General features: G+C 48.2%; 5 protein-coding genes and 1 long non-coding RNA gene across 13 annotated transcripts; 3 read left to right on the top strand and 3 right to left on the bottom strand.

Annotated features, from left to right (window-relative positions):
- Positions 1-14,533: 14,533 nt before the first annotated feature.
- Positions 14,534-57,807, bottom strand: LOC114206511 (uncharacterized). Of its 2 annotated transcripts, none has more exons than XR_015768582.1 (3): positions 57,682-57,807; positions 55,141-55,259; positions 14,534-14,653 (listed from the first exon to the last, which is right to left on the bottom strand). It is a non-coding gene; the product is annotated as an uncharacterized LOC114206511 (long non-coding RNA). The 2 variants fall into 2 exon arrangements; XR_003608647.2 differs by lacking the exon at positions 14,534-14,653 and adding an exon at positions 24,321-28,369.
- A 1,905-nt stretch (positions 57,808-59,712) lies between these two features.
- On the top strand, positions 59,713-69,387 carry PRMT2IP (PRMT2 interacting protein). 2 transcript variants are annotated; one of them, XM_028100320.2, is made up of 3 exons: positions 59,713-59,880; positions 63,207-65,909; positions 67,949-69,387. In XM_028100320.2, the coding sequence occupies exons 2-3, from the start codon at positions 63,257-63,259 to the stop codon at positions 68,251-68,253; spliced, it is 2,958 nt and encodes a 985-aa protein (XP_027956121.2). In that variant the 5' UTR covers positions 59,713-59,880; positions 63,207-63,256; the 3' UTR covers positions 68,254-69,387. The 2 variants fall into 2 exon arrangements, with proteins under 2 accessions (XP_027956121.2, XP_087881019.1); XM_088024893.1 differs by having other exon boundaries at positions 63,207-65,961; positions 67,949-68,036.
- A 30,950-nt stretch (positions 69,388-100,337) lies between these two features.
- Positions 100,338-105,970, top strand: COMMD4 (COMM domain containing 4). Its single transcript, XM_028099997.2, has 8 exons — positions 100,338-100,390; positions 103,944-104,015; positions 104,208-104,273; positions 104,436-104,475; positions 104,732-104,851; positions 105,017-105,097; positions 105,430-105,606; positions 105,694-105,970. Exons 1-8 carry the CDS (start codon positions 100,388-100,390, stop codon positions 105,732-105,734), a joined length of 600 nt encoding a protein of 199 aa, XP_027955798.1. The 5' UTR covers positions 100,338-100,387; the 3' UTR covers positions 105,735-105,970.
- Positions 100,343-118,054, top strand: NEIL1 (nei like DNA glycosylase 1). 3 transcript variants are annotated; one of them, XM_088024894.1, is made up of 12 exons: positions 100,343-100,390; positions 110,305-110,464; positions 111,027-111,275; positions 112,717-113,172; positions 115,526-115,645; positions 115,737-115,800; positions 116,038-116,137; positions 116,527-116,654; positions 117,017-117,044; positions 117,225-117,286; positions 117,432-117,597; positions 117,759-118,054. In XM_088024894.1, the coding sequence occupies exons 4-12, from the start codon at positions 112,739-112,741 to the stop codon at positions 117,827-117,829; spliced, it is 1,173 nt and encodes a 390-aa protein (XP_087881020.1). In that variant the 5' UTR covers positions 100,343-100,390; positions 110,305-110,464; positions 111,027-111,275; positions 112,717-112,738; the 3' UTR covers positions 117,830-118,054. The 3 variants fall into 3 exon arrangements, with proteins under 3 accessions (XP_087881020.1, XP_087881021.1, XP_027955797.1); XM_088024895.1 differs by lacking the exon at positions 100,343-100,390 and having other exon boundaries at positions 110,325-110,464; positions 111,180-111,275; XM_028099996.2 differs by lacking the exons at positions 100,343-100,390; positions 110,305-110,464; positions 111,027-111,275 and adding an exon at positions 111,428-111,704.
- Positions 118,002-129,973, bottom strand: MAN2C1 (mannosidase alpha class 2C member 1). Of its 2 annotated transcripts, none has more exons than XM_028099995.2 (26): positions 129,826-129,973; positions 129,426-129,551; positions 128,870-128,993; positions 127,434-127,504; positions 126,143-126,320; positions 125,614-125,803; positions 124,229-124,335; positions 123,948-124,058; positions 123,550-123,642; positions 123,298-123,414; positions 123,021-123,116; positions 122,774-122,919; positions 122,271-122,394; positions 121,829-121,950; positions 121,660-121,745; positions 121,378-121,533; positions 121,084-121,194; positions 120,820-120,952; positions 120,480-120,584; positions 120,241-120,397; positions 120,001-120,144; positions 119,529-119,638; positions 119,326-119,405; positions 119,068-119,216; positions 118,876-118,985; positions 118,002-118,802 (listed from the first exon to the last, which is right to left on the bottom strand). In XM_028099995.2, the coding sequence occupies exons 1-26, from the start codon at positions 129,924-129,926 to the stop codon at positions 118,676-118,678; spliced, it is 3,174 nt and encodes a 1,057-aa protein (XP_027955796.1). In that variant the 5' UTR covers positions 129,927-129,973; the 3' UTR covers positions 118,002-118,675. The 2 variants fall into 2 exon arrangements, with proteins under 2 accessions (XP_027955796.1, XP_027955795.1); XM_028099994.2 differs by having other exon boundaries at positions 118,006-118,802; positions 120,820-120,914; positions 121,084-121,181.
- A 743-nt stretch (positions 129,974-130,716) lies between these two features.
- Positions 130,717-201,806, bottom strand: SIN3A (SIN3 transcription regulator family member A). 3 transcript variants are annotated; one of them, XM_028100031.2, is made up of 21 exons: positions 201,790-201,806; positions 181,253-181,474; positions 177,159-177,335; positions 172,695-172,801; positions 171,689-171,971; positions 170,387-170,638; positions 168,732-168,884; positions 168,453-168,611; positions 166,587-166,676; positions 163,717-163,835; positions 162,740-162,950; positions 162,318-162,434; positions 159,748-159,986; positions 157,913-158,096; positions 156,374-156,947; positions 153,525-153,694; positions 148,774-148,947; positions 143,220-143,312; positions 142,218-142,312; positions 135,555-135,762; positions 130,717-133,397 (listed from the first exon to the last, which is right to left on the bottom strand). In XM_028100031.2, exons 2-21 carry the CDS (start codon positions 181,439-181,441, stop codon positions 133,167-133,169), a joined length of 3,825 nt encoding a protein of 1,274 aa, XP_027955832.1. In that variant the 5' UTR covers positions 181,442-181,474; positions 201,790-201,806; the 3' UTR covers positions 130,717-133,166. The 3 variants fall into 3 exon arrangements, with proteins under 3 accessions (XP_027955832.1, XP_027955830.1, XP_027955831.1); XM_028100029.2 differs by lacking the exon at positions 201,790-201,806 and adding an exon at positions 197,423-197,599; XM_028100030.2 differs by lacking the exon at positions 201,790-201,806 and adding an exon at positions 191,804-191,939.
- Between the last annotated feature and the right edge of the window lie 5,194 nt (positions 201,807-207,000).

Here is a 207,000-nt window from a genome sequence, read left to right on the forward strand (position 1 = left end):
CAGTCGTTAAGTGTCTGCCTTCGGCTCAGGTCATGATCCCAGGGTGCTGGGATCGAGCCCCGCATCGGGCTCCCTGCTCAGTGGGAAGGCTGCTTCTCCCTCTCCCACTCCCCCTGCTTGTGTTCCCTCTCTCGCTGTGTCTCTCTGTCAAATAAATAAAATCTTCAAAAAAAAAAAAGTTTATTTGAGCAGAAAATCAATTCCTTTTTTTTTAGTAGAAAAAATTTTAATTAAAGAAAAATTACACCTGGCATGGTTTAACAGCATCTTAAGCATTTAGGACAAATTATATAAATACATTTACTCATAGAAGGAAGGAAATATGAACACTGAGATTTGACCATTAGGAATAAAGCTACACTTAGATTTTTTTTAAATGATGGGAGAGGGTGGGCAGTGTTTTCCCTCTGTGGGAGCACATGTAAGAAACTGTTGGAAATAAAAGTGGTTAGGAGCATTCCACCTGCAGGAGCTATGGGGAAAGGCTTTTAAAGAGCAGATGTGGAAGCAAAGCAAGGAAATTGTTTGATTTGCTATAGCTTAAGCAGTTGCCTTATTTGGATTTTTTTTTTTTGCCCCCTCAGTCTAACGGCCTTCTTGTTTAATTACTTTAACAGTTTCATTGACATGTGTATCTATCCTTATGTCAATATTACACTGTCTTGAGTATTATAGCTTTATAGTAAATCTTGAAAATAAAGTAGGGTTTTTTTTTTTGTCAATATTGTTTTAGGTATTCAAGTTCCTTTGTATCTCCATAATATTTTTAAATCACCTTGTTAATTTCTATGAAAAAAAAAAAGGCTGGGGTTTTAATTGGGATTGCATTAAATCTATAAAATAAGTTGGGAAGGATTGGCTTCTTAACATTATTGATTTTTCCAATCCATAAATATTTATTTAGGTCTTCTTTAGTTTCTCTTATTTTGTTGTTTTCAGTATACCAAGCTTGTTTTGTTAATTTATACCAAGTATTTTGTGCTTTTTGTGCTATTGTAATGATACTATGTTTTAAATTTCCAGTGGAATTTTTCATTGCAATATATAAATACAATTTATTTTTCTGTGTAGACTTTGTATCCTGTAACTTTGCTAGACTCATTTATTACAGTAGCTTTTTTGTAGATATTTGTGATTTTCTACATAGACAATTATGTTCTTTGCTAACAGAGACAGTTTTATTTCTTCCTTTCCAATCTATATGCCTTTTATATCTTTTTCTTGACTTATTACACTATTTATGACATCCATTTAAATGTTCAACAGGAGTGCTAAGAGTGTACATCCTTGCTTGTTCTTAACTTAGAGAGAAAAGCATTCAGTGTATCACCATAAAATATGACAGTAGAGGTAGGTTTTTAGTGGATATCTTTCATTGAGTTGAGGAAGTTCCCTCTAATTCTTAGTTTGCCGAGATGTTTTTACAATGAATAAATGTTGAATCTCTTCTATTCCTCTTAACTTCTTTTTTGTATTTCATATTTTTGTCATTCATTATTGAATTCTTGATAATTTTTAGGCTTTATATTTCAGTTTAGTAATTCTCTCTTTGATGTTGCCTACTCTGCCTTTGCTCTTGTCCTTTGAGGTTTTTAATTTGAATTATTAGTTTTCATTTCTTGAAGTTTTATCTGGTTCATATTCAAATATGTCTAGTTAAGCGATCTACACATTCAATGCAATCCCCATCAAAATACCATCCACTTTTTTCAAAGAAATGGAACAAATAATCCTAAAATTTGTATGGAACCAGAAGAGACCTCTAATAGCCAGAGGAATGTTAAAAAAGAAAAGCAAACCTGGTGGCATCACAATTCCGGACTTCAAGCTCTATTACAAAGTTGTCATCATCAGGACAGTATGGTACTGGCACAAAAACAGACACATTGATCAATGGAACAGAATAGAGAGCCCAGAAATGGACCCTCAGCTCTATGGTCAACTCATCTTCAACAAAGCAGGAGAGAATGTCTGTCCAATGGAAAAAAGACAAGTCTCTTCAACAAATGGTGTTGGGAAAATTGGACAGCCACATGCAGAAGAATGAAACTGGACCATTTCCTTGCACCACACACAAAAATAGACTCAAAATTGTTGAAAGACCTAAGTGTGAGACAGGAGTCCATCAACATCCTAAAGGAGAACACAGGCAGCAACCTCTTCGACCTCTGCCGCAGCAACTTCTTCCTAGAAACATTACCAAAGGCAAGGGAAGCAAGGGCAAAAATGAACTATTGGGACTTCATCGAGATAAAAAGCTTTGGCACAGCAAAGTCAACAAAACCAAAAGACAACCGACAGAATGGGAAAAGATATTTGCAAATGACATATCAGATAAAGGGCTAGTATAATCCAAAATCTATAAAGAACTTATTAAACTCAACACCCAAAGAACAAATGATCCAATCAAGAAATAGGCAGAACACATGAACCGACATTTCTGCAAAGAAGACATCCAAATGGCCAACAGACACATGAAAAAGTGTGCAACGTCGCTTGGCATCAGGGAAATCCAAATCAAAACCTCAATGAGATATCACCTCACACCAGTCAGAATGGCTAAAATTAACAAGTCAGGAAATGACAGATGTTGGCAGGGATGTGGAGAAAGGGGAACCCTCCTACACTGTTGGTGGTAATGCCAGCTGGTGCAGCCACTCTGGAAAACAGTATGGAGGTTCTTCAAAAAGTTGAAAATAGAGCTACCATATGATCCAGCAATTGAACTATTGGGTATTTACCCCGAAGATACAAATGTAGGGATTTGAAGGGGTACTTGCACCCAATGTTTATAGCAGCAATGTCCACAATAGCCAAACTGTGGAAAGAGCCAAGATGTCCATCGACAGATGAATGGATAAAGAAGATGTGGTATATATATACAATGGAATATTATGCAGCCATCAAAAAGAATGAGATCTTGCCATTTGCAACGACGTGGATGGAACTGGAGGGTATTATGCTGAGTGAAATAAGTCAATCAGAGAAAGACATGTATCATAATACCTCACTGATATGAGGAATTCTTAATCTCAGGAAACAAACTGAGGGTTGCTGGAGTCGTGGGAGGTGGGAGGGATGGGGTAGCTGGGTGATAGACATTGGGGAGGGTATGTGCTATGGTGAGCGCTGTGAATTGTGCAAGACTGTTGAATCACAGATCTGTACCTCTGAAGCAAATAATACATTATATGATAAAAAAAAAGAAGATAGCAAGAGGGGAAGAATGAAGGGGGGGAATCAGAGGGGGAGACAAACCATGAGAGACTATGGACTCTGAAAAACAAACTGAGGGTTCTGGAGGGGAGGGGGGTGGGAGGATGGGTTAACCTGGTGATGGGTATTAAGGAGGCACATTCTGCGTGGAGCACTGGGTGTTATGCACAAACAATGAATCATGGAACACTACATCAAAAACTAATGATGTAATGTATGGTGATTAACATAACAATAAAAATAAAATAAAATAAAATAGCAAGTGAACTAACCTCTAAAAAAAAAGAGGACACACTGCATGGAGTACTAGGTGTTATACGCAAACAATGAATCATGGAACACTACATCAAAAACTAATGATGTAATGCATGGTGATTAACATAACATAATAAAAAAAGATATTGAGATATGATGATAGAATAAGAAATAAAATTAACTAGACATATTTGTTTCATTTACTTTTTTTTATTATGTTATGTTAATCACCATGCATTACATCATTAGTTTTTGATGTAGTGTTCCAAATATCTCAATATCTTTTTAAAACTTCTTTAAACATATTAAAGTACTTTTTTCTATTTTGGTTCCTATTCCATTTTATGCAGCATTTGTAGATTTCACCCTGCTATGTGTGTTTCTGCTAATTCATGATCCTGTGGTTTGTTTCTTCATGAGTTTATTGATTTTTTATTTTGAGCTTATGTTCCTTGGAATTCTTTGAGATTGTGTTTAAATCTGTTATTCCAGAAAGGATTTTGTTTGCTTCTGCCAGTCACCTAGGGGTACTTCCAACTCAGAACTACTTTTTTTTTTCTAAGATTTTATTTATTTATTTGAGAGAGAGAGAGTGGGAGAGAGCATGAGAGCAGGGTGAGGGGCAGAGGGAGAAACAGGCCCCCTGCTGAGCAGGGAGAACCGATGACCCCCCCACCCTCACCCCCACCCTCACCCCCCATCTCTGGGATCATGATCTGAGCCAAAGGCAGATGCTTAACTGACTGAACTACCCAGGCGCCCCCCAGAACTACTTTTAATTAAAATTTTGGCTTGGGGTTTATCTAGTCACAGAGGGAATATGATTTGGGGCTTCCCTCTGCTTGAATGTTAGCTTGTGTCAGAAATCCTAGCAGACTTCTTTTATTCCCTGTGTTCCTAGTCTACCCAGAGTTATACAGGAAAGCCTTCTGTGGGTGAATTTTTTCCCTATTTCTCCCCTAGAGCACAGACTTTTAAGAAGCCCCAAATCTGGGGTAGGGAAGGGTCCTTTGATGACCCCCAACCTAAGGCTTTTTCTTCTCTTTCTTTCTTTGTTTTGGTTCTCCTAAAATCAGAGCTTCAGACAAAGACTTGCATGTAGTTAATTTGGGAAGTGATCCCAGCGAGCAGGAGTGAGGGATGGGAGAGTTGGACAAAGAAAGAAGAGAAGCCAGTACAAGGTCACCTTATCAAGGGGACCGCTGATATTTCTTGATTGTCACAGGATCTTCTGAGGAGCCTTCTGAAATGGGGGCTAAAGGGAGAAACATTTATTATTTGCTTTTGTCACCCATTGGTCAAGAGTGGCCCTATAGACATTAACTTCCCCAGTTGTACATGTGTGAAAGCCCAAGAGATCCCCAAGGGGACCCTACCCTATTGAGTCAGAATAGACTCAAGCAGGAAGTGGGAAGTAGAAGACAAATGCCCAAGGTGAGGTGGCACCTGCATGAGGCTGGTCAAAACCCATACAAGAGTGGTCACGCTGCAGTAGGCAGAATCAGAGTTAGGGCCAAAAAGACAGAAGTAGTACTGAGGAGACCCCATTTATACCCCAGGACCGCAGGGGGCACAGGTTCTAGTGTAGGCTTACCCATGGTGGGAACATATTCTCCTGTTATTCTGGCTTCTGACTGATTCTCTTACTTAACACCAGTTCATCTGTGCTTTAACATACGTGGTTTTTATATTCAGCATTTTTAGGGAGAGATTTCACTATTCAACTAGTCTGCATATTGCCAGATACAGAAGTAAATGTCACTATTTTCCAAATGCTTAATATGTACTTTAATATTGCTTCTAAAATTGTCGAGGGGCGCCTGGGTGGCTCAGTCAGTTAAAGTGCCTGCCTTTGGCTCAGGTCATGATCCCAGGGTCCTGGGATCGAGCCCCACGTTAAGCATCCCTCTCAGGGAGACTGCTTCTCCCTCTCCCTCTGCTGCTCCGCCTGCTTGTGCTCCTTCTCTCTCTCAAATAAATAAAATATTTAAATAAATAAATAAATAAATACAGTAAAATTGTCGAATGTAGAAATCAAACATCCCTTTCTGGAGTTCCCAGAATCTACCTTTGTGTCCTGTTTTGGAAAACAGGCCAGTCAATAATAATAACAACAAAAGCTACCAGTTTTTGAAGACTTATTATGTGCCAGACACTGTGCTGAATGCTTTATAAGCATTATCTCAGTGAATCCTTACAACCATATTAGGATAGTCACTTAAGTTCCCATTTTATAGATGAGGAAACTGAGGCCTGCAGAGGTTGCCCAAGACCACATAGTATACAAGTGGTTAGGCCAGAATCTAGTCCAGAGCATCCCCATTTTCACTACATAGTCTTGCCTTTCTACAGAAAAGCCTTCCCTTCTTCCCATAGTTGCTTTTCTCAAAACATACAGTCAACCCAGAGGAGTGCTTAAGACCCAGGGTCCCTTGGCAGCCGACTAGGAGTAGGCAAGCTAAGTGTGAGGGAGCCAGTAGACACACACAGAGTTTCCTATCTACCCAAGAAAACTGCGAGGGTCCAGTAGGCCTTTGAAGGCCAATGGTGGCAACTGCCAGTTCCAGGCAAATCATGAACCCTTCATTCTTGTAGACTGGTTACTGTCCCTGCTGGAGCTCCATGGAAGAGGTAGAGAATCCAGGCCCAGGGAATGGGTGCAGAGCTAGAGCCAGCTGCCCCTTCACCCTATCCTGGGGCCCACCCGGTACCATTTCACTCTTTTCTGGTTGATATAGTCAAAGTAAAATTGTGAGCCTTAAAAACAAGATAGCCCATTATTTAATCAGCAAAAATGGGCTTATTCAGGAATAGCAGAGGAATTGCAATTTAGGACATTCCAACTATGGCAAACTATAGGCCAGTCTGAAGAACAAAGGAGAGGGGTTTGGGAGGGGTTGTTCTCAATGAAATTTCATTGCAGTAGAGTAAGAGTTTGGGATTGTGGTGATTTCTCACTAGCTGGGTTGTTGCTGAACAAGGAAAGAATCTTCCCTCTTGGGCACCTGGGTGGCTCAGTCTTAAGCGTCTGCCTTTGGCTCAGGTCATGATCCCAGGGTCCTGGGATCAAGCCCCACATCGGGCTCTCTGCTCTGCGGGAAACCTGCTTCTCCCTCTCCCACTCCCCCTGCTTGTGTTGTCTCTCTCTGTCAAATGGATGAATAAAATCTTTAAAAAAAAAAAAAAAGAATCTTCCTTCTTCCTGGAGTATGTAAAGTAAGCTGTGATGAGTGGTACGTGAGTAAAGATCCTCCCTTTACTGCTTCCTGATGCCAGTTTGAAATAGGTTTTCTTTGTTTATTTTCACAAAAGCAAGGTTCAGCCTGAGGATTGGGGATTCCGAAGGTGTAGGGTTCCTTCTGGCTAAATGTGTGGCGTGTGGAGGTGGAGACAGATCCCTAGAAGATTCTGAGGGAACTAAAACATTGCTGGGTAACCCTGTGGCTTGTGGGGGGTGAGGGTAGAGTTCCTATTAGTGTGTATATATATTAACCATAGAACCTCAGTGTGGGTGGGCGCCTAGGTGGCTCAGATGGTTAAGCGTCTGCCTTCGGCTCAAGTCATGATCCCAGGGTCCTGGGATCGAGTCCCGCATCGGGCTCCCTGCTCCTTGGGAGCCTGCTTCTCCCTCTGCTTCTCTCTCTCTCTCCTCTTCTCTCTCATGAATAAATAAACAAAAAAAAAAATCTTTTAAAAAAAAAAAGAACCTCAGTGTGGGTTAGGACCTCACGGACAGAGACATTAAGGCTGACTCTTGTTTTACAGATCAGTTAACTGAGGTCTGGAGACCACTGGCCTAAAGAAAGAGCCAGATTCAAAAGTAGGCCTCCTCCCCTCAGTGCAGGGCCAACTGTCCTCTTCTGCACTATATCTGTTTGTCTACATGGCAATCGGTGGTTATATAAACATGCTTTTTAATTTGAATGCATGTGTTTGTGTTTCATGAATAAATGCACAAGTATATGTATATGTCAGGGGCTGGGAAGGTTATGTTACCAGGCCAAGCACACTACAACACAAGGACACACATCCCTCTTTGGGATCCAAACCATGTTTGGAGAAAACAAGTGCTTTCTCATGCACAGGGACCAGGGGAAGAAAGTGACCCATGTGGCTGACCATGTGTAATCTTGTAGCTGGCTGGGGTCTTGGATTGCCATTATCCTCAGCCACCCCAGGACCACCTGCAGTGACAGCCATCACCCTTCCTGGGTGCTGAGGTGGTACTGCTCAAGTCCCCAAGGCCTTGCAGGTTGGCCAGAGAGATGTCTGTCCCCCCCTCCTACGCCGTGCCCTCCAACTCTTCTCTGACTACTCTGGTCTCCTGATCCCATCCCTTATTTCAGGAGGAGGATGTTTGTCTTTCCACCTGGATCTTGAGCTCTCAGAGGCAATTATCACTTCTCTCATGACTCCCACAGACCTGGCATTTTGTCTAGGATGGGCTGATAAATGTGTGGAGTTGCAGAGCCACAGGGCATGCCCCTGCCCAGGTGTCCCTGCCCTCAATGTCGACCCCAACCCTGCCCTTTCTCTTACAGTGAATACAGTTCAGGAAGTCATAAAACTGAGTCAACCCATCTCTCGCAACCACCGACATTCACTCAATCACCAAGTACTGCTGATGCACGTGCCTCTGAAAAGTGGGCAAGTCGAGTTTGGGACAGGAAATACAATGGGTGAGTCCTAGACATCCTGTCATACCATAAGATGCTGTGAAACACCACCAGGATCATGTCAAAAGAACACAGGAGCCAACCTGAGTATGCTTCCACTAGCCAAAGGCAGGATTATTTGAGTATCAGTAAGAATAATAACTGTAATGTATTGATTGATACCCATCAAACATGTTTAAATCCACTGATTCATATATATATATATATATATATATATATTAAGATTTTATTTATTCCTTTGACAGAGACAAAGCGAGAGAGGGAACACAAGCAGGGGGAGTGGGAGAGGGAGAAGCAGGCATCCCGCTGAGCAGGGAGCCCGATGTGGGGCTTGATCCCAGGACCCCGGGTTCATGACCTGAGCTGAAGGCAGACGCTTAATGACTGAGCCACCCAGACACCCCTGATTCATACATATTTTAAAAAATAACTCATTTGTCACTTTAGGAGGATGCAAGGCAACTGATGAATGAAAGGAAAGCATCAAATATTTATCCTGTCTTTTGTACATGATCTTTCCCTCAGGGTACCTAATCAATGAAGGAAGTTTCACTTTGTAGAAGTATGCCTGCTAATAAAAGAAAAACAAATTTATGTTTAAAATATCACTATTTTGCCACCCCTCCTGAATCTAGGCAGTAATCAGCAATGGTGCATATGTCACAAAAAGAGAGGCAACCCAAAATTTGGGTTTTCCTGATGGAAGCACACATCACCTCCTAGGAAGCAGTCTCAAAAAAAAAAAAAAATTGAATCCAATTTGTTCAATTTACAGAAAACACAGAAGGCAAAAGAACATATGAAATGGTACCAAAGGGATGCAATCAGCCCAATCCAGAATGCGGCAAACAATGAGGATGAACGACCTAATCTCTTCCACAAAATGGTGTTGCAAGAGAGAAAACAGAGATAGTGGGGAACTTATAGATTGAAGATTTGTCGACCAAGCACTATAAATAGATATTATTTGGATCCCAAATCAAACAACTATTAAAAAAATGAGAGAAAAGAAAATTCTAAGATAATAGAAGAAATATAAAAGAATATTCTAAGATTAATAGAAGAAATGGTCTAAGAATTTATATAAAAAATATAAATTCTAAGATAATAGAAGACTGAATAGCTGTTTCTCTTAATGGATTATTATTCATTTTTTGGTATGATAATTTAGTATTTTTAAAATTTCTTATCTTTTGGAGCTACATACTGAAATATTTATAGATGAAATGATATGATGTCTTGAGCTTGCTTCAAGTACTCCAGGGGTTGTAGGAAGAGTGGGTGAGGGTATAGGTGAGACAAGATTGGCCATATGATACAGGGGTGCCCAGAGATTCATTTTACTATTTCCTCTATTTTTGTATATATCTGAGATTTTCCACAGTAAGTTTAAAAGAAATTTTTTTAAAGATTTTATTTATTTATTTGTCAGAGACAGAGAGAGAGCAAGCACAAGCACGGGGAGAGGCAGGCAGAAGGAGAAGCAAGCTCCTTGCTGAGCAAGGAGCCCAATGCGGGACTTGATCCCAGGACCCCAAGATCATGACCTGAGCCAAAGGTAGACACTTAACAGACTGAGCCACACAGGCGTCCCTCCACAGTAAGTTTTTTAAGGCTTCTGTATTTGTTTGTTATAGCTATAGCCAAGTCTGTTGGCTGTGTAACAAACGGCCCTGCAAAATTCAGAATTTTGTCCACCTTTGAAGAGGTGCTAAACTACCGAGAGGACTTGGCCATTTGACATCAGCCAACTTCAGTCATTGGCCACTCTGATGCTGGCCTAAAGGACACATGAGGGAAGTAGCCAGTCAGAGGGATGGAGGCTATGCATGGACCCAACAAACAGCATCGGCTCCCACTAAAGGGTGACGTAGCTCCTGCTGCTGAACAATGTCCACCAAGTCCCCCATTTAACACCATTCCTCAAGGAGACCAACCACCTCCTCAGTGGCAAGTTAACCTGGGGAACAAGTTAACAATTCTGGCCCCTTCCATCCTGCAAGGGTAGCGCTTATTCCAAAAAGCATCTTCACCAAATATTTAATGCCAGCCAGTAAGAGCAAGTATATTCATTTCAATCTCCAGACTCAAGTCACTCCAGAAAGGTTATGCTAAGAGCTGTTGATCATGTTTTCCTGCAGAGATTGTACCACCATCCCGACTGAGCTAAGGTCTTAGGTTACTATACTCCCTCCCATCTATGAAACGATGTCCTGGGATTCTTTACTCTGCTTTCACCTGCAGTCTGTACATGAATGTACATGGATTTAAGCCATCTCAGCACTGTCTTGACTGCCTTTGGAAAGTCTTCTGTATTTGGGGTGGAATGTTGCTGGATGGAAAACTTTGCTATTAGCCAAATGATCGCTGAGGTTATAAAAGCCTGCTAAATGCCATTATAAAATGATTATTTGTGCTATCCTAAAAACAAACAAACAATTCTCAGAAGCTTAAAACAATAATCACATATTGTCATGCTCCGGGGTCTGTAGGTCAGCTGTCCCTTGAGGCTCCAAGCTACAGGTGGAGTTCAGGTGTGCTTGACATTGCTTTCATTCTCCTTGGACCTGTAGCCATCCAGGGCAAATGATCTGTTCCTGGAGAGTCATTCCAGGGCCCAGATAGAAGGGGCAGTGCTATCTGAGGTCTGTTCTTATCAGGGCAGATGACTGTAGCTCAAGAGGGCATGTCCTACTGAGCAATCTCCTCTTGTCAGATTCACAGACTTCCTATTTATTGGCCAAAGCAAGTCACATGGCCAAACATGAAGTCAAAAGTGGGAAAATATTCTTTATCCACTATGACAAAGATGTGGATGGAGAATTCTATTGTAGTGGAGCAAAGATTTGGGTCAATAATTCAATCTATCACAGCCCCTTCAGCTCCAGGCACTGCCTTGGTTCAAGCCTCAGCATTGGATAATAGGAACATTCTGCTAGGAGACCTCCCTGCCTCTAGTCTGGCCTTCCCAAACCTTGCTGCAGCCAGAGTGATTTTTTTTTCACTAGCCCTCCTTCCAATTTTTAAAAAATAATTGTAGTAAAAACTACATAACATAAATTGACCATCTTAACCATTTCTAAGGGTACGGTTCAGTAGCATTAAGTATATTTGCATTGTTGTGCAACCAACCTCCAGAATTTTTTGATTTTGCAACACCGAAATGCTACAGCCCTTAACTCCCCACCTAGCTCCTGACAACCATCATTCCACCTTCTGTTTCTATTAATTTGTCTACTCTGGAAACCTCAGCTAAGTGGAATCACATAGTATTTGTCTTTTTGTGATTGGCTTATTTCACTTAACATAATGTCCTCAAGGTCATTGCATACTGCAGAATTTTTAAGGCTGAATAACATTTCATTGTATATACCACGTTTTGCTTATCCAGTCATCCATCAGTGGACCCTTGGGTTGCATCCATGATTTAACTGTTGTGCATGGTTCTGCTATGAACATGGGAGTACAAATATCTCTGAGGGATGCCTGGCTGGCTGAGTCAGTAGAGCGTGTGACTCTTGATCTCAGGGTCATGAGTTTGAGCCCCACATTGGGTGTGGAGTCTACTTAAAAATAAATAAATAAATAGATAGATGATAGATAGATAGATAGATAGATAGATAGATAGATAGATAGATAAGTTCAAGTATCTCTTTGAGATCATGTTTTGAATTCTTTGGGGTATATACCCAGAAGTGGATCATATGGTAATTCTATTTTTAATTTTTTTGAGGAACTTCTATACTGCTTCCCGCAGAGGCTGTACCATTTTACATTCCCACCAACAATGCACAAAAGTTCCAGTTTCTTTACTTCCTCACCAACACTTGTTAATTTTCTGTTGAAAATTTCTGTTGTTTTTGACAACAGCCATCCTGATGGTGTCAGTTTTTTTTTAATTATACTTTGTATTTTGAGATGGTTGTAGATTCACATGCAGTTATAAGAAATAATAGAGGGGCGCCTGGGTGGCTCCGTCGGTTAAGCATCTGCCTTCGGCTCAGGTCATGATCCCGGGGTCTTGGGATCGAGCCCTGCATCGGGCTCCCTGCTCAACAGGGAGTCTCCTTCTCCCTCTCCCTCTGCTCTTCACCCTGCTCATGCTCTCTCTCACTTGCTCACTCTCTCAAATAAATAAATAAAATCTTAAAAAAAAAAGAAAGAATGAGAGATTCCCTTCACTTGGTTCCCACAACCCAGTCTTCCCCAATGATAACATCTTGCAACAGTAAAATATTCACAACCAGGAAGTAGGCATTGATACCAATCCACCAGATTTGTTCAGATTTCAGCAGTTTACATGTTCATGATGAACTTTTATTAACCAGCAAATCTGATCATATCACTGACCTGCTTTAAATCTCCCCAAGGATGTTCATTGCATCATTGTTTATATTAGTTTTTAAAAATTAGAGGGGTACCTGTGTGGCTCAGTTGGTTAAGTGTCCAACTCTTGGTTTTGGCTCAGGTCCATGATCTCAGGGTCATATGATCGAGCCCTAAGTCGGGATCCACACTCAGTGCAGAGTCGGTTTGTCCCTATCCCTCTCCTTCTGCCCCTCCCCCCGCTCACACGAGTACTCTCTCTTTCTCAAATAAAGAAATAAATAAATAAAATCTTAAAAAAAAAAAAGAAACAACCCAAATGTTCAACAACAGAGAGATGGCTTAATAGATTGTGCTACATTCATATTATAAGCATACAGTGCAGCCATTAAAAATAATGCAGCAACTGTATATGTACTGATATGGACTGGTTCCTATGGTCCATTCTTTTTGTCCTGAAAAGAGCCAGGTGCAGAACAGTGGGTGCCTTTTGTGTATAAAGACAGAATGTAGAAGAGGATGTGTAAGACATTGGTCACAGCAATTGTCTTTGGAGGGAAACAAACTGTAGGCTGAGATTCAGGAGTGAGATGAAGACTTATTCCCTTGTACCTATTTTGCAGTGGTTCCCAAACTTTTTGGTTTCAGAACTCCTTTATACTCCTAAAAATCACTGAGGACCCAAAAGCTCTTTTGTTAATGAGGCCTATTAGAAATTAAAGCTAGAAGCGCCTGTGTGGTGCAGTTGGTTAAGCCTCCAACTCTTGGTTTCCACTCAGGTCATGATCTCAGGGTCATGGGATGGAGCCCCGAGTGGGGCTTCACACTGAGCATGGAGTCTACAGAAGATTCTCTCTCCCTCTACCCCTCTCCCCTCCCCAAAATAAATAAATAAGTCTTTAAAAAAAGAAAGCTAAGAAATTGTTTAAAAATTATATATTAATTCATTAAAAATAACTATAATAAGCCAATTATATGTTAATGTAAAGAACTTTTGTGAAAAGTAACTATTTTTTCCATAACAAAAAATTTTAGTAAAAAGGATGACTTTGTTTTGCATTTTTCAAAATCTCTTCAATGTCTGGCTTAATAGAAAACAGCTTGATTCTCATATCTGCTTCTGCATTCTGTTGCAATATATTGTTTGAGTTGAAGTATATGAAGAAAATTCAGTGTCACAAAGATATGCAGTTAGAAAAGGGAGGAGGGTTTTATTTTATTTTTTTAAAAGATTTTATTTATTTATTTGACACAGAGAGAGAGAGCACAAGCAGGGGGAGTAGGAGAGGGAGAAGCAGGCTCCCTGCTGAGCAGGGAGCCGCATGTGGGCTCAGACCCAGGACCCTGGGATTAACCCAAGCTGAAGGCAGAGGCTTAAAGGACTGAGCCACCCAGGCACCCCATGGGAGGAGTATTTAATAGCCTTTTGTGGATATTATTCTTTGATAGCACATCAAAATTCGACAAGTGGCAGTTTCTTAAAGGATAGTTGCAATGTAGAATCTGAAACCATAGCAATGGCATTTTCGTACTCTGTTACATTAAAATCTATTCTTTTTTTATAACGATTTTATTTATTTATTTGACAGAGAGAGACACAGCGAGAGAGGGAACACAAGCAGGGGGGAGTGGGAGAGGGAGAGGGAGAAGCAGGCTCCCAAGGAGCAGGGAGCCCGATGCGGGGCTCGATCCCAGGACCCTGGGATCATGACCTGAGCCGAAGGAAAACGCTTAACGACTGAGCCACCCAGGCGCCCCTATTCTTTTTTTTTTTTTAAAGATTTTGTTTATTTATTTGACACACAGAGAGAGGCATAAGTAGAAAGAGTAGCAAGCAGAGGGAGAGGGAGAAACAGGCTCCCCACAGAGCAGGGAGCATGATGCGGGGCTCAATCCCAGGACCCTGGAATCATGACCTGAGCCGAAGGCAGATGCTTAACTGACTGAGCCACCCAGGCACCCTAAAATCTATCATTCTATCTTGCACTTTGAATAAATCTTCTATGAATGCATGATTTTTAAAAAAGATTTACTTTTTTTATTTGAAAGCGAGAGTGCACATTAGCAGGCGGAAGGGCACAGGGAGAGGAAGAGAGAGAATCCCCAAGCAGACTCCCTGCTGGGAGTCTGAACATGAAGTCCAACACGGGGCTCCATCCCACAATCCATGAGATCAGCACCTGAAACAAAACCAAGAGTCAGATGCTCAAGTGACTGAGCCTCCCAGGAGAACCTACATATGCATGATTTTGTGACAAACATGCATTTGACATTTGGAAAACATTGATTGAGATATGCAGATCTTCCAAATTTTAACACATTGCATCATACAATATTGAAAAATCACATTTGTTACTACCACTACTAATCTTTTTTTAAAATTTTTTTATTTTTTAAAGATTTTATTTATTTATTTGACAGAGAGACACAGCGAGAGAGGGAACACAAGCAGGGGGAGGGCCAGAGGGAGAGGGAGAAGCAGGCTTCCTGCTGAGTAGGGAGCCCGATGCGGGGCTGGATCCCAGGACCCTGGGATCATGACCTGAGCCGAAGGCAGACACTTAACGACTGAGTCACCCAGATGCCCCACTACCACTACTAATCTTTTTTTAAAATTTTTTTTTTATTTCTGACCTTAGAAGGAATGCCTCTAGTATATTTCTTTTTTTTTTTTAAATATTTTATTCATTTATTTGTCAGAGAGAGAGCACAAGCAGGGGGAGTGGTAGGCAGAGGCAGAAGGAGAAGCAGGCTCCCTGCTGAGCAAGGAGCCTGATATGGGACTCGATCCCAGGACCCTGGGATCACAACCTGAGCTGAAGGCAGCAGCTTAACCGACTGAGCCACCCAGGTATCCCACTACCACTACTAATCTTATCAGAAAAGTCTTTAAGGGGGCGCCTGGGTGGCTCAGTTGGTTAGGTGTCTGCCTTTGGCTAGGGTCATGATCCTCGAGTCCTGGGACCAAGCCCCACATCAGGCTCTCTGCTCGGTGGGGAGTCTGCTTCTCCCTCTATCCCTCACCCTGCTCGTGCTCTCTCTCTCAAATAAATAAATAATCTTAAAAAAAAAACCTCTTTAAGTATTAGTAAAAGAAAAAAAACACACTACTGTTCCCTCTCTACTCACACCACTTCTGACCCCTGAATGTGTGGGGTTTTTCCCACATCAACTGATTCTCTGGACACCAACTGGGTGTCCTATAATTCAATTCTGACACTAACTACTTGCAGTTAGAGCAGACCCCACAGTTAAGGGCTCAGTCCCACTTCAGATCCCAGCCACAAGTCCCAGGTTGTCACCTGTGCTTCTAACCAATCAGCTGTAAATCTGGGGTTCCACAACTCCCTTTCCAAAGTTTTGATAATTTGCTGTAATGGCTCACAAAATTCAGGGAAATGCTTACTTACATTTACTGGTTTATTATAAAGGATGAAATAAAGGATACAGATGAACAGCCAGATAAAGAAGTACACAGGGCAAGATCTGGAACGGCCCTGAGCGCAGAAGCTTCTGTCCCCATGGAGTTGGGGTGTGTCACCTCTCAGCTCATGGATATTTTCACCAACCCAGAAGCTCTCTGAACCCCCTTGGTTGGGGTTTTTATGGAGGCTTCATTATGTAGGTATGAAAGAATCATTGGCCATTGGTGATTAAGTCAATCTCCAGCTCCGCTCCCCTCCCTGGAGTAAGGGGATGGTACCAAAAGTTCCACCCCTCTAATCACATAACTGATTCCTCTTGTCTTGCAAGAGTCACCTCATTAGCATAAACTCAGGTACCATTGAAAGGGGCTTATTATGAATAACAAAAGACCCTCTACTCAACCAGTCTCTTGAGAATTTCCAAGGGTTTTAGGAGCTCTCTGCCCAGAACAGGGAAGAAGACCAAACACACATTACTCATTATATTACAGTATCACAACTAGGAAGCTGTCAAGCCCACGGTGGTTGATACAAATTTTCCAAAATTCTAACTTCTGCTTAGAAGCTCAAATTTTGTCATAAGCAACAAATACTGTCAGTTGTTTCTTGTTGAGTGGGACCCTCACTTCACATCATTTTTGAGAAAATATCTACCCGTTATCAGAGTCTGAATCTCCATTATTTGTCAGTCTTTCAAGTAAAAATGGTATTCCACGAAAAAAGCTAGTTCAGCTGGCAACTCAGAGAATCACACAAAGTGCTTTTCCTTAAGACAACCAACATCCTTTGGTAAGCAGCAGAAGTACTTTATATATATTTCCCTTTTTTTGCACAGAATGTTAAAAAGACAAAAATGTGCGCTAGACACAGACTGAAATTTAATAAAACATATATTTTACTGCTTCATCATGGACATTCATAAATGAGCACTCTTTTCATTGCAAATACATGTCAGTGAAGATCTATAATGACTACAAGTACAATTCAATATGTTGGAGAGAATACAATTTTCCTTTATCCTCTTTTTTTTAATTTTTAAAAGATTTTTTTAATTTATTTGAGACAGGGGGCATGAGAGACAGAGAAAGCATGTGCACAGGAGCAGGGGGGAGGGGCAGAGGGAGAGGGAGAAGCAGACTCCCCACCCAGCAGGAAGCCTGATATGGGGCTCCATCCCAGGACCCCAGGATCATGACCTGAGCCAAAGGCAGATGCTTAACTGACTGAGCCACCCAGGCGCCCCTCCTCTACCCTCTTAAATTTAGAGTCTGGGAGCCTGTGAATTAAACCAACAAGACAGATTAGCAGGAGAAAGGCATGGAATTTTCATTAATATTTACATGCCTGAGAGTTCACAGAAAAGTGAACTCAAAGAAGTGGTTGGACATGAGGGCTTATATGCCATTCTAACAAAGGAAGGAGGTCTGGTCTTCAACGGACAATGGACTGTGGGGAAGTGGCTAGGACTTATATGAGGGAATTAATGAAAGATAAGGATTATTTCAGGAAGGTCTCTCTATACAGACTCATCTTGGTGTTCATGCTCCATCTCCAGTGTTGAGGGTGGCTCTTCCCTTTCTGGTGTGGCGGAAAAGACTTCCACAAAGAAAAATTGATGCCCTTAGTCAGACAAAGGGAGGACAAAGGATACTTCCTATATCTGCTGATTCGCTATTGCCTTCAGGTCTAAATAATCCTTATGCTGAAATGGCCTATTTGGGCCACTTATGCTGATCCCTTTAGGTCCACTGCCTTAATTCAGTATCCAGTTTTACCCACCATTCTTTTTTATTTTTATTTTTTAGATTTATTTATTTATTTTGGGGAGGCGGGCCAGAGGGAGAGGGAGAGAGTCCCAAGCAGTTTCCACACTGAGTGTGGAGCCTGATGCAGGGCTCGATCTCACAACCCTGAGATCATGACCTGAGCCAAAACCAAGTTGGGTGCCCAACCAACTCCACCACCCAGGTGCCCCTACCCATCATTCTTTTGAGGGATTAGTCAAATGATAACTTAGTGAAAAGGGCGAATAATATCTTAGTATTTGTTCGAAAATAATCTTGACCTTGTGCATCTCCTGAAAGGACCTTAGAGACCTCAGGGCTGGTCCACGGACCATGCTTTGAGAGTGCTGCCCACTGTACTGTATTCTTTGTTTACCTTTACTGACATATAAATTGTGAAGTACCCCTCCGTGGATCGCCACTGCCAAGGGTAAAGTACAAATGCTTTGGCATAGGATCCAAAGCCTGCATGACTGGTCTTGCCTTTCAGCCTCCTGTGGATCCTCACCCAGTGTCAGAACAGTAGCCTCGCTAAGGGACTGACTCGAATTCCCAGGATGTAGCAGCAGGTGCTGTTTTCCTCCTGTCTGGCTCCATTTTCTCTCATGCATTCTGTAAGGCCCAGTCCCACAGTCATCTCCCCTGACTCTCAAGATAAGGCTAGTGCCATTGTGCTCAGTGAATGGCTGTGGATGCCCAGTGGAGTCGGATACAGCACGAACAGCCAAACAGCTTCCTGGGGCCTAGGCTGCCATGGGATCTCTGGTATCAGATCTGAAAATCTAGGCAGGGCAGTTAGGGGCAGGTGCTGGGGAGAGGGAGGCCTGCCAGGAACTCGGGAGGGCACCCCGGAGGAAGGCCGCTCCTTTCTATTGCCAGGATCCTGGCTCTCTTCATGCTTTAGGGATTGGGTGTTGGGGGATGGTCCTCCTGAGTGCCTACTGGGGGCCCTAGTGGGACAGGCCTAGGGCTGCCAGATTAATATAGATGGCCCAGTTAAAATAGAATTTTGGATAAACAATACATATTGCATGGGACATACTTACACTAAAAAAAATTCAGTGTTTATCTAAAATTCAAATTTCTCTGGGAGTCCTGTATGTTTATTTGCTAAATCCGGCAAACCTGGGCCAGACCATTACTATTCGGTGCCCCAAGCAAGGTGAGTCCCTTTTCACACACCACACTACCTTGGTCTTTCCTGAACCTAGTCCTTGCCGCCCCAATGGGAAGCTTATACACCTTACTGAAATGAATCTTTTCAGTCCCAAAGCTGCCGGGAACCAGTGGGGAGCAGAAGCAAACTGGGGGTTTGGATGGATACTAGGTGTAAGGCCATGGCTTTGGATAACTCTCTCTTCCTGCAGAAGGGAGCTCTCCCTTACAGCTTGAGCCTTTTAGGGGTAACTATGGGGACACAACCTCCTTCCTTACCTCACTTCTTCTCCCCACCCTCGCACTGAAACCTGGTTCTGGTCTCCCTGAGGGATTCCCCCGGTGGGGTAGGCTCTGGGCAGAGGTTGGGGATGGTGATGGGTCCTCCCTCCCAGCCAGTGGCTCTCCACCAGCCGCAGCTGCCTCCAGTTTTCTCCTTTTAAGGACCTGAGGGCAAACTCTCCTCCCTGCTGGGAGGACTTTTTCCTGCCAAAGATCCCAGAGTGGGAGTGTGCCCTCCAGCTTGCTTGAGGCCCTGATTTTCCTCTGATTAAGATGACCTTGACCTTGACCCTCTTCTCTGTAGAGAGAACAGCTCCCACTGTATTTTGCTGAAGGTGGCTTCCCTCCTTCCAGGCCGGCTCCCTGTCCCCATGGAAACTAGAACTACCTCCTGCCAACCATCTGATTGTCCTCTCCTCCAGCCCAGGGTCCCCTCTGAGAATAATGCCATGCGGGGCGGGGCGGGAGGCATGGGAGCTGTGTATGGAGGTCTGAGACCCTACTAAACTGCCCCAGGCTGTGACATCCAGAATAGTGTCCATCTCCCATTGTGAGCACTGATTGGGGGAAATACTGGCCATCAAACCAGCACAGGTTTGCCCTTCTGGAGGCAGAGGTGGGTGTATTCTGGAAGGGGTGATGTGTTCTCCTAGGGAAGGTAACAGGGCCCAGGTTTTAGGGCCCGCCTTCCAGCCCTGCCCTCCCGGCTCACAGCTGAAGCATGAGAAGTGAGGCCCCAAGATTGTGCAGAGACTGAGCAGGTCTGGAACCCAGGGCTCCAGGCCCTCTCTCAGGATAGGAGGCTGCATGGCCATGTGGCAGATTCTCCCACCGCCCCTGGAGGGGAAAGGTTGGGGCTTCCTGGTGAGTCTTATGCCAGAAAGAACCCTCAGGGCTAATTTAAACCTTCCTCCCCAGCAAGGCCCCAAACCCCTCTGCTGCTCTTGGATTCCCGAGGTCAGTGCTCAGAGATTGGCTCGGGGCTCCCGGCTAGATGCCTTCTGGCTCAAGCAGAACAGTTTCACACAGGTGTAGCTGTCTAGATCAGAGGGAACTGGCTGCCACCAGCCTGCCACCGCCCTTATATTTGCAGGCCTGGGGCAAGAGTCCATATAGAGGTTCCTGCCCATGGCTGGCTCCCTTTCTCTTCTGTGGCATGTTGTGTATTCAAGGGTGGCTGCCACAGTCTACCGCAGCCCTTAGACTCTTCTCACAACGTACTCTGACGCTTGTCATATTGGGAGGCCTGCCCCTCTCTCACTTGGGCAGCACAACTGATGTTCTATGACTTCTGCAAGTGGGTCACAAAGGGCAATCCAGCTCCTGCCTGATTCTTTTCGAGACTCTTGCTTTTGAACCCCAGCTGCCATGCTGTGAGGGAGCCCAGGCCTACGCCAGCGTGGGTGGAGGTGCTCTGACCACAGCTGGCATCCGAGGGAGCAACTTTTGGGTTGACTTTCACCCCAGCCGCCATCTCCCTGCTACCACATGAGACCCCAAAATGCCTGTTCAAGTCCTCTGCCCATTTTTAAATCAGGCTGTTTGGGTTGTTTGTATTACATTGTGTTTGTTCTTGATATGTTTTGGATATTAACTCCTTGTCAGATGTATGATTTGCAAATATCTTCTCCCATTCAGTAGGTTGCCTTTTCACTGGTCAATGATTTCCTTCCCTGTGCAAAAGCTTTTTAGTTACATATAATCCCATTTGCTTATTTCAGCTTTTGTTGTCCTTGACTGAGGAGACCGGTCCCAAAAATATTGTCAGAGAGCTGACCTGCTCTGGTTTCTTCTAGGAGTGTTATGGTTTCCAGTCTTTTATTCAGGTCTTTCATCCATTTTGAGTTTCTTTTTGTGTGTGGTGTAAGAGAGTGGTCCAGTTTCATTCTTCTGCATGTGCTGTCCAGTTTTCCCAGCACCATTTGTTGAAGAGACGGTCTTTTCCCCATGGTAGATCGAGTGACCATGCATGGGTTTATTTCTGGGTCTTCTATTCTATCGCATTGATCTATGTGCCTGTTTTCATGCAGTACCTTACTGTTTTGATTTCTATACCTTTGTAGTGTAGTTTGAAATCAGGTAGTATGATACGTCCAGCTTTGTTCTTTTTTCTCAAGATTGCTTTGGCTATTTGGGGTCTTTTATGGTTCCATACAAATTTTAGGATTCTTTGCTGTAGTTCTGTGAAATGCCACTAGTGTTTTGATGGAGATTGCTTTGAATCTGTAGATTGCTTTGGGTAGTGTAGACATTTTAACAATATTAATTCTTCCAATTCATGAGCACGTGTATCTTTTCATTTATTTGTGTTGTCATCAATGTCTTACAGTTTTCACAATACACTTTTCCAAAGAAGACATCCAGATGGCCAAAAAGCACATGAAAAGATGCTCCACGTAACTCATCATCAAAAACATGCAAATCAAAACCACAATGAGATATCACCTCACACCTGTCAGAATGGCTAGAATCACAAAGATGAAAAATAACAAGTGTTGGCAAGGATGTGGAGAAAAGGGAACCCTTGTGCACTATTGCTGGGAATGCAAACTGGTGCAGCCACTGTGGAAAACATTATAGAGGCTCCTCAAAAAATTATAAGTAGAACTACCATAAGATCCAGCAATTCAACTCCTGGGTATTTATCTGAAGAAAAGGAAAACACTAATTTGAAGAGATATAGACCCCCTATGTTCACTGCAGTTTTATTCACTGTAGCCAAGACATGGAAGCAACATAAGTATCCACTGATAGATGAATGGATAAAGAAGATGCAATAGATATAAATATTACTTAGCCATAAAGAAGACTGAGATCTTGCCATTTGTGACAACATGGGTGGACCTAGAGGGTGTGATGCTCAGTGAAATAAGTCAGTCAGAGAAAGACAAATACCATATGATTTCACTTATATGTGGAATCTAAAAAAACAGAACAAATGAACAAAGAAAACAGAAACAGAGTCATAGATACAGGAAAGAAACTGGCGTTGCTGGAGCGGAGCGGGTGGAGGGTGGACGAAATACATGAAGGGGATCAAGAGGGACACACTTCCAGTTATGAAAGAAATAAGTCACGGGGATGAAATGTCCAGCATAGGGAATAGGGAATGTAGTCACCGATATTGTAATAACTATGTATGGTGACAGGTGGTAAATACACTTATTGTGGGGATCATGTCATAATGTATAAAAATATCGAATCACAATGACATACACCTGAAACTAATAGGTTATTGTATGCCAATTATATGTCAATTTAAAAAAAGAGAGAGAGAGACCTGGGGCACCTGGCTGTTTCAGTTGGAAGAACATGGGACTCTTGATCTTGGGGTCGTGAATTTGAGCCCCATGTTGGGTATAGAGATTACTTAAAAATAAATAAACAAAATTGGGCGCCTGGGTGGCTCAGTCGGTTAAGTGTCTGCCTTTGGCTCAGGTCATGATCCCAGAGTCCTGGGATTGAGCCTGCTCAGCAGGGAGTCTGCTTCTCCCTCTCCCTCTCCCTCTGCCCCTGTCTTCCCACCCCCCCCACTCCTGCTCTCTCTCAAATGAATAAATAAAATCTTTTTAAAATAATAAATAAATAAATAAATAAAAATAAACTTTAGGGGAGAGAGAGAGAGAGACCCCAAAAGAGAACAGCCTCGCTGTGCTCAGTCAAACCCCGGAACCATGAGCAATGAAGCAAAATGATTGTTCTTCTTCTATGCCACCAGGTTTGGGGATGGTTTTTTTACACAGTAATGACAGGAACAAATTCCATCCAGGCTCCACCCTGCACCGTGGGCAGCCTTGGGTTCAAGTGTGTGGGCACCCCAGAATTCCTGTCCATACCCTCCCCATGTCCTCCTGCACAAACAGCCACAACTGGGCACCCTCAGGCCGAGATGTGCGGGTCTTCCTGCCCTCGGGAAGACAAGGTGGGCAGAGGCCAGCTCAGGTCCCGGGAGTGGGCTTGGGCAGGGGACCCAGAGTGTAGTCAAGAAGGGGGCTGTGGGCTCCAACTGGGTTCTACCCTGGTTCCAGCGGGGTGGGGAGCAGGCAGGGAAGGACCAGAATGAGACCCTCCGAATCAGAGGGGCCCAGGCAGAGGCCTGCTGCCAGGTTAGGGCAGTACTTACCAAGTACTTCGTCTGCATCATCTCTCTCTTTTTTAAAAAAAATTTTTATTTATTTATTTGAGAGTGAGAGAAAATGAGCAGGGTGAGGAGCAGAGGGGGAAGCAGACTCCTCGCTGAGCAGGGAGCCAGAAGCAGGGCTCGATCCCAGGACTCTGAGATCATGACCTGAGCCGAAGGCAGTGCTTAACTGAGTGAGCCACCCAGGCGCCCCTGCATCATCTCTTCATCTTCCCCCAGCCCTGCCCTTGTGGGCTCATTGTCTTCATCATGCGCTCAGAACACAGAGGCTCACAGAGAGGAAGGCACCGGGCAAGGGCGCATCACTGCAGCCAAGGCCAGGCCCTCTCCATTATACCACACTGCTTCCAAGGCCCTCTGTAGCTCCAAATCACTGGATTGAGCATTTCTTAGAGTCTACTTATCTTTGCTTTAAAACAAAACAAGACTGTAACAGCTTTAACCTGAAAGGGGAGGCCCAGGAAGCCTGAAATAGGAGGACCCAGCCTTGACCATGGAGGGTGATTCCAGAACTGAGGGCTGGAAGCGTCAGCTGCCGCCCAGCCAGGAGCCTGGTCCTGTTGGAGGTCATCAAACAAGCTGGCAGAGACTCATTTATCTCTTTAGCTCCCCACCAAGGGATCGCTTTATCGCCTGCTCAGCCTTTAAACCCAATGTCCACCCTCAAAGAGCGTCTTTTAAAACTGTTTGGCCTTGAGAGAGGCGGTCTACTCCTTATCTCTCTGTTTTGTTCTGTGTTGGCTTCCTGGAGGGTTATCAGGGGAGGCTTTGGTTTCTCTGTCTCCTGTTATCTCTGTGCTGTGTTTCAAAGCTGCCCTCACAGCAGCTCCTAGCCTCAGCTGGAGCCTTAACCCCCGAGGCCAGTGAGCCTCCTGAGCGCAGAGTCTCAGTGCCCCGGACTTGCCTGTCCCTTGCCTGCCTAGGCTCTCACCAAGGCTGGCTGGGTGTCATTTGTGGCTTCTCCAGGGAATTTTATGACACCAGCCGGAGCTTTGATTTGGGGAGTTCACAGAGCACCCACTATTTTTTTTAAAAAAGATTTTATTATTTATTTGACAGCGATACAGCGAGAGAGCACAAGCAGGGGGAGGGGAAGAGGGAGAAGCAGGCTTCCCGCCGGGCAGGGAGCCTGATGCGGGACTCCATCCCAGGACCCTGGATCATGACCTGAGCCAAAGGCAGACACCTAATGACTGAGCCACCCAGGCGCCCCTCTTTTTTTTTTTTAAATTAGGGAAACCAACCTAGGCTTCTCACTTCACTTTTGTATGTATATCTATTTGCCGAATACATTACAAAAAGCACCTTCTTTTATTTCTTAAGAAAGAAGGGACATTTTAATTCCCATTGAGTGGGAAGGCTATTATGTCAGATTAAAATGACTGTGTCCCCCACTTCCAGTCCCACCCCCTGACGAGAAAGGACAGCTGGCACCCTCACATGACCCCTGAGGCCTGGGAAAACCTTGTCCGGCTGCACCGGCCCCTGGGCGGGTGTTAAGGCCCAGCTCTGAGGACACAAGGCTCTGGGAATTTCACAAAGCTGCCAGGTCCTCGCACACATTGTGCTCTTTCATAGCCCTCACTACTGCTCATGATGCTTCCCCTGGCACGCTCACATTCATGCTTCAGACTCAGCTCAGGCGTGTCCTCCTTTAGGCAAGGCCAGATGCAGGGGTGTGAGCTCTGTGCAGTCCACATGGGGCCTGGTCCTGAAAAGGGCCCTGTGCCGGGTCAAGGGCTCTGCTATTTGCCATCTTGAAATCTGAACAAGGGGCCTTGCGTTTTCATTTTGCCCTGGGCTGTACAAATTATGTAGCGTCCTGGCTCCAACGACATCTTTCTGTTGTCACCTCTCACCCTCAGTTGAGTCCGGTGCCTCCCCTGGGCTGGCACAGCCCCTGTGCTCACTCCCTCCCTCACAGCCCAATCACCCTACACTGAGAGCCTTTACTCACTTATTTGTCTCCCCACTAGACTCTGAACCCCTGGAGGATGGGGTAGAATTTACATGTAACCCACACTGTATGTATTTAGTGCACAGCAGGTGCTCAGTAAATGCGTGTTGAAATAAACAGTCCAGATGGTTGAAGGCCTGGCCCACTTCCCTATATAATTCTGGCCAGAGCTGGGCTTCAACCCATTTCTCTTGCTTTGGGGCCAAGACAATCCTCCCTGCCCTCTTGCTCTCCTCACCAGTGGCTGAAGGCCAAAACCAACCCAGACCATAGCCAAATATAAATTTGTTTTTCTGACCTAGGACCCAAATTAATGTTTTTTGTTTTTCCCAAAGGTACTCTACCATTTTCCAAAGCAGTTAAAGTCAACTAATCCAGAACATCAGAACATCCTCAACTATCCAGGACTGGGTGGGGTGGAGTTGGGATGAGGACCAAAATACCACCCAAGGAGGACTGGGAGCCCTGCTGGGTCATGAGGGACTCACACTGGGTCCCAGACACGAGGAACTGGTGAGGTCTGGGCAGTCCACACTCTTGAATGTGTGTGGCAGGAGGACTGGCCAGTGCTGAGACTGGATTTTACAGCAGGAGGAAAGGAAGGATATGGCTTATACCAGGTCTTCCAAATTCACCACACAATCCCCTTATAGCCTTTCATCCAACCATCCATCCATCCATCCATCCATCCATCCATCCATCCATCCATCCGTCCAACCATCCGTCCAGCCAGCCAGCCAGCCAGCCATCCAGCCAGCCAGCCAGCCAGCCAACCAAACATCCATCCATCCTTCCGTTTATTTATTCATTCATGCAGTGGACGTGCTAGTGAGAAAGACTGACAGGTTCCAACCTGTTTGATGCTTAGGTTCCAGTCCTCTTTGGAATAAGGCAAAGTCTATAAACAATAGGGGGGAAACAAGCCCTTGGTGCCCATCTGGCTCCCTGCACTGGATAGAGGCTCCACAGAAGCACCCGCTGGGCTTTTGTTGTCTTTAATAGCAGCCCTCTCCTTGCTTCGGGACCCAGGCCCAAGTCCAGAACCTAAGTCAGGTTATCTAGGTGTGCAACGGGCAACACTGTGCTGTGCTCTGAACTTCCCCAACTGGGCCCCAGGGTCTCTTTCTCATCCCTCCACTGTGTTCTCATCCAGCAGGCTCCGATCCCCATGTGACCAGTCACTAGTGGAGAGCAGAACCACAGCCACCGGTGTCCTTTGCCCATCCTGAACGCTGGGAGGTAAACTGGCCCATGGCCACCAACAAATACTCAAACATCGTCTGGGCGCCCAGCTCTGGGCTCAGTTACCCTGAGGAGGGTATATCCAGCCCCAGAAGGGAAGGGCCCTGGTCTGCCTTCTAGAGCTCTGGTCCCCCAGTATCTCAGAGCACCTGAGAAAGAGTTATTGGGAAAACGAATGACCAGGCTGGGCAGACTCTAACTTCTGGATAGTTCGAGCACAGATGATCAGTGCGTGGCTGGTCAGCAGGGAGAAGTGAGGAGCACTGGAGGGTGGGGAGGTGGCGGCGACTGTGGAGGTCAAAATAAAAGGTTTCTATTTTCTAAATTCAAAAAAAAAAGAAAAGACTTCTGGGCCCAAGTCCCAAGCTGTGAACAAATCACTACAGATCCACTTAAAATCTGACCCGAATCATCGCAGACCACTTCACTTGAGCATCCCGAGAGCCAGCCTGCCAGTCGCAGCCTCATTCCGGGTCCACTCTTCTGAGAGCCAGCCAATGAGCAAGAGCCTTACTGCCCAGCAGTAACGCTTCTGAAAGTCAGCCAATCCCGAAGCTCCAAGGCTGAAAGTCAACCAATCTGCAAACAGACCAGCTTCTGAAAGTCAGCCGATTGCTGAAGAGCGTGCTTTCCCTACTCTCTAGATCAGTTCTTGGGTTGTGGTGAGTCTGTGTTTGCGTGTAAGTAGAGTCTCTGTTTCTGCAAGTGATGAATTCTACTTCAGTGTTTCAGCTACACGTCCCCAGCGAGGAGGACTTGCACTCAAAACACGTGTCCCAGCGGCTCCTGAGGGCATCCGCCGTACAGCCCCCTCGCTGCCACCGCATGCACACCAAGGCTGGGGCAGGCTCCCTGGGCCCCTCGCATCGGTGCCTGACTGGTGGTTTCAGGGCCTCCCGGTCACTTCTCTAAAACCCTGTCTTCTTCTTTCCCCAGCTGAGGCTAGAAGGACGTGTGTGGGGGAGGTATCTCCATGAGGTCGTCTGTGGGTGCCCACAGGCAGGAGGAGAAGTTCAGCCTAAGGGGGATCCGCTGACAAGAGCCAAAGCTCTGCTCTCCCAGGGCTGGTCTGAGAGGGACAGTGATGGATGGGAGGACATCCGTGATACCACGTCTGATTGGTGTGACGTGGTCTGATAGAGGAGGCAGGATACCTTAAGAGCGCTCAGCAAAACTCTAGAGCTCCCAGGCCACATCCAGTTAGACCCCTCTTGCCTGGATGCACCAAGTGTTGAGGTAAGTCCAGAAGTGCGGCTAAGTCAAGAAAGGCTTCCCGTGGGAAGTGAGGCTGAGGGGGATGGAGGGCAGACTCTAGCTGGCACTTTGGGTCAGGGGAAGGAAGAGGACAACTCAGCTCACCCCTTTCTGTCTTCTCCCATTCCTGTCCCCCAGTATCCTGCAGGCTAAGTCTCTGGTGGGGTGAGCCCAGAGCAGGAGATCCTTGCAGAAGAGAGCTTTTGTGGGCCTCAGGGTAGAGGAGGGAGGAGGGCAGGATCGGGGCATTAGAGTGGCAATAAGCAGAACCAGCCTGCTGTGACGTTTCTTGCCCTGTTCGCCCCTTTCTCCTCCTCCCCACAGACGCCTATCTCTGCAGCTCCCCTTCGCATCAGAGCCTCAGTCTTCCCTTTGTGCAGTGGGTGCGGCACCCGCTCTGTCCCCTTCCTGCAGCCTGGCTACTGGTGCCCTGTCACTTGGCCTCCCAACCCCCACCCCTTGCAAACCTCCAAGAGGCTGATTTGCATAGCACTTTGCCTCTGTTTGCCTGGTGGCTTCTTTTGGAGCCAGCCAGGAGCCCCTAGGTTCTGGCTCCAAGGAGCTCTACTCCGTGCCTATCTGCCTCAGGAGGACGAGGTTCCTCAATCCTTCTTCCTGGAGTCCAGGCTGGGACCAGGGTAAGGCCAGCAAGGTGCCTACAGTGAAAAAAAAAAAAAGGTAAAGAAGCGGTCACTCTTCGGTGCCAAGCTTGCACTTGCAAGACTCTGAGGGTGAGTGCTTCCTGAAACCTCACACCCTAGATTCCTCGTGTGCCTCCCCTGAGTCCCTGCTGGGAGTGTTCTGGCCTTTGGGGTCTGAAATCAAATTTCATCAAATGTGCCCTAAAAGCTGTTAGTCCGGAGTCTGTCCTTGAGCTGGCCTAGGCAACCCCCTTCCCTGACCGCTGACCCCCTTGGAGGAGAAGCTGGAACAGGTAGGAAGAAGGATTGACGTAGGTAGGACTGTAAGATGAATATGAGGATCAAGGATAGGAGGGGAGCCGCCACCACAGCCCAGAAACTGAGAACCATGTTGAAGGGATCTCGGGTGACCTGCCTGCAGAAGGAACCAAGCTGGCCAGGCTGTGACTGGGACCAATGCTGATGTGAAACCCAAAACTCTGAGTTGAACGTGACCCCAGAAGGGTCTGAAGGGCTCTGGGAAAGGGCCGAGCTGGCTCTGGGAAAGGCCAGGGTTTAAATCCCAGGTCCCCGATAGGACTTAACTGTGAAAAAGGGGGGCTATTGTGTGACCAGGAGAGACAGGCAGTAAAGGTCCCTGACTGACTGTGTGGGCCCAGTGAGTGTGTGTGTGTCCCCGAGCTGCACGCCTAGGCCTCGGTACCTGGCCAGGCACTGGGGCGACCTTCCCCCTCTCTTGGCCCTGCCCGTTCTTTGCTCTGCAGGTAGCTCTATCATTTCTGACCCCTTAGGATATCCCTCCTACTTTCAAAGTGTATCCAGAGCCCGAAACCCACTCTGTGCCTTGGTCGCTATTTGTGGTCTCAGAAAGTATCTTCTTGAGTCTAGTTGAAGGAGAGTATGCCCCTGCTCCCTGGCCCCTTCTAGTGATCAGATGGCAGGGGTCTATAGGCCTCTGTGGTTGGAACAGGGGGTGAGCATCCTTCTCTGTCTGGGGAGGTGCCGAGCCAGAGCTGGGCGCTGTGGGGGTGTGTGTGTGTGTCTGTCTGTCTTTCTGTGTGTGGAGGTGCTCCTGGATTATTCCAGGCCGGGCCTTCTGCATTCTCTGCATGTCTGGGAGGCCTGAGCTCACTAGACAAACAGCACCCTGGCAGCTGGCCTGCAGGGTATTGTTTCCAGGAGGTGCTTCCTCACTTTGTTTGGGAAAGGTGAAAACAAAGACAAGAAGGCTGAGGATTCGGAGCCTCACAACTGGCCGGCCAGAGTGTGAAGTGATCCCCAACTCACTGCCTCCCCTATTTCTCCTCCCAGCTCTCTGGGGTTGGGAAACTCCCAGGACGATCTAGACCCAAGCAGCAGTCCCCCCCCCCCCCCGCCCCCGACACTTAGGAGACCTCTGATTGGCGGGCTTGAGCCTCGCTTTGGCTTGCATCCTTCCAGTGACGGGGAGCTCACTGTGCCCCAGAGAGTATGAGGGGGTAAAAAAACAGAACAAACTTTGGAAATAGGCTGAGGTGGTGACCTGGGGAGGCTGGAGGGACATGCCTATAAACCAGAACTGGTGAGGTAGACCCCACAACACTGGCCCTGCAGCTTCGACGGTAAAGGGGAACAATATGCCACCTTAGAATGTGCTTCGGTGTGTGGAGTATTTGAAGCTGGACATTTCGGGGCCAGCAGACTCAGGAAGGGCTTTTTACCTCCTCCTTAAGTGCCTGCAAGAATTAAATAGGGGGCCTGTACCAAGTAGAGAACTCTAGTTACTAGAGATAACTTTTTACATCAGAAAGACTTATCTGCAGGGCATGGCCAACCTTTGTTTACCAAACATTTGCTTTTCTCATCTTCCTGTGAATTGTCTTCCTCCCTTTGAAGTCCCGGACCCCTGCCCCCTTCTTAGCTCAGGATAACATATAAGCCCCCATTACCTGACTACCATGGGGAGTGTCCTATTTTTATGGGGTTCCTGTATTTATGAAATGTGTTTTTCTCTTGTTAATCTGTCTTATGTCAATTTAATTATTAGATGAGCCAAAGGACCTAGAAAGGAAGGAGAGAGTTTTCTGCTCCTACAACAGTGTCTGGGGCCCGCTGGCCAATGAAGTGAGTACCAGGGAGAAGGGGCCCCGCTCAAAAAGAAGAAAGACCTTCTCTCAGCAGAACTGGAGACCAGTGATCTGGGGGATTAATGAGTTTTCTGCCACTGGAGGAGTACAAGTGGAGAGTAGCTCATAGGTGGGGCTGTGAGGGCTTCCAGAAGGGCCCCTGTTGATGGGACAGGACCCTACTGACAGTGGCAGGCCGGGTCCGAGGACCCAGAGGGGATCCAGTAGGACCAGCCAGGAAGGTCCTTGGCTTAGCGCAGGATAGAAATCAAATGCGAGCCAGGAGGAAGTGAGAGCAGAGTTTACTGAATAGCATAAGTGATAGAGTACAGCAGATGGAGTGTCTGGGAGTCTCAGAAAAGAAGTGAGTCTCCCCGCTGCTTGGGGTTAGGAGTTTATATTGGAAAGGGGTCAAGGGTACGTGTTCCTTCAGGAATCCAGGGTAGGGTCTGATCAAAGCTGAGTGTCAAGTGAACAGTAGGTGTTTTTCCATAAATCACTGAAGGTAATGGGGGTGTTGATGCCAGTGTTGAGTGAGGTTTGTTCAAAGCTACTGTCCTGGAACATGTTTGGGATCCAGTTCCTCTTAGATGTTATCAGGTGTTTGGGGGCCTAGGATGAAACTTAGAGAATGGTTAACTTTCTTGTCTCCCCTTGGAGTGGGATCATAGCTGCTTTGGTTTATTCAGATGCAAAATATAGAGCATGAGTCGGTGGGACTTAGAGAAACGGCAGCAGTGGAGACTTTCTAAAACCGAGTCCCTTCAGTTTCTCTATTTTACTGCTCTGGGAAGATGGCCAGGAAGGCTGCCTCCTCCCCAGATCCCAGCTGACCTGTCTGAGAGAGCGCTGGGGGCTGGAGGGATGAAGCCAGGGAGCCTGGGCATTGCCTGAGTAGCCTGCTCTCAGGACAGGCCTCTCCCCCTGGGCATCGGTAGTTGGCCCTTGGCTTCCTCCCTAGGTCTGTTTCTGTCCCAGCTCCTGTCACTCAAATTCTCACAGCCAGGTGAAGGCAGGACTGCGAAGGAAACCTGTACTGCCCAGCATAGAGCAGAGCACCACAGTGCCCTCAGACTCTTCGGGGCGGGGCCTCGCCTCCCTCTAGGACCTCTTTTTTTTTTTTTTTAAAGATTTTATTTATTTGACAGAGAGAGACACAGCGAGAGAGGGAACACAAGCAGGGAGAGTGGGAGAGAGAGAAGCAGGCTTCCTGCTGAGCAGGGAGCCCGATGCGGGGCTCGATCCCAGGATCCTGAGATCATGACCTGAGCCAAAGGCAGACGCTTAACGACTGAGCCACCCAGGCGCCCCCCTCTAGGACCTCTTGGACCCCGCTGAGTGAGAGGCCTCCCTTCTCAAGGTCCAGACATGCTGTACCAGTGAAGTGTCTGGGGTCTGATCAACAGACCTTGCCCCTCCTGTGCAGCCAGCCTGGCCTCTCCCAGGAAAAACTCCACAGCCAGGCTCCGGGAGGGCCCGGCTACCTCACGGATGGGAACTGACTGATAGGGAATGCACAGGGGAGGTTGTGGGGGCCAGAAGGGATCCTCCTGAGTCCTAGGATCCTATAGGTGGGCCTGCTCTGGGTGTGAGGCAGCAGGGACCCATTCAAATGAGATGCAGATCACCCTAGGGTGCCCCAGCCAGTCCCACTTCCTCTTCCTCCTGTCCCAGGGAAGCCACACTGGGTCTGAGCAGCCACCAAGGAGGCTCAGAGCTGGGTCAGGCTCTTCCCCTCAGCCTCACCCTCAGGAGAGGTTCCTTTCCTCCCAAAGTCTCAGTTTCCCCAGGTGAACCCATCTCTAAGAGAGCTTGTCTCAAGTGAACTGAGGGTTTAAGCCAGGCCTTGGGGTGAGGTAGCTTAGAGGATGGGGAGGTCTTGGAGGCCAGAGAAAGCTGGAAGCAGTCTGGGCCCTAGGGCCTAACATCCCAACAATGTGGCCAGTCAGCCTCTAGCTTAAAGGTGAAAGCCGGTGGGCCTGGGGGTGGGCATGAGGTGGGGACAGCTTATGCTAGTGGTACACAAAAATCAGCATGGTGGGAGCTGTGTACTCCACTGCATTCCGCAGGCAGTAAGGGGGGGCATCATATGCAGAGAATTTAAAATCAATAATAAAACAAAGTCTATCTGCCTTTTATTTTCACCCTGTGTTAGCAGTTTTAAACCATGTCAGTGATAAAACAAACACTCCTCTCTGGAAGTCCTTTATTGGTCAGAGTTCTAAACGATTGCTACAGTTACTATTGAGTTTTTATAATAAATCAAATAAGCTTCAAATTAGCACCTTTGCTGCTTATTCATGAATATTGTGTTGCACATTAAAGTCACTCAGAGAATTCCCTGTTACACACGTGCTGCTAGCACACATTTGTAGCTCCTGGAGGTTCCCCACTGCCCTTTCTCGGCCGTTCCTGCCTCCCGCCCCCGGCCCCTGCCGGACAGAGTGCTGTGTGTCAACGGTGGGTTCTACATAAGCAGGGGTAGCCCGGTGATTGCCGACAATGGAACAGAACTTGAGTGCCTTCAATTTCACCACTCTTGGACTGCTTGGAGGTTTTATTTCTGTTTAAAATTTAAACTAGTTAAATTGTGTAAAGTAAGATGTGTAATAATTTTTTTGTATTATTTTTTTTAAGATTTTATTTGAGAGAGAGAGAGCACGTGTGCGCTTGCAACTGAACAAGCAGGGGAGAGGGGCAGAGGGAGAGGGAGAAACAGGCTCCCAGCTGAGCAGGGAGCCTGATATAGGGCTCGATCCCAGGACCCTGGGATCATGACCTGGGTGGAAGGCAGACACTTAACCGGCTGAGCCACCCAGATGCCCCAAGAGGTGTAATAATTTTTGTCTGATAAATGCAAAATTTAGTTCATATGAAATATATTTGTTTCATTTCATCATCTTTACAGTACAATCATGTCAAGGAGGGAAGTATTAAAGAATGGTCTACTATGAGAGTCAAATGCGCTTGAGACGCCATTGGCTTGAGCAGCCCTGCAGAGGGAGACCTGTCTGCTTCTCCACGTGGGGGGACCCTGACCCCAGGGGGTGGGCAGGGAAGGCGCTCAGCCTCCCCGGACAGAGAAATGGCCTCCGCTGCCCTTCCCGGCCCAGCAGTAGGCACCAACCCCCCTTCCAGCTTCAGCTGTGGGTGAGATTCCCCAGAGTAGCCTGAAGCCACCCCATTGCACCAGGTCAGAAGGGCAGGGAATGGAATGGCTCCAGCTTAGCCATGAGCAAGCTCTGATAAGGAGCAGAGGCCCCAAGTGGCCCAACCTCAGCCAGAGAGGGCAGCCTGGAAGGCGTCTAGAAAACCGAAAGGTGCCCTCCAGCCTTGGCCTGCATCTCCCATCCTACCCCACCTTCTCCTGTGCATGGTTGGAAGGGTATAAAATATGCTCATGTGTCATAAGGATTATTTTGAGCTGAAGATATTTGAGAATCAACACATATAGGAGGGGGCTTTTTTTCTGAACTTCCCCTTATCTGCCTAAAATCAGAGCCTCCCAAAAGAATTCAAGCATCATAAATCCCCTCCCCAGGAGTTTCACAACCACAGATTGACTCCTGTCACCTGAGACCAGGATAAGAAATCACCTAAGCAGACACTATCACAAAAGGACCCTATCTCCCATCTATTCTAGAAGCCCATTTATCTTCCCTAAAAGTCATTTGTTTTCCCACAAGTGTCATTACTCCCCCCCCATCGAGATGGTATCTAATATCTGACAAGGGGCAAGTATCTGAAATACATAAAGAACTCATGAAACTCAATAGCAAAAAACACAATCTGACTAAAAATGGGCAAAAGACCTAAATAGAGATTTTTCCAATGAAGACATCCAGATGGCCAACAGACCCCACATGAAAAGATGCTCCACATCCACTCGTCATCAGGAAAATGCAAATTGAAACCACAATGAGATGTCACCTCACACCTGTCAGAATGGCTGTCATCAAAAAGACAACAATTGTGGGTGAGAAACCCTCGTGCACTGTTCGTGGGAATGTAAATGGGTGCAGCCACCTTGAGAAACAGTATGGAGGTTCCTCAAGAAATTAAAAATGGAACTACTGGGGTGGCTCAGTTGGTTAAGCCTCCAACTCTTGATCTCAGCTCAGGTCTTGATCTTAGGGTCGTGAGTTCAAGCCCCGTGTTGGGCTCCACATTGGGCGTGGAGCCGACTTAAAAAAAAAAAATAGAACTACCATATGATTCAGCAACCCCACTTCTAGGCATAGATGGAAAGGATATGAAAAGAGGATCTCCAAGAGAAGCATGTACTCCTGTGTTACTGCAGCATAATTCAGAATAACCAAGACATGGAAACAACCTAAGCGTCCATCGATGGATGAACAGATAAAGATGTGGTATATACACAATGGAATATTATTCAGCCACGAGCAAGAAGAAAATCCTGCCGTTTGCGACAACATGGCTGGATGTTGAGGGTATTAAGCTAAGTAAGATGTCAGGCAGAGAAAGGTACTGTATGATACCATTTTCTGAGGAATCTAAAAAAGCGGAACTCGGGGCGCCCGGGTGACTCAGTCATTAAGCGTCTGCCGTCAGCTCAGGTCATGATCCCAGGGTCCTGGGATCGAGCCCTGCATCGGGCTCCCTGCTCCACGGGAAGCCTGCTTCTCCCTCTCCCACTCCCCCTGCTTGTGTTCCCTCTCTCACTGTGTCTCTCTCTGTCGAATAAATAAATAAAAACGTTAAAAAATAAATAAAAATAAATAAATAAAAAAGCGGAACTCATAGAAACAGAGAATGGGGTGGTGGTGGCTGGGGGCTGGGAGGATGGGGGAAATGGGCAGATGTTGGTCAAAGGGTACAAACTTTGAGTTATAAGATGAAAACGTTCTGGGGATCTAATGTGCAGCATGGTAATTATAGTTAATAATACTGTATTATATACTTGAGATTTGCTAAGCGAGTAAATCTTAACTGTTAACCACCACAAAAAAGAAATGGTTATTATATGGCGTGATTGGAGGTGCTAACTAACCTATGGTGGTCATCATTTTGCAACACATAATTGTATTAAATCAACACATTGTACCATGTGCACGATGTTAATATGTCAATTATATCTCAAAAAGGGAAAACAAAATAAGGTGATACATGAGCCCCCAATTCTAACTGCTTCTTTGAGCCACATTTTCCATGAGCTCCTTGCATTGGTACATGAATAAACTTTATCTTTTCTCCTGTTAATCTTGTAACCTGTCAGTTTAATCCACAGGTCCTCAAGCACTGAATCTAAGTAGGTAGAGGAAAAGTTTGTCCTCCCGAACAGGATTATAATAAAAATAGTACTAGGTCACATTCATTGATCATGTACTTTATGCCAGGCCCTGTCCTAAACCTTTGTATGTGTTATCTAATTTAATTCTCCAAATACCCCTTTGTTAGCTCCACTTAATAAAAACAAAAATTAAGACATAAAGAGGTTCACTTGCACAAGGCACCAAGCATAAGATGTGGAGCTGGGATTTGAACTTAGTCATACCCAGAGCTGAAGGCTACGGAGCTGGGGCTGGGCCACAGGTGCTGGGAGTCCTGCTTCTGACTCTGCCGCCACTGGCTCTGTAACTTGGGGCCTCAGTTTCCTTGTCTTCACAGTGGGGTAGTCATTCCCTCCTAGCTCTGATGGTCCTCAGTCCCAAGTCACTGGGGCTGGCAAGGAAGACACCAGCTTGATTGTGATCTGTCTACATGGTTCACAGAGGCAGTGTCATACTACAGGAAGAAGCCAGTGGCTGCAGGGGGAGGGACTCTGGGCTGAAGCCCTAAGACTTGGGTATGCCACCTGTCTCTGCCACTGCCTTGCTATGGACCTTTGGACCACTTGCTTGTCCTCTCTGAGTCTCAGTGCCTCAATCTCTCATCTATCTGGTCTTCAGTCTTGAAGATCTGAAGAGAGGGTGTAAACTATATAGAATATGCCCAAAATGTAGTGTATCAGTGCATAAATTATGAGTCCCAGTGATGTTTTGACTACATCTTAGCATCAACAAATGATGATTGCCTAATTTGCATATTTATCAGACCTATAGCCAGATTTGAGGGTGTTGTGGAACCTGCATATGTGCCAGTCCTATCAAGAGCAACACCTCACATTTAGCTAATTTGCATATTGCCAATCATAGTGAAGAAATGAATGGCAACTCCCTTAGGGGAACTATGGTAAGATTTTAAAAAATATATATATAATTATATATAATACATTTTCTATGTGATATATGTAATATATATCTACACTATATCTACACTATATATATACACAACCTGGCACAGAGTTCCTAAAACCCTTGGAATTTCCTGATAGGAGTGTCTTTTGTTATTCGTAACAAGCTCTTGGGGGGCGCCTGGGTAGCTCTGCCTTCTGCTCAGGTCATGATCTCAGGGTCCTGGGATCGAGCTCCACATCAGCATCGACATTGGGCTCCCTGCTCCGCGGGAAGCCTGCTTCTCCCTCTCCCACTCCCCCTGCTTGTGTTCCCTCTCTCGCTGTGTCTTTCTCTGTCAAATAAATAAATAAAATCTCTTAAAAAAAAAAAAAACAAGCTCTTGGACTATCCCTGAATTTATACTAATGAGGTGACAGGGTGGGAGCTGTCCCAGATAGTTCAGGATGGGAGCTGATCACCAGGATGGGGGAGGATCACCACCGAATATGTGATTGGAGAGTTGGACTTTTCAACCCCACCCCCACCCTGAGCTGGGAGGAGGGGGCTGGTACTGGCTACTGGATTATAAAAAAAATTTTTTTAAAAAGATTTTATTCTAAAATTCTAAAAGTGGAGAGTGGCCCGGTGCTGGTGGAGAGCCAGACAAGAGGAATAAAGCAGATTGCTGAGTGAGTCGGAGCAAGCACCTGAGGTCTGCACCTGCAGATGCTATTCTGTTTGGATTCCCAAGTTACTCTGAAGCCGGTAGAACGAGTGCAGTGTGTCCACTGCAGGGGGACGTACAGTTTCTCCATCTGTAAAATGAGGGAGCTGACCGAGGATGACCTTCGTGTCCCCCTAGTCCAATTCTGACCGTTTCTTGGGGAGGAAGGCGACCAGGGGCCCAGCACAGCTCACTCACACCTCCGCCTCCTGCTGCCTATGACCACACCTCCACAAGCCCTCGCCCAGCCCAGCCCCAGCCAAGGCCCAGTAACAGAATTCACATTCCCCAGTATTGCCTTCTGTACCCCAGGGACCCACAGGTGAATCAGACCCTGTCTCTACTATTTGATTGCTAATAATCATAATAGCCACCCCTATTACCATCTGTTATTGTAGCAACAGCTGTGTGTTTGGCATATAAACGTGAACATATACACATGCATCTTGTTTAATCCTGACCACAACCTTGAAGATAGGCATCACTTCCCCATTTTACAAATGGGGAAACTAAGGCTTGGATAGTGCTCTGGGATTTGCCCAAGATCACCAAGGAGTAAGAGGGGCCTGGGGTAGACTCAAAACACTCTATAGTTTGAATTTCTATGGGGAAGCCAACTGAAGAACATGCTAGAGGGGTGCCCATTTTCCCTTAATCAGACAGGTTTTCTCAAGATGCTATAAACTGGTTTGTGGAGAGTGTCCCTGCACACACTTCAGGCTACGGGTCCTGGGCGGCTTCCTGTCTGGATAGTTCTGTGTGTGTGAGTGCTCAGCTGGAACAGTCGGGCCCTTTCCCCGCTCTTCAATGCAGCACAGCCTGATAGCTAGAGAGCTGAGCTTAGACCCCCCATTGTGGGTCATCATCCAGACAGAGCTCAGGGGCACACAGCTCACAGGCTGAACTTGTGTTGTCAGGCTTTGCCCACACTGTGTGGCCCTCCTCCCTGGAGAGACGCCCCCTCCAGCAGCTGGCTTGGAGCATCTGGCCACGTCTGAGAAACTGAACTGAAACCACCTTGGTCTGGGCTGGTGTGGTATGAAGAGTGCCTCTACCAAATCCTATCAGGAAGTAGACCCCTGGGACACCGCGGTCATTCCCCTCAAGGGAACAAACGACCATTCTTGATACGTTGAAATACTTTTTAAGCCAAGAAACTGCTGCTCTAAATTTGCTAAAACTGGGTCAATATTTGGCTTCAATCCTCAGGACAAATATCAGTATGGAGAAAAGTTTTATAGTCGTGGATGCTCTATAGACCAATGAATGCAACCAATTACATGTTGTCCAGATGGGCAGTGAATAGGGTGTTTGAAAATGTTATCTCTCATTTGTTTAGAAGCAAAAGGCACATTTTTAGAAAGTATTTTCAAAAAGAGGCAAATGGAAGAGATGGGGCCGATAGTTGGTGACCAACGTTCCATAACAAAACTGTATCTTTGTTTGTTTAACAAGTTCTTGTCCACTTCCAATGCCCTGTGAGTACTCTCCCAAGTGAGGGAGCTTTCTCGCTGAGGAGGGAGGGTTTGGGAAGCTCTTTGGCCTCTCCTCCTCCCAGGATCTCCCCAAGTATCTCCCAATGCACCGAGCATTAAATAACCTGCAGTTCCCCAGGGATCCTATGGGGGCGTCCTTCCCTAGCTTGACTGACACGTACACTCAGGGTCCAAGCCGAGGGCCCATAGTTTAATGCACTGGGGTCCATGGCATTTCAGAATTCTTCACCATTTTATCTTTGAATTTGTGTAAACGAAGTCCAGTGGCGGTGATGGAGCCCGTGCCCGGAGCTTAGAGCCTCCTGCTCACAGCAGGCCCCACCTCCTGCTACCTCTCTGCGTCGCTGGACCGAGTTGTTGGCTGTGGCTCACTCACCTTGGGGTGCACAGGCCCACTGGGGCCCCTGTTCCTCCCCATCCTGCCGCCGCTGGCTGTCCTCCCCTAGACACACAGCAATATGGTGCGTCCGCGTAGCGACGTGGACAGGGCGAGCCTCTCTCCCACTCCCATCCGGCTGCCTAAGCATAACCTGTCCTGGAGAGTGGGACCTGGGTGGGGACCCGAGGCCTGTGGGAACGGAAGATGCCTGACTTCCTGGGGCACCTGGTGGCTGGCAAGAGGCGCAACCTGGTCGCTGGTGGGCCCCAGGTGAGTGTGCCCACCTCCACCCCTTATTGGCAGCTCTGCACTTGCCCTGTGGGTATCCCCGCACTGGCAGGAGTGCACCGTGCAGTAAGTAAAAAGAACATTATAATAGTTGAGAGAGAAATCGCAGAAAGAAGGAAAAAGCTTTCCTTCTGCTTTTTGAACAAGGGACCCTGTAATTTCATTTTGCACTTAGCCTGGCAAATTATGGAGCCAATCCTGTATGCAGTGTTGTGCTGGGGCCAGAGCCCACTGGCTCCCAACTCCATGATCAGTGACATCATGTTAGAAGCTTGAAAAGAGCCATGGTGATAATATTAACAATACAGAAATCGGGCAAATGCTGCAAAACAGGACTTTTTTTTTTTTTTAGAGCTGGTTGTTAAACATTTACTAGCACGCCATTGCACAGAGCATTAAATAACACTGGAAACTTCTTGTTCTTGTTCTTTTTTCTGACTAAACCTGCAGGCCCAAACTTCTATGGGGACAGTGCAGAGCCATGGAAGGAAGGCTAAGGGAGAAAACGGCTTACTCAGTGCCAGGACTGACCCAAACCACTTCACCACTGCCACAGAGATGAGGCAACAAGCTCAGAGAAGTAAGGGGACTCACCCACGACCACACAATGGGATAGCTGCTGAGCTGACATTTGGACCCAAAGTCCTAGCTGTTGGGAGAGGCTCATTAGAACCACAGGGTGCCTGTCCTTGCACAGTGTCTAGCACAGGGTTCTGAGTTGCAGGAGTAAACTGGGATGAGGGTGCTCAGAAGGAGGGGAGCTGGGGGAAGGACCCGGAAGTCCCAACCCTGCAGTTTTATCCTCTTCCAGGATCTTCACAGCCTGAGGCAAAAGCCTGGACAAATGAGCAGCAGGACAGAACGTTCCAGCAGCCACTGACTACATCAGAGGCACAAATATTTGCTAAGCCCAGGGGCCTCCCAGACATGCTGGCAGGACTGGGGAAAGCAAGTGTATGGACCCTCTCCCTCTGGGGCCAGGGAATCCAGAGAAGGGAGAAGCCCTTGAAGAGATGTCTCCTGACCCCATTCTCTTTGTCATATTTGTATATGAGTTTCTCACACCCAAAAGTATGTAAAGTCCTGTCACAAAGCACCTTCTCAGCCATGAGCAGAACAGAGAGCTGACCCCCATTTTACAGATGAGGAAACTGAGGCCCACAGAGGGAAGAGAATATGCAAAGGGACTGGGAAATGGGAGAGCCTGAAGTGGAGACAGGACCAGAGAGCTGACACCCAATACCAATGGCCTCCCACTCTGTGTGGGGTCTGCCGCCCCCCTACTCAAGAACTTCCCTTGAGTCTTGTGGGCTTGGACTAATTGCTAGTCACTGACCGACCCCCAGACCATCTTCTCTGGTCAGACCCCCCGCAGTACTTGCTTCTTACGGCTCCCCTGGGCTGTTCCCTCGCCAGAGGAACCTCTCTTCTCTTCCTACGTCCCAGCTCAGGGAGCCCTTCCATCCCCACACCCTCTGCTAGTCCCGACCTTCCCGCTTTCCCTTGACCTCCAGTCCGGGAAGCTGTCCTGCACTGCTGCTATCACGGGGCTTTTGCTCTCCCAGGAGTGGGAGCATGAAGGACCGGGAAGCAAAGGTCTGGATCCTAGTTGCAGCTGTCACCAACTCACCGAGTGACCTGGGGCTACCTTGCTCCCTCTGAACCTCACTCAGATCGCTCACCTGGACTCAGCTCACCTGCCTCACCAGGGAACTGAGAGTCTGGGTGGGAAAATCCTGGCAGCAGACACAGGCCACAGCTGCTGGGGTTCTTGTTGGCATCCACATTGTCCCAACTTTGGGCTCCATCCAGATCCATTGTCATCCAGCCACACCTTGTTATTGACTTCTGCCTCTTCGAGGGAGGGGGGGCAAGGGGGAGGGCTGTGTCTGGCCTGAGAACTCAGCTGGGGTGGGCGCCTGCTCTCCTCCACTGGCCCCAGTGAGCCAGACCTGGGCATAGGGCTGGGGGCTGGGGGTTGGGAGTGGGGTGCTGCAGCAAAATAATTTGGAGGCCACCTTGAGTCCCAGCCCCGAGGGTTCTGCCCTTCAACACTCCAGGGTGTTAACAACTTTTCCCAGGCAAGAGCAAACTCCCTATCCACGCCCGCAAAATTAGAAAAGGCCCCTGGGAAATGCTGGAGTCTTTTTTTCCCCGTAGGCAGAGTCTTGGAGGGCCCAAAGAAGCACTCCCCACAATGCCTAGAATCAGAGACTGTAACAGCAATGCGCTGTATTGTACAGATGGGAAAACTGAGACCTAAAGAGAGAAGGGGACTTGCCACCACCGCAGTGGAGACGCTAGTGTGTTCAGATGGAGGGCCCCTGTCTTGAGGCTGCGTGGGCCTACCAAGCTCCAGTTCTTTATTTAGTTTGAATGTTATTTTGAGCTGCTTTGGGGGCTCAGGCCCTTTCGGAGTCGCCGCCGCCACTGCTCTGCGTCTTAGGACGTCTAAGGCGGAAAGAGGACCAATGCCCGCCGGCGCCGAGCGACCTCTTGGAACTGGTTGCGAGGCTCCGGACTTTCGGATACCCCAGGACTTGGCAGCGATCCCAGAGCGAGGGGGGCGGGCTCGGGGGCGGGGCTACGGGGCGGGGCCGGCGGCTGTGACTCCGCCCCCGACCAGACCCGGCTCGGGTAAACAGGCGGCGGCGGCGCCTGGGGGCTTCTCCTGCAAGCCAGGCGCCGAGTTACGTCACGGTTACCGGGAGCTTTCCGCCCCGGCAGCCAGGTCCCCGCGGCCCTCGCCCGCCCGCCCGCCGCGGGTGTCCGAGGAGCAGAGGGTGGCGAGGCGTCCGCCTGCCCGGGACAGCAGGGCAGGGAGGCCTCCGCGCTTTCTCCGGAGGCCCCTGAGACTTCGTGAGGTCTGGCTCGGCTCGAGGGTGGGGGCTGTCCCTCGGCCGCGCAGAAACTGCGCCTCAGTTTCCCCATCTGAAACCAGGGGGCTGAGTTAGGACTGTGTGTCTCCCGGCTGGAGGGATGCGTCCTGAACCCGGGGCGAGGGGCGGCCCCTGCGATGGGCCGTGACTCTGGGCGCGCTTTCCACTTTAGCCGGGTGGTGGCTGCTCGCAAAACCACGTGGCCCAGAACGCAGTCGCGGCCCCCGAAGCCTAAGACACCACTCAGCCACGCAGAGGACGGATGACTTTGTAGTATCCCCCTCTCTCTCCACTTGCTGCGGACACAGACCTTATGGGTAAAATGAAAAACAGTTGCAGCATGCCACCCTCCCAGCGGGTTCGCGCCAGCGCTTTGGAAAAGATAACTGGGTTGCACAAACAGGAGGGAGTTTTCCGCACAGCATCAACAGCTTCCCCCTTGAAGCCTGAGAGGAACAGGCTGCCTAAGGAGACAGGGGCACCTCGCGCTTGGGAGACGCTCAAGCAGAAGGTGGGCCAGAGCTTGTCAGGGAGGCAGTAGAAAGGATGCTTGCTGGGATCTCCAGAGGCTGCCCAGTCCTGGGGCTCCACGATTTGGTGGTTCTGCAGCTGCGCTGTCCAATAAGAAAACCCCTAGCCACATGTAACTACTGAGCACTTGAAATATGGGGTGAGGATCCACTCTCAGACCCCCCCCCCAGAGCTGGCATGATTATTTTAAGACATTTGAGATTCAACCAATGCAGAAAGAAAAGCTTCCTCAGAGTTTCCCTTATCTGACTAGAAGTATCAACTTCTGGGACGTGAGGCTACAGAAATCCCCTCTTCAAGAGAGTTTTGTGGCCTGGAAGAAGATGAGAGACCATTCATACCTGTATAGACAAATATTATCATAGACGTTCTTATCTTTCTTATGTTCTCCTAAAAACTCATTTGTGTTTCCCAAAGAAATCTACTTGTTCTTTAAAAAAAGGCGGGGAGGGCGCCTGGGTGGCTCAGTCCTTAAGCGTCTGCCTTCGGCTCAAGTCATGATCCCAGGGTCCTGGGGTCCAGCCCCATGTGGAGCCCTGCGTGAGGCTCCCTGCTCTATGAAGCCTGCTCTCTCTCCCACTCCCCCTACTTGTGTTCCCTCTCTCGCTGTGTCTCTCTCTGTCAAATAAATAAAATAAAATATCTTTAAAAAAAATCTATTTGTTTTTCCCATTGAACTTATTTCTCCCCACTCCCTTTTCCCTACTAAGGTATGTAAACCTCTAACTGTAATTGTTCAAGGAGACTGCTGCTTCCTTAGTTGGCTCCTGTATGCATAGGAAACACCCTTTTTGTCCAGTTAATTTCCCTTTTGTCAATTTAGTCTGTAGGCCCCAGCAACTGCACCTCTGAGGGTAGAGGAGAAATTTTTTTCCTCCCCTACAGTCCACATTGATAAATGCAAGAAGTGTAAAATACACACAGGATTTCAAAGACAGCATGAAATAAAAGAATGTAAAATATAGGGGCACCTGGCTACGTCAGTGGGAAAAGGATGTGACTCTTAATCTCAGGGTCATGAGTTCAAGCCCCATGTTGCATGTAGAGATTATGTAAATAAATAAAACTTTGAGAAAAAAAGACTGTAAAGTATATCATCAATAACTCCATATATTGATTACATGTGAAATCATATTTTGGATAAACTGGGTTCAATAAAATATATTATTAAACTTAGTTTCACCTGTTTCTTTTCACTTTTTTCATGTCTACTAGAAAAACTTTAAAAGACATGTGTGGTTGGTATTATATTTCTATTGGAAAGAACTACTAAATGTCAGGTAACCTTGTGTCTTTGGGTTTACTTTTACCAGGCAACCTCACAAGGCTTTATTAACTGAATACTCTGTCAGGTCCTGAGCCGTTTTGGCAGTGGGGGGTGGAGAAGGGCAAGGCACTGTGCCAGCCCTCAGGGAAGCTGCCAAGCCCCTCTTGGCTCTCAGCTCAGCCTGGCTGGGTCCTCCTGCAGTCCTGCCTTCCCTCCCCACAGGACACTCAGGCCAGCGCAAGGCTGGGCAGAGGGTTCGGGCTTGCCAGGGCTCTGGGAACTTAGGGAAGGAGCTTCACGCAGGCCAAGGGTTCAGAAGACAGTGTGGCCAGTGGCCAGGAACCATGGCCGGCCCTTGAGAGCCGTTCCCATGGCCAGGACCACAGACAAGTCGTTCAGCTGCCCAGTCCTGGCCTCACTGCCCAGCAGCTCCCGGCTGTCTCCTCGTGGCAATGGAGCCCACCACCAGCCGTGCCAGCACCACCTGGCTGTGCTGGGGGAGGTTCCTCGGCTCCCTCATTCTCTCTGCCACCTCCTGTTCCCCCCAGGCTCTGCTCGATTCAAAGATGTTTCTGATAATCATTCAGGGGTTTCAGGGGTACAGGCTGCAGTTTGGGGACAAAAGATATCCCAGACTCAAAAGAAAAAAAAAAAAACACACACCACCACCAAAACTGCAGCTGGTGTTTCTGATTAGCAGCCCACACCTAGCAATTTGGAGGGACGGTCCTGCCTGGAGTGACCCAGGTTGAACCCATGCAGCTGATACACATATGACAGCTTTACAGGTCTGTAAAGCTACCCAGACCTGTCCGTAATTAAACAAGCTTATCTAACTTTCCTGTTTCTTCTCCTATATAAACTTGCTCGTAATAATAATAGCGGACACTCTTACCATGCTTATAGTGTGCCAGGCACTGTGCTAGTAGCTTACAAAGCTTAATTCATTTAATTCATTAAGTTTAAATTTAATTAATTCAACAACAACCCTGTGAGGGAAGTACTACTATCCTCCATCGTTCATGGGTGAAGAAACTGAGGCACAGAGAAATTAAGGGAGGTCACACAGCTAGAAAGGTGCAGAAGTGGGATCGAAACCAGGCAGTCTGGCTTTAGTGTTTGTGCTCCAAATCACTTCGTTACACAGCTTCTCCCAGGATGCTGGAGGAATCTATTGTGTTTTGTTCTCCTCGACTGGTTCCTCTGCTAACCCGTTTATGATAAACCCGTGACACGTGCTCGTGGTCTAAAAAGTGTCTGAGATTGGCTTCAACAGATGAAAAATGATGAGATGGGAAAGGGATCAGACTCGAGGGGAAAGAAAAAAAATCTATCATTCTTTGTCCATTTCTCTACATGGGTGGCAAGAGTGCCCTAAGAATGGGTCAAGCTTGAGAAGGTAAAGCACAATAGAAGGGTGCTGTGGCCAGGGTGGTTAGGTGCCCCCAGCTTAGCAAAATGCCGGGCTGGGCTCAGGAACCTGGAGCGTATCTGGTTTGCGCATACGAGTGGGGGTGGAGGGCTAAACTGCTATGAATGAGGACAGGAGGACAAGCGTTTCAGAAGGCGGAAGGGGGATCCAAAAAGAAGATGCCAGCAAGCTGTGACCTGAGTGGGGTATGGCCAGACAGGAAATAGCTGAGGGGTTTGAAAACAAGATGGCCACTGCCTGTGTGCCTTGCTCGTTCTGAGTTGGGATGTTGATCTTCCTCATCCTCCTGACCCTTGGTCAAAGTCTAACACCAACTCTGCTTCTTGCCAGTCAGTGCTGACGGGCTGAGGGGCTAGAGAGAGGGGGTCCAGCTTGGGGAGCTGGAGGCCATGTGCACGTGGGGAGCTGCTGGGTGGGAAGTCTGCCTGGAGAAATGTAGGCTGCTCTGCTATCCTCAGAGTTATGGGGAGGGGGGCGTCACAGGGTCCCTGCCAGTTGCAGGTTGGGCAATGCACAAGGGTGTCCAGCTGAAATGGCATCTAGCCCCTAAAACCCAGTACATGCTCTGCTCCCAAGTCAAGCGTCCTGGCGCAGGGCTCTGTCTGCCCAGAGTGGTTCCTCTGCCCAGTGCTTGTGGCTGGCAGCAGCCCTGTGAGGAGCCCCCGTTGAAAGCCAAAGAATTGAGGTCCCTCAGGCAGCAGTCTCCTGGGTCCCGCACACAGTGTGGGCCCTGGGCTTCTGCTCTAGACCCTCCAAAGTAGGAAAAAGCCCCAGTGGGACTTTCTGGGCCTTCCTTATCCTGACTCCTGACTTAGCCTCCCACCTTTTCCTGAGGCCTCCCTAGGCAACCTCCTCTGGGCAGCCTGCCTCTGCAAGCGTATCCTAGCCCTGGGACCTCAAAGACACAGAGATGGGGCCCATGATGAGAGTAGCTAACAATATGCTATGAGCAACAGAGCATCTGAGTTTGCTAACTAGGGTTTTGGTATTGTTTTAAGAAATTAGAGCTGGGGCGCCTGGGTGGCTCAGATGGTTAAGCGTCTGCCTTCGGCTCAGGTCATGATCCCTGGGCTCGAGTCCCGCATCGGGCTCCCTGCTAGGCGGGGAGCCTGCTTCTCCCTCTGCCTCTCTCTCTCTCTCTCTCTCTCTCTGACTCTCACGAATAAATAATAAAACATTTAAAAAAAAGAAGTTAGAGCTGACTCAAGAGTTTGTTCATTTATTTATGTATTTGTTCCTATCGTTTATATTAACCCATACACCAGATACGTTGGTTTTCTAATTTAGTGTCACAATGTATCTCTCTTGTTTGTTTGTTTTTTTAAAGATTTTATTTATTTATTTGAGAGAGAGGGAATGAGAGATAGAGAGCACGAGAGGAAGAGGGTCAGAGGGAGAAGCAGATTCCCCGCCGAGCAGGGAGCCCGATGTGGGACTCGATCCCGGGACTCCAGGATCATGACCTGAGCCGAAGGCAGTCGCTTAACCAACTGAGCCACCCAGGCGCCCTCTCTTGTTTGTTTTTTTAAGTAGTCTCCACGCCCAGCGTAGAACCCAATGCAGGGCCTGAACTCACAGCCCTGAGATCAAGACCTGATCTGAGATCAAGAGCCAGACACTCAACCAACTGAACCGCCCAGGCGCCCCCATATCTTTGGGTATTTTTTAAAATTTTTTATTGTTATGTTAATCACCATACATTACATCATTGGTTTTTAATGTACTGTTCCATGATTCATTGTTTGTGCATAACACCCAGTGCTCCACGCAGAACGTGCCCTCTTTAATACCCATCACCAGGCTAACCCATCCCCCCACCCCCCTCCCCAACTTTGGGTATTTTTACTTCCAAACTACCAATGAGGAAATTGAGAGGCAAGGGGTAGCTGGTACTCAGCCCCTGTCTGAATTGTACTGGTCTTCCAGCTCAGCAGGGGTGGGGCTGGGGCAGCCTGGGCTTTGACCTTGAACTGAATGAGGGGACGAGGGAAACTGGGTGCTCCTGAGGGCCACAGACCCACAGAAGAGCCACAGTGGGCAAAGAGGGGCTTGTGAAAGAGAAGGCAGCTGGAGCTCGCACAAAGATGGGAAATAGGGAGGGAGGGGACGGGGTGCTCTCAGGGCCTCATGGAAGCAGAGGCTAGAGGGATGAGAGGCTGGTGGGTGCCCAGTGGGAACCGCCCTGCAGAGGTCCCCTGGCATAAAGTGATGGGACTACCTTGAGGATGGGGTGGGTTGCCCATGTCTTCTCCACCCCAGCTGGGTGAGCTGGGCCTTCCCCCATCCCTAGACATTGTCCAGGGCCGTTGTCTAGACGGGGACCACCTCCGTCCCTGGCAGGTGGGAGTGGATGAGCAAGTGAGTGTCTCGCATGGCGCTTTTCATTCAAGATCTTCTACCTTCCTCCCTTCCACAGTAAGAACATAAGAAAGGCATCAGCAGGGACGCCTGGAGGGCTCAGTCTGTTAAGCATTTGCCTTCAGCTCTGGTCATGATCCCAGGGTCCTGGAATCGAGTCCTGCATCAGGCTCCTTGCTCAGCGGGGAGCCTGCTTCTCCCTCTGCCTGCCGCTTCCCCTGATTGTGCTCTCTCTCTCTCTCTCTCTCTCTGACAAATAAATAAACAAAATCTTTGAGATAAAAAAAGAAACAAAAAAAAAAGGCATAAGCCCCATTTTAGAGACGAGAAAGTGGGCTGACCAGGGCGCCTGGGTGGCTCAGTCAGTTAAGTGTCTGCCTTCTGCTCAGGTCATGGTCCCGGAGTCCTGGGATCAAGCCCCACATCGGGCTCCCTGCTCAGTGGGGAGTCTGCTTCTCCCTCTGCCCTTCACCCTGCTCATGCTCTCTCCCTCTACCTCTCTCGAATAAATAAATAAAATCTTTAAAAAAAGAAAAAGGAAGTGGGCTGACCATGTCCAGAGATGTGCCTGAGGTCACAGAGTTAGGCTGGGGTATAGCCAGGAGGCAACTTGCCTTTGCTGGTCTGGTGGAGGAACTTGGTGCAAAGCCCAAGGCAGTGGGTGCCAGGAATGCGGTGGGGGGAACAAAGCTGGAGAGGGGGAGGGGGTGACTGAACATCCCCACCCCAACACCCACCCTCCCAGCACCTCCTTATTTTGAACCAGGGCCTTTTAGGGCCCTCCTGCCTTAGGTGACTAGTGGTCCCTGTGGGCACACACAGAGGTCATGCATACCTTGGCCTCACAGGCACCCTGAGAAAGCAGATGAGCGGATGAGGGCAAGAATGCATGACAAGCTGGGTCTGGAGGTCTGTCTGTGCACAGGGGTGCTCCTGCATGGACGTGACAACCTTGTCCTCGGTCCTCTAATCTCCTGGGAGTCCCGCCTGGCCAGGAGGCCTCCATTCAGAGGGAGGTGGCAGGAGCCCAGTGTTGGGAGTGAGGAACCCTAGGCTCGCCTGACTCCTGGATCTGCAGCTTCCTGGTGGGGAGACCCTGGGCAAGTCCCTTTCACCTCAGCTTCCTCCTCTGCACATTAGGCCTATGAAGCCGGAGCGCAGGAGAGGGCTGTGCAAGACAGTCCACTCAGCTCCGAGAGCTGTAAGTCTCTGCACTGGTATTCTCCTCCTTTCAAGAAGAGTCAGCAGCCCTGGACAGAGTCCACAGGCGGGGTGGGGGAGGACAGGAAATGGGGCAGGTAGCGGAGGGAAGACTGAGCAAGGGCTGGAGAGCAGTGCACACCCCAGGCAGGCCTGTACTGGAAGGGGTGCTCTCGCTCGTCCCAGGCCAGACACGCCCCCACAGGCAGAAGCGCCACCAGCTGCACAGCCCGGCTTCGGTCCCCCGACCCCTTGGGTTCACCTCCTCCAGGAAGCACTGAGCATTGCTGTGTCCCAGCTGGGGTCCCCACGTTCAAGCCTCACTTAGTCTGCCAGATTGTCCCATGACATGGGTGACAGTTATCCTAATTTTATACCTGTATGAACTGTGCTTCAGGAAGGTGAAGTGACTCGCCTAAGGCAACACAGCCAGGAAGTAGCAGAGGCGGGATCTGAGCCAAGGAAAGGCCCCATCTTCCTCCACCACTCCAGCGTGCAGTGTGGGCCCCCTTCCCTCCAGTCCCCTGGCCCCAGGAGCACATTCCTGAGATCTGGGAGGGCCCTCATTCTGCCTGTCTTGACTTGTCATGGGGTGGGGAGCCTGGCATCCTGGGGGAAGCACATCAGGTCACAGTGACAGTCCTGGCTCCCCAGGGCTTGGTTCCTGGGGGGTGGGTGGCACTCTACCCCACTGGACCTGGAGCATGGGGTGAGTCCATCAGGGAGCCCCTCAAAGTCCACAGGGGTGCTGGCCACCTGAGGGGCTGCAGGAGGGGCTGCCGAAAGCGGCCCAGTTCTGGGCAGCTGCTGAGAAGGAAAGAGGGCTGTCCATGGGGAAAGCTGTGGTGGGGTGTGTCCCCAGGACCGGGCCGGCCTCTCCTGTCCAAGTCCAGACACATTTCTCGGGTTCACCAGTGTTCCCTCCCAGCTCCCACAGTCCCCAGAGCCCAGCAGAGCAGTGGGCGCAGTCTCCCCAGTTCCCCCAAATGGCTTTCTGAACCCTTTGCCCTTGAGGGCTTCATGCTGCCACTTCTGGGTACAAACAGGGACCATGGTCACAGGCAGGGCTCAGGCTGACCACAGCCTCTGCTGGGTTGTGGCTAGTGTGGCAGGTCAGGTCGCAGGAAGGTGGCAGGAAGCCCTCGTGACTCCTGGACAGGGCCACTCCGAAGGTGGCTGTGGGTAAGGAGGGCCCTGCCTGGCGCAGCAGTGCCCCTCCGGCTGCTCCTTAGAGACACAGACATGTGGGCGTGTCCCATCTCAAGACCTTTTATCCCTATGAGGGCTGTCCTGGTGTGTTTACTGGCTGTTGTCTCAGAATTGGGATAGGGATGGGGACAGAGCTGGGACTGGGAACCAGATGGGGGTGAAGATGGGCGGGGTGGGGCTGGGGGAGCCAGAGGCTTGAGAGCAGGAGGTTTTATTGGAAGGACTTCCCTGCCCCCTGCCCACCAGCAGTGAGCCTTTGCAGGGTATCTGCCTCTCCAGCCGCCAAGGGAGAGGCTCATGACTGACCACAGCCAGCCAGCAGCCCCAGGTGGCCCCAGCTTGGGGTGGGGCTAACTTCCTGCCTGGCTGGGTCCCCCGTGCCTTTCACACTGGTTACTCAGGCCTGACATGCACTCCTTCCCCCAGGCCTGAGCAATGGGACGCCCACTCCCCGGGCCAGGGCTGCTCTGAGTCTGGGGGAGGGAGACGAGATGTGGCTTCCCTTGCCGCTCACCCCCTGCACGGTGGCCTGGGTGCCACTGCCACCTGCCTCCCGGCCCCATAGCGCTATTGCTCACCCCATACCCAGCCTCTTATAATCCTCCCTGGCCCCTGGGGGCTGTTACTTTTATTGTCCCTGGGTTAGAGATGGGGAAACTGAGCTCAATCAGGGCACATCTCCACCTGCGCCTGGCCCTGGAGCCACTCTACCGTGCTGTGACCCCCACACACTGACAGCACCTCAGGACTTCCCACCTCCTTTTGTCTCTTGCAGGAGGCCTTCTCTGACCCCACCAGCCACAGGCCACCCTACCGCCACCCCACCCTCAGCTCCCTGATCGACCCCAGTGGGTTTTGCCTCCTTCCCTAGGGTAACTTGGGGACTTGGCTGTCCTCCTACCCTTCCCTGCTGCCCGCCCGTGTCCCTGATTATCTTAGCCAGCCATGGGTCCCGCATAAGCAGAGCTGGAGAGGAGGTGGGTGTGGGTGTGGATCCATGGGCCCAGGGATTGCTGGGAGAAGCCCTGTCCCACCTGGGGCTCCGCTGCCTCCCGGCCGCCCTACTCTAATCCCTGAGGGATTCTTCAGTTGGGTCCACTGCCCTGTGCGGGGGAAACCCATGCCTGTGAGTGCCAGGGGGCATCTGTAGGTGCAGGGAGACCCACAGTGGCCTTGCAGTCTGGCCCCTAAGCCTTCCTGAACTTGCCCTAGTCCTGGGCCCCTGAGGTCATGGAGACCTCCTGAAACCCCTTCCCAGGGGAGCTGTTCGAAGGCAGACAGGCCTGATGAGGTGCTAATTCCTGAGCTAATTGGAGCCCGTGTGAGCTACAGATGGCCTGGCTGCCAGGAGGTGGGGCCTGCAGGAGGGGAGGGGGCTGCCAGCGAGGGCAAGCAGAGAGGCCCAGGTCCGGAGCCGGCTGTGTTTGCTCAGGAACTGTTGACTCACTAGTGCTGACCAGCTGCTTTGAAATGCAGCCCGGCCCCCTCCATACCTTGGCCCTGCCTTTACCTCCACAGAAGGACTCGTGTTCTGAGGCCTATTTGTTTGAAAGGTTCTTCATGGAGCACTTTGCAGGGGCAGAGTGCTCTGCTCTGGGGAGTCCTCAAGGAGAAGGGAGGCCCACCACCCTGTCCTCGGGCCTCCAGGCCTGTCTTGGCCCAGGCAGACACCGGGTTGGGTGCCGTTGGAGGCTGCTTGTGAGAACAGTGGTGACATCACTGGGTCATCCTGGAGGGGTCTGGGTTCTCACCCCATGCTGGCCCCGACTCTTTCTGGACCTTGGCCCGGGCCTTGTCATGAGAACAGGCCTGTATGGCCTCCTGAGGGGGCCAGAGAGCCTGGGGAGATAGACTTGTGCCCGGTGACCACAGAAACCTCACAGATCAGGGATAAGATTGACCCACCAGAGAGAGGGCAGGGGAGTCAGAGGGCCATTTTGCTGCAACCAGAAAGGCAAACAAGTAGCACCCTCCTCCCTCCCACAGGTTCCCTGCTTCAGGGCCCCGCTGCACAGTGCAGTCGTTCTCAGCACCCTGGAGCTAGGGGGCACTCTGGTCACTTAAGGCCAGACCCCGGCCTCAGCAGGGCAGCGTGAGGCTGTTACTCACATCGGCCAACGAATCTCAGCAGACCCTAACTCTAGCCGGGGCTCCCCATGGCTCCTGACCGCACTTTGCATTCTCTCTGGTCTCCAAGCCTTTCTTAGGGCTGTTCACCCCACCAAGCATCCCCTCTCTTCTCCTTGCTACCTAGCTAGGTCCCCTCCACTCTGCCGGCTCTGAATCCCTATGCATCCCCAAACTGCTCCATGACCTCCGGCTTGACCCACACCGCCCCCCCAGCCTCTGCTCCCTGACACCCCTCACTGGGCCCAGGACCCACACTCACGTAATCGGGAGAGAGAGCTGGGAGGCTAATCCTCCCCAAACTGAAAGAGATGATGGATATGAAAGGTAGTAATACCGGCTTACTAACATGGTAACACTTGCTCCAATTTTATAAGTGCCTATTTCTGGGCCACACATTGTGCCTGGAACTTTCTGTCCCTTCCTTCTTACGGCCACCCTCCAGGAGCTTTTCTTGTCTTCACTTTCTAGTGAGGAAACAGAGGCTCGGAGAGGCCACATAATTTATCCGAAATCACACAGCAACTAAGTGACACCCTGGCAACTCCCAAGTCATCCCCCTCACAACGAGAGGGGGGTTGTCATTATTTTTTTGCCAACCTGTTTCCTTCTTCCCCCTCCCTCCCTTCCTCCCTGCCTGTTAGCCTCTACCTGGTGAGTTTGCATCATTACTAGGGCCCCCGCAGGTCCAATTAGGGGGCCTCCCCAAGGGAGCTGACTGAGGCAATCCCTGCCCCAAGGGGGCCTCCCTGAGTCAAAGTTTTAATTAGCCCTCACTGCTCTTCCTGAAAGTCTGACCTGCTCACGGCTACACCAGCCCAGCCTGGCTTTGCGGCAGGAGGCGGACCTGGCATCCAACCCAGTGGCACAGCGAAGCCACCCCAGGATGGCGAGGGGGCGTGCCTGGGCCCCTGTCCCACCACAGCTCCCCAGGTGTACCTCAGCATCACCTCATTTAATCCATTAAATGGATTAATAAATGGATTAAGTCACTTAATCCATTAAATGGATTAAATAAATGAAATGCACTAATATTTGTAGAGCCCTTAGACCACTGCCTGCTACCTAGCAAAGGGCTATAGGGGTATTAAGTTGAAAACACAAAGAGTGAGGGGCAGGGTGGGGCGCGAGGCTATTCTTGGACATGAAGATGGCACGTCCCCGGGTCACCTGGCAATGCTGGGTGGCCAGTGTGCGGGCCATCAGCATCCGTAACGTTTGCCCCCTTGTAATGTGGGAAGCTCGGGGCTTGGAGGAAGGGAATGAACAGGTGTGAAGAGGAGGCTACATGCCAGGCACTGCTCTGAGCATCTTATATACTGCACACCGCATTATGAGACAGGGGCTAGCGTCCCATTCTATAGATGAGGCAACCGAGGCTCAGACAAGCAGTTAACATGTCCAGGGCCACACAACCACGGAGAGGCAGAGCAAGATTTAGACCCAGTGCAGACCCAGGGATTTAGGCCCTGTACCCTGGGAAATCTGACTCCTCATGTTCCCCGCATTAGGCCACAGGGTGGTGGTCCGTAAGGTCAACAGGCCACACCCCCAGTACCTAAAGACGGAAGCGTGCACCGCTCTGCTCCCACTCAGCTTCCCCCAACCTCCCAGAAACCTGAGGGCTCTGAGTATGGGTGTTGGTGTGGAGGGCCACGGAGGGCGGCTGGAGGCCCCTTTCCTGGGGCTGGGCTGTGAGTCTAAGCTGCTGTAACGACAAGGAGTTCTGAGTTTGCAGAGCTGAGGCACCATCCCCCAATCCCTCCCGGGAGCATGAGGCCTCCCGACCATGACCCTGGCCTCAGCCGGCCAGGCCACACGCCTCCCCTTCAGCAGCTGAGAGCCGTGCCAGCCCCAGCCAGAGCCAGCCCTCCTGACGCGGTTGCCTGGTAACCAGCCCTAAGTGACGGAAACCCCAGCAGGCCACTAACGAGGGGGCAGCGCCAACCACCTGGCCCAGACCCCACTGCCCCAGCGGCCTTAGGAAGGTTTCGATGGACAGTCCACCCTGCCTGCCCACGGTAGGAGGGGATGTGCTCTGGCACTGGGGGAGGGGGCCTGGGCAGGGCCAGGAGGAGTTTTGTTGGTGGCCCCCCAAGACCTTTAAACTGGGGAGCTGCAGGAGGTAGCTCCCGATGGAGGCTGAAGGGAGGCGGGCACTGGGCAGGAGTCAGGGCTGTGGGTACAGCCCGCCCAGGCCCAAACCACCATCCTGGAAACAGCTGTGCTGCTCTGTCCAGGGCACAGAGGTGGGGGGAGGGGATCCCCAGAGAGAGGCCCTGGATGGGGAAAGGAAAGGAGGTGATTAGGGAGGCTGGCAGAGGTCCAGGCTTGGGCTAGGGGGAGCAGTCTGCTGCAACACCAAGGGGGAAATGCATCAGCCTCTCCTCTTTTCACTGAACTCCCCCTCCTCCTCTCCTCACACCCCCAAGGCCAGGCTAGGGGCCTCTGAGGAGGGGGCTGCCCGCAGCTGGAAGCTCAGGTGGAGCTCAGCCAGGTGTTTTTCACTTCTGGGTCTGGGGACGGAGAGGGAGAGGGAGAAGCACCGTCAAAACAAGAAGGGAGCTGGTGTGCAGACTGGACAGGCCTTCGGGAGACCTGGGTTCAAGGCTCACCTGCCCCAGACCCTGGGCACGTGGCTGCCCCTCTCCGGGCCTCAGTGTTTCCATGTTGAAATGGGCGCTGGCAGCAGGCTGCTGCTGGTCCGAGGTTTGGTGTCACGGGTCCTGAGAGGCTGAGGGGGGGGGTGCAGGGGCTTTAGGGTAGCTTTTGGCAGTAGAGGCTCCCTTCAGACACTCATCTCTGGGCCCAGGCAGCTTTTTGTACCCTTCTTCCCTCTCAGATGAGCAGAGTCCTCCTTTGCCATTAATCCTTCACTCCCTAACCACCTCCACCCTGTGCTGGGCAGACCCAGGCCCTGCCCTGGAAGAGGTCCGTCCCCAGTCTAGCAGGGGAGCCGGGCTGGTAACCCGGCCACGTTAGCACAGGGAGCTGTGGCCAGGCTAACGGGCTAATGCGAAGGGGAGTTTGGAATGCTATGAGGCTCCAGAAGAGGTGACCAAACCCAGCCTAGAGCTTTGGAAGGCTTCCTGGAGGAGTGGGTCTAACTTGAAGACAGGTTAGCAAAGAAAGAGCTGGACAAGCAGCAGAGGCCAGGGCTCTCAGCCAAGGAGAGCATACTCCAAATCACAGAGGTAATGCCCCAGCAAGGACCTCGGGCTGGCGCTGGGGGCTAGAGTGGCAGGCGGTTGGAGAGGGCCGGTCAGGAGGCAGGCAGAAGCCTGACTGGGAAATTGGATCTTGAGGGTACTGGGGAGCCATGGGAGGCTCCCAGCCAGGGAGGGGAGGGATTACAGGGTCAGATGTAGGCATTAGAAAGACCTCTCTGGAGGTAGGAAGGTAATGTTTCCCACTGCTTCCAGCACTGGGCCAGACAGAGCCAGTGGCTGGGCTCTGGCATAGGCAGAATGGGGGACGCTACCCTGACTCAAGGTTCAGTACCCTATTCCTCAGGCCTCTCTTGGGCAGCCCATCCCTACACAACCACACATCACCCCAAAATGCCATGGTCTGTTTCATACCTGTCTCTTTCACTGCACTGGGAGACAGTACTAGAAGGAAGGATGGGAAGGATGGTTAATCCACCCTGGCTGTTAATTAATCAGAGTGCTCCCCATTCCCCTGCACTAAGGTCCCCAAATTATTGTGTGTGGGCTTCTTCTTTCTAGCCAGTAGGCTGGCAGGCACCGTCCTCCAGAGGAGCCCAGTGAAAGCCCATCTCCCTTTCTTGGTCTCGGGGATCCCCCATTGAGAGACTCTGATTTCCTCTGGAGACAGAGCGGGGCTCCTCCAGAGTCTGGGGGCTTCTCACTCCCTGCCTGCCTGGCAGAACGGCAGGTCACTGCCTGCCTGGCCCTCCCCACAGAAGGAAGCTCTGGTTTGCCCGCACATCTTTGGGAGGTGGCTGACTTCACCCTGATGAGATCCCATGGCCCTGACCCTCGTGCCAGGCCCCGTCCAACCTACGCTCTCTAAGCTACTGTGAATCCAGGCTGACGGCCCCTGGTTCAGCCCAGCCCTCAGGCTTTGTGTGCTTGAGTGGTAGAGAGTTCCTGACCACCAACTCTACCAGAACCTTCTCTCCAAATAGTTTGGGGTCACACAGTTCTTTGCGGGGAGTCCGAGCTCCTCCAATTCTTGGCTCTGTGGGCGAGCCACTTCTCCCCACCCGCCCCTTCCTCTAGAGCTACCACCGGTTAAGGTCTTACTATAAAGCAAGCTGTGAACTCACTGGATCTGCATGAGACCTGTGGTATGTTCTCATTATGCCCATTTTTCTGATGAGCAAACTCAGAGGTTAAGGGGCTGCCTTAAGGTCAACACAGCTCAGTAAGTCAAACCTCAGTTTGCCTGTTTCTCAAACCCTTGCCTCATATGGTTGTTGTAAGAATTAAGTGAGATGTCTATTAAGTGATTGGCCCAGGGCCATGCTCCAAGTAGGAGCTCCTGGCCTGGCCCCCCCCCCACCCCTCCACCCCCACTGAGCTATTCCTCTGCTGAGTGGGAGTAGGGAAGGGAGGAGGAAGCAGAAAGGGCAAAGTGTTGCGACAGCTGTCCGAGGGCCTCCCTGGAGGATGCAATGTGTATAGCTGGGTCTGGAAGGATGGGAGAGAGCCTTGCTGTGTGTCTCAAGGAAAGGTGCCACGCTTCTCTGGTTCACTGCCTATACTGTGGCTGCCAGCGCCACATCTCCCTCCTCTGGGCCGAGAAGAAGCTCCTGGGAGGCAGGAAAGAGATTTGTAAATAGCAAGTGTGGCCTCATGAGAGGGAACGACATTATTAATAACTGTAGGTCCAGCTGAGGTTGGGGGAGCTGACCTTTTACCTCACCTTCCCAGAGAGCCAGGGGGGGTAATCAGTGTCTGGGGTGGGGTAGAGGAGCGCAGAGTCGGTGTGGCAGGGTGGGGGGAGTGTGAAACCTCCCTTCCAGGCTTTTCTATGCTACTTTTCTTTGTTAACCCCACCCAGGAAGCCCACAGAAGGACAGACTGCTCCCTTCTCTGCTTTTGTTAACACTGTCCCATCCAGCCATGTTACCATTTCTCCTCTTCAAGAGCACCTCCTAATAAACCCTCGGGGGCTCCCAAGGCACTCACCTCAGATCCATCAGCCTCCTTCATCTGACAGACCAGACGCCTGAGAGCCACTTTTCTTCGGCTCTGCACATACATGACCCTCGGGGTAGAGAAGAAAAGGACAAAGTCAGGGCCTTCGGGGGCTCACAGCTGACACCCTACAGAGCTTTTTATCATTTACAAGCAATTTCCCACACGGTTTTGTGCAACACTCACCTCAGTCTGTGAGGCAGGTCTCACGGTTCCCATTCTGCAGAGGAGGAAATTGAAGCTCAGAAAGTTACAAAGGGCTCCCAAGTTCCCCTTTCTTTTGTAGTGCAAGGTATGTCGAAAAGGAATGGGCATGATTAAGGTGGCTGCCGTCTTTGTGAAGTGTCCCTCAATTAAGGCAAGACTCAGAGTGGGGCTGCAGAATCTTAACTGGCCCCTAGGGTCTCCCCAGGCTTATCCTGGCCTGGGGGGGTCCCACTCAGGCTCAGAGAGATTGGAGAGAACACCAGGTGATCTGAGCACACAACCTGAGAGTCCTAGGCCCTAAGAATTGAAAATACTGCCCTCCTCCCACCACCCCTGCCCCCCAACAGTGCAAAGGTGGGAGAATGGGTGTTGTGCTAAAGAACGGTGAGTGGGAGGGAGGGCAGAGTGGTGAGGAGCAAGAGTAGGGACGAATAGCCTGTGAACTGAGGCTTGGCCATGACCCCCAGTTGTCACCCACAGGTGTACTTTCCTGATGTGAAGGTGTGGGAGCTAGGAGATCTGAGTTTTTATTCCAGCCTGCTGTGTAACCCTGGGAAAGCCCCAAACCTCTCTGAGTCTCTGCTCCTCAGATCTCTCCAGACTCTCAGGACCCTCCAGCTCTCAACTGATACTCGCTCCCCTCCCCCTAAGTGACCTCCACTTCCTCTTCCTTTTCTTACCTGCAGTGTCCAGCCCCTCCTCCTCACCTCCAGCTGCTTCCTGACTCTGGGAACCTATGGCCTCAGGCCTCCTCTGCCCTCTGACTCAGGCAGCCCTGACCTTTGGGATCTGAGCCGGTGGCCTGGGTGGTTTTGCCCCATGAACTTGCTCTGACCTTTGGCATGGCCACCTGCCTCCCCCCTCCTCCACTGCACACACCTGTCCCTAGTCCCTGGGCAGCCCAGGAACTGTGAGGGACCAGGTTTCTTTAGAGAAGATAGCAGCCTCCCATCCAAGTACTAACCAGGCCGGACCCTTGAGAAGATAGCAGCATCGAGGGGCTTCACATCCAAAATTAGATGGCCCAGGGAGTCAGGGCAAATGGAGACAGCCCATCCACCCCTCCAGCCCCTTTCTCTGCAACATACCATTCCTGGCTGGGAATGCTCCATCCCATCCCACCTCCCAAGCTTCACATGTTCAGGCCTATCTTAGTGAGGGAGGTTTGCCAAAGAGGTTGATGAGGTACCCACTGAGGCCACTTAGCAACCGCAAGCACCTTCATTCCTGGCCCACTACAGTGATGGAGAAATCACCCCTTCCTCACCTACACGTAGTGCCCTAACAGGGATTGAGACACATTTGTCTGGAATCTCCCCTCAGTGGCTGCACTGAGATGTGGGGACAGACTCAGGAGCCCTTCTTCAGCTCCCTAATGCAACTAGTACTGGCCAAGGGAGCCAGAACACCTACTGTGTGCCAGACATCTTAATACAACCTTTTCTAAGCCTTTACACCACCACCACTAGGATAGAATTCCACTTTTACTAAAATAAGGAAACTGAAGCCCAACAAGGTCAAGAGGCATGCACGAGGCCACGTAGCTAGAAAGTGGCAACGAATGAATGATCTAACGGAGTGACTGAATGAAGGCGTGTGCTGGGCGCGCTGAGCAGCGGCTCGGGGAATGCGATGGGTACAGACAGTGCACAGCACGCGCGGCCGGGTTCTCGTACAGCTGGCCGCCGCAGGCCCTCCGCACCCCCGCGCCCAGGGGATCGCGGGCTCCCAGAGGCGCGGCCCGGCTCAGCCTCCACCGCGCGGGCCGCCCCGCCCCCGCCCCGCCCCCAGCCCGCCCAGCCAGGGACCGCAGACGGCGCCCAGCGGCGGCGCGAACGGCCGCGAGGAGGGTGTCTCCGCGCTCGGTGCTCACCGCGACTTCCCGTGCAGGGCCCGGCTGGACAAGGACCTGCGGCCTCTACGGGGCTGGAGGATGCGGCCGCGGCCCCCGGCAGCAGCAGCGGGAAGCCCGGCGCCTTGCAGGTAGGAGCTCGTCGGCTCGGCACGGAAAGTTGGGCCGAGTTTGCGGGCGGCGCGCGGAGAAGGGGCGGGTGGCGCTGCCCCAGGGCGCCCCTACCGGTCGGCCGGGGCATGGAGCGCGCCGGGCCTGGGCCGAGGTGCTGCCGCTCCTGGCTGCGGCGGGCCCCGGGCGGGCGGGCTGCGGGGCAGGGGGCGCGCGGCTGCTCCGACTTTCCCCGGACTTCGAGACCCCCGGGGCCTGGGAGCGCCCCGCAGCGCCGGCGAGGCTCTGGCGCCGGATCCGGAGAGGGGCTGGCGAGGAGCAGCTCCCGCTGAGCCCTCGGGCCTCCCAGGGGGCCCCGCTCACATGGACTGCCGGGGCGGAGATGTGGGGGCGGCGGGGGGCTGGGCCTGGGGTGGGGGGCCGCGGGAGCTGAGGCGCCGCGGGGCCCTGGACGCGCCCTACTGGGACGGGACGGCCCTGCGGTTTCCTCGCTACGGCTTGACTCACCCGCTGGCCGCAGCCCAGGCTGGCGGGATCGCCCCGAGGCGGTGGCTGCCCGGACACTGCGGCCAGGCCGCCCCTTGCTCCTGTCCTCCCTCCAGTCTTTGGGTGTCGGCCCTCGGGGCTGGGTGCGCGGGCCTTCCAGTGTGCACACGTGTGCGGGGCCCAAGCGAGGGGAGAACGCAGTTCTGGAGGGGCGTGTGTGCAGATGTGGGCCATGCACGTACTTGCAGGCACGGGTTTGCATGCGTGGCTGCGGCCTATGTATCAGCCTGCTGGGGTGCACGTGCGCCCCAGCGCCAACGGACAGAGCATGGGGACACCCGGAAGCCCGCGGGGTCAGGCGCGGCGGCAGCCCCAAAGCCAGGTTGGCGGAGGGCCCCAGGCACCACGGTTATGGGCGGGGCAGGTAGAGGAAAGGTGGTGGAGGCCGATCCTGCGACCCTTCCCCCTCCAATGGAGCCTAGGCTGCGCCGGGTTCTGTAGGGCCCAGAGCTGCAGCTGGGGGAGGTGTGAGGACGCCGGAGGGGTCCTGATTCAGCCCTCTAGGGGAGGCCAGATGCCAGGCCCTAGCCCGGCAGTATCGCTCTCTTCTTCCTGGTCTTTCCCAACTCCCAATGTCCCTGGCCTTCCGGAGAGCCGCTAAGAGATGGAAGAGCTGTTTGTTTCCCCTGATGCTTAGGGCAGGGATGGCACAGTGGCGGTGGGCTCTTTTTCTGGACCCTGCCCTGGGCCCTGGCCGAGGTTGGTCCTCCCAGTCCAGCTCCAACCTCAGCCAGCAAAACAGCTTGGTGGCCCAAAGGGTGATGTGACCTGGCTCCCTGGGGTCCTGTCGTCCTGTCCTTCTCCAAGCAATTGCTTGCCTCCTCCGTGGTGTGTGTGTGTGTGTGTGTGTGTGTGTGTGTGTGAAGGAGGCACCTACATTTTGGCTACTGGCTTGAGTGGAGAGGGGCCTCCGTCAAGGGAGTGTACACTGGGTTCTTTCTGCTGGAGGTAAGGGCAGCCCTGTACCTTTCATAGTCCTGTGCTGACTCCCTAGAGCCCCATCTCTCCCTCAAAGACCCCTGAGGGTCCCGGTGGCTTCACTTCTGTTGGCTAGGTCCCAGGGTGGAGGGGGAGGCTGTCTCAGGAAGTCTCCAGGGCACAGGGCTCGCAATGGGCAGAGCCCAGGAGAGAAAGACTCCTGGGGTTGGGGTGGGTGTGGAGCAGGCTCCAAGGGGCATGTGGGGGAGGTGAGACCAGAGCCAGTACTTAATTAAACCAGAGCTCCCCGTGGTAGTGTGAGGTGGGAGGCTTAGCACCCCCAAAACCAGACAACTGCTTGCAAGGTTGCTGTGCCACAGGTTGGGGCTTTAGGTCTGGGATGCAGATCTCCGTCATAGAGCATTGCTATCAATACTGTTACCCTGATGCCCCTTCTGGTCTTCTAGGGACACCCCTTCCCTAGGCTGGCCTGAGGTGTCGGATTCTGGCCAGGAGATGAGCCAACTTTTTCAGAGTGCTGCCTGGCTTTCGTGGTGCAGTTAGGCTGGGATGGGAGTGGGCATTGGCCCTCATACTGCCCTTGGCTTTTCTTGTCCCCAGGATGTGATGGTCTCCTTCTGGGCCTGTGGTTGTCATTGGCCACCAGCCAGAAGGGAGGAGAGGGCTGGGAGAGGGGGCTGGTTATAGCTTGCACCTGATGCATGGCCTAATCATAGCGAGAGGGAGCCGATTCATCCTGTCTAAGCCACCTGAGGGTTTCAGGGAACAGGGTGCTAGGGGAGGTGGAGGAAGGGTGATGTGGCCCGAGAAGCCTGGCCTCGGATGACCCTTCACGGGTCATTGGGTACATGCTGCCCTGAGGAAACCCGTACTTGACCTCTCTGGGCCTGGGTCCCAATCCTTGCTTTTCCTTGCTTCAGGGCCTTAGTCTTGCTGTCGCATTCAGTATTTCTGTCAGTGCAGTGGGGGTAGAAGCCCGCTAGCTTTCTGTGGTCCCTGGGGACTCCCTCCCTGGACACTCACATCCTCCCATCTCCCCACCTGCTTGTCCCTGGGGCTGTGCTGCCCTCATATGCCTTGGAATAGCCAACTGCAGCTGAGGGCCCGGGATGCACACAGGCTCTCCTCCTGGACACTTGGGGACCTTCCTGCTGGTGCCACAGCACCATCTACTGGACAGCCTCGGCTCTCCTGCTGAGGGCCGGGCCCCTACAGAGCTACGCTGCCCACCACTTCTCCTGGGGGAGTAGCCCTACCCTACGGAACCAAGCCCAGTATCTGTGTTGCTTTGGGCCTAGGGACCTGGGTTCCAGGCTTGGCTCTGCCATTTTTGATGAGTTTGGCCAGTCAGAGAGTGAGCCCTAAAGAGTGTCTCAGGAAATACGAATCCATAGACAATGTCCAGTTCCACATCTTGGCTGCAGCAACTAGTCATCTTGAGATCCCTATGGCATCTGGAATAAGAGCTGTAGTGGGGGGTAGGAAGCCTGTCTCTTGTCCCATCTCCTTTATCAGGGACTTTGGGATGAATGGGTCTCCTCATCTGTATATGGGGAACAGGGGTAGCCAAGCGAATGGATCTGCAGACTGTACCCTGAAAGTCTGAAACCCCAGGAAAGGGGTCTTGGGAGTCATGTGGAGAGAAGCTGAACAGAAGGGGCTCCTGGAATGGGGGTGGGAGGTATACGTTGGCAGCCTCTGTGTTGTGTGACTCATGCATTCAGTCATTCATGGTCTCTATCAAGCATCTGCTAGGTGCCAAGTTCTTAGGTGTGGCGGTGAGCCAGTGAGAGGAGCAGCCCTCGACTGCTTGCCTGCAGCCTGTTCTGACAGCCCGTACCTTTCTCCTTCTCTCTCCCAGGTCAGCAGTTGAGTAGCTGGGGCCCCTGAGGGCTTGAAGCCTTCACAGTGATGGCGGAGAAGCGGCCACTGGGGACCCTGGGGCCTGTGATGTATGGCAAGCTGCCCCGCCTAGAGGCAGACTCCGGGCCCGGGCACAGCCTGCCCCCCTCTGCTGGTAACCAGGACCCCTGCAGCTACAAGGGTGCCTACTTCTCCTGCCCTATGGGGAGTGCTCCCAAGGCAGGGTCTGAGCGGTTGGCATCTTGGACCCCATATCCACCCTTGTACCCTACCAGCGTGGCAGGACCCCCTCTTCGGACGGACAGCCTGTTGACCAGCTGCCTGCTCCACCGCTCACCAGCAGAAAGCTCTGAGAAGGTGCAGGACCCTGGTCCTGTTGAGCTCCTGCCCCTCGGTCCCCAGTCTCATTCCTACCCAGGCCCACCGTTGGCGGCACCCAAACCTGTCTACCGGAACCCTCTGTGTTACGGGCTCTCGACTTGCCTGGGGGATGGGGCAGCGAAGAGGCCACTGGACGTTGATTGGACGATGATGACTGGACCCCTCTTACCCCCGGCTGACCCATCTTGTTCTCTGACCCCAACTCCTGGCAAGGGCCCATCCCTAGATGGCACCTTCTTGCGTGGGGTGCCAGCTGGCAAAAATTCAGTAAGCTTCTCCCCGTGCCAGGCATTTCTGGAGAAGTATCGGACCATCCACAGCACAGGCTTCCTGGCCTCCAAGTATGCAGGTCCTTACTCTGGGGATCCCAAGCAGGCATTGTCCGATGGACCCCCCAGTCCTTGGACCCAGCTGGCCCAACCCCTGGGGCCAGCCTGCCAGGATACAGTGCCTACCCCCTACCCGCTCCCTCACCCTCCACAGGCTCTGCCTTGCCCAACAGCCTGTCGCCACCCAGAGAAGCAGGGCAGCTATAGCTCAGTGCTTCCGCTACAGCCTGTGGGAGCCCACAAGGGGGCTGGGTACCCAGCTGGTGGGCTGAGCAGCCCCTACCTGAGGCAGCAGGCCACCCAGGCACCCTATATGCCCGCAGTGGGCCTGGATACTTTTTCCTACCCCTCTGCCCCACTCCCAGCACCCTCACCAGGCCTCAAGCTGGAGCCACCTCTTGCTCCCCGGTGCCCACTGGACTTCGCTGCCCCCCAGACACTGGGCTTTCCTTACGCCCGTGATGACCTCACTCTCTGTGGAGCATCCCCGGGGCTTGGAGGGACGCCACCTTCCCAAAACAATGTACAGGCTGTGCCGCAGCCCAGTGCCTTCCAGCGAGCATGCCAGCCCCTACCCGTCAGCCAGCCCTGCCCAGAGCCCGGGAGGCCTGCAGAGGAGAAGATGTGGCTGCCCAGCTGCAGGAAAGAGCAGCTCCGGCCCCAGCTCGGTGAGCACCCCGGAGCACCCATTGTCATTGGAGATAGCCCGGTTCCACGCACCCCTCCGGCGCTCCCGCCCTGCACCCGGGAGCGCCAGTCTCTTGCGCCAAACGAGGGCGCGCTGCCGCCCAGCTCTCCACCCATGCCGATTATCGACAATGTCTTCAGCCTGGCCCCCTACCGGGACTATCTGGACGTGCCGGCACCCAAGGACACAGCTGAGCCTGAGCCAGCCCCAGCCCCCGGTGAGAGCCCTGCCAAAGACTGGGGGGGGGGCCTGCCTGCCCGGGATGCCCTTTCGAAGGCTCACTGCTCACTTAGAGAGGAGGTAGCCCTGGACTTAAGTGTGAAGAAGCCTGTGGCAGAGGCTCCCATCAGGGTTCCTAGTCCTGCGGTGCGTGCCAAGCCCACGGCAGCCCTGGATGCACCAGCTGTGGGGAACACAGTCTCGGATCTGCCAGACCTGGAAAAGATGGTCTCGGAGGCACCGGGGCTGCCTGGGGTACCAGCGACCACCGAGGCCGCCCCGCGGACCAACTTCCACAGCTCCGTGGCCTTCATGTTCCGAAAATTCAAGATCCTCCGGCCAGCACCCTTGGCTGCAGCCACGGCCCCATCGGCGCCCACCCCTGCCCCTGCGTCTGCCCAGCCTGTACCAACCCCCACATCCGTGCCCCTTGGTCTCCAGATTCTCACACAGCCCTTGCCTGTGGCCTGCTTCAACCTGGCACTGCCCAGCCCTCCAGCCGTAGCCATGGCCTCCCCAACCCTGGCCCCGGCCCCATCACCTGCCCCGGCCCAGGCTCCGGCTCCAGCTTCTACCCCCGCGGCGGCGGACTCTCCAGAGCAACACTTCACAGGACTGCACGCTTCCCTGTGCGATGCCATCTCAGGCTCAGTGGCACACTCCCCGCCCGAGAAGCTGCGTGAGTGGCTCGAGACGGCCGGGCCTTGGGGCCGGGCGGCGTGGCAGGACTGCCAGGCTGTGCAGGGGCTGCTGGGCAAGCTGCTGTCGCAGCTGCAGAGCTTCGTGTGCACACAGCAGTGCCCCTTCCCCCATGTGGTGCGGGCCGGGGCCATCTTCGTGCCCATCCACCTGGTGAAGGAGCGGCTCTTCCCACGGCTGCCTCCCGCCTCCGTGGACCACGTGCTGCAGGAGCACCGCGTGGAGCTGCGGCCCACCACGCTGTCCGAGGAGCGGGCGCTGCGCGAGCGGGCCCTGCACGGCTGCACATCACGCATGCTCAAGTTGCTGGCGCTGCGCCAGCTGCCCGACATCTACCCCGACCTGCTGGGCCTGCAGTGGCGTGACTGCGTCCGCCGCCAGCTGGGTGAGCATGGGGCAGCCCCAGTGGCCACCGGAGCTGTGTGAACGAGTGACAGGTGTGTGGGCTGTGTGAGTGGTCGCAGCCAGGGCTGACGGACGCTTGGGCCTCGGAAGGCACGGGGAGGCCCAAGAACTCGTGCTGGGGAGGGTGCTGGCCATCCTGGGGAGGCCCTGTGGACCCCCCCCCCCGGCATTCCTCCTCACCTGGGTACCACCGAGGGCCTTCACAGCGTCTGCTGCAAGCCTCTGAGCGGGCCCGCTGCTCTGTCCCTCTGGAAACTTCTTGACCTCCTCCGATGCCGCCGCTTCCCGGCTTCCCTCCTCCTCTGCTGTGCCTTCTCTGGCCTCGGTGCAGACTTCTCTGGGTTCTGTGGCTCTGACGAGGCCCTGTTCTCTATCTGAGGTCTCTTCCCCCTGTGTCTGTGTCCCACCCAGTGTCCCTTCTTCTGAGCTTGAGCCCCAAATTACTGAATGCATGCTGGCCCTTTGCACCTGGTATCTCTCTGACCCTTAACTCCTTCCAGACCCACACTCCTGAGATTTCCCCTAAGCCCTCTGCCCTCCCCCCACTGCCTTCTCCACCTCAGTCAATGGCACCTGATTCCCAAAAGCGGGGACTTCTCCCCCCAAACACGGCTGCCTTTTGAATGTGCAGTGTTTCGGTTCTCCCAGTATTTATATTCACGGAAGTGCACCCGTAAGTCGGAGCGATGTTTTGTCGTTTGCTTTTCTCCTACTAAATGACATCTTGTGCATATTGTTCTCCAGCTTGCTCTTTTTATGTTCTGGAGCATCATGTGCAGTGGTTCAGGTCGCTTGGCCCTGCTCTGGGCAGCTGCTGCGGGGTCACGTGCTGTGTGTACTCATTTCTTCGGCCAGGACTTTGGTGATGGTGCCAGGTGGTGCCCCTTGTGGCCTCTCCTGCATCAGGACACCTGGCACATTGAGGCCTGAGGCCTGTGACCCGCTCTGTAGTCTTTCCTTGCTGCTCTGCCATCCTGCCAGCAGGCTTCTGTCTGGGCTGTGTCTCCACAGGAACAGTTTAGTTTCTCGTCATCCTGGCAGCCAGCCTTGCCCTGGGCTCTTACCTCGTCCTGGCTCCATGTCAGGGTGGGGAGCACACCCGAGGCAGTGAGGCACAGATGGGGAGCTTGGTGTCTGGGTGATCAGCAATGCTGACCCCAGAGCACTTAAGAGGTTGGAGCGTTTGCCCTAATGGGTGCTAAGAAAACACAAGTGGGAGTGTTGCTGAGCGGGGTGGGGGGTGTGTATCATGCATGGCTCAGAGGCTCCAGCCCTGTCCTCTCCCTGGACAGTCGGGCTGTGGGGCCCAGAGAGGACAGGGCCGTATTTCCCGGGCTGCCGGCTGGGTGCTGGGGGCTGGGTGCTGGGGCCCGGGTGCCCCACAGTCCCCTCCTGCCCTGAGCCTGCAAGGGTCTGGGGCCTAGTGCAGAACTGATTGGGAGCCAGCTCCTTCCTGCTGCAGGCTGGATTTGGCACCCCAGTCCCCACTCCCTGAGCTGTGAGTCCCCCCCTGACCCTGGCGGGGCGGGGTCCACCCTTCCACGGGTGTCCGTGTTCTCCCTGACAGCCTCCCTTGCCAGTAGGTGTGCTCTTGGTCAGAAGCCCCCTCCTGCTCCCTCTGCTGCTTCCTCCACTCCTGGGCTCTGGGGTGGTCTGGTAGAAGGATGCTACACTTATGTGTAGCAGGGCTCTCTCTCTCTCCATGCCTCAGTTTCCCTGCTTATACAGCCAGTGGTTCCTGGCCTGTTGGCCCCTTTCCTTTTGTTCTTGCACCAGACACTTCGCCTGAGCGGTACCGTCATCTAATAGAGCTCTGGCATCACCTGGGGAGAAGCATACTCTTCGGCTTGATGGTCTGGCCTCTAGCACACATGGGGAAAGGTCATAATGGCCGTGACCTTGCCGGGGCCTTCCAGGCCTGAGGCAGAGCGGAACCACTGGTCTAGGTGGCTTTGGAGGCCAGGAGATGGGGCCTGAGGGTGCTGGGGTGTGCGGCCTGACTGTGTGTTCATTTTCCAGGTGACTTTGACACTGAGGCTGGATCTGTGCCCTCCTCAGAACCCACCATGGCCAGAGATGAGCCGGAGAGCCTAGCCCTGGCTTGGAAGTCACCTGTCCCCAAGGCCAGGAAGCCAGGGAGGAAGCCACCAACCCCTGGCCCAGAGAAAGGGGCAGCTGCTGGGGAAGGGTCCCACGGTACCTCCCCTGCCCCTGCCGCCAGCACCAGCCCCCCTGGCCCCACGCTAAGGGCCCGCTTCCGCAGCCTGCTGGAAACTGCCTGGCTCAGTGGCCTGGCACTACCTACTTGGGGCCACAAGGCCTGAGGGCTGGAGCGGCCCGTGCCTCACCCACAGGTGCTGGGTGGCCAGAGCCATCGCTGTAGCGCTGGTGGCTGTTTGGGGGTCACTGAACCCTTACCTTTTGTAAGGCCAGCTGCCCAGGGCTAGGAGTGGACATGCCCTTGGGGCTTCTGCTCTTGCTGCCCGCCCCCCCGCTCCCCCCGCTGGGCTGAGAGCCTCCAAACTTTTAACTTGCGGAGCTTTATTATTAGAAAGGACTACTTCCTGTTTCTTCTTTAGAGAAAACGTGTGGGCTTTGGAGCTCAACAGACTTGGGCTTGAATTCTAGCTCCTGTGTTCCTTGCTGTGTAACCAGGCAAGTCACTTCCTTCCTTGAGCCCTCAGTTCCCCGTTTGTAAGATAGGACAACGCAGCCTACCTCACAGGGTTGTTGTGGGGGTGATGTCTGACACACACCCATTAAGGTTTGCTCTCTGCTTCCTCCCCAGGACAGGGGCCTAGCTCCCAGCCAGAGCCTGGAATAGGAGGCTAAGGCAAGCAGAACCTTCTAGAAAGTCTTCGTGTGTCATAGGATTTGGTTATTTTAGGGTGGTACGGTGTACAGTATGTATGACTTACACTTTTCTAGAGTCATTTCCCAGGAAAGCCTGGGGCTATGCCCCAGTGTCTGGGATTGGGCCCTGACCCCCAGCCTGGAGCTCCCTGGGGGAGCCTGCCCCTTCTCTCCTTCACTACAGGGGGTACCTGGATACAGCCTGGGGCTGACATCCTTGTTCTGGGCCTGCTGCTCTCAACTCTGGGAGGCCCCAGGCCTGTCCTGAATTGACACCAGTGACTTCCCTGAGCTGCTGCTTCCACCCGGTGTTATCTTCCCGAGAAAGTTCGCTAGAAGCCGAGCAGCTACAGGGACTCAGGGACTAGACAAGACAGGCTGAATGACAGCTCAATCCTGGGAGGTCTCCGAAGATGTAGACTAGGGACCCTGGCACTCCCTAAGCCAGAGCCCCTGTCAGGCCTGCTATGAGTTACCTCCTTGCAGAGTGCTAAACTGAGCCAGAGGCTGGTGAGCTGGGCCCTTGACCTAGCTAAGGTTTGTAAGAAGGCTGTGGGCCCTGGAGGCAGGCCATTAAACATTAAAGCATTTGGGTTGTTTTTGGACCTGAAGCCTGGCTATGTTTTTTTTGGGGGGGGGGTCACAGGTTTAATAGGCCATCATGTAGTCCTTAGCAGTTCTCCCTGTTCCCAGCCCAGAAGGTGCCGAGGCTCTCTGGCCCCATTGTGCTGGCTACCTCTGGCCACGTGGGTCCTGGTCACCCGTCCACTGGGCAGCCATTGCCGTGCTCAAGGAAAGTCCTTTCCCTCCCGAGACCCTTGTGGGTCCTGGTGGTTGTTGGGTCTGTAGTGCACTGCCCCAGTGAGAAATGCTGGTCACCAACCCTAGCACTTGCCCATCTCCCAGCACCAAGGACATGCCCACCAACGTGTACCTAGAACAGTGCTGTCACCCTGTTCCCATGCTGGTGACTCCATCCCACGGAGGGACAGCTCCTCACCCCTTAGCTGGTATGGGGAGACACAGCACACCCTCCAGAGACCCTGCCTCTGCTGGGCTCTTCCTGCAAGAGGTTTGTTCTCAGGGCTGCTGAGGTGGCTTCCTGGTTTCCCACTCCCATCCAGACAGAGGGCCAGTCCACTAGGACTGGTCAGACCTGCCGGTGTCAACCCTAGTCATCATGAGCCTTTTCTGAGTCCAGCTACAGTATCCCTCCTGGGCCTGCCAACAGCTGGAGCCTGGCTTTGCACTAGGCCCAGATGTGGAACGGCAGCCGCCATTGCTCCTGCTGCCGCCTCTCCAGGCCTGAGGAGTTCCCCGGCAACTCCAACATGTGGTCACCACAGTGACAGAACCCGGGGAAGTGTGCTGTGGAAGCTCGGGAGGGGCCAGTCCTAGCTTGGGGACAAGGAGGCGTCCTTGGATCCCAGAAGAGCTGCTGCTGGAAGTGGGCCTTGGAGGCAGGGAGGAAGAAGGTAGGCAAGGGTGAAGTGCACCCGGAGTACGGTGAACAGCATGTGAGGAGGCCTAGAGGAGTATCTGGAGAAGGAAAACACTCAGGTGCGGCTGGACTGCCAGGAAACGGGTGGGAATACGGCAGGCTTCTAGCACACCAGCCTGGAGGATAGGGGCTGTGGTGCACGTGTTGCCCAGACGGCTGAAGTGCAGCCAGTCTGCTTCACTTGAGGCTACCTGAGGGGGGGCATAGATGGGGGACAACATGGGTGGAGTCGCTGAACCCCCAGGCCCTCTGCCACCCTGTTGACTTCATCCACCTCATTGCCAGAACCTTCAGGATTTGGCTTTGTTTCTTCTTTTTTTTTTCTCTTCCTTTCCTTCCCTCCCTCCTTCCCTCCCTGCCATCTTCCTACACTTCGTTGCCACTTCTCACCAGCAGTCCCGGGTGGGCTCTGAGGCCTTGGCATAGGCAGAGCTGGCCAGCACCCAGGGGCATCTGTCTGTCCGCTCTGGCCCTGGAGGGCCTCCATGGTGCAGAGGCTGGGTTTCACTGGCCTGGACCTGGATCTTGCAGGGGGAGGTGGCTGCTCCCAGGGGACAACTCTGGCCTGGGAGCCCTCGTTGGGTGGGGCAGGGATGGAACTAACTAGGCTCCCGTCGGAGGGAGGCTGCTGTTGCCCCTCACAGGGGTTTTCACAAGGCCTGTTCCATGCTTCATTCAGGGTGTTGAGAGCTGAGGGTGTCGGTGGCCCCCGCCTTTCAGGGAAGCCAGAGCAGGCTCACTCTGCCTTGACTGAATGTGGCTCTTCACACCCCACAGTCCCCCTGTAACCGTCCAAGTCGTCTGGGCTGGGCTGAGTTCAGGTAACTTCTCACACAGAATCATCTGGAAAATGTTTGCCCAGGCCCCACCAAGAATGGCCCTTGGCGGAGCCCAGAAAGCTGGGTTTGAATCCAGCTCCCACGGTGATTCTGGGTCAGGTGTTCAGGGATCCTTTTGAGTAATACAGACAACTCCCTTCCGGTTACAGATGGGGAAATGGGTCCCAGCACTTGCTGCTGGTCACATCGTTAGGGGCTGTGTCAAGACGCGGATCCAGTCCTGGGGGTTGTGGGCCAGCCGGGAGGCCAGGAACCTTCCGTACCTGCCTCTGCTTCACCACAATGGCTGAGTCCAGACCTGCTTGCCAGGCTTCTCTCCGCCTCAGGTGGCCTCACTAGGCGACATGAGAGTCTCTGGCCTAAGTTGATAAAAGGAGGGTGGCGCTCAGGTGAGCCTGTGGCCTGAATGAGGCCCTGCCCCCTGAATGCCCTACTTGGCTCTCTGACCCAGTACAAAAGGCAGAGGAGTCCAACCCACTAGCTTTGCCACCAGGAGTTAAGCCTCAGGCCTTCAAGGTAAGTGATGGGGCAGCTTTGTCCCTTGAACCTGTGTCACAGGGGGAGGAAGAGCACAGGGCTCTGCCTGATGAGGGGATTATGAAGACCCCCTTGGTAACTTCCAGGTGCTTCCTGCCCTGCCTCGTTCTCACTAAGGGGGTTGGGGTGAATGGGCTGGGTCTCCCAAAACCCCCCCAGAGGAAATGGAGCAGGGCCCAACCCACCTGTCTGAACGTGCCTCTTTGGACCCCACGGTCGTGTCTCCAGCCCCTGGGCCACCCCCAGCCCAGCCTGCTGCTCCTTCCTCCCCAGCCCCAGCTGAGAAGGGCCACAGGGACACCCCCGTCGGGGGGCGCGGAGCCCTACTGCTGGTTCCTGTCCTGTGTGCTCTCCAGACCCCTTCCCTGGGTACCTCTCCCAGCCCAGCCTAGGGCAGCCCCTCCAGGCCCCAGGGCAGGGGTGGGTGTTGCAGACCCCCTCCTGTCCTGCCTCTAGCTGGACAGAAGCCCCTGGACTGGACTGAGGCTGGCAGGCAGGTGGGCTCTAGATACACTGTTGCTTCTCTGGGTCTCCTGAGCCTGGGTGCCCTAGCGGCTCCCCCCTCGGAGGCTGCTACACCAGTGCCGCTATCCACCCCACCCCCCAGCCTCAGCCGGCCGGTCCCTGTGCCTCCAGCACCTCTGCCTCGGTCTTGGAGGGGCCCAACCCCCAGGCCTCTGTGTCTTCTTGGGGCCCTGAGAGCCTGGGCTCCTGGGAAGAGGGTGCCGAGCCCCTGAGTCCCTTGAAAGAACCTCAAGTGGCCCCTCCTGCGATTACTAGCCCCACCAGGGGGTCCCTTGCTTCTTTTCTCCGCTAGCCACCAGATAAAATCATCCACAGACCGCTTCTCAGATGGTGGGGATGGGGACAGCAGGCTCCTCTCCTACCTATAGTTCAGAGCCTGGGACTCCAAGCTGGGCGGCTGCTTCTCAAACCCAGCACCCTGTCAGCAGAATGGGAGCCCTGGCCTGGGGCCCCTGGGCACAGACGCTAGGGGCTTCTGTCAGCCTCCGCCCTTCCTCCTGAAGCATCCTTACGCCTGGGCTCCCGTCCAGCGTGAGTGGGCAAGAGGTCTCTGGAGAAAGCCCCTACTCAAAGAGGCCTGGGTCCCCAACAGACCTGGGCCTTGCCTGCCTTTCTGTGAGGCTTCGCACTCGCTGGTGTGGGAGAGCCAGGGTCGCCCTGTCCAGCCTTCACTGCCACCCCTTAGCTTGCCACCTGCTGGCGCTGAGGACACACCAGCTCTCCCCAGCGCTGTCCGCTACCACCCTGGCATCACCACATCAACAACGGCAAGGGTCCCCAGCCACTAAAGGACTGGTCCTCACCAGATCTGCCTGGTGCTTCCCTAACTCTGCCTTGCAGCTCAGCGGGTGTCCCAGGCCCCCAGCTTCTGGTAGCCCAGTCCTTTCCAGTTGTTGCCAGCTTGGAGCTGCCTTCTGGACCCGTGAGTGCTGTTCCATCTGGAGTTAGCTTAGACCCTTCTGGTCTCGCCGTCTCTGATCCCAAGCGCCTGGTATGCCGGGACTGGTGAGGAGGCCTCTCCCAGCTCAGCCAATGCCATGCCGTGTACACCAGGCAGCAGGTAGCCCCGTTCCCTTGGGGACCCCAGACCCCTGCCGTGTGGGACCTAAACCTCCAGCTGGGCCCACCCCTGCAGAGGAGGTGCTGAGGCTTCTGCAACACTTCCTCTCATGCTGGACTCCCTCCCACGGACCTCTCTAGATCCTGGTGCCATGGACCTGACACAGCCCAGGCCACCTTCCTCCTCACCATCAGGGGCTCTGTGTCCATCAAGGCCCCTGACTGCTGAGGGACCCACATGAAGGCTTCAGACCAGCCCAGACGCACAACCCCCTTTCTGACTGCTGGTCCTTCCACAGCCTGGACATTTGAGCCTCTGGGCAGAGGTTTAATGACTCCCGGGATGTTCCTGTCAAGCAGAAAAGCTACTTGGCACCAGGCCCTGGCTCTCTGGGCTGAGCTGGGCTGTGGGAGCGTCTCCGAGGCCACCTGGTCAGAGGGGCTCAGCCCTGAGCAACCAGTACTCAACAATTCCTGCCATGTTCCTATCAGATATTCCCACCTCAGGGACCCAGCTCTCTTACCTTGGCTGCTGGGTCCCCATCCCAGCTCACCCAGTGGTCATGGAGAGACCAGCCCAGGAAGCCACAGCCAACTGGGAGGAGTGCCCGGTGTTTGCAGCCCCTTTTTATGGTGTCCACTTGGGCAGAAGGCGCTTTGGGTTCTGTGGGGAGACTATAGCTCCTCCTTTGCCAACCCCTGGGTGGGTGGGCTCCCAGCTCAGTAGGCTGCCCCAGAGGATGGGACTGTCCCCCGTCACTAGAGGCAGATCTGAGTCATCCAGGCCCAGCCCTCCCCTCAAGCAGAGCCCTTCTGTTTGTTTTTCCAGCTGGTCAGCAGACCCAAAGTCCCAGTGATGTCTGGGCGGCCTGTGTCCCCTCCCACTGTGTCCTGAGAGGGGTCTGGCTCCAATTGTGGCCTAGAATTTGGATACCTTTGAGTTGGAGGCCACATCTAGCAGGTCCCAGGACAGCCTGCCATGGCCAGGGCAGTTACCATGTGAAGGCCCGGGCTTGTCCATGTCATGCACATCACCTGTGCACCACTGCTGATGAAGCCAGACTCTGTTGGTGTCCACCAGCTCAGCTGGGAAGTCACACTGACAGGAGGATAGTACTATCTGAGTTGTTGGTCAAGAAGGGAGAAGCCTGGTTTGGGGGTGAGTGGAAGAGGGCCTGAAGCAGAATGTCTGGGAGCTCCTCTCTGCTTACCTTCCTTTCTCCTTGGCCCTCAAAGAAGGCAGTTTTCTCCATGTCCCCTAGCACACACAACACTGCCCCTGGTCTTTTCCCTCCCTAGAACATATCATCCACTTCCCTGTGGGACTGACAGCTTTGTTTTGCCCTGGGGTCCATGTGAAATGTGGTTATCCCTGCTTTCCTCATCAAAGAGGGTCAGCTGAGGTGGAGAGGTGGAATGGCTCCCCCATGGCCCCAGGCCTTCTCTGGGTGGTCATGTCCAGTGGGTGCCAAGCTTAGAGGCCTCCCTTTTAGTAGCCTTCTCTCCTCAGGCATGTGTTGTCCTCACGCCCAGCTTCCTAAAAGCCAGAGTCTGTTTCTAGTAAGTCTTCTTGGCTCCATGGGGTGCATGGGGCTCTAGGCCTTGCCCTATCTGCCTCTCAAGCCCCTTTCAGACTAGGGGGAGACCCGATGCCGCTGATGCCCACTAGCTGCCTCCTCTCCAACCGGCTCCCTGCAGCCAGAGGTCGGGCTAGGTGCAGAGCTGGGTGGAGTTCTAGGGGCAGAGTCTGCCCACCAGCTCCCAGACCTGGCCCTGCTCAGCCCCAGTGGTGAGTCAGATGCTATCTGCTAGAACATGCCCACCACAATTTGTACCCCCTGGATTCCCTGGCAGACCTGTTACCTACCCCTCTGCCTGCCCTGAGGCCCAGCTCGAACCTTCCTTGCCCACAAGAACCTTTTCCTGAAGGGTCATCCCCCACCCGTACACCCCCTCACTTCAGGGCTTTTGGTGGGGGTTCATGTTAGGGTTGGACATAGGGGATGGCCTATAAGGGTCTAGAGGAGGGCACAGATAGCTGTAATTCCTACAGGGCCAGGCCCTCCTCTGCTTGGACAGCCCAGTGCCCTGCTTCCTTTTGTATTGGGCCTGCTGGGAGCTGTGGTTGTCCTTGCTTGATTTGGTTTCCAAGGCAACACTGACATGCCATGAGACAGAAGGGAAGACTGGCCTAGCTGGGGTTGTCCCAGGTCACCACAGGGTCCTGACCAGGTCAGGATCACCACAGCAGGGCCTGGGTCTTGGCACAAGGTGGCCAGGGGGTTCTGTTCAAGGTCCTAATGCCCTTCTAGTTTTGTGCCCTGCGGGGTGTATCTGGAGTACCTGGAGGCAGAGAAGCTGCCCATCACCTTGGTGATCCTGGGATCTACGCCCTGCTCATGAGGAAGGCTGAACCTGCTGAGTCCTGAAAGCAGGTGCAGCCCCTCCACCTTCCACAGCCTTTGAGTTGGGAGGGTGTTCCTAGAGGCATAGCAGATGGGAGCAGATCGGGAGGACAGGGCATCTCAACACCAAGGCTCCATAGGGTGTCCTCCTCAGGGGAAGCCCTGGGCTCCAGGGTAGGGACCTCTGAACCTGGCCCTTCCCCTGTGAGTCTCCTGGCTCCAAAAAAAAGAGTGCTTGTCCAAGGTCACCCTGGAGGGAGGGGCAGAGTGGGACATTGGCTCTTCCTCACTCAGATACAGCTTTCTGTCCCCTCCTTCTCCAGGTAGTAATAATCTGGGCAGCCTGTCCACTAAGATTTCACCTTCATTTACATCTGAAAGGGGTGGGAAGGAATAGGGGGCTGGGGGGTTCCCAGCCCTGCCTTCCCTGCCACCTCTTCTCCCACTGGGGACAGATGTCATCTGGGCTGCAGCATGAGTGGCTTAGACTACAAAAGGCATCCCCCAGGCTCATCCCTGGGCCTTGGGTAGAGTGCTCCCAGGTGCTTCTTTTTTTTTTTTTAAGATTTTATGTATTTGACAGAGAGACACAGCGAGAGAGGGAACACAAGCAGGGGGAGTGGGAGAGGGAGAAGCAGGCTTCCCGCCGAGAAGGGAGCCCGAAGCGGGGCTCGATCCCAGGACCCTGGGACTATGACCCGAGCCGAAGGCAGACGCTTAATGACTGAGCCACCCAGGTGCCCCACTCCCATGTGCTTCTTGATCCAGGTGTCCAGGACCTTGAGTCTGTCTCACTAGAGGTCCTCAGGCCCCCAGGCCCCGGGCATTCTCCACTCTCAGACCTGGAGGATCCCAGGGCATAGCCATCCCCCTGGCTACCACACCAAGACAGGCTTTGGTCATTGCAGTTTCCTTCTGGAGCCTCAGGCCATTGCCCTGCCACCTTCTAGCCCCTGGAGGGACACTCAGCCTGTAGCTCCTGGGCCCTGGACCAGACCTGCGGGTCCTTCTGTCCCAGATGAATCATCTTGGCATATTGCACACAGCTTTGCTGCATGTCCTAGGCTGGGCTAGGCCCCTCCCCACAGCAGTGGATCTATTCACTGAGGCTCCAGCAGGCTCTGAGCTGAGGGTGGGGGTGGGATCTGACTGACAAGATGTCCCAGGACATCTGCTTAAGTTCTTGGCCCCTGTGGTCTCTTTTGGGCATGATACCTTATCACGTGTAGGTTCCTGCATATGGCCACAAGAGCCTCTCCTGCCGCCCTCCCTACCTCAGGCCAGTGTGAGGGCACCTGCGGTTTCAGGCAGAAACCCAAGGGCAGAGCCAGGCCTGGTGAATGGTCCCCAGGTGCTGACGGCCCTGGCCAACCAGCCATGGGCCCAAGCTCCCTTGCTGTGCCTGGTGAGTGACACCCACTGCCCTTCCGCAGCCTGCCATCCCTCTGGGGGACCAGGCGTGGCCCCACCTGACCTTCGTCTGCTTCTAGCCTCTCCTCTGCCTGCCAGGCTCTCAGCTGAATGCAACTGTCCTGCCTATTTCCTTGACTGTCCTCAACAGAAAATGTATAGAGCCACTCAGACATCATGTCTTCTGTCTACCAGGCCCTTGCCAGAGACATGACCACCTCAGTAGGCCTGGGGCCAGGCTTGAGGTACCCAGAGGTCATGTTCTCCTTCTGGGACCTATTCCCAGTGGCTCCCATAGACCTTTCTCCATTTGAGCAATGGCCTGATGGGCAGCTGCCCCTTCTCCACTGCAGGGCACCTTACAGGGGGAGGACAGTGAGGAGGAAGGTCAAGCAAGAGCTCTGTTCCTGCTTCCCCTGTTTAAGGTTCGTTGGAGGTGAGGTGTCCATCCCTGCCTGCCTCCCCCTCCCTGACCTCCTGTAGGTTCCATTTTGAGGTTCCCAGTGAGTGTCAGAAGTGGGGGGATGCTGGGCCTCAGCATTCCCTGTGACCTTCTGGGCCTGGGCAACCACTGGTCCAAGAGAGCCTTGGCCAGCTTGTTTCCCACACTTCCAACTCCCAATACCTGGCCTGTGTGCTTTGTCCTCTGGGTGGGCAGAAGGAAGAGGCAGAGTTCCTACCTTCCAGGTTCAGATCCTAGTAAAGTCCCTGCCATGGGGACATGGTGGTTAAGAATGCAGGCTCTGGAGGCATTCAGACAGTTGGGGTTTGAGCCCACCCCTGTCACTTTGTGACCTTGGGCAAGTCACTTACCTCTAATGCCTCCCATCCTCAGCCATTCTGTGGGGACACTAGTGCCTGTTTCACAGGTACTTGATGAGCATTAGGTTGTTGGCAGGAACGGAGTTTTGAGGAGGTGGCAGGCGGAGTGATTGAGCCTCTTATCCATCTGCAGAATGGGGTTACGCAGCGCCAGGGCTGCTGCGAGAATGGTCTGCATGCTTCTGGCAGTGGGCCATGGGAAGTGAGCCTGCAGCCCCATCCTGCCCACAGGGAAGGCCCACTTAGGAAAGACTCCTCATCTGTGTGGGGGAGCTGGTATTCCCAGCCCCAGGCCAGACCCCTCCACCATCCTGCTGACCCTGTGGTGGCTGTCCCGCCTGATGGCCATCTGGCTGACTCACCTCTCCAGGTGGGCCCTTCCTCCTTACATGTTGCAGGTACCATCATGTCACCTCCCGAGAGGCCAGGCCAGGTGCATGGGTTCTCTTCCCTTTGCCCCCCTCCTAGGGTGTGTGCCACCCCGCCCCCAAACCTACAGTGTTCACTGGATGCATCTGCACTATACCTTCATGCAAGGCCTCACATGAGACTTGACACGGCCTGGTCTGTGGAGGGCTAGGAAACCAAAGCCCAAAGAGGGGAGGGGTCAGCTCCCCCTCAGGCTCTGTCCCTCCCCAACCCACTCCTTTGCTCCCCGGTCACCGGTGAGGACTCCCATGGTAATGGAGGTGGCTCCAGAGAACAAGGCTGGCATAATCGTCCCTCCCTAAGACAAACTCTAATGGGGATGTTTTAGACATCCTAATAGTTGGGGGAGCATCTTCCAGGGGCCCCTCTGACACCCTGGCCTGTCCTGGCCCTTTAGTCAGAAGTTGTGGGTACGTGGAAAGTGAGGGCTGACCCAGGGTATGTGCATGTATCAGGCTGATCTTTGAGGTGCTGGGGTAGAACCTTGGGGGCGGGGGCCCCTCAGAGGTATGAATGCAGAAGAACACACTACCAGTCAATCCCTGTGTGGTGACCTTCTTGCTGACTCAGTCTGGCATTTTGGTGCTGGTTGCCATCTTTGGCTGGACCCTGGGGCGCCTCATGGGGCCTGTTGACTCTTCTGTAGGTGGAGGAGCCTAAAGTAGGACTACATTTGAGTCCCCATTTCCTTCCAGGTCGTGAGTTCAAAGACCATCTCCTCTGTGCCACAAAATCTCTCTCATGCCCCAGTAGGCCCAGGAGCTGTTGGACTTTTGTGAATCAAGGCCTTTTCCCACCTGGGTGTCACCCAGAGATCACTAAACTTGCCTGCAGATGATATGATGCTATACACAGGAAACCATAAAGACACCACCAAAAAACTATTAGAATAAATGAATTCCGTAAAGTTGCAGGATACAAAATCAATATACAGATATCTGCTGCATTTCTATACACTAATAATGAAGTAGCAGAAAGAGAAATTAAGAAAACAATTCCATTTAGGATTGTACAAAAAAGAACAAAATACCTGGGAATAAACTTAACCAAGGAGGTGAAAGACCTGTATCTGAAAACCATAAAACATTGATGAAAGAAATTGAACATGACACAAATAGGAAGATACACCATGCTCATGATTGGAATAATATTGTTAAAATGTCCATACTATCCAAAGCAATCCATAGATTCAATGCAATCCCTTTCAAAATACCAATAGCATTTTTCACAGAACTAGAACAGGTAATACTAACAAAATTTGTATGGAACCACAAAAGACCCTGAATAGCCAAAGCAATCTTGAGAAAGAACAAAGTGGGAAGTATCACAATTCCACATTGTAAGATATACTACAAAGCTATAATAATCAAAACAGCATGGTACTGGCAAAAGAATAGCCATATAGCTCAATGGAACAGGATGGAGAGTCCAGAAATAAACCCACAATTATATGGTCAATCTATGACAAAGAAGGCAAGAATATACAATGGAGAAAAGACAATTTCTTTAATAAGAGGTGCTGGGAAAACTGGACAGCTATATGCAAAAGAATGAAGCGGGACCACTTTCTTGCACCCCACACAAAAATAAAATAAATACCTAAATGTAAGACCTAAAACAATAAAACTCTTAGAAGAAAACATTAGCAGTAATCTATTTGACATTGGTCTCAGCAACAGTTTTCTAGATATGTTTCCTCAGGCAAGGGAAACAAAAGCAAAAATTATTGGGACTAAAATTAAAAGCTTGCACAGTGAAGAAAACCATTAACAAAACGAAAAGGCAACCTGATGAATGGGAAAATATATTTGTAAATGATACATCTAAAAAGGCGTTAATATCTAAAATATATAAAGAACTTCTACAAAGCAAAACAAAGCAAACAAACAAACAAAAAAACAGTTCAATTTAAAAAACAGGCAGAGGATCTGAATAGACATTTTCCCAAAGAAGACATACAGATAGCAACAGGCACATGAAAAAATATTCAACATCACTAATCATTAGGGAAATGCAAATCAAAACCACGATAAGATGTCACTTCATACCATTTAGAATGGCTAGTACCAAAAAAAACCCCAGAAATAACAAGTATTGGTGAGGATGTGGAGAAAAAGGAACCGTCATGCACTGTTGGTGGGAATGCAGTTACTGTGGAAAACAGTATGGAAGTTCCTCAAAAATTTAAAAATAGAAATATCATATGATCCCATAATTCCACTACTGGGTATTTACCCAAAGAAAATGAAAACATGGGCACCTGGGTGGCTAAGGCGGTTCAGCGTCTGCCTTCAGCTCAGGTCATGATCCCAGGGTCCTGGGATCAAGCCCTGCATGGGGCTCCCTACTCAGCAGGGTGTTTGCTTCTTCCTCTCCCTCAACCCCTCCCTCCTGCTTGTGCTCTCTCTCTCTTTCACTCTCAAATAAATAAATCTTAAAAAAAAAAGAAAACGAAAACACTAATTTGAAAAGATATATGCGCCCCTATGTTTATTGCAGCACTAATTACAATAGCCAAGATATGGAAGCAACCTAAGTGTCCATTGATAAGTGAATGGATAAAGACGTGGTGTATATATACAATGGAATATTACTCAGCCATGAAAAGAATGAGATCATGCCATTTGTGACAACATTGATGAACCTAGAGGGCATTATACTAAGCAAAATAAGTCAGATAAAGACAAAACCAGACCATATGACTTTACTTATGTGTGAAATCTAAAAAACAAACAAAGAAAGCAGGAACAGACCCATAAATACAGAGAACAAACTGGTAGTTGCCAGATGGGTTGGGGGGATGGACAAAATGGGTGCGGGAAAGTGGGAGATATAGGCTTCCAGTGGTGGAATATCTAAGTCATGGGGATGAAAGGTACAGCATAATGAATATAGTCAGGGATACTGTCATAGTGTATGGTGACAGATGGTAGCTAAATCTGCCGTGGGCATAGCATAACATATGGTTGTTGAATCACTGTGTCATACACCTGAATCTAATGTAACATTGTATGTTGATTGTAATTTTTTTTAAAGATTTTATTTATTTATTTGACACAGAGAGACACAGCGAGAGAGCGAACACAAGCAGGGGGAGAGGGAGAGGGAGAAGCATGTTTCCCCCTGAGCAGGGAGCCCGATGCGGGGCTCGATCCCAGGACCCTGGGATCATGACCTGAGCCGAAGGCAGATGCTTAACCGACTGAAACACCCAGGCACCCCAATAATGATTGTTTTTAAACAAAAGCATATGACTATTATTAGACCTAAAAGGTAATATTAACAATTCCTTAAAATTATCAAATGTCCAGTAAGTCCATCATTCAAAGTTCCAAATTTTTGTCTCTTTTTTCCCCAGATGAATATGCAAATCAAAATTCTTAAAATATCCTTTTATTGTATAAATATATATAATGGAATATTACTCAGTCTATCCTTCTATTGTATAAAAGGATATTTTAAGGATCTTGATTTGCAACTGTACTTTTTGTTTTCTACCCACTTTAAGAGACCATTGCATTTATGAAAAACACAATTATTAGTGTAAGAGCTAGCATACTATAAACTTTGGTGGGTAATTCCAAGCCTTTTTTCTACATAATTTATGATACTAATGCATTTAAAAGAATTATTAATTTATATTTTTGGACACATAATGTATAAAGATGTAATTTTGTGGCATCAACAACCAAAAAGGGTGAGGATGAAGCTGTAAAAGAACAGAGGTTTTTTGTTTGCTTGTTTGTTTGTAAGTAGGCTCCATTTCCAACATGGGGCTTGAACTCATGACCTCAGGATTGAGAGTTGCATGCTTTACCAACTGAGCTAACCAGACACCCAAACAGTTTTTGTTAGGCTGGTATAAATTCAAATTAGAGAGTCCTCACTTTAAGATGTCAAATGAAATTCCCACAGTAACCACAAAGAAAATAGCTATGTAAATACACAAAAGGAAATGAAAAAGGAATTTAAACATTTCACTATAAAAAGAAAATCAACTTAATACAAAAGAGGACATGAATGCAGGACAAAAAAGCTATAAAACATACAGAAAACAAATAGCACAATGACAGACGTTAAGTCCTTACTTATCAGTAATTACTTCGGATGTAAATGGATTAGATTCTTCAATTAAAAGACAGATATTGTCAGAATGGATAAAAACACATGATCAAACTATATGTTGTCTACAAGAGACTCACTTGAAACTGAAAGACACAAACAGGTTGAAAGTAAAGGGATAGGAAAAGATATTCCAAGCAAATAGTAACCAAAAGAGAAAAGGGGTGGCTATACTAATATCAGACAAATAGATTTTAAATTTAAAAAATTTACAAGAAACAAAGAAGGACATTATATATTAATAAAGGTTTCAATACTGGGGCACCTGGGTGGTTCAGTTGGTTAAGCATCTGCCTTTGGTCAGGTCATGATCTCAGGGTCTTGGGATCTAGCCCTGTGTCAGGCTCCCTGCTCAGCGGAGTAGTCTGCTTCTCCTTCTCCCTCTTTCCCTCTCCCTGCTCGTGCTCTCTCTCTCAAATAAATACATAAAATCTTTATTTTAAAAAAGGTTCAATACAGCAAGAAGATAGAACAATTATAAACATTTATGCACCTAATGGCAGATCATCAAAAACTGACAGAATTGAAGAGAAAAATAGACAGTTCCACAATAACAATTGGAAGCTTCAATACTGCACTAACAATAATGGATAAAAAAACTACATAAGTTAGGAAATAGAGGACTTAAACAACATAATATACTAACTAGACCTAACAGAGGTACAGAACACTCTATCCAACAACAGAAAATGCATTCTTCTCAAATGCACATGGCACATTTTCCAGGATAGATCATATGTTAGGCTACAGACTAAGTCTTAATAGATTTTGAAAGATAGGTACCAAATGAAGTATCTTCTCTGACCTGAAGTATCTTCTCTAACTTCTCAATGGGATGAAGTTAGAAATCAACAACAAAAGACTGGAAAATTCATAAAATTGCAGAAATTAAACAACACACTTTTATTTTTTTATTTTTAAAAAAGATTTTATCCATTTATTTGACAGAGAAAGAGAGAGAGAACACAAGAGCAAGGGGAGCAGGAGTGGGAGAAGCAGACTCTCCCCTGAGCAGGGAGACCAGTGTGGGGCTCGATCCCAGGACCCTGGGATCATGACCTGAGCCAAGGCAGATGCCCAACTGACTGAGCGACCCAGGCGCCACTAAACAAGACACTTTTTTTTTTTTAAGATTTTATTTATTTATTTGACAGAGAGAGACACAGTGAGAGAGGGAACACAAGCAGGAGATGTGGGAGAGGGAGAAGTGGGCTTCCCATGGAGCAGGGAGCCCATGGAGCGGGACTGGATCCCAGGACCCCAGGACCATGACCTGAGCCGAAGGCAGATGCTTAACAACTGAGCCACCCAGGTGCCCCAACAAGACACTTTTAAACAACCAATAGATCAAAGAAGAAATCATAATGGAAATTAGAAGATAATTAGAAGTGAATGAAACTGAATACCCAAACTTATCAGATGAAGCAAAAGTGGAGCTAAGGGGGAATCTGTAGCTATAAATACGTACACTAAACAACAAGAAAGATCTCAAATCAACAACCTAATAACAAACAAATGAACTAAGCCCAAAACTAGTACAAGGGAGAAAAAATAAAGATTAGAGCTAAGAAAAATGAAACAGAGAATAGAAAACAAAAAAATTAATGAAACCAAAAGGTGGTTCTTCATAAAAATCAAGAAAGTTGAGGCACGCTGGGTTGCACAGTCGGTTAAGCGTTCAACTCTTGATTTTGGTTCAGGTTGTGATCTCAGGATTGTGAGATAGAGCCCTGCATTGGGCTCCATGCTCAGCAGGGAGTCTGCTTCTCTCCCTCTCCCTCTGATCCTCCCCCCACTCACATGCATGGGCATGTGCTCTCTCTCTCTCAAATAAATAAATAGATCTTTTTTAAAAAGTTGACAAACTTGGGGGCACCTAGGTGGCTCAGTCGTTAAGTGTCTGCCTTCGGCTCAGGTCATGATCCCAGGGTCCTGGGATTAAGCCCCACATTGGGCTTCCTGCTCAGCGGGAAACCTGCTTCTCCCTCTCCCACTCCCCCTGCTTGTGTTCCCTCTCTTGCTGTGTCTCTGTCAAATAATTAAATCTTAAAAAAAAAAAGTTGACAAACTTTAACTAGATGGACTAAGAAAAAAAGAAATAAGACTCAAATTACTAAAATCAGAAATGTAAATGGGGGGGATGCCTGGGTAGCTCAGTTAGTTAAGCATCTGCCTTTGGCTCAGGTCATGATCTTGGGGTCCTGGGATCCAAGCCCTTGTTGGGCTCCCTGCTCAGTGGGGAGCCTGCTTCTCCCTCTCCCCTTGTGCCTCCCCAACTTGTGCTCTCTCTCTCTCAAATAAATAAATAAAAATCTTTAAAAAAATGTAAATGGGGACATTACTACTGATTCTACAGAAATAAAGAGGTTTGTAAGAGTATGGTGAACAATTGTATGCTAACAAATTGGATAAACCTTGATGAAATAGAAGAATTCTTAGAAACACAAAACCTATCAAGACTAATTAATGAAGAAATAGAAAATCTGAATAGACCTATTAATAGTAAGGATATTGAATCAGGAGTCAAGAATTTCCCATCAGAGAAAAGTTCCAGACCTGATGGCTTCCCTGGTGAATTCAACCTAAACCTTAAATAAGAACTAATATCAATCCTTCTCAAGCACTTCCCAAAAATTTGAAAAGGAGAGACACTTCCTAACTCATTCTATGAGGCCAGCATATGGCACTAAAGCCAGACAAAGACACTGCAAGAAAACTACAGACCAACATCCCTTACAAACATTGATGCAAAAATCCTCAGCAAAATACTAACAAGCAGAATTCAGAAGCATATGAAAAGGATATACCCCCAAGACCAAGTGGGATTTATTCCTGGAATGCAAGGATGGTTAAATACATGAAATTGATCAATATGTCACATCAACAAAATGAAAGGGGGAAAAACACATGATCATTTCAATTGATGCAGAAAAATCATTTGAGAAAATTCAACACCTTTTCATTATAAAAAACACTCAACAAAACAGGAATTAAAAGAAATTCCCTCTACATAATAAAAGCCATATATTAAAAACCCACAGCAAACATAATACTCAATGGTGAGAGACTAACAACTTTTCCTCTAAGATCAGGAACAAGACAAGTATTCCCTCTTTCACCACTTGTATTCAACATAATACTTTGGAAAGTCCTAGTCACAGCAATCAGACAAGAAAAAGAAATAAAAGGCATCCAAACTGGAAAGGAGATTGAAAAACCCTGAAGATTCCACATGCAAAAAGACCTGTTAGAATAAATGTATTTAGCAAAATAGCAAGATACAAAATCAGCACAAAAAAGTCAGCTGTATTTCTATACACAATGAACAATCTAAAAATGAATTTGCAAAAGTAATTTCATTTAAAATAGCATCAGAAAGAATAAAATAACTAGGAATTGATTTAACAAAGGAGGTGAAAGACTTGTACAATGAAAACTACAAAACATTGCAGAAAGAACAAAGAAGACATAGATAAATGGCAACACATCTCATGATCATGGGTTAGAAGACTTAATATTATTGAAATGTCAATACTACCCAAAACAATCTACAGATTCAATGCAATCCCTATCAATACCATTGATATTTTTTGCAGAAATAGAAAAACTCTTGACACTAAAAGCAAAGGCAACAAAGCAAAAATAAACAAGTGTGATTATATCTAAAAAGCTTCTGCATGGCAAAGGAAACCATCAGCAAAATGAAAAAGCAACCTACTAAATGGGAGAATATTTGCAAATCATATATGTGATAAAGAGTTAATATATAAAATATATAAAGAACAGCCCATCCTAAAATTCATCTGGAATCTCAAGGAAGTGAGATTGGTAGCCAAAACAATTTTCAAAAAGAACAACAACATTAAAGAACTCATACTTCCTGATTTCCAAACCTACTATAAAGCTATAACAATCAAAACACTGTGGTACTGGCATAAAGACAGACATACAAACCAATGGAATAGAATAGAGATCCCAGAAATACACCCTCACATATGTGGTCAAATGATTTTTGACAAGGGTGCCAGGACCATTCAATGGGGGAAGGATAGATTTTTCCACAAATGGTGCTGGGAAAATTGGGTATCCACATACCAAAGAATGAAGGTGAATAAGATCTAACACCATCTACAAAAATTACCTCAAAATGGATCAAGAACCTAAATGTAGGACCTAAGATAATAAAACTCTCAGAAGAAAACACAGGACAAAAGTTCCATGACACTAGATTTTTAAAAACTTTCTTGGCTATGACACTAAAGTACAAGTAACCAAAAGAAAACAAAATAGACAGGGGCGCCTGGGTGGCTCAGTTGTTAAGCGTCTGCCTTTGGCTCAGGTCATGATACCAGGGTCCTGGGATCGAGTCCCACATCAGGCTCCCTGCTCCACAGGAAGCCTGCTTCTCCCTCTTCTACTCCCCCTGCTTGTGTTCCCTCTCTCGCTGTCTCTCTCTCTCTCTGTCAAAAAATAAATACAATCTTAAAAAAAAAGAAAACAAAATAGACAAATTGGATTCATGAAAATTAAGAGATTTTATGCTTCAAAAGACACTATCCATAGAGTAAAAATTCAACCCACAGAATGAGAGAAAAGATTTGCAAATCATACATCTGACAAGGAATTAATATCCAGAATACATAGAGAACTCCTAAAATTCAACAACAAAACAACCTGATTCAGAAGTGGGCAAGGACTTGAATAGACATTTCTCCAAAGAACATATAAAATGGCCAGTAGGGTGCCTGGGTGGCTCAGTTGGTTAAGCGACTGCCTTCGGCTCAGGTCATGATCTTGGAGTCCCAGGATCGAGTCCCACATCGGCTCCCTGCTGAGCAGGGAGTCTGCTTCTCCCTCTGACCTTCTTCCCTCTCATGCTGTCTCTCTACCATTCTCTCTCTCTCAATAAATAAATAAAAATCTTTATAAAAAATAAAAAAATAAAATGGCCAATAAACACATGAAAAGATGCTCAACATCACTAACCATTAGGGAAAATGCAAATCTAAACTACAATGAGGTATATAAGGTATACTTACTAGAATGGCTACTATAGAAAGACAAACAGAAAACAAGTGTTGGCAAAGATGTGAAGAAATTGGAGCCGTTGTGAACTGTTGGTGGGAATGTAAAGTGGTACCATTGGTGTGGAAAACAGTATGAGGAGTCTCAAAAAATTAAAAATAGAATTATCATATGATCCAGCAATTCCACTTCTAGGTATATATTCAAAAGAATTCAAAGCAGGATCTTAAAGAGACAGTTGTACTCCATGTTTGTAGCAGCATTATTCCCAGTAGTTAAAATGTGGAAGAAATTCAAGTGTCTATGGACAGGTGATGGATAAGAAAATGTAGCATATACATACAATGGAATATTACACAGCCTTAAAAAGGAATGGAATTCTGCAATATGCTAGAACATGTGTGAACCTTAAGGGCACGATGCTAAGTGACATTAAGCCAGTCACAAAAGATAAACACTGTATGATTCCACTCATATGATGGACTGAGTGTCGTCAAAATTATAAAGATGAAAAGCAGAACAGGGGCTGCCAAGGGCTGGGGAGAGGGGAGAACAGGGAGTTATTGTTTACTGGATACAGACTTTCAGTTTTACAAGATGGAAAGTTGTGGAGACGGTGGTGATGGCTGAACAACAATGTGAATGTATTAATACCATACAAGGAGATGGTGGTGATGGCTGAACAACAATGTGAATGTATTACTACCATACACATAAAAATGGTTAAGATGGTAAATTACATGTGTATTTCATCACAATAAAAAAGAATTTTCCCTCATCATTTCTCATATTTGGTAACCCTAAAGTATAATTTATATAAGAGAAGCAGAAAACAAAATACTTGATTCTTTCCATTTTACTTACCAGTTTTTACAATAAAAGTTGGTTCACTAGAATACTCCAAAGTCAATCAACTTATTTTTTTCTAAATAAATAGAATGTTAGACTTGACTTAGTCAGCTATCAACTCAGAGCAGTCATAGATTCTTGACGTATTTTATGTGTTTCAATTCACTGCAGTTCTTTCTGATGCTTGAAATATTCTCTCTTTTGCTAGTGAGAGGCTATTCAAAACCAAAGATAGGATTTAAAGAAACTCTCTTCGCCTGCCCCTGGAGAGTAGAATGGGCAGGAAATTGGACATGGAAATGAATCATAAGTATGGCAGAACTGCAACAGAAACTAAATTCAGGCCCCTGATAGAAAAGTTATAGGTATGGGGTGATTTGAGTGGGTACACCTGAGAATCTTGAACTTCCAGTTTACTCTGAATGCTCCGGGCTAGAAGATGCCCTGCTCCTTGCTAGAAGAGAGCAGCCTCCTTCTGTCTGGAGACCAGGCAAAAACCTTCCCTGAGTTGAATGCCTTGCAGAATGATGAAGTGTGTCCTCCTCATTGCCTCCCCATATTGCTACCAGACCGATACCTAGGGTCAGTTCTCATCATGACTCAAGATCACAAGTACAGTCCTGCTCTGGGTGAAACAACTTACTCACCAAAAGAGTTGCGGGAGCTAATATGTACTGGAAGAATATGAGGGGGGCGGGTGTAAGAGAAGATGAGGGTGTTGGATCAAGGGTAGAATAACAGGTATATACATGAGAATTTATTGACCTGGGAGCATTCTCCTGTATCTAAGGATTTAATGTCCTGGCTGGGACACCTGGAGCTCTAATACACTGCTGGAATGATTCCTTGAAGCATAGACATGATGGCTACGGCAGTAAATTAGGTGGAGATTTTATAACAGCTTTCCCAAAATATCCCAAAGGAAGGAGTCAGAAGGTTTAGGGAGGTAGGAATGTTAGAATGGTTTTAATTATGCAAGCAGACAATCCACCATTTGACTATGTTTCTTTAGAAGGCTCAAAGGAATATGCTTCTCTAATTAATAAGGAGGGCACCAGTGAGGGGGCTACCTAAGTCTTTGAGACTCAATAAATCTGAGTCTTTGTAGGTCAGGCTTGACAGTAGAAGATGCTGCCATGAAACCAGTCTTTTTAAGTGTCACTGGGATTGGTGGGATGCCAGAACAGCAGAGGCCAGGTAACGGCACTTAACCATTAATGAAAAGGTGGATGTAATTAACTTGATTGACAGCAAGGCTGGTGTGAGAACCACAGTGCCCTTGATCTTCAGGAATCTGTGGTGTTGTTACTGATGATATTCCTGAGTCAGGTTATATGAGCAGTTGGCTAGAATATTGCTTGACTTGATAAACCAAACCAAACCAAGAGCTGGAAAGCAGAAGGCAACAACAAAAAATTGCAATCTCTTGCCCAGTTTCCAGACTGAGACAATTGAGGCCAATAGCCCATTGAACATAGGGGAGGCTGGGTATTCTTGAGAAAAGATCCTGCAAAATTACCACATGTATATTCAATATATATTACCTCAATCCTTTCCCAATGGGATCCATGGTCATTTACCAAAGTAACTATATCTGGTGAAAAGGGAATACCTAGATCTTTTGAGGGTTATTAATACAAGACTGAAGTTGGCACTTGCACCATGAGACTCACAATGCCGTCCATTAAGAGTGGACATGTGGAGGGCTGGTAATAAATGGAGCCCTGGATGAGGTCAATCTCATGGTGAATCCAATGAGACCATAGGGCCCCCCCCATTGTCACTTCTCTTCTTTCTAAACAATTGAGATAAGTATGTGTAGAACTAACAGAGTGCTCACATTTATTCTCTGACCTGTGGATAGGAATCATTATAGTAGGAAGAGTCAAGTTGAAATCTGGGAAATTGCCCCCTCCCCACTGCCAGGAGCAATACAATATTCCAGGTGGGACTACCCTCAGCAGGGATCACCACCTTACAGCATTATACTTCCATCCCCCCCCCATCCTGCCCTTTATGCTATCCTTGTAATTGTTTTACTTCTACATTTGTTATGTAAATGTAAAACCCATAACATATTGTTGTAACTTTTGCTTTAAACTGTCAATGTTTTTTTAGAGACCAAAAATGAGAAAATATCATCTTTTATATTCTTCCACATATTTATAATTTCAGTGTTCTTCATTCCATTTCCATCTGGTGTCATTTTTCTTCTGACAATGACCTTCTTTTAACATTTTTTTGTATGCAGTTCTGTTGATTATCTCCACTTTTGTTTGTGTGAAACTCTTTATTTTGCCTTCATTTTTATTTTTATGTTCTATGATACTTCTATTACTACATTGTTATATTGAGATATAACAGAATTAAAAAAAAAGATTGCTTGTTTTATATCATGCCAGTCCATTTTTCTCTTAATTCTTTTGGGTGCTGAGAATTTAACAAATTTTGCCTTCATTTTTAAAAGTTTTTTTTTTCTGAATATAGAATTCTAGGAGGATGGCTTTTTTTTCTTGCAGCACATTAAAGATAGCATTCAACTACCTTTTTTTAAAGGATTTTATTTATTTATTTGAGGGAGAGAGAGCAAGCACGAGTCGGGGGAGGGACATAGGGAGAGGGAGGGACAAGCAGACTCTCTACTGAGCACCAAGCCTGATTTGGGGCTCAATCCCAGGATCCTGAGCAGAAGTCAGATGCTTAACAACTGAGCTACCTAGGCATCCCTCAATTATCTTTTAATTTACATAGTTTCTGACAGGAAGTTTGATGTCATTTTCATTCCTCTGTGCATAATAAGCCTTTACTCTCTACCTTCTTTAAAGAGATTTATCACTTTTTTCTAAGCAATTTTACTATAATATACCTTGGTGTGGTTTCCTTCTCCTTGGGGTTTACTGAGGATCTTGGATCTGTGGGATTACAGTTTTCATCAACTTTAGAAAATTTTGGCCATTTCTTCAAATATTCTTCTGTCTGCTTCCTCTTTCTTTCTTGGATTCCAGTTACATGTATGTTAGACCTCTTGATATTGTCTCCCAAACCACTGATGTTCTCTTTATCATTTTCAGTCTCTTTTTCTAGCTTTCATTTTAGATAGCTTCTATTTAAGTTCACTGCCTTCAGGTTCACTGATCTTTTTTCTGCAATGACTAATCTGTTAATCCCATACATTTGTCAACCTTTTTTGTCTCTAGAAATTCCTTTTTTAATATCTTCCATTTATCTCTTCTTATCATGTTCAGATTTTTCTCTACCTTCTTGAACACATGGAACATATTTATAACCACTGTTTTTAAATGTCCCTATCTGCTAATTACATCATCTCTATCATTTCAGGGTCTATTTCCATGGATTGATTTTTCCTCTTGTTATAGCTCCTATTTTCTTCCTTCTTTGCATTCCTGGTAATTTTTAACTAGGTGATAGACGCTGTGATTTTGATGTTGTAGATGCTGAATTTAGTCATTTTCTTTCAAATAGTTTTGGACCTTCTTCCCACATCATTTAAGTTACTTAAAAAAAATTAGATCTATTCAAGGCTTGCTTTCAAGCTTTGTTAGGACAGTCTCAGAGCAGCCTTTATCCCAGTGCTATTTGAGCACCCCTGTTAAAACAAAACTTTTTTAAGGATTCTGTTCAATGTCCTGTGTATTAGGAGGTGTTCCTTTTCTGGCTAGTGAAAATAGGAACTATTTCTAGTCTCTTGGAAGCTCTAGGAATTGCTTGGTCTTCCACTTTCCAGTTTTTCTCCCCACACTTGTTTTCTCTCACATGTGTATATGTCAGTACTGAGCCAAATACTTCAGGCATCTTCTGTATTTTCCAGAATGTGTTCACTCATGCTCTCTCTCTGAAGCACCCTCCTCTCTGGTATTCTGCTCACAGACTCTATCTGCCTTGATCTTCCTAAACTCCAGTCTCCCATCTCAACTCAGCAAGAGAGCTGGGCTTTATTTAGATTCCCCCTCCCTGGGTTGCAGCCTGTTATTTGCTTCCAACAGTAAAATGAGGAAGATGTAAGGTTCACCTTCTTTTAAAAATCATACTTCTGCTCTACCTATTGTCTAATGTCTGAAATCTGTTGTATTTTGTCCAGTTTTTCTAGTTGTTCAAATGGGGAGGTAAATCTACTCATTATTACTCCATAATGGCCATAAGTGGAAGTTTCTACATTTAGTCTTAATCTGTATCTTTCTTATCTGTGAGATTGAGTATCTTTTTGCATGTGTCAGGAGAATCTGCATTTTTTTCCTTTGAACTTTTATGTCTTTCCCATTTTTCTTAGAATTGTTGGTCAACAATTTTTAGAACGGAATGAATAATAGCACTTCTGGGGATTGTGACCATGATGGAGTACTGATTATAGCCTCCCATGATAAGACTAAAAAGCTAAACAAAATGTATAAATAAATTTTCTTCAGGCATTGGGCAATAGTGCAAATTTACAATCTCTGAGAGAAGGTAATAATGTGAAATGGGTTCCACATCTTTCTGCCTGGAAGACATTTCCAGCCCTAAATGATGGCACAAGGAAGTGAAGTTCAAAGAAATAGAGATTGGAGTTCAGGGCTGCTAAAATGTGTATGGTAGAGTACCAGAAAGGAGTTACAAAGAAGGAGACCCAGAAATCTTACAGAGATTCTCCTCAGCCCCTTGGTCAAATTCTAAACTGTGAATATGTGAACTGAGACTCTGCAAGGCCTAGCAGAAAACAGCTCCCAGGGAGCTGAGAATGAAACAGAAATTTCAGAAGTCACAGGTTACTGGAGAGACATTGGAATTTTGATCCAGCCAGAGTGGAGAGATCTTGGTGAACATCCCAGACATTCACATGAGGGTCTAGAAGGCTATGCTTTTGGAGTAAGGAAGATTCCCTAGGAATAAGGGCAAAATGGAAAAAGACACACCCTAACAAAACCTAAAACCAAGCCTTGATATACACGATCCAGTTAGTCCATCAGTAATTTAATTGCCTTCTGGAACAAAATTCAACACTATTTAGAGTAAGATAACATAATCCAAATTTCTACAATGTATATTTACAATGTTCAACATATCGAAAAATATTTACTAGACATGTGATGAAGAAAGTATATCCAAAAATTAAGATAAAAAATAGTCAACACAAGCAGACCCATAAAAATCTGAGTGTCCTATAATTCAATTAAATTCTGACACTGTCTCCTCAGAGTTAGCATCAGAACCCATAGGTTAAGGGTTCTTAACACTTAGTCAGTCCCAGTCAGTCCCACAAGACTGCACCCACTTCAGACAGCAATTGAAGTAGTGGGTTCCCCAGTTACCTGCACTCCTGTCTGGTTAGCTACAAATCAAGGTTTTCACAACGCCTTCAAGTTGACTTGCTACAAACAGATGACAGGAATTAGGGGAAACATACTCACTGGTTTACTATATTATAAAGGGTATAAATGAACAGCCTGATGAAAAGATACATAGGACGAGATGTGGAAGGGTCCTGAGAGCAGGAGCTTCTGTCTCCATTGAGTTGAGATATGCTACCCCCCAGCATCTGGAAGCTCTCTGTGGTTCAGAGATTTTTATGGAAGCTTCGTCATGAAAGCATGATCAATCATTAACTCAATCTCTAGCCCCTCTCCAATCTTCTAGTCATGGCTTGGTATTCCTTGTGACCAGCCCCCATCCCAAAACTATCCAGGAACCCACCAAGAATCACCTCATTAGAACAAAAGGGGCTCCTATTACCTAGGAAACTCCAAGGGATTTAGTTGCTCTCTATCAGGAACCGAGAGCAGAGACCAAACATATATTTCTTATTATGTCACATTTGCATGTGCATGGAAAAAAATCAGAAAGGGCTGTTAGAGCAGTTATTTAGGGAGATATGGAGTTTACAAATTTTTTGTTTGTTTCTTTAACTTTTCTATATTTTGTGATTTTTTTCATGCCTTTTTGTTTATTTCAAAATGAAAAATTTTTAGGTTTTTATTTTAATTACCCACTGCTCATCATAACAAGTGCACTCCTTAATCCCCATTACCTTTTTTACCCCCCCAACTTCCCCTCTGGTAACCACCAGTTTGTTCTCTATAGTTAAGAGTCTGTTTCTTGGTTTGTCTTTTTTCCCTTTGCTCACTTGTTTTGTTTCTTAAATTCCACATATGAGTGAAATCATATGGTATTTGTCTTCCTCTGACTTATTTCACTTAGCATTATACTCTCTAGCTCTATCCATGTCATTGAAAATGGCAAGACTCATTCTTTTTTATGGCTAAGTAATATTCCATTGTACGTATGTGTATGTGTGTATATATCACATCTTTTTTTTTCCCAAGATTTTATTTTTACATAATCTCTACATCCAAAGTGGGTCTTGGACTCAAAACCCAAGATCAAGAGTCACATACTTCACTGACTGAACCAGCCAGGCACCCCTCCTCATCTCCCCCCTGCTTTTTAAATTTTTTTCATTAATTTATAATGTATTATTTGTTTCAGGGGTACAGGTCTGTGATTCATCAGTCTTACACAATTCACAGTGCTCACATAGTACATATCCTACCCAGCGTCCATCACCCAGCCCCCTCATCCCTCCCACCCCCTCCACTCCAGCAACCCTCAGTTTGTTTCCTGAGATTAAGAGTCTCTTATGGTTTGTCTCCCTCTCTGGTTTCGTCTTGTTTCATTTTTCCCTCCCTTTCCCTATGATCCTCAATCTTGTTTCTCAAATTCCTCATATCATACTTGTCTTTCTCTGATTGACTTATTTTGCTTAGCATAATATCTTCTAGTTCCATCCACACCATTGCAAATGGCAAGATTTCATTTTTTTTTGATGGCTGCATAATTTTCCACTGTATATATATACCACATCTTCTTTATCCATTCATCTGTTGATGGACATATAGGCTCTTTCCATAGTTTGGCTATTGTGGACATTGCTGCTATAAGCATTGGAGGGCACGTGCCCCTTAGGATCACTACATTTGTATCTTTGGGGTAAATACCCAGTAGTACAATTGCTGGGTCATAGGGTAGCTCTATTTTCAACTTTTTGAGGAACCTCCATACTATTTGCCAGAGTGGTTGCACCAGCTTGCATTCCCACCAACAGTGTAGGAGGGTTCCCCTTTCTCCGCATCCTCGCCAACATCTCTTGTTTCCTGACTTGTTAATTTTAGCCATTCTGACTGGTGTGAGGTGGTATCTCATTGAGGTTTTGATTTGTATTTCCCTGATGCCAAGTGATGTTGAGCACTTTTTCATGTGTCTATTAGCCATTTACCCCTCCTCATCTTCTTTATCCATTCATTAATCGATGGACATTTGGGCTGTTTCGATAGTTTGGCTATTATAAATAATGCTGCTATAAACATAGGGGTGCATGTACCCCTTTGAATTAGTGTTTTTGTATTCTTTGGGTAAATATCCAGTAGTGCAATTGCTAGATCATAGGATAGTTCTATTTTTAACTTTTAGAGGAACCTCCATATTGTTTTCCAGAGTGGCTGCACCTGCTTGCATTCCCATCAACAGTGGAGGAGGGATCCTTTTTCTACAACCTCACCAACACTTGTTTCTGGTGTTTTTGATTTTAGCCATTCTGAAAGATGTAAGGTGATATCCCACTGTGTATTTGATTTTCACTTCCCTGATGATGAGTGATGATGAACATCTTTTCATGTATCTGTTGGCCATCTGTATATCTTCATTGGAGAAATGTCTGTTTATGTCTTCTGCCCATTTTTAATTGGATTATTTGTTTTTTGGGTGTTGAGTTGTATGAGTTCTTTACATATTTTGGATACTAACCCTTTACTAGTTATGTCATTTGCAAATATCTTCTCCCATACTGTAGGTTGACTTTTAGTTGTATTTTGTGATTTTTATTATGAAAATCATTTTTAGTTATATAATTTTTAAAATTTTTTTTAAGATTTTATTTTTAAATAATCTCTACACCCAATGTGGGGCTTGAACTCACAACCCTGAGGTCAAGAGTCACATGCTCTACTGATTAAGCCAGCCAGGCACCCCTAGTTATATAATTTTAATGTATTAAATATCATTTTTAAGAAACATGAAGCCTTTCCTTGTGATCTAGCCAGGGTTGACTATATTTGGCAGAATCAGGAAGCCCTCCATGCACAAGCCAGGCCCTCTGCCTGGACACCCTCACCCTAAGTTTGCTCCCACTGCCCCCTCCACATTCACACACACCATCACCTCCTGTGAGTGAGGCCTTCCCTTTCCCCCAGCGCTGGGTGCCCACTGGAGGACATCATGGTCTCAGAGAGGGGAACTCCTCAGGACAGATGCTCTGCTTGACCTATCATCCCAGAGCCTGGCATAGAGAAGTGGACAGTGGGTATGTGGTGAGTGAGTGAAGGAAGGAAGAAAGAAAGGAAGGAAGGAAGGAAGGAAGGAAGGAAGGAAGGAAGGAAGGAAAGAAGGAAGGGCCAATCTTGATAAAGGTGACTTCCTAGGACCTTTCCCCAACGGGTGGAAGCATTTCCCCTTTTAGCAGCCCCCTGGGCAGGGATCCAAGGCTAAGAGGTGGGGTGGGTACAAAGTTCAGTGTTTTCACACTGGGGCTTGCAGTGTGTCTGGGCGTGGTCAGGCTGCTGTGGGTGCTGCAAGGAGGGCCAGTCTCAGGAAGAGCTCATTCCTGAAATCCCTCCAGGATCCCCCAGGGCCCTAGAGCACCCTTGCCCCCAGTCACGGCTATGTGGTCCAGGAGGGCCCAGCTGATGGTGAAGGTCCACTGGGGCTTGTCTGTGACTGGCCACCTGGTCCAGCCCAAGGAGCTGACCCTGGTGCCTGTGTTCCTAGTCCCTCGGACCTTCTAAGGGAGACACTCACCTTTGATGTGGGGCTGTTCAACTGGCAGCCAGCTGCAGATGAGAGGGAAAGGTAAGGTGGGTCTTGGTGTTAGAAGCCAAAAACACATCCTGGCCAGAGGCTGAACTGGTTTTCCACTGCCGTCTGTGAAGCAAATGAATAGGGTCTTCAGCAAGTCCCAGGGTTCCTGGGTTCTCGTTGGGGTCCTCCCCTTATGGGCTCAATGGCTGGGCTCACCCTGTGCCTCCCCCAGCCTCACCCCCAGGCTGGGCCAGCGCTTTCAAGACCTTCCAGTTGGGGGCGCCTGGGTGGCTCAGTTGGTTAAGCGACTGCCTTCCGCTCAGGTCATGATCCTGGAGTCCTGGAATCGAGTTCCGCATCGGGCTCCCTGCTCGGCAGGGAGTCTGCTTCTCCCTCTGACCCTCTTCCCTCTCATGCTCTCTATCTCTCATTCTCTCTCTCTCAAATAAATAAATAAAATCTTAAAAAAAAAAAAAAAGACCTTCCAGTTGGGACCTCTGGCTTCCTCTCAGGCTGACAGGAGATCAGACAGATGTGGCCTGGGCTCCCCTGCTTGCCTCCAGCTCTCCACCTGTGGGGTTCTGACTCCTCTGCCCCAGGTAAGCCAGGAGAGCCTCACACAATGCTCTACCACCCCCCAGCCCCCCACCCCCCGCCGCCCACTGGCGTTCCGTGACTTCTAGTTTTTCTTCAGGTGCTTCTGTTGAATTTTCAAGACAGACTGTCATCTGCAAATACGAGTTTTTTCTTTTCCAACATTTATGCTAATGGTCTTCCCATGTTTTATTTATCTAGAATTAGAGTTTCTCAACACCAGCACGATTGACATTTTTGGCTAGATAATTCTTTGTTATGGGGGAATGTCCTGTGCCTTGTAGGATGTTTAGCAGCATCTCTGGCCTCTGTCTTCTGGATGCCAGCAGCACTCCCTAGTTGTAACAACTAAAAGTATCTCCAGACATTACCAAATACCCCTGAGAGGCAAAATCACCCCCACCTGAGAACCACTGGCCTAAGCATCTAGAATAATGTTGGATCATAGTAATGTTGGCACATGACTGCTACTGACTTTAATGGGAATAGTCTAGGATTGAAGTATATGAGTAGCTCCTGCTCAGGGCTAGTGTACTGTATCAAAGTTTAATTTGCAAAAAGTAAAAAACATGACTGTCACACAAATAATGAAAGAATGCGTGTCAAATATTTAATCAAGAGGGAATCAGTACGATGGTAAAGCAAGTTCAAGTAACATTTTGAGAAGAAGCATTTCTAGTGTGTGTCGAATTAGAAAGTCTGTTGATGTCTTACAGGGCGATAAAACTGTAATCTTTGGGGTTATCTTTTCTACTAGACAGAAATCTATAAGCTAACATATAACTTATCAGGTACATTTTCCTACATTAATTGTTTTCAAAGTGTAGTCCTCAAAGCCCAAGCATCAGCATCACCTGGGAACTTAAGGGAATTGCACATTTTCCTTTCCTATCCCAGATCTATTTAATTAGAAACTTTGAGGATGGGAAGCACCTCTGTCTCCCCACGCACTGTGGGTGATACAGATGCACTGTAAAGTCTGGGAACCACTGCTCTATAAATAGTCAAATAATCTCTATTTATGAAACAAATCTGTGAGACAATGCTTGAGTATGACATTAAAAGGACACACCACCCACCTTTTGGCCTTGTCTCCAGATTTAAATACTTTGTCTGATGTTAAGTCTCATATTTGTTCTTTCCTTTTTCAGATACTCTATCAATTTAAGGCAGTTTCCACCTATTCCCAATTTTTCTTTTTACTCCTTTTGAATAAAAAATGGTTTTCCAAGTCTATCAACAATGTTTTTTTCTTTAACCTATTAATATGATGAAACAGAAGTTGAACCAGACTTATAATTCTTACGATGAAGTTTTTCTTTGACATAGTGTAGTATGTTAACACACTGTTGACTTCAACATGCTGATGTTTATGATTTTTAAAAAGCTCTTTATAAATGAGATCAATTTTAGCATGAATTGGGAAGCTTTCTATCTTTTTCTATTTATGGAGCAGTTTAATTGCGATGGGTTCTGTCCTTTGAAAGCTTGAAAGGCTGCAACAATAATACCAGCTGGGACTGGTTTATGGGGGGTGGGATATGTAACTGAAAAGAGATCTCAAATTGTTCAATTTCTTCTTTGGTTATCAGTCTATTCTCTAGGATATTTTTGGTGCTGTTGCTGTTTTGTGTTTTGTTTTTACCTCTTTAAGTGAATATTGGAAACTTAGTTTTCCTAGTCCATCCTTTGCTCAAACTCACCAGTAAGCCGACTGAGACTTAAAACAACCTCTTTCTCCCATTCGATCGAGAAAAACTAAGATAAACATCTAATGTTGGTGAAGCCACAGGGAGAGTTCTGAGCATGTCAATTGTTACAGCCAATTGTAACTAAGGCAACTAACAGGAATTCATCAAAATGAAATAAAATACTCAGACACTCGAAGGAGCTATGCGGGTCACTGGTAATGTTTCCTTATATGGGTGCTGGGGACGTAGGCTGTACAGTTTTATGAAAATTCATTTAAGCTTTATACTTACAACATGTACATTTTTCTCTACGTGTATCATATTTCAGTAAATTTTTTTTAACGATTTTATTTATTTATTTAATTGACAGAGAGAGAGAGATACAGCGAGAGAGGGAACACAAGCAGGGGGAGGGTCAGAGGGAGAAGCAGACTCCCTGCTGAGCAAGGAGCCCCATGCTGGACTCGATCCCAGGACCCTGAGATTATGACCGGAGCTGAAGGCAGTCGCTTAACCAACTGAGCCACCCAGGCGCCCCTTCAGTAAAATTTTTAAATGCCTTTTGCCACAGCCTATAGCTATCTATAAGGGCTCGGCTTACTGGCGGGCAACAGGGAACGACCTGAACTCTCCTTCACAAGGGCATCATTCCAAGATCCAGAAAGGGCTCCGGACTCCTGCTCCCTTAAGTCGAACACATTCTATGGCTCCCCATCTCTTTTCTAGCTAAACCGCGTCCTGAGACCGGGGTGGAGCCGGTCACTTCCGGGAAGTGAGCGAGCTCATCACTCTCCCCCCGGAGCTCCCAGAGCGCCCATCGGCGCTCGCCCGGGCCCCGCCCCGCCCCGCCCCGCCCCGCCCCGCCCCGCCCGTGGAGGCACCGCCCACACCACGTGACCGCCGCGTCAGCTGACCGGGCGCACCCGGAGGAGGAGGGCCGGCTTCCAGGCGCGATGGTGAGGGCCGCGGGGTGACCGGAGGCGGGGCGCCGGGGCGGGCAGGGAGGGCTCCGACCCTCGCCTATGGGGCGGCGGGCGAGTGGGCGCCGGGGCGGGGAGGTGGAGGCAGCCCCGGCCCCTCGGCAGACACCTGGGTGCGGTCGTGAGGGCCGAGCGTCCGGCTGGCAGGGCGGAAGGGCCGCGGGCTTGGGGTCCCGGTGCTTCCTCGGCGGGAAGGAAGGGCCCGCACCCCCCAGGGCAGGAAGTGGAGCTTGCCCAGGGCGGGAGCGCTTCCAGGCCTTCCTCGGCCCCGGGACGACCTCCCAGAGGTGCCCTCTTCCCGGCCCTCCTGTGCGACCTGGAGAAGAACTTGCATAGAATGAGGCTCAGTCTCCGCCCTGTTCGGAAGTCCTTTCACCCTTCCCAGAGCCAGAAAGGAGTAGACGTGGGGCTGGGGCTTCTCAACTCCTCCATCCATCCATTCCTTCAACAGGCTTTGAGTGCCTACTCTATACCATGCAGTGTGCCAGGCACTGGGGCTTAAACTGCAAGAGACTTGACTTGGCAGTCATAGTTAATTAAGACTTGAGGGGAAGGGACCTAACTGTGCCTTGTGTGTAGCGTTAGGAAGGCTTCCTGAGGGTGACAGCCACCGGAGGGCCTGGGGGCAGGGAAGAAAACTGGCTGGCTGCAGTGCAGTTTGTGTCCCAGAGGTGAGGAGGCTTGGGGAGGGGGGGGCTCTGTCTTCAGACAGAACAGCATGTTCAAAGGCTTCAGGTGAAAGAGAGCATGCTCGCTAGCAATGGATGCACTTCATCTAGCTGGAAGGGTATCAGGTGAAGGTTAGTGAAACATGAGGCTCAACAGGTAACAAAGACCAAATCCTGCTGGGTCTTGAGAGCACGGAAAGGAGTTTAGACTTTAAGAAGAGGGCACTAGGCAGCTAGGAAAATCCTTTCGGCTGACTTGTGGAGGGAGCAGGAGGGGAGCAGAGAGCCCAAGCTGGGGCAGCAGACCCCCAGGGGATGGTGGTGACTTGAGTTAGGGCAGAGAGAGTGGAGATAGAAGTGGAGAAGTGCATGAGGGAAAAGGGAGAGCGGGGTGTCTGGGCTTGGCTCCCAGGTGGTGGTGCTCGGAGGGGTGGGAAACACTGGAAGTGGAGCAGGTTTCAGTGCAAAAGAGCAAATGTTAACTTTGATAGGTGGCGCTGTGTGAGGTTTCTTCGAGCCATCAGGTGCAGCTGGCTAGAAGACTGTCTAGATTTAAGGGTCTAAGGCTCAGAAGAGAAGCTACAATGCATTTATAAATTGGGGAGTCATCAGCACAAAGGTGGTCATTTTAAGTCTAAAAACATGTAACATCTCCGTGATGTGAGTTGGGAAGAGGGCCTAGGGCAGAACCTAGAGAAATGCCAGCATTTTAAGAAATTACACGAGGAACACAGTCTTGTAAAAAATGTAAATAATACAGAAATGGTAGAAGACTTCTGTGGGTTGAAGTCAGGGGCCCGTGAACTTAGGAAAAATCTCACATCTTAATTTTCACTAACTTCAAACTGAAATTTAGCATTTCCTTTAGTTGTGAACGTTGGCAACCAACCCCAGTATTAACAGCACCTCTGACTTTGTCACCAATAGAAATTAGAGATATTTTTGTATCATATTACAGCTGGTGACATTGTTCACATACTTATGCAGATCGTTTTTAAGTTATGATGGGTATTAGACTTGCATCATCACATCACCAATTTGTTTGACTATTTTGATAACTTAGTTTCCTTTGCAATCCTGTGTATTTTATGCATTTAAAAGCATGGTTTTGAGAAAGGCCTATAGGCTTCACCAGATGCCAGATGAGGCTATGGCAGAAAAAGGTTAAAAACTCCTGAAATAGAGACAGAAGTGCAAGACTGTCCTTAATACCCCATCTCCTCACCAGTTGTTCCAGGCCCCTGCCCCAGAGTAATGATGCAGGCAGTGTGCGGAGATCACCTTCTGGGGGTTGGGGGAAGGAGGGTGAGCCAGCAAATGAGACCGAGGTCAGGACAGGGAGAAATCCAGGAGAGTATGCTGCTTCACCAGGGAGGACGGGTTCATGTGGGATGCTGCCCTCCATCCTGACCAGCTGCCTCCCTCCTGTACAGGAGTTGGGGAAGAGGAAGGCCAGATTTAGTGACAGTCATTTGTGACCATGGCTAGGGGACTTCATGGGAGACCCACATAGAAACACCAGTGCCATGGGGTCAGGTGAAAAAGAGCAAGAGGGTTGGTGGTTGAAGGATTGTGAAGCAGGTCTGAAGTGGCTGAGAAGATGACTGGTAGGGCCACGTAGAGGACATGGTGTTGCCAGGCTGCACTGAGGGCCCAGCGGAATCAGGAGAACGTGGGTGTGAGGTATCCTCAGGTTGCAGGGTTTTGTTCCCAGCATCTGTAAGCAGCCCACATGTAAGAGGTGTGGAAAGCTGGACATGTATATTGCTGTGCCCTAGAGCTTTGTCGGGCAGACAGGACAAAGGACAATTGATCCAGGGAATGGAGGATATTGACAAGATGTGGCCGACAGGGTGGGTTTGCATTCTAACAGGAGACAGACCTTGAATAAATAATAAATGTGATGTCTGCTGTGGAGATCAAGAAAGAAGGATAGGGGCTAGAGCATGATGGAGAAGAGCTATTTTATTTGTTAATAGCTTTACTGAGATAAAATCAACAATAACACATTATAAATGTACAGTTCAATAAGTTGTGAAATGTGTATGTTCCCATGATCAAGATAATGAACATACCAACTGGCCCCTGAAATTTCGTTGTGCAAGGGGCTGTTTTAGAAAGTATGGTCAGGGGCGCCTGGTGGCTCAGTTGGTTAAGTGTCCGACTCTTGGTTTTAGCTGAGGTCGTGATCTTCAGGGTCCTGGGACTGAGCCCTGGGTCAGGCTCTGTGCGCAGTGCAGAGTCTGCTTGAGATTCTCTCTCCCTCGCCTCCTCCCTCTCGTTTTCTCGTGCTCTCTCTCTCAAATAAGTAAATCTTAAAAAAAAAAAAAAAGGTTGAGGGAGGGAAAAAGGAAGGAAAGAAGGGAGGGAGGAAGGAAGCATGGTCAGAGAAGAGCCATTTGGGCAGAGGCCGGAATGAGGCATGAGAACAGGCTCCCGGGGCGGGAGCAGCAAGCACAAGGTGGGGGAGTGCCTGGTGTACCGGGAGCTGCAGGAGGCCGGGGGGGTGGGGTTGGGGCTGGGGGGGAGAAGGAGGAAGTGGGGGGGCCACTGACATCATGACAAGGACGTTCTGTTCTGTGCTGTACCCCCAACGCTTAGAGTGGGGTCTGCCACAGAGAAGTTTGCCCCAGTCAGTGTTTGCCGAACACATGAATGCCTAGGACAGGCAGCAGGGCAAGGTTCGGCGGCAGGTGGGTCCGTGAGAGGGTTCTCTAAACAGCCTGGTAAGAGGCGAGAACAAGTGGCCAGAGGGCACCCATGTTGGACAGAGAACAGGGATCCCTGAAGAGCAATAGTGGGGGAGACACGTGGCCACACCTCAGCCCTCCATCCTGACCGGCTGCCTCACTCCTGTGCAGAGGTTCCGGTTCTGTGGTGATCTGGACTGTCCTGACTGGGTCCTGGCGGAGATCAGCACGCTGGCCAAGATTGTTGAGTGCCCGGGGTCTTCTAGGGTGGGAGGAGGCAGGGATCGGGCTGGAGGGTGGGAGGTCACTCTGAGGTTGGGGCCTCGGTGCCCTCAGCTTGTCCTAGCCCGCTGTGTGATTCTAGTCGTGTGGCCAGCCCCCCAGCATGGAGGGGTGGGTGGGCCAGTTGGGCTCATGCAAGGCCTTCCCCTCCAGTCCTCCGTGAAGCTGAGGCTGCTGTGTAGCCAAGTGCTGAAGGAACTTCTGGGACAGGGGATTGATGTGAGTGCGGGGCCCAGCACCCCACTGCCCCATGACCCTGTGATCCCTACTGCCCTGAAAGTGCACCAGACCCAGGGAGGTGGGCGATCAGGATGCAGGCTGGGGTGCAAGCGGCTGGTGAGCAGGGGCCTGGCACCCTCTGAGGGCCTCCTCTCCCCGTAGTACGAGAAGATCCTGAAGCTCACCGCTGATGCCAGGTTTGGTGAGTACCCCACTGAGTCCGCAGACCTTTGGGCCCCCGCGGGTACTCGGGCTGGGGCTTAGCACAGAGGCCCCTTCCCCCCAGCCTCAGCAGAGGGGGACCAACGGTGTCGTCAGTCCCGCCCTCTGCCAGTTCCGGGGGTGGGGGGCAGTAGCAGTGCTCACTGCTGTGCTGTGAGCTGAATAGTGGGGCAACAAGAAGGTGGCAGAGGCCACAGTGACACCTCCTTCCCCACCCGCGGGTCCCCCCCACCCAGAGTCGGGCGATGTCAAGGCCACGGTGGCAGTGCTGAGTTTCATCCTCTCCAGTGCGGCCAAGCATAGTGTGGATGGCGAGTCCTTGTCCAGTGAACTGCAGCAGCTGGGGCTCCCCAAAGGTACGGGTATGCAGGCAGGCGTGTGTGCCAGGGGCTGCTGGGCAGCAGGCCAGGCCAAGTGGCTTTGAGATGTGCCCTGCCCTCTGGGCCAGGAGCCTGAGACCCGCCCTGTGAGCAGTCTGAGCCCCCACCTGCTACATCAGGGGCCCTCCATTCTGTCCCCAGAGCACGCGGCCAGCCTGTGTCGCTGTTATGAGGAGAAGCAAAGCCCCCTACAGGAGCACCTGCGGGCCTGCAGCCTGCGTGGTGAGTGTGGGAGGGGGCCGGGGCGGGGTTTGGACTCCATTCTAGAAGGTGCATGCTGCATGGGAGGTGCTTGTTCTCAGAAAGAAGACTTGACCGTGGTCACAAGTCAAGCAGTCACAGAGCCAGGACTCCTGACTCCAGCCCAGATTTCTTTCCTCTGAGATCTGCTGTGGATAATCTCGCTACTGATTATTGAGCACCTTCCCTGGGTCAGAGGGATGAGAGGTTCTCAAAGGTCCCACAGCCTTGAAGGGTCGAGAGCGGAGCCAGGTGTGGGCTGAGGGCTGTGTGGCTTACCAGCCTGTGATCCTGAGAGCCCCCCCATTTCACAGTGAATAGGCTGGCAGGTGTGGGCTGGCGGGTGGACTACACCCTGAGCTCCAGCCTGCTTCGGTCCGTGGAAGAGCCCATGGTGCACCTGAGGCTGGAGGTGGCAGCTGCCTCGGGTGCCCCAGCCCGGCCTGTAGCCATGTCTCTCTCAGCAGACAAGTTCCAGGTCCTCCTGGCAGGTGAGACTCTGCTGTACCTGGAGCGGGGAGGGGCCCCCTCAGATCCCACCTGACTGCCACCCACCTGCTCACCTCTTGCCTCTGCAGAACTGAAGCAGGCTCAGACTCTGATGAGCTCCCTGGGCTGAGGAGAAGGGTGTTTGGGGCCCATGTTGAGTCGCTGCCCTCCAAACTCCTCTTCGTGGGTGGCCCCAGCTCCAGGACCCTGGAGGCCTGGCCTCCCAGATCTCTGGCTTGCTAGGTTCCCACTTGAGAATTCAGCATAAGGATTCTGAGGACTTTTCCAGCATTGCCTTCCCTCCGCCATGAAGGGCACTTGTCAACAGTTTTCGTGAGCAGGAAGAATAAACAGAAGTGTAAAGGAGTGTGTGCACAGGTTTCTTTTTGGGTTCAGATGAAAGGTTTTTGTGAGAGAAACCAAGTGACATACAGACCTCCCGGACCCATTACTCATTTTCCCTTTTCAACTACTGGTTGAGGCAGGTCAGGGGTGAGGCAGATCGAGGACTGCAATGAAACAGCTTGGGTGGAGATAGGAAAATCGGGGTTCTGGCGTGCAGTCCTGTGCTGGCCTTGTCTGCAGGCAGGCAGCAAGCACGCGGCCCCAGTGCCGGACGCCCTGAGGAGAGAAGGGAGGGAGCCCTGCTCTTCCTGCCATCTGTCTTTGGAAGAGAGAGGAGGGTCCCTGCCTGAACGGCTCATTGGCTAGAGGAGTGGGGGGGGGAGGGACTGAATGTTTGTGTCCGCCCCCAAATTCCTGTGTGGAAGCCCTGACCCCTCAATGAGATGGTCTCAGGAGGTGGGGCTTTGGATAGTAATTAGATTTAGATGAGGTCATGAGAGTGGGACCTTCATGAAGGGGTTAGGCCCTTATAAGAAGAGAAAGACAGACTCTGTCCAGAACGTGTACTGAGAAAAGGCCACATGAGAACAAAGCAGGAGAAGGCCCTCACTAAGAAACAAGTCTGCCAGCTCCTTGATCTTGGACTTCCCAGCCTCTGGAACTCTGAGAAATAAATGTCTGTTGTCGAAGCCACCCAGTCTTTGGTATTTTGGGACAGCACCCTGAACTGACTAAGACAAGTGGCCTAGAACATCTTGGGGTGCAGGGAAGCTACCAGACAATAACGAGTGCTGTCAAGAGGAGCCAGCTTGTCCCACTGGCCAAAGATGCGACAGTTTTAAGCATCAAAAAGTTAAGGACTGACTCCAGTGCTGAGCTCTGCTTCTGGAAAAATGCAGATGCGTTTCCCCCATTCCTCCCACTAAGTACAGCTGAAAACCTTGGACATTACATATAAAACAAACAGGAGACTCTGAAAGGTGAAGAGAAGGCAGATTCACTGAGATCCTCAGGATCTGAAGAACAGCAGAGCAGAGCAGTCCTTAGGTTTCCTTTTTGCTCCCTGTGTCCTGGGCTGGGTGCTGGAGACTGGCAACCTGAGAAACACCAGGATACAGACTGGAAGCCCAACCAAAGCATGCTCTCTCGAGCCAGGGGATCAGGAAAGATCTGGCCATGTGGCAAGACAGGAGACTTACAGATGGTAACTGCTCTCCTCCGGTCACACCACAGAGAAACTGCAGCCCCTCTTCCACCACCCCCCGCCCTGGCACATACATATATATATATTATATGTGTGTGTGTGTGTGTATAGATACAGATATTTTTTTAAGAGTGTGTGTGAGCAGGGGAGGGGGAGAGGGAGAGACAGAATCTTAGGCTCCACGCTCAGCACAGAGTCCAACATGGGGCTCGATCTCACGACCCTGAGATCGTGACCTGGGTCGAAATGGAGACTCGGGTGTTTAACCAGTTGAGCCACCAAGTGCTCCAAGAAGATTTAAATAAGATCCAGTGTCTCAGACCCCAAATGTCCAGGATTCAAACAAACAAACAAACCGAGAGTTAAAATCTCAACTTGAGTGAGAAAACACAACAGATGCCAACACTAAGAGAACTCTGACTTGTATGGCAAGGATTTTAAAGTAGCCATCATAAAAATGCCTCAAGTCTTAACAAATAGAAGATACAAAGAATGAGATGGAAGTTTTATTTTTTTAATTTTTTAAAGATTTTATTTTTTGACAGAGACAGAGAGGGAACACAAGGGGAGTGGGAGAGGGAGAAGCAGGCTCTCCGCAGAGCAGGGAGCCCGATGCGGGGCTCGATCCCAGGACCCTGGGATCAGGACCTGAGCCGAAGGCAGCCGCTTAACGACTGAGCCACCCAGGTGCACCGAGATAGAAGTTTTAGAACTGAAATCTGTAATAAAGTAAAAATGGACTGAACAACAGAAGAAAGAGTCCATAAATTTGAAGATAATCATAGAAATTACCCAATCTGATCAACAGAAAATAGTTTGGGAAATAAACACACAGAAAACAATAGAACAGAGCCTTGCAGCCTGCAGGATTGTAACATAAGATCTAATATTCATGTCATCGGAGTCCCAGAAGGTGAGGAGAAAGAGGGTGGAACAGAAAAAGCATGCAGAGAAATCATGGCTACAAATTTCCCCCGTATGGCAAAAGACTTAAGCCTGCAGAGTCAAAGCTGAATGAATCCCATATGGGTTAAACCCAAAGAAATGCATGCCAAGGTACATCATACAACAGACTTAGGAAAACTAAAGAAAAGAAAAAAATCTTGAAAGCAGCAAGAGCGAAATGACACTTTACCTTATGGGGGGAAAGCAAATGAGTGGATTTCTTGTCAGAAACCATAGAGGCCCAAAGGAAGAAGCACATTTTTCAGGTCTGAAAGAAAAACGTCAACTGAGAATTCTGGATTCAGCGAAAATTACCTCAAGAGTAAAGGGGGAACTCAAGATATTCTCAGATGAAGGATAACTAATGTAGTTTGTCACCAGCTGACCTAACCTAAAAGCGAAAGGAGGATCTCTGAACAGAAAGGAAATGATAAGGAATCTTGGAACATCAGGGAGGAAGAACAATGGAAGGAGTGAAGTTTTGGATACAGTTAGACTTTCCTTGAGCATTTTAAATTATGTTCAACAGTTGGAGCAAAACATAAAACATTGTTGGATGTGGTTCTTAAAGTATGTAGAGGAAATATGTAAGGTTATAAACAGGTTATTATAAACAGGAAAGGGTAAAGGAGGCAAGGTTTCTACACTTAGAATGTCAACACCAGTGAACTGTGACGAGTACGCAATGTACTACACTCAAAACCAATACTGATAAGTCAAACTGGAGTTCTAAAAATTCAGGTAGCCCACAGGAGGGCAAGAAGAAAACAAGAGAAGTGGAATAAACAAAAACAAAGTGGCAGACAAAAGATCACAGAAAATTCTAAGTCTCTTCAAACGTTTCACATTAGCTTGATTTCCCAGGTTGCATTCCCTCTTCTGTGGTGTCACAGAATCCCACAGGTTGTAATATGGCATTGTCATTTTGTGTTTACTCTTTTGCCACTTTTACCCTTCTGAATTTCTTAAGGATGGGAATTATATTCCTGTGTGTGTGTAGTCCCAGCGCGGTAAGATAAGGGCTGCAATGGATTTCCTGGTGTTGAATGTAAAAAAAAAAAAAAAAAAATCCATGAATTGGTAATAGAAAAGAGTCTATAAAAGACAAAGTCCCTGCCCCCCAAAAACCCCAAATGAGCCCTAATTTGTCACCATTGGATGTTACTGCACCAAATTCTTAGTCTGAAAATTGATCATTAGAGGGAAGGAATTCAGAATTTATCCTATCTTTTTAACATTTCAGGACAACCCAATGGCCTTAGTCAAAGAGGTAAAGCTCGTCTTTACAGAAGGATTCCAGCTAAGGTACATGGAATGAGAGAAAACCACCACTTTGTAATTCCCAGTTAAATACTTGATTGAGGCAAGGATCATCGAGGATGCTAGAGCCATTAGGTGAAAAGTTTAGTGATGTGAAATGATACTTGCTAAAGAATCCCCTCACACAAACAGTCCAGCGCCCCCCAGCTGGTAACTGGATAAACACGGTGGCTTGCTACACAGTGGAATACTACTCGGCAATCAAAAGAAAACCTCTAATAAGCATAACAACATGGATGGATCTCAATGCATTATGCTAAGAAGGCAGACTCAGAAGGCTACATACTTATGCTAAGAAGGCAGACTCAGAAGGCTACATACTGAAGATTCCATTCATGAGATATGGAGAAGGCCAAAAGGTTAGGGACAGGAAGCAGATCAGTGCTTGCCATGGTGGGATGTGTCGACTACAGGGGGCGTAGGCAAATTGCGGTGACGGGGGGGAGGTGATGGGAATGTATTCTTTTTTTTTTTAAAGATTTTATTTATTTGAGAGAGAGAATGAGAGAGCGAGAGCGAGCACATGAGAGGGAGGAGGGTCAGAGGGAGAAGCAGACTCCCTGCTGAGCAGGGAGCCCGATGCGGGAGATCCCGGGACTTGAGGATCATGGCCTGAGCCGAAGGCAGTCGCCCAACCAGCTGAGCCACCCAGGCGCCTGGGAATGTATTCTTTGATTGTGGCCCATAGTCAATGTGAGTGTATATATTTGTCAAAACTCACACTCTACAAATGGTGTATATTACTGTATATAAATTATACCTTAATTTAAACAAAACAGACCAACAAAGAAATCACCCCATCGATTACTTAGTGGTCACAAGGTGTGAAGCGTATCTTTACAAAGCTGAGACTGGCTGTCACAACCTCACCCATGATCAATTTCAGCCTCACTGATGTTGGACAACCAGATGTTGGGTGTCTCCTAATGAGGTGCAACTTGGAGTACAGAGCACCCAGGAAAGAGAGATGTGTCTAAGGAAACATTCAGACAAATCCAGAATGTGATGGGGCAGCTCAAAAAACAACTGGCTTGGACTCCAGAAAGGTCAGTATCATGAAAACCAAAAAAAAAAAAAGGGGGGGGGGTGAGTGGGAGATGGAGAGGGTGGTTCCATCTAAATAAAAAATGATTAAAGAGACCTATAACCCCTGATTGGACTCTGCTTTGAACAGACCAGCTATAAAAGACATTTTGGGGACAATTAGGGAAATTTGAAGGTGGACTAGGTATTAGATGGTACTGATTTTATTAGGTATGATAAATGTGGCTTTGTAGGATATTGCTTTTTAGAGATGCATGTTGAAGTATTATGGATGCAATGTCGCAGTTCGCCTAGTTTACTTCAGAATACTTCCGCCCAAATGAGGAGGAAGCAGAAGTAATATGAAGGGGCAGATCCCGGCTATGGATCAGGCACCTGTGCCGGCCGACCACACTTAAGATGGAATGCACGTTCCTTATAGAGGCCTCTTTAGACCAGACCTGACCATCTGAAGTGGGTTCTAATTCTCCGCCCGTTTTTTGTTGCTTGGCTGCACTTGCCACCCGGCAGGTGGTGATGGTGCTTCTGTTTATGTGTTACGTCTGACTGTGCCTGGATTCTTAGGGGCCACCATCGGGTCCCCAGGGCCTGCGTTTATCAAGCACCTGCGCGCCCTGCGCACAGCTGCAGGTGCCTCGGCCTCAGGACCTTGCTGCTTGCTGTTTCCCGCTGGGAGGGCCGACCCTGTCCGTGACTAGGCCGGTGACTTGCCCCTAGCCACGGAGACAGCTGCAACCCGGGACCTCAGACCTGACCCGATCCCGCCGGCGCGGAGCAGCGGGAAGCCAGGTTCCTCCACCACCTCCCGGCCAGGTGACAGCCCCAAAGGCTTTCCCACACTCGGGGGCCTCCAGCTCACCCCGGCTAGCCTCTGCCACCTGCCGGAGAAACTACACTTCCCAGCAGGCGCCGGTGCGGCGACCTCAGCTCCCAGCGTGCTCTTGGGCGCGGTCCGCCGCACCTCCCCGCCCCCCCCCCCCCCGCTTCCGCGTTAACCCTCTCAGTGGCTGCCGGCTGGCGGGGAGCCGCGCGGGGAGCAGGTTACCCGGGGGCGGCGGTGCTGCAGAGCTGAGGAGGGGATGGAGTTCGGGGACGGGCAACGGGGCGGGGTGGTGAAGGGGAGGTGAGCACGAGGGTGGGTGCCCGCCCTGCGGAAGTTAGGAATCTGGACGTTCACCTTTTCCCGAAAAACGAAGCCTTTCGAGTGCCAGACCCCGGACGGCGCTGAGGAGGGGGACAGGGGTAAGGCAGTCTGCCCTACCTAGCTGAATGCCCCCCTCTGCCCCACACAAAACCTGGCCTTGATCTGGGCAGGTCCCGGAAAAAGGAGAGTGGAAACTCCCCTCCCGCAGCCAGGCGTGGGGGGCGGCGGGCGGGATGGAGTTTGCTTCGCTCGGCCCCGACGCCGATGTGGGCGTTTCCTATGCCCCCACCCCCGGACCTTGACCCGGAGCTCCGGAGCCCTTCCTGTCACCCCTGTCCTCCTCCCTCAGAGCCGTGGGCACCTGGTGCCAGCGCACCTGCCTTCCCTCCTCCTTGTCCTCGCTCTGGTCCCGAGCAGTGCGTCGTGGCAGGCTGGTCCTCGCTGCGGGCAGAGTGTCTAGCATCTTCTCCCAGTTCTCGTTCCCCCGGCGGGATCAGGTTCCCTCCCTCAGTTGTTGCGGAGCAGGTGCAGGCCGGGTCCTAAGAAGTGGAGTCGCGAGCAAGCAGAGCTTGTCCTCTGGGGTGGGAGTGGAGGTAGAGGCAGACAACAAACAAGATCATTTCAGATTCTGGGGGTGCCATGAAAAGAAAACTCGTGGGCGGGGGGATGCTACCTCGGAGAGGGTGGTCGGCGAGGGCCTCTCTCAAGTGTCCCAGACTGAAGGGACAGCAGGGGCAAAGACATGGGCCTGGGAAGACGGTGCTTGGAGCCAGTGAGTGAGGGCGAGTGTGGGAGGAATGAGAGGACAGTGTGGGCCCAGAAAGGATCTGGACTTTATTCTAAAAGCAGTGGGGGGCTCACAAAAGCCCCATGGAAGGTGTAAAATAAGGCAGAGTCTCACTTCCCCAGCCTGAGCGCCATAGTGCCCTGGGCTTTCTCAGCACTTTCAGGTGGGGACCAGGACCTGTGACCGGGCCAGTTGACTTGTCCACCGATCCCAGCTGGTAGTGGCCCCCTGTGGCCCTCAGGGTTCTCCTTTATAAAACGGGGGGATAATTTCTACCTCACAAGGTGCCACTTGGCCCCACCCGCTGTCATCCTCCCCCCCAGGGCCCAGCCACCCGCCCACAGAATGCCTGAGGGCCCTGAGCTGCATCTGGCCAGCCGCTTCGTGAACGAGGCCTGCAGGGGCTTGGTGTTCGGCGGGTGTGTGGAGAAGTCACCTGTCAGCCGCAACCCTGAGGTGCCCTTTGAGAGCAGTGCGTACTGCATCTCATCCTCGGCCCGTGGCAAGGAGCTGCGCCTGACCCTGAGCCCCCTGCCTGGGGCCGAGCCCCCCCGGGGGCCACTGGCTCTGGTCTTCCGATTCGGCATGTCTGGCTCCTTCCAGCTGGCGCCCCGGGACGCATTGCCGGCCCATGCCCACCTGCGCTTCTACACAGCTCCCCCCGGCCCCCCACTCGCCCTCTGCTTCGTGGATACCCGCCGCTTCGGCCACTGGGACCTCGGGGGCGAGTGGCAGCCCGGCCGCGGGCCTTGTGTCTTGCTGGAGTATGAGCAGTTCAGGTAGGCCCAGCACCAGGCGTGAGGAACACAGTCTTGGGCTCCGGGCCTGGCTCTGTGAGTGCCTCGCTGGCCAGTGAGGGGCAAATCTAGTCCCCTCTGGTCCTCAGTCCCTTTGTGTGTCGACCGGGACAGTGTCCTTTCCCGGGGACAACTCTCTGAGCTAATGGATGTGGAACCCCGCAACTAATGTGGGGGGGGGCAAGAGGAGGATGGGCAGGCCTGCCCTGAGGACACATGGCCAGTTCGTGTCAGAGCTGGGGCTCAGCCTCCTGCTCTGCTTCTCGGAGGCTAAGAAGAAAGGTGAAGGGGCTTTAACCACCTGGTAAGAAAGGCGGCTGAGCAGGAAGGAATTGCTTCAAAGCGGTGGGCAGGGGACTACCTCATGACACGTTTCTGAATCGGGTTTGCGGTCTCCCACATTCTGCCTGCCCACTGGTCTGTGACTGTCCCATGGTCTCCTCTGCCGGAGGGGTCACCACCCCACCTGGGATGTGATGCGTGTCACAGAGGATGGCACGCTGCCGGCCACTTCCCTTCTTCTAAAGGTGAAACATGAATGGGTTTCTATTTTGTGCCAAGCCCTCTGCCAGGTGTCAGGGGTACCACAGTGAGCAAGATGGATGTGGTCCCTCTCCCACAGAGCTAAAGTTCAGATAAGGCAGGGGGAACAAGGAACAAAGTAGATGAATTTAAACAGACACATGCCTGAAGAAAAATCCAAGAAGTGGAGAATGACTCTTGGCCAGGGGTCGGGCGGCGGGGGGAGGATTAGGAAAAGACGACTCTAGGTGACGTTTGAGCCAAGGCCTGCCCGAGGAAAAGAAGCCAGCCTTTGCAAAGCCCTAGAGGAAAAGCACTGTAAGGGATAGAATCACAGACTCGGGGCCTGCAGTGGACTTAGCCAGTCTTCCCTTCCTTGGGGCTGGCATGCTTTCCATTGGGCCTTAGACTTGGTTGTCCTGAGTGGGTCAGGGAGTCTTGAGCACTTGACTCCTGGCCTTCCCAGGCTCGACCCTGAGTGCACCCCAGGGAAGCGTCTGTCACTGTCCTGGATGCCTCCCATCCAACTTTGCTGGGAAGTCATGGCACAAGTTCACTCTCTGCCACCTGGCTCTCAAGTTTCTCTCACCTGCGAATTTCGGCTCTTTTCTTGGTCTCACAGCTGGGGAGCGTGCAGGGGTCTGCTCCCCTTAGTGCTCTGACCACCTAGGCTAATGCTCCACACTTAACTTTACCCCAAACTCTGTCTTCTGGCCCCTACTTCATATGCTCTTCGTGCCCGTTACTGAGTCAGTCTCGCCAGGAACCTTTCCCACAAAGAAACGAGGTGCATTTCCTCTTTGTGGGGGTGAGGAGGGATCGGGGACCCCTGGAGGTGGGGTGGGGGTTGCCGGGACACTCGCTAGCCAGGACTTGTCACCACACACCTGCTACACAGAACCAGTACCAGCTTCCTTGAAGACAGGGAGCTCCAGACTGCAGGCACACCTGAGCTCCTGGGATCACCTTGTTCTCCACCCAAGACCCTTGAACCTGAGGGTCTTTGGTGATAGACACACATCTACAGACTTGTGTGTTTCCTTGAACACATTGCCTTTTTTTTTTTTTTTTTAGATTTGATTTATTTGACAGAAATAGCCAGAGCAGGAACACAAGCAGGGGGAGTGGCAGAGGAAGAAGCAGGCTTCCCGCGGAGCCGGGAGCCTGATGCGGGGCTCAGTCCCAGGACCCTGGGATCATGACCTGAGCCGAAGGCAGACGCTTAATGGCTGACCCACCCAGGCGCCCCGCATTTTTTTTTTAAAGACTTTATTTGAGCACAGGCAGTGGGAGAGGGAGAAGCAGGCTGTCCGCGGAGCAGGGAGCCCGACCACACGGGGCTCGATCCCAGGACCCCAGGACCCCAGGATCATGACCCGAGCCAAAGGAAGACACTTAACCAACTGAGCCACGCAGGTGCCCTGAACACATTGCTTTTGATTGGTATTTTTCACCTTTCATAATGGATTCAAATCTCATACTGGTGTTTCCAATAAGTAGGAAATTATTCCCAATAAATAGGAAAATGGAGGGCGCCAGCTCAGCAGGGAGTCCGCTTCTTCCTCTTCCTGTCTCTCCTCTGCCTCTCTCTCAAATGAATAAACAAAATCTTTAAAAAAGGAAAAAAAAAAAAAAGGAAATGGAGGTTCCTGCTGCCAAAATAGCACTGAGGCTGGGAAACCGGGAACTGGGGCTCCCACGTTCCTTCCCCTTGCATCCAGGTACCCCCGGCCCCTCTCTATCCTATGGCAAGGCCTCAGGGATGGGGGCAGAGAAGGGGTCTCATGTGCCCGGGCTGGCTGTGTTCCTCCAGGGAGAACGTGTTACGAAACCTAGCGGACAAGGTCTTTGACCAGCCCATCTGCGAGGCCCTCTTGGACCAGAGGTTCTTCAATGGTATTGGCAACTATCTTCGGGCAGAGATCCTGTACCGGTCAGCAGGACGGCCATGAGGACTAGGGAGGGCTGGGTGCGCCCACATTCTCCACTGCTTAGCATGGCTCCCTCTCTCCACCCCACTGCAGGCTGAGGATACCCCCCTTCGAGAAGGCCCGCAAGGTTCTGGAGGCGCTGCAGCAGCACAGGCTGGTGAGGGTGTGGGGAGGAAAGCGCACAGATCGATCAGAGCAGGCCAACAAGTGTATAGGCTGGGTTAGGTCTCCAGCTTTGGGCCCATTTCCCTTTCTCTGCAGTGTCGGGGGTCGGGGGCAGATGGATTGTCTCTCAGTCCTGCCAAGCTCCTGGGGTTCTGCTCCCCACTGCTCAGCTGCCTGAGTGGCCCTGCCTCATGCTGACAGCCAGTTCCTGCCTCTGCCCCTTCTCCAGAGCCCGGAGCTGACTCTGAGCCAGAAGATCAGGGCTAAGCTGCAGAACCCAGACCTGCTGGAACTGTGTCACTCCGTGCCCAAGGAAGTGGTCCAGCTGGGTGAGGCCTGGGAGCCAAAGATGGCTCTACCTCTGCTTCAGTATACTGTGTAACCCCAGGGCAGTTCCTGCCCTACCTGGGGTATGGATGTCTGTAGATCTAGTTGTTGCTACAAGCAACAAGCCTCCTCACTTGTTAGGTATCTATGTCCTCTGAGCAGCCCAGGAGGCCGGCAGGACAAGGATTATTCACCCCACCCCATGATGGGAAAGCCATGGCCCAGAGTGGGGAAGCCACCAGCCTGAGGGCACACAGCTGGAGGAGGGAGAGCCTCGGCCCCCTGACTCAGTCCATCAGCTAGTAGCTGAGATCTGGGCCAGGCCGACCAGGCTCCCCCTCCTCCCAGCCTGAGTCCGCCCTGACTTCGGCCTGGTTCCTCTGTCCCACAGGGGGCAAAGGTTACGGGCCGGAGAGCGGGGAGGAGGACTTTGCCGCCTTTCGAGCATGGCTTCAGTGCTATGGCACGCCCGGCATGAGCTCCCTGCGGGACCGGCGTGGTCGGACCATCTGGTTCCAGGTTTGGGCCCTAATCTCACATAGGCAAATGGAGATCCCGAGGAAGCTAGTGGGGTGGCCAGACCTGGGGTCACAGCAGGGCAGGAGCTGGGGTCTCCCAGGAGCAGATGTCCAGGGCCTGCCGTTGCCCCCCATGCTTTACCCCTCCTCTCCTCAGCCCCAGGGTCCCAGCCAGTAGAGTAGCCCAAGGCAGGGTGGCCTTGTTGATGTGGCTCTCACCTGCGGAGAACGGGGCAGTCAGAGGGGCTTCTTAGGGGAGTAGCTCCACTGATTTGGAAGGATAGCTGTGAGCTCTGCCTCTCCAAGGAAAACTCCCCCTGCCCCAGCCAGGCTGATTCCTGAATTCTTCTCATTCCATTTTAGGGGGATCCTGGACCCCTGGCACCCAAAGGTAAGCTACTCTTAACGTAATAAGCTGGGAGAGCAGGAAGGACTAGTTGCTTGCAAGAGTTACATCACCCTTCTCCATCCCAGTCCCCACTCCACCCCGGGGAGTCACCCCAGAGCGGGAGTCTGCATAAAGGGGGCTGAGGGCAGAGGACCCTCCGGCCCCAGTGTCAGTGTCCTGCAGGAGGCAAGTCCCGCAAGAAGAAATCCAAGGGAGCACAGCAGGGGCCTGAGCACAGAATGGAGGTATGGCCCCTCCCTGCATTCTCCCCTGCCCCGCCAGCCGCACCTCCCGGGCGCCCTCCCTTCACAATGGGGGGCAATGGTGGGTCCTCACCAACCTCTGAACTGCTCACGGAGCCCCTTGGGGACCTGTATCTCCTCTACTCAGGACCCTCTCCTTCCAAGCACGGCCCCTCCCGGCACATGTGGGGCTAGCAGAGGCCCTCCTGAGCAAAGTAGAGCAGAGCAGCCTGAGGGCACCAGCCTCCAGCAGGGCCCAGAGGCCCCCCGAGTCCCCGAGAAGGCAAAGAGGAGGAGGCGACCAGCAGCCGCAGGTTGGCCTTGCTCAGCACGCTGCTCTGGGGGGAGAAGGCTCTGCAGGAGGAAGGGCTGGCAGCGCAGGTGGGGGGACTGCGGACGGAGGTGGCAGGGAGAGGCCGCTGGGGCAGCCCTCAGCCTGGGGTCTGAGCGGCCACCTCACCTGCCCTCCTCCCAGGCCACCGCAGACCCCGAAGGATCAAGGCTGACACCCCATCCTTGGAGAACGAGGGCACGGCAGCCTCCTAGCCGGAGGGTCTCCTTGCTCACGTCCACCTGCTTCCTCTGCTGAGCCCTGCGGGGGGGGCCTGGGCGGCTCACCGGAAGCAGGCTGGAGCTGCTGGGGGGCCAGGTGCCCCTGGCCCTGTGGCTGTTCTCTGCACACCTCTGATGTTTTTAATTGTACCCCACCTTCCCCATTTTTTAAGTCCACCTGAAAAATGCTGTCGTTTTTAATAAACTAATACACTTGAATTTCTTGGCACTTCTTGGGCTGGCTGCAGAAGGTCTAGGAAGGCCAACCTGGGAGAAACTACTGCCTGACCTTGGAGACAGGAGAGCCACCTGGGCAAGGATGACTGAGCCCCATCCCAGTCTTCCAGGCCCTGGCTCTCAGAGGATGGCCTGCCTCTGCAGGTACAGCCTCTCAGAGGTGGTGTAGAGACCCTGGCCCCGGGCAGCGGGGGGTGGCCCACAGCTCCTCCAGTCCAGAATTCCCAGCACTGTTGCCGGCCAGTGCTCCTCTCCTAGTGGGCGGCCAGCCGGAATCCACCCTCTTGGCTTCCTCCCCTCCCTGGTCTCTTTGCCAGCTTGTGGTCACTGATATCCCAAATCTCGGGGTGGGGGGGGAGGGGCTGCAACCCAGACCCTGCACACACTGATAAGTTCGGATCTTGCCCCTGCCCCCAAACGCCTGAGGAAAAGGCTTCCTCCCTGAGGACAGGCCCCGAGGGGAGTGAGCAGGAACTACTGCTAGCAGGGTTCCTGAGTCAAGGGTTTATTGTTCAAGAGGTGACTGATCCTTGCTTCAGGCTGGGGAGGCAGAAGTGAGGAGCCCCCGAAGCCTTCCACACGTAAAACCCCACCGTCAGGAGCTCAGTTTGGAGGGGGCTGCAGCAGCAGCAACAAAGACCGCACTTGGAAGGGAGAAAAGGTGAGCTTCAGGCGGGAGTCCTGAAGGGGCAGGTGGCCGGCAGGGTCGCGCTGCTCCAGGAGGTCGCAGCTGGAGAACAGGGAGGGGTCATGAGGGCCCCGCGAGGGCAGGACGCCCACCCCTACCCCGCGCCCCCACTCACAGTACGGCCTCCTGAACCGGCAGCGACGTGTGCAGCCAGCAGTCGACGTGGCTGCCGTGGGCCTCGTACAGCCTGAGGACCAGCGTGCGGCCCTGCCGGCTGGTCTCCGCCTGCGGAGGGAGGCGGGTGGTGGGCGGGGCCGGGGTGGACCCAGGCGGGGCCCGCCCCCACCCCTGCCGCCCCGCCCCTTGCCTGCTTGACAGTCTCCAGCACGACCGCCGGCGAGGACACGGAGAAGGCGCTCCAGGAGGCGGCGGGCGCCGGGCCCGAGGCAGGCAGTGCCAAGAGGGGGAAATTGAGGCTGTAGGCAGCGCGGATAACGCCAGCGTCCTGGAAGGAGCCTGGAAATGGGGGTGGGGGCGTGGGCGTGCTGGCGTTTTGCCCACGGGCCACTGGGAGAAACTGAGGCTCAGAGCAGGGCAGAGAGGTGGCCCGGGCCGCAGCACCCACCCTTGTGCGGCATCAGCGCGTAGGTGAACTCGTGGCGTCCCATGTCGGCAGTGGTGTCGGGGGCCTTCGGTGCCCGCAAGCTGGGGTGGGGAGGGTGGGGGTGGGCCGGGCTGGAACTGCAGAGGCTCTGGCCCCGGAGGACCCGCGCCCCGATGCCGGCCCCCCCCCCCTCCCCCCCGGGGCCTGGCGGGCCCTCCACTCACAGCGAGAGGCTGAGGACGTTGCCTCGGACTGACGCGCCGTACTTGCAGTCGTTGAGCAGAGCCAGCCCAAAGCCATGCTCTGACAGGTCTATCCAGCGGTGGGCCCACACCTGGAGGGCAGATCCCAGAGCCGCTTGGTGGCCCCGCCCCCTCCCTGGGCTCCCGAGCTCCCGTCGGCCACAGTGAGAGCCAGCTCTGGGACCGCAGATGGAGCTCCAGCTCTCACCACAGGAGGCGCTGGGCACACCATCCAACCTGTCTAGGCCTCAGTTCCTCATCTGTGAAATGGGGATAATAGAATTCACCCCCCACCAAATGGGCACGAGTGTCAAAAACCGAACACAGCATTTAGCACAAGGCCTAGCACACAGGAGCCAGCAAATACTGATCAGCGACCTCCTCCTGACCCAACACCACACCAGTCTCTTCCCAGCTGGGCAGGATCCAAACCCCACTCCACCCCATGTCAGACCTCAAATCGAGCCCAGTCCCAAGAGGTGTTGTGGTGTGTGGGCCGCTGCAGATGCCCGAACTGAACCTCATAGGTGGCCTGGGGGCTCCGCACGCGGGCGGGGAACTCCACCTTCAGGAACTTGTGGGCCTCATGCCAGTGCACCTGAGGTGGAAGGACAGACACACACACAGGCCTGGGCAGCTCCCTCCTCCCCAGCCACACCCGGGAATAGATGCCCACCACCCTGCTCTCTGCTACCTCGGTGTGGAAGCGGACATAGGGGCAGCCAATGTCCAGCACGACCTCCTGGCTGAGCCGACTGTTAGGGCTGATCTGCAGCAGGAACCAGGCGCTGCCCCGCAGGCCACCCTCAGTGCCCACTGCCAAGGTCCCTGCCTGGCCCAGCACTGGCTTCCTGTGGGATGGGGTGGCGGAGCTGAGCCAGGGCAAGCTGATGGAGGGGGCCCACCACCACCCCGGTCCTGCCCACACCGAACCGTGTCTCCAAATGGTAGTCCATGACGTCCCATGCATCCCAGTACAGAGGGACATCATCGAACAGCACAAACTGGTTCCCCACGGTGCCCTCAGCAATGGCCTCCCTGGCAGGATGCAGAGATTGGTGCTTTAGAACTTTATGACCCTGAGGTGGGGTGGGGGCAGGGAGAGTAGGCCCAGGGGACAAGGGGACTCCTTCCTAGCCCAGCCTGCCCTGCCCTGTGTGGGTCCAGAGGCACAGGTGGGCTGCCATGGGCAGTATTGGGACCAGGGGACAGAGGAAACGGGGTCTGGGATCCACCCGCCAGGCACTGGAAGAGGGCAATGAGGAGTTGGCACCTGCCAGAGGCAACCAGCACCAGGGACGTCAGGCAGCCAGTTGGGTCCAGCCTCACCCGGATGATGCCATTGTCCAGAGTCACAGAACCGTCGGTCTTGGCGGGAGGGGTCCTTGAAGCTGAGTCTGCGGGGACTTCCCACCACGAACAGCACCCCAGCCCAATCCCCACCTCACCACTTGCTCCAGCTGGGGAGCTCAGAATCCCCACATTGTCAGGGATGGCCCAGGAGAGGCCCCGCCCACCAGCATGTGCCCACACTCACCTCCTGTACCACAAACACAGGTTGCTGGGTCTGCAGGGGCTGCAGTGAGGTGGGGGCAGGGGCAGGAGCATAGCCCATGCTGGGCACTGTCACCAGAGCTGGGGATGAAGCCTGGGCATCAGTGCAGCCTCCCTGACCCTCCAGGAGCCTTGCCTGAGGGGTGGGTGGGTCCTCCCCCTCTTTCCCTCCAGCCTCGGGTGTCCTGGGGCAGCAAGCCCCGGGCCAGTATCCCCACCCCGGGGTCTGGCCTCGGTCCCTCCTACTGCAGCAGCAGCCTTTCCCCCCAGCTCCTACCCAGGCTGTGGGCCCCACCAGGCCTGGGCAGGGCCAACACTTCAGTGCGCTTCCAAGGCAGCGTGTTGACGATGAGGAGGCCCTCGGGCCCCGGCTCCCCAGCGCACAGGGCTGCAGCGGCGGCACTGAGCAGTGTGTTGCCGTGCGAACGGATATCTGTGGGGAGACCGGCTGGTCATGGGTGGGCGGTGGGCTTGGGATGGGCCCCGAGTATCCCACAGGACACACTCTGGGCTCCGCCCCAGGCATTGGCGACAGCGGCAGGCGGGTCATCAACCTTACCTTCGTAGTGGCACATGGCCTCCTCTGCCACCAGCTGGATGCAGCTTCCGGTCACCACGTCATGGAACTGGTTCAGGAGCAGGAGCCTGCGGGAGCCAAGGGTGGGGATGGGGAAGCTGTCTGCAGTGAGCTCGGGGCGGTGGCGGGGGCGGGCAGAAGCCGGGCTGACCTCCAGAGGTGCTGCAACTGGGCTGCTGGGTACAGGAACGGGGCGCTGCGGGCCACAGCCAGGCTGCTGAGCAGCTCCACGTCGTGCAGGATCCGCTCGCACTCCCGGTTCCCCTTCTTGATCTGAGCAGGGTTGGGGTGGGGGGATCAGTCCCAGGCCACCTTCCAAAGCCCTCCCATGCTCAGAACCCCTGAGGCTCCCCACGGCCTCCCAGATAAAACCTCTGGTGGCTGACCTGCCCCCCGCTCAGCCTGCAGCTTGCCTTCTTCAGGGACAACTCAGCCCTGCCTCCTCCAGGCCCCTGGCCTGCCTGGCTCTGGTACTTCTCTCCTCTTGGTGCCGCCCCGGAACACAAGCCTCTCCCCCCAGGTCTGGACTGGACTCTGGCCCCCACAGAGCCAGGGCACACGCTCCCTGCTGGGCTCAGGGAGCAGCTCCTGACCTGGGCATGCGTGGTATAGGTGCCATTGTGTAGCTCCAGGAAGAGCTCCCCAACCCACGTGCACAGCTGCCCTGAGCTGCTCTCCAGTGCGGAGAAGAGTCGCCCCGGAGAAGACAGCTGCACCCTGAGGGAGACCACAGCCTGGGTCGCCCAGCCTTGGGGGTACCATGTGGCCCACCCTTCCTCCATGCCGGAGTGGACGAGAGATCCAGCCCCGACAGAAAGGAGCACCCCACCCACCTCCAGTATGCTCCCTGTCCACGCAAAGCCACTTGTGGACACACCAGGAGAGTTCTGTCTCCAGTAGATTTAAGCCCCTTCCCACGGGCAGCTTTCCCCCCCCCCCGCCCCACCCCCAGGGTGAAAGCTGGGAAGAGCCAATGGTGCGGGACTGGAGCGAGGCAAGGTCCCTCAGAGGAGCTGGACCGAATGTTTGAGCGGAGAGCAGGGCTGCAGGCCAGGGCACAGTGAGGTCCAAGGGCTGCTGGAGGGCCAGGGCGGACCTGGGCAGCCCGTCCGTATTGTGCAGCCGCTTCAGGCGGTCCACCATGGTCTGGGTGGGGCCCCCGCCCCCGTCCCCAAAGCCGAAGAGGAAGGCACTGTGGTTGCTCCGCCCCTTATCCCGGTTTTTGACCACGGTCTTCAGCACCTGGACAGGCGGGGCAGGGCAACCCGGGTCAGCCTAGGACAGGGCACCCAGCCCTCCCCAGCGCGCTCACCCCCCACCTCAGCCACCGGGTGCCCCCTCACCTCCTCCGCACTGCCCTGCATCCCATATGAGTCGCCAGGTGGGAAGTGGGCCAGCACACGGGAGCCATCCAGCCCCTCCCAGAAAAAAGTATGGTGCTATGGGGAGGGGGACAGGAGAGGGACAAGTCAGGGCCGAGGCCTGTTGTGTAACCCTGGTGGGGGAGGGGGGCACAGCCTCTCCGGGTGGGGGTTGGGTGGTTGGTCCAGGACCCCTTAGTAAGCTGGGCGGGAGATGAACGGGCCAGGTGGGGACCCTGGTCCCCTGAGGTCTGCTCACCGGGAAGGAGTTCACCAAGTTCCAGCTCAGTTTTTGGGTCAGGAAGTGCCTGATGCCGCAGCCGCGCATGATCTGGGGGAGCTGTGCTGAGTAGCCAAACGTGTCTGGGAGCCAGAACTGCGGGGGGGAAAAGGGGCTCTGGGACGCAGGAGCCGGGGCTCTTGGTGAAGCAGCCCCAGCCTCTCAGCCTCTCCCGGCTCAAGGTCAAGCTCCGGCCCCACCTGCCCGCAGGTGCAGCAGCTTCCAGCCTACCTCAGAGCACATTTTCCCAAACTCCTGCAGGAAGAAGCTCTGGCCCTGCAGGAACTGCCTCACCATGGCCTCTCCGCTGGGAAGGTTCCCGTCCTACCAGTGCGTGAAGACGGAGGCAGCCGGCATCAGTGCCAACGGGGACCAGGCAGGAGCTTGGGCCACCCCCAGCCCATGCAGGAGGAACCAGGGCTCTGACAGAGGCTCACAGCCAGTGCCCAGGGCTGTCCATCTCTTCGCTTCGGGCCCAGGGCTCTACCTGCTGGAGGGGAGGTTTCCCAGCCGCCTCCCCACCCCAGAAGGGGGATGAAGGGCCTGCAGAAAGTCACCTACCAGCAAAGCCAAGGAGGGGAGGCCACAGCAGCGTGGCCTGAGGCTGAGGGGTTGCAGATGGCACTTACCATCTCCACCCAGGTGCCCCCCACAGGCACAAACTGCCCTCGGCAGGCGAACTCCTGGAGCCGGGCATGTAGGCCAGGGTAATGGCTCTTTACCCACTCGAGCTGCTGTGCCTGTGGGGCAGATGGGACCCGTGCTGAGGCAGGAGTGACAAGGACTGCACCCAGGCCTGAGCATCTGGGGCCAGTGGGCGGCTGAGGGTGGGGAAAAGCCCTCCTCCTCAGGCGTGAGAAGCCCCCAGGACCTCAGCCTCGGACTGCCCCACAATGGGTGTCCCTCTGACCTGGGAGCAGGCAAAGATGAAGTCCGGGTTCTGCTCCATGAGCTGCACGGCTGACGCCCAGCTCCGGGCACATTTTCGCACAGTCTCCTTGAAGGGCCAAAGCCAGGCTGGACGGGAGGGGGTCGGAGGTGGAGGGAGAACAGCAAGGTCCCCAGCTCCCCACAGATCTCCAGCCTCACCCCTGCCGCCCCAGCACCCTGCCCCCCCAGCCTGGGCCTCCAGAGGGCTGTCCTCCTCCCATCCCAGGCCCCTTTCCCTGCAAGGCCCTTTGGCGTCCCTCTGAGCTTTCACTTCAAGACACTCTCGCAAGGTGGGAGTAGGGGCTGGGGAAAGGAGACTGTCAGTTTTACAAGTCGGGAAATGGAGGCCCCATGCCCTGGAATAGCCTCACTTTGAGGCTGAGGGCCCTCCACCCCTGAGAGGATCCTATAAAAGGTGGCAGGGGTTAACACATGGGTGGATACTGCAAAAGACGGGGCACGGCATCTCGAGATGGATCTGCCTGGGCCAGCCGTCCTGTGGGAGGCACTCCAGCCCCTCCTGACCTGTAGGCCCCGGTTCCTTCCTCACCAGCCCAGAACTCCCACACTCCACTGCAAACCATGGCACAGCACAGACAGCCTTGTTCTGTGGTTCAGAAATGTTAGCTGCATCAGAATCAGGACCTTGGGGAGCTTGTTAAAAATGCAGATTTCCCAGGGCGCCTGGGTGGCTCAGTCGGTTAAGCGTCTGCCTTTAACTTGGGTCAGGATCCCAGGGTCCCGGGATTGAGCCCTTGCGGGGCTCCCTGCTCAGCGGGGAGTCTGCTTCTTCCTCTCCCTCTGCCCCTCCTCCCACTCGTGCTCTCTCTCTCTCAAATAATAAGAAATCTTAAAAAAAAAAATGCAGATTTCCCATAAGCCTCACAGATGCTGCAAACTCATCAAGTTCAAAGCTGAACTCATGACCCCCCCCACCCCCCATGCCCAGGAAACCTGCCCCTGCACATGAGCCCCATCTCCATTACTTCTACATCACTCCCCTCTGAGGACTGGGACACCCTTGTCAAACTCTTACTCATTCTCACTCGGTTCAAAGGTCACCTCCTCCATGGAGCCTCTCTGAGTCCTCCTGACCCATTAGGGTTAAGTGCCTCCATCATGGCCCCAACCCTGTCTGCCTATTTTACAGCCATCAGTCTCTATAGGCCTACCTCCCAATATCTAGCAAGGGCCACGTGGGGCCTCAGATTTTGTTGAAAGAATAAATGAAGCCACACCTAGTGAAGCCCATTTTATAAATGGGGAAAACTGAGGTCCCAGAGGGACAAGAGCTTGCTGGGGACAATGCAGTGCTTCCAGGGCACTCCTGCCTTGCCCAGCCAACCCACCCAGCCACTGCCCTACCTGTATCAATGTGGCAGTGCCCCATGGCATGGATGGTATGTTCACTTTCTCCTCCACGTTGGCCAAAGAACCTGGAGGCCAGGGCCTGGGCCACCGGGAAGGTCTCGGGCTGGGCAGGGTCACACACATTCACCATCTGGTTGGCTGTGTACAGGGCCTGGAAGCTGCGCTGGTTGTCTTCCCCAAGGCCCTGCAGCAGGGTTCTGCCCCTTAATCTCCGTCTGGAGCAAGGGGAGTCTCCAGAACTCGGCCCCAGCTGACATCTCAATGGTTCTCAGCAGAGCTCTTCCCTACCTCCAACCCTTTGCTCCTTCTGGTTCCCCCTGCTTAGTACTGTCTTCCTCCTCCCCTTTACAGAGGGAAATCCTTTCAATACTCAAGCAGGCAGAAATACACTCCCTCTTCTGGATTCCCAGACTCCCAACTCTCCAACCCAAGATACAACCTGCCCCCCGGGGACTGGGGGGGGCGGGGGACAGGCGCTGGGAAGGGCTCTAGAGCGAGCGGGTGGGGAAGGGGTGTCGATTACCTTGGCTATGCCCAGCAGCAGCTCCAGATCCACCAGGAGTCTGTGGACATCCCGGCAGAACACAGCCAGCTCAGCCCGGCTCACTTGGAACATCTTCTCTGGGTCAGGGGCTGCGATCATGGTTCCCTTCCCGGCCCCCAGGAGCCCATTGCAGGCTACTTCCACATAGATGGTCAGGCTACAAATGTGGGGAGGCAGCCTCAGGCCAACGGATTGGCAGGGGGGGCTTGGGGAGGGAGGACCAAGGAGGCATCCACTGACCCATCCCTGTTCGCCTGCGGGGTCCACCCCCCAGAAGATCCCACAGTATGTCAGGGTCTGTGCAAGAGGGTCCTGTTCTGCTGATGAGCGTTCTGCCTCGGGCAGGGGCAATAAGTAGCCAAGCTGGGAACCGTGTGAATTATGCTGCTGCCCAGCCTTTTATTTCCATTTCCACAACTGTCTTTATGAAGCACTGCCTTGGAAAAACAAAAAAACAAAAAAACAAAAAAACGAAGCACTGCCTTGGTCTCAGAACCCTCTTCGCATACAAAAAACGTGTTTGGATCCCCCAGGTCCAGTCTTTCAGGAGAGCAAAGATCCAGCAGCCAGCACAGGGCAGGCCATTCTCTGGAGCTGCATGGTAGCCTGTGTTGTTGTTCTATTCAGTCTTCGGAGAGCAAACGGGACTTCCTGGGAGAAGCCTTCCCTGACCCTCCTGCCACCCCTCTCCTAAGTCTGGGACAGCTGCCCATACTGAGCTCCTGGTGTCTGCTTTCATAGTCCTCATCAGTTTTGTAATCATATAAGTTCTGTGAGTCCCCCTTGCTGTCAAGGACCACATTACTCACTACCACAGTGCTAGTATCTGGAAGCACCAGCTACAGTGTTCAATAAATATTAGAAATACAGTAATACTATGTCTGAGTTCTGAATGGTGTCATAAAATGCCCATAATATGGGACGAAAAAATCAGGTGCAAATTATCAAAGAAATACAACCTTAACTAGTAAGAACTACACCTGAGTGAGTTCCTGAGGTGAGTGCTGAAATGTTAATGCTCACCTCTAGGTAGTGGGATAATGGAAGTCATTTACTTCTTTGTGCTTTCTTGTATTTACCACAAGAAGGCAGACAGTATCTTTCTAGTCGGGGCAGGGGGGAACCCCTACTCTTTAAAAACAAACTGTGAGATTTGAGGATGCCTGTGTTGGAGGTGGGCGTTTTGGGTCACTCTGGGCCTCAGCTCCTCCTCACCCACTGGGGCCCCTGCCCCCCAGCATGGTTAACCAGGGCACGGGGACTCCCTCACCTCCGGGGGTCTCCTTCCTCCAGCCTGTCAGTCAGGACGTAGCTGGTCTTCTCCCCCTCTGTGGTCAAACCCTGGTGGGGAGTGGAATGAAAGAGATAGGGCCTGAGGCTTTTGGACAGTTCAGGTGAAATATATAAGCCGAGGGAGGCCAGGTCTCTCCACCTAGTCCCCAGCCTGGCTCCTCTCTCCTACTCAAGGCCAAGATTGGCAAATCAGGGACCCCTGGTAGCCCGTTCCCAAACCCCACCGCAGCCCAAGTGCCAGGATCACCAAATGGCACCTGTTTGCCAGCTTTCACAAAAGCCCCTGATCTTATGGGAAGGGTCTTGGCAGGTACCATGAAGCGTGGGTTTGGCTTCTGGTGGCCCCTGTATCACTGAGTAAGTATCTGAAGGGGAACTCTATGTAAAGTCAGATGCAGGGCTGCCTCATTCCTTGCTATATCCCAAGCGCTTAGCATGGGGCCTGGCCCAGAGAGGGCACTCAGGAGACCTCTGCTGAGCCAATAAAAGGAAAGAGGGGAGGGGGAGGAGTTTACCATCTTTCCATACCAAAAGAACAACAGTCCTACCCTGAGATGGGAAGTTAGTCTAGCTGGAATGGAAGCTGAGCAAATGAACTGACCTCTGTATATTTTAGTTTCTTTATCTGTAAATGGGCATAAAGACCCACCACATATGATTATAAAGATTAAACCTGATATGGGTGGATTCATAAACAAGACACTTAATTGTTGGTATATCTGGGAAACTGGGGATGCTGTGATAGGGAGAGATCCATTACTTAAGGGCAAGAGGACTTGAATTTTTACTTTATACCATACAGAACTGTTTCAAAGTTTTCCCCCATAAGTATATGCTATATATAATAAAAACTGGTCTATTAAATACTAAAAATAGGGGCGCCTGGGTGGTTCAGTCAGTTAAGCGTCCGACTCTTGATTTCAGCTCAGGTCATGATCTCAGGGTTGTGAGACTGAGCCCCATGTTGGGCTCCACACTCAGTGCTTATTCTGCTTGAGATTCTTTCTCTCCCTCTCCCCCTCCCCCCTCTAAGAAAACAAAACAACAACAACAAAAACCAACTAAAAAGTGATATGGTCTGCAAAGCCACTAGCCTGGCACCTGGCACCTAGTAGAGGGTTAATAAATGGATCTGCTGTACCTATTATTATTGTACTCAGTTAGCAACTATTTTCAGGCCAGAATGAGAAAGTGGCCAGTCAGTGGCAGGGTTGGTTTAGCACTATGATTATGTTAAGACCCATAAGCCATCCATTCAACCTTCCAATATGAGAGGGACCTATCACACGAGGGCCCAAGTGGCAACTTCCCCAGTCCTGAAATTCTGATACCCTGCAGGAAGAGCCACTAAGCTGTGCCTTCTTCACAGACCTGGGTTGAAAGGGGGCCAAACCCATCCCTAGGGCTACTCACCTGGACCGGTTCTCCATCTCGCCACACCAGGCCTTCTCCATCACTTTCCCAGCGAAGGTGAACTTCCTGACCCACCCATGCCTCCGGGATGGTCAGCTCTACCCGAAACCAGCAGGTCCACCACCTGCAAGACAGCCAATGGGATGGGCCTAGGGGTCGAAGCCCTTTTCCTTTTGCCTTGGATTAAGGGTCAGCGGGGACTTGAGACTTTCTCCAAGCATCCACAGCATCACAAGGTATTCATCTTGGATCCACAAGAAAGGAGCAACAACGTGTGCAGCAAGGTGAGGGGAAAAGGCAAACAAGTCAGGGGTCTGTGATCCGTCCTAGAGTGTCTTCCTGAGGGGTGTCTAGGTGCTGCGAGAAGGCAGGGGCGGGGGGATAAAAACTCTTCCATGAAAATGAGGGACCAGGGAGCTGCTTCCAGCAGAGGGTGCTGCTCTGCCCCGAGTGGCTGTCTAGGACCGGGGACGACAGTGGAGGTGTGGCCCTTCGAGCCAGGGAGCGACGGAGGGGGCTGCCCGCGGGCCCCGCCTTCCCTCCGGGCGTTACCCACGTGGGGCCGAAGCTGTCGCCGATCTGCGCGGGGCGGAACTCCTGCTGCACCGCCTCCTGGTAGGGAAGCCGCTCGGGCGTCTGGAAGCTAGAGAGCGCGGCCACCGGGCAGCTGTCCCCGAAGAGCCTGGGCGGGAGGAGCGGGTAGGCGCGCGCTCGAGGCCGCCCCCGTTCCGCCCGCGGGCCAGTTGGCAATGGGGATGCGCGTTCCCTCGATCCGCCGCCGAGAAAGCTGCCCCCCAGCACAGCCTCTCCCCACCCCTCCTCCCAGACCCCTGCCCTGTCCGCGGCGGGCACTTCGTCCCTCAGCCCGGGTGGCCGCGGCTTGGGTTTCCTTCCGGAAGGGAAGGCTGGCGCGCGCGGACGCGGCGGGCCGGCGCGCTGGGCGAGGGGGCCCCCACCTGCCGCGGAGGTTACAGTCCGTAAAGTAGAGCGGAGACACGAATTTCTCCACCCGCTCCAGCGTAGTGCGCCAGTGCTTCAGGGCCGGCGCCGCCGCCATCGCCGCGCGCCCGCTCCTCTCCCCGGAAGGCCCCTGCCGCTGCCGGTGGGGCCCACAGCCGGGAACCAAAGGTTCCGGCGTCCGAAAGGCGTCTTTCAGTCCCCGGGCAGCTTTTCTTGGAACACTGGCGGCTCTCGGAAGCCCCGCCGCGCTGAACTTTGAGCGGGCAGCTGAGAGCCAAGAATGCGGTTTCCGAGGCTCTCCTCCAGCTCTTCCGAACCGGCGAGCCACTGGGCAAATCCCTAAGTAGAACGGCAAGTTTGACGCCTAGATTCTCCGAAAGTCCCGACACAGAGACCGGGGACTTTAGGCAGGACAGGCGGGAGCCCCAGCTGTTGCAGACGCAGGTCACCCGGGCTCAGAAGCCACAAGCGGGAACCGGCTAGTTCTCCAGGCCCAGCCAGACCTCTGGTGCTATCTCGAAAACCTGCTTAACGTGGGAAGAGCCAGGAGCCAGGACCTGTGCTTTGAAGCTGATCGGCAGACATGTGTTAAATAGGGAGGGCTTTGCACCGCAAGAACCGGAGCCGCCTCTTACATATTTTGTGTATATAGCTGTCATCACCAGAAACCCTGAGAATATTTTGATGTGATGGCAATCAGTCATAGCATTCAAGATCCCATTTGAATAACATTTCACCACACAGGACTGGAGAGTTCAGAAAAGCCACAATGCCAGAAACACCTCCAATTTCATCTTTACCCTAGTAGTCTTGGCAGTTTCTTTTTCCCCCTTCTAGGATTGCCAAGCAGTGTTTGTCTATAAAGTCATTACTAAGAATAAAGTATATACACATTAGCCCTGGTATTTTAATGAAAATACTGACCAAGTTCACATTTCAAGTGCAAATCACAGGGAAAGATGACTAAGTACAGAATACCAAACGTGATTTAAACTAAAGATAACTCGCTGCTACAACACGTTGGGCTGAGTTGGGAGTTCAGTTTTCAGAAGGCCGGAGGCATCAAGATGGTGCTTGTGAAAACCTTGGCTGTAGGTGAAGCTCCCTCTTCTTTTGGTTGCCCTGATGGGTTGCATTTTCTCCTGAACTTGGCCCTGAAACCAGATCCTGACCTGCAGGCAGGTAGGTCTGGACGTAACAGTGCAAGAACAGCTAACAGCTGGGGCTGCCCCTGGTCAGACCCCATCAATTTCTCCCATAATTCCAAGTCAAACATGACCTTTCTTGAGTGAGCAGAGGGCGATAGGTGAGCTAATCTGGGAAAACCCGAAGATCTTTCCCCTCAATCAATATGTATCACTGTACCTCCAAGTCCGGCACTGGCGCCACCTTCACCCTACAATCTCCTCCCACAAGGCTCTTTTACCACCCCCTACACTTTGGGGCTCAGTCTCTCCTTTTCCCCTGCAACAAAAAGGTCTAAAATTGGAGAAGTCTATACCATGTGTTTTTAAAGTTCAGAAGCCGCCAAATTTGTAGTCTTTGGTGGCAGTGTTGGGGGTTTTTAGGCGAACAAAACCACACAAAACACTGTTGGTTACTTTACAACTGAGACTAGGGCAATGGTTGATGGAGAATAAATCTACCAGAGTACTGGGAGAGGTTGTTGGTCTTTGTTCAGAAACTCCAGGGTGAAGACATATAAAACTCCTAATCACTCAGTTTAAATGTCTGGTCTGCCGGTCTAAATTTATGTAATTAAAAAATATATATATTCCATTTGCAGTTGCTAATAATGTAGCAAATCTTCTCTCTCCCAGCCCCATTTATACTACACACCTTGTACACATTTCTTTCAAATACTGGTTTGGTATTTAAGTTGTTCACCCCCATTTCCAATTAAGGATAAGAAAAACAACACAGAGAAATGCAAACCAAATAGCCGGACAACTACCCAAATAGAAAATATTTCCAAACAGTTGAAATAAGGGGAAAAACATGTACTAAAAGAATCAAGTATTCTATTTTAAAAATTTGGAATATTTTGATTTGGGACAAGTGCAATGAACTGGTAACTATTTAAAGCAAATTCCTGTTTGTGCCGAGGGTAAGGAACTGAAGCCCAAATCCCTGCTCCACAATAGTTCTCTGGTGAGGACAAGGGACTTGGGTTGAGAGTTCATTCCTTAAGTAAGAACCAAGCTTTATTTATTTACAAAAAAAAAGGAAAGAAAGAAAGAGAGAGAGAGAGAAAGAAAACAAGAAAGACAGAAAGGAAGGAAGGAAAAGAAAGAGAAAGAAAGAAAAAGAAAAAAAAAAGCTGGGGCAAGGGGGAAGACAAGTTTTACACAAAAGTACTACAACAGTAACTCCCTTTGGTAAAAAGTGTAATAAATGTCTTGTACATCTGTTCATAGGTACTAAATCTGAAGCCACATAGAACTATGGTACACAAGAAGCTAGAGCAGTTATGCTAGCACATCAAAGCATATTTCTTTTAATAAAAAATCGACAGTATGTACATTATTTACAAAAAAAAAGAAAAAGAAAAACCAAGTTAAAATTGTGTGCGTGTGTGTCTGTGTGTGTGTGTGTCAGAGAGTAAAGCTGGTGGATGGCACTAGGGTAGACTAGTAAAGAAGCAGGTACAAAACAGTTCCACGGGAGCTAAAAAGGACGACGGATTTGAACTTGCTGAGGTTGAGAACCAGAGGAGAGTGTAAAGGGTGGGCAGCGAGGGATTTGTCAGGAAAAACCCACAAGATGATCAATCCCAAAGCCAAACTGCAGGTCCCAGATAAAATCTAATGGGTGATCTAGATGTGCTCGAGTGACCAGGAGGGGGGAAAAAAAAATCAAATCCAGTTTTTTTTTCCTTTTGGGGGGAGAGGAGAGGAGCAGTGACCATCAGAGTTACAATCCATCTGAGCGGTGAGTCCTTCCCCAGTCTGTCAGTGCACGCCCATCCAGTCAAGGTGTGAACAGCATCTGGCTCCTTCATCGAAGGTCAGGCCCCAGGAGACTCCAGTCTTGGCTCTGCTGGTGTGTGCAAGCAAGCTGCATGTCTCTGTGCTTGCATGGATTTCCTTCCCCTCCAGGGCAGGCTAAGACCCCAAACCCCTTGGGAAAAGTTCCAGCTCTGGCTTTGTAAGGTATCCATGTTCCTTATATGTAGCCCACTTGGTGCCAGGTTGCACCAGCCACACACTGATCAGGTGGCCATGTCCCAGAGAGGCCCAGTGAGGCTTGAAAGGCATCTTCCTTGTTTCTTCAGTGTGCGTGAGTGCACGCGCTCCCCACACACACCCCCCTCAAGTTATCTGCTCTGGCTTTGCAGTTACGGGGCTTTGAACACTGTGCCATATTTGACACGGTACTTGTTAATGCTCACAAAGTGCAGGGTCTCTGTGTCACAGGTGGTGGTACAGGGCACCAGGCCCTCCAGCCCCTCACCCATGAGCCACTTGCTGGTCTCTGCTGCCATTTCACGGGGCACATGCTCCTTGGTCCATTTATCTACCCAGGCCTGGAACCTCTGATGTAGCCGCTTGCTTACACGTTCATGGGACTGCAAAACAGAGCAAGAAAAAAAAACAAAACCAACAATGAACAAAACAAAACAAAACAAACAAACACCTCTTCAAATACAAAGCCTAATTTTCTCCTAAAGTAGCAGAGGAAAGGATGTGGGGTCAAGCCTTTGATACTACCGGTTAGTTAGGAGTCTCTGTTTAAAGAAAACTGAAAGAGACTAAAAACACAGAGCATGTAAAGAGTTGGAACCCGTAAAGCCCCTTCAGAAATGCCAACATGGGGTCTGAGCAGAACGAGCTTAGTAGTTCTCATTTTTAGCATTCATTAGTATCAACTAGGGAATCTGATAAAAATACAGATTTCCTCGTTTTCCTCAATCTGCATTTTTAAACTAGCAGCCCAGCTGCTTCTAATGTACCTGAATGAGACACAATGAGTTGCAGCTATTAGGTCATTCTGTCAGCGTGGAAATCCACTCCTACTAAGAGCAAGGCAAAGGGCTTAAAACCTACCTTCCCTTCAGGGTATTACCCGACCTTGCCCAGCAGGGCATGGGACACGGCAGACCTTCAGGGGAGGTTTATGTTCCTACCTACCCATCCAGTAAATGTTTATCAGTGCCTATGTGTGAGGCAGAGTAGGCGATGCAAAGATGAATTAGGTATTACCCAGGTCCTCAAATAATGTGCATCAGACATACAACACACAGCATCATGAGAGGTCTATCCAACATCTCCTATTTGTATGATCTCTAGTCCTTTCAAACTTCAGCAGTTCAAAACACAGGCTTGATGTGCCCCCAACCCCCCTTCCTAACAGATTATACCCCTAAACTGCCTATTTACTCAAGCAGAAACAAACAAAAACAAAACAAAACAAGACCAGGCATCATCTTTGATGTTCTACTTTCTCTTACCTACTCACATCCGATCATTTCCACATCCTGACAACTGTTATCTCCAAATTGTACCTTTGATCTAATTCTTACAATTTCACTGCCACCCTCAGTTACATCTCACTTGGACAAGAGCATCTTTTGAGCATTCTCTGTCTTTCCAACTTCATGCCCCAAATCGTCCCCACTGGGATGGACAGCAGTCCAAGCCATCCTGTCAACAATGTCCCCATGTACTGCAAACAAAATCCAAACCACAGTCTATGAGACTAGTGATGATGTCTCTGCCCACCCCTCAACTCCAAGTATGCCACTCTCCCTCCGGCTCAAGTCACACTGATGCTTCTAGTTTCTCAAACATGCTGAGTCCTTTCCTCCCTTCCGGCATTGCATTTGCTGGTTTCCTTCATCTAGAAAGCACCAACCCTCAAGTCCTCACCAGGCTGGATCCTGGTCACTGTTCCAACCTCAAGCGTCACCTCCTAAGGGAGGTCTCCCCCACCACACAAACAGGGCCTGAATGCCAGCTCCCCATGATCACTTCACCTAGTTTCTCTCCTTCCTGATTGTGCCCCAGGGCCTGGTACAATCCTGCTACAAAATTGCCCCAGGAAGCTTTCACAATTGAGACAGCATGTGAGAACAAAGAGAATTCATAAGCAATACCACTTGAAATGCAAAAGCTGGGAGTAGCTTCGCTGAGGTGTCACTGGCTCTTGTGGGTTGAACTGTGTCCCCTGCAAATCACTGTGCTGAAGTCCTCCCCCCAGTACCTCAGAATGTGACCTGACTTAGAAATAAAGTTGTGGCAGATGTAATCAGTTAAGATGCAGTCAGACTGTAGTAGGGTAGACCTAGAGTCCAGTATGACCGGCCCCCTTTAAAAGGGGGGACACTGGACACAGGCACACAGGGAAAACGCAATGTGAAGAAGATGAAGGCGGAGACCTGCATGCCAAGGAAGGCCAAAGACTGCCAGCAAAACACCAGGTGCGAGGAGAGGCATGGAAAAGATTCTCCCTCACAGCCCTGCTTCAAACCAACTCTGCCACACTTCAATTTTTGACTTTTAGCCTCCAGAATTGTAGGACAATAAATTTCTGTTGTTTAAGGCACACAGTCTGTGGACCTTTGTTCTGACATCTTTAATAGACTAATACACCTGCTTACTCAACAATTCTCAAATCCAAGAGGTGGTTCTCATAAAGGGAGAGAAACAGTCAGGAACCTCTGTAGTAGGCCTGGGTCTGGCAGGGGAGGGAGAAGTATGGAGAAATTCCAGTGACCGGTTTTTACCTGATGAGCCCGGAGCAAGGCAGTTCTCCGATACATGTAGTCCTCTGACTTGATCACATACACCATCTTGTAGGAATTCAACTTGAATCTACACTCCAGTTTATCCAGGCTATCCACATTCTCCATGGTCTTCTTGCTGTTTCCTTCCTTCCCTTCCTTTTCCTGCTGTTCTCGACCACGCTGACATTTCCGGATCCGCCTCAGATTCCTACAAAGCAGAGAAGCCCTGCAGGATCAGAGCTCCTCCAGATGCAGATTCCTATGAGTCCCCTCAAAGGGGTTCTCCTCGTATGCCTTTATAGCAGTTATCACAATTTTAGTTACATGTATCTATATATATATCTCCAATGGTTTCATTGTTAAAAAAAGTTTCAAATGCAGAAATACATAGAATATAAAGTAGAAATCTTTAACCATCTCCTACCCCAGATTCTCTGAATCCCATGTGCCTTGGCAGAGGTAGCCACTGATAGTTTTGATTTTAAACCTTCTAGGCCTCTCTGAATTCACATACGTAATCACTCACTATAGTTCTGCTTTGGGATGCTTTTAAAGACAAAACAGGATCATACTATAAAGATTTTATTATTCTCCACTTTTCACTTAATGTGAAGATTTCTTTCATTTCACCAAAGATTTGTCACATTCTCTTGAATTGCTGCAGAGTAACATGCCTTAATTGAACCATTCCTTAATAGGAATCAATCAGGGCTCCTCACCTGAACCACGGAGCAAAGATGATTATTTGCGTATTTTTTCAATCCCCCCCGCAGAGATGGTACATAACTTCTGTATTCTACCTACACAGTTAAGAAGACAATTCACATCAATGGATGCCCTGGCAGGTATTTAGAGCTGAATTCTCTCCAAAAGCAATTAGAAGAAAGCTTGTCAGCCAGACAATTATATTGTTTCTAATACTTTGCTATGAAAAAACGCTGCTTCAGTGAATATCTTTGTATACATGTATTTCCGTAGGACAGCAGTTCTTTGGTCCAAGGACCCTTGGGGGCCCCCAAGACTCTCTTCAGGAGATCTATGAGATCAAAACTATTTTCATAATAATACTAAAACATAGTAATACTGAAACATATATAGAAAACTTATTTTCCTATGTTAACATTTACACTGGCAGTGCAAAAGTAATGGTGAATAAAAATGCTGTTGGCACCAAACTGTCCTTAGAAACCTTTATATTCTCTGGCCATGCTCTGGCAATTAAAAGAGGAAAGCTGGGGGCACTGTGTAGCTCAGTCAGTTAAGTGTCTGCCTTTGGCTCACTTCATGATCCCGGGGTCCTGGGATCGAGCTCAGTGGGGAGTCTGCTTCTCCCTCTGCCTCTCCCCCTGCTCATGCTCTCTCAAATAAATAAATAAAATCTTAAAAAAAAAAAAAATGAGGTAAGCTGGTTTCACTTAAGAATGTCCATGATGGGGACGTCTCGGTGGCGCAGTCAGTTAAGTATCCAACTCTTGGTTTTAGCTCAGGTCGTGATCTCAAGAGTTGTAAGATTGAGCCCTCTGATGGGTTCCGTGATCAACATAGAGTCTAAGTTTCTCTCTCCCTCTCCTTGCTCTCTCTCTCTCTCAAATAAAAAAATCAATCTTTTTTGTTTTTTAAAAGATTTTATTTATTTGCCAGAGAGAGAGAACACAAGCAGGGGGAGTGGCAGGCAGAGGGAGAAGCAGGTCCCCCGCTGAGCAGGGAGCCCAATGCGGGACTCGATCCCAGGAACCTGAGCCGAAGGCAGACGCTTAACTGAGCCACCCAAGCATCCCTAAAAAAATAAAACTTAAAAACAACAACAACAATAATACACATCCTTGATGAAGCAGTAACATATTTTTCAAATCCCAGCCCCTTAGGTTCACATCCTTTTAATATGCTATGTGGGAAAATGGGAACTACACATACAGCACCCTAGTGTGCCAAAACACTATGGGATTCTTAAAGGGAAGCACTCGAGCACTGCCTGAGTGGCAAATGGATCACTCTTTTTACCTGAAAGAACAATGCACTAGCCATCCTGGAGTATGTGCCGGCAGCTATTTTCTCAAAAAATGAACAATGGGGCACCTGGGTGGCTCAGTCATTAAGCGTCTGCCTTCGGCTCAGGTCATGATCCCGGGGTCCTGGGATCGAGCCCCATGTCCGGCTCCTTGCTCAGCAGGAAGCCTGCTTCTCCCTCTCCCACTCCTCCCTTCTTGTGTTCCCTCTCCCTGTCAAATAAAGTCTTAAAAAAAAAAAACAATGAAGAGGCGCCTGGGTAGCTCAGTTGGTTGAGTGTCGGACTCTTGGTTTTGGCTCAGGTCATGATATCAGGGTCATGAGATGGAGGCCAGGCCCGGGGCTCCGTGCTCAGTGGGGATCTGCTTGAGATTCTCTTCCTCTCTCTTTGCCCCTCCCCCACTCATACACTCCCCCCCCAAATAAATATTTAAAAAAATGCAACCTGATATAATCCATATAAACAAAAGCTTTTTGGAATATTCAGTCTCTAGGAATATAAGGGATCTCAAAGCCAAAAAGACTGAGAACCTCAGCTATAATAGCTGTAAGGCAAATGATAAGAAACCAAAGCTGTGGGTAAAGTTCCCATACATTTTAATTGCCCTGGCCCCAGAATGATTGTATCAATTTCTATTTTCCCCACAGAATATGAAAGTGCTTTCCTAGCCCACACCCTCTACAACACAGGTTATAAATCTTTCAAAAACTTGGCCAACCTGGTGAGAAATACAGGATACGTTTACAGTACTAGTTCATAAACCTGGAGACGAAGTCTGTTTTGTTGAAGAGAGGCCTGGCACAGAGCAGCTGCTCAAAGTCCGCCAAATGAACCAAGAAATGAGGAGGCTGGCAGGACCCTTCTGCTCACACACCCCCTTTCCATGTTCTGACTAGAACTCAGTCTAATAGTAACAACACACAGATCTTCCTTGACTTAGGGGTTACATCCCGATAAGAAGTTAAAAATATTGTAAGTCAAAAATGCATTTTATAAACCTAACCTACTGAATGAACATCACAGCTTAGCCTAGCCCACTTTAAAGTGCTCAGAACACACTTTAGCCTACAAAGGGGCAAGATCATCTAACACAAAGCCTATTTTGTAATAAAATGTTGCATATATCATGTAATTTATTGACTACTGTCTGGAAAATGAAAACGAAGTGGCTGTATGGGTAGAGAACGGTGCTAAGTGTGTCAGTTTTTTTTTTTTTTTTTTTAAAGATTTATTTATTATTTATTTTGAGAGAGTGAGAATGAGAGAGAGACTGCATGAGAGGGGGGAGGGTCAGAGGGAGAAGCAGACTCCCTGCTGAGCAGAGAGCCCGATGCGGGACTCGATCCCGGGACTCCAAGATCATGACCTGAGCCGAAGGCAGTCGCTTAACCAACTGAGCCACCCAGGCGCCCTAAGTGTGTCAGTTCTTGACCCTCGTGCTCATAAGGCTGACCAGGAGTTGGGGCCCCTGCCCAGCATCGCAAGAGGATCATACCACAGATCACTAGCCTGGGAGAAGACCCAATTCCAAATTCAAAATGGTTTTTAGTGAGCGTGTCTCACTTTTGTATCACTGTAAAGTCCAAAAATCATTTAAGTCAAACTATCCTAAGTGGGTGACCATCTTTATTGGGATAATACCTTTCTGGAAATGTTAAGACCTGGGATTTCAATTATGAGCTTCTGGGAAGGAAGAAAGCTACTCTACTACAGCAAAACCTCTTTTCTACTTCTGAAACTCCATTTTCATCCTCAGATAGAGGACCAACAATATACTGCCCATAAATAGGGAGGAAATTTTAAAAATTCTGTGAAGTGAATATAGCAGACCTAAGACTGCTATCTTTTGTGGGTTTTCCCTATTATCTTCAAAAGAGAGCTCTACTTTATTTTTTAAAAATGTAATTCTAATATAGTTAACACACAGTGTTGTATTAGCTGCAGATGTACAATATAGTGATTCAACACTTCCATACATCACCCAGTGCTCATCTCAACAAGTGTCCTCCTTAATCCCCATCACCGATGTCACCCACTCCCCCACCCACCTCCTCTGGTGACCACCAGTTTGTTTTCTAGTTAAATGAGTCTGTTTCTCGGTTTGTCTCTCTCTTCTTTCCCCTGTGTGGGAAATAATAAACCAGCTATGGCTGGTTTATTTCTTAAATTCCACATATGAGTGAATTCATATGGTATTTGTCTTTCTCTGACTGACTTATTTCACTTAGCTTATACTCTATAATACCCTCTAGCTCCACCCATGTTGTTGCAAATGGCAAGATTTCATTCCTTCTTATGGCTGAATATTCCATTGTATATATACACATCTTCTTTATCCATTTTTCTATCGATGGACACAGGCTGCTTCCATATCTTGGCTATTGTAGATAATGCTGCTCTAAAAATAGGGGTGCATGTATCCCTTTGACCTAGTGTTTTTGTATTCTTTGGGTAAATACCCAGTAGAGCAATTCCTGGATCACAGGGCAGTTCTATTTTTAACTTTTTGAGGTACCTCCGTACTGTTTTCCACAGTAGCTGCACCAGTTTGCATTCCCACCAACAGTGCAAGAGGGTGCCTTTTTTTCCACATCCTTGCCAGCATGATATTTCTTGTATTTTTTGATGTTAGCCATTCTGACAGGTGTAAGGCAATGTCTCATTGTAGTTTTGATTTGCATTTCCCTGATGATCAGTGATGTTAAGCATCTTTTCATATTACCTGTCAGCAACCTATAGGTCTTCTTTGGAGCAATGTGTGTTCATGTCTACTGCCCGTTTTTGTTTTGTTTTTTTACAAGATTTGAGAGAGAGAGGAAGAGCAAGCGAGTGCACTCATGGGGGGGGGGGCGGCGCACGAGGGCAGAAGGAGAGAGAAAATCTCCAGCAGACTCCCTGCTGGGTGTAGAGCTAGACGCAGGGCTCGATCTCATGACCTTAAGATCATGACCTGAGCCAAAATAAAGAGTCAGACGCTTTACCGACTGAGCCACCCAGGCGCCCCCTGCCCATTTTTAATTGGATTATTTGTTTTTGGGGGGTGTTGAGTTGTGTAAGTACTTTAGATATTTTGGATACTAACCCTTTATCAAATATGTCATTTGCAAATATCTTCTCCCATTCTGTAGGTTGCCTTTTAGTTTTGATTATTTCCTTTGCTGTGCAGAGCTTTTTATTTTGATGTAGTCCCAAAAGTTTGTTTCCCTTGCCTCAGGAGACTTATCTAGAAAAATGTTGCTATAGGGGAGTCACAGAAATTACTGCTTGAGTTCTCTTCTAGGATTTTTATGGTTTGAGGTCTCATATGTAGGTCTTTTAAAATCCACTTTGAATTTATTTTTGTATATAGTGTAAAAGCGGTCCAGTTTCATTCTTTTGCATGTAGCTGACCAGTTTTCCCAACACCATTTATTGAAGAGACTGTTTTTTTCCCATTGGATATTCTTCCCTGCTTAATTAATTGACCACATAATCATGGGTTTTCTATTCTGTTCTATTGATCTACATGTCTGTTTTTGTGCCAGTACCATACTGTTTTGATTACTACAGCTTTGTAATATAACTTCAAATCTGGAGTTGTGATACCTCCAGCTTTTCTTTTTCAACGTTGTTTGGCTATTCGGGGTCTTTTGTGGTTCCATACTAATTTTAGGATTATTTGTTCTAGGTCTGTGAAAAATGCTGGTGGTATTTTGATAGGAATTGCATTAAATGTATAGACTGCATCAGGTAGTGTAGACATTATATTTCTTCTTCCAATCCATGAGTATGGAATGTGTTTCTACTTCTTTGTCTTTCTCAATTTCCATCATCAATGTTCTATAGTTTTCAGAGTATAGGTCTTTCACCTCTTTGGTTACATTTATTCCTAGGTATCTTATTATTTTTGGTAAGACTGCTATCTTTTGAAAGGTCTGCTTTCAAGGTTGTCACTTGGCTGGGTTCTGGAATCCTGGATTTGGGAAGAGTTTCCACCATTCCCTAAGCAATAAAAGTGGCTCACTGTACCTAAACTGTTCACATAAATATGTGGTTTCATCTGAAAACCTGCTTTCTTTCTGGGAGTCTGGAATTTTGTTACATGCTAGGCAGACAGTATCACCCAATAAAAAACCCTGGCACTGAGTCTCCTAATGAGATTCCCTGGTAGACAGTGTTTCAAACATACTGTCATCATTTGTTGCTTGGAGGAATTAAGAGTGTCCCACGTAGCTGCAATAGAAGAGGACTCTTGGAAGCTTGCACCTGGTTTCCTCTGACTTTGTCACAGACGCCTTCTCCCCATATTGATTTAGCTCTGTATTCTTTCACTGTAAATCATCACTGTGAGTATGACTACATGCTGAGCCTTGTGAGTCTTCCTCATGAATCATCAAGGTTTGGAGACTCCGCCACATACTCTTCTCCAACACAGGAAAGTTACCGTTGATTCTCTAAAGCTCTCACTTCTCTCATGCTTTGGGGCACATGCTCCAGGTAAGCTCATGGAAGAACAGCCATAGAAACCTTGAATTAGTGTCCTCAGTGTCCTTGCTATTCAGCAGACAGAACAACGAACTGAGTAAGCGAAAACCAAGGATCTGAAAGTCATTTAACTTTCTGTTCCTCAACCCTGTGCAAGTATATACTGCCAATTTGTGACTCAGTTCACTCACCTTGGGAGAAATACTGGTTTCCGTGCCAGGTGCTCACGAAGCTCAGGAGAGGTAGTATCAGAATTCATGTATCGTTCCACATAGTCTGACCAACGCTAGGATTATAAACACAAAACAGGGGTGGAGAGAGAGTACAAACACTGGACTCCATCCTCCTCAGGTAGTCTAGCAAATTCAAGGACTAAACTTCAGAAACCCTTAAATTTTAACATCAAAAATATCTTTCCATAATGACATGCTGTTACTTGGTATTGACAGACAGCTTTAAATTCCTGTTAGGTAACAAAACCCGAAGCTTGTCTGAGATACTTTAAAAGTTATCAGAGGTCATAAATGGGTAGAGACTGGCTCACTGACAAGTTTTATTTCCCCACAGAGGGTGTTGTTAAAGAAGAAAACATACAGTGGCAAATGTCTGAAAATCAGTATCTTTCACATTAAAATCTGGATTTCTGGAATCTCAGAAAATTTTTTTTCAAAGATTTGGCAACCAGGAGCCAGTATTCCCACAGAACAACAACCTCCCTTCCATAGCCCCTCAACATCATACACATGGCTCGCGTCTCTCATTAACATTACCTGCTAGGCCTAGCTCTGATAACCGACTCACTCTATCCACTCTGTGGGGTTGACAACTCCTGGCTTCATCTATCCCAATAAAAAGTAAACATGACACAAAATCAAGATGATACCGGGCAGATGGGACCTCATGTGTGGTTTCTTATACTTTAGAAGAAAAACAGGAACGTTGCCAACCATGAGCTGTCCTGAGAGATGGCTTTACTGATGGCTAAATGAGACTGCCATCAACCCTAAATATCTAGCACTAGGCAGCCCTTCCCTTCTGCGGAACACATGGCTGGAATGGCCTGTACTTTAAGCATCAGGTTCTGACCCTTAACACGCCTGAGGCTGTCTTGGCCTTCTAGAAACCGTCACGAGGCAGATTCTCGGCAGGGCCGCTCTCTAAGCACACAGTTTCTGCAATATGCTTGTCCGTACCTCTGCTTCTACAGGGTCATCGGAGTTCTCCTCTTCCGTGTCCAGGAGCTCAATGGTCAGCTGAACCTGGCCCTGGCTCTGAATAAACATAAGCTGCAAATAAGAAACCAGGATGTAAACAAAAGACCATCTCTTCCAAACCTATAACCTAGCTACTCAAGGGTTGGGAGGTAGGGAGGCAATAAAGTTATAAAACTTCACTCTAATTGAAGAGATGAGGCAGGTACTCCAAAGTTTAGGAGACAGGTGATAAAAAAGGCAAAAGTCCAATCTTGCTACCAGCACAATGAAAGGTTAGAGCAAAAAGTACCATTTCATGTTTCGTACCTCTTGTATTAGCTGAAGCAATAATCAATGGAAGAGTGTTTTAAACTTATTTTGTTCATTGGTAAGAAATATAGCATAAAGCCAGAACCAGAAAATGTCAATGCCATTTTACCCGATAATCCCATTTTTGGAACTTAATACAAAAACAAGCATGAAAGAAAAAAGAGAAGAAAAGGAAATAAAGAAGGAAAAGGAAAAGGAACTTCTCATACTAAAGTGAAGCAGAAAACATCGAACCCAACAGAGAGCAGCAATCAATTCTACCGCCATAAAGATGACCACCCAAGGGGGCACCTGGCTGGCTCAGTCGTAGAGCATGTGATAGTCGATCTCTGGATTGCAAGTTTCAACCCCATATTAGGTGTAGAGATTACTTAAAAATAAAATCTTAAAATAAAAAGACTACCCAAGCCATCATACACACTGTGATGTAAGGAATACAAAGCATCAACGTATTAACAAAGTGATCTGCTGTAATGGTATCAATCATATTTGAAGTTCTCAAAATTTTGATTTCTAACATTTATGATTTTTTAAAAAATTCCTATTTAAAAGCAATACACTGGGGGCGCCTGGGTGCCTCAGTTGGTTAAGCGACTGCCTTCGGCTCAGGTCATGATCCCAGGGTCCTGGGATCGAGCCCCGCATGGGGCTCCCTGCTAGGCGGGAAGCCTGCTTCTCCCTCTCCCACTCCCCCTGCTTGTGTTCCCTCTCTCTCTCTCTGTCAATTAAATAAAATCTTAAAAAAAAATGAAAGCAATACACTGATTAGAGCCAAAAAACAAGTCATGCTTTGCATAAAAAACTATCAAATGGTGGTGGCACATGGGACCTCCCCTGTCAGAATCCCAAGATTTTCAATGTCCTTATCCTAATGGCTTATTGCAGGTAAGATTACTGTCCAAATCACATGGAGAAGATCATTTTACAAGGAAGCATCTATTTCAACCTTCTTCATTTTACACAGGGAAAAACCTAAAAATGAGAGTTCTCACTTCTCAAGTCCACTGATTCAGTAAGTAAACAGGACCAGAAGCCAGTTCTGGTTCCAAGTGTTCCTTCAGAGAAGCTTTAAAAATTCCTACCTGCTAGTAAAATTTAAAACATGATAAGAACATAATATACGCAACATAAATACAAACACAGTTACTTCCAAAATAGATTTTAAAAAACTGTCCCTAGGAGTTTGCTCCTCCCCACCTGATCTAGGATGACCTAGAGTGTCAAGATTTATCCTACTGCTTAAGGAAATCAGTCTTTAAAGTGATACTGAGGAGACTGTCTCCTTTCTACTTAAAACTGAATTTAATCTCACCCCCAACAGGTTCCTCCACCTGTCACCTGTCTTGTTAGGCCCTTAACCATGTGTTTACCCTGGTTCTCGCAACTGGGCAACCACTCCCCAAGTCTTGACTAGTCTCTATTTGACTGCCCACATCCATCACCCAAATGGTAACTGCCTCCAGTTGTAAACACACCTCTGGTTCCTCTGCTCCTCCTTACTCAATGCTACCAAACTGATCCTCAAAGCTCAAATCCAGTGGGATAGTCCTTAAAAATGCTTCACCACTCACCAACCACAGGAAAATTCAAACCTTTTACTTAGTATGGCTGAGGATCCTCTAGTATTTGGACCCTCTTTCTACACATCTCCTTCACCAATATCCTATACTTCATTCATTCAACACATGGTCACTGAATGTCTATTATTTATCAGGTATCTTTAGAAGATAGCACAGTTTCTAGTTTGGAGGAGCCCAATTTAGTAAAGGAAACAGGAATAAAAACAGCTATATTTACATTACAACTAAGGTAACTACCAAGGTACATTCTAGAGACATGGGCAGTATACTATGGGAATAAACAATTGCTCCTCGGCGAGCTGAGAATGATTTCATGTCATTGAAGTGACACTCAGGTGGCCACTGAAGGATATAGGGGAAGTCCAATCAATTTCAGAGAACTACACCAGAGAAAACCCTATTTTTAAAAGTACATAAAAAGAACTATATATCCCTCCCAAACACAGGGTGAAAGATATGAATAAGCAATACACAGAAAAGGAAACAGAAATGGGCAATGATAGAGAATGGGGAAATATGAATCAGAAAAATGTAATTTTCTAGCCACCCAAATGGCCAAAATAAAGAAGTTTGATTACTACCCAGTGTTAACTAAGGATGGAGAAATAAATGCTCTTATAGAAGTGCACCCTAGGGGAGCCTGGGTGGCTCAGTCAGTTGAGTATCGGATTTTGGATTTTGCTCAGGGTCATGATCTCAGGGTCGTGAGATTAAGCCCTGCACCGGGCTCAGGCTGGGCATGGAGCCTGCTTAAGAATCCCTCTCTCCCTCTGCCCTTGCCCCTGCTCACGTGCTCTCTCAAAAAAATAAAAAAATAAATTCTTAAAAGAAAAGAAAAAGAGTACTCTAGTATATACAGCCTGTGGCTGTAGAGAGTGAAATGGCATTCTCCACTAAAATATAACATTCAGGGACATTTGGCCGGCTCAGTTGGTGGAGCATGTGACTTGTGATCTAAGGGTCCTGAGTTCATGCCCCATGTTGGGTGTGGAGCCTACTTAAAACAAAATTTAAAAGAATATATATATATATATTTATTTAAAATGTATAATATACACATCCTTTGACCCTGTGATTTCATTTCTTGGTCTCCACTTCAAATTCTAACATATGTGCACTAGGATACAAGCACTAGGATGTAGCACTATTTGAGGAAGTAAAAAATGGAAATTGTTTAAATGTTCACCGCGAAGAGAATTTTTTTTTTTTTTAAGATTCTATTTATTTGAGAGACAGAAAAAGGGTGAGTGGGGGGAGGGGCAGAGGGAGAGAATCTCAAGCAGACTCCACACTGAGTGTGCGCCGGACATGGGACTCAATCTCAAGACCCCAAGATCATGACCTGAGCGGAAATCAAGAGTCAAATGCTTAGAGTGTCCTGAGCCACCCGGGTGTCCCAGGAATGATTTTCTGAAAATTATTTTTTAAAGTTTTTTTTTTTTTTTTTTTTGACACAGAGAGGGAACACAAGCAGGGAGAATGGGAGAGGGAGAAGCAGGCTTCCCGATGGGCAAGGAGCCTGATGCGGGGCTCGATCCCGATCATGACCTGAGCCAAAGGCAGGCGCTTAACGACAACGACTGAGCCACCCAGGCGCCGCCCCCCTTTTTTTCAAGATTTTTTCCCCCCAGGAATGATTTTTTTTTTTTTAAACTATGGTACATTTTTACTCTTAAGTATGACAAAGCAGTTGAAAAAATGAGCTGGATCTCTATAAATCAAAACAGAGAAATTCTAAGCCATACTAAGTGAAAAAAAACCATGATGCAGAATGTGCAGCCTAATGTCATTTATTTCCATATATACACACGTATGTATGTAAAGGCACAGAAGAGGGTCTGAATGGATACACAGAGAGCTAAACGTGGCTGAGCTTTTAGTTTTTATTTTTAGATTTTATTTATTTGAGAGAATGAGAGAGAGAGAATGAGAGAGAGAGAGAGAGAGAGAGAGAGAGAGAGAGAGCGCGCGCGCGCGCACATGAGAGACAGGAGGGTCTGAGGGAGAAGCATACTCCCTGCCAAGCAGGGAGCCCTATGCGGGACTCGATCCCAGGACTCCAGGATCATGACCTGAGCTGAAGGCAGTCGCTTAACCAACTGAGCCACCCAGGCGCCCAACGTGGCTGAGTTTTTAAAAAGCAGTGTACGATGTACACAGAAACAAAATGGACAGGAGGCTGGGGCTCAGGGGTGGGCAGGGGATCTGAAGGGCTGCTTATGCTTAATGTTAATAGTATCAAATTTTGTTCTCCATATGAACGTTTTAAAGGATCACTGACATAATTTTTTTGGTTACTAAGCCTTTGTTTCTGCTATTCCGTCTGCCACTCTGAAAACTATTCTTATCCATAGGGTAAGTCTACCCATTCCTTCATAGGCCTTCACCACACAATGTAATCCATTGTTAAGTCATTGTGGGTGGGGATGGTAATTCCACTCACCACAAAAAAACACACAGTAAACTTCTAATAAACATTTATAGGTTTAAAACCCTGAAGAAAAAAAACAGTCCTGCAAAGAGTACAGGTGATGGATTAGAAACTAAAGAAATAGCTGAAAGTAGAAGCAGACAACTAAGTGGACGATTTGGGGTCAGATCATTAAGTACATGGAACAGATCTAACAAGGACATGTTAGCTCTCTCTGCTTGGCCAACTACAAACCTTATTCTGGGCCACAGGAACCTGCCCTTCTTATGTAAATACATACAAGTTTTGTTCATTACACAGCTGTAATCATAGTACACATAGCTTTGTATCCTTTTATTTGATTCAGTATTTTTATAATTTATGATTCACTATTACAGGCTCCAAGATATGCCACCTGGAATTCACACAATAGGCTGCTATTAACCATTCCCACGGTGGACTGGACATCTAGGTTGTTCCCAACTACTTGCTTTATTAACTAGCAACAACAGTGGAGTAACGGTGGAAAATGGAAAACACCTAAATGACAAGACAGTCATAATTCTCTATAAAATATCAGTCATGAAAAGATGAAGACCTACATATTGCTAATTGAGCAAAATAAGTTACAGACCATTTTGCCCTGTATACCCTCTTTCAAATCCTATAAAAGCACAGAAAAGTCTAGAAATGTCATCAGTAATTATTTCTGGGAAGCACTACAGGTGACAATTTTTCCTTTTCTCTGCATTTCCTATCTTTTCTACAACAATCATGGATTATGTGTATTAGCATGCTTATTTAAGTTTATTTTTTTTAGTGATGGGTCTTGAACTCATGACCCCAAGATCAAGAGTTATATGCTCTTCCAAATACGCCAGCCAGGTGCCCCTCTGTATTAACATTTTTAAATAAAGCATTATAATATTTACAAAGCATTATACTATGAAAAAACAACCAGAGAGAAAAAGGCAGAATACAAATTTATAAAAATCATATTTGGCAACTTTTTTAAAAGGCAAGAAAGTAACAGACCGTCCATGGGAGATGGTCTTTTACTTCCACTTTTCCATGTTTTTTATTCCCTCCAGTGAGCTCATAGGAACTCTAAGGAGTTCCAGGAGTGGAATCACTGGATCAAAGTATCCTGGTATGGCTTTGATTTCTGATGGACATAGTTCCAACAACTTATACTGTCACCAGCATGGTCCTTGACTACATGAGTAACTCTCACCTTAAAGCAATTCTCATCTGACATGAGTTGCTCAGCCTTCCGTTGATATGTTGACTCCAGGAGACTCCTGGAAGTCTGCGTGTTCAACTGGCCTCCTGTGGCCCCATTATTGTTTTCTGCCAGGTAAAGGTCAGTCACCTGCACACAGATTTCATCACTCACGATGTGCTGCAGCTGGAATTAAGCAAAGGCAAGTCATCAGTGAACCAAGAAAATATTTCTCCCTTTCATACAGTCAACCTTCCTTTGATAGTTCCAGTGACTCAGCTCAAAAAGTGTTTTTGGTTGGTTACTTTAGAAAATTAATCACACAAAACCAGTATTTCATATTCTTAGAGAATAAGCCCAAATCTTCAACAGTTCACTGGTCCATGAGTATAGCTTTCCTATTTATTTAAAAGCAAAACTAGGGCGCCTGGGTAGCTCAGTCAGTTAAGCGTCTGTCTCAGGCGATGATCTCAGGATCCTAGGATCAAGCCCCACATGGGGCTCCCTGCTCAGTGGGGAGCCTGCTTTTCCCTCTCCCTCTGCAGCTCCCCCTGCTTGTGCTCTGTCAAATAAACAAAATCTTAAACAAACAAAAGCTTAGGCAGCTCATGTTAATGTGCTGCTTAAAGTTCTAAGGAACTGTAAAAAAATTTTACATGAAAGAAATTTTTCATGGCTTCCTGTTTTTATGGTGCTTCTTTACCGTTTATAACTTGCTTTCATACTCCTTCTCATTTGATCTACACAACTACCCCGGGCAGGAGGCTGAAGAGGGGGTGCCCTGTTACACAGGAGACAAATTTCCATTTTAGGTAAGAACACTCACTATGTGCCAAGGTGAGGACAGGGGCTGTGGAGAACCATGAAAGCTAGATCCCTGTCTATATTCCCAGCCTGGGTACAAAGTTGAAACTCACTTAGTATTCCAGATTTGGTTGCTGAATCACTTACCCAGGGGTTCCCAGCTGAAGGAATAGAGTTAGGACTAATATTCAAGCTTCCTGACCCCTAGGCGGATATTCTTTCTAATACATTACTTATTTTTCTACATCAGATAAAAAATATAGTACTTAAATTGTAAATGTTAATTGACTCAATTTCAACACAGGTCAGTCACTATTGACTGTTGGTAATTATTGAGACTATGTTCTTTTTTTAAGATTTTATTTGTCAGAGAGAGAGAGAGAGAGAGCACAAGCAGGGGGAGTGGTAGGCAGAGGGAGAAGCAGGTTTCCTGCTGAACAAGGAACCCGATATGGGACTCGATCCCAGGACCTTGGGATCACGACCTGAGCCGAAGGCAGACGGTTAACCGACTGAGTCACCCAGGCATCCCACGCTTAAACTATCTGATGACTGGAAAGTTGAACCTTTTAGAGTTTCCATTCTCATAGTCATGACTATATTTCTATGGAGGAATAAAAATTCCCTCAAATGAAACTTTACTCATAAAAATTGCAAGAGAATGTGAAAAACATATACAAGAAAAAAGCAAAATGTTAACTGCAATATCAATTTGTCTGTTTTACTTTAAAATTCTCAAAAACCACTAAGCCATTCTATTTTTAGGAAGATACATCCTTTTTGAAGTGCTAGTAACTATGACAACTACTTATTTTTAACGTAAAGTCTTAAATGACAAGTATGTGTATTTGTAGATAAATGGACACAGTGCAAGGTCAGAAGGGTGACTGATCTGTCAGCAGTAGAAAGGCCAGCAACTGGAGATGGTTAAATTATAATTAGTCCAGACAATGGGTTCTAATGTGGCCATTAAAATAATGCCTATGATAACCTGGTAACATAGGGAGAAGCTTAAGATACAGTGTTCGGGGCGGGGTGGGGGGGGGAGACTGTAAAAAAAGTGTATCTAAAGCATGGTCTCTATCACGTGGACACTTCTGGTTAAGACAGTCTTGATGAAACAGACCCTGTCACTGACTCCCCATCCACACCCTCTTCTTGGATATCTGGTCCCTCCTAGAGTCTTTGAAAAGGGCAGCCCTATAAAATCAGGGACAACTTGGGGCGCCTGGGTGGCTCAGTTGGTCAAGTGGCTGCCTTCGGCTGAGGTCATGATCCCAGGGTCCTGGGACCAAGCCCCGCGTCAGGCTTCCTGCTCAGCATGGAGCCTGCTTCTCCCTCTCCCTCTGCCTACTTGTGCTCTCTGTCAAATAAATAAATAAAATCTTAAAAAAAAAAAAAAAGTCAGGGACAACTGGACAGCTCGCGCTCCCAAGCTAGGCTGCTCAGATTCTCTCTCCTGATAATTTAAAATGACACAATGAATGTGTTTGGTAGACAGACGAGCATCTAGATGGAAAGGTCAAGCAATGCTGGGGCCAGAGGCACTGCCATGGCAAGCCAAAGTCCCAGGGGGCTGGAGAAGCCTTGAGTACGTGGCCAAATATCCATCTGCAGAGAGAAGCATGAGAATGAAGCAGATTTCCAGAAAGAAGGCATGCAGGAGAGAGAAAAAAAAAAACAAAAAACTTCCCAGTTCAATCCCTACACTGGCCATTTTCTGAGTTCTATACTAGATATCTGTGAGACCGCCTATTGTGTTAAGACAAATCCCTATTAAATTACATCTGATCCTTGAATAATGTGAGGAGTAGGGGCAATAACCCTCCACAAAGCCGAAAATCTGCATATAACTTTCGACTCCCCCAAAACCTAACTAGTCATAGTCTACTAGTGACTGATAAGCCTTACTGATAACATAAAGTCAATGAACAAATATTTTGTATATGTATTATATACCGTATTTTTATAATAAAGCTAGAAAATATTAAGAAAATCATAAGGAAGAGAAAATGCATTTACAGTGCTATGCTGTATTTATTGTAAAGAATCCATGTGTAAGTGGACCAGCACAGTTCAAAGCCCTGTTGTTCAAGCATCAACTGTACTCTGGAAAAGGTAAATGTATGGCTTGACCTTGAAATATATGTTCTACCTCCAGTCAGCAATGAACTCTGGGAGAACATCAAACAGGATGAGGAGAATGAGAGAAGATATGCCTCCAATTGAGGAGTAAGATGAGAAGCATGAACATAGGTTTTAAAAACACTGGATTTGGGGGCGCCTGGGTGGCTCAGTCGGTTAAGCATCTGACTCTTGATTTTGGCTCAGGTTGTGATTGCACAGTTGAGGGACTGAGCCCCACGTTAGGCTCTGCACTCTGTGCTCAGTATGGAGTCAGCTTGAGATTCTCTCCCTCTGCCTCTCGTGTGTGTGTGTGTGTGTGTGCGCGCGCGTGCGCGCGCGCACGCGCGTCTCTCAAATGTAATCTTAAAAAAAAAATCCCACTGTATTTGGGTTTCTGGACAAAACCTGTTTCTTAAAAAGATTTGACATTATGTATTACTGACTCAAAATCATAACCAGGTGCTTCTAATAAGTGGACAATTACATGTATTGTTTCAAAAACCAACCTCGGGTTTATAAAAGTTAATTCTGCTGGATGTTTAAAGGTGCTGGGTTGGCAGTGTGTAAGACTTTACTTCTAGCTGTAGCAGCAGCACACTTGGAAGCAGAAGCAAATGATAACTGGAGTTTCTAGTTTACATATATTTATATTTATGTTTGTACCCATATAATGATTTCAATTAGGAAGGCCTCTTAACTTCTTCGATTTCCAGGAAAAAACTGAATACCTGACAACCTTCATGAAGATGCCAAGAGTCAGTTACGTGAAGTGTTCTTCCTTGACTCTGAGGAGATCCTGTAAAAGGGCGCAGAGCCATGCGTCCTTCCGAAATCAAGGCAAAAGCCTGGGTACTTCGCAAAGAATTCCATATTTTACTCCAAGAAAACACTGAGCAACAAGCTTTTATTCCCCATAGTGGCAGTGAGGACTCTAGAATTTTCTTTGTCAAGTTTTCACTTTATTATTTTTTTAAAGGTTTTTATTTATTTGAGAGAGAGAGAGAGCATGAGAGAGGGGAGCGTCAGAGGGAGAAGCAGACTCCCCTCGAGGAGCAGGAAGCCCGATGTGGGACTCGATCCCGGGACTCCAGGATGATGACCTGAGCTGAAGGCAGTCGCCTAACCAACTGAGCCACCCAGATGCCCCAAGTTTTCACTTTAAAGAAAGTGACGCACCAACAAGACATTCTGATCCCTTCAGAAATTCAGAACTCAAGGCAAAAGTGGAAACCTATTTGCTATAAATTATCATTGCTGTAAAGAACATACTTACCAACTCCTAGAGTGCCAGAGGAACAAATCACAAAACCAACCACAAATCTAAGTCAAGCGGAACCTCAGATAGGGAGGTAGGGATAGTATTATAGAAGATGTTGTATGAAACCATTCTCACAAAAAGAACTTCAAATATTAAATGAGGAAAATACACAGAATCACCAACACCTACAGAAGTGAAAGCGTTACCCACTGAAAGCTCCCCACTGGGCGATTAGGTAAGAGCGGGGCCAGTACCAATGCTCGCTCTATAGGTAGGCAGCGAGAGAGGGGCAAGACACTGGGTCAGCGGGAGGCTCACTCAACTGTGAGGGCACACTGAGCAGAGCAAAGGAGTCCATTTAGCGGCTAAAGTACTCCCACTCTGTTAACATGAGAGATGTGACATCACCTTAACCTCCCCCCTTTCCTCTAGAGAGCCATACATCCATAAACATCGTTCTATAAGCAAACTGCCCTTTTTTCTCCAACAGACATCTTGCCTTTTCTCTTTGCCTCATCCATCTTTAGGTAAGGACTTCTTCCCTCACCAAACCTAGCCTCCACCGTGCCCTCACCTGTCTGACAATGCTCTGGATTAGCTTGTCCATGGTGAAGGCAATGTAGGCGTGAATGGTGAACATCTCTCTTAGTGAATCTTCATACTGCGACGAGTCTATGTTGCCATCCAGCAGGCTCCGCACCATGTCCAGGAAAGCTGGGTAATAATCTTCTACGTCAACATCCACTGTGGGAGAGATGGGAGAGGTGAGGCCTTACCCTGCTACGAAAAGGTCAGGAGAGAGGGCAGGGCGAAACGCCGCAGCTTGCCTAAAGAGCCTCTGAGGAAAGAACCCTAGGTATTCAAACATACGCACTTAATCAGCCGTAGCCAGAGGTGACATCTGACAGGTGGCTACAATGGCCAGTTCTATCAGGGGACAGTGACCCTGCAACTTTAACGGGGGCTCTAACACTCTGTCCATGCCAGAAAGACACTTCATTACACTAGAGCTGCCTGAGAGGAGAACAGAGCAGAATATTCCAGGGAAGAAGTTTCTTCAAAAAGTTGTTGGCTCTTCTGCTGAGAGGAACCTGCCCTCCCAGCCGGCAGAGAGCATTCCTCACATGGGTCACTTGCTCATAAAGCTATTTCAATGAAGCATAAAGTGCAGATGAGAAAAGGCAGACAGCACCACACTCGAGCCCTGGGAAACCTCTCAAGAACAGAAAAATAGGAGTGCAAATTAAATCCCCTATGAATAATGAAGTAACCTGCATTTGTCAAAGTCCTTCTGTTTAAAAATGGATTCCCAACGTTGTACTTCACAAATTGCATTAAATGATCTGTACTTGCTGCACATGAATCACTTCAACCAGCAGCTAGAATCTTTTCAGTTGTTTGGCATCTAGCATTTGGCAACTAGCAGAGTGCAAAAGGAAGCATGAAAGGACTCTACCTTTAACTTACATAAGACCTATTTACTGATATCCAGTGCTGGCAATCAAGACGGTGGCGTGAGGGGGTCACTGGGGTATTGGTTATACTGTTTCTTTTCTTTATAAATTAACATATAATGTGTTATTTGTTTCAGGGGTACAGGTCTGTGATTCAACAGTCTTGCACAATTCACAGCGCTCACCATAGCACATACCCTCCCCAATGTCCATCACCCAGCCACCCCACCCCTCCCACCCGCCTCCATTCCAGAAACCCTCAGTTCGTTTCCTGAGATTAAGAGTCTCTTATGGTTTGTCTCCCTCTCTGGTTTCATCTTGTTTCATTTTTCCCTCCCTTCCCCAATGATCCTCTGCCTTGTTTCTCGAATTCCACATATCAGTGAGATCATATGATAATTGTCTTTCTCTGATTGACTTATATCGCTTAGCATAATACCGACGTGGATGAGCTAGAGGTTATACTGTTCCTTGATCCAGGTGCTGGTTACACAGGTGTGTTCACTTTGTAAAAATTCACTGAGCTACACAATTTGGATTTGTGTATTTTTCTATATGTATGTTGCACCTTGATAAAAAGTTCACTAAACTGAAAAAAAAAAAAAATTACAAGAACTCTTTTGTCCCTGACATCTGGTTACCGTTTGTAAAGTCTATACAAGAGAAAACAGGCTGAGAGCAAAAGCTAAGTCCATCTCTGTTTATCTGAAGTGTGATGGGCTCATCAAAGACATGCAAAACAGAGAATACAGTTTAAAAGCAACTGGCTTAACTTTCACCACAGAATATCACCTTGTTCAGACCCACAGCACAGGCATGGGCTGTGCTACTGCTAGGCAGACGGTCTTAAGCCAGAATAACACTAGGAGCACAACTCAGACTTGTGCCCACGAGTTATGATCAGTGCGAGGCTTGGCGTTACTGCTCAAGACCCAACAACGTAAGCCTCAAACCAGGTTAAGTCAGTGATCAAGCCAGGATTAGACCATTTGCTCTCTCATTTCTACCCAAGCAGATGGAATCACCGCTCTGAGATCCAAAAGTTGTCTCTCTCAAGCTAGGATTATCGAGATAAAGGCTTTTAACATTAATATCCAGTGTCATTAGCTCTTCAACAGATAGTGAGGGTCACACACGGGCTTCTTACATCAGCAACAGTTTAGAAATTTTTTTAGATAATTCACTCCACAGATCGGCTATTTCTTCAAGGGCACAGAAGAAAGGCTCCACGAAAAAGTTTTTGGTTCACAAACCTAATTTATGAATGGAATAGTTTTCTAGAAGCCGGTAACAGAGAGTTACTTAAAGCACATGGTGGCTTCCTCAGCCCACATTTATTTTCGTTTTCCTGTGTTCTCTATCTTCATTTCTGTTCTGTCTGGTCTGCTGTCTCACACCATCTCTCGACTTTCAATCTCCTTTCCACAAACTATTTGTATCTATTAAGGAATGAACCTCACTGGCTAAGAAGTCCTGCCCAAACATATCTGAGAAAATTCCCATCTGTCTTAGGCATGAACAACTAGGAATCTCTGTTCCGTCATGGAGCAGAATGGACTGTGACATTTTAGTCCCACCCTGTCCTTTAACACACTCTGCAATACCGCAGAGATCTGCCATTTGGGAAACTGATGGCAAATGACACCCACTACCCAGGTGTCCACAGCAGCAGCCATTGAATGTCCATGATCCTAGCACTGCACAGGGTGCTCTGCATACTTTCCCCAATCATCCCAACAACCCCACAAAGTATTAAGGAGCACCTCCATTTCATAGGTACATAGGTTTGGGGAGCTGAAGTAAGGTCACACAACCAGTCAATTCCAGAGCTAGGATCTGAACCCTGGCCAGGCTCTAAGGCCTGCCTGCCTGTGCTCTATGCATAAAAGAAAGCAGTCTCGAGTCTAATTTGGCTCTGAGGCCCCCCAACCCCTCACATCGTCCAGACACCAACAGTCTAAGCACTCACTAGGTTCTTTGAGACGTAGCTGGATGGCAGGGCTGTCGCTCTTGTCTCGTTTTATGCCCAGCACTTCCCGTTCCCACTCTCTCTCTCGGTTTTCTTCTTCAATTTGCCGTTCAGCTTGGGAACAAATCCGCAGCAGCCGCAAGCAGAGAATCTGGTGCAGTCGCATAAAGATATACCAGTTGTTATTAACATAGAAGAGGTTGTATACTTCATCCATCCCTCTTAACTTCTGAGCTGCTGTGTTACTAAACAGTAGCTTGGACTTAGGGGGACTGCCCCCAACACCATTGTGCTTCTTAGCTGCCCCTGTGGCTTCATCTACATCCATCTCTTCTTCTTCCTCTTCCTCCACATCTGAGAGATCACCTCTCTGAGCAAAGAGCAGATCTGGAATGAAATGATGCATGATTTGCTTGATTTTATATTTGTCCTCCTTCTGAATGCCGGTCTGCCTTTTCACATGGTGGATAATCAAAGCAGCGGCATCTTCCAGGATCTGTTTGTCTTCGTAGGCAAGTGAGAGGTGTGGGCCAACAGGTACACCGGCATTGTCTTCTGTAGCCTGCTCTTGCCTCTAACAGGAGAGAGACGCAAAGTATTATGTGACATGTGTCCAGCAACAACAAAAAGACAACAAAGAGACTGCGCCAGCAGTACATGCCATTATTAACCACAGTGGCAACTGTCTTCCAATCCACAACTTGCAGAAACAGAAATAGATAATGCGGGAGGTATGGTCTGACACCAACATACTGGTATCTTCTACACTGTGAAGACCTACTGGGGACAATGGGACAAAACTGGGACCATCTTTCAAAATTCTGTATTTATGGATATGGAGGATACCACATGAGGTCTAGGACTTGAGGTCTCCAATCTGGGGGGAGAGGTGTGGAAGGTGACAGATCTAACAAAACAGGGATGCTTATTTAAGTTTATGTAAGAGCTCATTTTACCACTCTCACGCCTTCCGTCTATGTTTGACATTTTCATGATAAAATGCTTTTAAAAATTCAAGATCACATAACTTTTAGGAATGCTCAATCATACTGTATTTATGTCTCTATCCACTCCCCATGACTATGAGCCCCAAGAGAACAGGATCAATTTCTTAATCATCACTGTATCCTGCCTCCCAGTACTATATACACTCCTGATAAGTATGCTGAATAAACACGGAAAAGAAAGTGTCTGGGGATTAATGATAAGTTTCAGTTGTGGGAAGTTGAGAGGGGCTACGTGAATGAAGAAGAGGTACCGTTTTGAGGGAAACAGACGGAAAGACACGTGAAGAGGGAGGCAGCAGGCACAGACAAAGCCAGGATGGTAAACTGGGAAACCAGTAAAGCAGCTCAGGAATAAAGGTAAGGCTTGGATTTAAAATGGCAGAATCAGGAATAGAAGGCTGTGGCAGTTTTGAAGAATCAACATGTCTCAGAAGGTCTTGCTTTCATATACCAAAGATGATTTCCAGGAATCAAAGTCGTGCTGAACATAAAGCCTGGGGTCCTCTCACAAATATAAAAACCTCCAGCTCACCTCATCATAGATACTCTCAATCTCGTTGAGTAAGCTCTTTGACCTCAGGACCTTGGTGTCATTCTGTTTAAAGTTGATGCCCTGGTGGTCCAGAGACTTCAGGTAGTATTTCTCATTTTGCTCTCTCCACACCTTGTTAAAGCCTCTCTGAGCTTCTCGCCATTCTTCCTCTTTCATCTTCAACCTGGAGGGGGGGGAATGGGGGAAGTAGAAACAACAAGACATGGGAATTCAGATGTGGGAATTTTAAGGGAGGTAGTTAAACTCCTTGGGTTTGAATCCTGGCTCTGCCATATGAGATGGTTTCCTTATCGGGAAAATAGGGATAACAGCACCTACTCTCTAAGGGTTTTTTCTTTTATTTTTTAAAAGATAGATAGATTGAAATATTTGAATGTTTAATACCTTGTTCTACATACAATAATAATAAGATAGATTGATCTATCTATCTGAGAGAGAGTGAATGAGAGACAAGCACCAGCAAGGAGACGGGGAGGGGCAGAGGCAGAGGGAGAAGCAGACTCTCCGCTGGGCAGGGAGCACAACGTGGGGCTCGAACCCAGGACCCATGTCCTGGAATCATGACCTGAGCCGAAGGCAGACGCTTAACCAACTGAGTCACCCAGGCGCCCCTCTCTAAGGCTTTAGAAGTGAGAAATGTATCAGACTTACTTTATTTCAAAGGTCAAAAGATACAATAGGTCAAAATTATTGGCAACTTGGGATACTGTTATTCAAATTGTTATACTGTTAATCAATCCAGGCTTGAACTCTGTTACATGAGGAAATTACTCATCCAGGACTTATTCTGGGGAGGTAATTTGTCCCAAAGTCAGAAATCTTACCTAGTTATTTCTCAACAGCAGTCCACAGAATACCCTTGAAAAGGGGGTTCACTTCCTTGGCCAGCTAAAACAAGCACATCTCTTTGCTGCAGGACTTCTAAGAACATTCACTACACTAATGTAAATGCAGAAGTCCGAGAGCAGAGAACTTGCATAGTAGTAATGCTCCTTTGCACACAGAGTTTGGGAATTTCTGATGGCACAACCGATCGAGGAGAGTAAAATCAAGCACTAGAACTGAAGAGTATCCTACATCTCAAAGCCAAAAGTTAAATGCTGCCAGCATGGCAAGAAGAGGGACAGCCTGTGCCAGCTCTTGAGCGAATGACTAGGGAGGAACAAGAAAAGCCGGGCATCTGTGAGCTGTGCAGCAGACAAGAGTTCCTTCACACCACCGTTGCAGGGGATACTGAGAGAGGTCCCAGCTGTTAGCTGGGATTCACAGCAAAGCGCCATGGACTTGGAGGAACCTGGGGCTCAGCTGTAGCTCTGGCCTCCTTGATGCCTGGTCTTGGGTGGGTACAACAGCCCCTCTACACCTCAGGCTGAAGGCTTGTCAGGAGGAAAAAGTAAGACGTTCTTGGTAAAAATGGCAAGCTAGCCTTTTTAAATAAACATCAATTTTACAAAGACAAAAAAGAGTGTTTTCCTTATTAAAAAACAAAGATGTTAACAATCGTTAATATTGAGTGGCAGGAATGTGAGTGGTTGTGTTCTACTTTGTTCTTTTCCATATTTTAAAATATCCCCTTAAACACAAAGAGCATTCCACTATGGACTTTCAAGGTTTGTTCTCTACTGCTGATTACACAGAACCCCATCAAGAAGCTCCATTATCCCATGCTGAACCTAATTTCCAACAACCAGTGTTGGGGTGAAATGGAGATCTTGTGGGATAGTAACCAGGTTGAAAATGAGGGCCTTAGTTAATGGGACACTGAATCTGTCATGAAGCACACTAAAGCACGAAGGGCACATTCAGTCAGTTACCTTTTGAGGACAATTGGGACGGCAATGGAAGGGTTCTTCCTCAGACCATCAATGATGTCAGCTGCTTTATCAGCATATATCCTCTGGAGTGCTTTTCGATGAATAACTTCCGATGTGCCCCCAAGGGTGTTGTCCAAGCGAAATTTGGCTTGTTCCTCAGCAGACAAGCGAGAAAGCTTCTTCTGTATTGCTTCCAGAACCCGGATCGTTGCCAGATTGGTTTCTAAAACTACATCAAGCTAATTCAAAAGACAAAGTGTGCTCAGAACCCAAACCAGAATAGAATAGCGGTCAAAAGTATGAAGTAGGGAGCCAAATTCCTTGGATTTGAATCCTAGCTCTGCCACAGTAGCCATACAAAATTCTATTTCCTTATCAATAAAATAGGGATAACATCACCTACTCTCATAGGCTGTTTTCTAGATTAGACAATATAATCCAAATAAAGGGTTTAGTGCAAGGCCCAGCACGTAACATCCAATAAAAGATAGATTAAGTGGTAATTGTTACTTCTAACAACACCAGTGTGCTTTGCTTAGGACTACTGACCCCAGACCACAGGGACCTCACAGGAGGCAACCTTACTGACACTTTCCCCTGAACTTTACTGGATTGTTAAAATCTGTTACAAATGATAAAATGAAAACAAAATGAAACAAAATACACAACAATCCCCAAAAGATGATAAATGATGATAAATCAGTCTTATGTGTAAGGTTTTTCAGGGTAACTTGAAATATTTAAATGTTTAATAGCCTTGTTCTACATTCAGTAATAATAAGAGCAGTGACTATCATTCCTTAAGGACTTCAATGTCGTATCTGTGAGTAATCATTTAAATTCTAACAGAACTCCTGGCACTTACTTTCTGGCAAGGGCCTACCCAGATCTGGTTAAGGATATGACTAGCAACCTTTGAGTAACTCTTGTCCTAAGCTTCACACAAAATTCTCCATATGAGAAACAGAAAATGAAGTAAACAAGAAGTCTCAGGGTCCCATGACCAAATGTCTATGGAAGTGTTCCCAGTGTGGCACAGTCGGTTGAGCTTTCAACTCATGGTTTCGGCTCGGGTCAGGATCTCAGGGTCCTGAGACTGAGCCCCTCAGGGGGGCTCAGCGCTCGGCGTGGAGTCTACTTGAGATTCCCCCCACCCGGCTCTCTCTGCCCCTCCCCTGCTCTGTGACATGTGTGTGCACGTGTACTCTCTCAAGCAAATAAATCTTAAAAAAAAAAAAAAAAGTGTCCCAAAGTAATTCTGATGAGCAGGATCCCCCACTAAACATCAATGCACATGTAGCATGATCAAGAAATAAATCTGTTTTTTTCAAGCCACTGAAATTTGGGGGTTGTCCACACTGCAGGATCACTAACCTATCCTGATGTATAAAGGAATGCTCCTTCAAACTAGCCCATCCCACTCAATCCTAAGCACATGCACACACACCTTCATCCTCATGCCTGTAATCACAGAAGGGAAATGCGGATGTTGCCTTTTATAGGCATACCAATTGAGGATAGGAACATCCTGTCAGAAAAAGATGCCAATCTCTGCTTTCTAACTCCTCATTTAACCTTACTAAACGTAGGTAACAAGGAAATGCTTTCTTCAGCCTGATACACATTCCATGGAAGTTAGCATCTGTCATGATTTCGTTTTGTGCAAATGGTTGAAACTCCTCATGAACACTGGGGCCAGTCACCTGCCAGTGACTGCCACAACATGTGGCTCTTCATTCAAGACATGCCAGAAACAGCTGAATCAAGTGTGAAGGGGGAATGGCTGGCAGAGCTAAATCAGCATGGATTTAAAAAAGAGCAAGATCTCTCCCATCTATATGAATAAGCAGGGCCAGTTACTTTTATATAGTAAATACATTAAATAGGATACACATCATTTTACCTCTTCAGACACATTGAACATTCCCTTTTTGTTGATATCAGTGAGCTAGATGTTTTAACACACTGGGGATTCTGAGCCCACTCTCACTGCTCCTACTCCTGTACGGAGGCTCTCCCAGCTCACTTATTTACTCCAGCTCTTCCCTTCCCGACTACTTTAAAATAAAGACCTAATTTCGCTTTCTTTCACAAGGAGCCAAATAAATAAGATATAGGAGAGAAGAATTCCAGTTCTCACAGGAGAGTTGGTTTGCTAACCATGTCAAGATACCTGCTAAGAATGACAATATACACTTTAAATAATTAAACCTCTTTAAGAAAGTCCAGTCAGCCTTAAGATATAAGATACGTATGTGTTTTGTATACCCTGTAAAACACAATAAACTTTAAAATGTTGTTAAAAATTCAAGGAATTATTATTCAGCCATCAATGGATAACTTCAAAAGGGTTAAAATGGCCTAGATAGGTTACACTTGCCCTAAAATACTAATATATTTGATGAACTCGTAAAGCATTGTAAGTAGAACAATAAGCATTTACTAGTGAAGAACATGAGCCTTTGGCTCTTTGGTCTTAAAAAGCCAAGCCTCACAGACAGGTATTTAAGATATCTTAGCATTTAGTGCCTCCCATTTCCACAACCTCCAAATGATGAAGGAGCTTGTACCTCAAAGCGTTCATCTTCACAACGATAGATGTGTTCTTCATACTGGGTTTTCTTGGAACTAACAAAGGTGGAGTCCTCAGACCAGGAAGGGAAGGAAACCCAAGTATCATTTAAAACCTTTGGGTAAAAGAAGAGAAACTGAAGCTAAAGTGTAACAAAGCTTTCTGGTAATTAAGCATTCTCGGTAAAAAGACAGACATAACTCTAGGGAATGGGAGAAATGACTAACATTACAGCTTTCACCTTTAGCAAGTTTGGAAAGATGGGAAAGGTTCTGGATAGTAGTATAAAACATTTTCTTCTGAGAAAAGACAAAGAAGGGACTTGATTTCCTCATTCACATAAATTCTCAATCCCTGGTGTCACTCCCTTCTGGAGGCAGGAGAAGATTGAGGGCTGATCCTTTCTAGGGAAAGCCTTACCTCTTTACAGAGAGGAGTCCGTCCTGTACACTTGGGCTGCTGGTAACTCTTTGGTAGGGCTCGATAGCTGGAGCCCAACCGTTTACAAGAGGCATAATCTATCTCCATGGCAATGCCCTCTGTGGCTCGCTCCTTTGGAAAGGTTTCCAGATGTACAGACTCCTTATAGCCCAGAAAATTTTTAAACCAATTAAACAATTCAGGGAATTTCCTAAAGAATCAAACCAAAAACTGGTGAGCAATTAGAAGCACGATGCAGTTATCCTGCTACTACTATTTGGTGTTGGGTCAGAACTCTGCTACCAGGGACAAATTCCAATGACAATTATTATTTCCTGCCTAAGAAGTCCTGCTTCTGAGCATCTGGCTTCCCCTTTTCTTGTAGAGCACTCCAAGACCAGTTAGGGTACTGATGGAAGAGTTGCACCAAAACTAAGCAATAACCAGCTGTTCTTCTAATCAAGAAGACCGCTTTAATGCTCAGATCATTCTTAGGTTGTCAAATACAGTCAAGATTCTAGAACCCCAGGGGTGCCTGGGTGGCTCAGTTGGTTGAGCGGCTGCCTTCGGCTCAGGTCATGATCCTGGAGTCCCGGGATCGAGTCCCGCGTCGGGCTCCCTGCTCAGCAGGGAGTCTGCCTCTCCCTCTGACCTTCCCTCTCTACCATTCTCTCTCTCTCTCAATAAATAAAAAAATCTTAAAAAAAAAAAAAAAGGATTCTAGAACCCCAGAAGAGACTGGTCTCTATAAACATCCAACAGTGGTCAGCGCACCGGGAAACCACTAGTCTTGGCCGATGCCCTCTCTGCCTAGTTTTCCATCTGTAGAGTTAAACTAGAAGAATTCCCGGAGGACTCCTGTGACACTGACATTTTATGAGTCAACTAACTGACCCACCATCATCAAATCATGTTTGCCCATCACATACCCTCACCTCCATAGCACCCATCAGGGCTGAGCCCTTCACTCCACTTACCCCAGGAAAGGAGAGACTAGCTGTACAAGCTCAGCCCGAGAGATCACCTCCTGGTTAAAGATAACAAGACAGCGCAGGAAATTCTCATAGGCCTCTGCACTCCGTAGAGCCTTTCGGACCTTATGGAGACAACAAGAGAAACAGTTAGATGGGAAATCAAGAGATCCCAGATTGCTTTTAAAAGATTGGGAAATTTAAAGTTATTTGATGATACTACAGGAGCTGATGTTAGTTTTTTTAGATGTGATAATGATTATGTTTGAGAAAAGTGTCACTTTAAAAGGAAACTTACTAAATACTTATGGATGAAATAACATAATATCTAGGATTTGTCTCCAAGTAAGCCAGGGTGGGTGAGAGTACATATGAAACAAGTACACTGGCTAGTAGGAGGGAACTGCAGAGGCTGGATGATGGGTACATGAGGAGTATTCCACTCGGCTCCTTCATTTCACATGTTTAAAATGTTCCACAATAAAAAAAATATAAATGAGATCCTAGAGTATTACATTTACCTTCTTATATGCTTGATTTTCCAACCATATCAGAGTTACCCTAGTTTTTGTTGCTTCTCCTGACAGATGGTTACAGCAAGAATCTTTGTCAACACTGTTTTTAAACTCTGGTAATCTTGAATAATTTTTTAAATAAGACACTTCTGTCCTCTGAACTGATCCTTTTCCTTCCTCCACTTATAACACTGAACACTTTAACATCCAAAAACCTAAAAATGGTCAATGGCATACACAAGGTAAAACTAGCCTGACTAGATGAGCAATGTGGAGTTTCAATTTCAAAAGTAAATATTTAGGGGCGCCTGGATGGCTAGGTCGTTAAGTGTCTGCCTTCAGCTCAGGTCATGATCCCAGGGTCCTGTGATCAAGTCCCCCATCAGGCTCCTTGCTCAGCAGGGAGCCTGCTTCTCCCTCTGCCTCTGCCTGCACCTCTCCCTGCTTGTGCTCACTCTCTCTCCCTGATGAATAAATAAATAAAATCTTAAAAAAAAAACCAAAAAACTGTAAAAAAAGTTTAAAAAGTAAAAAAAAAAAAAGTAAATATTTAGTATTGTGGTCCTTTAGTGAGGACTGTAGACAGATCCTCACCAAACCAAGCAGTTTAGCAACAACCCCTTCTCCAGGCTCCTGTATACTTTTATAACTATCAGCCAGTAGACATTACATGGAATATGCATTTTCACAAAGCCAAAGATGAAAGAGAACTGTCCTTTTTGTACTATACATAATATTGACTGACTTCTAATTTTTTATCAGCCTTTAAACATGCACAAAAGTAGACTGAATAGTCTAATGAACCCCATGTATTTGCCCAGCCTCAATGATCAATATATAGTAAATTCTATTTCATCTACAACTATTTCCTCCACCACTGAATTTTAAAGCATATTTCAGACATTTCATCTATACAGCTGACCTCTGAACAACATAGGTTTGAACTGTGTCCCACTTACACGGGGATTTTGATACATACAGCACTGTAAATGTATTTTCTCTTCCTTATGATTTTAATAACATTTTCTTTTCTCTAGCTTATTATACAGTATACTGTATAAAAAAAACATACAAAATATGTTACTCAACTGTTAAATATTATTGGTAAAGCTTCTGGTCAACAGTAAGTTTTTGAGGAGTCACAAGTTATACTCAGATTTTCAACCCGCATTGTTCAAGGGTCAACTATATCAGTATGTGTCTCTAAGAAATAAGTACTCCAAAGACAAACAAAAAAATACCATCACTCTTTAAAAAATTAACTTATTCACACACCACCCCTCCACTCTTGCATTGTCATTTGTTGGTTGTAAGCTGGGCTTCCACATTTCCCTTAAAAGCACCAAATGCCCAGGAAGCCCTCAGGAATGGTTCAAATCAGAGCCAAAGACTCAACTGTTAGGCAGGAGAGCTCACACAGGTGCAGCAGGCTAGAGAGAGATCAGGAGGCACCAATCATGGAGATGCTAAAACACCTGCCCTTTTGCAAAAAACCCAAAGTTGCAAGACAGGGTAAATCTGCACCAGATCATTCCAGGCTGGTTCCTGCCAGTGAGAAGTCTGACAGTTACCAATTACCCTGACGAAAGCAGCCCGCTAGTCATCAAGTTGACTCCAAGGAGGAAGTCAGACATAGGAGGAGAGTTAAACCAATACATCACACAACACTGTTTACACCAGTAATCGCAACGCTGGCTACTTATCAGGATCACCTAGGGAACTTTGAAAACATACAGTTATATCAGAAATCCCACAAACCCTATATGCAATACCACATATAAGTACCACAAGCAATTAGAAGATTACAAGTCATCTGAAGTCCTCAACAACTGGTACAGACCTGGATATACAGTGGGGAGCTCCAAACATCTTTCAAGAGTAACATCATGCATTTTTTATTTTATTTATTTCTTTTAAAGATTTTATTTATTTATTTGAGAGAGAGAGAATGAGAGATAGAGAGCACGAGAAGGAAGAGGGTCAGAGGGAGAAGCAGACTCCCCGCTGAGCAGGGAGCCCGATGTGGGACTTGATCCCGGGACTCCAGGATCATGACCTGAGCCGAAGGCAGTCGCCCAACCAACTGAGCCACCCAGGCGCCCAACATCATGCATTTTTTAAAAGCGGTCTTCCACCATGGGAAATCCTATAAACTACTTCACAAAACCCAAACAGACAATGCTATTTCCCTAGCTGTGCTAATGGTTCCGGTAGCCTGAAAGGACCTACAACTTAGAAACTATGTTAACAGGCAGAAAGTCCTATCAGCTTCAAGTCTCTATAACAAAATCTTCTTGGGGATTGGGTGATTTTCTTCTGGCATTAATAGCCTATATTAAATCTAATTCAATCATTACTCACCTTATCAAAAAACAATGATTCCGTTCCTACACCATGCTTGCTGGCATCTGCCATGGAAGAATCCTTTAAGCTGAGCAGTTTAGGTTTCTTCTGCAAAAAAGGAAAAATACACATGTGAGATCCAAGGAGTAGCGTTCTTGGAGTTTTATTTTCACCTGTGTTCAATGGGTCCATCACTGACCACTGCTGTCAATAATTTGCAACAAATGAGAGAATTCAAATCACTCACTCACTCTACCCCCTAAAAGATTTCCACCTATCTTCTCCATCTCACCCTGAGGTTCACAGATCATTCTATTTCCCAAATATTCTCTCTACAAATGGTCACCTCATTACTGTGATAACAGAACATCCTAACTTTTTCCATTAGCCAAAGTAACTTTATTTGGAACCTAGTGCCACTAGCTCATCTTAGAGGTGGAGGCAAAGAGTGGAAGCACATTGGCAGAAGTGGATAGAAATCAATCTTTAACCCGTAACTATAATTCAATTTAAAAATTCATGAAAAAAGGCACAATTTATTTTCCTAAGAGAAGGAATGACTCTCTCTCGTCAGCAAGATCTACTCGGACCAATTTAAGATTACGTTTTCAAAGGGAATGAGTAGGCCATGACATAACCGTCAGGCAAGAATTCACTTTTAAAAAGCCATCTCTCAACTACCTGCAAAGAAATGCACAAACTTTGGGAGAAACAGCACATTTACCTTGACCACCTCAGAGTGCACTCTCTCAAGATCCAAAGCCTCTGCTGCTTAGGCTGCCTAAGGAGAAAAGTAAGTAGGGAATTCTAATCCCCCTTTCTAGTGTTTCCACCTGAGGGTAATCAAGTGTGGGCGGGGACCAATGCAAGAGTGGAGCTTAACTGCCAACCTCATTCTTGCTACCCATATAACACTCTTTACTGAAGTGACGAAATATAAACTATTTCTACGTTCAATTTGCTTTCAAAAGGAAAAGCCATTACAAACACTAAAAAAAAGTCTGATTTCAAAAGTGTGAGCAACACCTGTCAGTCTTTGTAGTCCTCTTCTTGTTCACCAGTCACCTCCTACTGTTAGAAATTCCACTAACTTTTATTATTCATTCATTAGATTCTGCAGACACGTCCATCTCTTCCACATTACACACTGCTTTGGAATTCACTGAAGCAACATTCAGTACATACACCTAGCTCTGTCCCTAACACAGCTGCACTACATCAAAGTGGAAGAGCACAGGCTTAGCTTTCCGCAGGCAGACCACCGGTGTTTACTATAACGAGAAGCATCGTGTGATACATCACTAACAGAAATTTAAGATCCCCCCCTGCTACAGCCCAAAGGTCCTGCCTTGGAGATTACGATGATACAGGTAAGATCTGGCAACCCAACAAAGAAACCTGGGCAGGATGGGCCTCTAGACCAAAGAGATCTCACAAAGTATACACACTTTACTCACAGGAGGACTTTAGAGACCACTTGACTTATTTCTGAAACAATTAGCTTAATAATCTTCCTTCTTATTATCACAAGGCAGGTTGAAGGCACCAAGTCAGAGGAAGGGAAAAATTAGTAGGTCTCAGAAACCTTTAGCATCAAACAAAAAAAGACATGATGGCTAATAGCAAAAGAGAGAAAAAATATAGAGAAAACAATAAAAACTCAAAAAGTTCAGTAATTTGTGTCATCAGTGATATTCTAACATCCTTTTGCAAAGCCAGATAAGAAGCTTTGCATTGAGTTTCTGTGACATACACCAACTCACTCTGAGTATCCATGATCCAACTTTCAACACGCTTGGATAAGAACCCGTGAACAACCCTAGAGTACTTGTCCATGAGAACTGCTCCTGAGAGTCAGACTGTGCAGCCGCCGCCCACTCTCACCTTTACCGGAGGGGTGGTTCCCGATCCCGAGTGCCGACGGATCTGGCAGCCATTCTGGTTGGGCCTCTGTGGCTTGTTGTTCAGCTGCGGCTTCTTCACAGTGCCTCCATGGTCATTTCTCACGGAATCAACCTTCTCAGCGGTTGTTTTGCTTAAAAGCTAAGTAAGACACATGAAAGAAATTATATCATTTAAAAAAAGTCAGCTTCTGTTTCCAGCTTCCTAACTTATTTAAGATAGTAATTCTAAATAGTGTAGTTCTTTCTAAGTAAAACTTACCACAGAGCTGTTGGCATCTGGTAGGAACTGTCCAAACTCTGACAACAGATCTTCCTGATTTTTAAAAAGACGAGCCACCTGGGCATAGACCTCCTGCTCAGTCAATGCTGGAGTGTAGTTTCCTCCAGCTTCCTTGGCATTTCGTTGCTCTTTCTGACAGGAAATTGCAAATGGGAAGGTATCATATTAGAAGGCCACTGTTTTGAATGACTCCCTTTTGCACACTTTCTGGGATGTTATCTACTTGGGCTGTACCTAAGAAGAAAAGTCTCTGTTCTTAGCACTTGTTTTAACTGCAAGCTTTTAAGGAGAAATGAGTGGAAGATGGTGGCTGACAATTTTTTTAAAACTAGGACAGGGGTAATGTTCATAGCAGCAATGTCCACAATAGCCAAACTGTGGAAAGAGCCGAGATGCCCTTCAACAGATGAATGGACAAAGAAGATGTGGTCCATATCTACAATGGAATATTACTCAGCCATCAGAACGGATGAATACCCAACTTTTACATCAACATGGATGGGACTGGAGGAGATTATGCTAAGTGAAATAAGTCAAGCAGAGAAAGTCAGTTATCCTATGGTTTCACTTATTTGTAGAACATAAGGAATAGCATGGAGGACATTAGGAAAAGGAAGGGAAAAATGAAGGGGGGGAATCGGAGGGAGAGATGAACCATGAGAGACTATGGACTCTGGGAAACAAACTGAGGGTTCTAGAGGGGAGGGGGGTGGGGGGATGGGTTAGCCCGGTGATGGGTATTAAGGAGGGCACGTACTGCATGGAGCACTGGGTGTTATACGCAAACAATGGATCGTGGATCACCACATCAAAAACTAATGATGTATTGTATGGTGACTAACATAACATAAAAAAAAAACAAAAACAAAAACAAAAACCCAGGACAGGGATGCCTGGCTGACTCAGTTGGAAGAACATGCAACTCTTTTTTATATTTTTTATTGTTATGTTAATCACCACACATTACATTAGTTTTTGATGTAGTGTTTCACGATTCATTGTTTGTGCATAACACCCAGTGCTCCACGCAGAACGTGCCCTCTTTAATACCCATCACCAGGCTAACCCATCCCCCCACCCCCCCCCTCTAGAACCCTCAGTTTGTTTCTCAGAGTCCATCGTCTCTCATGGTTGGTCTCCCCCTCCGATCTCCCCCCCTTCATTCTTCCCCTCCTGCTATCTTCTTCTTCTAGAGCATGCAACTCTTGATCTCGGGGTCATGAATTCGAGCCCCACGTTGGGTACAGAGGTTAAATAAATAACCTTTAAAAAATAAAAGAATAAATAAAAGTAAGACAGTATACGTGAATGCTCAGGGGACCATTACCAACCAATAAAACACAATACATTAGAGAAATGTCTCCTCCTTCAACTGTAGATGGAACTACACTACACAAACATCCTCTAAACCCCCCAAGATAATAAGCATCTGCTTCACAGGGCAGTAACTTAAAAATCCTGTTTAGTTGTTATAAAGCAATTAAAGTCAGGCAAATCAAACTAGCTTTATAAACACACATCACAGTTTTTAACCTGTTGACTTCCAGTAACAATTAAGAGAACATAATAATGGTTATTCAAGTTCTTCTCTGACCAGATGCCCTCAGCATGTGACCTGGTTAAGACTCTCTTACCTGATATGTGTGCAAAATCTCCAGGAACGCTTTGTAGATGTCTGGTTGGCCCTGGAACCTGTTCTTGATTTTATTAACATAGTTGATGGCATGATTAAACTCCACAGGCTGATTGTTCTGCAAGGATGGGGCCGTTCCCAACGAGATTGTCACTGGTGTATGAGGCTGAACAGGTGGAGAGCGCGGGGATGCATACGGTGGGAGAGGGGGAGTCTGCTGACTGGCTGGAGTATGTGCTTGTAGTTGGGAAGGCTAAAAAGAAAAAAGTCATTATTCTCTTCAGGAACACAGATGATCTGACATAGGAAAAAAGGTCAAACTAAAGAGAAACAAGATGTCTGATCAACAAACATCCTTAATTCACTCTGGCCAGGCCATTTTAGCCCAACTCAAATCATACTGGGCAGAGGTGGGGGGTGCAAAGGGCTCACACATTCTAATACAGATATTTTAGTCCCAAATTTTCTAAATACAACCTGAAAAGTGGCTGCATCTCCAATTACAGGGAAGAATTTTTCTAATGCAATTTTTAAGCTCACTCAACAGGTGCAAACAGAAGAGGGGCGGGGGGAAAGAACAACCAACCCTCACTCTCCATATCTTTAATGTAAAAAGACACTTGTTGCAGAAATCCACATAAAAATCTTCTAAACTACCTCTGTCCAATAGAACTGAGGTAATGGCAATGTTCTTTCACACTGCACGGTCCTACAGAATACATCCACTAAGCCACCTGGGGCTACTGAGCACTTGAAATGTAGCCATTACAACTGAGAAACTGAATTTAATTAGTTTAAATTTAAACACAGCCATATGTGGCTAGTGGCTACAGTATCAGACAGTGCAGTTCTAGAATAAGAACATTCCACCACCATCATCACCACCATCAATAGGGTCTTCTGCTTGGCTTGATATGAACTAATCTGGTAAATGGAGTGACTTTTATAAAATGATGACCCTGTGGGCAGTAGCATAATCTGATCATCAGATGACCATTTCCGCCTGTGCTGTCAAAGTACTAGTACACAAGTAAAGTGGCCATCTGTTGGGGTGCTCATGGGTTCACTAGGCAGGAGGTGGAGACAAAACAAGTCCTTACAGGTTACGGATGTGTTGATTTAAACAGATATCTAAATATATGGAAGGTAAATGTAAACCAACTTATAGGGATGTGACTATGGCATCTTCTCTGGTGAAATCATTACAACTGTTGTCTCTAAGTCTTATATAAAGGGGAAATGTCAAAGGAAGGTGCTCTCTAAGGATGCATTTTACATGATGCAAAGTATTCCAAGTGCTCACCTTGCTGACTTTGGCAGGTGGGGGCTGAGGAGCTGGCTGGGCAGGAGCTGGGGCTGACTGGGCTGAAGGCTGGGAAGGATGTTGGGGTGGTGGTTGAGGCTGGGGCTGGATGCCATGGGTGGGGATCTGATGAACCTGGCCAGGAGTTGTCACGTTCACCATGTCATTGGTTTGCACCTCAATCTTGTAGCCAGGGGGCAAGAAGGTATTGAAGCCCATAATCAGGTCAGGGTGGCCTTTGAACAGCTGGGACACACGACTAATCACTCCTGGAGTGTCAATGCTGATTAAAACAAAAAACAAAACACACACACACACACACACACACACACACACACACACACACACAAACACAAAAATTAAAGTGGCAAGCTTGACAACACCCTATTAAGAAAAAAATACACATTCCACTAGGTTCTCTGAACAGGAAAACAACTAAAAATCAACCTGCATTATTACAAAATCAACAAAACATAAAGAACTCTGACATTGCAAAGCAATTTTAGCCCTATATTCAAAGAGGTTCGGTCACAATTTTGAACAGAATCTACATTCATGGTAACAGTCCTAACAAGCAGATACTCAAGAGTTAATCAAAGCAGCAATTCCCATGCAAGATCCACCCTCTGACACACCAGTATAAATCATTATGTGTCTACGTTTTTCACGAATTATTCTAACAGTGAACCATGCCAGAATATTAGTGTATCTTAAATCAACTCAAAGAGCCGGTAGCCTAATCATTACCAGTCTACTTCCCTGATTGAGGTGAAGTACTAAGAAAAATTTTAGTTAAGAAAAATTAACCAATAGGGAGAATACAAAGGTCTAGGGCCCGTAACTGTCATCAATAAGGCAATACATAAAATAAAAGCAAGACCCTAAAAATTAAACCCCCCAAAAGACCGCATCCTTTATCTTTCAGCACATGAGAATGAGCCATATCCTCCCTCCAAAATCAACATTTCAAGCACAAAGCTTGAATACAACCACAGAGATCTTTTACCTCTGAGATTTAAATTCCTTCATGATGTCAAGGAAATCATTGTAGACCTGAGGCTGACTACCAAATTGCAGCTTCACTTGGTCAAGATAGGACAGCGCATCCTCCACCTGAGGTAGGGATAAATCTCAAGGTTATAAAAAGAAAGTAAACCAAGAATTATTAAAAAACAAATGATTTATGCCTAAATAAAATTAACGTACTAAATGAAATAAAAATATAGTAAATATACATGAGAGTATTAAAAAATTAGTATGGATGCCAATAAGACTCAAGCTTAAAATAAAAATCAATTCATAAAATTTGTAGCCTTGCCTTGGATAATTTTGGGGAGAATGATTAGAGAAAAAATCATCACATTAATATAGTATTCACTTATTCATTCATTTATTCATTTCACAAATATCTACTAAGCTACAACATACCACACCAGGCCCAACATGAGGTACTAAGGAGTCAATGACAAAAAAGCCACAGCCCCTGCTCTACAGAAGTTCATTCACATCTAGTTGGGAATTCTAATACAGCGGGATAAATGGGGGATCACCGAATGCCCAGAGGGCACATGGGAAGGGCACTTCTGCACTAAGAAAAACCCATGGGCACATAAAGGAGGGCTTCCCCAAGAAGTGACGTCTAAATCTAAACTGAGTCCTAAGGATGAGTACAAGTTAGCACAAACGAAGACAGACCTACAAAGAAAGTCAGAGGAAGCATCATGAGCAAAATCCCAGACAGGACACCATCTGGTAGACTGGGAAAACTGAAAACAGTTTAGTTTGGCTGAAGGATCTGTGGTGAAAAGGAGGAACGTGGCAGGAAGAATGACAAGAGAAGAGACAGGAGAGCAAGCAGGATCTAGACCCCAAAAGGCCTTGTAAATCTTATTAAAAAGCAGTATAGGGGTGGCGCGCATGGGTGGTTCAGTCGGTTAAGCACCTGACTTCGGCTCAGGTCATGATATCAAGGTCCTGGGATCAAGCCTCTAGTCTGGCTTGACACTCAGCGGGGAGTCTGCTTGTCCCTCTGCCCCTCCCCTCACTCGTGCTCCCACTCTCTCTCAAATAAATAAAATCTTTAAAAACAAAACAAAGACCAAAAAAAACCCCAAACAGTTTAGGGGTGCCTAGCTGGCTCAGTAGGTTAAGCATCCAACTCTTGATCTTGGCTCAAGTCATGATCTCAGGGTGGTGAGATCAAGCCCTGCATCGGGCCCTGGGCTGGGAGAGGAGCCTGCTTAAGATTCTCTCTCTCTCCCTTTGCTCCTCCCCCTTCATATTCAGAACTTTCCATACTGAAATGCTTCATTAATGATCAAGGTGATGGAACATAAAACTAAGTTTGCAGAAGAAACAAAGACTTTGGAAGATATTTAAGAATAGCATTCACGGGGCGCCTGGGTGGTTTAGTCATTAAGCGTCTGCCTTCAGCTCAGGTCATGATCCCAGGGTCCTGGGATCAAGCCCCACATTGGGCTCTCTGCTCAGTGGGAAGCCTGCTTCTCCCTCCCCCAAACCCCCTGCTTGTATTCCCTCTCTCTCTGTCTCTCTGTCAAAATAAATAAATAAAATCTTAAAAAAAAAAAGAATAGTATTCACAACCACATGACAAAGGAAGATTGTCAAAAATAAACACAAAATTGTGAATAAAAAAGTAAGCATGCTATGGTATAATAATAATTACTACAGAGAGAAAAAGTGCAGCTGCCTGAATCAAAGAAATTATGTGATATGTTTATGTCTAGAGAAAAAAAGGTACTGGTCACAGTGAACTACTATTTAAATTAGTTATAAACCAACACTATGCTTAAAAAATACCCAGCATGACAACCACATTATAAATGAACTATCTGGGGGCCTGGGTGGCTTATCCGACTCTTGATTTCGTCTTAGGCCATGATCTCAGGATTGTGAGATTGAGGTCGGTGTCGGACTCCATGCTGGGCTAGGAGCCAGCTTAAGATTTTCTCTCTCCCTCTGCCCCTCCACCCCAATAAACAAACATACTATCTGTATGTAAACATAGTGAGGAAATTCTCTCATTACCTAAAGTATAGTTCAACTCTTTACAAAAGAGTGTATGAGGCTCTAGGAACCACAGCTTAGAAGAAAACAACCTGGAGCTGGTCCTTCTGAAGCTACAGTCCTAGGGAAGTACTTGGGGAGGCCCCAAGTCTGCTGATGTATTTTCTTGGCTCACTTCAACAGGCCTTTATTATTGAGGTCCCTAACCTCTTAAAGTTCACAATCTTGTAGGGGAAACAAACACAAACAACTGTAAAGAGAACTTGCTAAAGATGTGCCAAATATCTATGCTGCTAGCATTCAACAAGTAGCTAAATCACATCAAACATGCCTGAAATTATTCAAATCTTTCTTGTCATCAATCTGCCAAAGACAAAAAAGAAAGTATAGACAATGCTGATGCTTGAAATAACCTAAGTATTTTCACTGAACACTCCTCATTATAGAATATAAATAGTTTATTGAAGTTGATTCAAATGCTTGTAAAGCATTTTAAGACTGATCCAAAAATGGCAGGCAATGTGGGAATACATTGAATGAAGCTACAATGGAGGCACAAAAAAGCACTTTACCCCTCCTCATCAGAACGGGAATTCAACACGTTATTGTATCCAGGAATCATATACAAGAGTGAGAAGAGAAGGAACAGAGCAACTGACTCCGCCCATGACTCACTCTATAACCTCAACTCCAGAACGCTTTCTTGCTTCCTTGACTGTTTCTGTAAAACAGACAAGGCACATCTGTATACTTATACCCAAGTCAGGGAGAAGAGTAAAATAGTGCTGTGCTTTCATAGGACTGGCTGAAAAAGCCTATAGAAATAAACATTTCTGTTAGTTTAACAGCAAGTTTAGAAGCTCTTTGGCATCATTAAGGTATTAACTAATTGCTGAATTAAATCATACCAACCAACTTTAAAAAATATTTTCAGGACTTTGTGAAATGCTAAGTTCATGGCAATAATACAGTTTGGTACACAGCCATCACTCTACAAGGAGACAGGCAAAATGTTTTAAGAAAAACATCAATATAGCTTACACAAATTTTCCCAAAGATAGAGCCCAGAGTGAAGTTTCAGGCCCAAATAATTTGTATTCTCTTTAAAGACTAAGCCTAAGTATAGCCAACTCTTTTTTTTTTAAGTATAGTCAACTCTTAATTACTTAATATAGACAAAATAAATTTTACAAAATCCCTCTATATAGTTTAGTTTTGGTATGCTTTATATATTTATGTAGCATTTAGTTTCCTTAGGCCAAAATTAAACAAGTCCCTGAGAACTCAAACCAATGTGGGCAGGGATTAGGGAGAACTAGATTTAAGTATCAAGGAAAACAGAGGGCCGAAATGTTTGCTACACATGGAAGTATTCTTCAAGGGTATACTCTTCATTCCCACCTGGACACTATTTAATTAGGCTGATAGGACCAAATGAAGACCCAACATCCCATTTCTTTATAGTTCTTTAATTTGTATTTCTTGCAACTCGATTTGAAATTTTATATAAGGGCGCCTGGGTGGCTCAGATGGTTAAGCGTCTGCTTTCGGCTCAGGTCATGATCCCAGGGTCCTGGGATCGAGTCCAGCATGGGGCTCCTTGCTCAGCAGGGAGTCTGCTTCTCCCTCTCCCTCTGCCTCTCCCCCTGCTTGTTCTCTCTCTGTCTCTCTCATAAATGAATAAATAAAATCTTAAAAAAAAAAAGAAATTTTATATAAATGTAAAATTAGAAAAAATGAAATCTGGAACACTTACTCCAACAATTACTTATTTTGAAAAGTAACATTCCAGTAAGCAGAGAGAGGGTTAGCTGGGAACACAAGCTCCACTTCTCCACAGATGCCTCATGAATTTCAAAAGCACTGAAAACCTACAGCACATACTCAGCAGAACAGATGAAAACACTGACACTTCATTCACAATTATAGTCTTCCCCAATCTTTATAAAGGTTCCCAAAAAAGGAGCATGTGTTTTACAAGGATGGACTGGAAGATGCCAGCCCATTCAGCTATTTATAAGCAGGGATAAAAAGATTAAATCGTAAGGTAATACTGGACCCAGTTACTGTACAGGACCGTAGCCAACCACGTGTATGCTCAATAAAACCTTCTGCCATACTAAGAACTAAGAGTTCAAAAGGAGATATCCAAAAAAATGGACCTTGTTTATTGCGTATGAAAACAGTCCCTCTATCCTGACACGTCTGAGTACCATGCATTCATACATTCCAAGAACATTTCTTGAATGTAATTCTCTGGATCAGGCACTGAGGGTAAGATGGGAAATCTAAGTAGGTTTTAAAACAAAAACAAAGTAAAACTCGTGATTCAACCCCTAGTCTGGCATGTTAAAAGTTATAATGCCACTACTAATAGACTGAAGCCGATGCTTCCTGCTGAGAGACAGAACTTTTTAATGGAAGAAGAGGAGCTGAATATCACCTTAAGCCTCTGAAATTGCTGCTGTCCCTGCACTGGTGCGACTGGCGGGGCGGGATGAGCATGACTCTGGACCCCCTGGCCTCCATGGGGCTGCACAGCGGCCGGGTGATGGTGGCCACTGTGAACCGCTGTGATGCTGGGCCCGTGACCGCCAGAGCTCGGAGGCACTGCTGAAACCTGGGGCGACAAAAGGCAGACAAAAAACGTCAAGGCTTCTACATTCTTCCCCAGATGCATCTAGAAGACATGCATGTGTACCTTTGCACACACACACAGAATTACAGCTCTTCCTTGACTTATGATGGGGTTACATCCCGATAAATCTATTTTAGGCTAAAAATATCCTAAGTTGAAAATGCATTTCATACAGCTACCCTATCAAACATCATAACTCAGCCTAGCCTACCTTAAATGTGCTTAGAACACTTACAGTAGCCACAGTTGGGCAAAATCATCTCACACAAAGCCCATTTTATAAGAAAGTGTTGAATATCTCAGGTAATATGTTGACTACTATACTAAGAGAAAAACTGGAATGGCCTGAGGGTATCGGTAGTTTACCCTCGTGATCGCGTGGCTGACCAGGAGCGGAGGCTGCCACTGCCCAGCATCAGACGAGACTACAGTACTTCATAGTGCTAGCCTGAGAAAAGACCCAGAGTCAAAATTCCAAGTATGGGTTCTACTATAAATCACTTTCACATTATCATAAATTTGAAAAATTGGAGGGGCGCCTGCATGCCCTTAAAAAGTCGTTAAGCGTCTGCCTTCGGCTCAGGTCACGATCCCAGGGTCCTGGGATCGAGCCCCACATTGGGCTCCCTGCTCAGCAGGAAGCCGGCTTCTCCCTCTCCCACTCCCCCCTGCTTGTGTTCCCTCTCTCACTGTCTGTCAAATAAATAAATAAAATCTTAAAAAAAAAAAAAAAGAAAGAAAAGAAAAATTGGAAGTCAAACTATCCTATCCTAAGTCGGGGACCATCAGTAATTAGAAATCCTAATTTCCCACAAAAGGGAACTGGTGAAATGAAATCACCCATATTACAACAGAATTCTCTGCCACTATTAAAAATTATATGGCTCAATACTTCTCAAACTATCTATGGCAAAGGTCCCATCTTGTTTTTTTCTTCAATTCCAATTCATCATGGGCCACTACTTTTATAAAATATGATAAAAATGAATTACTAGAGAAGTGGAATGAAAAATAAGTAAGCCCGTAATTTCCATCCCCACATTTTACAGATATATTACAAAATTACTATGTCCAAATCGCTGTAAGTTTCTAAATACTCTCAATTTCTATACACATGTCATAATAGACTAATAATAAACTATGCACATCAGCCATCTGTGGACCACACTCTGAATAGCACTAATATAGATACATATATTTTCACATTATAAAATGTTCATAATCTCTGAGTTAAATGTATTCATGTGCTGCATATGGTTTTAAACTTTTAAATATTTTTTTAGAAAGCAGTATCTATGAATCAATAAAAAGATTTTAAACCTTAGGTGACAAATATATAGCAAAATGTTAGCATTTTATCTTGTGGTGATGGAATTAGAGATGACTTTTATTTTGCTTTATTTTGCTTATCCTTATTTTCTATTTCTATCCCTATTTATTTTGCCTATCCTTATTTGCTAAACAAAACTTTCTTCCAAATTGTTAGTGGTTTGGCCTCAAACATAATTATTTTCTATTCTTTCTCTCATTCTCTTATAAGCTTAGAGTGAAATAAAACACAAGCTCCTTTCCTTCCATTTCTATTGCGAAAAATGCTACACAAAATTTCCAAAGCTTTTTTTATTTTCCTGTTTCAGAACTGTTAATCACCACAGAAGACAACTAAGGAAGGACAATATCCTTGATTTGCACATCTCCAAAATAAGAAGACTAAACAACGTGAGACTTAATCTAAACAATGGAAGTTGTATACTACAATGTAAGAGAGGATTAATTTTTTTTTTGAAGTCCCCACAAATTTATAAAGATTCCCCTGGACAGAGGGGAGGGTGGGAAATAGACAACTACTTACAAATCCCCACAAACAATAGTTACACATTAGGAGTAAAAAGAAACTATTTGGACAATTCTGAAAGCTCTAATATATCTCTAGCAAGGATTATTATTCTGAGCTTCTATATTCCAACATACATGTTTTGAACAGTTTTTTAAAAGGCTTAATTGGAGCTTATAAATACTTGAGATGACTAGCTTTATGTGAGCACATTATAGTTTCTAATATATGAATAGATGCAACTATCCCAAGTATAGGAAACAGTCATCAATCTGTTCAGATAAAAGTAATCACCCAAGAAAAACAAGCAACCTTTCTTCCAAGATCTAACTAAAGATTCTTCCAAGATCTAACTAAAGTCCTCTCACTGTGGCCCTCAGTCTCATAGGAGGGCATGGTACTACTGCAAAGGGGACTCCTGAGAAAGAATGACACCTAAGGAATCACCATCTCCTACTTCACCTGGATTCCCCTCTTCCTTGTCTTCTTATAATAAATTCTGAGAAATTTATGGAGTTATGGAATTGCTAGGTCAAAAAGTAATTAAGGAATCTGCCATAACTGTCAAATTGCTCTCAAGAAAGTTTACACTAATTTATGTTTCCAATACATAACTTTTTAAAAGTCGCTAACATGTTAGTGTTAGTGAATGAAGAAGGCCTCTCCAGACCAGTAAAATAAATTATGATTCAGATTGACCTAGAATGGAATATTATAAATGCAGTGATTTCTTAAAAATTACTTAGATCTATACATATGTATTTAAGTGGAAAGTTGTCCACTATATATTAAGTGGAAAGAGCAAATAGCAGAACAGTGTATACTGTATCATTCAAATTACATAAAAATAGAAGTGTATATAGATAGGTAGGCAGGTGAGTATAGATACCCAAGAAATCACGAATGGCTCAAAGTCCGAAGGGTCAGAGAAAGAAGTCATCTTGGATCATTTTTCAAAACAAAACAAAACAAAACAAAAAAACATGGTGATATTTACTTTCATAATTAAAAAAGGCAAAAAACAAATTTCTTCCATTTCTACAAAACAGAGTAAAGAGATAAGAGATGAAAGATCAGCACTGGTCAGGGCATGGAATGATAGGAATATACAATGCTGGTGGAAATATAAATTGGTACAGTTCTGAAAAACAATTTGACATTACCTGCTAAAGGAGAAGTCGCACACACCCTATGACCCAGCAATCCCTCTCCTAGATACCTGAAAAACTCTTCTTCATGTGCCCTCAAACCTGCTGAGCGGGCTGCAAGAAGATAAGGAGTTTGCACCACAATGTAAACCAACTGCTTCACTAATAAGCACACTATTTAATTCAGCTGCCTTTGTTTCCCCATGGCAACACTTTCTTTTTTTTAATTTAAAACAAAGTAGCACATTGATTTAAATTCTGGTGCAAGCTTATCTTGTCATGGATTGCCACTGTGAGCACCACTGCACCAGGAGAAACAGTCACATAGCACCTTTACAAATAAAAATCTGGTAACAGCCTGAGAGTACAGCAAAAGAAAAATGGATAAGTTGATGGGATATATTCATATAGTTCATAAAAGAGTGAAAATGACTCAATTATTTACACATAAAAATAGGGGTAAGCCTCGGGAACCACACTGAGTGAAAAAAAGTGAGTTAAAGAAAAATATATAAGGGTGCCTGATGGCTCAGTGGGTAGAGCATGTGACTCTTATCTCAAGGTTGTAAGTTTAAGCCCCAAGTTGGGTATGAAGATTACTTAAAAATAAAATCTTTAAGGGGCTCCTCGGTGGCTCAGTCAGTGGAACATGCAACTCTTGATCTTGGGGTTGTGAGTCCAAGTCCCACACTGGGTGCAGAGATTACTTAAAAACATTTAAAAAATAGAAATAATTAAAAACCTGTGTGGTGATTACCCAAATATACATTGTTTTTGTTATTTGTTATATCTTACTTACAGATATCCTATAAATATAATTTTGTATCTAACTGGATGCTTAATACAATTTTTTTTCATTGGACATAATCACCAATGCCCCTCCCTTACACTGAGTCCCTTGCTGGGCTCCAGCTTACCTGATAGCTGGGTGTCACGGAGTACTGAATTCCTGTGGCTGACTGCATGGTCTCGGACACTGTTTCATACACAGGAGGGGCAGGGGCAAGCACCCGGTGCTGGTGAGGGAAAGCCTCTGTGCTACCAGGGATCCGACGCTGCTGGGCCGCATACACCGGTGACTCCTGGTCATCCAAACGTCGCTTCATTCTGCGCTCATGCTCAGGGATGCACCACAAAACCTGCAGAAACCAAAAGCATTGATATGCAAACCAATTCACACCCCAATGTAATGTGTACAACTTAGGACCAGTCGCCCAAATTTATTATAAGCTCAACTCCCAAAACGAACTATTTACTTCATCCTGAAGATGATCACTGGCTAGTTTAAGTGCATGCTTGCACACACAGGCCCCACAGTGGACAGTGTATCATAACTCAAAGACAGAAGTTTAAATAATAACATAGTCTGAATTAACCTGGGACTATGGAGTTGAAAAATAACCTCCAATTTAAAAACACGAAAATACACCTTTCCTTTCTTTATTCTCTAGTTTTCTTCTCAAATGCCATCATTCCTAATGTCAACGACACATTCACATGCTACAAAAACATTCAAGTGCTTCTTTCTAACCTCTCAAAACCTAGTACCATAATTGTGGTCTAATTTTTAAAATATCAGTTGTTTCAACAATTAAATGCTATCATGAAAGAGCAGTAGGCCAGGAGTAAAAGGACGATGGTTCTAGACTTGCCAACTTAAGGAGCTATGTACATTTCAACAACTTCCTCATTCCGTGTGAGTTTGTTTCTCCAACTATAAAATGACATGGTTGGGGGCGCCTGGGTGGCTCAGTCGTTAAGCGTCTGACTTCGGCTCAGGTCATGATCTCAGGGTCCTGGGATCGAGCCCCGCATCGGGCTCCCTGCTCTGTGGGAAGCCTGCTTCTCCCTCTCTCTCTCCCCCTGCTTGTGTTCCCTCTCTATCTCTCTCTCTCTCTGTCAAATAAAATCTTAAAAAAAAATGACTAAAATGACATGGCTGGAAAAGATCATTTCTAGGTTATTTCTCACTCCAACATTCCTTAACACTAAGGAGATTCCAGAATCCCTTATTAATAATATTCCTCTGTGGAGGGACACTTTCTTTCCTGCAGGACACTAAAAGTCTAGTAATATTCTGGCTAGGAATCCAGTCTGGTCTTTTCAGGGCTTTTCCAACATCCAAAGCTTCTTCAAGGTAGGGTTCTTTACAACTTTGTCTGCATTCCCCACAGTCCTACCACATCACACACTCAAATACTGACCATGCAGAAGGGAAAAAAATAAGAGTTAATAGTTAATATAATATTTAGGATATAATGAATCCCAAGCACCATTCTACACAATTTATAAATATTATTATAATCCCCACAACAACCCTATAAGCAAGTTGCTGTTATTCCTTATTTTATAAATGAGGAAACTGAAATATAAGGATTAAGTAAACTGCCCAAGGCTGCACAGCTAATAGGCAAAGCTGGAATGTCAATCCACCAAATCTACCTCCAGAGCCAAAATTCCTAACCACCTCAGTATCTCCTACCTCTCACAGAATAAGAAATAAAGGGAGAAGAGTCCCTTTACTTATTTAAGACATGCATGCACTGAGCAACGTCAGCTTTCTTTAACCTCTCCCACACTTAGCTCATTCGTCCTTTCACCCTCAACCCAACAAAGTGGGAAGGCTTTGGCAGCGTTCACTCTTTCAATTAGCAAATACTCAGGTAACAGATAAGAAGGTGGTATGTGTCCTATAAAAGCTTAAAAACCACTTGGGAAGACCATATACAGCCTCACTAGTAATCAAAGAAATAAAAAGTAAAATGATACTTACCCCCAAAGCAACAGGCAAAAATTAAAAGAAAATGATGATATTGAGTGTGGGTGAGGGTAGAGGGAAATACTACTGGCAGAAGTTTTCATCGGCATGGACTATGTGGTTGGCAACTTGTGGTATCCATTAAATTTTTAAATTTAAAATGGTCATACCCGGGAGCGCCTGGGTGGCTCAGTTGGTTAAGCAACTGCCTTCGGCTCAGGTCATGATCCTGGAGTCCCGGGATCGAGTCCCACATCGGGCTCCCTGCTCGGCAGGGAGTCTGCTTCTCCCTCTGACCCTCTTCCCTCTTGTGCTCTCTAACTCTCATTCTATCTCTCTCAAATAAATAAATAAAATCTTTAAAAAAAAAAATAATAAAATAAAATGGTCATACCCTTCTACCTAGCAATTCACTTCCAGGTGTCTATCCTATACATCTGCCAAGTATATATACTGCAGCAAATTATGAAAAATCTAAATGTCTATCAATAACTGAACTTGATACATCCATATTGGGAAAACTATGTAGCAATTAGATTGGGGTTCCTCTATAAAGAAAGTCCTCCAAAACATACTATTAAATGAAAAGAACAAGCTACAGAATATATACGGTGTGATTTCAACACCCACACACAATGTATTAAGATTTGTGCATCTCATTGTAAATTTTGCATCAGAAGGAAAAAGCTATAAACAAATACTGAACTCTAAATAAGGATAGCATGCTCAAGTACTTAGGTGAAAGTGTACTAATGTTTGAAATTTACTTTGAAATACATCTAGAAAATAGTTTGGATGAATAGATGGAGGAATGCATATATGACAAAGCAAGTACTATAAAAATGGTAATATAAAATCTAGTGTGTATATGGGTATTCGCTATAAAATTCTATCGACTTTGCTGTGTATTTGAAATTGTTCTTAATAAAATATTGGGAGGAAAGGTTAACAATACAAACCAGTTCATGAGTGGTACAATACTATAATAAGTACTATAAATTTGGTAAGGAGTAGAAATGTGTACACTGGAAAAAACTCTACAGAGAAGGTAAATGTTTGGTTTTATCTTGAAAATTAGGAATGAATTAGGGCACAGGGGGTACACAGGATGAGATTAAAATATTACAGTAACTGTGGACCTACAGGTGATAATGAGTCACTTACAGTCTTTGCCAATTCATTTACTCCACAAATAATTCCCAAGAATCTACACATGCCAGACCCTGTGCTTTATGTGAGGGACCAGGCACTGAATAGGACAGATTCCCTGCCCCACAATGGATCTTCCAAACACGACTGCTGTAAGTCAGTGTGCTCCTCCCAAGAGTCCTGTCAGATGGGCACACCCAGAACACTATTTAGAGGGAAAGTGATATTCAAAAGAAATTAAGTGACCTGTTCAAAGTCACATGGCAAGGAGTTAGACTCTTTCTCCTTGGAATGCATGACCAATCTGGAGTAGAAATACTGGACAGACAATAGTATCCTGCTTGCAGAGAGGTACAGTGAAATTCCAGACTATGAAGTATTTGAATGCCAAATAATGGAGCCACAAGAGTCAGACACAGAGCTACTTTCAAGCCCTGCTTCAGCTGACATGATTTTCATCTGCTACTATGGTCTCCAACTGTTTCAGATTTGGAGCTTACCCTGTTATCAGAACTCTAGTCTATGAAGACAGAATTTAAACAAGGAAAAAAGCACTTTGAAGGACAGAAACTAGTGAAGAAGGACTAATGTGAACAATGGCAGCAGAACATTAAAAAGTCACCTGGCCATGTGTTATAATAAAAAGTGGGGATAGCTCCAAATCATCATGCGAAGAAATCATAATTCCCAAATAAAGCAAGCAGAGCAGGATAATTCTGATATTGCAGGGCAGTCTTCTGGAATAGGGTAGAACAAGTGACAAGTCACTGTGTCACATTTCAGACAAATTTTAGAAGGGCTGAAGTAAAAGCTAACCCTTTCAGAACAATAAATATAAAAACCAATTTTCTAGTTCTACAACCCAAAATGTCTTTCATTACAGTAAAAAGTTGGCCTCTTAGAAATTCAGACAGTTCCCCATGCTTATTAAAATCCAAATGGAAAATCCAACTTTAAAAAATCTATCTTTTCATTTAGATTAAATTTTACAAATCAGGGGCACCTGGGTGGCTCAGTAGGTTAAGCATCCGACTCTTGATCTCAGTTCAGGTCCTGATCTGAGGGTTGTGAGAGTGAGCCCTGCTTTATTTATGTACAAAAATAAATAATAAATAATAAATTCATAAATTGGCTTAAATACAGGTAACAATTTAAGTCAAGATAAGCTCAAAGTAAGAGAGTGTATGGAACAAACTAAAGTGCTCTATCTGGAGGCTTTTAAGTATACAACTTTCTTTTGGAAATGCATTTAATTTATGGTTGACCCTTTACAGTGCCTCTTAATTTTGTACTGTTATCCTCAATTAGCCACATTTTTAAATTCCTTTATTTATGTAATTAAAAAAATCCTCTGAAATTATTCTCTTATTGGCGGTCAGCATCACATAAAATCATATTAAAATGTGTCCTGGTCAGTTTACATCAATAAATACTGCGGAAAAATGGAAAGTTTCTCTTCAAAAGCAAATAGATTTTTATCAAAGCATATAGTGAAATGTAATTATGTACTTCAATCCAGTGCAGTTGCCCACCATAGTCAACCTCAAAACCTGTCCAAAAATCCACTTTTGGAGGGGCACCTGGGTGGCACAGTCAGTTAAACATCCAACTCTTGGTTTTAGCTCAGGTCCTGGTCTCAGCGTTGTGAGATCAAGTCCTGCATCAGGCTCTGCGCTCAGCAGAGTCTGCTTAAGACTCTTTCTCCCTCTCCCTCTCCCTCTGCCCCTCCCTCTGTGCACCCTCACACACTCTCTCTCAAATAAATAAAAATAAATCTTAAAACAAAAAAATCCACTTCTGGATTTAGATCTGCTAGAAAAGGAAAAGTATCCCAGAATAAATGAAAAAGGCAATCTATTTAGATTTTCCATTTTACAGAGACTAATAGCTCAACAAAATTAACAACCCATTCTTCTTAAAACACAAGATCTAATACCCAAGCCTCCCAGAATCAGTTTTACATTCTTCTAATGAGGTGGGCCTCAACCAGAATAGTTTGCCACCCTCCCGGGCACATTTGTCAATGTCAGAAGCCATTTTCTGGTTGTCATAGTTAGGGGACAGGAGTGCAATTGGCATCTCATGAATTCCCAAACATCCTAAAATGCACAGGATAACCCCCCACAACAAAGAATTATTTGGCCAAAATATAGTAGTGCCAGGTTGAGAAACCTGGATCTAATATAATGCTAACCCCAAATGTACATACCTTTTGTGAGCTTTGGTGGGATTATGTCATACTGTGGTATGACAACAATTTTTAGCAAGGTAGCTCAGAACAGTCATCTTGATTCAAAATATATCTCTCATGTGACTTACCTTGAACCCTTGGTGTATCAGAAAAACTTATCATTTACCATTTGGGTGAAAAACAACTTTATTAGAAACTTTAAGAACTTAAATAGAAGGAGCGCCTAGGAGCACCCAGGTGGCTCAGTTGGTTGGGCGTTGGGACTCTGGATTTTCACTCAGGTCGTGATCACCCGATGGTGGGATCAAGCCTCGTTTTGGGCTCTACACCCGTGGAGTCTGCTTGGGTATCTCTCCCTCTGCCCCTTCTGCCTAATCCCTTCCCCCACTCCCACAAGCACCTGTGCACACACACTTTCTAAATTAAATAAATAAATCTTAAGGAAAAAAAAGGGCGCCTGGGTGGCTCAGTCAGTTAAGCATCTGACTCTTGATTTCAGCTGGGGTCATGATCTCAGGGTTGTGGGATCAAGTCCTGGGTTGGGCTCCACACTCAGCAGGGAGTCTGCGTGAGATTCTCTCTCCCCCTCTCCAAAATAAAAATAAGTAAATTTTCTAAAAAAGAAGTTAAATAGCAAATCCTAATTTTTATTTCCTATATTCCTGCTTTTGAAGATATAAATACCCAAAATAAGCAATATCCTTTAAAATGCAACTGAGTAGTCACCAACTATCACAACATGAAGTTGGAACATAGCCATTCGGTAAATTTTGATTTCAGATACATCTCTAGTAAAGTTCTAGCTTATCATCACTTTGGGATTTTTTTTTCTTTTTTTTGCATCACCACACACAGTACTTTGAGAATTTAATTCTTAATTTTATTGGCAAGGACAATCATCTTCTTTGCTCCATAACTGCAAACACTCTCAGTTTTAGGCTAATAAACGCCAATTAGAACAATTGATCCAATGTTGTTTTTTAATTTCTATGTCGTGTTTCCTTCCAATCACCTCTGTACACCTGCCTTTAGCAAAGGTCCACTCACAAGTCAGTTTTGGTGCATAAACATCCTAGAAGATGAAAGGATACAATCGTATACCCTTTTAGCAAATTGAAATGGTTTTAATTCATGGTGAAACACTTCATTCTGAAGTCCTTCCTGCTGAATGACTACCTGGATGAGGATATCATTATTTCTTACCCGCCCCCCAAAAATACATGGTGCACATGTAAATTCTTCATTCTGAGAAAATTCATCATATTGTCATCTGAAGACTATACAGTCTGTGAACTGGCTCACAGTCAATTTTACCATCATCACCCCAATCTAGCCTGCTTCTGTCTGCTGGACTGCATTTGTCTACTAGCTCCTCTGGTGTGAGGGGTCTTCCTCTGTTAGTTTTCTTCTTTTTGCCATTACAGGAGGCAAAAAAAAAAAAAATTAAGGATTACCAAATATGTTTCCTGAAAGCTTAAAAAGGTTGTAAAAATAGTATAAAAAATGGTCATATAACTTTCACTCAGATTCCCCAGATGCTAATGTCTTACAGATTGTTTAAGATGGTATCTCCCAACGTGTACACTGTCTTGGAAGATACTGTAATGCTTCAGGCAAAGCAGTAAGAAAACTGAAGTGTAACAATGATGACTTATTTTACCACTGCATTATCCTTCTAGGCAATGCCATCATTCTTCCCTTTTCTTATTATTTTAGTTTTTTTTAGAATAGGGAATAACTGATGAGCAATGATGAAATAATTCCTAGGATGATGAAATACCAAAATGTTTCAAGCTATAGGAAAACTAAGATCATTAAGATCCCAGAATATAGTTCAGATGTATAAATGGTAATAGCTAAAATGAGTTTATCCCATTAAAAAGAAAGTAAGTAAATTCTCTCTTTGTTCTTGTTTTTTTTGGGGGGGGAGAGCAAGAGTGTGGGGGTGGGGGAGCTACTTAACAGACTGAGCCACCCAGGTGCCTCTCTTTGTTCTTTTAAAGACCTACAATAAAGAATAAAGTCATGAAATTTAAATCTTTACAGGTAGTTAGTACTGCTTAAAAAGAAACTCAAAAAAAAAAACTCAAAAAAAAAAATTGGGTCCTAATGATACTGATTCTGTAGGCAGAAAATGAACAGGAAACTTTAGTTCAATTCAAAAGGTATTAAAAATTGTATCAATGTTAACTTTTTTATCTAGATCACTGTACTACAGTTTTGTAAAACACATTTGGGAAATCTGGGTGAAGGTTATACAACAATTCTTTGCAGTATTTTTGCGACTTCTTTTGAAGTCTAAAATTATTTCAAAATGAAGTAAACAAAAATTTTAAGTATTAATAGAATGAGAATAGGAAAGAAGGAAATCATTCTGTAGTCCTAAAGGATATGAACATTTATGTGACAAGGTTCTTTTTTTTAAGATTTTATTTATTTAAAAGACAGTGAGCAAGAAAGAGCACGAGCAGGGGGGAGGTGGAGAAGCAGAGGGAGAAGCAGACTCCCCGCTAAGCAGGGAGCCCGACGCAGGGCCCCAGGATTATCACCTGAGCTGAAGGCAGATACCCAACCGACTGAGCCACCCAGGCGCCCCGTAACGAGGTTTCTATAAATTAACTGAGAATGGTCTAAAACAGACTGAGCATAAATAACAGAAGATAAGCTAGCTACAGCTATCAAGAAAGCACTGTAAATAGGACTTGAGGGGCGCCTGGGGGGCTCAGCCAGTTAAGCATCCAACTCTTAATTCTGGCTCAGGTCATGATCGCAGGGCCATAAGATTAAGCCCCCTTCGGGCTCTGTGCTGAGTGTGGAGCCTGCTTACAATTCTCTCTTGCCCTCTCCCTATGTCCCTCCCCGCCCCACACTCTCTTGCTCTCTCTAAAAAAAGAATAGGACTCGTGACAGTTAACGGGATAGGTAGATGTGTCACTTAACCTCTTCCTGTCTTTTATCCTATTAGCTATCCGTCTGCCCCCACACAGGCCTGGGCATGTACACCTTTAACCAGCTTTGTATCCTCCACTGTGCATAGCATACAGTCTTGTCTATGGTAGAACTCAAATCATTCACTCACTCATGCATGCACCCTCTAATATATATTGAGCACATACTATGTGTCAGGCATTCTTCTAGGAGCTGGGGATATAGCAGTAAACCAAACAAAAATCTCCTCCTTCATGAAGTTTGCATGAAGAGGGAGAAAAAGTACACAAAGTGTTCAGAACACTAGACAGTGACAAGTGCTAAGAAGAAAAAGAAGGGTTTTTGAAATTTTAGATACAAGTGACCAAAGAATACCTCACCAATAAGGTAACTTTTGGGTAAAATAGTAGAGAGCTAACCATGTGGAAATCAGTGAGGAAGCATTAAAGGTAGAGGGAACAGGAAATGCAAAGACCCTGATGCATATATGTGCTTAATATTTTCCAAGAATAGCAAAAAGGCTGTATAACTGGAACAGAATGGAGGAAAGACAGACTGGTAGAAAATGAAATCAGAGAGGTAATGGGGTTGGGGGTAGTAGGTAAAGAGCATATTGTGTTTCTTCTCAAAGGTCATAATAAGGACCCAAGCTTAATAATCAGACTGAAATGGGAAGTCACTGGTGGGTTTTAAGCAGAAAAGTGACATGGTCTGAGTTAAGTTTTAAGACTCACTTGGACTGCTGTGCTAAGAAAAGCCTAAAGAGATGCTGAATAACAAAGCAGAGGGAACAGTTAAGGTAACTGATAATCCAAGCTAGAGATGTACTTGCAATCACTGCTATAGTTGGGAGTAGGGTGGTGATGGTGGTATTAAGTGATCATATTCTGGGTAGTATTTTGAATATAGAGCAAATAGGATTTGCTGAAGATCAAATATAAAAAAGACAGAAAAAAGAAGTCAAATGCCTAATAAATATCCAAGAGAAAATATGGAGTGGGCCACTGGTTATGCTTAGTTACAGTACAGGGGAGAGGTCCCCAGTTAGAGAAATTTGGAAGTTATCACCATTGTTTGGATTTTAGAAAGGTGATAGAGTATACAAGGTAACTCTCCTTAATTAAGCACATTCACACTTCTGCATCAAGTGAGACAGCCTAGACCAGGCTGGTGGCCCTTAATTAGTTGTGGAACCAAACTTACCAAAAAACAAAAATTCTTGTGTTTCAGAGCTGCAGATTAGGGATTACAGACCTGTATATCCTTCATTAGCCTCAAGTCCCCAAAGATATCATATCAGCAGGACTGAGGAAGCACCCGCAGCCATGATGCTCTAAGTACAAATAACATGGAGACACACAAGACGGAAAGGTGGTGAGTAGTACAAAAGCAAGAGAAGGGAAGGTCAAAAAAGAGAGGTATGCCTTGGAAACTGCTACAAATAAATGTCTAACTTTGAAGCTAATTGCAACTAAACAGATGTAGCCTCTAGTTAACAAACTTTAAATTGCAATTTGAGTTCACTTTGTATACTTTTTATCACCTATTATGTGCCAATATTATCCTAGGCACTGAGGCTATCACAAAAGTTAAGTCCCAGTCTAGATGGACTAAGTCATTGGTGCAGCTCTTGCTGAAGAAAACCAGTTGCCCCACAAACGTATAGGGACAAAAACCTCTATACGTTTGATTATATATGAGAACAAATCTCACTAGGTATGTCTTTTGAAGAAAGAGACCCAAAAAGAAAGTTACATAATTAAAGGAAGCCAAGGTTTTTCGGTATTTTTAATATGTTGTTAAAAGACAATTAAGACAGATAACTGTCGCGCCTGGGTGGCTCAGTTGGTTACGCATCCGACTCTTGATTTTGGCTCAGGTCATGATCTCAGGGTCATGGGATCAAGCCCCACACTGGGCTCTGTGCTAAGCAGAGTCTGCTTGTTCCTCTCCCTCTGCTCCTCCCCTCCCCGCCCCTTGCCCTCTCTCTCTCAAATAAATAAAATCTTAAAAAAAAAAAAAAGTGGCAGGGGGCGCCTGGATGGTTCAGTCGGTTAAATATCCGACTCTTGATCTCAGCTCAGGTCTTGATCTCTGGGTCATGAGTTCAGGCCCCACGTTGGAGGAAGCCTACTTAAAAAAAAGAAAAAGTGGCACAAAACCAAAATTCTTTGAAATATTTGTGAAGAATATAACTCAATAATGGCGGAATACAGACTACCCTGCTGGGTATGCTGCTGGAATACCTTAACCTTAACAAAAGAGTATCCAGAATTATTTACTTAAGCTGTAACCAGAAAAAGATAAAAGTCCCAAGATAATACCTCTTCTACCCACTTACTGAAGTACAAATAGGAAGACATGTGAAGGAAAGTAGGTATTAGTAAACAATAGTTGGCCATACTAATCTATCTTGAGCTTGACAGGGTAACCGGGACATACGTGCCAAGTCTGTAATTTCTTCACTATGTTTCTTAAACACCTTCCAAAGCAGTAGAAGCAATCAGGTCTGTAAACTGAAGAGAACAGGATTCACAAACTCTGGAAGAGATTACAAGTCATGTGCAAATTTCAACATAATGCCATTCCTTCTAACACCCCAAAGCACTCTCTGGGGGTACTTTTGAGATGTCTAAGATCATTCATTTAACAACCTGCTTCGGGACGCCTGGGTGGCTCAGTTGGTTAAGCGGCTGCCTTCAGCTCAGGTCATGATCCCAGGGTCCTGGGATTGAGTCCCACATCGGGCTCCTTGCTCGGCAGGGAGCCTGCTTTTCCCTCTGCCTGCAGCTCCCCCTGCTTGTACTCTCGCTCACTCTCTCTCGCCTATGCTGTCTCTAGCAAATAAATAAATACAATCTTTAAAAAAAACAACAACAACCTGCTTCAACTGGATCTATGACTTCAGGCTTCACCCTCCAGTTGCTCATTCAGTGTCCTCTCCTCCACCACCCAAGGTAGGTTCTCCCTCCTCTGAATTCCTTTCAAGTCTCTGTAGTGGACTCTTACGGCACTCAATCTCCACTGATGTGTAGTAAAATCATCATGTGAATATTTGCCTTTCCTTCTAAGAATGTAAACTTTTCCGGGACAAAGACTCTTCCTGTGTCACCCCAGGGCTATTTAAGAAGGTGGTCAATAAATGGGTGTTGACTCAATTCCCCTTTAGAATCTGAGTCCCAATTTTTTCCCTCAAAGCTGCTTTCAAAAGCACACTGCTAGGTCCTCAAAAAATTAAACACAGATTTACTATTTGATCCAGCAATTCCACCTCTGGGTATATACCCAAAAGGATTCAAAGCAGGTACTTAAAAAGATATTTATATATCTATTTATATATATAAATATCCATGTTCTTTATGGCATTATTCACAATAGCCAAGAGGTGGAAACAACCCAAATGTCTACTGATGCATGAATCAACAAAAGGTGATATATACATATAATGGAATATTAATCGCCATTAAAAAGGAAGGTAATTCTGGGGCTCCTGGGTGGCTCAGTTGGTTAAGCGACTGCCTTTGGCTCAGGTCATGATCCTGGAGTCCCTGGATCAAGTGACACATTGGGCTCCCTGCTTGGCAGGCAGTCTGCTTCTCCCTCTGACCCTCCCCCCTCTCATGTGCTTTCTCTCTCTCTCATTCTCTCTCTCTCTCAAATAAATAAAATCTTAAAAAAAAAAGGAAGGTAATTCTGACATGTGCTACCACATGGATGAACCCTGAGAACATTATTCTAAGTGAAATAAGCCAGACACAAAAGGGTAAATACTATATGATTCTACTTATAGAAGATACCTAGAGTAGTCAAACTCACACAGACATAAAGTAGAATGGTTGAGGGATTTAAAGGGGCTGTTTGTTGGTGCACCTGGGTGGTTCAGTCGATTAAGCAACTGACTCTTGATTTCGGCTCAGGTCATGATCTCAGGGCCCTGAGCTCGAGCCCCATGAAGGGCTCTGCACTCAGCGGGGAGTCTGCTTCTCTCTCTCCCTTTCCCTCCCTCTGCTCCCACCCCTGTGCACACACTCATGCTCTAAAATAAAATAATGTTTTTTTTTTTAAAGATTTTATTTATTTATTTGACAGAGAGCAAGAGCAGGAACACAAGCAGGGGGAGTGGGAGAGGGAGAAGCAGGCTTCCTGCCGAACAGGAATCCCAAAGCGGGGCTCAATCCCAGGATCCTGGGATCATGACCTGAGCCAAAGGCAGACGCTTAATGACTGAGCCACCCAGGAGCCCCCCCAAAATGTTTAAAGACAGATAGAGAGATAGATAAAGGAGCTGTTGTTTAATGGGTACAGTTTCAGTTGGGGAAGATGAAAAAGTTCTGGAGATGGATAGTTGTAACAATTGCACAACAAAGTGAGTGTACTTAATGCCAGTGAATTGTACACTTAAAAATAGTTAAAACAGTAAATTTTGTTATATATATTTTACCTTGTTTTTAATAGCACACTGCTCCTTCTCTGTTTACTATCCTTAGACCAGACATAAATGAAGTGTAGAGTTAAGAGCAGGGACTCTGGAACCAGAACACCAGGGTTCACATCTGTCATGGCCACTTACCACAGTTCTAATCTGTCACTGTTTCCTCATCTTTAAAACAAGGACTTCGTAGCACCCACTAGACAGGGTTATCATGAAGATTAAGTGGATTAATAAATGTACAGTGCTTAACTCAGTGCCTGGGACATAATAAGGGCTCAATAAATGAAAGTTCTTACTGGGGTGTGTGGGTGGTGCAGTCGGTTAAGCCTTCCACTCTTGGTTTTGGCTCAGGTTGTAATCTCAACCTGAGCTGGCACGCAGTCCGCTTGAGATTCTCTCTCCCTCTCCCTCTGCCCCTTCAGCTCATATGTGTGCGTGTGCTCTCTCTATAGGATAAATAAATCTTTATTTTTTAAATTAAAAAAAAATAAATCTTTAGAAAAAAATGAAAGTTTTTATTTTTCATATAGACAGAGGATATAGTTTTAAAAAGCATGTTAATGGGGTGCCTGGGTGGCTCAGCTGGTTAAGCAGCCGGCTCTTGACTGCGACTCAGGTCATGATCTCAGGGTTCTGGGATGGAGCCCCAGCACTGGGTTCCGTGCTCAGCAGGGAGTCTGCTTGAGGATTCTTTCTTTCTCTCCCTCTGGGCCTCCCCGCCCCTGTGCCTCCCCCCACCATGCACACGCTCTCTCAAATAAATCTTTTTTTAAAAAATAAAAAGCATGTTAACTATCATTTATCATTTTTAGGAGAATCTACAGAAAGTAAAGCTTAACAACTCTTACTAGTATTACAAGGAGAAAGCCTTTTTTATTTTAAACATTTTATTTATTTGTCAGAGAGAGTGAGCAAGAGCGCGAGAGAGCGAGCAGCAGGCAGAGGGAGAAGCAGGCTCCCTGCCCACCAAGGAGCCCGATGCGGGAGTCAATCCTAGGACGCTGGGATCATGACCTGAGCCGAAGACAGACACCCAACCAGCTGAGCCACCCAGGCGCCCTGAGAAAGCCTTCTAAAGCACTTCACTAGATTACTGAATGACATGGACATAATCTTTTAATTCTGACTAAAATTTGCAGCCATTACATCTGCCTTGAAAAGATCTCCAGTTATCTTGTCTGTACTTAAGATATAAACAGGACTATGCTTTACCAAGAATCTTATCAAATTATTACATACCTCTTTACACACACACACACACACACACACAAAAATCTTACTCTTAGGGTAAAACCTTAATTACAAAATGCCAATCTATCAGGGTCTTAACTCTGACAAAACTATAGTCTATATCATACTGCTATTTGGAAAGGTAAGAAGCATTTATAAAAACTTCCCTAATATAGTACATCCAGGTTCTTACTTGAATCCTTAAAGCATATGTGGGACTTCTGACCCTGGTGCCCCAAGAGACAACATATTAAGGGCACGATTTAGGTCTTCCACGTTTCCCAGCAGACAGCACTGCAAATGGTGTGAACAACTTTGTGTTGACCAAACCTTCCTCTCCACTATCTCCACTATCTTTGGCAGTTTATAACATCAGAAAAACACCCAGGCTTTCTGTCTCCACACCAATTCTAATATAGTCACTATCACTCAAATGAAAAAGCTACCTTTGCCATTGCTACTTCCTTAACTGAGATAGGACTTACTCTCTTCACATGAATATAGGGCAGGACATCAAGCTCTCAGTCCCACCTGAACAAAGCACAAATCTAGAATTTAACTTCAGGTATCAGTCAGAGGGCTTGCTCAGATATTAGTCTATAAATATATTCCTCCGTGTTTATATTCTCATAAAAAAAATATCAAAAACATGTAATTTCTCTTAAGAAAAGAGAACGTATCAAGTCAGAGCAAAAACCTCATTTAAAATAATTCATTACGGGGAGCCTCGCTGGCTTAGCCAGAAGACCATGCGACTCTTGATCTCCTGAGCTCAAACTCCATGTTGGGTATAGAGATTACTTAAATTAAAAAAAAAAAAAAAAAACTTAAAAAAATTAAATAGTTCATTAAACATGAAATGTCCTAAGGCAACTCCCCAATACAGGTTGGAGGGCAATGCTATGAAAGTCACATACACAAAACTACATTAGTCCTCGACTTCACCCTCTGTAACAAAACAGGGCAAGAACACTATGTTTTACAGAATATAAATAGAAATGGTCTAGATGTTCTAACAATTACATAAAATCAGAAGAGAAGATTTTTCAAGAACACCTCGTTACCTAAATTGCAACTTATTTGTGAAATTAAGCTTACATATCAGAACCACCTGTATGTACAATGAAAGCTTTCAAAAATGCAAGAGCAGAAGAAATCAAGAGTATTTTATTCAGTCTGAGTTTTTTTTTAAATCACCATCTTTTATAAACATATAGTTTTTTTAAATAGTAAAATGTAAATCCAACCCTTCCTTTTCTAAATCTCAGCTTAGTTAAAGACTTTTTCTGGCTAACTGGGTTTGAAGTCCTAAGACACCTAACAGTGGCCAAGTCTAACTACCCACCACCCTATTGGCTCAAAGGAAACCCCGCCCCGTACAGCCATAGTAACTGAACCTAAGGGAACTCCAAGAAAGGTTGTCCCCGGCCACATTTTCTAGTCTCTGATGACTCTCCGCCCCTCCCCCCACAATCACCGCTGCGGAAGCATGGTCACAGCACGAGCAGCCACTCCACTGCAAGACTCCCAACGAAAGGACCTTGAGCACCTCGCCCCAATAATTACAAGCGGCGGTGACCGTGCTTCCACTCTCCAAGGCTGAACGGTGCCATCTATGCTGCGTGGAGCTAAGACAGACAACAGCTCTGGCACACAGCCCTCTTGCCCCAGGCAAAAGGCATGGCCGAGGCACAAGAGTAAGTCCTGACACCTCCGCAGCTCAGAGTCGGCGGGAGCCCCTCCCACCCCCACGGAGACGTAGGGCGGGGCAGATCTGGGCGCCGCGACTCCAAGCCAGACCGGACAGCGGGCTTTCCCGAACCCCGCCTCACTTGCCAAGGAGGCGGAAACCGGGGGGAGGGGGGAGGGGGGAGGACGGCCTGGGGGAGTGGCATCGCCGCTCCGTACGGCCCCTCCGGCCAACCGGATCCCGAGAAGGCGGAGGAAAGCAGACTTCACGCCCCCTCCCTGCCGCGCCCCGAAACCACACGCGGGAGACCCCTTGCCCGTCCCCCAACCCCACCATGCCAGTGCGCGGCTGCCCAGCTGAGGCCCCGCCCACCTCGGGAAGATAGGAGGGGTGGTCGACCGCAAACAGCACTTAGCCAGGGCCGGCCCCGCCCCTTTCTCCACAATCGCACGCGCGCGCCGGCCCCGCCCCTGAGCGGCGGCGCGAGAGCCCGCCCCCTCCGCGCGCACCGGGACTACGCTCTCCTCCCCCTCCCGCACGAAGAGCTACCCCGCTCCGCCCCCCACCCCCCTCACACATCCACACACCTCCCGCCCGTCTGCTCTACGGGAAGCCGAGGAGGTCAGGCCCCCTAAAAATACACACCCTCGAGTCCAGCGTTACCCGCCACCAGGCTCCCCGCCCCGACCCTGGCCCGGCGTGCTCTCACCGCAAAGCTGCTTCGGCCGCTCCTCACTGCGTGTCCCTCTCGGCGTGAGCCTCGGGCTCAGCAGGGAGGCCCCGAGAACGGCGCAGGCACAGGCCCGCCGAAGCGGACTGGCAGCCTCCTCTCCGCTAACGAAACGGTCACAGGCCCCGGTGCCCAGACTGGGAAGGAGGGAGGGAGGGAGGGAGGGAAACTCCGAGGGGGGAAGGGGAGGGGGGGAAAGATGGAGAAACCGTCTCCGCCGCCTCTACCGCCGCGGCCGCTTCTCTGTTACCCGGGAAATCCCGCCCACTCCCCCGGCCCGCCCCGCAGAGGGAAGACTCAACTTCGCTCCGCCACAGGCCGCATTATCCGCCCGTCAAAGGTTTAACCAATCGCTGTGCCCTACCTGCCGGCTGCCCGCCCCTTCCCCCTCGGCTGGGAGGGGAGGGGGAGCCGCTCACCTTCTCCACGCCCCTATTGGCGGGGAGCTTCCCTAACTCAACCCCGCCTATTGGAGGCGAATTGCTGAATCCCACCCCCACGCCTCAACACTATTGGAGGAAGCAGGGGAGCTCTTCACGTCTCATTGGAGGACTCCACATATCCCGCCCCGTGCGGTCTCAGCCACAGGCCCAACAAGTCGGCTCCCGCCCTCGCCGGTCATCGCATTGGAAGGCTACCCCTGGCTCTCTCGCTGCCCCAGGAAGGTAAGTAACCGATGTGGGGTAAAATGTCCGTAAATGAGGCAGGCCCCGCCCCCAACCACCCGATTGGATATCTCGGCGCCGGTAGCAGCCTCCATTGGCCAGGACGCCCGTCTCGAAAGGAACTGACTCCGCCCCGCGTGAGGAGGCTGAACCTTAGCAGTCCTTTTGTGGAATGTTTACACTAGAGACTGAAGTGCAGAGAGTTCCAGGGCCCGAAACAGGAGGGGGCGCGGAGCTCAGCAGCTGAGATCCGAAGCCTTGGGATTTGAAAGGGAGAGACAGCAACACACCACCGTGGAGGACCCCTTACAAGAAAAAATAAAAGAAAGAAAGAAAACCTCATCCTATCCAGTTCTCTCTACAATTTACATTTCCGCACGCTGCTTCCTTGTAAACACAAATATCCGGAGCAACCGGACCCGTACAACTCCTTTCAGTACGTACAGAATTAAGAGCTGGAGACCCAAGCCGAAAAATAGTCCCAGTGGTTGCCAACCCGCAGCTAGTTTTGGCTGCACACTTCTAACACCGACAATCCCTAAACTTGAGTATGCAGTCCTAAGAGGGCGGAGATAACCAAAATGAAGGCAGGGCCCTAACAGCCACCGCCCTGGCAAGCCTCCGGAAGGCGGAGCGTGAGGTGTAAAGCGTTTGCGATCTCCAGGGTGTATCTGGAGGCATACTCGGACTCGAACTGAGTAAGGAGACCAAACAGGCCACAGCATAAATGAACCTTCACCCCACACTTCATACAAAGAATAAAAATTCCACAGTTGGTGACAAAAGATAAGAATGGCTGTTCACCTACTCCTTTGGCCAACAAGTGTTAATGGCAGTCCCTAGGCCTTCTCTGTGTAGGTTATAGTGCTTCAAACACACAGAGACAAAGTGCTTGCAATGCCTAGGTTGCTTTTATTTATTCACGAAATGGGGCGGAGAACGGACGCTGGCCCTGCTTTGGGGGGCGCTCAAGGAGCGCCAGGAAAGGAGGGGGCGGGACTAGAGTTTTCCCGCTCTCCAGCAAAAGGCTACTCCCCCGAGAGCCGTGTCAGTCCCCAAGTGGCAGGCCCCAGGGAACCCGCTCCCAGGTCCTATCTTGTCCTCCCTCCGCAATCCAGGGGAGACGGCAAGGAAACCAGCGCTGGCAACAGGTGGGCCTGACTCCAATGATGGCTTCGAGCCGTAAGGACAAGGCAGTGAACTGTGAACTCCATGAGTAGCTAAGGATGAGAGCCAAGCCCTGCCCAAAGCCGGAGCTCTAAAAAAAGGTCACACCAACGAAAGCGACGCTCGAATCAAATCTCTTCGAGGTTAGGAAGAAGCGGCACTTTTGCAGAACTTATCGACGGTACCTTTCACTCTGGGCCGTCCCCGGCTCCCTGGACTGGGTGCCACACGACGCTCCACCTGGACCTCAAGAATCACTTCGAATCCAAGCAGAGTTGGGCCGCCCCCGACTTCTCTGTCAACAGGGGTGAACCACCTTGGACCTTGCCTAAAGCACCCAGGCCAATCTTAGGTTGCTCAGAGTTTTAGTTAAAGCCACCTAAGGCCAAGCTGCCGGCGTCCGCGGCGTTCTCAAGCTTAAATTCAGGGTGATCTCCGGGAAGTCAAGAGGCGCGAGAATAGCCAGGCCGCAGGGTCAGAACTTTAGTAGTTGGCCCGGAAGGCCAGATGCACCCCTGCAGAATCCCTGGAGCCGAGGGCCCCGAAATCCACTCATGCCGTTAACCCCTAACTTCATCGCAAAGCTACCAGAATCTCCAGCCTTAGAGGAATCATTGTGTGCCTTCTCAGCTCTCTTCGCCCCCTCCCCCCTCCCCGCGCCAAGGACTCCAAACCCGGGACTTCCGGGCGGGAGGACAGTTCGAAGGAGCAAGGCGGGACTCACACATGTGCCGAGCGCGCACACAGGGTAGGGGAAGGGGCGGAGAACAGGGGGTGGACTTCCCCCCATCCTAGCTCGCTCGGGCGGAGGGGGCGGAGATTACCCATCTCACCAATCAGGAGTGGGGGCGGGACCTTGCGCCTCACGTAAGTCGTAGGAATCCTCCCTCCGCCCTTCACGGAAAAAAATCCTAGCAACTTAAACTCCAGCCCGGCCTCCGATAGGCGGAGCTCGAGAGAATGTCATCCAGTCGAGAACCGAGAAGGAAAAAAGGGAGTCTCGCCCAGCCAGTCGAAGACAAGAGAAGGCGGGCCCTCTAGAGGAGCCCGAGGTGGGTGGAAGAGAGAGGGAGAGGCTCCGCCCCTCAGCTCCCCTCCGGGAGGGTTGCACAAGCAGCGGCTGCTGGAGTAGATAGTAAACAGGCTAGGCCAAGGAGTGGAGGCAGGGGCAACCCGGCGCTCCGTGGGCCGGGGCCCCGGCGCCTCCTCTCCCGGCATCGCCCCACCCGACCCCGGCGGTTAGCGCCGGCGCCCCGCCTTCCAGCCCGCGGCCGCCATCCCGGCTGACAGGCGCGCCCCCCGCGCCCCTCCCCGCCCAATGATGCATTTCCTTTTCCCGATTCCTAGCGTGGAGACTGTTTTCCCAGTTTCCGACCTTCACTGCCCCTTTCAGGCCACCCCCTCGTGGGCGCGCTCACATGCCCGCGCCCCCGCCCCCGCCCCATGAGCGGGCGAGCCGCACGGCCGGGGGAGGAGAAGGGAGCCGCAGCCGCCGCCGCCGCGGTCGGCTTGGGGTGGGCGGGGAAGGAGGCAGCTCCATGTTTGCAAGGGGATCAGCTGGGGCCGCGGGTCGAAGCCGCCACCGAGTTCCTGGAGGTTTTCCATACCCCCGGGCCGAGTTCCGCGCGGGCTCGCGGCCTGGCGGGTTCCGGCGCCGAATGCTGGCTCTACTGCCACGGCCCGGGAGTTCGGAGAACACAGACCGGCGCGCGGAGCTAGTGGCCAGGCGCGGGGGGCTCTTTCCGGTGGCCTCCCCCGCCCCCGGCCGCCCCTCCCGCAAGTCCGGCGTTGCCCCCGCCCCCAGAGTCCATAACAACCGCGGCCCACGGCGCCCGCGCCTCTCCGGATCGCGCCCATCGCCCCCTCCGTCAAGTTTGCGGGCCGAAACAAAACCCTCCGGGTGGCTGCCGCCCTCGCACAGCATGGTTAGCGGGGAAAGCCGCCGGCTGCGGGTCGCTCGCTAACTCCAGCTCTCAACCAACTCCGGGCGCCGCGGGCTCAGTGGGCCCGGCCCGCCGGGCTCAGGCCGCCGCCCCCTGCCGAGCCCGCGCGCCGCAGCCCAGGCTCGGTTCCAGTCGGCGTACGGAATATCCCCTATTTTCTTCTTTACAATAATTTTTTTAAAGGCATTCCAGGAGCGAGGGGGGAAGGAATCTCCCCCTGCCCGCCCCTTACCCAGTCCGCCGCCGAAACCTACCGAAACCGACTGCTCGGTGAAATAAACTAGGCAGCACGGCCGGCGCACTGACGACCCCGGGCCGGGCCGACCCCCTCCCCACGAATCCGGCCCGGCTTGGAAAACACACACACTGGCGAGCGGGCGGCGCCAAGAGCTCTCCTTCCTGGCCTGCCCCGCGCCTCCCTCGGCCGCCGGACTCCGAGCCTCCCCTAGCTCCGTCCCGGGGCCCGCGGCGCCCGCACCGTGGCGGACCGGCCTGAGCCACTGACCAGCGAGCTAGCCCCCCAAACGCCCGAGATTGGGGAGACCAAATTAAAAGCAGCTGTTTAACATACCTTCCGAGCCAGGCGAGGAGTCCTGAATGGGGGGGAACGCCCCCCACCGGCCATTGGCTCCCCGGCGCTAGCGTCAGTCAGCCTGGGCCCGCCTCCTTCCCTCGCTCCACCTCTTCCCCTTCATTGAACGCTCCCTCCCTCCAAAAAACATTAAATAAATAAATTAAACTAGCTGCGAGTGGGAAGCGCATCCGCGGTAGAGGCCCGTATCATCTCTCCGGTACCGCCCCTTCGAGTTTCTTGAGACCCTTGGACTGGAAGGAGACCTGAGACTCAGAGATCCGCAGGGTGGACTCGGAGGAGGAGCCAGCGGGGCTACCCGGCCCCACTTCCTTCGCACTCACACCCCATTTGGAGCTGGGTAGCGGAGGCTGGTAGGGACATCCTAGCGACTGGCTGGAATGGCCCAATTCCCCAGGCTGTGTAACCTAACCGTGTCCAGCCCATTCTCTTAGGTGGCTACCTAAGCATGAGTGGTGTAAGCGGCGAGTCCTGTGTTCAGGCAACAGGCGCTTGTCTACCGTGGGTGAGGCAGACACATTCATCCTGCACCTGCTTCTGAGCGCGATTACAGAGGCTGGATGAGATGCTCTCTCTATACCCTTCAAGGGCTCCAGACCTACCCGAGTTGATGCTACAGCAAGAGCTAAGTAAGGCAAGGCAGAAATGTGTATATAAATAGACCTAGGAGCTCAGAGCAGGGAGATTCTTCCTAGCTGAGGAAAACTGGGAAAGTCTTCATGGAGGAGATGGCTGGCACTCAAGTAGGGTCTTAATGCTTTCATCAGGCAGAAATGAAGGGGGCAAGTCATTTTTAACAAAGGGCACAAAGGGGTAAACGGAAAACATTGTTAAGGACCTCCTAGTGTGGCTATAGTAATGAAAATCAGGGTTGGAAAGATGGAACCAAATAGCAGAAGACTTTAATACCTGATTAAAATTCTTAGACTCGCACAACATAATGTGCTAGCAGCATAGTCACAGGACTGCAGGCTCAGAACTATGGTTTAAGATGCTCAACATCCCAGTAGCTAGATTGGTTCTGAGCGTGGTTAAGTGAGGGGTGCCTATAGGCAGCAAGGTGAGGCACAAAGGCTATTGTAATACTGGGTTTGGAGACAACAGAGATACATCTTCTGGTGGGAGGGGTACATGGTGGGGCCAAGGGAAAATATATTTTCTCTCTCCCAGCCACCCAATCCAGAAAGTCTTCAGTAGCCCTCAAGTCAAAAACTCTGACTCAGATCCTTCCCTGAATCATTTGCTGTTTGTCCTAACTTTGAACCAGAAGTTGAAAGAGGCTACCCTACATCTCTGTGTTCATCAGAGCTGAGCCTAGGGCCAGAACACACGGAGTGAGCAAGAAAGACCTGTTGATTGAGGCATCCAGGAAAGGAAGTTCATGTGGCAGACGTGGGGTGTGCAGAATGTGAAGGGCCTTAGAGTCCTGTGGGCAGAGTGGGGCCTGATGCTAGTTAGGCTGTCCCAACAATTCAGGTGAGATGTAATGAAGACTTGACCACAGCAATGGCAACGGGAAGCAAAAATAATTAAAAAGGAGAGGGGCGCCTGGGTGGCTCAGATGGTTAAGTGTCTGCCTTCGGCTCAGGTGATGATCCCAGGATCCTGGGATCGAGCCCCACATCAGGCTCCCTATTTGGTGGTGAGCCTACTTCTCCCTCTCCCTCTACTGGTCCCCCTGCTTGTGCTCTCTCGCTGTCAAATAAATAAAATCTTTAAAAAAAATTAAAAAGGAGAGATGTGTTTGAGAAAGACTCAAGGGGCCTGGGTGACTAATTCAGTTTGGGTGATGGAGGGAAAGAAGTCTGTGGCCTGGTATGTGAAGAGGTAGTGGAGTTCAAGGCTAAAGGTTGGGTAATCTGGGTTCTAGACTTAACCTGGCCAGTGACTGGTGATATATTTTTAGGCAAGTACTTCTTCCCCTGGGCCTGTTTCACTCCTGTGAAACGGGGGTGGAAATTGGACTAGAAAGACAGGCTCTAAGGACCCTTCCCTCACTCAGGATCCATAGGAAAGGGGGTTTTCTAATGGGGAAGGAAGCTTGCCATTAAGGAGAGAGGACAGGTGGGAAGAAATACTGATTTGGGAAGGGCAGTGGGTCATCCCATGTGAAGTGGGGTCTAGAATTTGGGAGGTAGCTTGGTTGATGTAATCATTGAAGGAAAGGGTGTGGAGTGGGGAAGGCCAGGAGATGGGGACTGTGTATTCAGTGGGAGGCCTACCACCTAGCAGGGCCATGGAGGTCGAGGTTCATTCTCAGACTGGGGGGTCCCTAGGGTGAGAACCGAGTTTTTCTAATTCAGAACACAGATCCTCTTATGTCTGGAGCCCCATCTCAGATTTCTACTCTATTTCCAAGAGGTTCTGCCCCAGATGAAGGCATAACAGATACTGTGTGAATATGAGATAAGGCATAGTAGACCAGAAAGAACATTAGTCTGGAAGTTGAATCCTATGTTCTCACTTAGTCTCTTCTTATTATCTATGGATCAGCATCCTGTCCTATACAAGAGCGTAACAGCAATCCTTGCCCTGTTTTGAAGATCAAATGTGATGATTAAATGTACTTTAATACACCTAGTAAAGTTCTGAGCTTCTGTGGAGGCCAAAGGCCCAAGCATTTGACTGTAAGCCTAAACAGCAAGTGGTATACTGTGGATGAACTTATGGAACATTTGCAACCAGAGTAGTTACTTCAGAGAACCAGGTTTTGCTGACACTCCCTACCCTCCAAAGTGCACCAGCCTGGTGGCAATACCCTCCTAAACAGAGCTCCTTGAGGATAGTCACTCTATCTAATTCACCTCTGAGCACCCAGTGTCCATAGCAATCAGGCACAGGGGGCCCCTTGGAAGGGGTCCAGGGATTATTGTTTCTCGGTACAGTGATGCCTACATAGGAGAACCAGTCCCGGACTCATTGGGAAAGTATTTGTTTTGGTGACATTGACCCTCCAGCTGTATGGGTTACATCCACCCTACCCCTCCCCTACTCTATCAGGACAAAACAGTGAATGGTTACTTATGAGGGCCTTCCTTTGAGAAGTCACAATGGGAAGGCAGGTTCTGATTCCCAGGAGGCCTCTTTTGTATGAGTTAGGGATTATTATCCTAATTATAGTTGAGTAAACTGAGCAGTAGAGTGACTTGCCCAAGTCAAGTCTGTCTGGACCCAAAGCCTGAGCTTTGTCCACTCCCGCCCTGTGCTGTCTCTATACACACTAGGGCCCATGATCCTGTTGGGACTTGTGGAGAAAAACGGCCTCCCTCCTGCCCCACCCCCCTTACCTCCCTAATTCCAAGAGCAGTTTGTCCCCAGATAGTTCTAAATGATTTCTGGCCCTTTCCAAAAAAATTATCTTCAAAGAAGCGAGATATTTCTCCCAACCACATACATACATGCATCCTTACCTCACAACACCACTCAAAATTGTCACACCCACTGACACCCTGTCTCACAAGCATCATGCATGTGCATGCGTGCATACACCGTCATTCACAAAAAGGACTTATTTATTTAGGGTGCTTATGGTAGGTGGTGACTGAGACATTTAGGGCCTGCACTTTAGTGACTCTGCCAAGAAAGTGTCAATGCCAGTACCCTGCTGACAGAACCTCTGCCAGCTATAGAAGACCATTGCCAGTTTGGGAATATGCAGGTGAGGGGCATCTGAGGCTTGCTTGTTCACTCCCAATCCAAACCGCCCTATAGGTTCAAGGGGGAAAAGCTCAAACTATTGGTCAGAATCCCAGTTTAGTCACCTCCTAGCTGGAGGTCTTCTGTAAGTTATTTATCTTCTGGATTTCCTTTATCTATAAACTAAGAATAAGAATACCCACTTCAGGGCTGTTGTGAAATTAAAAATAAAGTATGCCTGGGGCGCTTGGCTAGCTCAGTCTGTGGAGCATATGACTCTTGATCTTGGGGTTGTGAGATCGAGCCCTACAATGGGCATAGAGATTACTTACGAAAAAAAAAAAAAGGATGCCTAGCATTTAGTCAGGGCTTCACAGACTTTTTTCTCCCTTATCTCCTCACCATTCCCTCTCTGCCTGGCCTTTCACAAGCAAAGTCCCTGGTGTTACAGTCTGAGAGAAGAGCCCAGTACTGGCCTAAAAGACCCAACAATCCCACTATATGAAGAAACCATTTCTCTGGCAACCAACTGGCTTAGGTTGTACGTATTCCATATTCCTAATTTCTGGGTGGTTTGGAGGCTTGGAATTTTTTAGTGGGTTTTAAGATTGCTACTCACTGCCATGAAATGTCTTCCCTTCACTGAGCATTAATAAAAAATAAGTATAACAATATATTCCCCAGTTTACCTGGCTTTACATTTTCAAAATGTTTTCTTTTGTATGTCAGTTATTTGGTGACTTTTTTTTCAAAGCAGCAGGTTACTTTGTCCTATTGCAATCTTATTCAGAGCCCTAACATGGAAGAGATAAATGTGGGCCTTGCTGTGCTTTGGAGACAGCCCAAACACTGCAGTCTCTACTCTTTTCACCTGCCATTCACACCACCTCCCTGTCAGACCCTGCCCTGAGACCACCAGTGAACCTACATTTCCGAATCCTGTTCATTCATCCTAACTGCTCCCTTCCACTGACCAGACTGGGAGACTGGGAGACTACAGCCTGGCCACGTCCTCTGTTACTTCAGTCTATTAATCAGAATTGTTCAGGCTTTTTATCCTCTCCCTAACGTTGGTAACTCCAAATCTCTCCTCTCTTCTTGCTCTCCTTCTGTTCTCACCCACTTCCAAGGCCTCCAGTTTTTATCTAAACTAAGTTGACATTGGGCACCTGGGTGGCTCAGTTGGTTAAGTGACTGCCTTCGGCTCAGGTCATGATCCTGAAGTCCTGGGATCGAGTCCCACATCGGGCTCCCTGCTCAGCAGGGAGTCTGCTTCTCCCCATGACCCTCTTCCCTCTCGTGCTATCTCTCATTCTCTCTCTCAAATAAATAAGATCTTTAAAAAATAAATAAATAAATAAATAAATAAACTAAGTTGACATCTCCAGCCTAAGATCTGTCCTGAACATCAGACTCCATATATCCACTGGCTGCTGGCCATAGAATAAGGTATTCATTCAAGGTCAAGGAAGAAAAGGAGACCCCACAGGATGAAATGGCTGACCTAGGCTCAGCTGAGCATCTGGCCAGTTTTGAGGCTTTAGACAACTACAT

Source organism: Eumetopias jubatus, unplaced genomic scaffold, assembly GCF_037043125.1.
Source record: "Eumetopias jubatus isolate StellerSeaLion01/CBP00866 unplaced genomic scaffold, mEumJub1_p1.0 scaffold_7, whole genome shotgun sequence".
NCBI lineage: Eukaryota > Metazoa > Chordata > Mammalia > Carnivora > Otariidae > Eumetopias > Eumetopias jubatus.

What these genes read in the sequence shown, in the direction of transcription:
- SIN3A (XM_028100031.2), bottom strand. Translation starts at nt 181,441, where the DNA reads ATGAAGCGACGTTTGGATGACCAGGAGTCACCGGTGTATGCGGCCCAG. An exon ending in CCGTGACACCCAGCTATCAG is followed by an intron (nt 177,336 to 181,252) that starts GTAAGCTGGAGC and finishes TTGTCGCCCCAG; the next exon opens with GTTTCAGCAGTGCCTCCGAG. An exon ending in AGATTTTGCACACATATCAG is followed by an intron (nt 168,885 to 170,386) that starts GTAAGAGAGTCT and finishes ATTTCCTGTCAG; the next exon opens with AAAGAGCAACGAAATGCCAA.
- COMMD4 (XM_028099997.2), top strand. An exon ending in TTCTGGGACAGGGGATTGAT is followed by an intron (nt 104,274 to 104,435) that starts GTGAGTGCGGGG and finishes CTCTCCCCGTAG; the next exon opens with TACGAGAAGATCCTGAAGCT. An exon ending in GCAGCTGGGGCTCCCCAAAG is followed by an intron (nt 104,852 to 105,016) that starts GTACGGGTATGC and finishes TTCTGTCCCCAG; the next exon opens with AGCACGCGGCCAGCCTGTGT.
- NEIL1 (XM_088024894.1), top strand. Translation starts at nt 112,739, where the DNA reads ATGCCTGAGGGCCCTGAGCTGCATCTGGCCAGCCGCTTCGTGAACGAG. An exon ending in CGGGCAGAGATCCTGTACCG is followed by an intron (nt 115,646 to 115,736) that starts GTCAGCAGGACG and finishes ACCCCACTGCAG; the next exon opens with GCTGAGGATACCCCCCTTCG. An exon ending in CGCTGCAGCAGCACAGGCTG is followed by an intron (nt 115,801 to 116,037) that starts GTGAGGGTGTGG and finishes CCCCTTCTCCAG; the next exon opens with AGCCCGGAGCTGACTCTGAG.
- PRMT2IP (XM_028100320.2), top strand. Translation starts at nt 63,257, where the DNA reads ATGGCGGAGAAGCGGCCACTGGGGACCCTGGGGCCTGTGATGTATGGC. An exon ending in CTGCGTCCGCCGCCAGCTGG is followed by an intron (nt 65,910 to 67,948) that starts GTGAGCATGGGG and finishes TTCATTTTCCAG; the next exon opens with GTGACTTTGACACTGAGGCT.
- MAN2C1 (XM_028099995.2), bottom strand. Translation starts at nt 129,926, where the DNA reads ATGGCGGCGGCGCCGGCCCTGAAGCACTGGCGCACTACGCTGGAGCGG. An exon ending in GAGATGGAGAACCGGTCCAG is followed by an intron (nt 127,505 to 128,869) that starts GTGAGTAGCCCT and finishes ACTCCCCACCAG; the next exon opens with GGTTTGACCACAGAGGGGGA. An exon ending in ATGTCCGCTTCCACACCGAG is followed by an intron (nt 120,145 to 120,240) that starts GTAGCAGAGAGC and finishes CTTCCACCTCAG; the next exon opens with GTGCACTGGCATGAGGCCCA.